The 255815-nt window shown below is 49.1% G+C and overlaps 3 protein-coding genes across 12 annotated transcripts in view; 1 reads left to right on the forward strand and 2 right to left on the reverse strand.

The window, feature by feature from the left end:
* The window catches only part of CCDC92B (coiled-coil domain containing 92B), a 23377-nt gene extending 13147 nt beyond the window's left edge, over positions 1–10230 (reverse strand). The window contains exon 1 of the mRNA XM_043903400.1: positions 9954–10230. The gene's annotated coding sequence lies outside the window, so the exon portion shown is untranslated. The remainder of the gene's footprint in view (positions 1–9953) is intronic.
* A 9849-nt stretch (positions 10231–20079) lies between these two features.
* RAP1GAP2 (RAP1 GTPase activating protein 2) lies at positions 20080–236412 on the forward strand. Of its 10 annotated transcripts, XM_043903404.1 has the most exons (26): positions 20080–20218; positions 29169–29285; positions 54799–54834; positions 131187–131271; positions 174281–174316; positions 179599–179643; positions 180341–180373; positions 180785–180997; positions 182262–182365; positions 190289–190367; positions 191158–191211; positions 194201–194284; positions 199155–199255; positions 201915–202044; positions 204977–205132; positions 210642–210713; positions 211226–211312; positions 212700–212834; positions 220975–221112; positions 223006–223124; positions 226082–226195; positions 226463–226580; positions 227064–227190; positions 230711–230787; positions 231200–231238; positions 232120–236412. In XM_043903404.1, exons 1-25 carry the CDS (start codon positions 20169–20171, stop codon positions 231206–231208), a joined length of 2319 nt encoding a protein of 772 aa, XP_043759339.1. In that variant the 5' UTR covers positions 20080–20168; the 3' UTR covers positions 231209–231238; positions 232120–236412. The 10 variants fall into 10 exon arrangements, 9 of the variants coding, with proteins under 9 accessions (XP_043759339.1, XP_043759340.1, XP_043759341.1 ...); XM_043903405.1 differs by lacking the exon at positions 54799–54834; XM_043903406.1 differs by lacking the exons at positions 20080–20218; positions 29169–29285 and adding an exon at positions 34589–34770.
* A 10448-nt stretch (positions 236413–246860) lies between these two features.
* Positions 246861–248210, reverse strand: LOC122693209 (olfactory receptor 1D2-like). The gene has a single exon (XM_043900768.1). The coding sequence runs from the start codon at positions 247851–247853 to the stop codon at positions 246861–246863; it is 993 nt and encodes a 330-aa protein (XP_043756703.1). The 5' UTR covers positions 247854–248210.
* Positions 248211–255815: the final 7605 nt, after the last annotated feature.

A 255815-nucleotide genomic window follows, 5' to 3' on the forward strand; every position in this document is an offset into this window, starting at 1 on the left:
TTTAGGGAACGTCATGCACATTAATTTACTTCTGCCAACCACCCTTCAGTAGGTATCACCACCTCCGTTTCACAAAGAAGCAGACTCAGAATGGAAGTGACTTGTGCCAGTTCACATGGCCAGTAAGTGACAGCAGATCCGGTTCTCCAACCAAGTCTTTTGAATCCAAAGATGTTCCCCAGTATTTACACTGAAAACAGTCCTGGGTTTGAATCCTAGATCTTTCGGTTCCCTGCTGTGTATCTTTGGGCAAGAAAGTTAACCTTTCTCAACCTTGCTTTCCCTTTCTATAAGATGAGGCTACTCATAGTAACAGTCCTGGGATGACTGTGAGGGTTAAATGAAAATAGAAATTATAGAGCAGTTAGCAGAGGACCTGGCTCAATCAATGCTTCATCCCTTCTCCTCTCTGTCTAATGTATGAGGAGGTTAATCCCTGCCCACATTTGCTCATTTGCTCATCACTCATTCATTCAGTGATCTAATATTACCAACCACTGTGCTGGGTACAGGGACACAGTGATGAACAAAAGGATATTCCTCCTTTCTATTCTCATGGAGCTCACAGGGTGAAGAGGAGACAATCAAACAAACAAATAGGTGCATTCAACAAACAAATAATAAGGACTTCCCTGGTGGTCCAGTGTTTAAGAATCTGCCTTGCAATGGCAAGGATGCAGCTTTGATCCCTGGTTGGGGAACTTAAGATCCCACATGCCAAGGACCAACTAAGCCCACAGAGTCTGTGCACTGCAATGAAAGATCCCATATGATGCAGCTAAGTTCCTGCCTGCCACAAATAAGACCCAATGCAGCCAAATAAGTTAAAAATGACAACCTGTAAGAGCCATGAAAGAAACCTGCAGAGTAACGTGTAAGAATATAAAGTGGGACATAGTTTAAATTAGGAGTCAGGGAAGGTCTCCTTGTGGAAATGATTTTAGGCTGAGACCTTGTGGCAAGAAGGATTCCAAGATGGTCCCCAAGATTCCCAGCCCCTGGAAGACACACTCTCCTACCTTATCCCCCCTCCTTGGGTGTGGGTGGGGTTGTGAATATGACAGCTTTCACTCCTGTGATTAGGTTATATGGCAAAGGTGAAGGATTTTACAGATATCTCCAATCAGTTGACTTTGAGTTAAAAAAAATTCAGATTATTCTGGGTGAGGCAGGTTCAAAGGGCTCTTGCTGTAGGAAGAGATCTGAAGCCCGAGAGATATTTGGCTGCTGGCCTAGAAGCAGAAAAGTCTTCCCAGGTGGCTCAGAGGTAAAGAGTCCTACTGCCAATGCAGGTGATGCAAGAGACACAGGTTCAATCCCTGGGTGGGGAAGATCTGGAGTAGGAAGTGGCAACCCACTCCAGTATGCTTGCCTGAAAAATTCCATGGACAGAGGAGTCCATGGGGTCACAAAGAGTCGGACACGACTGAGTGACTGAGCAGGCATGCACACTAGAAAGGGAAAAAGTGCCCAGTTGTGAGACAGCCTGTGGAGGAAGCTACAGCAGGACCTGAGCGAGGCTTCTAGTTGCTGAGGATGGTCCCTGATTGACAGCAAGGAAACAGGGACTCCAGTCCTACAGCTGCAAAGAAGCAAATTCTGCCAAGAACCGATGCGATCTTGGAAGCAGATCTTTTGCTAGACGAGTCTTCAGAGAAGGATGCAGGCCCACCTGGATTTCAGGCTTGGGAGACCCTGAGTGGGCCCCAAGTAGAATGTGCCAGACTTCCCATCCTTGGAAACTGTGAGATAATAAATTGATGCAGCAATAGAACACTGACACAAACTTGGAGGGGGAGGAGGAGTTAGAAGGGTAAAGGGAAGAGCATCTCAAACAGGGAACAGCATCTGTGGAGCCCAGAGGTAGAATAATCCTGATAGCTTACATTTATTGAGTGCCTATTATATGCCAAGCTTTTTTTTTTAAAAGTTGACTTATTTATTTGGCTGTGCTGGGTCGGTTGTGGCATGCGGGATCTTGAGTTGAGGCATGAGAACTCAGTTGCAACATGTGGGATCTAGTTCCTTGACCAGGGATTGAACCCAGTCCCCCTGCATTGGGAATAAGGAGTCTTAGCCACTGGACCACATTGGAGAAGTCCCCAAGCTTTGTGTTTAAGTGTTTTATGTGGTCTTGAGGAATGGAGACATGGCTACTGGTGGTGAAATTTGAAGTGTAAAGTATTAGGGGAGAGTCACAGGAAGTGAGGTTTAGCAAGTGAAAGATCTCCCAAGGACTTTAAACTATGTTAAGAGTTGTGGATTAATGCTAAGTGAATTGGGAATTTACTAAAGGACTTTAAGCAAGAGATGAACATGATATGATTTGTGTTTTTAAAAGACCATTGACTATCATGGAGAGCAGATTAGAGGGGGCAGAACAAACAGACTCGAGGAGGTCAGCTGGGAAATGGAGCGGTTGCCAAGGTGAGAGATGATACAGGCTTGGACCTGATGATGGAGGTGAAGGTGGAAAGGTCCAGGTGTATTCTAGGGGGTAGAACTGGCAGGATGAGGGAATGGACTGGATTAGATCATGCTCATGGGGAAAGGGACGTCTAGGATGTCTCCCAGCTTTCCAGTCTGGGAAACTCAAGTATGAAGACACATTTACTGGATCTTTCCTCATTTCTTCATCTTTCCCACTGGACCTTTTCTATAATCACTCCCTCCATGATCTCATTCAATCCCATGGCTGTAAATGCTATTGGATAGGCCAAAGAGGTGGTTCAGGTTTTTCCATAACATCTTACTAAAAATCAAAATGAACTGAATGAAAAAAAAGAACAAAAAAATCCGAATGAAATATTACGGCCAACCCAATATTTATATGCTGACCCCTAAATTAAATCTCTTAATACTACCACTTGGGTGTCTAATACGTCCCTCAGACTTAACTCCCAATACTCTCAAGACCATTCCTCAAGTCTCAATACTGAACTCTTATGATTCCTCCTCCAAGTCTGCTCTGACCAGGTGTTTGCCATCTTGATAGAGGGAACTCAGTTGGTCAGATCAAAAACCTAGGAGTCATCTTTGATTCCTTTCTTATATTTTACAGCCAACTTATTTGCAAATCTTATTGTCTCTACCTTCAAAAAAAAAAAAAAAAGCCTAAGGACTTCCCTTGTGGTCCAGTGGCTAGCCTCCATGCTCCCAATGCAGGGGTCCAGGTTTGGTCAGGAAGCTAGATCCCATATGCCCCAACCAAAAGTTTGCAAGCTGCAACTAAGACCTGGGGCAGTCAAATAAACAAATACATTTGTTGTTATTTGAGGCTTCCCAGGTGGCTCAGTGGGTAAATAAACCACCTGCAATGCAAGAGACACAAGAGATGCGGGTTAGATCCCTGGGTTGGGAAGATTCCCTGGAGAAGGGCATGGCAACCCACTCTAGTATTCTTGCCTGGAGAATCCCATGAACAGAGGAGCCTGGCAGGCTACAGTCCATGGGGTCACAAGGAGTTGGACATGATTGAAGTGACAGAGCACTGTTCATTCCCTAAGTTGTGTCTGCCTCTTTGTGACCCCACGGACCACAGCACGTCAGGCTCCCCTGTCCTTCACTATCTCCTGAAGTTTGCTCGGATTCACGTCCATTGAGTGGGTGATGCTATCTAACCATCTCATCCTCTGCTGCCCTCTTCTCCTTTTGCCTTCAGTCTCTCCCAGCATTTAAAGTCTTTTCCATATATACACACATACGGGCTTCCCTGGTGGCTCAGACGGTAAAGAATCTGCCTGAAATGCAGGAAACCCAGGTTTGATCCCTGAGTCAGGAAGATCCCCTGGAGAAGGGAATTGACAACCCACTCCGGTATTCTTGCCTAGAGAATTCCATGGACAGGAGTCTGGCGGGCTACAGTCCATGGGGTTGCCGAGAGTTGGACATGACTGTGTGACTCACACACACACACACTCCATACATACAAATAAATACCTACACACATATTTAAAAAAAAATCCTAAATCCAGTCAAGTCTCATTGTCTCCATTGTTGTCACCCTAGTCCCAGTCCCTGCCATCCCTCTGGTGAAAGTCGCTCAGTCATGTCCAACTCTGTGACCCCATGGAATTCCATGGAATTCTCCAGGCCAGAATACTGGGATGGGTAGCCGTTCCCTCCTCCAGGGGATCTTCCCAACCCAGGGATCAAACCCAGGTCTCCTGCACTGCAGGCAGATTCCCTACCACCTGAGGCACCAGGGAAGCCCAAGAATACTGGAGTGGGTAGCCTATCCCTTCTCCAGGGGATCTTCCTGACCCGGGAATTGAACCGGGGTCTCCTGCATTGCAGGCAGATTCTTTACCAGCTGAGGAACCAGAGAATCCCGCCATCCCTCTGGTATATCCCTGCAATGGCCTCCTTCAGCAAATCTAACATCTCTCTGCCCTCAACCAAAGCCCTCCCATCTCACTTAAAACCAAACCCAAAGTTCTTCTGAAAGCCAATCGCCCCTGGCTCTGTCTGCCCTCATCTGTACTGTTCCTGCTGGCTCCACCCCAGTCACTTTGGCTTCCTTTCTTTTTATCCAACTTGCCCAGGACACTCTAGCCTCAGGGACTTTGTCAGTGCTATTCCCTCTTCCAGAAATGTACTTCTCCAGGATATCCTCAGGGCACATTCCTTCCCTGCATTCAGGACTCTAGTTCAGGGCCCTTTTCTGATTTGTTGCTGTTTAGTTGTTCAGTCACGTTGGACTCTTTTTGACCTCATGGGCTGTAGCCCGACAGGCTCCTCTGTCCATGGGATTTCCCAGGCAAGAGTACTGGAAGGGGTTGCCATTTCCTTCTCCAAAAGATCTTCCTGGCACAGGGATTGAACTCTGGTCTCCTGCATTGGCTGCTGAGCCACATCTCTGATTACCTGAGTTAAAACAGAACTGTAAGGCAGGACTTCCCTGGTGGTTCAGTGGTTAAGACTCTGAGCTTCCACTGCAGTGGGTGTGGGTTCGATTGCTGATTAGGGAACTAGGATCTCTCATAGGGAGTGACATAGTCAAAAAAAAAGGAAAATAAAATGATATAGCATTTATATATATAATAGAACCATTGGGAAATCTCTGGCAGTCCAGTGGTTAGGACTCCACACTTGCACTGCTAGGGTCCAAGTTTGATCCCTGATGGGGGAACTAAGACCCCACAAGCTGTGGGTTGAGGCCCAAACAAACAAACAAACAAACAAACAAACACAACCTGCTGTCACTCTCCATTCCCTATTTTTTTTTCTCATGAACTTACCATCACAAGAATATATCACATTTTTGCTTATTATCTGTTTCCCCGGCCAGATCGTTGGCACTGTAAGATGAAGGACTCCATTTTGTTTCTTCCTGTTCCCTAGTACCTGGCATTGGAGAAGGCAATGGCACCCCACTCCAGTACTCTTGCCTGGAAGATCCCATGGATGGAGGAGCCTGGCAGGCTGCAGTCCATGGGGTCGCTAAGAGTTGGACATGACTGAGCGACTTCACTTTTACTTTTCACTTTCATGCATTGGAGAAGGAAATGGCAACCCACTCCAGTGTTCTTGCCTTGGAGAATCCCAGGAACCGGGGAGCCTGGTGGGCTGCCATCTATGGGGTCGCACAGAGTTGGACACGACTGAAGCGACTTAGCAGCAGCAGCAGCAGTACCTGGCATGGACTCTGGCAAATAGGAGCTACTTAGTAAGTATGCATAGAATCCATGAGTGAGTGAATTTGTGGAGCTGGGACAGACTGATAGAGAAGCAGATTTACAGAAAAGGTAGATTTCAGCCTGAGACATGTTAGATTTGACATGCTCAGGAGACCTTAAACAAGGAGAAATAGATGTCAAGTAGATAGTCAGTAATCTGGTGCATAACTGGTAAGAAAAAGGTGAACTATGCCTGTGCTATTGTATATCTATGTTGTGATGTGTGTGCCTGTGTGTCTGTACATATACCTGAACCTGCATGCATGCCTCTAGGAGTGCATGCATGTGTGCATGTGTGTGTGTGTGTGTGTTTGAGGGGGTTCCTGCTTTTCTTGCATCTGTCTGTCTACTGTCATGCACCTGGAAGATGAAGGCGTGGGGACCTATGCTTAGGATGAAGAGAGAAAAATGTCTGTTCCTGCTGCTGAAATGCAAACATTTCTGAAGGGTAAAGCCCTCTCCACATAGCCCTGGAGACCAGACCTTGGCCATGGTGAGAGACTGAACCAGCCAGCAGTTTCTGTGTCTTCCCAGAAGGACTTGAGTGTTTGCTTCCAACCAGGCAGGCTGTTCTTCTCAGGGCAGATATTTGGGTCACAAACGATCTTGGCAAATATTCTTTCTTATAGTTTAGTTTGTTTGGGAGAGGGCAGGGGATGGGGTGAGGAAGGAGGAACCAGGGACAACAAAGATTGCTGTGTCGCTGGGGAAGCACAGGCGTTTCAGAAGGCCCAAGCCAGGAAAATGTCAGATGTTTGCAAAGACACGCAGTGCTGGAAGCTCCAGGTTTCAGAAGACGGTTTTGCCTGAGGAGTTGGTCCAGGCCAGTGGACCAAGGGTTAGATTTCTCAATGCTGTCTTCTCCTGACACCCAGCCTGAGATGCTCAAACTCACAGATTAAAGTGCTTGGTGAGAAGGGTCCCTGGCCTCTGTCCACTGTCCTGACCGGTTCAGGGCCTGCATGGTTTCTGCTGCCCACCTTCTCCTAGTGCGCCTAGTTCTTTCTTTGAATTTTCTAGTTTGATTAAAAAAAAAAAAAAAAAAAAAGTTCATTTTTGAGAATTGTCATCAAGAATAAATAAGGATCTGTAATACAAGCTTCATCTTTTATAGAGTTAATTCCAAGTAGTATATTAAAGAAAATTGTTTTTTTGGCCACATCATGTAGGATGCAGGACCTTAGTTCCCTGACCAGGGATTGAACCCGCATCCCCTGCACTGGAAGCATGGAGTCTTAACCACTAGGCTGCCAAAAAAGTGAAAGTGTTAGTTGCTCAGTTGTGTCCAACTCTTTGCAACCCCAAGGACTGTAGCCTGCCAGGCTCCTCTGTCCATGGAATTCTCCTGGCAAGAATCTGGAGTGGGTTGTCATTCCCTTCTCCAGGAGATCTTCACAACCCAGGAATCGAACCCAAGGTCTCCTTGCAGGCAGATTCTTTACCATCTGAGCCACCAGATTCCAAGTATTTTTGACATGCTTCTCTGTTTGAAAGTTACAAGTATTTTTCCCTCTTGGTGAAGTTGGTGGGAGAAATCTCTCAGGTCCCCAACCATCAACAAAGTGTCAGGCCCAGGAACTCTGTGACCTTGGCACAATTCTAACTTTCTAAGGCCAGGTCTCCTGATCTCTGAAAATGAGTTCATTTCCTGCTTACCTTTGTGGAGCTTATGGGTACACCTTCCTTTAGCTATCTGCCTACCACAGACTGGACAAGGAAGAAACTGTAGTTCTCTCTCCTCTCCAGTTCTTAGAGCTTGTTGAATGGCAAGAACAACAGAAAGTACAGAATCATAGCACTCAGGGCTCAAAGAATCATCTCAAACAGTGTTTTTCAAATTTTGCTCATAGAACCTGAGTTCTGTAAAGGGATCTCAGATGTTGCCAAGAGGTTTGGGGGCAAAAGACAGGACTGGAGGCTTTGCTGTATTTATTTTATTCCTCTTTATATAATGGGCTTGTGCATATAAATTCATTGGAGACAGGGCTTCCGCTAACCAAAAGTTTGAAGACCACTTATACAGCCCAATTTTTCCTTGAGTAGCTGACTTCCTCCTTTCCTTAGACCTCCTTCCCTTGGTCTCTGCTGCCCCCATCTCTCCCTCAGGCAGACACCATGGCTGGGAAATGAAGCAGAATTGAAGCCTCTTGCTTTCTGCTTACATGGAGTTTGTATTGTCTGCCACGTTGCAGCCCCTGACTGTTTCTCTTGCCCCAGTTTCAATTTCATACTTGGGGTTTCTTTTCTCTTTAGGACTGAAAATATTCATTGAGTCAACACATAACCTTGCACTGTTCTGAACACTCCAATACCCATATTTTGTTCAGATTCTTTAAGTATGCATTCTTGTTTCGTGTTAGTTGCTAGTCATGGGCAACTTCTGCGAACCCATGGATTGTAGCCCGCCAGGCTCCTCTGTCCATAGGATTCTCCAGGCAAGCATACTGGAGTGGGTTGCCATTCCCTTCTCCAGGGGATCTTTCCAACTGAGAAGAATGTTAAACTATGTTTATCATTCTTATAGTCCGGGCAGGTATATTAGATAAGATAGGCATGGTAATGTATGGATAAATAAATGAATTAGTATGTTCTTTATTTTTCTTGGCCATCATTCCTCTTCACTACCTAACTCTCAGGTTTGGAGTAGGAGGGAGAGCAGGAACTCAAGAAATCTTCCTCAGACATGGATGCACAGGTAACAATATTTATTATAATAATCATCAGGGGAATTCCCTGGTGTCCAGCGTTTAGGACTCTGAGTTTCCACTGAAAAGGGCCTGGGTTTGCTCTCCAGTCGGGGAACCATGCAAGCCATGTGGCTAAGTTTAAAAAAAAAATCAGTGCATAGGTAATAATACCTATATAATAATGAAAAATGGGCGACACTGCTCTTATTTTATTTTATGAATATTAACTTATTTATCATCTTTTCTTTTTTCTTTTGGCTGTACCCGCCGGCTTGCAGGATCTTAGTTCCCTGACCAGGGATTGAACCCAGGCCCTCAGCAGTGACAGGACTGAGTCCTAACCCCTAGACCACAAGGGAACTCCCTAACTCACTGATCTTTACAGCAACCCTGCATTGAAGGCTTTATTAGTATATCCCCTCCATAGATGAAGAAGCAGAGGCTCAGAGAAGTTAAGCAGTTTGCTCAAAATATACAACTACAGTGCCTGGTAACTGGGAGCACCCCACTGGGAGTTCACCCTGGCATTGAAGACCCTTCACAATCTAAACACAGTCCACATTTGCAGTTTGAACACTTCTTTCAGATTCTACCTCTTACTGCTAGTCATGGACATCCCCTCACTATCCCCCACCCTGTTGCTGCCTCCTGAAACCTGACCCATCCTTCAGGGCCCTGATCAAATGCTACCTTCCCCATGGAGCCTTTCCTGGCCCACCACACCAGGCTGGCTCTCCTTCCTTATGTTCCCGGGTATTTTGCCTTGTATCACACTTCACTGTGTGTGTGTGTGTGTGTGTGTGTGTGCGCTCCTATGCATGTGCAAACCTGACTTCTGCTCTAAGCCATAAGCTTCCTGAGGACAGGGCTTCACCAAGCCAAGGCAGTACACGTATTAAAAAATAATTACTCCCCCTCCCCCCAAGTCCTTGGCTCTCCTGGGGACTTGCCTTGGGAACAGAAAGTCAGCCCTTGACAAATGTCTGGGACTCTATGCAGGGTGGGGGTCACTTGGCCAGTTGTGGAGCCACAGTTCCGGGGTGGAGGTCCTGTGGTCGTCCCCACTCCGGGGCCCCTCCTCCCCCCCAGACCTCTAGGCTATGGCTCCTCTCTCCTCTGAAGATCCCTGGAGCCCCGACCTCGGTGGAGCTGAAGATCCAGGGACACGGGGAGTGGGATGCCTGGGGAAACTGGAGCCCCCACCCCCTCGGTCTTACTGTTCTGCCCTGCTTATGCCTCGCATATGACTCCCAGCGAAGGCAGTGGGGGGATGTGGAGACTAAGGAGGACGGGGAAGAGAGGTACCCAGGGAGGACAGGGAAAGGCAGGCGAAAAGAAAGATGTGTGCGGTGGCAGAGGGCAGGAGGTGGCGGGGGCTCCCCCTCCGCCGCTGTGGACTCCTCGCCAGGGCCAGGAAGGGTCGGAGTCTGGGCGGCGGAGGACAACTTCTGCCAGCAGCCCGCGGGGTCCTGTCCGCCTCCCGCGCTGCGGTACGCAGCCCCGCGCCCGCCCTCCCGGGGGAGCAGGAGCCCGGGTCGTGCGGTTCCCCACCCGGGCGCCCACGCCCCACGCCCACCGGCCTCCTCACCTTCGGGACCTGAGGGAGCGACGGGCCAGCGGGGCCCTGAGTCCGGGCCAGGCTGTGTGGGGGGAGGCGCTCTTCTTCCCCGCGCTAGCTGCGCCCGGGGTTCCGCAGCGCCCGCCCGAGCTGTGGCGCCATCAGCTGCTGCGAGGCCGCCGGGCGATCGGGCCCGGGCTCCGGGGGGCTCCCGGGCGCCGAGTGCGCGGGGCGGGGAGGGGGGGTCCGGGGCGGGCTCCAGGCGTAAACACCCAGCAACGTGACCGGAACTGGCGAACGAGCAGTAGGGGGGAAGGCGGGGGGCGGGAGAGATACGGGGGGAGGGGAGGGACCTGGTACTGGCGGGGAGGGGCCGTGGGCGGGGCGGGGGGAGGGGAGGAAGCCTGAGCGCGGCCGGGGGAGGGGGAATCCCGGGAGTCCCGGGAGCCCCGGGAGCCAGGCCTGAGGACCCCGGCGGGCTGCCGAACTCTCGGAGCCGCCTTTGACTGAAGCTGGAAGGGAAACCCCGGGAACCCGCCGGCCACTTGCAGAGCAAGGGCGCGGCGGGCGTATCAGCACCGTGGACAGCGCCCAGGCCGGCAGGCCGCGATCCGCTCCGCCCCTCTGCCCACCCGCTGCCGTAGAAACCTGAGACAGTTTCCCACCCCACCCCTCCCCCGCGCCCAGTCCAGGGAAGGGTTGGGATTGGGGAGTGCGAACTGACCAAGGGTCAAAACTTCTACCCTGTGCTTCAGATCGCTCACTAGCTGTGTGACCTTGGGTGAGTCACATCACTTCTCTGGGCCTCAGTTGATGAGACATCCTCTTTGCCTCTATTTGCGGGTCCCAAGAGCCAAGAGAGAGGATCCCTTTGAAACCCTAGAGTCCAGAAGATTGGAGTTGATCCGTTCTCACTATGCCTTGGGAGGCTTCTGGATGGCTTGGCTTCTGTTTCTCGTCTGCCAATACCTTCCTCCTTCCAGGGCCCCAGCCTCCTCATCTGTAATATGGGATGATGATGGTCTATGCAGCTCATAAGATCTTTGGGTTGTCGTGAGGATTAAATAAGTTAATACACGTTAAGTGCCTGAAACAGTGCTGAGTGCTCATTAGGCATTTGTTCTCATGATGGCAAGAGACCAGGTGGCATGAGTGAGCAGCAGGTGGTTCAGAACTGTCTCTGGGTAAGTCATTTCCATCCCTGCCTGAAGGGACTGGAGGAAGGGACTGAGGGGCTTCAGACTAAAGGGCTGATCTGGCTTTTCCCACTCTGTTGCCAGCCAAGAACTTTCCTCCTTACCCTCCTGGGCCAAATGTCCAGAGAAATCTTCTGCCTTTGTCTCTGGAATTGTGGGACCTTTGCATGAGGGCCTTGGGGCAGGTTCCAACAAATCATTGGCCTCAAGGTCATCCTGTCTTTTCTCTATGGATCTCTTTGCTCCATCTCCTTCCTGGTCAACTTTTTTTTTTTTGTCCACGTTAAAACTTAGAAAAAAATTATTTTCTAAACTTTTTATTTTGTATTGGGATAAAGCCAATTAATAATGCTGTGATAGTTTCAAGTGAATAGCAAAGGGACTCAGCCATACATATACACGTATCCATCCTCCCTCAAAGTCCCCCCTCCCTAGTCAACTTTTAAACCTTAACTGGACTTGGGTGTCAGTAGATGAAAGTTTTAGCTGCTCTTGGCAGCAGTGATTGAAGAAATCACCCTCTTAGTTGGCTTGACAGGCAGTGGTGTTCAAAGAAAGAAAGAAAGAAAGAAAGTGAAGTCGCTCAGTCGTGTCTAACTCTTTGCAGTCCCATGGACTATAGCCTACCAGGCTCCTCCGTCGATGGGGTTTTCCAGGCAAGAATACTGGAGTGGGTTGCCATTTCCTTCTCCAGGAGATCTTCCTGACCCAGGGATTGAACCCAGGTCTTCCGCATTGTAGGCAGATGCTTTATCATCTGAGTGTTCAAAGGCATCTCAAATCCCACTGTGGGAACTCTAGCCTCCGGCTGTGCTGTGGGTAGACCCTCTTCAACTCTTCTCCTTTGAGGAAACCCTTAGGAGAGGAGCAGAAAGGTCAGCTCAGTCCTGCTTCTTCATCTCTTGATATCCCTCCTGGGGCAGCATTCCTGTGCCATGTATTGTGTGCGTGTGTGTGTGTGTGTGTGTGTGTATGTGTGTCTCCAGCAGGGCTATGGGTCTGCTAACCCAGTGATTTATCAGTTCTGATGAACTAATTGAGATATTGCTAAGAAGGATGAAAGGTACATTTTATATCCCAAAAACTTGGGCTCTGGTCTGAGCTCTGTTGCTTATTAGTTGGGTAATTCTGGGCAAGTCTTAACCTCTCTAAGCTCTGGTTCCTCTTTCAAATATAAAAAAAGGAAAAGCAACGTCTACTTTGCCAACAGGATCATGGTGGGGGGCAATATTATGAGGTGAGAGTGAAAGGGTTTTGTAATGTTAATGTGTGTGCAGATGGAATTGTTATAACTGGACACCAAATGGTCTTCTCTTTGATCAGTATCAAGATGGATCCTGGGACTCTGGTTTTTTACCAGCTGGAGGAAACTGCTCCAGATGCCTGTCTGAGGGGTGGCCCTGCCTGGTCATGGGTTGGGGGCCTCCAGCTTTGACACAGTAAGTGCTTCTGGCAGAGTCCTGCCCTGGGCCAAGCTCCAAGCTGGGCCTCTAGGGCTGTCCATAGGACACTTGCAACATCTTTGGCTGGAAAAAGATCCACGTGTGAGACAACAAAAGATGTGCACAAAAGCATCAAAGGAATAACTGAAGATGATGAACCAGCAGAGTTAGGGCTTGGACTTGACAGCAAGGAGACTTAGGGGTTCCTCCTGGGAGGAGGTTAGCAATCAGTCAGTCAGCACACAGAGTAAAATAATATTGAGCAAAGCAGACTGCATGGCCCTGTATCTAATGTCATGGGGACACTTAGAGATATATGATGACATACTTAGAGATGATGATGTTGCAAATGATGATGTTGATAATAACAAGATTTATTAAGCATATTCTATATGCTATGTCATCTACTAAATACTTAAAAAAATCTTATTTCTATTTTCAAAATTAAACTTGTAACCAAGTCAAAGAAAACTAAATGTATAAAAACTGAATCTCTGGCCTCAGAAGTTTTGAGTTGAGGACTTTACCCACATAATCTCTCTCAGAGAAGACTTCCCTGGTAGTACAGTGGATAAAAATACACCTGCCAATGCAGGGGACACGGTCCCTGGTCCGGGAAGATTCCATATGCGAAGGAGTGCCACAACTACTGAGCCCAAGCTCTGGAGCCTGAGAGATGCAACTACTGAAACTCACCTGGCTAGATCCCGTGCTCTGCAACAAGAGAAGCCACTGCAATGAGAAACCTGTGCACCGCAATGGAGAGTAGCCTCTGCTCGCTGCAACTAGAGAAAGCCTGCACCCAACAGTGAAGACCCAGAGCAACCAAAAATAAAAAAAAAATTAATGTAAAAAATTTAAAAATAAGAAACTTCAGGGAAATCCTATAGGAAAGGTTTATTCCCATTTGTAGGTGGAGAAAATAAAGCTTAAGAGAGGTTATATTTGACACCACCCAGCTTGTAAGCAGCAGAGTCAGGATTCAAACTCCAGCCCAATCAAGGTCAGAGGTGGGCTTCATCAAGCCCCTCAGTGAGGAGGTGACTCCAGCTGTAGCAGAAGGCACCCACAGTTGTCATGGGCTTTAGTGGAAGGCACAGGCCTTGAAAACCAGTGGGGAGCGTGAGGTCTGGGTGGCAAAGAAGGCTTGGAGGTTCCCTGTATCTCTTCATGACAGTGTGGAATAGTGACTTTCTGAGTTCTGTTTGGGTAACAGTGCTATTGGTTGGTGTCCTGGAAAGTAACAGACAACACATTTAATCCTTTTTTATTTTTGGCTGTGCCAGGCAGCATGCGGGATCTTAGTTCCCTGACCAGGGGCTGAAACTGTGCCCCCTGCATTGGGAGATTAGAGTCTTAACAACTGGACTGCTAGGGAAGTCCCAGACAGCACATTTGAAATGAATCATTTGAAGAGAGTTAAGAAACTGTCTGCAAGGCTATGGACAGAGTTTAAGAAAGAAGGATATAAGGAGCTAATACCATCCTTAGGCTTAGAGGGACAAGAGAAGGCAGTGATGAGATTTCAGAAAGGATGTGTTTGGGGAGAGGGCTACCTGGCAAGAGCTGTGGCTTCCCTTAAAAGAAAGTATCTGGGGACTTCCCTGGTGGTCCAGTGGTTAAGCATCTGCCTTGCAATACAGGGGACAAGGGTTTGATCCCTAGTCCGGGGTCTAAGATCCCACATACCTCAAAGCAACTAAGCCGGTCTGTTGCAACTACTGAAGCTGCTCTGGAGCCTGCATGCCACAACTAGAGAGTCTGTGCATCATATTGAAAAAGGTCTTGCATGATGCGACAAAGATCCTGCATGCTGCAGCTAAGACCGAAAGTGTTGGTGTTAGTGAAAAGTGTTATGTGCTCAGCTGCGTCTGACTCTTTGCAACCCTGTGGACTGTCGCCTGCCAGGCTCCTCTGTCCATGGAATTCTCCAGGCAAGAATACAAGAGTGAGTTGCCATTCCCTTCTCCAGGGAATACCCAGGGATCAAACTTGGCTCTTCTGCATTGCAGGCAGATTCTTTAACATCCGAGCCATCAGGGAAGCCCAAATAAATAAGTTTTTTTTTTTTTTTTTAAAAAGGAAATGTATGACCCACAAGGACCTGGGAGGGAGCTGAGGAATCAGTGTGCAACCTCACTGTCCTCTTGCTCCCGGTCTCCTTCTGGTGCCTTCTCCAGCCAATCCCAATCAGAAGCCAGCAGTTAAGGGAGTCCGTTGACACTACTGCCTGTACAGGTAGACTTCCCAGGACCAAGCAGAGTAGACAAAGGTGGGGGAAGCTTCCAGAGGGAGGAGGTATCTGGTACAACGTTCTTCAACTTGCGTCCCATTTGCTGTTCTCTGCCAGGCTGCTGCCCGCTGAGTACTCCAGTGATGGTGGGCACCAAGATGCTCCAAACAGGGGGGCAGGTGGCAATATTACAGGGATACCCTCTTTTCTTCAAAGACTCTGGCCATCTGTCCTGATCCCCAAAGACTACCCAATCTGGGGCCCTTGGGATGCGGTGGCTAGAAGGATAGGGAGCTCTGAGACCAGAGACCTAACCAGAGGTTATTGTGGATAAGCCTCTTAGTCAGCTTACCTAACAAATGAAAGATCAAACTGGGGCAAGGCTGTACTCTCCTCAGATGGCTGATTTGGATCAATTGTTATTTTAGTTGCTAAGGCGTCTCTGACTCCTTTGCAACCTCATGGACTGCTCTGCAGGCTCCTCTGTTCATTTGGAGAAAATGGTCCCTAACATCTCAGCAGGCTTTTGGAGTTTCAGACTATTCCTAAACCACTAGAATGACAACAAGAATGAGCTCTGAGTGTGTGTGTGTGTGTGTATTTGTGCGTGTGTGTGTGTGTGTGTGTATACTAGGTTGCAATTCAGGTTCAGGCATACCACCTCTGCCTCAACCCTGCCCACATCCTCATCCCTCTAGGGCACAGAGCTCAGACACTCAGCTGATGGGCTTCATTGAAGGGATATGAGACGTGCCAGTACCTGTGCCTGAAATTCTTCCATTCCAGACCACTCTCCATGATCTCGGGCAATGAACTCCCCAGTTCTTTGGTTATCTGGTATAATTGTGGCCCCTCTTTTCCTTTATTTTCCCCTAATTTTGTATTAGTTTTACCACATGTAATGCTCCACATTTTGCTTAAATGTACCACTTCCTTCAGCCAGGTTTTAAAAACATATTTATTCATTTATTTGTGTGCACTGGTTCTTGCTTGTGGCATGTGGCATCTAATTTCCTGCCCAGAGATGAAACCCAGGCCTCCTGCATTGGAAGTGTGGAGTCTTAGCCACTGGATCACCAGGGAAGTCCTGTCAGTGCTTTTAAATATTGTGTTTTATTACAGAAGCTTTTACATGTCTTCATTCACTCATCAATGCCTGTATATTAAAATTTTTAAAAAAATTTCCCTTATTATTCATTGCAGAAATCTTTGGAATTCTCGATAAGCAAAGACATAAAAATAGAAGTGCCCACTTTTACTTTCCAGGCCTAACAAAAAGTAACATTTGGCATTAAAAAAACTCTAACTATATAAAATCTTAATTATGTATAATTTTATCATCTCATTTTGTAGTCTGTTTTTTGGCTTAGCAATGTAGCATGAACGTTTTTCTCCTGCTGCAGTGTTGTTCTTTTTTTTTTTTTTTTCAGTGTTCTTTGTATTGATAAAGTACAGTGTACTGCATCTATCCATATTTTTATTGTCTGATAATTAGATTCTTTCTATTTTTTAATGTTATAAGCAGTAATGTTGTGAGTGTCTTGGTAGCTTTATCATTTAACAAGTGACTTATTGTATTTTTTCTTATTGCACAAAATGTTTACTTAGAAAAACTAGGGTATATGGGTAAGAAAAACAGTAAGATAAAAACCACTGTAACTTCGCCCACCCAGAGATAAATCACTTTAAAAATATGTAGTTCTTCCAGATTTTCTGTAAGTATATTAATATACTAGTTCTACTTGGTAACACTTTTTTTCATTTCAAAATATATCTTGATTTTTTCATGCCAGTAGGTCTTTCTTAATAGCTGTATAATGTTCCATCACATGGGCATACTTCTTCATTTATTTAATCTCCTGTTGGACTTTTGTGTTGTCTTCAGTTTTGCTCTTTTTTGCAAACAATGTTGCAATGGACCTTCTTCCAAAGACTTTTTTTCCCCCACACGTTTCATTTTTTAAAAAAATTTTTTATTGGAGTATAGATGATATGCAATGTGTTAGTTTCAGGTGTATAGCGAAGTGAATCAATTACACATATACATATATTCACTCTTTTCTTTCTTTTTTTTAATCCACTCTTTTCTAGATTCTTTCCCCATATAGGTCATTATAGAGTATTGAGTAGAGTTCCCTATGCTAGACAGTATGCCCTTATTAGATTATCTATTTTATTTTTAAAATTTATTTTTATTTACCTTTTAAAATTTTGGCCATACCTCGCAGCATGTGGAATCTTAGTTCCCTGACCAGGGACTGAACCCATGCATTGGAAGGCAGAGTCTTAACCACTGGACCACCAGGGAAGTCTCTCCTCCATATTTCTAATTATCTCCTTAGGATGAATTTCAAAAAGAGAAAATTACTAAGTCAAGGGATATACACATTTGTTGACTTTTGATCATACTGTCAAACTGCCATGAACAATAGTTGGACCAATTTGTACATCAATCTCAGTCATAACTGGGAGAGTCTCCCTTCTCCACACAAGCCCTGCAAGGGATAATTAACAACAATTCAGCAACAACCAACTGTTTCAAATTTGACAAATGAAAAAAGTACTGTTACACTTAAATTTTCAAGTCCTTAATTTCCAGTAATATTAAATTTAAAAAATGTGTCTACTATCTATTTATATTTCTTTTGTGACTTGCTTGTTCATGTCCTTTGCTGTTTCTCTATTAGAACATTTATCATTTCTTATTTCTTTGTACTAAAAGCTTTCCACATTAAAATCTTTTACTGTATAGTAAAATGTATACAACATAGAATTTGCTACTGTTAACTATTTAAAACAAATAATTTTATTTATTGATGGCCATGCTGGGTCTTCGCTGCTGCGTGGACTTTTCTCTAGTTGCAGTGCACAGGCTTCTCATTGGGGTGGCTTGTCTTGTTGCAGAGCTGGGCCCTAGGACACCTGGGCTTCCATAGTTGCAGCACATGGGCTCAACAGTCATTGCTCCGAGGCTCTGGAGCACAGGCTCAGTAGTTGTGGTGCATGGGCTTAGTTGCTCTGCCATATGTGAAATCTTCCCAGATCATGGCTGGAAGCTGGGTCTCCTGCATTGGCAAGGCAATTCCTTACCACTGAGCCACCAGGGAAGCCCTCGTAACTATTTTAAAGGGTACAATTCAATGGCATTAAATACATTCACATTCAGCATCACCACGGCCCATTTCTAGAACTCTTTTCATCTTGTAAAGTTGAAAAGCTGTGCCCGTTAAAATGAACGCCCCATTCTTCCCTTTCCAACTCCACACCTTGCCAACTATCGTTCTACCTCCGGTCTTTATAAATGTAGGCACTCTAGGTACTTCGTGGAAGTGAACTCATACAAGTATTGTTCTTCGTGACTTGTTTATTTCACTTAGCATAATACCTTCAAAGTTCACCCATGTTGTAGTGTGTGTCAGAATTTCCTTCCTTTTTAAGGCTGAATAATATTTCATCTTATGTGTAGACCACGTTTTGCTTCTCCATTAATACACTCATGAATACTTGGGTTGCTTCCACTCACTTGTTATTGTGAATAATCTGCTGTGAATATGGATATTCAAATACAGGCATGTATATTTTTAAATCGGTTTGATATTTGCCTTTTAACTTTGCTTACTGTACTTTTGTGATGTGCTAAGGTTAAATATTTTTATTTTAGTCAAATCCATTACTCTCTTTCCATAAGACTTCTGCCATTGATGCCAAGCTTAAAAAAGTCCATTCCTATTTTAATATGACCATACTTACCTATGTATTTTTTGAGTCCTTTTTATATGTTTATACATTTACATTTATAATTCATCTGAAACATACTTTGTGATGTGAAAGAGAAGCCTTTTTTTCTCCCTGAAAATGGTTAATTGTCCCATCACCATATCCCTCACTAATTTGAAATACATGTATTACACATACACACATCTGGGGATGTTTTTAGACCTTCTATTCTGTTTCCTTGGTTTCTTTGTTAATTATGTTGGGGAAGCTTAAAGAAAGGATATTCAAAGGCAATTGCTAGCCTCATGCTAGACACTATACTTAAAGGTCAAAGGCGAGCTGCCAATCTTGTCTGTTTCTCCTTCTCTGTTTCCTTTTACATGTTGTTTAGGTTTTTCAGTCCTTGTTGCTTCCTGTCAGTTCTTTAGTTGAGACCTACTGGAAAGTTCAGATAAGGATTCTCAGGATTTATGTAATCTTGATTTTTTGTTGAACCCTGGGGAGGATGCCTATGGATATGGTGACAGATGTCAGTAGCATTTGGATTCCCCTGGAAACTTGTGCCGAGTTCCTGAGTAGGGGCCCCCAGTCCCTAGTGGGAAGATAAGCTTCCGGAGCTCTACATCCAGAGCCAGATCTTCTCCTCTCTGCGTAAGGTTCCCTCCTGCAAAGGATGTGGACTGTCCTGACATGAAAGGCAGGTGGATGGCACTCTGCTGCGTGCAGTCTCTATAAACATGTCTAACACTCAGTTCCTTCAAACCAGGCTCCCGTGATGCTGTGGGCCAGGCTGATCTCTGCTCAACTCAAATTAACGTTCTGGGATGAAAGTAGTTTGAAGGCCTGGGTGGAGAAAATCCTAGGGTTTGGCAACATTCTGGGCCAATGTCATAATATTTTATTGTGAGTACTGTGCTCAGACGCTTCAGTTCTGTCCGACTCTTTGTGACCCCATGGAACTATAGCCCGCCAGGCTCCTCTGTCCATGAAAATTTCCAGGCAAGAATACTGGAGTGGATTGCCATTTCCTCCTTCAGGGGATCTTTCAGACCCAGGGATGGAACTGAAGTCTCCTACCTCTTTTGTATTGGCAGGCGGATTCTTTACCTCTGAACCACCTGGGAAGCCAATGACTACCGTCTTAAAATAGTTCAATAATCTGTAAGGCGCATCAGTTTTTATTTAAGCCATTTATAGTAGTTTATTTTGGGGCATAACTTTCTGGGTAGGTGGAACAGGTGTCATAAGGAAGTGAAACAATGGGATTAAGTGAATTCCCCCGAGTCACTCAGCAAGTCAGGTAGAATTTGGAGAACTTGACTCCTCGCCCAGTGCTCCAAAGCGAGTCCACTCCGCTGCACCTCTGGGCAGGCTGGGCGTGGGTGAAGACAGTGAAGGGACCGGCTGCGGTCTCGCGGCCGCGGCGAGGAGCGCGGTGACCCAGCCCCGACCGACTCCAGGGGCGGGGCCGGCGGCCGTCCGGGGGGAGATGCGCGCGGCCGGCCGCACCGCCCGGGCTCCGGCCGAGTCGCCTCGCTCCCGCCCCGCCCGCCGGACCCGCGCTGCGGAGCGCGTCCTCGGCACTGGCCTGCGGCAGCCGGAGCTGCTTCCACGGTGCGGCCCGTGGCGGGTGGGGAGCGGGCGGCGGCCGGGAAGCATGGCGGGTCGCCGGGCGCCGGGGGAGAAGCGCTGGCAGCTGGTGCGCTGGTGAGTGGGCACCCGGGGGGTGCGGGGCCTGGTGCGGGAGCGCACCCGCGCGCTGAGGCCGGGCGGAGCGCGGGAGGGAGCGGGGGCGCTGGCTCGAAGTTTGTTCTCGAGCGGAGGCGGCGGGGCCAGGTTGAACTAGAGGCGCTGGGCTGCCTGCTCATCTCCGTCCCGCGACCCGGAGCCTGGTCTTGGCGGTTCTCTAGAGCGATCGTCGCCAGGACGCCGGACCCTGCCCCCGACGTTAGGCTTTGGGGGCACCTCGGTCTTCGTTTGCTCTCTGTGCAGAGGGACTCCCCTTGTTACCCTCAAACCTTCTGCTGCTCTGGGTTCAACCTGCAATTCTCATCTCGCCTGTTCAAGGAAATGCCTCAGTGCACCTAAATGCGGACGCGCGGCGGTGGGCACGTTGGGCATGGGGGTGTAGGAGAAGGGGGTGCCTAGGAGGTGAGGGAAGAGGTACCCCAAGGGTCGTTGCCCCTCCCCCCACCGCAGTCCAGTCCAGGCTGGGAAATCAGAGCCTGCGGTGTCAGGTTGCTAGACTGCAGGCCAAGAAGGTTTCAGACGCATCACTGAGGAGTCAACCTGGGTTGGGCCCAAGTCCCGGTTGCCCGAATGTTCAGGGCTGTTTCAGTCAGGGGTCTGACCTCTGCTTGGCGGGACTTAGAACGCAGGACAGCCTGTTCAGCCCATTCCTGTCCTGGAAGGATTCTAAGAATGTCTGGCTGGGACCGGTCCCCATCTCAAATCCTCCCATCCACACCAGGGCCAGGGGCATCTTTGAAGAAGAATTCTAGGACACTGCTTGCCTGATGCATTCTGTAGCCTGAATACAAAGAACAACAATAATATCCTTAATAATTGCAACCTGGCTTCCAGAGCCCTTCCTATTGGCTCTACCATAATCAGGCATTGATTCAGTTACTCTTTACCGCGATACTCAGAGGAAGGTATTGTTGTTGTTCAGACTCTAAGTTGTGTCTGACTCTTTGTGACCCCACGAACTGCAGGACACCAGGTTCCTCTGTCCTTCACTATCTCCCGGAGTTTGCTCAGATTCATGTCCATTGAGTCAGTGATGCTATCTAGCCATCTCATCCTCTGTCTCCCCCTTCTCCTCCTGCCTGCAATCTTTCCCAGCATCAGGGTCTTTTCCAATGAGTCCTCTCTTTGCACCAAAGCATTGTGGCCAAAGCATTGGAGCTTAAGCATCAGTCCTTCCAATGAATATTCAGGGTTGATTTCCTTTAGGAAGGTATTGGCACCCGCCTCTTACAGATGAGGAAACTGGGGCTCAGAGAAGGAAGGTAGTTAATCAAGGTCACCCAGCAAGCAAGTGACAGAGTCAGGGTTTGAACTCAGGGTTTCCCCAGGGGCTTAACTCCTCCTCTTCCTTTTTTTTTTTAAAGTGTTTATTTGGCTGTGTCTTAGTTGCAACAGGCAAGATCTTTTCATTACGGTGCTCGGACCCTCTAGTTGCAGTGCAAGGACTCAGTAGTTGCTCACTGGCTAAGCTGACCCTCAGCATGTGGAATCTTTGTTCCCCAACCAGGGATGGAACCCATATGCCCTGCACTGCAAGGTGGATTCTTAACTATGGACCACCAGGGAAGTCCCTCCTCCTCCTTTTTGCCTCTTAATTCCTGAATGCTGGGCCTGGCCAGCATTCCAAGTTCACATTGTCAAAAAAATCTCAGCATGTCAGAGCAGGAGGGGTCAGTGGGTTTCCAGCCTGCTCAGTCCATCCTGTCCTTCAAGAGTTCCAAGAATCAAAGTCCAAATAATCAAAATTATCATTTAGCAGTGGAGTTACTCTTCAGATGAAACCCCAATATATAAATCAGATAAAAGTAGAGTTAATCTGTCTGAAGAGCTGGTGGGGAGTGGGTAGTTACTTAGTACCCTCTCCCTGGAGAGAAGGCACCACCCTAGGACCCCAGGGTCTTCCAGGTCAGTTTGTGCAGTTTGATTCCTTCCCTCCCTCCATGGAGGAGGAAACAGGAAGAGTCTTAAAGGGGCAGAGCTTGGATTCCTGCTCTGACTCTCTCTGCCCTGATGTGTGGCTGGGTTGGCTCTTGGGTTGAACCAGATGAAGCATAGATCATTATTAAGACCCTAATTAGATTTTGGATCACCTTTCAGTCTTGGGTAAAAAAGCCCATGGCTTTGAGAAGGTCCTGAAGACATAACTTGAGTGGTCAGACTGCCTGGCAGGGAGCACTCTTGAGGACAAGACACCTTCTGAACTCCATGGCATGCTCCCAACATGATCAGCCTTGGCCTCTGCTTCCTGGATCTCAGATTGAGTCAGTTTTCTCAACTTAAATTGGCTTAAGAGTAAAAGGGAGTATTGGCTCCCTTTTAAGAGTATTGGCTTACAGATCTGAAAACAGAAGAACTTTCCATGTTTCAGACGAAACTGGATTCAAGTTCTCAACTAATGTCACCAAATAACGTCTTACTCTCTCTGTCCTTTCTCTTTCCTCTGTTCCCTCTTTATTCCCTTGTGGAAAGAAGGTGGCTCTCAGGAGTTGCAGGCAACCCTCAGATGACCAAAACCCTCCTGAAAAAAGAGCTTCTCTTTCTCAGTGGTTCTAGCAGAAGTTTCAGAATGTCATTTCATTGACCTGTTTTGGGTCACATGGCCATCCTTCAGCCAATCACTGTGGAATGGGGGATGGAGTGCTTAGATTGGCCAGGCTGGGTCATGTGCTCATCCTGGAATCTGGGGGCTGGAGTTAGTTCCACCCAAACCACAAAATTTTGAGTGGGAAGGAGGGTGGGGAATATTCTGTGGGCAACAAATATGTCTGACGTTTACTTACTCTTTTAGAACAGCTCTTGCTTTGAAGGTTCCTCCTCCAAATTCTCCATAAAGTACCAAAAACTAAATTAGAATTTGGTTGGGTTCATCAGATCAAGTTATTAAATATGTAAGACTTTTTGGCATTCCTCTTACTGTCTGAGGGCCTGTTGCCGAGTTTCTGATGGTGGGGCTTTGGATCTGGGGGAAGGACCTGACAGAGGCTACAGGCTCGGGTTGTGTGAAAACTTGAAAAACAGTGCAGAATGCTCTGGCAACATACTTTTGACTGACTCTAAAGTATTCCATTCACAGTTGAACCATAATTTCTTTATCTAGCCTCTATTGATGGCCTTTCAAGGAATTCTGAATATTTTGATATTGCAAACATCGCTGCAGGGAACCTATACCCATGCAAACATGTGGAAAGATAATGGTTGGATGTATTCTCCAAAGTGAAATCGCAGAGTAAAAGGACGTGTACGTTCTGCCATGCCAACTTGAGCACCAAAGAAGCTGCACCATTTTATGGGCTTCCCTGTGGCTCAGACGGTAAAGAATCTGCCTGTAATGCAGGAGACCAGGGTTTGATCCCTTGGTTGGGAAGATTTGTTGGAAAAGAAAATGGCAACCCGCTCCAGTATTCTTGCCTGGAGAATTCCATGGACAGAGGAGCCTGGTGGGGTACAATCTGTGGAGTTGCAGAGAGTTTGATATGACTGCGTGACTAACACACACACACATATTATCTCCAGTGATGTGTGAGTTGCACATTCCCCACAATTTTGCCCATACTGGGAATTATTATTATTTTTTTCATACTGGGAATTATTAATCACAAACTTTTAAACCTTGGTTCATGTTGCTGGTGAAAAATGATTTTTCATTGCTTTAATTTTCATTTCTTATAGAAGTTGATTTTTTTTTAATGTTTATTGGTCATTTGTGTTTCTATTTTTGTAAACTACTCATTTAATTTCCTTTGTCCTTTTTCCCCCTGTTGATTTGCTCATTATATATATTTTTCACATTGATCTCCAAAAGCTCTTCATCATGGAGATTAGTATTTTTTATTTTTTAGTAAATTTTGTATTTTATAACAGCTTTGCATGTGTGCATATGTAGTTGCTCAGTTGTATCCAACTGTTTGCAAGCCTTTGGACTGTAGCCTGTCAGTCTGCTCAGTCCTTGGGATTTTCCAGGCAAGAATGCTGGAGTGGGTTGCCTTGCTCTCCTCCAGGGCATCTTCCCGACTCAGGGATTGAACCCAAGTCTCCTGTGTCTCCTGTATTGCAGGTGGATTCTTTACCTGCTGAGCCATTGGGGAAGCCCTTAGAATGACTTTAGATTTACAAAAAAATTGAGAAGATAGTACAATGTTCCCATATACCCCACACCCACTTTTCTGTATTATTAGCTTCTTACACTAGTATGGTACATCTCTTACAAAAATGAACCAATATTGATATATTATTATTGACTAAGCCCCATAGATTATTTGGATTTCTTACGTCCTTTTTCTGTTATAGGGTCCCATCTAGATACCACATGGCATTTAGTAATTAATGTAATTACTCCTCTTTGCTGTGACAGTTTCTTGGACTTCTCTTGTTTTTGATTAATTTGACAGTTTTGAGGAGTTGTGGCCCTGTTTTGTAGGATGATGTCCCTCAATTGGGATGTATCTGATGTTTTTCTCATTATTAGATTGGAATTATGAATTTGGGAGAAGAAGATCACAAGGATAGAGTGTCATTTTCCTACATCATATCAAGTATACCTACTGCCAACATAGCTTATGAAGGGAATTCCCTGGCGGTCCAGTGGTTAGGGCTCTGTGCTTCCACTGCAGGGGGCACAGGTTCAATCCCTGGGGGAGGGGCGACATAGGATCTTCTGTGCCGCTGGGGTGTGGCCAAAAAAAAAGCTTTTGACGTTGACTTTGACCACCTGGCTGAAGTAGTGTTTGTTGGCGTTACTCCCCACCCCCCCTTCCATACTGTACTCTTTGAAGGAAGTTGCTCTGTGAAGCCCACATCTATGTAGAGGGAGCAGTGGTCCACCTTCCTGGGGGTACACTGTTTACATACATTGTTTGGAATTCTTCTGCACGTGAGATTTGTCTCTTTGCTCTCCATTTATTTGATTATTCAATCATTCATTTATATCAGTATGCACTATTATTCACTTATTTCAACAGCAGCCTTATTGAAATAGGATTCACGTGCCACGCAACTTACTCAAAGTGTAAAATTCAGTGGGAATATATTCACAGGACTGTGCAACTGTCACCATAGTCAATTTAAGAACATTTTCATCATCCCCCAAAGAAATCCCATAACCTTCAGCAGTCCCCCTCCCCCCCACCCCCAGTCTTAAGCAACCACTAATCTTTCTCTCTTTATGGATCTGTCTGTTCTGGACATCATTTCATATAAATGGAATCATACAGCACGTGGTCCCTTGTGACTGGCTTCTTTCACTTAGCAAAATGTTTTCAAGGTTCAGCTTTCAGTGCCCGCTTGACCTACCCCAGTGTTCAACGGAAAAAATAGGTGTAACCTCTAAAGTGCCTGACCCTTCTCTCTTTTGGTGATGGATCCTCCACACTGGGGGCCTCTTATGTGAGTGGTTTCTGCTCCTCTCTTCTCGTTTCTTTCAATGTCCCTGATCGTGCCCAGGTCTTGACTCCTACTTTCCCAGTGATAATCTGAGAAGCTGGTTCTTGCTGAAGTGTGAATGGCTATTAGTGACTTCCAAGGTTGACCCCCTGCAGTATTTAATCCCCTGTGTACTGTTGAGTAGAGTTTCAGGTATGAGACAGGTTTATAGGGAAGATATCTGGGGATGGACGATGTTCTGTTTGCCTATAGTTGATGAAGTCCAGTGCAGCCAATCCTACCTCCTAAGTTAGTAAATTGGATTCATTAATGGAGATCATCTCTGTCAGAGCAGTCTCTGGAAAATCTTCTCAAGAACATAGTGAGTTGATGACTGTGACTATTGTGATTTTTTAAGGCAAACTGGCTCAGTTGACTGGGGAGCTGGGTGGGAGTGTTACAGGGACTTCAGAGATGATCAGATATAATCTTTGCACTCTAGCAGGGAGACAGACAGGCACATAAATAACTCACGTACGAGCGGGCAGAGAGCAGCGTGGTGACCAAGGTTAAGCAAAGCATCCCCGGAAACTTGGAACCACTTTGGAGGCTCACTGGGAGGCTGGGGACAGATTTTTAGAAGCAGTGTGGTTTGAGCAGTTGGCCAGGGTGGAGCAAGACACAGATGGAGGGAGGGCAGCTGAGACCTGGGCACTGCCTGAGCTAAAGCTCAGAGGTTACAAAAGGCAGGGCATCTTTAGAGAAGGACAAACAGATTGAGATTGTAGGGATGGGAGTGGGGGGGAAGGCATGTCATGGCGGGAAGGACTGGAGGGGAGCAAAGTGGGGAAGAATTAGACTTCTCAGGTGAGCAGTTTGGAGGACATTAGATATGTGGTGGGAAGCCCCTAACCTTTTTGGCCAGGGGAGGGGCTGACAAGATCTGTGCTGGGAAGTAGGGGCTGGTACGGAGGAGGGAGAGGATATGTATGTGTGTGTGGAGAGAGGACTGGATGCCAGGGGATGAGGGTACAGAGAAGGCTGCTGCTTCCTGTGTATTTGTGACCTTGGACGAGTTCACTTCCATCCCCCGGGTCTCTTCTTCCTCATCTCTGAAATGGGATCAGCCAGTTCTGAGGGATTTCATGTGAAGCTTGGAGCAGAGTGTGCAGGGATAGGGTTTGTCTGTCATGAGTGAAGCTGGTAAAGCCGATGACTGGTGAGGACAGATGAGGATGGGGGGGGAGAGGGGAGGCGATAAGGATGACCATGTGGCAGGAGCTTTCCTCGAATTATCTCATTTAATCTTCTTAACAACCTTTTGAAGTGGGTGGTGTTATTATTCCAATTTTACAGACGAGGAATCCGGGACTTAGAGTGGAAAATCACTCATCTGAAGCTGGGAACTGGAATCCAGGTTGAGGTGCCTGCAACGAGTGGACAACAGTCCCTTCTGCCCTGACTTGGGGAGAGGAGAGGAGGGTTGGCTGGGACAAGGAGGAGGAGCACATTTGGAGGAGCCCGAGAATGAGGAAAGGCATAGACATGCATCATCACAATAGGATGGGATTAATCAGGGAAGGCTTGCTGGAGGAGCCAAGTTATTTGTTTTGTAAGGAGTCACGTTTTGAACCAGGTTTTACAGGGCAGGGGTCATCTTGAGGCAGGAAGCAGAGGAAGGTCATGTCCCACAAAGGAAAGTCATAAAATCATGATTTTCCCTCCTAAACTTGTCCTTGTCCAGCGAGAAGGACACTGCACCCAGATGCCCACACAAACCAGAAACTCAGGAAAAACTTTGTTGCCTGTCTCCCGTTCACCATGTCCGACCCATCCCCAGGTCCAGATGACACTTCTTCCTTCTCTCACTTGAGTTCTGCCATGTCTCTCTGTTCCAGCACTGTCTCCTGTGCAAACCAACATTGTCCCATCTTGACCCCCTGCAAGAACATCTAACCTGGCTGCCTTACCCTTTTCCCCCAGGACGATCTTCCTGAAATGCACGTCAGATCATATCGAAGAGAGTGAAGGGAGACAGGTGGGGACCAGATGCCCTGATATGGGAGACCATAGGAGCAACGGAAGCCCTCTGTCCTCCTGCAACCGGCATTCTGGGAAATCTCCCTCAACAAAGAGCCTGTGCCCAATCAGGCAGTATCAGAGTAGCTGCACAATTTGGTTTTTTTCATAGCACTTTATACAGTTTGTTATTTCACACACACACACACACACACATAATTAAAGATTTTTAATAATAGGTAGTAACTCTCCTGTATAAAAAGACACATTGTTAAAAAGTTACTCCCTCCCCCCCATTCCCCCAGCTTGTCCTTACCCCAACCTAGGTAACTACTTTTATTAGCTTTTGTGTCTCCAGAATTTCTACATGTAAAGATAAGCAAATAAAAATTCTTACTTTATTCTTTCCCCCCTTTTAAAACAATGTATCAAAAAGAAAAACAAAAACTCAAAAAAAAAAAAAAAAAGAGATAAAACAATGTATCCTGGAGATCTTTGCATGATAGCACACAGGGAATGCCCTCAATAAAAACACTTTGTATGGCTGCACACTGTTGTGCTCTATGGATCCACCGGTATTTATTTAACCAGCCCTCTGCTGATGGCTGCTTGGTCCATTCCTTGTCTTTTGTTATTAGAAACAGAGCTACGTATAACCTTGTGCACATGCTAGAATCCGTAAATAAATTCTTTGAAGAGGGATAGCTGGATTTCAGAGGAACTGCATCTGTAATTTAGACAGATGTTGTCAGACTATCCAGCAGAGGGCTTGTACCAATTGACAATCCCACTATGTGTGAGGGGGCTGGTTTATAATGATATATTAGTTCATGTGATTATTTGATGGCTTCTCTTCCCACAAAACTGTAGGCTCCAGGATGTCAGGGATTATGTCTCATTTGCTCATTCTCACAGGCGCTCAGTAAATACTGGATTAATGGATGGATTTATGAGTCTACCAGGAGTTGGTGGCCGAAGTGAATGAGATCCTTTTGTGTTCACCTTGCCCGGTCCAGCTTCCCTGATCCTTGCTCTGGGCTGAGTGTCAATCCCCAGGGTGGCTGGAACCCTGGGAGAGACCCTTGAGGTTCTGGAAGATCTAATCCTGACATCTGAGTCATGACCCCCACCCCAGAGCATGCTTTCTCCTGCTGTGAGCTCAAGAAGTCCAATGTGTCAGTCTTATAAAGGACTTGGAGAATGGACCTTTGTCTGATGTTTGTGTTCTCTGCCCAGCCTCTGCTTACATACCTCTGGTGACAGGAAACTCATCCTTCCCGACTGACTCCTTTCAACTTCAGACAACTAATACTTAAAAAGTTTTTCTATTGAGTTACTCCATATAGCTGCCTATTCTTCAGGGAATTTAAATCATGGCTCTTTGGAGATAAGACTTTCTGGCTGGTGAGCAGGGGTATTTGGGGACAGGTACCTCTCATCTATCACTTTCTGGCACGTAGGGCCAACTCCCAGAGGACCTCTGCAGGGCCCTGCCTGCCCACCGCCTGACTCTGTCCCGTCTCACCCGCAGGTACGTGCAGGAGGGGCGGTTCCGAATTGAGGAGAGGACGCTGACAGCCTTCCAGTGGCTCTACAGCCCCCAGCAGCATCGCATCCTCAGCCGTGCTGACCTGGAGTCTCCCTCCAGGTAAGAGCACCCTCTGCCCTTCCTCTCCTTCTTTAGTGGTCCTTGTAGGCAGCCAGCCCTACACTGGTTCATGAACTCCCAGTGGGAACCACTGCTTTCTGTGGTGGAGAGGCCTTCTAGGGTCCTTGACAGAGTTTATCAGCTGCGGCGCTGCTCCAGCCTAGAATATTCTGAGTGATTTGAGGCAGAGTCACTGCCTCTGCTTTCTCCTCTGTAAAATGAGTTTGATCATATTTTCCCTGCCTTCTGTTGGGAAGATCATGAACCTCAAGTGAAATGATGCCTGGAGATGAGCTGGTTCCTTTTTTTCTTTTTTTAAAAATTATTTATTTATGACTGTGCTAGGGTCTTCCCTGCTGCGCCAGGGCTTTCTCTGGTTGTGTCAAGTGGGGGCTACTCCCTAGGTACAGTGTGTGGGCTTTTCATTACAGTGGTCCCTCTTGTTGCAGAGCACAGGCTGAAGATACACAGGCTTTAGCAGCTGCATCCACGTGGACTTGGTAGTTGTGGCATGCAGGCTTAGTTGCTCTGCAGCATGTGGAATCTTCCTGGCCCAGGGATTGAACCTGTGCCCCCTGCATTGGCAAAGCAGATTCTTAACCACTGGGCCACCAGGGAAGCCTGGCTGGTTCCTTTTTAAGAGGAAGAACTTCTGACAAGTTTGCTGGGCAGTCCCTGCTTTGCCCTGGGTAGAGTCAGCCCTTCCTTGTCTCTCTCCTCTGTCTGGGATCCTGAGTCTGGGGGAGGGACACCCAGATTCCTGCTCCCCGGCCTTGCCGGCTCCTTCCTCCACACTGTGGACAGGCATGACAACTGTTAGTGGTCTTGATGGAGACATGCTGGGAAGCCCTGCTGCCGCCACACCCCTTCCCAAGGCTTCTGCCAGACCTGACCCTGGAGCTTTCTTCCCACTTGCCCCATCCAAACCTCTTTGCACCAGCTTCTAAAGTAGCAGGACCCTTGAAGCCAAGGGCCTTCTGTGGTGGCTCAGATGGTAAAGAATCTGCCTGCAATGCAGAAGATCTGGGTTCAATCCCTGGGTTGGGAAGATCCCCTGGAGAAGGGAATGGCAACCCACTCCAGTATTCTTGCTTGGAAAAATCCCATGAACAGAGGAGCCTGGTGGGCTAACAGTTCATGGGGTCAGACATGGCTGAGTGACTAACACTTTCACTTTTGAAGCCAAGAATGAACAGGTCTTTCCTCCCAGGGGTGGCTGAATAAAAGGAGAAAGGGAGGAATGTCATTTGGGGGAACAGCCTGGTCTGGCCAGTAAGTAAACAGAGACCATGCTCTTCCTGCATCTCCCCAAACTGGCCCCAGGAATAAGGTTCAGCAGTGCTAGCAGACCTCACCTCCCCAGACATCTGCTGGGAGTCCTACTTAGCTAAGAACAGTGCATCTGCTCGCTCGTCTCAATGACGATTTCAGAAGGTACCGGAAGCAGTGAGGGGAACAGGAACTCTGGATCCAGTTCTGCTCAAGGAGGAAGAATTAATTGAATGATGATACAGAAATGATAGGGTTTCCCAGGTGGCGCTAGTGGTAAAGAACCCGACTGCCAGTGCAGGAGACATAAGAGATCTGGGTTCGATCCCTGGGTTGGGAAGATCTCCTGAAGGAGGGCATGGCAATCCACTCCAGTAATCTCGCCTGGAGAATCCCATGGACAGAGGAGCCTGGTGGGCTACAGTCCAAAGAGTTGCACAGAGTTGGACACGACCGAAGCGACTTAGCACACATGCACATAGAAGTGACAGGAACCCTGGGAAGGGTGACTCAGGCCACCCGGGAACTCTTGGTATTCAGGAAATGGGAGGTTAGACAAATGCTCTAAGCTCCCAAGGGTAGATTGCAAATGGCGCAGAGAAGAGACTGAAAAGCCCCTTGAGCCTGAAGCAAGAGTATGAGGAGGGCAATGTGATCCTGAGCGTAGGCTGTGAATCCGTTCAGAGACAGAGAAGAAGGCTGCCTGGCAAGCACGCTGGTGAGACGCAGACATGAAGGGCAGTTTCAGGGAACCTGCAAAGCCCTATTGCAGGCCGAGCACCATCTGACTGACGGAAAGCAGCTCCTCCCTCACCTCCTTTCCTTTCATCAAAACTCTCATGCTACTTGACATTAGTTTATTCGCCTGTCTGTTCATTGCCCGTGGCTCCCCTGGAATGTGAGCTCCGTGACGGCAGGCCCTTCTCCCTCTTGTCCTCTCTCTGTATTCTGAGGTCCTAGCCTGGAGAAGGAGCTCATTTAACAAGCACCAGGTGAAGGACAAATGAACATAATGCAGGCTCACAGGTAGGAAGGCTGGAAGGGAGGCGAGTTCCAAGATCAGGATGGGTCAGCTACACCTGCCCAAGATACAAGGGAAGAAGAGGAGGCTGAGGCCGCCTGCCCATGTGCGTGGCTTTAGGCAAACCCTTTTTTGAGCCAAAGAAGAATGCTTTTCAGAGTCACAGGAGCCTAGCTGAGTCCATGGAGGAGGAAAGCAATCATAAGATAGGATGGAGCCATTCAAAATAACTTTAGCTTTCATACCTGAGAAGGCTACCTCCCAAGGGACTTGAAGAGGAGGCTGCCATAGCTCTGAGACTAAGCACTCAAAAAACTATTACTCTTATATCACGAAAGTTGTACTAACTTATTATGTGTATTTATTATGTGTCATGTTATAAATGCTTTGCAGGCATACATTGATCTACCCTTCATAACAATGCTATGATCTAGGTACTGTCGTTCTCCCCATTTTTCAGATGGCAAAACTGAGGCACAGAGTCAGTGGCAGTGCTCACCACTGCTATGCACACTCCCTTTCAGAGAACAGGACATGTGCCCCAAAGTGGGAGATGGTGAAAGTAATTTGTATCTTTACAGCGAGGAAATAAGTCCACAAACCATAAACAAATGAGCTTAGCATCAGTCCTAATCAGGTTTCAGAGTCTGTTATTAAAGAGATGGTTTGGGGGCACTTAGCAAGGAAAGAGATAGAGGACCACTGGCAGCGAGTGAATTCCCTGGGAACCCATCCTGCTGGGGAAAGCTTTATTTGCTTTTCCGATTAGTTTTCCAGACTAGAAGTTAGGTTGGGGGTGGTAAAGCAGGAGACAGGGGTTCCTGCGTTTCAGCAAGAAATTGTTCTTGTCTTCCCATCAAAGCCTTACAGGTGACAGAGGAATGTGGGCTGGGGGCGGGCACCGCTGGGGAGGTTGACGAGTGGGCTGCACTTGCCGAGACTGCTCAGGGCGTTCATGAGGGACTTGGTGAGGAAGGATGTAGACAGCATGCTGGTGATGTTGCTGATGGCAAGAACCTGGACACCATCCCAATGGACAAGATAGCAGAACTAGACTCGAAGAGTCCTGGAGGCTGGGGTCCAAGTCCAAGTCTAGAAGGTACAGTTTAATAGAAATTAAAGAAGTCTATTTCAAGCCTCCAATGTTGTCTGCATCTCAATAGCAGGCTGAGCGGATCAGCTATCTGAGGGCTTCCAGTTGACTAGAAGCTTGGGTATGAAAATGCTCGCACCTTGGGGCTTCAAGAGCTCAGGGCAGGGTCCAGAGCTGCAGAGGGAAGGTCCTGCTCTTTTGTCTCAGATGGTTGATCCCTGGGTTGAGAAGATCCCCTGGAGGAGGCCATGGCTACCCACTCCAGTATTCTTGCCTGGAGAATTCCATGGACAGAGAGCCCGGAGAGCTACAGTCCATGGGGTTGCAAAGAGTCAGACATGGCTGAGCGACTGACACTAATATACCACAGGAATGCTCTATCATTTCCGCATTTATTTTGTGGATAGAGATTGAACACGTTTCTCTGCTAATACCATATTGGATATTATGCTCGAACGCTGAGCAAGTTGTGTTTTGGGGCGATGAGTCAGGTTGCTGAACGGACTCAGCGCGTGAGTTGGCAACTCGCTTTCCTTTTATCTTTCCACCCGGCTCCAGGTCAGGCCCTGGGGTTTTGATGCCTTGTCTTAAGGAACACAAGGTTCCTGCCTCTAAGGGACACACATTCTAGTGGCAGAGACAGTCTGTAGACACATAGATAAGAGAATTTCCTGAGATGATCAGAGTGCTGAACAAACTCAAACAGGGCATCAGATAAAGATTGACCAGTGGGTGGGTGGGAACTCTGGATGAGAGGGAAGGGCTCACTGGGAAGGAAACATTTGAGAGGAGAGTCCTGCCTGAAGGACACAAGAGGGCAGCCACAGGGAGAAGCTGCTAGCAAAGGGTGCTGAATAAATGCTGGGGAGGGGAAGGAAGATGGGAAGGAGAATCTCAGTTACAAGGCCCTAACTACGTTCTGGATTTTGTGGCCAGAGCAGAGTGAGGCCTTGGCCAACAAAGGGACGCGATGCAGATGTCCATGCAATTAAAGGGCTTTCTAACATTCAGAGCTGCCTGAGTACAGCGTGAGCTGCGTCCTGAGGGGGTGAGCTTTCCACCACTGAGATGTGCAAGCCATATTCAGAGGCCACCCTTCGTGGACGTTAGGGAGCAAGACTCAAGCATCTCAGGGGCTCCACAGGACACCCTTCCTGCCTTCAGCCCTTTCAAGTTTAGGAGCATCCTCGGTTTGGCCAAAGCTGGGAGGATGTCTGTGCAGCGAGTGAATGAAAGCTCCAGGCTGCCAGGTCCAAGGCAGAGGCAGTTTTAAGGACTCTGGCAGTCCTTGAAACCTCCTACTTCCAAATCCAGAGAGCACTGCCCCGCTCCCCGCCCCCCCCCACCCCCGCCCCGCCCCCGGTACTATCGAACCCCCTCCCCCGTCCCGCCGCACGCAGAGCTGGGGAGAACCCCAGTGTCTTCCCGCCGATCTTTCCCTATTTCCATTCCCCACCGGCCCGGGGCCCCATCCCCCAGGAACTTCTGCGGGAAGGTGGGCTGTACCCTCCTCCGCTCCCCTGGGTCCCTTGGGCGCGCCTGCCCCGCCCGGCGCCTTTGTTCCGAGGAGCCGCCTCGGGCAGTCCCCTGGCGGCAGCGACGCGAGCATCCCCGGCGCCGCACCCGGGACTCGCAGTACCCACCTCCTCCGCCCCCGTGCCCTCTCCGGCCCCGCGTGCCCGCCCCTCCATCTCCCTCCCATTCTCCGGCAGCTACGCGGCTGCGGCGCCAGGCGAGCCGAGTGGGCATCGCCGGGACCTGGGCGCGGACCCAGGCGGCGGCGTCGCGGGGGGCGGCAGGAGGGCCCCGCCTCGGCCAGGCGCGGGCTTGCGGGCGGCGAGTGCGCGGCTCCGGCGGTGGGGCGCGCCCGCCAGGTGTGCGGGCGGCGGCGGCGGGTCGCGGGAGCCGCTTTGTGCCGCGGCCGGGGTGCGCGCGCGCGCGCCGCGGTGACGGTGCGCGCGGCGGGGCGGGCGACCAGGGGAGCCCGCCGCCGAGGAGGAGGGGGCTGGCGGCCGGATGGAGACGGGGGACGCCGCCGCGACAGACTGCTGCCGTTCCGTCCACGTCGAGCAGTGAGCCCGCGGGCGCCGGCGTCACAGAAGGTCAGAGGGGCTGGGGCTGGGTGGCGACCCCGTAGTCAGCGGGGATCAGAACGTGGGTCTTGCTTGGGTGGGACTGGACCCAGGGTGGAATTGGGGTGTCTGCGGTGAGTGCAAATGCGTGTGTCTGCAAAGAGAGATCAGCTCGTGTGGACGTGAGTGAGCTCTGTGCTGCGATTCCACGGAGCAGTTCAGCGTAATGGGTTGTTTGGGAAGTGGGATGACTGTCCTCAGACACCCTGCCGGTGGGGCATGGCGCACACACACGTCTGGGGTGTCTATGCGGTGAGGGAGACGTCAGCCCAGCCTCTGTCAAAAAGTCTCTGGCTGGAGAAGCTGACCCATGTGGATGGAGGTCAGAGCTGGGGTGTTTACAGGTGGTGGTGGTGGTGAAGGGAAAAAGCCAGGACCCCCAGGGAGGACCCTGGAGCTAGGCTGGGTTGGTTTGTTGGTTTTTTTCCTCCTAAAGGACATAAACCCCACCCCGGCCTGACTCCAACCTGTGCCTGTTGCAGGGAGGGGAGCCAGGACAGTGGGGGCGCTGTCTGGGAGGCCTCTGGACCTTTGGGGCAGGGCTAGGCTCCAGCCTGGTGCTCACCTTTGGAGGCCCTGAGTGACGAGTGTGGGGGTGCCTGACCTGGGTGGGGGTCCGGGGCACACTGTGAGTCCTGACCTGGGAGCTGGTTGAGGAGGACTTTTTTCTCTCCATCTGTGTGGCTCCTCTACACCCTACTTAACAGACCAAAGGGCATTTATATGCAAGTGGGGTTTGGGGTCTGAATGCTGGGATCTGCCTCTGTTGAGTGGCCCCCATCAGAGCAGCCTCCGTAGGGAATAATAGGGCTGTCCTGGGCTGGGCGCCAGGACTCTGATTCTTTTCATGCTTGGTGATCCTGGGGCTGTCCCTTAAGCCCTATCGGCCTCAGTTTCCCATGGAGAGGGGAGAAGGCATCCCTCCCCCCCTCCCTTATTCTTCCTGCTGCAGAGTAAGGAGTAAGCAGAGCTCGCCCAGCCCAGCTGCGGGGGAGCCGGGAGGCAGAGAGTGACTCAGGGCATGTGAGGTCTCCGTCAGTGATTTCCCCCAGGAAAGTCCCCGCACATCTTTGAGAGGTGGGAAGCAGTTGGGAGGTGTTCTGCCCTCATCTCCAAGCAAGTGTGTTGGATATTCTGAGTCTAGGAGTGGGGCAGGGTGGGTGTCTTCTAGATCCGGCTGCTCAGGCTTCCAGAAGCTACCTCAGGTTCCTCCTCCTTTCTGAGATGTTGAGAATTGTGGAGGGATTGGATGGGATGGGGGCTTGGAGTCACTGAATTTCTGGGCAGAGGCAGATGCTAAAGTTGAGTAGGCATGGGCACATCTGACTGGGATTCCCACTCAGGCCGCTTAGCCTAGGGTGTTGGATGGTTTGTTGGGAGGTGGCCTCAGTTCCCGGCTTCCCAGGTGGCACTAGTGGTAAAGAACCCACCTGCCAATGCAGATGTCAGAGATGTGGGTTCGATCCCTGGGTCGGGAAGATCCCCTGGAGTAGGAAATGGCAACCCACTCCAGTATTCTTGCCTGGAGAATCCCATGGACAGAGGAGCCTGGCGGGCTACAGTCCATGGGGTCCCAAAGAGTCAGACACGACTGAAGTGACCTAGTACACACACACACGGCCTCAGCTCCAGAGAAGACGACCCTTGGCCACAGGCACCCTTTCCACCCCCTACCCCTTCCCATGACCCAGTCTGGATCAAGTGTGGCTGAGTCACTGTGGTTCAGAATGACTTGAACCTTAAGGGACGGGGGCGTTGGCATGGATGGTGGTGGCAGCAGCAGACAAGGCTGTGTTGTGACCCAGACCTGGGTTGAGTCCCAGCTCCACCTCTCACACTCTCTCTGTGTCTCCACCTGTGTTTTCCCAAAGCAGAACTGGAGGATGCATGCTTTTAATCTTCCCACCACTCTCTCCTGGGAGGCCTTCCCAGGAGCATGCATTTCAGAACTGCCCTGTCGGGGAGAGAAACAGGAAAGTGTTCACCCATCAACTCTGTCCCGTTCATGGACATTAAGTCCCGCATGCTTCCAGGCTGCACGTGTGAAGCCTCAGCAGGTTCGTGTGGGCATCCCACACTGCGGCTTCAGAGAAGATCCCGCTGAGTCCTCGAGGAAGCCTCGCCACGTGGTGCTATAGGCTGTTGCTCAAAACCTGCAGGGAACCAGTCATTGCAGAAGTGATTGGAGTAAGATGTGGGACCGAGACGGTTTGAAGTACTCCTTGAGGTGTCAGAGACTGCGTGACTCTGGGCAAATTTCCGATCTTCTCTGAGCCTCAGTTTTCTTCTCTGGGGGTTGTAGGTATTTACTAAATTTTTGAACATGGCAATGGGTCCATAGTGAGGGCTCCGTGATGGAATATTTCTGTGTATTTGGGAAGACAGTATGTTCTAGGTGGTTCAGATATTCATCACTTAAAGTGGTGAAGGGAGTTGGATTAGGTGATCTCTAGTCTTTAGAGGTCTGAAGGGGTCTCTGACCCCATCCTGGTCAGAGAATCTGGGACTCAGGGGTCTGGCCCCTGACCTGGTCAGGTCCTCCTGGCATGTGGCACAGTCTCCCAGACCCCCTGCATGGTTCTGCTCTGCATTCTGTGAGTTGAAGGCAATATGCCAGTTGCTCAGACATGCCTTTCCCTGGGCTCTGTCCACTGGAGGACATGGGAGCCTGGAGGGTGGGCAGAAGGGGCGAGGGGAACAAGCATTGCAGAAGCAGGTGGTTGAAGGAGGAGTGGCAGGAGGGTGGATGCTGGCGTTTGGAGTTGGCAGATGGTCGTGGGCACTGGTCTGGACTACAGTCAGTGGGGAGGAGAGGGCACAGGGTGGGGGAGGGCGAGAGAAATTGGAAAACGGGAAGGGCAGGGAGAACGGATTGGCAGAGGGCGGCCCAGAGTGATGGAGGCACCAGGGCTGTGGGGCCAGTCGGGCAACCTTGGTGCCCAGGGCTTGGGAGTGTCTGGAGTGGTGGGGACAGGCTGGGCCGGCGGGAGAGCAATGGGGTGCTATGCGGGAAGGGATGGCACTGGTTGGGGATTAGTTGGGGGCCCTCTGGCATAAGCCAGGGCAGGTATCGTATTTCGGGGAACAACACCTATAAGCTCCCTCCTTCTTGCTACAGCACGTCTGCCTCCGCTTCCTGGGTCACCACCCACGTTGGCAGGTGAGGCACTGTCTGCAAACACTTGGGTCCCATTGTGAGCCGTGATTGGAGAAGGCGAGGATGTGCCTCTGCCAAGGCCTGTTGCCATGGTACCGTGGTGACCCTTGTCTCCCGGTCCTCTCCCATCTCTGAGCAACGTGGCCCTCCCCAGGGGGAGGTCGTACAGTGGGGAAGGTGTCCGGCTGCCTCCGGCTTATGCAGGGGCCGTTCAGGCTGGCCACACGACGGTCACGGTGTCCATCCTTCTGCCTTCAGGCAAGGTCACACCCAGCCTAGGCTGGGTGGTTGCAATAGCCACTGTCTTCACTTACAGTCGTTTAAAGACTCCTCTACAGTTTGGGGTTCCTCTTATTTTTCACAAGTTTAGTTTAAAAACGAAGTCAGTAATGCCAGCCTATCCATTTCTTCTCCTCTCCCCCCCCATTAAAATATGTTCATTTATTTATTTGGCTGTTCGGCACGCGGGATGTACCTTGCAGCATGCCGGATCTAGTTCCTGGACCAGGGCCCCCTGCACTGGGGGTGCAGAGTCCTAGCCACTGGACCACCAGGGAGGTCCCATGTCCTCCCCTCTTAATGAGCCAGAAGACACTCTCTTCTTGCCCACCCCTTTTTCAGTGCTTTGGTGCTTCTCTCGAGGGAAGTTCTGCATCAGGTCTGCCATGCTACACTTTTTTGTTTGTTTTTCACTCTGTTTGCCACCATCCTTAAGTAGATTCCACTCTCCCTGCTCAAGAGTGCAAACCAGCTGTTGGGGCTCCAAGGCAGGTGGGACCCCAAGGCAAGGACTGAACTCTGGGGAACCTGACCTGAGACCAGGCCTGGGTTCTGAATTTGCAGCTTGCTCTCCGGGTCGGCTGGGGTTCCACCTCTTTCCCTTGTTCGGATCCAGGGCTGTCAACCTTCTTCCCGGATCATGCTGGGCGTGTGAGCTGGGCCCTGCCAGGCCTGGCTCAGCAGATGGCATTGGGTCTGGGCACCTGGGGGACCCTGCCAATTAGCTGACTGGTGGTGAGCAAGACCTGGAGGGGAGTGACAGGCATTCAGGCACAGTGAGGTCCACTATGTGTGCGTGCCCGTCTGTGCAGGTGGGTCCCTGGAGGGCGTGTTGCTGGATCGCCGTGTCTGCACATCTCTGTGTGACTAAGCAGTACTCCTCTGAGCTTGCATCTGTGTGCACTGCTGTGTGCTCTGACTTATTCGTGTTCTCTCTCTGGGGATGTGAGCTGGCCACCAACCCAGCGCTCCCCAGGTCCTTGAGGGTGTGCCTGTCTGATGGCAGGTGGTGTTTTACCCAGCAGGATTTCCTGGTCCCCTGAGGTCCCTGAGTCTCCTGCCCTGCCCAGCTCTCCAGCATTCCTATCCTGATCTCCCTCCATCTGCCTTGAGGAGGTTGCTTCTCCCTCCACCGGCCATGTGGCTGCCCATTGCTGTTCAGGCGGGGCTTGCCGTGAGACAGCCGGTCCAATCTCCAGCCCCATCCTTTAAGCTCTGAGTTGAAGATGATGACTGGGTGAGCCCTGGGTGGAGGAGATGAGTCAGGATGGCTGCAGCGGGTGGGCGGAAGCTAGGCTGGGTGTCAGCATCTTCAGGCAGGGGTGTGCACCCCACGTCCACTTGACCCATCCTCAGTGGGTTGGGCACCAGTGCAGCAGTGGGAGGGTCCCTCCACCTCCCCTGCCCATGTTGTCTTCCCTTGGAGCCACGCCTGGCAGCGTCTGATGGGGAGCAGAATGGTCTCTGGGGCTCCAGGCAGCCCACCGGCAGCGTAATCAGTGAAATTTATGGAGCTCCTCTTCCTGTGTCAGGCCCGGGTCACACGTGATCCATGTTTTAGCTCACTGGCTCCTCAGAACCATCCTATGAGGTGGGTTCAGAAAGCATCCCCATCTTACGAGGAAGTGGTGGCTCAGAGAGGCTGGGTCACTTCCATAAGGTCACACAGCTAGGAAATAGTGTAGCCAGGATTGTTCTTATATTTATTGGCTGTACTGGGTCTTCCTCTGCTGTGCGGGCTTTTCTCTAGTTGAGGCCAGCAGGGGCTACTCTCTAGTTGCGATGCACAGGCTTCTCACTGAGGCGGCTTCTCTTGTTGAGCACAGGCTCCAGAGTGCACAGGCTTGAGCATGCGGGCTTCTGTGGATGCGGCTCCCAGGGTCTAGAGCACAGGCTCAATAGTCATGGCTCACGGGCTTAGTTGCTCCAAGGCACATGGGATCCTCCCAGACCAGGGATCAAACCCGTATCTCCTGCATTGGCAGGCGGGTTCTTTACCACTGAGCCACCGGGGAAGCCCTGGGTCTGTTCTTGACACTTGTTGCTGTCCCCTCCGCTGCTCACAAAGCTACGTCCGTCTCATCCTTATAGTCTCCCCTTCAGAGAGGCCAGCTCAGATCATCCCCTCTAAACAGGGCTCTCCACCCACCCAGTCCCCTTTGGGATTACATCATCCTATGTAAATACCTGTGTAAAGTTATCCCTCTCTGGTACTCCACTCCCCTGCCCTCCCAGGGCAGGGATTTGTCTGACTTGTTCACTGGAATACCCTCCACATTAGTGGAGAGCCTGGAACATGGTCGGGATGTGGTAAACATGTGATGAATGGATGAATGGATGACTACACGAAGGTATATCTGACTCCAGACCTAAGCTCTTTACCCCTCCTCTATGCTGTCTCTCACAACAGGTACCACTGCTGGGTGGCCAGGTGCATAGCTCTGGAACCAGCTTGCTTGGTTCTCTGTTCTGGTTATCTGGTGCTGCATAATAAACCATGAGTAGCTTAGGACCTGAAACAACAGTGATGCTTATTGTGCTCAGGAATCTACGGTTTGGGCAGGGCTTGAAGGGAGACCTGTATCTGCTCTGCCATCGTCTTCTGGGACTGGAAATGTCTGAAGGCTCGGTGGCTCACATGTCTGGCCTTTGATCCTGGCTATTGGCCTGAGGTCTTGGTTCCTCACTACACAGGTTTCTCTCTGTGCTAGATTGAGCTTCCTCACAGTGTGGTGGCTGAATTAAAGGGCAAGAAAGAGCCTCTGCTCAGTTGCTCACTCATGTCTGACTCTTTGCAACCCTATGGACTGTAGCCTGCCAGGCACCTCTGTCCAAGGGGACTCTCCAGATGCGAATACTGGAGTGGATTGCCATGCCCTTCTCCAGGGGATCTTCCCAATCCAGGGATTGAACCTGGGTCTCCCACGTTGCAGGTGGATTCTGTACGGTCTGAGCCACCAGGGAAGCCCAAGAAAGAGCCAGGCAGAAGTTATTTCACCTTTTGTTACCTGGCCTTGGAAATGAGGCAACCTCACTTCTGCCAGAGTCGCAGATCCACATGGATGCTACAGGAGGGGGAACACCCCCCCGCCACTTATTGGAGGGGAGTTACTGTCACAGGGTAAGAAGAGCATGTGGGATGGGGGATCTATTATGGGATGGACAGTCTGCCACAGTCACTTCTTTGGAGTGTGATCTTGAGCACATTACTCAGTCTCTCTGTGCCCCAGTTTCTCTGTCTTTAAAATGGGGACATCATCAGTATGTACTGGGTTATTTCATACTCACTGGGTTATTTCTTTGGCCATGATTATACTTGGGAAGATCCCCTGGAGGAAGAAATGGCAACCCATTCCAGTATTCTTGCCTGGAAGATTCCATGGACAGAGGGGCCTGGCGGGCTACAGTCCATGGGGTCACATAGAGTTGACACAATAGCGCACGCAGGCATGCACACTTCCACTCACAGATCCCCTTGGCCTCAGATGAGACATTGGTCCAGGTTTTCACTGAGTTGCATGATCCAGCCCCAATCCCACCCCCAGCTCTCATGTAATACAGGAGGCACCTACCTGTGCAGCATCCTTCTGAGGGCAGTGATGGGAAAAGAAGAGGGGACCCTGAGAGTAGTAAGCCTTTTCTGTCTCTCTTTATTCTGTGATTCTAAGACAGCCCTGCTCCCTTCAAAGGGGCAAGGGACAGGATTGGTGGAGGTGCCACAAAGTCAGGGCTCCAGCAGGATTTCCCCTGGACTTGGAGGCACAGATCCTACAAGGACCCCCTTCTTTATCTGGGGAAGTCAGGATAAATGCACATGCTGGCTTTGAGCTGCAGGTCATTTTTTCAAAAGTGTCAGAGAGAGCTCCCTCCTCTTGCCGGTCCCCCACCTGGCTGCCTCCGCCTGAGTCACTGTTCATCAGCCAGAATGACTCCCACCCAGCTTGCCAAACCTGGGGATCTCAGGGTTTGCTCATCCTGGCCCGGGCTGGGGCTGCTCCTCAGCTGGGCGTTGGCAGGGGGCCAGGGAGAGTCTTGGGCTTTGCTGGTGCCCAGCCTGGCTGTATCTCGCATCAAGCACTGCCCTCATTTTCTGTGGAAATGGCAGAATTGTTAAAAGCAGGGGCTCTGGGTTTGAATTCTGCTACAGCCACTTATGGGCCCTGTGACCTTAGGCACATCCCTTAACCTTTTAAAAAAATTATTTAATAGAAATTTATTTATTTATTAGTTGTTCTGGGTCTTTGTTGCTGTAAGGGCTTTTCTCTAGTTGCGGAGAGCTGAGGCTACTCTCCACTTGCGGTGCGCAGGCTTCTCATTGCGGTGGCTTCTCTTGTGGAGCAAAGGCTGTAGGCGCATGGGGTTCAGTAGTTGTGGTTCCTGGGCTCTAGAGCACAGGCTCAATAGTTCTGGCACACAGGCTTAGTTGCCCTGTGGCACATAGGATCTTCCCAGATCAGGGACTGAACCTGTGTCTCCTGCATCAGCGAGTGGATTCTTGACCACTGAGCCACCAATATTTTATTATTATTTAAAAAATATTTTCATTTATTTGACTGCACCAGGTTTTAGTTGCGGCAGTCTGGATCTTTAGTTGTGGCATTCGAACTCTTAGTTGCAGCATATGGGATCTCACTGCCTGACCAGGGATCAAACCAGGGCTCCCTGCATTGGGAGCATGGAGTCTTAGCCACTGGACCACTAGGGAAGTCCAATCTTAATCTTTCTGAGGCTCCAGGATGGACGACATGGTTGTGTAAGGAGTAAATGAAATAAAAATGTATGGCATAACTAGTTCATGGGAGATTCTCAAGAAATGTTGGCAGTTATTTATAGGTGGACAAAGTGAGGCGACAGGAGTCTACGTGATTTCCCCACAGCTACATTTACAGTCAGAATCAGGGCTTGAACCCATGTGTGCTGACACCAGGTGGTTGTTGCTTGTCTCCTGTGATACAGAGAATTCCTCCATCCCTCCATCCCTTTTGCCAGAGGCAATATGGCTGCCATCCTAGAAGCAAGAAGCAAGATGCCCACATTTGCTCTTTGCACTACCCAGACTTGCCTGTAGAGGGTGCTGACACCCACCTTCTCACCCATTTTGGAAGGGAAGTGGCCAGGTGAGGCTCTGCAGTAGTAGGGGAGTGTGGGAAGTGACCCAGCGGAATGGGGGAGAGTGAAGAGCTGCCTTTGCCATCTCCTTTAGGGAGAATGCCCTTCAGACAGCTCCTAGTGCCCAGGTTTTCCTGTAGATAACTCCAAGGGCCACCAAAGATAAAGGGGGTAGCTTAGTGGGTTTCATTCCAGTGTTTCTCACTGAATTAGAATCATCTGGGGAGTTTGTTAAAGATGCAGATTCCATGGCCCTACCCCAGAAGGATGGGATCCGAATTTTAGCCACTGCACTGGCTAACAGGTCTACAGATCTGTGCCAGGCACCGATTTGAAGGTTTACCACGCATTAACTCATATACCCCTCCCAAGAGCCTGATGAGCCATTAATATCCCCATTTTTTAGGTCTGCTCTGAGGCACAGAGAGGTTGAGAAGCTTGCCCAAGTTCACACTGCTTGCAAGCCGCAGGGCTGGGGTTTGACCCCTTGCTATTCAAGCCCCAGGTGGTTCTCACACCCGTAGCATGTGAGAACCACTATTTTATTAATATAACACAGGGCCCGTCTGCTTTCTTGTTTCCTTTTGCTGCCTTTCATATGTCATTATTTTAAATAACATTTGTTGGTTTTTCTGACTATAAAGCAAACCCCACTTGTTTAAGAAAATTTAGAAAGTTTAGGAAAGCACAAAGCGGGGAAAAAACCATGATTTTTTAATTTGACCTGAACAACAGCTTCCCTGGTGGCTCAGCGGTAAAGGGTCCACCTGCCAATGCTAGAGACTCGGGTTTGATCCCTGGGCGGGGAACATCCCCTGGAGAAGGAAATGGCAACCCACTCCAGTATTCTTGCCTGGAAAATCCCATGGACAGAGGAGCCTGGTGGGCTACAGTCTGTGGAGTTGCAAAGAGTCAGACACATCTTATCAACTAAACAACAACAACAGTGAGCTGAACAACATGGTTCTGAAAGTGTTAGCCTGCTTTACCCTATTCAGAGACTTGCTGTGACTTGCTTGCCTGGCATCACATACGCAGTGGTCCCCAGTATCTTTGGGGGATTGCTTCTCGGACTCTCCCCACCCACCTCCACCCCCCCACAGGGTACCAAAACTCTGCAATGCTTAAGTCCCTTATATAAAATGGTGTAGTATTTGCATATAGCCTCTGTCATTCTCCCTTATAGTTTATTTTTTAAAGTAAAAACTTAAAGATTGTACTCCATTTAAATTTATTATAAAATATAGTTGTACTTCTTAACCCCCTACTCCTATCTTGCCCCCTAGCAACTTCTCTCTCCCCTCTAGTATCTCCTGGTTTGTTCTGTACATCTGTGAGTCTGTTTCTGTTTTGTTATATTCATTCCTTTGATTTGTTTTTAGATTTGGAATGTAAATGATAACAGTTTCTCTCTGTCTGACTTGTTTCACTAAGTGTAATACCTTCCAGGTCTACTCAAGTTGTTGCAAATGGTAACATTTCATTGCTTTTTATGTCTGAGTAGTACACCACTTCTTCTTTCTCCATTTTTCTATTGATGGTCACTTAGGCCTCTCATATACTTTAAATCATCTCTAGATTACTTACACTACCTAATACAATGTAGGGGCTTTCCTGGTGGCTCAGACAGTAAAGAATCCGCCTGCGATGTGGGAACCCTGGGTTCGAACCCTGGATTGGGACGATCCCATGGAGGAGAGCATGACAACCCGCTTCAGTGTTCTTGCCTGAAGGATCCCATGGACAGGGAAGCCTGGCGGGCTACAGTCCACAGGGTCGCAAAGAGCTGGACATGACTGAGCGACTAAGCACAAACACACGATACAGTGTAAGTGCTACATAGATAGTTGCCAACATGGCAAATTCAAGTTTTGCTTTTTGGGATTTTATGGAAACTTTTTTATCCACGTTTTTACCATCTGATTTTTATTGGCTGAGTTGAGCTGTATTGTTGAGAGATGTTGTCTTTCTCTCACCTGTTCCTACTGTTGGAAATTTAGATCATCCCCAGTGTTTCATAGTTATGGTAACAATTAGCTGGAGACCCTCAAAAGTACAACTTGGCACACAGCTCTGATGTTCCCCCCTCTGGGATTTCTAGGTCAAAAGGTGTGCAATTTTTTAAAGCTACTTATTGAAGCATAATATACTTAGAGAGTAGTGCACATGTAAGTATGCAGATGCCCAAACTGACCCTGATCTGTACTCTGGAAGCTTCTGGGCATGTACGTAAGGACTCCGATGTGTGCTGTCAAATTTCCTCCAGAAAAGTGATATATTGCTCTTGTTGGAGTTTTCTTACTTGAGATGGAGACACAAACTCTGCTTAAAAGCAGAGTGGATGGGGAATTCCTTGGTGGCCCAGTGGTTAGGGCTCTGTGCTCTTACTGCTAAGGGCCCTGGTTCATGGTCGATGAACTAAGATCCTGCAAGCTGAATGGCACAGCCAAAAACAAAGCAAACAAATAAAACACACCAACCCAGAGTGGGTGGAAGAACCATATGGAGTCAGACTCTGAGATACCCGGGTTCTCCCTCTCTGGGGTAAGACAGGCTTATCATTAGGGTAACAGACTTATCATTAGGGTAGAAGAGGTGATCTCAGGTCTGGGATCAGCGGTCAGTTTGAGCTCTAAATAGCTTAAGAAGGTTTTAAAGAAATCAGCTTTTGTAGCTTCTGCCCCTCCCCTCCTCCTCCTCTTCTTCATTTTCTTTCTTCTTAGCAAACCATCTGTTTAACACTTTTCCTTTAAATTATAACATGTTCTTGATAAAAAAAAAATCAAACAGCACAGAAGGACATAAAGTGAAAAGTTCCTTCCCCCCAGATTTCCAATTCCAGTTGCATCCAACCAGTCCTGGATCAGAAGTTGTCTAGGCATATGCAAGTATTTACATATTTATTTAAACTAAGGAGATCCTTTTATATGAGCTGTTTGGTATCTTTTTGTTTGTTTGTTTAGTTTTTAGGATATCTTTATGTAGTAATACATATAAATCCTACCTCCTTCTTCATGGCTGCATAGTATTCCATTGTGTGCTTGTTCCACAATATAGTGAAATAATGGTTATTTAAAAAAAAAAATAATGGTCATTTATGTTACTAATTCTATTTGCTATTATAAACAGTGATACAGTTAACATCTGTGTGCATAGGTCTTGTCAACTTATATGAATTTACCAGTGAGATAAATCTCTAAAAACAAAATTATTGGCACGAACAGTGTGTGCACTTAAAATTTTGATAGATCTTTGCTTTTCTGTGGCGGCCCACTGGCTAAGACTCTGTGCTCCCAATGTAGGGGGCCTGGGTTCAATCCCTGATCAGGAAACTAGAGCCCACATTGCTGCAACTAAGATCAAAGATCCTGTGTGCCACAACGAAGTCTTCGCGCAGCCAAATTAAAAAAAAAAGAAGGATAAATCTTGCCAAATATCTAGACACTAATGGTGGGGTGTCTGTTTCCTTATATCCTCACACTATTATTATTAAGTTTTTTTTTTTAACCTTTCTTATCTGATGGGTAAGTGTATTAGTTCCTCAGTCATGTCTGACTCTTTGTGACCCCATGGATTATAGCTCATCAGTCTCCTCTGTCAATGTAATTATCCAAGAAAGAATGCTGGAGTGGGTTGCCATTCCATTTTCCAGGGGATCTTCCCAACCCAAGGATCGAACCTGGGTCTCCCACGTTGCAGGCTGATACCTTATTATTATTTAAAAATAATTTAAAATAATGGCACATGTTTCAGCTTCTACAGTCCACAGTCACATTGCTGGGAGTTCTCTTGATAGACTGGGTACAGAACAAATCAGAGTAAATTGCACAATCATCGTATGTCAGGGTCCCGCTCTTGGAACCCAGCTTTCACAAGCACTCCTCTTGTAATTCTTTTGGTCATCGTCTTGCTTTTCAGAACTTGTGCAATGGGAAACTCAGTCTAACCCTTGAGACAGGGTGAGGGGGAGGTGACCGGGGCACTGTAACTCACCAAGCAGATGTGAGATGTTTAATCTTCGTCCCAAGGCGTACATGCCCAACCATTGTGGGTCTGCTGGCTCCAAATGCCATGGCGCCCTGTTCTCCTGGGGACCAGAGTGTCCTTCTGTTATTGTGCTGTGTCCTCACTTGGCTTATAAAGGAAGCAGAGGCTCACCTAGCGTCCCCTTTGAGGCCAGGTGAACTGAGGCCTCCTAAGAGCATGTGACTTGCTCGAGGTGATTCAGTGGTCGAGCCAGGAGGAGAGCTGAGCCCTGCGGGGTCAGTACTGATGCCAGCTTATGCTGTCTGGAGTAGGGGAGGATCCAGGCCGAGTGATCTAGTGCCTGCTTCTCTAGGGACATCTGTTTCCTTGGCTTCCTGTAACTGCCTCATCCCCACGCCTGGGAAAGGAGCTGCTTCATCTTTCAGCTCCCGCTGGTGGTTGCAAGGACAAGTGGAGGAAACCACACTGTCTCACCCTTCCCTTCTGCTCCCTGCAGACACGATGGAGGGGCTGCTGGCAGGGCCTGGGGCTGCCTCTCCTCCTCTGACCCCAGCCAGCTTTCTCAGTTCCGAGTTTCTCTAAAGCCCAGAGAACTGTGTGGGTTCCCTGGAGCCCTGTCCCCAGGCTGGGACTCTGGCCGGGACTTGCTTCCTCAGCTGGACCAGAAACACCCACATGCCTCCACCAGGGAAGCCAGGGCCTTGGGTCTTGCTGACCCGAAGTGGGCCCTTCCTCTGTGGAAGGGTGAGGAAGCAACCTCAGGAGAGAAGGACTTGGGTATGTGCTCCTTCCTGCTTCATCGTTGTTCTTTCCCAGCTGTTGAGATGAGTCTTGCTTTTGGGGCCTTAGTTTCCCCATCTGTAAAATGGGCTCTGCATGAACTGGGTATTTCTGTAAGTTCCCAGAGTCATGGGGGCAGGTTTGATTTGCTGATGCAGATCACTGTGCAGAACAGAGGCTGAGAACTTGGGCTCTGGAGTTAGACCCAGCTCTGTTACCATCGCACTGGTTTGTTAACCTCTCTGTGCCTCTGTGTCCCCAGCTATAAAATGGGGAGAAAGTGGTGTCATCTCAGAGGCAGTGGTGAGATTGAGAAGTCAGTGCTGGCCTGCAGTCAGCTCAGACCCAGCACTGCCCCGGCTCCACTGCCTGGTCTCTTGTCCTCATCTCCCCCCGACTGCCCGCATGCTGAGTCAGCAGAGGTTTGGGAGGAAGCTGGGCTGTGCTCGGTGAGGCAGGAGGGCTGGGCCTGGCTCCCAGAGTGCTTCTCTTTTCTCTCGACTCACAGTCCTTCTCAGGGAGCTGTGGGCCCCTCACTGCCCACCTCCACCCAGAAGAAAAGCCGAGGGGTAAGAGCAGGGGCAGCAGGAAGCTGAGTGAGACCGAAGGAGAAGGTGGAATCCTAATAGATAATACATGTAACAGCTCCGGTGATGGTGTGGGAGCCCTGCGCTGTGTTAATGTTTATCATCTTGTGAGGTTGGTGGCAGCCATCCCCTCTTGTTGTTGTTCAGTTGCTAAGTCATGTCTGGCTCCTGGCGACCTCATGGACTGCAGCACGTCAGCCTTCCCTGTCCTCCACTATCTCCTGGAGTTTTCTCATGTTCATGTCCAATGAGTCGGTGATACCATCCAACCGTCTCACCCTCTGCTGCCCTCGTCTCCTCCCGCCCTCAATCTTTCCCAGCATCAGGGTCTTTTCCAATGAGTTGGCTCTTCACATCAGGTGGCCAAAGTACTGGAGCTTCAGCTTTAGCACTAGTCCTTCCCATGAATATTCAGGGTTGACTTCCTTTCGAATTGACTGGTTTGATCTTGCAGTCCAAGAGGCTCTCAAGAGTCTTCTCCAGTACCACAGTTCGAAGGCATCAATTCTTTGGCACTCACCTCCTGTTAGGGAGGAGGAAACTGAGGCCTAGAGAGGTTCGGTGAGTTGCTGGAGGTCACACAGCTCCAAAGCTTGGGAACCTGGGCACTGAGGAGAGGAGAGTGGATGAGGCTCTCACCTCCCTCCTGAGCTTATGGGGTAAAATTAAAAGCTCTCTGGGAACTTCCCTTCTCACTGTCTGGGCCCTGGGGGGCAAGGAGGGCACAGGTCCTTCTGGACTCTCAAGTTCAAGTCCAGGCTGTGAGCTCTGTGCCCCTTCCTGCTGATGCAACCAGGCCATTGCTACTCCTTGGTCAAGTGTCTGAATCCCATGGTTCCAGGTCTTCTGTGATTGCCGTGCAAGGTGGGAGAATCCAGCCTGGTCTTGAAATGCTCCTCCCTGCCTGGTCCTTGGACTGCCCTTCTGATCTTCAGATGCTTGGACCTGGGCCTGTGTCCCTTCTGGGTCTGTGAACACTTGGCCCAAGTGGCCGCCTACCTGGGTGATAACCTGGGTGTCTGCAGACTGTAGGGGCCTGAAGGAGAGCATCTCTCAGCCGTGTCGTCCCTAGAATACATTGATGGACAACAAGCACACGTGGTACATGTGCGTACTGATAAGGATAGATAAGACGAGGGGTCGGAAGTGTCCAAACTTGCTGTGACGGCAACCCCACTTCTCTCTCTCTCACGCAAAAACACATCAGACGATGTGCTCCAATGATGGGCTCGCCAGGAACTCCCTCTAACTGCTAAAGTAAGTACTTTGCAGAAGGAATTTTTTTATTATTAATAGTCACCCCACATGACTCCTGGGCCGAGGCTGTGAGTTGCATCCGGCTTACCCTGGGGCTCCATCCTGCGGTTCAGGAACCCTAGGGAGGAGAGCAGGGAGGCGTTCTGGGAGCGAGTCAGGGTGGGTTTGCTTAGGTCACCTGCCCACTCCCGAACCAGGAGGCTGAAACCCTGGTTGGCCTGACCTGGACCGGTCAGCTGCCACAGCACAGACCTGACTCCCAGCTCCAGGAAAGGGGGCCAGTGGGAGAGGCCATTGCTCGGTGGAGGGGGCCTGGCAGCCCGTCTGTGACCCTTCACCCTTCCAAGGTGGCGCTAGTGGTAAAGAACCTGTCTGCCAATGCCGGAGACCTAGGAGATGCAGTTTCGATCCCTGGGTGGGGAAGATCCCCTGGAGGAGGGCATGGCCACCCACTCCAGTATTCTCGCCTGGAGAATCCCATGGACAGAGGAGCCTGGTGGGCTACAGTCCACGGGGTCGCACAGAGTCGGACACGACTGAATGACTGAGCAGGCACCCTAGGCTGCTGCCGTGTGTGTGCCACGCCCTTCTACGGGGCTCTCCTGAGGGAGCGCCTGCCGTGTACCAGGCAGGGTCAGCAGTGGTGCAGACAGAGATGAGGACTCACTCACCTGTGGTTCCAGAGGGAAAGGCGGAGACAGGGTGCCGCCCGCCACCTCCGCCACTGTCCGCAGGAGCTCGGCACTGCTGGCCTCTGTCTAGACGCTCCAGGGCGGCGTCTGAGCAGCACAGGTCGGTGCCTGTGTAAGTGAGGGCGCTGGTAGGAGCGTGTGTGTGATCTGAGCGTGTGTCTGGGTGTGTTTGTACGGGGAGTTGTGTGTGCCTGAGGTGTACACATGGGTGTTTTTGTCTGCATGCACCTGCATATGAGTGTGCAGTACCCGTGTGCACATGTGCGTGGATGTCTGTTGACGTATGTGAGCATGTGTGTGCCCATGTGTACCCATGGGTCCTGTGTGTACCTATGAGCTCGTGTGTGTGTGTGTGCGCGCCCTGGGCCCACGTGGGTGCACGTATACTGTGTCCACAAGCTTGCAGGTGTGATCACAGGTGTGGGGCTGGTTTATCTGGTAGGGTGAAGTGGAAAGGCCAAGGTCCCACCTCTGGTAGCCCCAGGGAGTCGATGCAGGGGCCCCCCATCTGCAGGGCTCCCAGGCGGGTCTCTCTCCCCTCACCCCCACCCAGGCACAATCATGGGAATCCTCAGCCTCCGTGGCTTCCAGGAAGCCCGGGTGGTGTGGGGCAGAGCTGCCAACTTGGGCTGTGGTGCAATCTGCCAGCCGAGCCCCTTCCGGAGCTGCGGGTTCCTCTGGGTGAGGGGAAGCTGCCCTCTGCGACCTCCCCTGCCTGTCTTGGTGCGTCCTGGGGGCCAGGACACACCTCCCACCCCATGGCCTCACCCACAGGAAGCCGGGTTGGGGGGCAGGCGATGGGGGAGGTGCCACAGTGGGTGCCCCGCCCCTCGTGGGAGGCCGTGGACCCCGCTGCTCCCAGGCTGCGGCAGTCTTGCCAACAACTCCGGGGACGTCACTGGACCAGGTGCCCCCCGGCCACAACGATGTTTGGCAGGAAGCGCAGTGTCTCCTTTGGGGGCTTCGGATGGTGGGTAACAGATGGGAGGGCTGGGGAAGGGGTGGAACGGAACTTGACCGTGAAGCCTGGTTGAGCCTGTGGCTGGGACCTGGTCGGTATTGCGAGGTGGGGGGGCACTTTCAGATGCCTGGGCCAGATGGAGATGGGGTCCCTTGGGTACAATCTTCGAGGGAATTCAGAGGTCGGACGGAGCTGGAGGCAGTGTGACTCTGTGGCTGATGAATGTGTGTTTCTGTGTCTTGCATTTCCATATACGTGTATGTGCACCTGTGATGACTGTGAACGTGTGTGCGTGTATCTGAGACGATGTGTGTAGGTGTGCATGTCTGTGTGACCGGCTGTGAGGTGTGTGCCTGGCCGGGTCGGTGTGCCTACGCGTGTGACCTTGTGTGCCCTGTTTCTGGGTGCCCCTCTGAGCTTCTGGACCTGCTCATGCTCTCGTCTGTGCATGCATGTTATGCTCCTGTCTGGGTCATCTCTGTGACTTCGCTGCAGGGAGAGTGTGGCCTGCACGGGCGTTTGGATGGCCTCCTCTGGGCAGGGGTGAGCGGTGAGCCACGAGAGCCCAGAGCTGGGCAGCAGGCTTGCCTCCTGGGGCCCGCCCCCTCCCTCCCCTGCAGCCAATCCTAGCTCTGTCCGAGTCTCAGCAGCTGGTTCTGTGCTCTGACCGTCTCCCCTCACCCTCTGTGCCCCCCTTTTGCCACTGAAGTTTCTGTCTGAGACCCTTTTCCTCCCTGTAGGGCCAGAAAGTGGGAGAAACTGAGGTCAAAGACTTGTCTCTGGTCACCAGCTGCTGGCAGCTTCTCCTTGGCTGGGGAGCCGGGTCTAGTGGTTTTCATTATCGGTTTCCTTTCAGCTTCTAGGCTGGGAGTGCTGTCAGAAAAGAGGTTCCCAGTGCTGGGGTGGGAGGAGGGTGGCCAGGGCTGTCCTGGTGTGGACTCTGGGTGGCCCGTGGTGGGGGGCGTGAGCGGTGAGGGAGAGTGGGAGGAAGCACAGGGGCTCCCAGACATGGGATGGCAGGGCCTCCTGGTGGGGCTGAGGGGTTAGGGTGGGCATTGCGCCGGGATGGCTGCTAGCAGGGAGCAGTTGCTGCAGTTGGTTGAGGGCTAAATTACAGATTCCTGGAGCCCTGGTCCACCCCAGACAGTACAGAGAATCTCGGGGGTGGTATTTTCAGAGCTCTGTTGGATGCTAGATGCTGAGTGTCCACTAGCTCTGGGGTGGACCAGGTGATGTGAATGAATGGCTTGGGGCAGGGGAGGAACCTGGGGGCCTTGGTTTCCTGAAAGGGAAAAGCTCAGTTGTCACGCTGCCCTATCTCCGCATCTCAGCCCTGCCAGACCATCGGCCCCGCCCTCAGAGGCCACACCCCAGCGTGGGAACCCTATTGCCTGAGTAGGTGTGGATGTGGGTGCAGGGACTGAGCTGCTGCGGCCCAGAGTGTGACCCAGAGTGTTGGTGGCGGGCGGGGGGTCGAGGGGAGCGAGAGGGCACCGTGCTGGGAGCCCGGGGAAGGCTGCTGCACCTTTGCTCTTTGAGGAACCCAGATGGGACACTTCCGCTCCCCAGATCTCCGTGTCCCCCCTGTATAAGTGGAGTGTTTCTGCCTTACCCACAGCACAGGGATGTTGTAAATAAGGAAAAAAGGTTCCTTGAGAAAATGTAAAATCTAAGGGCTTACGGATCGGGGTTGCACTTGGGTTGCTGTGGATGACAGATATTCCAGCAGAATGCAAGGATCTGCTTCCTGGGTCCACCTTACTCCTATTCAGTGGGTGGGATGGAAGAGGAGGCGGGTCTGCATTCCACAGGTGGGAATGAGACCCCTGGGGACCCCATGGAAGCCCCGAGGAAGGGGACCAGGAGGCGCGTGGAGAAGAAGCTGGGAGGTGGGACCTGGGCTGGGAACCTCGGGTGTGGCTTGTTTTGCTGTCGGGAACTGAGACCCGAAGGTGCTGGGAGTTTACTCAGAGTGAAAGGACCCCGCCCCCTGCTCCAGGGCTTGGTGCTGACTTGAGATTTCTGTGGCAGCTCTGCATCCACACCATGTGGCCCCTGACACCTGTCCCCTCCCCCTGCTGACCCCAGTCATTGTGTGGATAGGAAGCTTGTGGCAGAGCTGAGGTGCTGGACAGGGGTGGCTGTAAGAACTTTCCAGGGTCTCTAGCTTGGTGGCACTAATAGTGATGATTGGTGATGGCTGGATGGCATCAATGACTCAATGGACATGAGTTTGAGCAAACTCCGGGAGGTGGTGAAGGACCGGGAAGCCTGGCTCGCTGCAGTCCTTGGGGTGGCAAAGAGTCGGACGTGACTTAGCGACTGACCGACTGAAGAACAACCATGGTGATGATGACATGGGGCAGTGGTGACGCTGATGGTGATGAGACACTGGTGTTTGTGACCCCTGAACAAGAGGAGACACAAGACAGTGGGAATCTCATCTCCCTTTCTGTCTCTGGAGAGAGGAAGGGGCCTCTTTTACCAGCCATAAGGGCTGGCATATGCAGAGGGTAAAAATAGAAGCCTTGAAGCCCTGCCTTGTCTTCCAGCGAGGGTGGGCGCAGGCTGGGCGGAGTTGCTGGCTGCGGGGACCGTCTGCCACAAACATGATCTGCTCTGAGCTCCCGTGCCCGACAGATCCCACCCGCCACGCGCCCTGCAGCTTGCTGTCAGGTTCTGTCCCAGAAGTGGCTTGTGCCTCCTTGGGGGGTAGTGGTAGCTCCCTGAGGAGGAGGGTCCCTGACGCTGGAGGTTGTGGCATCTTTCTAAAGCAGAAATATCCATGCATCGATTGTCTAGCTGCTGTGACCGCCCCCCACACACCCCGAAGCTGGGTTGCAGGGTCCTCTAGTGGAGTGTGGGTTACGAAGGGAGATGACATTCAAAGTGGTTAGGGTCTGGATTCAGGTACTGGGATCCAGGCTGGACCAGTGATTCTGAGCCGGTTTCCTCATCTCTAAGACAGGGAGAGTAACAGGACCCATCTCACCGGGTTATGAGTGGCTTCAGCTCTTCCAGAGCTCCCAGTCCTCCCTTCCCCAGCCTGGAGGAGAACTTCAGCGTTGTCCCCTGCAGGGCCCTGCGGGGCCTGTGGTCTGGGCTGGCCACAGGACCTGTCAGCTGCAGGTGCTGGGTGGGAGCCCACAGCCCCCACACTGACGGAAGCCCTTGCTTTTCTTTTGGCAGGATCGACAAGACCATGCTGGCGAGCCTGAAGGTCAAGTAAGTAGCCACTTCCTGTTATGTAAAGGTCAGAGGTAACGGCAGACAGAGCGGCGCTGGGGCCTTCATTTCCCTCCTGGTTGTGGAAACTATGAGTGGGGCTGTTGCATGTCAGATTCTCCATCTCAGTCCAGGGGCTCATGGCCTGGGAGGAGGCTGGACTGGGTTTTTGACTCCTGAAATATCTGGGAAAAGACAGATGCTGGGAAGAGAGCAGGGGTACCAGCATGGGGAAAATGTGACATGTGAAAAGCAGTGAAACTTTCAGGCCACAGCTCAAGGGTGTAAAAGAGATAATTGTATTTTCCATCACTTTAATTTTTATATGGAGTCCCAGTCCCATGGGGCTGTCTTTCTGACATTCCCACCTACTTGGAAAATTGTGCCACGCAGTTCTAGGACCTGCCAAAACACCCCAGTGTTTGTGTGTGTGTGTGTGTGTGTGTGTGGTCAATCGGTCATTGAGTCATCTGTTACCAGATGTCTGTCATCCTGTACAGCCTGGTCTCGGGGACTCTCTGAGAATTCCAGCACCAGATTCAGGGTCTGGGAACCGTTTGCCTCGGTTTACCATGTGTCTAACCATCTGCTGGGGAGCTCTGAGCAAGCACCCCTTTGTCCTAGAACCCCTGACTGATCCTCTCTCATCACCTTGGCTCCTTTTCCCTCCGTGTTTATAGCCAAACATTTTGTCTACTTCTGGATCCTCTTTCCCCTTTGCGTGCCCAGTCGCTCAGTCATGTCCGACTCTTTGCAGCCCCATGGACGGTAGCCTACCAAGCTCCTCTGTCCATGGACTTTTCCAGGCAAGAATACTGGAGTGGGTTGCCGTGTCCTCCGGCAAGGGATCTTTCCGACCGAGGGATTGGACCCATGTCTCTTATGTCTCCTGCATGGGCAGGCGGATTCTTTACCATTGCGCCATCTTGCATGAGATGCTAGGTAAGAAGCTGAGTTACTAAGGGGTGTAGAGTAGTAAGAATGGGTTTTCGATGCTGTCTTGGGATGTCTAATTCAATTTCACAAGCGTTTATTGAGGGCCTGGTTGTTTTAACTGGTAAAGATGATACATGTAACCTGGAAGGGAACGAGTACAAGGCAGAGTGAAGCATTGGGGTCAAGGACCAGTGTTGAGAGTGGGACCTCACTGGGGTCTCTGGGTACCTGGGGTCTGAGGGCTTAGGCCTTGGGAAGGTGGTGTTGAGAGGATTGTTTGGGATAGCCTGTAGGACCATGTTCCTTCTTATGCTTGGTTAAGAATCTTTTGATTGCAAGAAGCAAAAATCCAGTGTAATCTGGTTAAGCAAAAGATGAAATTTATGGAAGAAAATCACAGGGTGCCTCAGGGAACCCTGAGGTGGAGCTAGAGCTCAGCAAGACTGAATAGGAACTGGAAATCCATCCCTCAAAATCCGAGCTGACTTCCCTGTGAAAATTGATAAACTGATCCTGAAATCCACATAGAAAATTCAAGGATAGTCTTTTATTTTTAAATTAATTTTAAATTTTAAATGAAAATTTATTTATTTATTTTTGACTGCATCAGGTCTTAGTTGTGGTTCAAGGATCATCTTGAAAAAGAAGAACAGAGTTGGAGAATTATACTTCCTCATTTCAAAGTTACTACCCAGTGACAGTAATCAAGAGAGTTCAGAACTGGCATAAAGATAGACATATTGATCGGTGGAATAGAATTCAGAGTCCGGAAATAAGCCCTCACATTTGTGGCCGGTTGGTTTTCTTTTTTTAAAAAATACTGATTTGTTTCTTTTTGGCTGTGCTGGGTCTTGGTTGCCGCGTGCAGGCTTTTTCTGGCGGCTGTGAGTGGGGGCTCCTCTCTGTTTTGGTGCCCGGGCTTCTCACTGCGGTGACTTCTCCTGTTGCAGAGCACCGGCTCGAGGCGTGCAGGCTTCAGTAGTTGTGGCTCACAGGCTCTCGAGCACAGGCTCAGGAGTTCTGACACAAGGGCTTAGTTGCCCCCTGGCATGTGGAATTTTCCCGGACCAGGGATAGAACCCATGTCCCCTGCATTGGCTGGTGGATTCTTATCTACTGTACCACCAGAGAAGTCTGGCAGTTGATTTTTTTTTTTTAATTAATTTACTCGGCTGTACTGGGTCTTAGTTGTGGCATGTGGGATTGAACCTGGGACCCCTGCAATGGGAGCTCGGAGTCCCAGCCTGTAGACCACCAGGGAAGTCCCCGTCAGTTGATTTTCAACAAGTGTGTCATGACAGTTCAATGGAGAAAGTCTTTCAACAAATGGTGTTGGGACAATTGATATCTACATGCAAAAGGATGAAATTGAATCCTCCTCTCACACCATGTATAAAAATTAACTCAAAATGGATCAAAAACGTAGATGTAAGAGCCCAAACTATCAAAGAAAATACAGATGACAATCTTTGTGACCTTGGATAAGGCAATGGTTTTTTGGGTATGACACTAAAAGCACAAGCAACAAAACCAGTAAGAACAGCAAATTGATTAATTTAGCTTCATCAAGATAAAAAACTTGTGCATTACAAAGAACACCATCAGGAAAGTAAAAAGAGTGCACAAAATGAGAGGAAATATTTCCAAATCACATATGTAATAAGGGGCTTATATCTAAAACATATAAAGAACTCTAACAACTCAATAATACAAAGGCAAAAACAATTTAAAAATGGGCAAAGACTTGAGAGTTCCCTGGTGGCCTAGTGATTAGGATTCTGGGCTTTCACTGTCGTAGCCTGAGTTTAGTCCCTGGTGGGGAACTGAGATCCCGCAAGCTTCATGAAGTGGTCAGAAAAAAATTAAAAAATGGGCAAAGACTCTGAATAGACATTTTTCCAAAGAAAATATATAAATGGCCAATAGGCAGATGAAAAGATGTTCAATGTCATTAGCCATCAGGGAACTGCAGCCAAAACCACGGTGAGATACTAACTCATCCTCACTAGAATGACTATAAAAAAGACAGATAATAACAAGTGTTTTGTGAGAATGTAGAGAAATCAAAGCCTTATACACTGATGGTGGAAATGTAGAATGTCACAACTGCTTTGAAAAGCAGTTTGGCAGTTTCAAACTTCATGGTGATGCAGTGGATAAGAATCTGCCTGCCAAAGCAGGGACATGGGTTTGGTCCCTGGTCTGGGAAGATTCTACATGCTATGGAGCCACTAAGCCTATGAACCATGACCGTGTGCTGCAGCTCCTGAAGCCCATGCAACCTGGAGCCTGTGCTCCGCAACAAGGGAGGCCCCTGCTATGAGAAGCCCGTGTACCGCTTCTAGAGAGTAACCCCTGCTCTCCACAACTAGAGAAAACCTGTGCGCAGTAACGACGACCCAGCACAGCCAAAAGTAAATAAATAAATAGAGCAGTGTGTGCATGTCAAAAAGAATTTGGCGGTTTCTTAAAAGGGTAAACATAGAATTACCATGTGACCATCAATTCCATTCTTAAATATACATCCAAGAGAAATGAAAACATATGTCCATACAGAAACTTGTACGTGAATGTTCATAGTAGCATTATTAATAATAACCCTAAGTGGATATAATCCAAATGTTCATCAACAGATGAATAGATAAACAAAATATATTGTCAGCATGCAATGGTATATTATTTAGTCATAAAAGGGAATGAAGTAGTGATTCATGCTACAACACCAGAGGAACCTTGAAAACATTACATGTGGAAGTTAGTCATAGAAAATCCACATATTTTATTATTAAACTTTTTATTTTGTACTGGAGGGTAGCTGATTAACAATGTTGTGGTAATTTAGGTGGACAGTGAAGGGACTCAGCCATACATATACATGTGTCCATTGCCCCCCAAACTCCCCTCCCATCCAGGCTGCCACATAACATTGAGCGGAGTTCCATGTACTATACAGTAGGTCCTTGGGAAACCACGTATCATATATTTCTATTTATGTGAAATGTCTCTATAAGCAAATCCATGTGTGCTAAGCTGCTTCAGTCATGTCCGACTCTTTGCAACCTCATGGACTATAGCCCGCCAGGCTCCTCTGTCCATGGGATTCTTCAGGCAAGAATACTGGAGTGGGTTGCCATTTCCTTCTCCAAAGAGACAGAAAATAGATTAGTGGTTTCCTAGGGCTGAGGAGGTTGTTGGGAAAATAAGGGGAGTGGATGTAAAAATACAGACTTCTTTTTAGGTGATGAAAACATTCTGGAACTAGTTCTTGGTACAAACTCTTGGTTCTTGGTTGTACAAACTTGCGAATATACTAAAAAACATTGAATTGTACTTTTAGAAATGGTAAAAGTGAAAGTTGCTCCGTCATGTCTGACTCTTTGCAATCCCATGGACTGTACAGTCCATGGAATTCTCCAGGCCAGAATACTGGAGTGGGTAGCCTTTCCCTCCTCCGGGGGATCTTCCCAATCCAGGGATCAAACCCAGGTCTCCTGCATTGCAGGCTGATTCTTTACCAGCTGAGCTACCAGGGAAACCCAGAAATGGTGAATATAGTAAATAACTACATATAGGAAATAAACTACATCTCAATAAAATTGTTTAAAAAAAAAAAAGAGGGAATCTGATTGGCCCATCTTGGTCCAATCAGTTTAGCCAGAGAAATGGGGTTTATGGGTAAAACATGGCTTCTGCAGCCCCCTCTCCCTGTGGGAAGGGTTAGTTCTCAGAGAAAAGGATGAGCTGTGGGCTGGACCGGCACCATGGGAGGTTTTATCCAGCCACCCCCACGACCCTTAGGACCAAAAGGAAGATTGGTACCCACTCCCTCATCCTCCTCCCCACCAATACCTAAGATGAAATTCTGCCCGGATGCCCAGGACATGGCTCTGTTTACTGGCAGGTCCTTAGGCTGCCAAGGGCATGTGCTTGGGCTCTGCCGGGTACCCGGATGCTACCTTCCTTCTGCCTCTGCTGGGTGAGACATCTTTCCCTACCAGTGCAGCCCATTGGCTTCTCCACTGAGCAGCAGGTACCCCTGGGCTGCAACCGAGTTCCTCGGCTCCTCCTCCAGGAGCCTGGTGTCCTTAGCATGAAGACAGTCAGCCAGGTCACTCCTGAAAGTGTCCCTGAGCTATGCAGCTCTGAAATGGGGGGTTCCGGCACCACCGTTATTGAGCACTTACTACATGCTCACTGTTTTTGTTGCTTATTTAGTTGCACTGGTCGTAGTTGCAGCATGCAGGATCTTCTATCTTCGTTATGGCATGTGGATCTTTAATGGCCACGGGCAGGATCTAGTTCCCTGCCCCTGCCCCCCTGCACTGGGAGCTCAGAGTCTTAGTCAGCAGATCACTGGGGTGCTCACTTTTCATCACACAATTCCCCTGAAGTTTCATAGCTACCTGGTGAAGCAGCTACCGCTACTGTCTGCATTTTACAGAAGAGAAAGGGAGGTGAGGGAGGTTAGGGAACTTGGCCCAGGTCATCAGTGAGTAGGTCATGCCGCTGGGATTTGAATCCAGGTTGTATTTCATCCCTGGTTCAGTCCAGGCTGGAACTGGATCCTTCTCAGCATCTTCCTCTGCCCTACTTGCCCACTCTTTCCCCAGTGTGGACAGAATGCACCTCTACCTCCACAACGCTGTGGGTAGGCCTAGCCCCCTGCTGGAAGCCCAGGTTGAGAGGGCTCTGGGGTATCTGAATGATAAAGAGCCCCAGAAGCAAGAGGTGCCAGGTGTCCTGGAGCCACAGGGGAACAGTGGAGAGGGGAGTGGTGGCGGCACATGCAGGAGAAAAAATTGGGAGTCGGAGACTAACAAATTGTTCACCTCTCCAGGCTCAGTTTTCCCATCTGTAAAATGGGAGAGTTGGACTGGTGTCCAGTTTGCTGTCTTCAAGTTTTGATTTTCTGGGAGCTTGCTTTCATGCCGTTTGTCCTTTTGTTTTTCTCTCAGGACCTTGATGATGGTGGGTGCTCACTGTTGAATAAGTGAATGCAGGCATGAATGAATGAATGCCTTTGAGAGCAGAGGTTCTGCATTCTTCATCTCTGGCTCCCCAGAGCCTAACACCTTGCCTGGCATGTAGCAGGTTCTCAGTCTGTATTTGCTGGATGAATCCATGAGTCCTTATGGTTATTCGCCCGTCACAGGAGGTGGAGGGCTGGAGAGACAAGGAGGGGAACCGCCCTTCTCCAGCCTGCCGCCAGGCCAGCTTGGGATGTGGTCTGTGTTACAGTGGTTGAACCACCATCTGAGTGGATTCCCACAGAGCAGATCCCAGGTTGGCAGGGCCAGTGTTTACTTGTGGAGGTCCTTGAAGTAGCATCCAGAGGGGAGGACCTGAGCAGAGAGCCTCAGGCGCTTTTCCCCATTCTTTTTCTGCTGCCTCTTGCCCTCCCTCTCAGAGACTGCTGCTGCTTTGCTAAAGAAAGAGATGTGAGGAATTCCCTGGGGGTCCACAGTTTAGGACTGTGCTTTCATTGCATAGGACTTGGGTTCAATCCCTGGTTGGGGAATGAAGATCCCATAAGCCCAGTGGTGTGGCTGGGAAAAGAAGGAAAAAAAAAAAGATGGAAAGAGGGGTGTGTGAGTGTGTGTGTGTGTGTGTGTCTGCCTGCTGCATGGGCTGGCCAAGCCATGCTCCAGCCATTTGAGATGACCGTCGTCCACAGGCACTGGCCATCACGGGGCTGGTTGAGCGTGGAGGTGGTTCAGGGCAGCGTGTCTCTACTGTTGAACACAGTGTCAGGCACACTCCTGCTGATGGGGCAGTTAGAACCCATTGCCCTGTAGGGAAAAGAATCCACCTTTTAAATTGATGGTCTCCATTCTCAGGGCTTCCTGGGTGGCTCAGATGGTAAAGAATCCACCTGCAATGCAAGAGACCCAGGTTTGATCCCTGGGTTGGGAAGATCCCCTGGAGAAGGGAAAGGCTACCTACTCCAGTGTGCTGGCCTGGAGAACTCCATGGACTGTGTAGTCCACGGGGTCGCAAAGAGTCGGACACTGCAGAGAACTTGGGTTCGATCCCTGGTCAGGGAACTAAGATCCCATATGCTGTGCAGTGAGGCCAAAAAAAAAAAAAAAAAGAATGACAGTCTCTGCTCATGAAAACTTATAGTCCCATGGGGGACAGACAGACAATTGCAATGGGATGTGACAAGTGCTAGCAGAGATTCCTCAGAGAGGATGGAGGGGCTTTCTGGAGGCTTGGTGGTGCCTCAGCCGTCTCTGACAGTGAGTGAGGTCAGCTCCCCAGGCAGCAGCACCAGCCTGCGGGCAGTGAGGTGTGAATGGCGTGGGCTGGGAGGGACCTGGGTGCCGTTATTACACCAGACGGATCACTGCGTGCCAGGTCGGGGACAGACTGGGCCAAGTCAGGAGTGTGGGAGGGCTGTGTGGCTGGCCGGGCTTGCCTCTCTGTGTGGCCAGGAGCCGTGGAAAGACTTTCAGGCAAGGGAGTAACGTGGCCGGATTTGAGTCTGAAGGCCCTGCCGACTGCCATCTGCTGACTCATTGGAGAGATTGGAGGCTGGAGCTGGGCCAGGGGGGTTGGAGAGTGGGGGACAGATTGGAGAGCGCCTGAGGAGGTGGACTTTCCACCCTGGAGATGCTTTGAATGTGGGAGGTGAGGGCCAGGGGCGCCGTCGAGGTGAAGACTCAAGTTTCTCAGCGACCCCTTGAGTGGATGTTGGTCCCGTGCACGGGGATGGGGGAATTTGGGTAGCTAGGGATAGAGGGAGAGAGTAAGGCTTAAAAAAAAAAAAATTAATTATTTTTGGCTGCCCTGGGTCTTCATCACTGCTCGCGGGCTTTCTCTAGTTGCGGTGCGCGGGCTTCTTGTTGCGGTGGCTTCTCTTCTTGCGGAGCACAGGCTCTAGGTGTGTGGGCCTTAGTAGTTGTGGTTCTCAGGCTTCGTTGCTCTGCGGCACGTGGGGTCTTCCCTGGCCAGAGATGGAACCTGAGTATCCTGACCTGCCTCGAGGATTCTTAACCACTGGATCACCAGGGAAGTCCGAGAGTAAGGCTCTGCATATGCAGTCTCTGTTCCTCCTTTCCCTTCTCCCCTCCCATGCGGCTGGCTTAAGTCCCGACCTTTAAGCCTACCCGCCCTCCCCGCCCTCCAGAGAAGGGCGTGGAGGAGAAAAGCAGCATTTGAGGGGTGCTGGAGCTGGTGGGTGGCCAGGGAAGCGGGCTGGGCAGTGCCCTCTCCCTGGCCTTGCAGGCAGAGCTGGTGGCGGTCCTGGACTCTCTGCCTGCCCCCTGCGCCAGCTCCAGGCATGCCTCTGGTGGGTGAGCACCAGATGAGCACTGGTTGGTTCCACCGCACTTGTCACCGACAGCTGGCCGCACGGGGCGTGCAGGGAAACCGCTTGCAGACACGTTCCAGGTGGCGCGGAGAGGAACACCCCTGTTTCTGTCTCAAGCATCAGCTCTGGTCTATTGATTCTTTAGGATAGTCCCCGGGCCTGAGAACAACACTGGCGTGTGTAGGTGTGTGTAGGTGTGTGTGCATGCTTGCCCGTGCAGGTGGACATGAGCTTTGAGGGCCCGTGTGGGAGACTGTGTGGTGCCTTTTTTGGCTTTAGCGAGTTCCTATGGTAACCACGAACATGCCTGTTTTGGGATCTGGAGTCGTGGGGCGTGAGTGGCTACATGGAGAACAAGGCGGGCGGGTGCTTAGCCGGCATTTGGGCTGTGGCCTGATTTCATTGCCAGGCACGAGGGAAGCACCTGGAGGTGCGGTTTGCCAGGCAGCAAGGTCTGCAAACCCGGGGTGATCTGTGTGCTCCTGGCCCTCCTCCGGGCGGGTCCCCACCATGCCCAGGAAACCCTGGTGAGTCCCTGCTCTGATTTCTTGACAGGCAAGCAGCTCCCTGGGTCTTGACCAGGTCTGGTGGGTTATCTGATAATGGGCAGCAGGGAGCCAGCTGGCAGCTCTGGCCAGTAGGTACTGGACGCTGGGGCTCTTCTGAGATGAGTGTGGGAAGGCGGGCAGGAGGGGCTCTGCTTATTCTGTGGGCCCCGTTGGGGGTGTTTTCCGTGTGGCTGGTGAGCTGAATGGTGCTTGTTGATCCCATGGGACAGGGCTAACAGGGACAGGGGCAGGCATCTGGGGGAGCAGGATGCAGATGGGGCAGCCTGAGACCTGCCAGCCCAGCTCCAACCATCCTGGGGGCCTCCCCTCACCCCATTCAGCTCCCTGAAAGTCCTTGTGGACCCCCGGGGCTCTGGCCATGCCCTTGAGCTTCCTCTGAGGCCTGCTGGCCTGTCCTGGATGGGAACGCTCAGAGTCCCGAGCGGAGGAGGCTGGGGGACCCTGCCTGGGTCACCAGGAGCCGGACGTGGCCGAGGCTGGGGGAGAATTGCTCCCACTGGGCTTTGGCGGGAGGCTCTGATTCCCACCCTCTGTGTCCCTGTGCTTCCTGTCTGCACACTGTGGACCCTGGGGTTGGTCAGGACCCCCTGCATCCCCTTGGGGGGGCTGCTGATGGATGGGTGGCCGGGAGGCACTCAGGGGTGTCTGGAGAGGCGGGGGTGCCTGGTTCTCTCGCCTTCCTCCTGCTGGTTCCTCTGGGGCTGGGAGCAGGGAGTGGGGATGGGGGTGTCAGGAGGGGAGGTAGGTGGCTCCCCTGCCTTGTGCTAGGAGGCCCCTTCAGGAGCTGCTGCTCCTCCTGCCTCTGAGGGGTCCGGGTGAGGCTGTGCTGGGGATGGGGGCCATGTGGCAGGGGTTGCTGGGTTTCACTGGGGGACCGGGGGGCCGTGGTCCTGGTGAAGGGCAAGGGGAGCAAGGAATTAGACATTCTATGCTTTTTCCTGGCCTTCCCTCTTGAAGGCCAAGTCCAAGCCTAATCCCTAACACCTTTCCTTGGGAACCTTGGTAAAGGAAGACAGGGAGCCTTCAAGAGAGATCCCCAGCTCCCTGGAGTCCCTGAATCTTAGGGCTTGAGATAAAAAGGTCAAATTAGCCACTATGTGAATCCCTTGTGCCCCTAAAACCAGTCACCCAGCTTGAACTTGGTTGCTACCTCCAGTGACAGGGAGCTCATTACCTTATAAATATGCCTGTTCTGTTCCAATATGGCTCTGATTGGTCAAAGCTGACCATTATTTTCATCTGGAATCTCTGTAACTGCCAACTGCTTGGTCCCTCGTCTCCTGTCCCTAAACAAGGCTAACAATCCTTTCTCTTGAGAGCCCCTGGACTTCGGAAGGTGGCCCCTATTCCCTGATTTTTCTCTTCTGGGTCATCCCTGGCCTCTCTGGCTCTGTTTGGGACTTCTCACCGAAGTGTTCAGGTTTTCTAGGCTTCATTTCAAAGCCTAGATGAAGGAATTGGCCTAGGCAGCTTGCAGGAGCCTGATGGACCTGATGATGGATGATGAGAAGTCATCGGCTTCAACCTCCTCCTTTACAGATGAGTACACGGGGGCCCCAAGTGGGGATGTCCCAACCTGAGACGGCCCAGCACAGAGGTGGCAGGTGCAGGGCCAGGACATGAGAGGTTGGCTCTGTGCGTCTGTGCAGTGCCTGACTCCTTTTCTGCTTCCCCATCCACTCCTCCATCTTTGCCACTTGCTGATTTAGTACTGGTCTTGTCTTTCTGAAGACAGACCTGATACCTGCAGGGATCTGGCAGGGCTGGGAGGGGTCTGGGGGGAACAGCAGGCACACAATCGGTGCTCTGCCAAAATGCCGCCCGTCTCCCCAGACCTTCCACGTTACAGGAGAAGCTGGAAATCTGGAGTTTTCGGCAACAACTTGACAAGTAGCTCAAGAATTAAAAAGACAAAGCCACATGTGACCCATCCTGCAGGCAGATTCACCCCACCTGTGTGCCCCTTCTGCTGCAGGGGGTCAGCCCTGTGTGTCTCAGCTCTCTTCTCCCTGGGGTCGATTCTGTGATCCCTGGGGTCGATTCTGTGATCCCTTCTCCCCAAGCCACTCCTCCCTGGTGCTCTCACCCTCTGCCTTCTGCTGTTGACTAGTCATTTCCTGCTCCGGCCCCAGACTGGACTCACTCTCAATTAACCTTTTCTCTCTTCCAAATCCAGTTCTTTCCCTGTCACTGGATTGTGAAGCCCCTGAGTCACGGGGGTTGGTCCTCTCCCGCCCTCCTCCCGGTTGAGGCCCATTATCTCCTGCCCAGACAGTGACAAAGCCTAATTACCTCCTCCTCGGGCCTCCGCCAGCTCTGACTAATTCATCATCCTCACGGCCGCCTCTAACTGCTCCAAGGAGGCCTGGATCTGCATCCCGACCTTGTTAGTGCGGATTCCACTCGAACTTGTCCCTGGGACCTTGGCTGGAGGCTGGGCAGTCTCTGGGTGTGTTTACCCCTCCGTGACTTCTCTTTCTGGCGTTAACATCTACTAAACTGTTTGTGGTCCACGGCAGACAGTTGGATCCTCCGTGGCCCCCAACCAAAGCACTGGTTCCCAAGCTTTTCTGGGAAGCTTAAGAAAAGAAAAATTAAACTTAGGCATAAGAAAAATTCTCAGGTCCAGATTGCACTCAATTCCAGATTTGGAAATCAGTGCCCAGGGTACCCAGATTTGGAAATCAATTCTAGATTTGGACTCAGTGCCAGCACTTTATTTATTTATTTAGCTCAGTCTTTTTTCAAAAACATTTTTTTAATTAGAGAAGTTTTTATTTTTGGCTGCGCTGGGTCTTCATTGCTGCATGAGGGCTTTCTCTGGTTGCGGCGAGCGGGGGCTACTCTTCATTGCAGTGCGCAGGCTTCTTTTGTGGATCACACAGGCTCTAGAGCGCGGGCTCAGTAGTTGGCAGTGCACAGGCTTAGTTCCTGCTCGGCATGCGGGAATCCTCGGAGCAGAGGTTGAACCCTGTGTCCCCTGCATTGGCGGACCGATTCTTAACCACTAAACCACCAGGGAAGCACCTGGTCTTTGTTGTGACATGCAGGATCTAGTTCCCTATCAGGGATCAAACCTGGGCCCCCTGTGCTGGGAGCTTGAAGTCTTAGCCTCTGGACCACCAGGGAAGTCCCATGCCAGTACTTTTTAAAGATTCCCAGGTGATTCCAGTGGGCAGCCAAATTTGGGAACCCCTGTCCCAAGGGATAAACAAGTGCAGTGACTGTCACTGTGAATATGGGCTGCAGGTGGGTGAGTCTCTCTAGCCCAGGGTTTCTGTTGACATCTGGGGCTGGAGGATTCTGTCCTGGGGGCTCTCCTGTGCCCTGTAGGATGTTGAGCAGCATCTCTAACCTCTGCCCTTGAGATGCTAGCAGCCTACCCCCTAGTAGTGACAATCAAAAATGTCTCCAGGCATTGCTGAGTTTCCGGGGCAGGGGTATAAGAGCTCCCCCAACCCACTGAGAAACATTGCTCCTGGCCCAGCCAGATCCACCTCTGCAGATTCTATCATTTTATTTATTTATTTATGTTTGGCTGCACTGGGTCTTTGTTGCTATGTGAGGGTTTTCCCTAGTTGTGGAGAGTGGGGGCTACTCTTCGTTGAGGTGCACAGGCTTCTCTGCAGTGGCTTCTCTTATTGCAGAGCACAGGCTCTAGGCACACTTGCTTCGATAATTGCCACTTGCAGGCTCTAGAGCATGGGCTCAGTAGTTGTGGGCCATGGCCTAGTTGCTCCCTGGGCCTGTGGAATCTTCCTGGACCAGGGATTGAACATGTGTCCCTTGCATTGACAGGCAGATTCTTAACCCACTGTGCCACCAGCGAAATCCCTGCAGTGTTCTAAGCTATGTGCAGAAGACAAAGCTACCAGCCAGTGAACCTCATTTTAGTGGTTAATCCATGGGCTTTGGAGCCAGGCAGCTTATGTTTAAATCCTGATTCCACCAGCTGGGTGACCTTGGGTGAGTGATTTAACCTCTCTGTGCCTCAGTGCATGGCTAGTTTTGTTTTTCTGTTTTTGTTTCTGTTATCTTCTCTTGGCCTTTAACTCTAGCCAGATGATGAGATTTGCCATTTCCTGGGGTTTCTGCCTTGATGTCTGCTTATGCTGTTCCCTGGGTGTGAGATGCCTTCCCGTCTCCTCCCCCATCGGGGTGTCATCTCGCCCATCCCACCAGGACCAGCTTAGATGCTGCTTTCTCTGTGAACTTCTTCCCTTTGAGAACAAAACACTCCCTTCCTTCTGCTCCCAGAGCAGCTGGAACCTCAGGGTCCTGTTTAAGCTCCTCCTCCGTGTGGTTTCTGTCTATCTGTCCTTCTCCCCTTGAGGGCTGAGCCCGTAGGAGCCTCTAGGGTGCCCGGCCCTGGCTGTTTGTTGTCCAGGTGAGGTGGCTGACCCCTCCCTGAGCTGTGAACGGGCGGGTTACCACACTGTCATCCTCCGCCCCGGGGCCTAGCTCATTCTGAGAGGGTGGAGTGGGCGGAAATCCGTGCCGGGCAGGCCACAAAGCCACATAACTGAATTTTGGAGCCCTGCCCTGGGGTGTGTGTGTGTGTGTGTGTGTGTGTGTGTGTGTGTGTGTGTGTGTGTGTGTGTGTGTGTGTGTGTGTGTGTGTGTGTGTGTGTGTGTGTGTGTGTGTGTGTGACAACAGCCACTACCTCTTTCTCGTCACTGTGTCACTAGCAGATGCCCTCTGGAATTGAGCATCTTTGAACCGCAGACTTTCCCTGGCCCGTTTCCGCCGAGGAACAGCCTCCCCCACCTCCATCCCCACCCTGCCCTACCCCGTGAGTCCCGTGGGTCAGCTCCGCCCAGGGGACCAGTGGTGGTCCATCCTGGCTGCAGTGCAGACCCACCCTGGGGACTGTGCTTCCTGAGGCCTGGGTGGGGCCCAGGAAACCTGTGTTATCAGGGCCAGAGGTGGTGCTTCTGATGCAGCTGGGGCTGCAGCTGTTTGGGAACTAGTGACATTTAAATCGCTCCTTCCTCACAGTACAGATTCAGTGGTTAGGTTCATGTGTTCTGAGTGATCTTGGGCAAGTTCTGTAACCTCTCTATGCCTCGATTTCTTTATCTGAGGATAGTAATAGTACCTATATGAGATATTGTTGTGAGGTTAAAAGGAGATAATCCAAGTGAAGCATGGAGCACAGTGCCTGCTGCCTAGTTAGTGCCTGGTAAATGCTACCTGCCTTAACATTTCTGATATTGGTGATGATGGTCCTGGGCTGTGTGGATAACACATAACCATGTGACATGCCCACGTGCATGTAAGCAAGCAGATCCCCACAGGCAAACCAGAGCCATGTGCAACCTGCTGCAAGGCAGAGCCAGTTCTGACCCCGTGAATGGATCTGTTTCTTTGACTTTAACCTTTGTTTTTCGTTGTTTTCATTATTATAACCACACATGTGCTGTGCTCATTTGCTCTGGACAGGTAACCCGCCAGGCTCCTCTGTCCATGGGATTTTTCAGGCAAGAATACTGGAGTGGGTTGCCATTTCCTCCTCCAGGGGATCTTTGCAGCCCAGGGATGGAACTTGCATCTCCTGTGTCTCCTGCACTGCAGGCAGATACTTTTACTGCTGAGCCATTGGAGAAGCCCCCAGATAAAATCCCCTGAAATAAAAAGCCTTGCGGTACCCTGCCTCTCTGATTAACACTTCCCCTCCCTGAGGTTGGCCATTCCAGGAGATATTTACAAGATAATGGTCTTTACTTCCTCAACTCCTCCCCATCTCTGTCCTATAAAAGAACCTGGCGCTCAGAGTCCCGGTAAGATGGTTATTTTGAGACAGTAGTCTTCCATCTTCTTGGTCAGCTGGCTTTCCGAGTAAAGTCATATTCCTTGCCTCAACACCTCGTCTCTCAGTTAATTGGCCTACGTGTGGTGAGCAGACCAGGGCTGGACTGGATAACACACCTGGACCCCAGCCTGCTGAGGACAGACTCTTGCAGGTGGTGGCCACTCATGTACAAACACACGATCCCTTGCTAGACATACCAGGAGGGACGGATGTGTACACGAGGCCCAGGTAATCCAGGATTTTATTTCATTCACACTCTGACATTATTCCTGGAGTTAGCAGCACATGGGCTGAGCTCTGGGCTCTCAAGGTGCCCCTTGTTTCCATAGCAACCACAATGCAGTAAAAATAGGACAGGAGAAGAAATGGAAGAGGACTGAGCCAGCTGTGAGGGGCATCCTGCCTGCTGTGGGCTTGGTCTCCACATCCTTGGCCACACCAAGTGTCCTGTTTTGTTAGTTTATTTTTAGAATAACGGCATGGCAAACCTCTGCATACTCACGACCCAGAATTGACACTTGTTAACATTGGAAAAGACCGTGATGCTGGGAGGGATTGGGGGCAGGAGAAGAAGGGGACGACAGAGGATGAGATGGCTGGATGGCATCACCGACTCGATGGACGTGAGTTTGAGTAAACTCCGGGACTTGGTGATGGACAGGGAGGCCTGGCGTGCTGCGATTCATGGGGTCACAGAGTCGGACACGACTGAGCGACTGAACTGAACTGAACTGAACATTTTGTTGCATTTTCATCAAACCTTTTTAAAAAAAATTGTGGTAAAGTATATACAGTGGCATTGAGTACATTTTGTAATGTTGCCCAACTACCACTATCCATTTCTGGAACTTTGTTATGATCTCCAGTTGAAACTCTGTCCCCATTAAACACTAACTCTCCATTTCCTGCCTCCTGCCAGCCCTTGGCACTCACCTTTCTGCTTTCTATCTCTATGGATTTGACTATGCCAGGGATCTCGCATAAGTGAAATTATGCAATATTTGCCCTTTGGTGACTGGCTTATTTTTCTTTGCATAATGTACTCAAGGTTCATTCATGTTGTAGCATGTGTCAGAATTTCCTTCCTTTTTAAGGCTGAATATTATTTTATTGTTTGTCAATGTCACATTTTGTTCATCCAGTCATCAGTCGATAGATACTTGGGTTGTTTCCACCTTTTGAGTGTTGTGAATAATGCAGCTGTGAACATGGGTGGACAAATATCTGAGTCCCTGCTTTCAGTTCTTTTGGGTTAAACCCAGAAGCTGAATTGCTGGGATCATGTGGTAATTCTATTTTTAACTTAAAAAAAACCTTACTTTTATATTTTGGTTGTACTGGGTCTTCGTTGTGGTGCGCAGGCGTTCTCTAGTTGCAGAGCGGGGCCTCTTCTCTAGCTGTGGTGCATGAGCTTTCTCCAGTTGCAGAGTGGGGACTCTTCTCCAGTTGCGGTGTGCGGGCTTCTCATTGTGGTGCCTCCCCTCGTTGTGGCGCATCATCTCAGTTGCTCCTCGGCATGTGGATTCTTCCTGGATCAGGGATCGAACCCATGTCCCCTGCATTGGCAGGCAGAGTCTTAGCCACTGGACTACCGGGGAAGTCCCTGGGTTTCTTTTTGATTCCATTGACCTGACTCTTGAATCTTGTACAGGCCCAGAGGTGAAAGAGAGCAAGGTTTGCTCAGGGAGTTGGTGTGGCTGGAGTCTCAGAAGAGTGAGGATTCATGTCCAAAAGGTGGGGGCCTGGTCGTGTTGGTGGGCCTGGGAGGTCAGACTTCAGAGTGTATATTCAGTTTATTGAGCTATGGGGAGGTAGATAGCTGGAGGCTTTGAGTCGAGGTCTGGAGGGTCACTGTGGCTGCTTGGATAGACCCAACAGGATCCTGGAAGCAGATGGACATGGACCAGCAGCTGCTCCAGAGAGAGATGAAGGTGGCTTCAGGTATGATGTGGAATCAAGATGCTAGCAAGATGCTCCAAGATGGAATCTGCAAAATGTGGAGGCTGGCTGGGCTTGGGTTGGGGAGAAATGAGGGAGCCAAGGACTGTGGCCCAGTGTGGCAATGGCATGATCCAGATAATTGTTCTGTTAATCATGTTTTGTTTTTTTCAAGCTGTAAAAACTTACGTGATGATGGTTTGATATAAAGCTATGTAGGACTAAGCTAATAAGTCATTTAAGCAAATATTGAGTGCTGATTCTTGCTTATTCTCTGTATCTGTACTGTATGAAAGTGGCTTCCCAAGTGGCTCAGTGATAAAGAATTCACCTGCAATGCAGGGGACATGGGTTCCACCCCTGGGTCAGGAAGATCCCCTGGAGAAGGAAATGGCAACCCACTCCAGTATTCTTGCCTGGAGAATCCCATAGACAGAGGAGCCTGGTGGGCTACAGTCTATGGGGTCGCAAAAGAGTCAGACATGACTGACTAAACAACAACAAATACTGTGTGAAACCCTCTCCTGATCCCTATAAGATGTGTGCTCTGATTCCTATTGCACAGATGGGGAAAAGTAGCCTTTGAAGAAAGAAAACTTGTTTCAGGTCATTCAACTGGTAGCCTGGGAACTGCGCCAGGTTCATCTGTCTCCAAGCCCTTGCTTGTGCCTGCAGTCAAAAAGTACAGAAAGGTCTTGGGGAGCTCTTTAGTCATGTGGGGTCCCCGCTCTTCCAGGATTGGGGTGTGCAGCATTCTGGAAGCGTGGAGCCCTGCCTGGTACCCACCTGTAGCTCCAGGGGCCGGGGCCCTCTGTCTTGTGGTTGCAGGCCTTCATGCCTTCCTCCCGCCTTCCCTAAGTGTGTCTTGTATTCATAGGCCCTAGAAGGGGACCCAATTGGTCATCACTCTCAGTGGATGTGGCCAGAACCCAGGTCTAACCAGCCTACATGAAAAGTGAATGTCTTGGTTTTCATAACTGAAAGGACCAGGGAGTCAATCAATCTGGCCTGAGACATAGCTGGATCCCAGGCCTCAAACAATCCTCCACACCAGTGCTGTCTAATATAGTTACATGTTGCAATTTAAATGAATGAACATGAAGTACAATTACAAATTCAGTTCCCCAGTCACAATATAGCCCCATTTCCAGTACTCAGTAGTCATCTGTTGATGGAGACGCACAGATACAGAACATCTCCATCATCACAGATAGTTCTGTGAACAGCGCTGGACAGACTCCCCTGGAGGTCGTCCAAGGGCCAGACAAACCCAGAGATTCTACCTGGTCTGAGCTAGCTCACATGCTACAGAAATATTCCCAGACCTTTAGGCCAGAAGATGTCTGAGCCGCCTAAATCTTGGCCACTAGGTGGCGCCAAGGAGGCGGCTACAAACTGGATCTTTGGATCCTGCAACTGTCCCGTGAAGCGTCTCTTGCTGTTTTTCCCATTTTAAAATGGAAGAAACTGGGAATTCCTTGGTGGTCCAGAGGCTAAGACTTGGTGCTTTCATTGCCGAGGCCCTGGCTTCCGTCTCTGGTTGGGGAACTAAGGTCCCATGTGCCGTGTGGCATGGCCAAAAAAAAGGCAACTGGGAAGAATGCAAAACAACAGAGAGCATTTATTGATTAAACAGAGTAGGGAAACAACGAAATTGAATATGAAATAATGTATTGGCCAAACATTCTATTGCCTGAGCAGAAGTAAGGAGGCTTGACTAGAGAAGAAGGGGTAGGTAGAGACACCAGTGGCTCTTCCGGAAGGAACATCTGGAACTTTTGCTGCCAAGGTCAGTTCTGAGTGCAAATCATACAAAAGTGGACCATTCAGACCTGATGGGGCCTCTCTAATGGGGGAGGCAGACAGGAGCCGAATGAAGAATCCAGGTGGCCTCAGATAATGCCCAGACTTGTAAAGGCAATAAGAAGAGTGAGGTGGTGGGGGAGGGGCACAGGGGGCTACTTTAGGTGGGGTCAGGAGCAGCCTCTCCGTTGAAGTGACGTTTGAGCAGAGACCTGAAGAAAGAGAAGGAGCCGGCCGTGAGACATTCCAGGGGGATGAGGCATTCCAGGTGGTGGGCGCTGCTGCTGCTAAGTCGCTTCAGTCACGGCCGACTCTGCGCGACCCCAGGGACTGCAGCCTACCAGGCTCCTCCGTCCATGGGATTTACCAGGCAAGAGTACTGGAGTGGGGTGCCATTGCCTTCTCCACCAGGTGGTGGGAAGAGCAGGTAAAGAGGCCTTGAGGGGGAACAGGCTTGGCAGGTGTGAAATGAGGAAGCAAGAGGGTCAGGGAATGGGATGGGGAGTTTACCCCCTCCCAGATGGGGACACAGACAGTTCTCCCCGACACCAGCAGGTGGCGCTCTTAGCCCAGATGCCAGCTCTTGGGTGTGGCGAGTCGGGCAGGTGCTTTGATTTCAGGGTCGGACAATAATTTGGGACGTGCACCCCTGCCCTCCGGGGAGATTGAGGTGGATGCATGTGGGTGCCTGGCCGGGACCAGAAGACCAGGTGGCCAGAATCACCAGGTGGTGATTTCCTGACTGTTCTGCTCCCTCGGCTGTATCAGTGTTTCGGTGTTTCTTTGCTCATCTCTCTTGGCTGCCCTCTGGGTAGCTGCCTCATTGCCTTGTCCCTTGCTTTCTCTGTCTTGCTCTCCCAGTCTCTGCTCCTCCTCTCTCCCGTCGCTCCCTGGTGCAGCTGGTTCCTGTCTCAAAGATTAATTACTCGCTTTCCTGATGGTAGCTCTGGTGAAGGGCGTGTGAGTTAGAGTCGGGAGGAGAATGTTCCTCATCACTGTGCCTGCCCCTCCTTCCTGGGGCTTCAGTTCTCCAGGGCAGGCCAGGACTTGGGTGATGAACCTCATCAAAGGGGTCCTGCCTCCCAGGGCCAGGCCCGGCTTACCTCCAGCAAGCAGCCCTGGCCTCACGTCATTGCTGACAGTGGGAACCAGGGCTTGAGCTGCGGCCGGAGATCTGGACAGCAAAGTGTAAGACAGCAAAAGAGCAGTCTCCACAGGGACTTTTATGATGGGTCATTTTAGTTGGCAAAGGTAAAGCATCTCCCTGACCCCCATTAGGACCTGCTCTTTGAGTTATTTCTCAGTGGAGACTGAGCTGGTCGCAGCCTGGAGTTGACCTCCTGGTTGTCATTGGCAGGGTGAAGGCGGTTGGATTAGCTCAGTGGTTAAGAGCTTACTGTCTTAAAGCTTCCTGTTGAGTGGAAAGTCCAGCTCTGTGCCTTACCATGGGCCCTTCAGCCAAATGTTTAATCTGTCTGTTGGCTTAATCTTCCTGTCTGTTGGCTGCTTCATCTGTAAAATGGGAGCAATAATAGCAACACCAGGTTGTCATGAGGATTGAGTCAACGTGTGTGAAGTGCTGCCACACACGTGGTAAATGCAGTGAAATTACTTGCTCTCATAACTACATCACTTTAATAATTAAGACTGTATTTTACTTATATTATTAATTAACTGATAGTAATATAATGGCAGCAGTAGAATGGTGATGTATTATTAGTGTGATGCCTGGAGCTGGGGCTTCAGTAGTGGTGGCTCATGGGCATAGTTGCTCCACGGCATGTGGGATCTTCCTGGAACAGGGATCAATCCCACATCTCCTGTGTTGGCAGGTGGATTCTTTACCACTGAGCCACCAGGAAAGCCCTGCATGTAGTTTCTTGCATTTGCAAGATATATTTCCTTAGATATAGTCCTAAGAATGGAATAACCGACCCTTTAGGCCTGAACTTCTGTTTTTATGACTATTGCTAATTGTTTTCACAACATGATCTAATGTGTTGTGGTTATCTGACTAGTCTGTTTGTTTCTTTATAATTTATTTTGAATAGTAGTTGTGTTTATGTGTGTTTGGTTCAGAAACCAAAGTGATTAAAAATTATATATGGTGAGAATATTTGCTCTCACTCCAATCCACCCTGACACCTTCTTAAATCCACTTAACAGGTTCTTTCCAGTGCTTCCGTATTCCTATATTATATGAACATTTATTCTTCTTATCTCATTTCTTACATGAGAAGTAATACCCCACACACTGTGGTGTGTGGTTTCTTCTCCTCATAGTAGCCACTATTCAGAGTTTGATACATACTTTCTAAATATTTTTGCATGTGTCTTAAGTAACAGTTGTTGTCCATATATACATATTTAGTTCATTCCTTCCAAACATTGTATAGTATCTAACTTTGAGTATATCACATGTGCTTAGCAGTCTCTGTTCTAAATGGTTGCTTCTGATATCATTTATTCTTTACAGAAAGTGCCAGAACAGCCTGGCACTCACCTCTACACACACATGCGAGTGTTTGTCTAGATTTGAGTAAATCTTACAGGTGACATTGCTAGGTGTTGGGGTAGGTGACTTTTTACTTTAATAATACTGCTAAATTGCTCTCCAGTTTCTATTCCCACCACTAGTAGGCATGTGCATTTTGGGTGAAAGCTCTTCTTTGTTGTGGCTGCATTTTTCTGATTTCTCACCCCTGAGTTTCTCCAGCTGTGTTGCCTGTCATACCCTCTAGCCTTTCCCACACCATCCTCCCTAAGTCAGTGAATTGTTGCCCTCTGAGGTTCCTGCAGCCACCTGGAATCATTGTAGGATGGTCTTTTGTGAGAATATCTGCAGCTTCTCCTTTTTCAGGGGCTTCCCTGTAGCTCAGCTGGTAAAGAATCTGCCTGCCATGCAGGAGACCCTGGTTTGATTCTTGGGATCATGAAAATCCCCTGGAGAAGGGAACGGCTACCCACTCAAGTATTCCGGCTTGGAGAATTCCATGGATTGTATAGTCCATGGGGTCACAAAGAGTTGGACATGACTGAGCAGTTTTCACTTCACTTACTTCTCCTTTTTCAGAAGCCAGAGGCTCCAGAGAACTTTATTAACCAGAGGGGTGGCCGGCATGTTGTCTGTGAGACCGAAAGCGCTGACTTCCCTGGCCAGATTCAGAGGGGTTTGCCTTGGCTTTTCATTGGTTCATCCTTGTTATTGCATGGCTTCTGCTTTGAGGGTCCCTTGGGCACAGCTTGGAGCCCAAATGCAGTTCCTCTGCCAATTGAACCCAGAGGCCAGTTCTCATTGGGCTGGTGTGGGGTGTTGTCTGTTGATCTCAGACCCCAAGATCAAATTCTAAGGTCCCTGAGAGGCCTAGAACTGGGCAATTGAGTGGGAAGGGAGTGACTGTGGAGGCAACTTCTGTCACCTACACCCCCTTCCTTAGAGAGGAGCCTTGAGATAGAAAAGGCCATCTTATCAAGGTCTCTGTCTTTGGTTCTTAACCACTTCACGTACTATTCCATCCACCTAAAATGCTCATCCTGCATCTTGTGGGTGTGTGTGGAATTTTCAGCCCTCACTTTACAGCTGAGAACATAGACTAGGATAAAAGGAGGTTCGGGTCCTGAGCGGACGGCTCTGCGCCGCAGTTGGTTCTGCTGACTCAGGCCCAGTGCTCTTTGCACACCCATCTCTCGGGTCACAGAATGCGTGCACGTGTGTATAGGCATGCTCCCTGCACTCATACACATGTGTGTGCAAATTTAAGGACAAGTATTGGCAAGGGTGGTGTGGCTTTTTTTCAACTTTTTTCTTTTTTTAAATATTTTATTTATTTATTTGGCTGTGCCTGGTCTAATATGGGATCTTCAATCTTTGTGATGGCATGAAGGATCTTTAGTTGTAGCATGTGGGATCTAGTTCCCTGATCAGGGATTGAACCCAGGCCTCCTGCATTGGAAGCATAGCGCCTCAGCCACTGGACCACCAGGGAAGTCCCTTTTTTCAACTTTTTGTTTTGAAAATTATCAACCTATGCAAAAATGAGAAGGATTGTACATTGAGCAGCTGCATTCACCCAGATTCACCACTTAGTAATATTTGCACAGCTGTTCTTGCTTTCTCTGTAGAAAGCAAGAGAGTAGAACAGAAAGTAAGTGGCAGACATCATAATACTTCATATGTAAATTCTTCAGCAGGTGTCTCTCCCAAATAACATCATTTTCTGATGTAACCACAGTACTATGAGCACATGTAAGAAAATGGATGTTAATTTAACAGCATAACTTAATATACGGTCCATTTCCAAAGGTTCCCCAAGTTGAAATGTGCGTTGTATATTAGATTCTGTTATTGACTTATTATTAACGGGCTTCCCTGGTGGCTCGACTATAAAGAGTCTGCCTGCAGTGCAGGATACCCGGGTTAGATCCCTGGGTCAGGAAGATCCCCTGGAGAAAGGAATGGCAACCCACTCCAGTATTCTTGCCTGGAGAATTCCATGGACAGAGGAGCCTGGTGGGTTACAGTCCATAGGGTCGCAAAAGAGTTGAACATGACCGAGTGACGAACATTTTCACTTTATTATTAATGGTCACTCTTTGTACTTGGTTATCGCATCTGTTTAGTCTTTTTAAATGTGGAACAACAGACCTAGCAAAGTTGTTTTGTAGAATATCTCACATTTTAATTTTTTTAAGTTTATTTTTAATTGGAGGACAATTGCTTTACAATGTTGTGTTGGTTTCTGCCATACAACAAAGGAAATCAGCTGTAATTATACATATATGCATGTACATGACATATATATATATGTATGTATGTATGAGCCTCCCTCCCCCATCCCGGCCCTGTTCCACTTTTTTAGATTTGTCTGAATTTCTTTTTTTCCCCAGTGTTTTCTTTGAATAAGCCTTGATTTTACTGAAGAAAGACAAAATGAGTGACCCACATGCTGACAGTGAGGAGGAAAGGAGAAATTCCTGTTTTATCTTCAGGTTCAGAGTTAAGCCATCCTGCCTTCCCCTTGAGTAGGGTCAGGAGGATTATCCCCAAGCCTGTCATTTGTGGGCTGGGCTGGTGCAGCCAGGTCTGTTTGGTGTTCCCAGGGGCTCCTCCTGGAAAGACTTTCCTGTGGCCTGTTTTGGGGGATGCTCCCCTTGGATGAAGGACTTATGTGCTTTTTTTACTCGTCTAAAGCTATTATTTTGCTCCTTCATGGGTTTTCTCGCCCATTGGGTAGAGAGCTCGTATGTTAATTTTAACTAGTTTACTAGTGACAGAACTCTAACTCACACTAGTTTAAGAAGAGAGGAAAAAGGAAAAAAAAAGATTCCTGAAGGAATAACCGATCTAAGAGAATGGCTTCAGGAATCGCTGGATCCAGGTGGGTCAGACAGCACCACCACTGTCCCTATCTCTTGGCTCTGCTTTCCTTTCATCCACGTCACTTACAGGCAAGTTCTCTTCTCATAAGACAGCCATTGACTTTGGAAATCCTGAGGAGTAGTGAGCTGCTTCTTTCTATGGTGCCAACAAAAATTCAGGTTTTCACATGTTTGCACCGGCTCGGTTTATATGCCCATCCCTGAAGCAGTCACCTTGGCCTGATGGGTAGAGTACGTGGATTGGCCATGCCTGAACCACATACCCACTCTAGAACTTGGAAAGGGGCAGCCCCATCTGAACCAGAGAAGCCAGCATTGGTGTCAGGGCACTGCCCAAGGGAAAATCAGGGCCTGTCGACCAAAACAAGGGGCCTAGGTGCTAAGCAGGCAGAAAAGTAGGCCTCACTTTGTCTGCTGACAAGCTTGGTGAGCCTCTGATTGATTGCATCATTTCCTAATCCCCTTGAGTCTCCATCCTTTTCATTTCATTTTGGGTTTTGTGGGAGTCAGTAACCACGGAGACCACTTGTGTCTGGGTCTCAGCACTGCTTCTCAGGAGCTGTGTGATCCTGGACAGAGGAGTTAACCTCTCTGGGTCCCAGGTAACTCATCTAGCAAATGGGGATGATATTAATGTTCCTTCCGCACAGAGCTGTGAGCACCCAGTGGAATAAAAGCTGTGGATGTGCTTGCACCTGTCAAATGCTGCATTGGGGGGGAGGTTTTATCACCTTCTGAGGTGACTCTTGTGCTTCAAGGGGAGCAAGTCCTGCCCTTGGAGCTGCTCCTCAGAGCCTTGGGATGGTGACCTTCACAGGGCCGTGGACCCTCGGGATGGGTGGGTGATTCCTACACCGGTGAGCATAGAAGGGGGGCATGGCCCTGTCCCACAAGGGAACTGTCTGAGCCCTTTGGTCATTCTTTGATGAAGAATGGAAGATGGTGGAAGTAAATGGGCTGGAGGAGAGGGCTCTAAAAATCCGGCATTTCCTGCCAATCCTAGAAGAATGTTTCAAAGGTATTTTTAGAAGAATAAAGGAATGTAACTTGTACCCAAGGGTGGGTGGCTGGACCCCTATCTGCCACTCAAGTGTGGGCCCCAGAGTCGGACTGAGTCTGTCCAGGGTGGGCCCTAGACCAGTTCCTCCGCTTATCTATTAACATGAGGATACTAATACCCTCCTCTGTAGGGCTGTCTAACAGTTGAGGGGACTTTCAGGTGCCCCGAAGGAGACCTTGGAGTTGGACCCACTGCTTTGAGGTTTCTCCTCACCAGACTCAAGAGCTGTGCCACCTGGAGTGGGGCTTCCAGTGCAGGAGTTGTTATTTAATGGCTCAGTCGTGTCTGACTCTTTGTGACCCCTGTGGACTGTAGCCCGCTAGGTTCCTCAGTCCATGGGATTTCTCAGGCAAGAATACTGCAGTGGGTTGACATTTCCTACTCCAGGGGATCTTCCTGACCCAGGGATTGAACCTGGGTCTCTTGCATTGGCAGGTGGGTTCTTTACCATGGCACCACCTGGGAACCCCCATCCTTTTATCCTTTTAGCCACATTACCTGAATTTTTGCACCTATGAGAAGGCAGAGAGCGGGTCTCCATCTCTGGGACAGCAATGCTCTGCCTTGCCCTCTGGTCCAGCTTGACTCCAGGAACATGGTCCTCCTGGTGGGAGATGCCTCCCTCACTTTTCTCTCCTCCTCCTCTCCTTCCTCACTTCCAACAATATTTATTGAGGGTTGGAGTATATCAGATGGTATTCTGGGTGCAGAATACAGAGGAGGAGGTGATGACCTGTAAGATAGGTATGGTGTCTGCCCTTATAGAATTTACAGTCCACTGGGGCAAAGAGACCAAAAAACCAGCCAACAGACAAATCAGTAAAACCTCCTCAAAACCCCTCCTTAAATTAGAATAATTGCCACAAAGGAAACAAACCAAGGGCTAGGTGCAGAGTAACTAAGGGATGTACTCCAGGTGAGTGGTCAAGGAAGGCCTTGACCACTGGGGAGGGGACATTTGGGACAGATCAATAGCTGACAAGGTTAATTTCCACATTGGATCGTTGGGGATTACACTGCCAGTTGCTCCTCCTAACCTAATTCCCACGCATCCCACTGCCTCACAGACTGGATGGGTTGATTGTTTCTGCTCCAGGTTCTCCAAGAAGGGACCCTCATGAAGGTCACTGCCTGTCTTGCCTGGAGACAGCCTCGCAGCATCCTTTTACATGTCCTTTGCATGACAGGTTTGATGGATGGTGTTCACATATAGCTGGCTACTGAGCCCAGCCCCCTGTAACCTTGAACCTGCTTTCATGCATTAAGAAGAAGAAACTGAGGAAGAAACTTTGGTCCTTTAGTTATTAGCTGTGACCCATGCAGCCTCATGACTGAGTGAGGGGGGCAGGGCAGCGGGGGAAACGGATGGAAATTTGGAGCCTTGGGGAGAAAGGGAAATGGCTGGTGCAGTTTCTGCAGCTGCTTTGAGACTTGGAGGAGGGGTAAGATAGTGGGCTTTAATTGGGGCGTTCCCTCAGGATGGAGGGAGTTGTTCACCAGAAGAGCTTAGTAGAGCAGGAGTGATCCAGGCTAGACAGCTGGAAGAACTTTCCTGATGGAAAGAGAAGAAAGGCCCCAGAAAGCAGAAAAATTCGCAAATTGCAGACTCAAAGCTGCTGACCGGGAGGCTCAAGGCTTAGCCCCCCCACCCGCCGCTATGCGAAACTCAGGGAATCTGTGTCTACATGGAAGATAAGCTTTGTGTCTGTCTTTAAGGCTAATGGGACTTAAAGTCACAGCGGGAAACAGCAGTTAACACATTAATGCATTAGCATCCAGAGGCCATTTTGAAGCAAACTCCAGTTGGGGTTAGGTAGAAAGTGTTTGATTACCACAGCCCATAGGGGGAGTTTCCCTCTAGAAAGGAGTATCTGACCCAGAGTTCTTCTGGGACCCGCAGAAGCAGGAGATGAGTTCAGACAACAGGAAAGAAAAATAGGATCTACAAGGAATCGGGTCAATGGGGCCACAACCTATGAATTTTCTGGTTGACCAGGCTTGTGTGTGATCTGCAGTCTACACAATGTGATCTTCATGTTCTGCTTGGTACGTACACACACACACACACACACACACACACACACACACACACACACACACACACTCTTGGGCTGTATACCCTGCACGCCTACACACACACACACACACACACACACACACACACTCTTGGGCTGTATACCCTGCACGCCTACAAGCCTTGTACTTGCCCAGCCTTGAGATGGAAGGAGCCCAGAGTCAGAGAGACAGACATAGATAGTTTAATAGACAAGGGGGTCCTACATGTTTGGAGCAAGGTCCTGGAGTGACACCTCCCTGTGTGAGGCAGATGAGTGCAGGACAGGATGGCAGTAAGAGGGGGACTTGGTGTCTGGTTGGCTCATCAGTTACCAGGGAAACCAGCAGAGGAGCACACCCATCACCCCCTTTGATAAGCTATTGTACAATCGTTAGCTGGGGCCAAGGACGTGTATATAGGCATTTACTGTTAGGAAGGTCGGTCATATGAGTGGGTGTAGGTGAAGCAGGGGCTGGTTGAGCAGGGAATGTAGGGAGAGCTCAAGAACAGCCACCTTGGGCTGTTATTATGTTCAGGATATGTAAGATCTGTGTTGTCTGTTAAGTGAATACTCACCTGCTTGCTGGTACCCACGACGCTTGCCCTCATATTTGACAAGCTCAGTTACAAGCCAACCTCATTTTACTGCACTTTGCTTTCTTGTGTTTCTTAGATATTGCATTTTATTTTTTAAAAAATTGAAAGTTCGTGGCAACCTTGCATTGTCAGATGATAGTTAGCATTTTTTAGCAATAAAGTCATTTTTTTTTAAAGTATGTGCACTTTTTTTTAGACAGAATGCTATTGCACACTTAGACTACAGTATGGTGTAAAAAACTTTTATATGCACTGGAGAAAACAAAAAAATTGGTACAGATCGTTTTCTTGTGATACTTGCTTTATTGCACTGGTCTGGAACTGAACCTGCCGTATCTTCCAGGTACACCTGTATTTAGGGCTTCCCTAAAAGAATTCGCCTGCCAAGCAGGAGATGCTGGTTCGATCCCTGGGTCGGGAAGATCCTCTGGAGAAGGAAATGGCAACCCACTCCAATATTCTTGCCTGGGAAATCCCATGGACAGAGCAGCCTGGTGGGCCATAGTCCATGAAGTCGCAAAAGAGTTGGACACAGCTGAGTAACTAAACAACAACACCTGTATTTGGTTTCCCAGGGAGCAGTCACTATGAGCCATGACTCAAAATAGCACAGTGAGAAAGGCCACTTGAAGAGTACCTGTGAAGTGCTTTAGCATGCCTTCTCCTTTAACTGATGATAACATCCATCTGTTAACTTATTAAAACTAACATGTAGTTATATTTATAAATAGAAGAAAATGCATAGACAATAATAAAGTCATCATAATTCTAGAGGTAAATGCTATTAACCTGAACATGTAGTTCATGTAGTAATAAAAGCTGATCATTTAATTATAAATAGAAGAAAATGTAAAGACAACAATAACAATCATCATAATTCTAGAGATAAACACTATTAACCTTTTCCCCATACTAAGAACTCTTTCTTTTTTTCTTTTTTTTGGATCATGCCTTGTGGCTTGTGGGATCTTAATTCCCCTGCCAGGGATAGAACCTGGCCCTCGGCAGTGAGGGCATGGAGTCCAAACCACTGGAGCACCAGGAAGGTCCATGGACTGTCTATTTTGAATAAAACCACCATGAACGTTTTCATACAAGTCTTTATGTGGACCACACATGCTCACTGAATCCTTGGAAGAACCCTAGGAGCAACACACTGTTGTTATTCCCATTTTACAGATGATCAAACTGAGGCTCAGAGAGGTTAAATTTCTAGCCCATAACCACAAAGACAGTAAAAGCTGAAATCAGGATTTGAGCTCCGGTTTGTCTAACTGCAGGATCTTTTAATTTTTATTTCCTCATTGTGGTATCTTTCCATCATAGCTGATTGAAGTCATTAAGTCTAGAAACAAATGGATCCTCATCTCAATGACCTGTTGTTCATAACAATTTTAGCTCAAGTACAGTGGGTGATATTGATAATGATGGATCTGAGTCACCCAGAAAAGATTCTGTTAAACCCGTATTTGAAGTGGGCAAAAATATGTAAGACATCTTACAGAAATTTCTAGCCAAGGTCACTACAGTAAAAGCAAGCAAGCAAACAAAGAAAAGTTTTGCTCCTCAAAGCTCTGTTGTCTGGAATTCTCACTTAGGTGTTATAAGTCCTCTCCTGAGGAAGCCAGGCACAGAAGGCATTACTGACTATACAGAACAGTATATAAATAATGCATGTATAAGAAACCACTGTGTTCTTTGTAGAGCCAAACAGAATAGGTTTTTGGAGAGTCTGCTGGTTCTTGCTTTGAAAGTTGTTGCTAAGCAATGTTGCTAATATTATGGAAAAACAGCTTTCCTCACTTTTCCACTCAGCCCAGAAAGCCTAGCGTTGGAAGTGGCTCCAGTGGTAGCAATACTTGGCAGGATTAGCTAATCAGTGAGGTGGGGACTGACCGGGGACCCTGGGTGTGAGAAGACTGTGCTGCAGGCCACCCACCCTCGGCCTCATCTGCTCCCAGTTCTCTGGAATGACCCTGGGCAGCCTCCATGCAAAGTCTACGTCTTTCTGTTCATCAGGAATTTCACACATGGAAGAATCCTTTTGAATGTTTCTACTGTGGGAAAAATTATAGTCATGCTATAGACATGCTTAGATTCATCCATTCAAAATTCCATAAATAGGGGCATCCCTGGTGGTCCAGTGGTTGAGAGTCCCGCCTTCCAGTGCAGGGGACACGGTTGGATCCCTGGCCAGGGAGCTAAGATCTCACCTGCCACAGGGCAACTACTGAACCCCGGCCACAACAACGGAGCGACTGAGACCTAACACAACCAAGAAATAAACAAACTGGGTTCCAGGATCACTCTTAAAAAAATTCCCTAAATAAACCAAAAAGAAATATTTTAAATACCTTCAGGAACCCAAGAAAAAGATGAAAAACTCCTTTCTTCTTCCGCCTACCGCCCCACCCCCCTTTTGTAATTCCCGAACAGGAAATCAGCAAAGTTCTGATGGACGTCTTCCATGGCAGGCTCTGGATACCAAATGATGTGTGGCCCAAGGGGTGGATGCCTGCCGCTGAGTGGGATCTGTGGGTTTCCTCGGGCTTGGTTTCCTTTGCCTGGAGCTCGGAAATGCCACACAAGTCACTGAGATCCGTTTCCAGAATCTGAGCCAGTTTCTCGGCAGATGCTCTGTTCGGTAGGATGTGTGTGGCTCCGGGGAGGTAGGCTGAGCTGCGGTTCCCAAACTTGGCTCCTGTGCCCAGCCTGGGCATGGCCTGTTGCTGTCACCGAAGGACCCTGTTGTGGGATGGACCCCTTTGGGGGGCTGGTTGTGAGTTCTGAGAGACGGGAGGTTAGGAGCTGGGAGGAGAGTCAACGTGTTGGCGAAGATCTCTCTTGCATCCCTCTCTCTCTTTTCAAAATAGAAACTGCTTCCCCACCTCAAATGACCTTCCCAATCTTTCCCTTCCCTCCCCTTTTCCTCTCCCCTTCCTCTCCGCCCCTCCTCCCCCCTCCTCTTCTGCTCATTTGGTGATGTCCCAGAGACGCAATAGTAACGTGGTCCAGCAGGGGGCGCTGACGTACCTGCCACGAATGAACGTCGGTCTGGTTCTTTGCAAGCCCAGGTGTGAGTGCTCTGCAGAAAGGAGACATGGGGGTAGGGTTGGGGGGCTTCTGAGTGATTTCTCTGAGCTGGAGCTGGTGTGTGTGTGAGTGTACCCTCAAAGGCATAAGAGCGTGAGGGGTACTGACCCGTCCTGAGTCGATCTAATATTGTATGGTTTTAATTCTTGAATTGCTCCAAAGTTGGTGTGATGGCTGGGCACGCTGTCCCCTGCAGACGGGGACAAGCAAGACATTTAAAAATAGCTGGTTTTCGTAAAAGGCCTCACCCCGTGTGGCTCCGCAGCCCCGGTTGCCCCACATCTACCCACGATCCTAGCCAAGAAGGGCTGCGATCCTTTTGGAGAGTAGTGGAGGTGGGGTGGGGCGTGGAGGTGGGGTGGGGCGCGGAGGGAGCGCTTGCTTTGGGCTCTCTCAGACCTGGGCGCTGGCAGCGGGGCTGAGTCCCCGTTTTTCACACGGATGTGTCTCCTGGAGCGGCTTCCCGGGCACAGAAGGCTCTTTTCTTCAGGACCAAGCATGCGTGTCTGTCCGCCTCACCCCACTGGCCCCTTAGGAACGGGGCTGTGCAGCTGTCTGCCCTCTGTTCATGATTAACTCCTCATCCCCTCCTCATCTCCAGCTCACACCCAGGGCCCCCGCAGTCTTTGGGTTTCCCTGGATTGGGCGCAGAGACCCAGACTGGCAGCTGCCTGGCACTTTGTTCTCAGGGACTGTGGACTGGAAGGAGGGGAGGGCTGGAACAGACCTTGGAGGTCCTGTGAGCTGGGACACCTCTACCGATAAACTGCTGCTAAATGACTTGGGATCCAGGAGGAGACCCCTTCTCTGACCACTTCTGTCCTCACTGACCTCATTCCTTGTAGTCTGGAAGCATCCAGCCTCCTCGGTCCACCCTGAAGTGCCCCATGCATGTGGCCCTAGAGGGCCTTTGAGTCACCCATCTGAAAAATTGTTCCCTTTTGATTCTCTTTCAAACTTTGTGATTTCTTCAAGGACAGTGTCTTCATTTCGCACAAGTGTGTAGCTAACATCTAACGCTTGTCTTTTAACGAAGGTGCTTCAGGTGCCAAACCTTCACCGGGTAACGGTATTGAGCTAGGATTTAATAAATTTGTATTTGTTTTTATGGGATGAATGACAAGCGATAATAGATTTTCACTTTTAGGGTGGTAGTAATGTTTTCTTTTAAAATTAGTTAAGAAATGAGTGGACTTAAAGCAAAATAATAAGTAAATAACTGAGTAGTATGGTATTAAGACAAAAATTGTGAAGGCCTGAATTTGGGGGGACAGTGGCTGGGTCACAGTGGATAAACCAGCCGGGAATGGATGGTTTTGTGGTTTCATGTGTATTAGCCCTGTTTGTTTTAGCAAGGATGGTCTTGACTTTCTCTTACCCTAATTTCTTGCACAAAACTGGATGCATCCTAATTGTTTCATAATTACTGGTGGAATGGGCCCATCTAGCAAATGGCCATTATCTTCTCTGCTATTGATGGATTTGGTGTTTCCAAATGCTTTGGTGTTTCCTGTGTGGGGTGTGGGCAAAAGGTAGGACTCTCCATCCCCAGGAAATGTCTACATCTTAGGGCACTAGGAATCAGATCAGGTCTTTTGAGGACAACCTTGTATTTTCAGCCACATTGGGGCTGGAAACATTGAGGGTGTAGATGAGTTGAGAGGGCCTGGAACCCCAGAATGGCATGAATAAAGTTACCTCTCGGTGGAAAGATTTTTCACTTTCATCCCAGTGTCCTGTTTCCCACTGATGCACTTGACCTAAAATACCTCCCGGGCAGTGGGGCGCAGGTGGGAGCCATTCATATTCACCCACCTGGGAGGGGGTCAGGTCTTGCACTGAGATGTACTCTACCCCTGTGTGTGGATAAAATACACCCCATGCTGGCCTAGACCTACGGCCAGTGCCCCCAGCACTCTCCTGGCTGTGGAGAGGTTCTGTGAATGGCAAAGGCTGGAGAAGCCCTGGGCTCTGGTGCTGGGGCTCTGCTCTCTTGCCCACTGAGGACGCACTCATTTCCCCATCCTTCTTCCAGACTGATTCTCAGGTCACTTGTGTAGTCCTTGCAGCCTGCCTAGCTGCAATCCCAGGGGTGGGGCCTGGGGCACTGTTTTCTGGCTATAAATAGATGGCCATGGCTATATCTGTGATCTCCCACCCCCCAGCCGGGCTCAGGGGGGCTGAGGCCATTGCTAATGGATGCTTCATAAATAACCCAGGCACAATTTGGCATCCCTCTGGTGCTCCATGCCCTACCCCTATTCCAATGCCAGCAAGAAGCAGTGCCTACCGGAGAGGTGGGGTTGAGGCCACAGGCCCTTGAACCATTCAACACCCCCCCCCCCCCCCCCCCCCCCCCCCCCGGTCCCCTCTCCAGCAAGGTCCCTTTCCTGTCTGGCTTTTCTCTGCTTGCTTGAACAGCAGATTGTATTAAAAAAAAAAACAAACAAAAAAAACCAAGGCAAATTGCCTGTGGGACCTCTTTGGCCCCAACAGGGCTGTTTCCCAAGATAGACTAATAGGCTTGTTTTAATTCCCTCCAGCCCTCTGCCCATTTCCTTCCCTGGGGGTGGTGGGGGGGGGTGGTGGAAGGAAAAGCCAAGCCAGTAGTTAGGCAGGGGGTGGGGGGAGTTGGGGTGCTGAGAGGGGGTGAGGCTTCCTGGCAGCAAATGGAAGTGAATGAGTGGGGCTTAGGAGCACCCTGCGCCCCGCAGTAGGGACCCAGCCAGAGCCCTTTTCCCACGGCCTGGCATGACCTTCTCTTTGCGTTCTGAAGGGAAGATGAAGCATGGACGCGGTGTGGGAAGAAGGCAGGCAGGGTGCTTGCGGCTGGTGCTGGGGCCCCGGCTGCTGGTGGAATAGGGTCCCCCCTCCCTCAACTTGCATCTCCCTGGCAACCTGGGACAGCGAGGTGCGGGTGTAGCAGCCGGGAAATCCATCATGGACACTATGTTGTGTCAAACTCCCAGGGCCGGGAGAACAAATGTTAACCGGGGGACTGAGCCCAACCAACCCACATAGACGCTGACTCTGTAGTAGATCTCTCCAGCCCCAGCACGCCGAGCCCTTCCCAGATTTGGGGAAAGGTGAAGGTTAGCATCCAGCCGAGTCAAAGCGCCAGGGAGCCCCGGCCCGGGAGGGCGGGCGCCGCGCGCTGGGCGCGGGATGCGCTTCTAACCGCCCGGCCTCCTGGCTCGGGTGGGGGAGGCCCGCGGCGGTGCCCGCGCGCGGAGGCAGTTTCGCTTGGACTGAGGACGCGCGGTTTCCTCTCGGTGCATGTTTTTTCTCCCTCTGTTTTAAAGACAGTGACAGCATCGGAGAAGTATCCCGGCGGGCCGGGCTGGGAGAGCGCGTCAGCCGCCTTTGCCTGGGGAGGGAGCCCGGGGCCGGGCCAGCGGGGGCGGGCGACGCGGAGCGCAGAGGAGGGGACCGAGAAGAGGCGAGGGAGCCCCGGGGCCCGGCCGCCCGGCAGGACGGGAAGGGGCCAGGGTGCGGGGCAGAGGGCGAACGCCGGCGCCGAGCCCCGCGAGTGCTGAGCGCGAGCCGGTCGCCGTCCCTCTGGGGCGGCCGGGGCGCCCTTACCGCCCGCACCCGAGGCGCCCCGGGCCGGGGCCGGAGAGGCGGGGCCGGGGCGGCGTCCGGGGCGCGGGCGGCGAGTCGGGGCCGGAGTCCCGGAGCCTCCCGTCCGGGCCGCGCCCCGAGCGAGCCTTGGAAATGCCCGCGCTGGGGGAGCGGGCACCGGCCGCCCGGCGGGCCCCGAGGAGACACTGAAGGTCGCCGGGAAGTGAGCGCCCGGTCACCTGACCCCCGGGGTGCACCTAGGCGGGGCGGGGCCCATGCGAGGCGAGCGGCCGGGGACCCGGGCGCGGGCGCAGGGGCCGGGAGCGGGCGTCGCGGAGCGCGCGGAGCCGGGCCGGCGGGGGCGCGCGGCGGGCGGGCGAGGGCGCGGCCGGGCACCGCCGGCGGCCTCGCCATGTCCCAGCCGGCGGGCAGGATGCATTGCCGAAAGGCTGGGATCCGCGCCGCCGTGGTGCTCATCGGACTCCTGCACAAATCCCGAAAGCAGAGTAAAGAGAAAAGGTAACGCCTGGCGGCGCCACCTCCCTCTTCCCGCCGCTTTCGGGCTCAATCCCCGTTTTCTTTGGGGTGGACTTTTGCAAGAGAGCATTTGGCTCCGAGCTGGATGGGAGAAAGCCTCCACTCCGGGCGCTGTCGGGCGAGCGAGTTCGGAGCTTATCCCCGGACACTGGCTGTTATGGGAAAAAGCCCAGGCTGGGCATTGGCTGAATCGGGAGTGGGGGGGAAGGTGGGTGAGGGCGGCCGGGAGGACCCTCGGACTCCATCCCCGACAGAGGGGCACCAAGTCCTTCATCCCCACTTCTCGAATTTGCCTAGCGCGGCGTCCTTCCCCAAAGCCTGCAGCGCGGGTACCATTGATTCGACCCGGGCGACCGTCCCTGGCTCAGGCCCCGACCCGAGTGGCCCAATGCGCTGGAGATGCCATTTGCTTCTCTGCAACTTGGCTGAGCCCGCGAGGTGCTGGCCAGGTTGGGATCTGCTAGCTTCGCGCACGATGACGGCAGGCCAGGAGCAAGTTTGGAGGTTGTCTATCACCTCCACCCCCGCCTCCGTGTCTCTCTGTCTTTGGGTTTCTCTGTCTTTCACCATTCTTGGGTTTACTCTCCTGTTTGCTCCTGGATGTTGAAAATCGTTCTCCCAGGCTGTTTCAGAGGTAGGCTGGAGGATCTATGGGGGTGAGAGATGTGGGGTTTGGGATGGGCAAAGGAGCTTTGGAGGCAGCTTCCTGGACTCCAGCCCACAAGACCCCAGGGAACTGGCCACACAGGCTGGCAGAGCCTCTGTGCTCTATAGGGTGCATGAGCCCAAAGTCTGCCAGCAACTGGGGGTCATTAGAGTTGACTGTCCACAGAGATGTGGGGGTTTGGGCAAGCTCTGGTGGCTCTGCTGAACTCTAATCTCCAGAGACGGTCAGAGTTAGTGCTGCGTTCTGCGTTGGTCAAGGGCTCAGACAAGGACAATGGAGCCAGAGATACCTGGGTGGTGACTGGGGGCCCCTGGGCTCACCCAGAAGCTGGGTGTGCCTGGGGGAGGCAGTGGGCAGTGAACTGAAGCACTTGGAGAAACCGGCATGGGTTGTCCCCTATGGTCGGTTGTCTTCAGTCCCTCTCCTCCCCCTTCCTATAATGTAATTTGATGTTTCCCACAGCCAGGGATGAATCTCCAGTGAAGTAACTGAAGGTGGTTAAGCATGAAATAGCATTGAGTCACCTAGTGAGAAAGTTCTTCCCTTTTCAGTTCTCTGCTAATCCTTGTGATTTCTTTAAGGGGCAAGTTTCAGGTTGGTGCTAGTCTGACTTTAACACCTTTTAAACACTTGTTAATCTCCCACTTATAACAAAGAGAGTGCAGACCTCTGGCTCAGGGCCTTTAAGTGGGGGAACAGTGCCTGCCTGCAACTTAGGTTGTTTTTGTAGGGTTTATTTTTAGGATTCTCTCCTGGTTACGGCCAGTGGTACTGATGTTCTGTCTTGCAGTGGTGATATGAAGCATCACTTTAAATTAGTCGAATCAAGTCACAAGAATGAATCTATTTAGTAGAACTAGTACAGATGGTGTAGAACATGGCACAAATTCTGCAGGTGATCTAGGAATGAATGATGCTCAGGACGCACTTGTCTAGCAGAAAAAGCTGCCAGCCGGACTAGGAAGCTCAGGGCTCCAGGTCTGGGAGAACCCGTAGACTTTGATTCTTATCCATTCCCTGCCCTTCTGCATTTTATACGTACAGGGAGATGAGCAAGCCAACCCTCTACAGTCAGAAAGATACGGGGTGGCTGTTCCAAGACAACCTGGACCTGTTTTGAGGGATGAGAAGGGAGGCATGCTCCATGGAATGGCAGCTAGTTCAGAATAGCTCCTGTCTCTGAGTGTTGAATGTAGAAGTGTGGCAGAGGTCCTGCACAGAGGACTAGAAGCTCTAGTCCCCCCTCCTCTCTTGACTGTGACATGATAGAGTTCATCTCTCTGAGCCTCAGTTTCTGCATCCCCACAAAAGGCATGCAAGGCTCAGGGAGGTGATATGGGTCACGGTGCATCTGAAAGGTAGGAAGTACTGCATGAGGATGGAGGGATTTGAGCAGATCACTCCCATTCTCCTCTCTCTGTGCCCGTGTCCTGGAAACCACAGTAAGATGGCAGGTGGTGACAGCCCCACCAGTGGTCCAGACCAGCCGAGGGTGGACTGAGAAGGCAGCCAGGCGGGTGTGGGCCTGAGCAGAGAGAGTCTGGGGTTGGGGGGCTGCAGTGAGGCACAGGGCAGGACTTGGACAGGGAACAGGAAGGGGTTGGCCCAGGTGAGGAGGCCCCAGGCTCCTGGTACTTATGTTTCCTCCTGGATGCTCTGTGCTCTGCCCTGCAATGCAGGCAGACAGTGGTGACCCTCTCAGCCTCTGCCTTCATCCTGCTCTTCTGTTGCTCCTGCCGTGCTGATGGCTCTGGCCATGGATTTAACCTACCGAGGAGAGAGAGGGCTTGCTTTCATGCTTGTGCTGAACGACCTTTACTTCCCTTGCTGTTTGTTATCTGGAGTTTCTTTGTCTCTGAGTGTCTGAAATCAGTGCACGCGATTGACCCTTGCTCTGCAGGCGCTGGCCATGGGGGCCCTGGAGCAGGCTGCAGCTGCCAGCCTCTCTTATGCACTTCCTAAGCTTCATGCTGAGTGTGAAATGTGTGAGTTCCTTCTTCTTCCCCCTCTCATCACAGGGTCAGGTCAGATTCAGGTCCCCTTGTCATCCATCCCAGAAGGCTTAATTCACCCATCGATCTTCCCAGCACCTCTAATTGACAGCCCTATGCAGATAACACTCCTGGCTGTTGCCCACGAGGGATGTAAGGTACTGTGTGTCTTGTAGTAATGGCCCAGTGGTCCTTCATCTTCCTGCCCTCCCCAGACCACTTGGAAATATTGTTTGGGAGGGGGAGGGAGGTATGCCAGGGAGAGTGGTTACAACATCGGTAATCCATACGGGCGCAGAAGAAGGAGACTCCCAGGCACTCTTGGTAGGTCCTGAGAACTGTACTGGAAGCTCCAGCCTCAGTTTGCCTCCTGGAGAAATGGGAGTGGGGCTCACCAGCCTTGATCTGATGGCTCTGTGGGAGTTTTGGGACAACCTGGAGGTCCTGCTTCTTTCCCACCATCTTCCGAGGAATTCTAGCACCTGTGATCCTATGGAAACAATGTTGTATTTGAGAGGGGATTGAATTTGAGTGTGGTTCCAAGGAGGCACCTGAACAAAGCCTTCCTTAGTGATGGCAGTTCGGAAACCCCTGTGATGGAGAGCACCTTTCTTTTCTTTCTTTCTTTGGCTGCTCTGGATCTTAGTTTCAGCATTCAAGATCTTTTAGTTGCTTCATGTGGGATCTCGTTCCCTGACTGGGGATCAAACCCGGACCCCTTGCATTGGAAGCACAGAGTCTTAGCCACCGGACCACCAGGGAAGTCCCTGGAGAGCTGCTTTAGAGCGCTCTGATTTTCGGAGCATACAGATGTGGCAGAGCAGGGTGAGACCCAGAGCATGGCTTCAGTAATCACAGAAGTGGGTGATGAGGAGGGTGGTGCCCTCTGAAGGGTGATAGCTTATGGTGAACAGTGTCAGTTTCGTGATCTCCGAAGAAGAAGATGAAGCTTTGGGACCAGGGACCAGGCTCCATCGCTCAAGAGCTTTTGTGTAGCAGTATTAAAGTATGAAAAGGGGCAGAGAAAGCTTCTGACATAGACATCAGAAGGGGGATGGAGAGTGTCCCCCTTGCTAGTCCTAGCAAGGCTTTATATACTTTTATCAGACCCACTCCCACAACATACATCTTAAATTAATAAGATTAGAACTAACAATAGAAAGGTCTTACCAGACCCACTCCCACAGTATACAAGTTTTAAGATAACAAGATTAGTCAGAAGGTTCTTGTTAAGGAGAAACATATCCTTGAGCAAGATACATTATTATATTAAGACAAAACAATGTAGAAAAAAATATTTGTCCTTTTCTCCTCCTTGAGAGCCTCAGCCTCCTTTCTCCTCCTCCTCCTTGGGGACCCCGGACTTCTTATCAACCTGCCTAGGAATTGACTCAGGGGCAACGGGCATCTTTGGCAGTTGGTTCGAAACAGGGGAGCATAATAAAAATATTTACCTTCTGAAACGTTGGGTAAAGTCCATGTGGCGGCAGGTGTGATGTTCTGAACTGGAGAGAGGTCAGTTAGCATAAATGAAAAAAAAAATCCGCATCTTACGGGAGTAGTTATTTTGGGACAACTCTCACCATGGGGTTTACGAAGAGGAAAATATAAATTCACTCATCATTCAGCAAGTCACTCATGGCATGCTCTATGGGGCAGAATAGTGAATCTAATGAATCTGATCCCTCCATGGTGGGACATAATGTATAGAGGGTTAACCCTGTGTAGGTTATTAGAAAAAGCTTATCCTTGGCTTAAAAAAAACCCAGCTTTTTATTGTGGAACTTCTCAAGCATGCACAAAACTGGAGAGAATGGTCCAATACAATACCCAGTTTCAGCTTTTATTAACTCATGGCCAATCTTGTTTCATTTATTTACTAATTCACTCCCCCGCAAGATTATTTTGAAGTAAATCCCAGACTTTATATCATTTCATTCTTAAATATTTTATGCATCTTAAAGATAAGAGTTCTTCTGAAAAACTAGCAATGATCATACCCCCTAAATTAACAATAATTTCTTAATATCACATTCAGTCAGTGTTCAGATTTCCCTAATTGCCTCTGAAAAGTTTTATTTATTTATTTATTTTTTTAAAGTTTTATTTTTTATTTAGATTTTATGGTTCATTTACTGTCTCATATTCCCCCAGTCAAAGATGATTATTTCTTTTTTTTGCCTCATAAAATTTTTTCTAAAGTGTTTTGTGGTTAAGATTCACAAAATCCAGTGTGATTAGTGATATGTCTCATTATAACTTTTCTCCTACAACTCTTCTTTTTTCCTTTCCTCCTTATGATTTCTTTATTGAAGAAACTGGGTTGCTTGCCTTGGGGACTTTCCCACAATCAAGATTTTGTGGATGGAGTCTCTGGGTGTCATTTAACATGTTCTCCTGTCCCCTATGTAAGTGTGAGTGGCATTTAGTTTTAGAGGCTACAGTAGATTTGGGTATGATTTTTCTTTTTTTTGGTGAGACTATGCTAGTGGAAGTTGGGCTTCCCTGGTGGTTCAGATGGTAAAAAATATGCTTGCAGTGCAGGAGACCTGGGTTTGATCCCTGGGTTGGGAAGATCCCCTGGAGAAGGAAATGGCAACCCACTCCAGTATTCTTGCCTGGAGAATCCCACGGACAGAGGAGCCTGGAGGGCTACAGTCCATGGGGTCGCAGAGAGTCAGACATGACTGAGTGAGCATGCATATACAGTACTGGAGGTTGTCCAGTTGTCTGCTTCTGTGATATTAGCAGTCACTGATTGCTTTGTCCTTAGGGTTTGAAGGCTGGTGTCATGGATGATACCTGGGTTCTCACATGGGAGAGCTGGTGACAGCCCTTCGAGCTGCTTGGAGTCTGAGGCTGAGGAGTGTCCAGGAGTCCTGGCGTTGGAGCCCCAGAGTCCCGGGGCTGGAAAGGGCATGAGGCAGGAGCTGGTCTGCTCCCAGGCCCCGGAACAGATGGCCGCTTGTTCTCGTCTTAGGAGGTGGCTTGGTCCTGCCCTCTGCGGAAGGGCCTGGTGCTCACCCTTTCTTGTCTCACGCTTGAGCCAGTTGCTGTCGTTGCTTTAAAGAGCAAACCTCTCCCTTTAGCCAGCTTCCCATTTTTAACCTCATTGCAAGTATGAGGAGTTAAAGAACAGAATTTGAGGTGTAAATGAGTGTATTAGATTCCTTTTGAACCATTATTTTAATCTCCCAATTGGTTTCCTCACTTCTTGTCCCCCTTATCTATTCTCCTGATGGTGGCCACAGTGGAGTTTTAAAAATTCAAATGTAAAACAATACAAAAAAATTCAGATACAATCAAGTCTGTCTATTGCAAGAAGCTCTCCATGGGCTTTCCATTATACTTTATTTTTAAAATTTTATTTTTTTAAGTTTTTTTTTTAATGGCTTTATTTATTTTTGGAGCTGCGCAGCATATGGGATCTTTGTTTCTTGATCAGGGATCAAACCTGCACCCCCTGTGTTAGAAGCATGGAGCCTTAACCACTGGACCACAGGGAAGTGCCTCCATTACACTTCAAATGAAATCTAAAATTTGAAGCTGGGTCCACATCCGCTCCCTGGTTCTATGAACTCGCCTCTGACCTTGTTCCCCCTCCCTCACTGTGATCACTGTGCTTCAGTTGCAACGGCCTTCTCTGTTTCTAGAACATGCCAAGCTCGCTTCTACCCCAGGCCCTTTACACATGCTATTTACAGTGACTTCACTGACTATGCTTCCTCATCACCGGGCTCTCAACTCAGATATCATCTCTTCCAAAAGGACTCCTCTGACCATCCAACCTAAGCAACTCATTCCAGCCGTTACAACTTCACCCTGATTTATTTCCTCCATGACACTTACCGTTAACTGATATCATCTAGTATGGGTAATAAACAATTTATTGACTATCTCCTCCCCTAGAAGGTGAGTTGTCTGAGACCAAGGACTTTGCCTTTTTCACATGATTGCTGAGAACAGGAGCACTCGGTAAATATTTACTGAATGAATGAGTGGGTGCTCATGAGACTCACTGACCCCTCAGGTGAAATGTGTTCACTGCTTCTTACCTTGAAGTCCTCTTAATACGGCAGTGCTCTCTGAGATGGGTTGCAAGATGTCCCTTTTCTTTCTCCTTTTTTTTTTTTGGCCACACCATATGGAATGCAGAACTTCCCTGACCGAGGATTGAACCTGCACCCTCTGCAGTGGAAGCATGGAGTCTTAACCACTGGGCTACCAGGGAGCTCCTTTCTTGTCTGAGATTTCCCCCCTTGCCTCTTGTACCTTTCCTTCCACAAGAGATTTTGGGGAGAAATGAACCTGATCACTTGCATGTGTGTATTTCCCATGTTATTCCTCTGACTCTTCCCTGCCTCTCTGTGGTTTGGGGATCCGTAGATGTGAGGGTCTCGGCTGAGTCCAGCTCATCCTGAAGCTGCGACTGGGACGCCAGGGCTGTCCTGACTCCGGGTTCCTAGATTTCGGGTCCTGGAGCTGCTACCTGATAGGCAGAAGCGGGGTCCCTTCATTCATGCCAAAGAGGGGCCAGTGTGCATCTGAATTAGCAATCAGTCGCCATTAGCAAATACATATTTTTTTCGAAATGTAGCTTTATCTCTTGGGAGCTCGTGTAGCGCACAGATGGCTGGTTACCAGGATGTTGCCAAATAGAGGGCTTGCCAGGCTCGCTTGGTTAAACCAACGAGAATCACTTCTGTGTGCTCGGGGGCTGCTGAAGGGCTCAGGAAGTTTCTCCGTCATTTTAAGCAGATGAGGCCCCCCCTCCCCTAGCCTGGTCCCCACCCCGCCCCACACCCGCCCGACAAATGGGGTTTATTTGCCTCCGGAATCCATAAAAAGTAAAGGAGGTAGGCAAGATGATTTCAGGTGGACGAGTATTTTTTGTTTTAATAGCTATTTAAAAAAAAAAGAATTCTGGCAAGTGATGCTGGTTTTCTACGTATGACACTTACATAACGTTTTAAAAAAGTAAATTTGTTTTAAGTAAAAAATTGTGAGTCAATTTAAAGAGAAGTGTTAAGAGAAGTAATAGGTGGTACGTGGTTTTGGGGACGATGGGGAAGGTGGTGCTGACATGCTTGTGGCTTAGGGAGTGCTGTTGGCCGGAAGGGCGCCTGTTTCTCGTATGTTAGAATGGACGCTACAGCACTCGGGTCGTTGAGGACTGGATGGTTGTCACAAGCCAGCACCTTTTGAGGCTTACTGTTTGCGAGGCTCTGTGCTGAGGGCTCGTATGTGCGTCTATCAATTCTACCAGTTATTATCTTTGTCTTCTTGCTGAGGGACAGAGGCTCAGAGGTTGAGGATCATGCTGGGGACAGAATCAGAGGTGGAGGAATGGGGATTTTAACCTGCTTCTACTACAGTCCAAAGGCTGTGATCTTAGCTATTATATTATCTGGAACCCAGGATAAGCACTTAGACAGTGCCTAGCTTCTGAGAAGTGCTTATTCCATGCTACTGCAATTATTATGAATGTACTGAGGTGTAAATCCATATAGTGAGTGTACAAGTCTTAAAGATATCGCTCAGTGAATTGCCACATATGTATCTGCCTGTGTAGACACCACCTGGGTCAGATGTAGCACTTTCCAGCACCCCAGCAGGCTCCCTCAGGCCCCTCCACAGTCCAGTTGTAATTACTATGGAGTTGGCCCATTGCCTTGCATCCGGGTGGTACCTGGGGTCGCCTTGGCCATGATAAAGGGAACTCATGTCATGAGTTGGAATTTCTGAGTAGGGAGCCCCAGTTCGACCATGGTGGATGGTGCCAGACTCTGCACTGGTTTCTAGGGACAAATGAGCCTGGTTTCACCTTCCCTTCTCCTTGCAGACGTGTTCACTGGGGATCTGGAGCCCGTACTGTGTTTATTCCCTGCCCTTGGAGCAAGGCTGGGTTGAAAACTTGTCACTTGCTTTTAAGCTTATCAGTTATGAACACTCTGTTTCATGAAGGCTGGAGCCCTGGCCAAGTGCTTCCCGGAGCCCTTTGTGGGTGGGCTGACCCCGCGGGGCCACTTCTCTGAAGGGGGGTGGTGGGTGGGAGGTGGTTGTTGGTCAGAGCCGCCCCCTCCCCATCCTTCCCTTCCTTACCACTTTTCTGTTTCTTCTTCGTAAAGATCTTTACCAACCACACTGAATGTGTGTGGTACAATCAGGGTGCTCTGCTAATACTTGTCATAAATGCTTGCTCTCAAAGCACAGACTTGTGGTTACCAGGGGGAAGGATGGAGGTAAGGGATTGTTAGGGAGTTTGGGATGGACATGTACACACTGCTATATTTTAAATGGATAACCAACAAGGACTTACTGTATAGCACGTGGAACTTTGCTCAATATTATGTGGATGGAGGGGACTTTGGGGGAGAATGTGCTGGGGTGCCTAGTCGTGTCCAACTCTTTGTGACCCCATGGGCTGTAGCCCACCAGGCCCCTCTGTCCATAGGATTTTCCCAGCAAGAATACTGGAGTGGGCTGTCATTTCCTCCTCCAGGGGAATCTTCCCGACCCAGGGATTGAACCCATATCTCGAATCTCCTACATTGCAGGCTGATTCTTTACTGCTGAGACACTGGGGAGTGGATGCATGTATATGTATGCCTGAGTCCCTTCACTGTCCACCTGAAAATTTCACAAGATTGTTCATCAGCTTTACCCTGATACAAAATTAAACGTTTAAAATATAATAATAACAAAATCCACCCCCCCCTCCCCCGGAAAATAAGTGCTTACTCTCAGGGCTCAAAAATAGCCCCCGAGCAAGGTGCAGCTCTCCCTGGGTTTACAGGACAGACCCTGGGAAGGGTGGAGGACCCCCCTCCCCTCATTTTTCACTGTCATGCGCTTCGTAATCAGACTGTCCTGTCTGCAGAGAGTGGGGACAGCTGGCACCTGGGGGTTTAGGGTCGGAGGCAGAAGTCAGAAACTGGCCCCTGCAGACGCCTTAGGTCTTCGAGAAGCCTCCAGTCTGTTCCAGACTCTGTTGGAGGCCCTGCGGATGCAGCAGGGAACAGCGCAAAGCCTGGCCTGTTCTCCAGGGACTTGTTAGACCCACATATGTTTTTCACTTTTAAGTCAGTATTTTTGAATTGGAAGGTTCCGTGTTACTAATGTGTATTTCAGCCTTCTGTGGAGAAGTCAGAAGCTCTGGCAATGTTGGCCAGGTCTGCCTTCCCGCCTGGCATTTCCACTGCCAGCTGCCGGCTGCATGTGGGGCTGGTGCAGTCCCGTTCACCCCAGCACCCATACCTGACTGCCCCTGGGTCACCTGCCTCCGCTGTGAGGGGGTGGATACAGAGTGTGGGCCGCAGGAGGCTCAGGGCTGGGGAGCTCTCTGTGTAATTAATGAAACATGCAGGCTGGGGGTTGGGCCTTAGCCAGGCATGCCCTTGGGTCTCCTTGGTTTGGGGCAAGTCCATTGTGACTGGAAATGAGGGGTCCTGGCAGTGTGGCTGGGTGCCCTGCAGGAGCTGGGCTGGAGAATGGCCACTGTTCATTTGTCTGTAGATGTTCCTCCTGTCTTACCTCCCTAGTTACCCCCCAAACAAAATAACAGAAATGATGGGAGGCTGGGTTCCATAGAACACAGACTCAGAAATACCCACGAGCAGGGGCAGGGATGAGAACTAGTATTGAGTTCCACCCTGGGCATGGCTCCACCATGGTGCTGGCCCTGGAAGCTCACTATCTTCATTCTCTGCAACGCTGCTCATCGTGATTTCCATTTTTCACAGAGGAGAAAGCGGAGGTTCAGGAGTGACACATCCAGGGTCACTCAGCTTGTATAGGAGAGCTGAGATTCAAACCCCAGCCTGATGCCAAATTCTAGGCTTTTGTCCTTCCGCCTATTACATGGTGACCCTGGCCAAGTTCCTTGACCTCCCTGCCCTTGACTTTCCCCTTCTATGAAGCGGCCTGTACCGTATCTCGGGTGTATGAGACACCTACCAAGTGTATGAAAAGGCTTCAGATTATAGTGAACCATGACATTTTAGCACATTTTTGTTATTTTGTAAGGAAGGGACTGGATAGGTCTCTTGGGCAGCTGGGCTTCTTTTGAACCCCAGGCCATAGCTGATGGGTGGGGGGAGGGTGCGGTCCATGGAGCCATAGGTGGGGGAGGGTTCTATCCTGTCAGGCGTCAGATAAGCTGAAAGGTCTCTTGGCTGTTGTCCTCACTAATTAGAATAGAAATTCCCTCTCCTTTATGAGAATGGGAAGGTCTGGGCCAGAGCCTGGGTTCCGCCTGCCATCTGTATTTTAATAGAACATTTATTTTAATAAGATACTTAATCTGAGGTGCAAAGGCAGGAAGAGTGTGTAAATCAAGGGGTAACCGTAGCAGGCTGTCTGAAAACTCTATCTGAAAATATGCCAGAAAGGGCTTTTGAGTGCGACTTCAACCAAGGCCAGTTGCCGATAGCTGGCAAGGTCCCCCAAGGGCACAGCCCCGCGGAGCAGGACACAGGCTGAGGTACAAGTGATGGGAGCAGGCCCACCTGGCTTCCACGTCGCAGGGCCTCCGACCTTCCCCTGCTGCTGGGAGGTGCCGCCACCCCCCTCTGCAGCATTTGCCCTCTCTGTCTCCTCCATAAATGCAAATGCAGGTGGCAGTCCTGCTTCTAAATGAGTTGGGTTCCAGACGTTCACTTGCGCTGCTTCAGGTCACGGCCATCGCTATCCGTGGAGCACAGGGTATGTACCAGGCCCTGGACGGCAGGGTTCAGGAGGAGAGTGAGATGCTCTTCCTGCCTCAGGCAGTCTGTGCCCTGGCAGGAGAGATCAGACATGTAGTGTGAACCCAAGACCAGAGGTGGGGGTGCTGGAGCAGAGGTGCCTGGCGCCCTGGAGGCCACCCGAGGAGGGCTTCTTGGAATTGGTGGTGTTTGAGGTGGGCCCTGGACGTCCTCGATGGCTCAGTGATAAAGAATTGGCCTGCAGTGCAGGAGGCACAGGAGATGTGGGTTTGATTCCTGGATCAGGAAGATCCTCTGGAGGAGGAAAGGGCAACCCACTCCAGTATTCTTGCCTGGAGAATTCCACGGACAGAGGAGCCTGGCAGACTACAGTCCGTGGGTTACGAAGAGTCGAACATGACTGAGTATGCACGGTACACAGTGTGGAGCCTGAAGGTTTCAGAAGGGAATGATGAAGTGGGGAACTACATTCTAGTTAAATAGCCTGTCTAAGCAGAGGAATGGAGGTGGGAGGAGCAGGGGACACGTTCAGAACCCAGTCGGACTGTGATGTGGATTTCATGGTGAGGAGTAGCGGGAAATGGGGCTGTCAAGGTCATCTGGGTCCATTTTGTGGTTGGTGCTGAATGGCAGGACAGAAGCACAGATTAGGCAGTGGGAGGCTTCACTGCTCTGTGACCCCCACCGCCAAACCTATGTGGTCGTGTGGAACCCCAGGTAGCAGAGGAACAAAGAATCAGTCAGCATTACAGTTGACATAGAGTTCTCTAACATTTGTTTTTTTAATTTTTTTTTCAAGAGACCAAAGCTTTTTATTTAATAGTGAATAAATCAGTTTGTGACTCAGTTTCCTTGTCCGAACAGCAAGAAAAGATAATTTGTCATGTATTATGGAAAGATTGTAAGGAGACGTAAACTTCAAAATGATCTTTGTGTTTTGAAGAACAATGGTCTAATATTTGTTTTAATGCCATCTATTTAATCAGGGGTTTCAGGTTAGAGGGTCTTTGTGTTGGAGGGTGGTACCTCCAAGATGACTCTTTAAAAAAAATTTTTTTTTTAATTAAAAATTTTAAATTTTAAATTTATAGCATGTAGGATCTTAGTTCTTTGATCAGGGCTTGAACCCGTGCTGCCTGCAGTAGAAGCACAGAGTCTTAACCACTGGACCACTAGGAAATGACCCCAAATGACTCCTTGATTGGAAATTGAGCTGAATTAGTCAGGAATCTTTTGGTTGTAAGTGACAGATCCCCATTCAAATTAACTCAAAGGAAAAAAAAGAGGTGTGTTGGACTAGGTCAATTCAGGGATGGCTGGATCCAGGGCTTCATTGCTGTCCCTGGACATAGGTTTTCTTTCTCCATCTCTAGGCTATGCTTCCTTTTGGGTTGGCTTCACTCTCAGATAGGTTGTCCACAAAGTTGGATGATGGCTGCTTCAAGCTTAGATACTGCCAGTTTAGCAGCACCAATAGGAAGACCAGTAGTATCAGCCAGAGTCCCAAGGGTGACTCACCCTGGATACAGTGGTTTGTGCCCCCATCCTTGACTTTGGCTAGAGGGATAGTATACGTTTTTTATTTTTTTAGAGGAAATTTCTGTTCAAGAGGAAGTGAAGTTTTATTAGAATGATCTTCAATCCCCATCCTCATAGAGTAATTTTTTAAACTTTTTATTTTGTATTGTAGTATAGCCAGTTAACAATGTTGTGATAGTTTCAGGTAGACAGTGAAGGGACTCAGCCATATAGATACATGTATCCCCCAAACTCCCCTCCTATCCAGGCTGCCACATAACATTGAGCAGAGTTCCCTGTGCTTACAGTAGGTCCTTGTTGGTTATCCATTTTATTTATTTTATTTTATTTATTTATTTATTTAAAAAATATTTATTTATTTGACTGTACCAGCTCTTCTAGCATGTGGGATCTAGTTCCCTGACCAGGGATCAAACCTGGGTCTCCTGCATTGGGGGTGCAGTCTTAGCCACTGGACCCCCAGGGAAATCCCTGGCTATCCATTTTAAATACAACAGTATGTCCCTGTCCATGCCAAACTCCCTAACCAAGATAGGGTACACTGATTAACCAAGTCTGGGTCTTGTGTCCACTCTGGATCCCAGAGGCGGAGTCACCTTGGCTGAGACAATAGGAGAGGTGGGTCATCTGAGGAAATTGGGTATGTTGCTATCAGAAGATCAGGGGATGGAAGTGGGGCAGGACAAGACCAACCACTGTCCACTCTCCTGGCTCTGCTGGTTTAGAGAGATGTGGGTTTGATCCCTGGTTCAGGAAGATCCCCTGGAGAAGGAAATGGCAACCCACTCCAGTATTCTTGTCTGGAGAATTCCATGGACAGAGGAGCCTGGCAGGCTGTGGTCCATGGGCTGCAAAGAGTTGGACAGAGATGAAGTGACTTATCACGCAGGCATGCATTCCATTTCTTACATCTCCTGCATTGGCAGGCGGATTACCACTAGCGCCACCTTGGAAGCCCATACAATGGAATGCTGATACCACGTGGATGAACTCAGAAACGTAGTTCTGGGAATTCCCTGGTGGTCTAGTGTTTGGGACTCTGTGCTTCCACTGCAGAGGATGTGGGTTCACTCCCTGGTTGGGGAACTAGATCTGGCAAATCATGCGTTGTGGCCAAACAAAGAAAATATTGTGCTAAATGAGCTAAGCCAGACACAATACGACAGAGATTGGATGATTCCACTTGTATGAGGTACTTTGAATAGATAAATTCAAAGAGACACAAAAATTCAAATAGAGTAGAGCTTGTGTGTGTGTTATTCGCTCAGTCATGTCGCTCTTTATGACCCCGTGGACTGTAGCCTGCCAGGCTCCTCTGTCCATGGGGTTCTCCAGGCAAGAATACTGGATTGAGGAGAAGGAAATGGCAACCCACTCCAGTGTTCTTGCCTGGAGAACCCCAGGGACGGGAGAGCCTGGTGGGCTGCCGTCCATGGGTTCGCACAGAGTCGGACACGACTGAGGTGATTTAGAAAAAAAAAAAAAAAAAAAAGAATACTGGATTGGGTTGCTATTTCCTCCTCCAGAGGATCTTCCCTACCCAGGGATCAAACCCCAGTCTCCTGCATGGCAGGCTGATTCTTTACCATCTGAGCCACCAGGGAAGCCCTAGAATAGAGGTTACCGGGGGCTAAGGGGGTGGATTAGGGAGAATTATTGTTTAATGTATACAAAGCTTCTGTTAAGGGTTCTGAAAAAAGTTCTGGAACCGGATTGTGGTGATGGCTGCACGATACTGAATCGCACACTTAAAAATGGCTACAGTGGTTAAAAAAAAAAATTCTTATTCAGGATTCTAAAATGTAAAGCAGATAAAAGAGTGTTTCCCTGGGTGGAGATAGGGTGGGCAGATGGGGGCGGCTCTAGTCCCATTTCTGTGAAAAATGGAGATGCATTTGGACCCAGAGTGCCTTGGGGACCCCAGGGAAGCGACAGTCCTTCCTTCCCTGATAATCCAGTCCATGTGCTGAAGTTGGGGGTCCCCCAAGCTTCTGTCTTGCCCAAGTTTCACTCCCCACTGATGGTCACATGTTGCTGGGGAAGGTCAGTCCAGGGAGCAGGTGCCGGAGGGATGGGGTCCCCTCCTGTGAGCTCTCCTTGTAACCCATGTTTTTTTTCCCTGTGGTCAACTGCTCATGGACAGGCATTTGCCAGTGCGTTATGGGACTCTCCTCAGGGCTTCCCCGGTGGCTCAGATGATAAAGAATCTGCCTGCCAATGCTGGAGACACAGGTTTGATCCCTGGGTCGGGATGAAGACCCATGCCCCTGGAGAAGGGCATGGCAACCCACTCCAGTATTCTTGTCTGGAGAATCCCAAGGACAGAGGAGCCTGGCAGGCTACAGTTCATGGGGGTTGCAAAGAGTGGGACGTGACTGAGTGACTAACACGCACACACACACACACGCAGGGCTCTCCTCAGAGGCTGAGGGGACTTGGGATGGACGGGAACTATGGGAGGAGCTCAGGATGGTCTCAGTATGAAGAGAAGAGCCTTGACCCTGTGCTGACCTTGGGGCACAGGCCAGAGCCTATGCAGCTACACGATGGAAGGCTGGGGTCTGTGCACACGAAGTGGCCACCCTCAGTGACCTGCCAGCCAGCCCTGAGATGGGCAGCGGCCACCCCAGGGTGCGTGGACCATGCAGAGAGGGCATCTCTGCTGCTCCTGACCATGGCACGTGCTCAGAACCTTCCTCTGAGTGTTTTCTGGGCTGCTTCTCACCAGTTGGATTTTTTTTTAAAGAAACATTTATTATATTTTTAAAATCCATGTTCCTTGCAGAAAAATTGGAAAACACAGAAAAGTACAAAGACTAAAATAAAAATCATCTGCAATCCCAGATGGGGGATTTGCAGAGATAACCACTATTAACATTTAATACATTTTCTCTGGTCTTTTTTCCTATTCAAGCACATACCCTCCCACACAATATATTTACATCTGCATCTACACCTGTTTCTCTGTATTATAACACAATTGGGGTTATATTTTATACACAATGTATTAGTCAGTACTCTTGAGGGCAGGCGACAGAAGCCCAGGTTGAATTAGCCAAATAAGACCAGAGAATATATTGGCGGGCATAACTCATTTTCAGAAACGGCTTCAGGAACAGCTGGATCCAGGACCATGAGCTGTCTGTCTTCCTCTCTGTCTCTGGTGTCTGTGTCTCACCCTGTGTTGGCTTCATTCTCTTGGGACATCTCTTCCCGTGTTATTGAAACCATGGTGGCAGACCACTGTGTGTTTACATTTCAATCCCTTTTCCTCCTGAGAGGGAAAAAATAATAGCTCCTTTTCACCAACTCCAGTTAGATAAATCCCAAGGAGCAGCTCTGGTTCACTTGGGTCATGTGCTGAGCCCTGCATCAGTCCCTGTCTGGGGTGAGGGTGGGGAACGACAGGCTCAGCCTGAGTCGGGCTCATCCCTGTAGCTGGTGTTGGTACTGTGACCGTAAGAGTCCTTTTCAGTGGGAGAGGATCAGATCCCCGAAGTAGGGGTGGGGAGTTTTGTTCCTAGAGGAAGGGATAAGAATGAGTTGGGCAGGTAAAACCACACACAAGCTGCTTTGGTCCTGGTTCCAGACATAAGAGCTAGCACCGTGTGTTGGGTGAACACGTGGGCCTTCTTTCTTTTCTTTTGACCGAGCCACCCAGCATGTGGATCTTAGTCCCCTGACTAGGGTTCGAACTCGCATCCCCTGCATTGGAGGCACGGAGTCTTAACCATTGGACCACTAGGGAAGTTCCAGGGCCTTTTTTCTTGTACAATTTTAACAGATCAAGTGGTACCATCCTATAAGCAGCACAGTTTGGCAACACTTGTCATCATTATGCATGCATATCCCCTTTGACCAAGGGGATATTTCCCCTTGTATATTTCCACATGTGGAATGGTGCAGTACAAGATCAGTTTACCATATTATTTGAAATAGCAAAACATTGGGAACAACCAGTTGCCTATCAATAGAGAACTGGTTACCTGAATTTCATATTCATGCCGTGGGCTACTATGTTACTTTATAAAGAATGGTGAAGCTTTCTATGTAGCGATAGGAAGTTCTCCCAAGATATTTTGAGTAAAGAAAGCAAGGTGCAGAATGGAAGTGTATTTTTAACTTTTGTGTAAGAAAAGGGGGAAAATAGGACATTGTCTTTGTATTGTTTTATATTTGCATAAAGATGCTACAGAAGGATGTGTAAAAATCCTTTCATGGGCCAAGTGGGAACTGGACAGACTGGGACAAAGGTGAGGCCTTTCACTGTATATCTTCTAATAATTGTTGGCTTTTGGACTACATGAACGTATTACTCATTCAAAAATCACCAGGTCAGTTTCCTTTGGGGTGATAAAAAGGGAAATAGAACCTTTGTGATGGTGATGGTTGGACAATGTTGTGAATATCCCTAAAGCCACTGAATTGTATACTTTAAAATGGTCAGTATGGAATTTTGTGTTATGTGTTTTAACACAAGTGAAAAAAAGGTGAAAAAGTCAACAGACCAAAAGAAAAAAATAGAAGAAACCGAAAAAGCATGGCATGAGAGTCTGGGGTCAGACTGCCTGGGTTTGAATCCTGACTTTGCTACTTTTTGGTTTTATGATTGGATAGATACATTACTTGACTTTTTGGAGAATCAGTTTAGTCACTTGCCAACAAAGGTCCGTCTAGTCAAAGCTATGGTTTTTCCAGTAGTCATGTATGGCTGTGAGGGTTGGACTATAAAGAAAGCTGAGCGCCGAAGATTTGATGCTTTTGAACTGTGGTGTTGGAGAAGACTCTTGAGTCCCTTGGACTGCAAGGATATTCAACCAGTCCATCCTAAAGGAAATCAGTCCTGAATATTCATTGGAAGGACTGATGCAGAAGCTGAAACTCCAATACTTTGGCCACCTGATGGGAAGAACTGACTCATTGGAAAAGACCCTGATGCTGGGAAAGATTGAAGACGGGAGGAGAAGGGGACAACAGAGGATGAGATTGTTGGATGGCATCACTGACTTGATGGCCATGACTTTGAGCAAGCTCTGGGAGTTGGTGATGGACAGGGAAGCCTGGCGTGCTGCAGTCCATGGGGTCCCAAAGAGTCGGACACGACTGAGCGACTGAACTGAACTGAAAGAGTGGATTATAAAAGACTGTATCCTGAGAATTGGGTGAGAGGTAAAGGATTTAACTGGGGAATCATAGGCCTCCCTGTGGGTTAAGGATCCAGAAAGGTGAGGATTGTTAGGGCTGCCCTCCTTCTGGCTAGCTGGGACATTTGCATTTTAACGGAGACTCTTGAAGACTAAAAACATTCAGACTCAAAGGGAGGAATGGTTGGAATTTCAGAAAAATTTATAGCTCCCTGACTGGGGAAAATGAGATCTTTTCTTTTTCCTGGGCAGAGTTAAAATTTTACTTTGTCCTCACCTGTGGCCCCAGGTGGTGGAGTTGGAAGCAGAAGAATGAATGTTCCCAGCTAGTGGGAAGGGGAAGAGGTGGATAGGAGAAAGAAGAAAGGAGAGCTGAGGAGCAGACCCAAGGCTGACAGAGCCCACACGAAGCCTGAGATTTGAATCTGCAGAAAATGAGACCACCTGTCAGTCAACCAAGAAACCCTGTCACTCCTAACCCACCCCACCCAATCCCATATCCACCCCGATCTACTGCTCTTTCTGGAAGGTTGCCCCTGGCCCTGCTCTTCACCATGGCATAGTGCTGCTCTGGTTACCAAATCCAATGGTTACCTTTGTGCTCTCAACTTAGAGTCATCTGACATTGCTTAATGGTGATTGCAGCCATGAAACTGAAAGATGCTTGCTCCTTGGAAGGAAAGTTATGACCAACCTAGACAGCATATTAAAAAACAGAGACATTACTTTGTCAACAAAGGTCCATCTAGTAAAGGCTATGGTTTTTCCAGTGGTCATGTATGGATGTGAGAGTAGGACTGTGAAGAAAGCTGAGTGCCGATGAATTGATACTTTTGAACTGTGGTGTTGGAGAAGACTCTTGAGAGTCCCTTGGACTGCAAGGAGATCCAACCAGTCCATCCTAAAGGAGATCAGTCCTGGGTGTTCATTGGAAGGACTGATGTTGAAGCTGAAACTCCAATACTTTGGTCACATGATGCAAAGAGCTGACTCATTTGAAAAGACCCTGATGCTGGGAAAGATTGAGGGCAGGAGGAGAAGGGGACAACAGAGGATGAGATGGTTGGATGGCATCACCGACTCAGTGGACATGGGTTTGGGTGGACTCCGGGAGTTGGTGATGGACAGGGAGGCCTGGCGTGGTACGGTTCATGGGGTTGCAGAGTCGGACACGACTGAGCGACTGAACTGAACTGAATACTCCCTCCTTTCTCCCCCTTTGTTGTTGTTCAGTTGGTTAGTTGTGTCCGACTCTCCATGACCCCATGGACTTGAGGTTCACCAGGCTTCCCCGTCCTTCCCTATCTCTCAGAGCTTGCTCAAACTCGTGTCCTTTGAGTCAGTGATGCCATCCAACCATCTCATCCTCTTTTTCCCCTTAATATTTATTTAGGTATTTGGCGATGCTGATCTTAGTTGTAGCACATGGATCTTCGATCTTTGTTGCCGTGTTTGAGATCTTTTATTTTCAGTGTGCGGGATCCAGTTCCCTGCCCAGGGATTGAACCTGGGCCCCCTGCATTGGGAGCGTGGGAGTCTTAGCCACTGGACCACCAGGGAAGTCCTGTGAGAACCTTCATTTTAAACCAGCTTCCAGGTGATGATCCTGCTGCAGGTCTGTGGAGTCACCATAGGGTTGGAGGTCAGACATAAGGCAGGAGGAAGGGTCAGGACTGCTCAGGGACTTTGATTGGGAGACAGAACCCAGCAGGTGGAATAAGCTGGGGGAAATGATGAGGTCACTTTTGGACATGTTGAGTTTGAGGTGCTCAGAGATCCCAGGGGAGTGGAGTCTGGCAGTGAGGTCTGAGGCTCAGATGAGAGGCCTGGGTTGGAGGCAGAAAATGGGGTCATTGTAAGGTTGGCAGTCACAGCCCTGGCTTGCTTCAGGCTGAGTGGGGAGAGGGTGTGCTGAGGGTGGGCAGGGCTGCGGGGAGCCCTCTCGCTCCCTGGAAGATCCAGTGTCAAGGGCAGGGCCTTGGTTAAAACACCCAACTGACACCAGTCGTGGGACAGGTGTTTTCTTCACTAAGCTTGTTCAATGCCACCCTGACCTTGCTGGTTCAGGACCCCACAAGAAAACAGCTCCCTGGGGGCAGCATAATTGCCTGCCTGTCCATCCATGTTCCCCATCACACATCAGTCCTTGAGGCTGGGTAGGGGCTGAGGATCCAGCCGGGATAAGCCAGGATAAGCAATCAGCCAGCTGATCGCTGCCCTTATGGAACTCATGGTTTGGTGGGTGGAGCTGAGGAGCTGGGGACAGTGGCCTTTCGGTGAGGGTCTGACTTGGTGGGAGCCATCGAGGGCTGAACTTGAAGCTCTGAGGACAATGAAGCCTGTTTTGAGCGCCCCAGCTTTAGGGAGGAGGGGAAACACTTCCTGTCTGCGGGTTGCTGGGATGTTCTGGCAAGCCCTGCCACTCGAGGGGGTGTGCTCAGGGTGCCAAATGGTTACCTTCATTCTTGCCACTTCTCCCAGGGTTCTGGGAGGACCAGAACGACCTACTCCAGCACTCCGTGTGGTTGTGTGGATGTTCCCACCAAAGACCTTGGCTCTGGGTGCTGCCCCGCGCCCCGCCCCCCTCCCCACTGGGGCTTCTTCAGCTCTGTGGCCTTTTAACTGATGGATTTTGGCCACGATGGAGAGGGAAGTGTCTTCCATCTAAAAGCTTCCAAAAGCTTAAATTTTCTCTCTTCCATGTCTATCCACCCTTCCCCGCCCCCTCTTTTTTCATCCTCTGGCCTACCCCCTAAATTTGTAAAACAAACCCATTAAAAAAAACCCTCACTTACCTATTCCTGCAGCTCAGAGCAGGATAAAGCTGCTGCCTCCCTTGGGAGTTGGCCTTTTCGGGTTGGCATCAGTCAGCTCTGGGGCGACTGGCAGAGAGTCCCAGGGCCCTGCCACGTGGCCTGGGGCCCGTCAGCCCTGCCTCAGAGACCCTGACTCAGATAGGCAGGTGGGTGGCTCTTTCTGTCCACTCCCTGCTCACTCACTGGTCTGGAGAGGGAACCATAAAGGACAGGCAGGGGACCGGAGGCCTCGGCAAGCCTTTGAGCCAGGACAGGCTACTGCAGTCATTGCTGGTCTGTGTGGACAGACTCAACCTCTGCCTGCTGTCCTCTCCTAAGGGAGAGCAGGGGCGACTTGTGGGGGTGGGAGGACGCCTCCACCTGTGAGCTTATGTTCCTGGCCTCAGCTGACAGTCCGCGTGCTGCCCCAGCAAGGACACAGCCAAGTCCTCCGCTCAGCCAGACAAGAATTTATTGTTCAGCACTGTTGGAGGTGCGGACGGTGGGGGGCAGCTATAAGGAGACCAGGGTGTGGTCCTTGGAAACCTGCCTGGAGTGTGCACCGCAAGTGAGAACCATCCTCACTTGGCGGGACTCGAACGAGCAGGGAAAAGCAGGTGCACTGATTTCCACGCTTTGCTGTGACACAGCAGAGGTGGGAGAGGTCAGGTGTCCTTTCCGTCATTTATTTTTGAAAAATTGACTTATCTGGCTGCACTGGGTCTTAGTTGGCATATGCGGGATCTTTTTAGTTGTGGTATGTGGGACCTAGTTCCGCAACCAGGGATCGAACCTGCGCCCCTTGCATTGGGAGCGTGAAGTCTTAGCCACTGGACCATCTGGGAAGTCCCCCTCTCCTTCATTCCTTCCTTCGGTCTACACATAAACAGGAGAGCTCAGCCCACAGATCTGGAGTCATTCTTGAGTGTGAGTTCTAGTCTCTCCACTAACTCGCTGTGAATCCTTTAGGAAATCCTTCCACCTTCTCCAGACCTCTGCTGACTCATCTATAATATAAGATATAAAACATCACTCCTTGTCTTGAAGATCTTCACTAAACCGTGCTTGGCAGAGAAGGTGATGATAAACGTCCCCAGCGCAAATTGTTATAGGAACGTGAGGTTTTAGTATTAACGGACAGTTTTGAGGGCTTGCTGTGCTCCAGCGCTACCGTGGGCCCTGTGGGCTCTGTGGAGGTCACCAAGACCGTCCTTGTCCTCGGAGCCCTTCCAGCCTCATCTGAAAGTAGACTTGTTTCTTGGAGGAAATGTCTCGGAGGTTCTCATCATGCTTCCTCAGGGACACTGACCCATCATAGCCCCCAGGCTCTTCAATTCATTGAACAGATAGTTACCAAGTGCCCGGAAGAGCCAGTGGATGTGCAGGGCCCGATTGGAGGCTGGCACAGGACCCTGGTGCCCCACTGAGTCTTGAAGCCATGCCCGGCTCCTCTGGCAGAAAGACCCATGGCAGAAAGTCCTCTGCATGTTGCTCCTCCCATCCCATCACACACACTAAGTTCCAACAGCGCCTGTTTCTTGGATGATTTTCTGGCTGGCCCAGGAGTGGCCTCTTCCTGTCACTCTTAGGTCTGGCCACCTGGGACCAGGAGGAGATCTGGGAAGGGACAGGGGGTCCTGGGCAGGGGCCCTTACTTCTCAGGGGCCTCAGCTGCCTATCAAGGCTGACTTCATGCCTCCTGGGGAGAATAATGCCCTGTCCGTGGACAGACTCGCCCCGCGTTATTGACGTTGATGTATCATCCTGTCACTTAAGTGACCAGGGCAGCTGGCAGTGATTCAGCAGGAAGGCTGAAAGAGCAGCCTTTTCTCAGCCCTGATTCCCCGCGACAGATGCAGGATCTGATCCCCGGGGCCTCACGTGCTCTGGTTTGATGGGTTGCATCAGAATAGCAAAGAGCAGAGGTGGGAGGGCCCCTCCCCGCCCCCAGTCCACTTCATGAGATGCCTCTGGATCCTCTGAATTTGTTCCCAGTGAGTTTATATTAATATTGATGACAAAATGTGAAACTCAGAGTGATAGCCTCTCACTCATGGAGTCCTTTGAAACAATCCAGGATAGACTATGTATATTTAAAGGGATATTTTGGTAGACATTTAGCAAATGAAAAGTAACTTTCTCTTAAGAAGATACTCATCTTAGGCCCCTTTCCTAAGCAGCATTGTGTTTGGACCCCAGGTTGGTGTAGGAGAGAACCTCAGGGCTCTTAAACTACCTTTTCCCCAGCAGAACATTTAATGAATGATCCCAGTGCCCTGGCTGCCAGCTCTCAGAGGCCAGGGCTGCAGGGCTGCAGGGGTGAGGAGTGGCATCAATGCTGAGGACCTCCAAAGCAGGAGTGCAACAGAGGGGAGGGAGCTATCCAGAACTTGCCGTCCAGGGTCCCTTGGAATCCCACCTTTGCCACTTACTTGCTCTTGGGCTTTTCGCAAGTCACTTAACCTCTCTGAGTCTCAGTTCTTCCTCTGTAAAGTGACAGAATAAACCTGTATCTGTCCCTTAGGAATAGGTGGAATGAAATAATGCATCTAAGGATCTTCGCATAGAACTAAGGACATCTTAGCTGGTAGCATGAAGATGAGGATACTGATGAAGGCTGCTTCTTTGATGTCCACTGTCCATGTCCAGAGAAGGAATCCAAGGTCAGAAACAGAATCAGTTACCAGGGAATGACATGAGCTGAGTTAACACATCAAGCTGGTGGGGAATGGGTTAATTGTGTCTCAGACTCTTGAGCAGGGCATTGAGGTCAGTTGCAGCCACAATATTGGACAAACCAGATTACAGTGGAGACAGTAGCCTCCAACTTAACTCTCTACTCTGAAGGTCTGTGAGTTCCCTCGTTTTCTTATTCTTATTTACTTGGCCATGCCACGTGACATGTGGGATCTTAGTTCCCCAACCAGGGATGGAACCTGTGCGCCCCCTGCATTGGAAGTGCAGAGTCTTAACCACTGGACCACCACCAGGAAGTCCCTCTTACTCATTCTTGAGTTCATTTAGTGCCAGCTGCTATGCTCGAGGTGGGCTGGTAGGCAGGGTATATGTTAGAGACCTGTGAAGGGCCACACAGGGGTGGCTCATCATGGCCTTCTCACTGATTCAGAAGAGGGGCCTGGCCTGGGAAGTAGGTCCCTGCTCATCACTTGGGGTTCTTGGTTATCCAGGGTGCTCCAGGCTGCCAAGTTCTTTTTTTGAACCTTCCAGTCATAGAATACTTGCAAGGATCACACCCAGATTCCAGGATTACCCTGGAGGCTCTCATAATTATCCTTCCTTTCCTAGTGCCCACAGGAAAGAAGTCAATGCTGGGAGAAGGCCAGGAGGTTTGATATTCCTGGTTTGGTTCATTTGCCTGGGCTCCGTAGGCTAGGTTAGAGCACGTTGTTGGTAAAATGAGATTGTAGCCCTTGCTCCTGTGGGCTGAGTCAGCTATGGGTGATTACTCAGCTCCAGGTGGATCCTCCTTGCCCTGGACATTCATCTCCCAGTGATGCCGGAATGAGGGAGGGCCATGTACCTTGTCTCAGTCCTGGAAAATAGCTCCAAGCATTTGTTTTTTCTAATGGGTTGAAACTTTCAGATAGGGAATAACATTATTAATTGATAAAACCAGACATACATACTCTGAAATACTGTGATCTTTCCTCCTTGAGACTATCATTTAGTTTGAACCAATGATGCAAAACTTTAATCTAATCCTTAATCCTAATCCTAACCAAGTAATAACTTCTTCAGAAGAGTTAAGAATTAAGAGGCAGAGTCTTCCCTGGTGGTCCACCTGCCAATGCAGGGGACACCAGTTTGACCCCTCGCCTGGGAAGATTCCACATGCCTTGGGTCATCTAAACCCGTGCACTGCAACTATTGGAAGTCTGCATGCCCAGAACCTGTACTCTGCAACAAGAGAAGCTACCCCAATGAGGAGCAAACTGCAATTAGGGAGTAGCCCTCGCTCGCCACAGCTAGAGAAAACCTGTGTGCAGCAATGAAGACCCAGAGCAGTCAAAAATAATAAATAAATAAAAACTTTAAAAATGTTTAAAAAATAAAGAGGCAGAGTCTTGGAATGATGGATTAGCTGAGAGGCTGGTATGCTTTGTGATCAGGTGACTTCCAATGCTGACAGACTGTTGGGTGGTTTAACTCACTCCTGTGCTGGGAATTCTGGAGGTGGGTGAGTTGGTGGGGATGCCTCTTCTTTCCCATGTCTTACCAGGAATTCAGTAAAGACTTGGGGTCCCTTAGTAAGCAGTGTATCCATCCATTAGCACTATTTTTTTTTGTTTGATTTAATAGTCCATATTTACTTATTATAACTGTGTAAATATTATTTATTGTTGAGCCAAGGAGGGTGCTATAAATGTGTGTCCCTTCTTGTATAACCTTGTATTTTTCCTAGAATTAATGATCAACTCATGTTTCCCCCATTCGTGTAGTTTTCTATGTACCTTTTTCCATTTTCTATTTTTATTTATTCTACCATAATTCCTTTAATAGCATTTTTCCCCCCACTGAAAGCTTATACCCATTGGACATCCTGGCAGTTCTTTCTAACAGGAAATGGTTGCAAGGTGGTAATTTTTGGGTGCTTTTTCATATTTCAGAATATCTTTGTTCTACTCTCAAAGTTGCTTGATAGTTTGCCTGGGTATAAAATAGTAGGTTGAAAACAATATTCCTCCAGAGTTTTGAAGGTATTGTATCATTGTTTATACTAGATTCTGGAATTTCTGTTGAAAAGTCTAATGATATGCTGATTTACATTCCTTTGTATATGGTGTGTTTGTACATTTTCTTTCTAGAGTTGTTGAGGAGTTTTCATTTACCCAGGCATTCTGGAATATCCTGACAATGTATGGGGTGGATCCTTTATCACTTGCTGTGCTGGCTGTTTAGTGGACCCAGAGATTCAAGTCCTTCCTTCAGTTCTGGGACGTGTGCTTGTACTGATTCTCTGATAAATTTCTCCTTTTAAGGTGGAACAGTAACCATTTAAAAAATGTATTTATCTTTTATTTTTTTAGACTTTTAATTTTGTGTTGGAGTATGACTGATTAACAATGTGGTGATAGTTTCAGTGGATAGCAAGGGGACTCAGCCAAACATCTACACATATCCGTTCTCCTCCAGGCTGCCACATGACATTGAGCAGAGTTCCAGTGCTCTGCAGTAGGTTCTTGTTGGCTATCCATTTAAAATATAGCAGTGTGTACATGTCCATCCTAAACTCCCTAACTATCCCTTTCCCCCATATGGTGGGGAACAAACCATATGTTTGTTCTCTAAGCAACAACCATTTTGTTATGCTCAAATTCTATGGGTTAGGCTTTCAGGTAGGGCACATTGGTGACGGATGGCTTATCTCTGCTCCACAGTGTTTGATACCTCATTGTGGGTGGCTCAGATGGATGGAGGTGGTTGGGATGCTCAGCTGGGGCCATATGTCTTGAACCTTGGTTCTGGTTTGATTCCTTGATACTTTTCATGGCATCTGCTGGGGCTGAAATGTCCAAGATGGTTTCTTCACTTGTATGGACTGAGATGTCTGGGACATCTGAGAGTGGGCTGGGTGTCTCTCCATGCAACCTCTCCATCTGTTAACCATAGCTTGGCAATCTCAGGATGGTCGGGCTTCTTACATGCTGCCTTGCTTTCCCTAGAGCAGATGTTCCTAGAGATTGCGATGGAACCTTCAAGGGTTCCTATGACTCAGCCTTGGAAGTTAAGTAATATTACTTCTTTCTCATTCTGTCAGTCAAAACTGAGTCACAGGGCCAGACCAGATTCAAGGCGGCAGTGGGGAGGGTCCAAGTGCATTAATACCAAGAGATACACTCATCAGGAGGCCACCTTTGGAGACTAGCTGCCACAACTCTGCTCTTCTATTTTCCTCTTCCTGGAAACTCTTTTGGGCAGGTATCAGATCCTCTGATGGTTTTACGTTTTCTCTTTTATTTTCTATATTTTTATCTTTTTGTCCTACTTTTGGAAAGACTTCCTCAACTTAGCCTTCCAATCATATTTCTCTCTTCTAAGATCTCTTTCTTTTCTGGTCTTTCCATCTTTATAGCATTCTTTCCTTGTGTTGTGCATATGAACTCTTGTCTGATATCTGAGACTACTACTTTATAGTGTATTTGGAAGTTTCCATTGGTTCCTTGCCATGTCTGTTTCTTTCAGGTTCCACTTGTTTATTTGGATGTCTCTTGCTTGTGTTGGGGGACTTCCTCAAAAGTCTAGCCATCCCTAGCTGTACCTCGGTATCAGAGTGAGGTACTGAAAGTGGGTTAGAAGCCCCGTGTATTTGGGCTGGTGTGCCACCTGGGGGCCTCCATGCAGGGTGATAGCTGGGTAGCAAGCTGCCCTTTCCATTGGGGGAACTCAGGTGTTGTCTTTTCTCAGGGATGGTTCAGTTTCTCATGGTGGTGGCTGTTGGTGAGGTCATGTGGTTGGTGAGGAAGTGAAAGGTTGGGGGAGGGGGTCCAAAGACTTTGGGTTTCAAGTATCAGACATTAGCCCAGGTCATCCATCCCCCATCCTTCTTCCAGGCACTTGTGATCTCTTCTGGGCTGAATTTTCCTCTTCTGTTGCATTTGCTTTTGTCATTTCACACTTTTTAAGGGGCTTCCAGAAGAAGCAAAATAAATGCATGTGATCAGTCTGATATGTTCATCATAAAGTCTTAGCAGGCTTAAGAGTATATCTGTCTCAGGAAGGAGAAATATCATGTGATAACCCATATATGTGGAATCTAAAAAGACATGATACAAATGAATTTATTAAACAGGAAGAGATTCAACAGACTTCGAGAATGAACTTATAGTTACCAGGGGAAAGGATGAGGGGGAAGGGATAGTTAGGGGGGTTGGGATGGACATGTACACTCTGCTGTATTTAAAATGGTAACCAACAAGGACCTCTTGTATAATACATGGAACTCTACTCAATGTTATGTGGCAACCTGGATGGGAAGGGAGTTCGGGGGAGAATGGATACATGTATGTGTATGGCTGAGTCCCTTCGCTATTCACCTGAAACTATCACAACATTGTTATCAGCTATACCCAATACAAAATCAAAAGTTAAGAACTGCTTAAAAATTATTTTTTTACCGTGATACTGTCCTGTGTCCAAACTGAGTCATGAAATAAGCACCCACGAACTTGCCATCTGGGTCAAGAAATACTCACTGGTTGGGAAATGCTGGTATTCTGTGCCTTTGTGCCTCCATGGCTTTATGATTTTGATTCTGAAGCTGTCTGGGGCCATGACCTTGTGAGCTGGCTGCCTTTGCTGTGACCATGATGTAGCTCCCTCAATTGAGGCCAGGCAGCGCCAAGCAGAACCGCTGACCACGTGAGGGCAGCTGCTCACTCAGCAGTTTTCAAGTGATGCAGTGCGTTAGGGGCGGGATGACACGGCGGTAGGTTATCTCCTCAGCGCTTTGGAAACAGAGCCTCTTGGACGACGGGGTGACTTGCCCGCCATCGCCTCCTCGGCACTTGCCCTTCCCTTGGCTTTCAGATTCCATCTGGGCATGGTCCTCCCTCTCACCTCTCGTTTTCTGTCCTGCTGAGGGCTTCTGTTCCTTTTTGCCTTTTCAGCCCTCCTTGTCCTCCCTGGGCGCCTCCTCTCCTCCCATGGCCTCCGCCTCTGTTCCCTTACACCTGTCTCTCTGTTTAGGCTGCACTTCTTTTCTGATCCAACCTGGGGCTCCCAGGGGCTCCTGAGCTACAGAATGGATGCTTTATCTTGCCCCTCTGCAAACCCAGCTCTCCTCCTCTGTCTGTGTCGTGAAGCATCACTCATTTAGTTTTCTGCAGCCCACGTCTTTGCACTTTCTCGGCGGTCTCTTCCTTCTTTTCTCAGGCACCAGGTGCCCTTCGTTTTGCTTCTGAAATCCTGGTGGATATGACCCTTTCGATTCTTTTTTGTGACCATAAGCGGAGTGGAGCCCCTCCCACTCTCGTCCTCCCTGCGCCCCTCCCCTTCCGGTCGCTGCGCCCTCCCTTGCTGCCTGGAGCCCTCCAGCAAAGCCCTGCAGGGCAGCCGCCTGCCTTCCACGTGCACGCTCCCCCCTGCCCAGGAGACAGTTCAGATTGCTCAGTGCCTCTTTCCCAAACCACCTTCACTGCTTCTGTCATGTCAGTATGACACCTGTACCTGTTACTTACTAGTTGCCTTGAACTGGCTCAGTTTTAACGTCTTGAATGAGCTCGTTTTAGAAGGCAACGTTATGTCACTACCATAAGAGGAAGATCAGGGTGGCCTGCCACAAGTAGAAGGTCAGTGTGAAAGATCGGTAAGTGACAGCTGCAATAAAGAGTGCCCCAGATCCCCTTGGGTGCCCGCAGGGAGGCGTGCCCCCCACTCTGGGCAAGTGTAATGAGAATGCTGTTCATGAATGGGCTGCTGCTTTTGCAGGCAGTCCGGTTGGCACCGTGGTAAACATCCTGGGCTGTGGAGCCAGACTGCGTGAGTCTAAGCTTTGCTGTTTCCCTGCTCTGGGACCCTGGGCGAGTAGTAACCTCTCAGAGTCTCAGTTTCTCCATCTGTGAAGTGGGGTTAATGATATTTGCTGCAGAGGGTTTTGTTAGTATGAAATGTGAAAGGATATGTGGGTCATTTTCAACAGTACCCTGTACGTGATAGGCCCCGAGGACTGCGTGCTAGTTTTCACTCTTTCTTTCTGGGGGCCTGCTAGGTGCAGGTGTGTGTTTCTTCTGAGGCTCCATAGTCTCCTGGCTTCCCCTCCTATGTGCCTCTGTGCAGCGCCTTTCTCCTTCCTCTTTCTCTCCCAGGCAGATGCTGGCCCTTCCCTCCAGGTCTGTCTCGGCTGTCACCTCCTCGGTTACCTTAGCTGATCTCCCAAGGAGACCTGGCCCCCTCTTCCCAGTGTTCCCACTGCCCTTGATTCTGTATCTGTTTTAACCTGTAACCCACAGCGCACATTTGGCAGAAGGGTCTTTCACGTGGGCGCACTGGGCCTTCAGGATGGCTTCTGCATTTTCACTTCTCCCGCTCATATTGTCTTCTCAGATGCTTGTAAATAATCCTGACATCACCACCCGCGCTGACACACAACCCACCTTTGGTTTGCAGGAGCTCAAGCTTAAAGGCCATGGAAGGTTCTGGCCCGTGTTCTCCTTTCAGATTATAGCTCTTGGGCTGGGCAGAGCTGGCTTTCCCTTTGTGACCGGGAGGAGCCATGGAACTGGAGTCAGAGATCTTGGGGTGGAGGCCCAACTCTCCAATTTTCTGGCTCCGTGAGCCTCAGGCCCACACAGAACCCCTCTGAGTCTCCGCTTACTCATGTGTGAACCCGACGGCACCAGTCGGTTCTAAAGCTTGTCTGTTCAGTAAAGGCGTGTTTTCCCAGGGGTGCGGAGGTTTGCCCCTGTGGGCGGGTTGGTCCATCAGCGCTGAGCTGTCATGCCGGGGTGGAGGGAGGCTGTGTTACCCCCCCAGGCCGGCAGCCACGGCCGATCCTCACGGCAGGTTTGCCCTATCGTGTGCTCGTCTTGGTGCCTGCCCTTTCTCCTACCCCTGGCTCAATGCGGGGATTCAGGGGCCACCTGGGAAGGGCAATGCCATCCTCTCCCTACACACCCAGAGAGAAGCCAGCATGTTCCCTGCAGCTGCACTCAGGGAGCATCACCTGGGCCTTCCCTGGTCGCACGTGGTGGGCCTGCGGTTGAGTCACACCGGGCACACCTCCTGCACCCCAGCATCTCCGGGGCCCCTGCTCAGTCCCTCCCCTCACACGGGGCCCTGGCATTCGTCCTTAACAATGTTTGTCCAGGAACCAGCCATGTTTGGTTCCTCGAGTTCTTCCTGAGATGCCGTGAGCTGCTCACCTCCCACACTTGTGCTAAGGGGACTGGGGAGCTGTGCCTCTTCCCAGAAGAAGAGAGAGGCTCGCCATGGGGCTTGGGCATCTCCTTCTGCCTCTTTGGGCCTCAGTGTCCTTGGCAGCGTGATTAAGTGGTAGGGTAGCTTCTCTTAGTTTCTCCCTGGGCTGCTGGTCTCTGCATGAACCCTGCGGTTGGATGGGCACAGTGGGATGAAGTGAGTGTTGTGCTCCCTGGAGAAGTTTTACATCTTCAAAGGTCCAGAAGTGTGCTTGACTTTCCTCGCTCTTCTCAGAGTATGCCCAGGGATGGGATGTGTCACCCAAGCCAGCCTGCCAGGTGCTCACAGGTGAGCAACATCTGCTCTTTCCCAAGGGGCTCTCAGAGGGGGATGGGGACTCAACCTCTCCGCCAGTTGGAGCCTCTCTTTCCTGAATCCTGTACCTGCTTGCCTCCCTCTGCCCCCGGCCTGTTCTGCTGGGCTGGCGTCCTTCTCCCCCTCTACATCATCAGCCTCAGCACAGTGCAAACAGTAACGTCCTTACCTCCACGCCTGCGCCCCGGGGCCTTGGAATCAAGCCATGTGCACAAACCCAGGACCTGGAGGCCCACACCCAGTGGCTGGACTCGCCTCCAGGTTCCCCCAGGTTTAAAGCAGGCCCTCCTGCCCCCTCTCTGCACTCTGATTGACTTTCTGCCTTGGTGCCCCCGCCACCGCCCCCAAGGCCATTCCCTCTGGCTCAACTGAGGGCAGCCTTGGCAACGACTTTGGTGGCCAGGTACTACACTTTTGCCATGTACCAGGCACTGAGCTAAGTGCTTTCCAGGGCTTATTCAAACCATCCAAGGGGGCAAATATTATACCACTTACAGATGAGGAAGCTGAGGTGGGGTCAGGTGGAGTAACCTGGTCAAACCCATGCAGCTTGCCAGGGGTGGCGCTGGAATTCAAATCCAGGTCTGTTGGTCCAGAACGCCCCCCATTTAGGTCCACTGTGAACACTGCCTGCCTGCCTCCCTGAGGCTGGAGCCTGACCCTCTACTCCAGTATCTGCCAGGCTATCCTGCCATGATGGACAGACGTTCTCAGACATGTTTCCCAGCCACGGGGACTTCCCAGCACTGCTGGTCGCTGGAACGAGGGCTACATGATTGTGCCGCTGACCTTGGGTCTCTAGACAGCAAAGTGGATTCCTCTGGGCAGGGACCCCCAGCCCACACCCAGCCTGGTCTCTGTTCGTCCCTCCCCCCCCCGGCCCGGCTTGTCCAGTGACCACACAGTTCTCTGCCAGTACGAAAGACTGAGACTCTAGTCATATTGAGGAGTTGAGTGCAATTTTCTGAGTCCTGTGGAGGGAACAGGAGGTGGAGTTAGCCTACTTGTTCTGTAGGGAGGAAAACAGAGATACCAAGACTGAGGTTTCTAGCTTGTCAGGGTTAGAGCTGGCAGGAGTCAGCCCTGGCTTCTAATTCCCTTTTCTTCCCATTGTGTCATCTTCTTACGATGATTTCTCCGGAAGTTTTTGAAAAAATTTGTGTTATTTCCTATTGTTTATGGTCTAGTCGGTTATACAGGACATGGAAGTGTGAAAAGTTGGAACTTTAAAACTCTCTCCTAAGGTCTTAAGTACTATGTTGCAAGAATCAGTACTGAAGAATGCTGGGCATGGGAAGAAAGACATTGCTTTCAGTAGGTGAGATTGGTCAGGAAACCATACTCAGCGTCTTTAGCATGGCCAGAAAGCTGGAATCTGCACACCACCTGGGGCCCCCGGGACATCTAAAGGCAGCCAGAGAAGAAAATTAAGCAGGAGGAGTGACAGAAATGGAGCCCATTCAGCCTCTTCATTCTTATTTCTTTCTAAAAAGCTGAGATATAATTTACATACCATGAAATTCATCCTTTTAAAGTGTGAGATTCAGTGATTGTTAGTATTTTCTTTTTTTTTACAAGAAAAAAAATTTTTTTTAATGTGAGTAGCTCAGAACTGTATACAGAGAAAAGTTTCTCTCTCTCCCATTCCTGACCACCCCTCACCTTCCCAAGGCTACTCCTTGTTACTCATTGTAGTAGGTCAAATAGTGTTCCCGCCAAAAGAACTGTACCTGTGCCTGTGTGCTCCGTCGTGTCTGATCCTTAGCGACCCTGTGGATTGTAGCCCACCAGGCCCCTCTGTCTATGGGATTCCCCAGACAAGAACACTGGAGTGGGTTGCCGTTCCTGTCTCCTGCGTGGCTGGGGGTTTCTTTAACACTCCTGCTGCCTGTGCTGCTGCTGCTAAATCACTTCAGTCGTGTCCGACTCTGTGTGACCCCATAGATGGCAGCCCACCAGGCTCCGCCGTCCTTGGGATTCTCCAGGCAAGAACACTGGAGTGGGTTGCCATTTCCTTCTCCAGATTTTTAGTATTTTCACAAAGCTGTGCAACCATCCCCACTGCGTAGTTCCTGGACATTTTTATCACCTCAAAAAAGAAACCTTGTTCCCAAGAGCAGAGCCTCCCCATTCCTTCTCGTTGTGCCCCTGACCCTTGCAACTACTCATCTGCTTTCTCTGGATTTGCCTGTTTTGTCTTACATTTGTCTCTGGATTGTTGTGGATGTTTCCTAGAAATGGAATCACGTAACGTGTAGCCTTTTGTCTCTGGCTTTCATCATTTAGCGTGTTTTTGAGGTTCGTTCATGTCACAGCATGTATCAGTGCTCCGTTCCTTTTCATGGGTGAGTAATATTCCACTGTGCGGAAGGACCGTGTTTCGGTTGTTCATTCTTTGGTGGACGGATGCTTGAGTTATTTTCATTTATTTTGTGATAAAGTGTGTCATTCCCTTTGGTTTGGTTTTCCTGGGAAGCTCCGCATAGCAGCCAGCTGTTTGCATCTCTCTAGGTTGGCTACTTGGAAAGCAAGAGAAACCAGGATGGAACCTGGGAGGGGGGCTGTGGAGCTGGTGTACTGGTCCATGCCGACAAGGGAGTACGTTGGTTTGGGAGAAGCTCTGTGCCAGGGGGAGGGCTTAAACCTGGCCTCAGAGCTACCTTGCCATTACAGGGTTTTTTTTTTTTTTTCTTCCTGTTGTTGATTATTAACCAATGGTTATGACCCTGGCGGTAGATCCCTGGGGCTAGAACTGGTGCTTATTTGAGATGCCAGAGATGTTTTCAAAGTTGTGTAAACAGCCCTGGACCCTTGCTTCTCTCTTTTCACTTGGAAACCTGATCACCATTGTATGAATTATAGTAATAATGGTCTCCATTTGTATAGGACCTCCTATCTTATTTTACAGCCATTATGGCAACCCACTCCAGTATTCTTGCCTGGAGAATCCCATGGACAGAGGAGCCTGGCGGGCTACAGTCTACAGGGTCGCATAGAGTCAGACACGACTAAAGTGACTTAGCATGCACACGCACCTGTGTTTAATGCCTCAGAACATTATCACCCCATCTTTGCAGAGGAAGGAAGTGGGACACAGAGAGATGAGGTAACTTAACCAAGGTCACACAGTGGGGTAGCAGGTAGAGACAAACTTGAACCCAGGAATCTCTTGATTCTTAGTGTAGATCACCTTTCATAGAAATGTGGGAGAGATGAACTACAATGACTTCAGATGGTCTGGGGCAGGGTCATTGGAGGCTAGAGGTGAGGACCTGGGGGACCTTGGCCTGGGGGTTTCTGCCCAGTTCCCCATGACCAGCCCTATCTGGGTGAATCATCCCTGTGGTTTCTCCTTTTCCTCTCCTGGATCTTTGATTATTTCCTCCTGAGACTTACATTTGACTGAAGCCAGCTAGGGCCTCCCTGGTAAGGAGGGAATCCCCCTGCCATGCAGGAGATCTGGGTTCGATCCCTGGGTTGGGAAGATCCCCTGGAGGAGGGCATAGCAACCCACTCCAGTATTCTTGCCTGGAGAAGCCCTTGGACAGAGGAGCCTGGTGGGCTACAGTCCATGGAATTGCAAAGAGTCAGACACGACTGAGCAACAAAGGATAGCACAAAGCCAGCTAGGGCCCCCCTCCCCCTGGCCCTGGGTCTCCCTGGGCCTTCTCAGCTGGGAACAGAATCCCGAAGTAGAGGACCAGGCAGCTCTGGGCAGGTGTGCTAAGTGGGCAACATCTCCAGGACCCCCAGGGGTTCTCCTGACTCTCCCGTTCACACCTGCTGTCACCACCCTTCTCTCTTAGCTGTGCATGAAATGTCCCTCCTTCCCTCCTCTGCCTCCATCACCAACCCCGCCTCTTGTGGGTCCCTTTGTGGGTCTGGGACCCCACCCCCTTAGGGCTGCCTGTGAGCTGGCTTGGCTGGAGAGGCAGTTTGCAACCTCACTGCCATGACACGTGTCAAGATCACTGTGGGTTACAAGAAAGTCATTACAAATAATAGTGAGGACACCACTTCTGCTAATAGTTTACCTTTGGCTTATAGGACATTAGAGCAGATTCAAGGTGATCGCTTGATACAATCATGTCACTCTCACCACCTGGTCTGTGTGATACGTTGGCCTGAGAAAGGGCTGGAACTGCACTGAGCACCGTGTTCTCACTCTGCCTTATCTCAGCACCAGCTGGTGGTGAGGCTGGGCCTGGCTGTCCTTGGGAGGGTGGCTCACACACAGATGTCGTCGGAGGGGAAGGCTGGGGCAACTGACCGTAGCAAGGGGAGTGAGGCTGAAGCAGGGATTTCACCCTTTTTGTTTTTGGTCCTCTGGTTACAAAGCCAAGGCTGGAAGGTGGCACTTGGGCAGTGTATTTGTTTCTGAGGCTTGCTCTAACCGAGTATACAGGCCAGGCAGTTTATTTTATTTTATTTTTTTTTCTCCACAATTCTCATCTCCTTTATTTATTTATTTATTTTTTTCCAGTGGGTTTTGTCATACATTGACATGAATCAGCAATAGATTTACACGTATTCCCCATCCCGATCCCCCCTCCCACCTCCCTCTCCACCCGATTCCTCTGGGTCTTCCCAGTGCACCAGGCTTGAGCACTTGTCTCATGCATCCCACCTGGGCTGGTGACCTGTTTCACCATAGATAATATACATGCTGTTCTTTCGCAACATCCCACCCTCACCTTCTCCCACAGAGTTCAAAAGTCTGTTCTGTACTTCTGTGTCTCTTTTTCTGTTTTGCATATAGGGCTGTCGTTACCATCTTTCTAAATTCCATATATATGTGTTAGTATGCTGTAATGTTCTTTATCTTTCTGGCTTACTTCACTCTGTATAAGGGGCTCCAGTTTCATCCATCTCATTAGAACTGGTTCAAATGAATTCTTTTTAACGGCTGAGTAATATTCCATGGTGTATATGTACCACAGCTTCCTTATCCATTCATCTGCTGATGGGCATCTAGGTTGCTTCCATGTCCTGGCTATTATAAACAGTGCTGCGATGAACATTAGGGTGCACATGTCTCTTTCAGATCTGGTTTCCTCAGTGTGTATGCCCAGGAGTGGTATTGCTGGGTCATATGGCAGTTCTATTTCCAGTTTTTTAAGAAATCTCCACACTGTTCTCCATAGTGGCTGTACTAGTTTGCATTCCCACCAACAGTGTAAGAGGGTTCCCTTTTCTCCACACCCTCTCCAGCATTTATTGCTTGTAGACTTTTGGATAGCAGCCATCCTGACTGGCGTGTAATGGTACCTCATTGTGGTTTTGATTTGCATTTCTCTGATAATGAGTGATGTTGAGCATCTTTTCATGTGTTTGTTAGCCATCTGTATGTCTTCTTTGGAGAAATGTCTGTTTAGTTCTTTGGCCTATTTTTTGATTGAGTCATTTATTTTTCTGGAATTGAGCTTCAGGAGTTGCTTGTATATTTTTGAGATTAATCCTTTGTCTGTTTCTTCATTTGCTATTATTTTCTCCCAATCTGAGGGCTGTCTTTTCACCTTACTTATAGTTTCCTTTGTTGTGCAAAAGCTTTTAAGTTTCATTAGGTCCCATTTGTTTAGTTTTGCTTTTATTTCCAATATTCTAGGAGGTGGGTCATAGAGGATCTTGCTGTGATTTATGTCGGAGAGTGTTTTGCCTATGTTCTCCTCTAGGAGTTTTATAGTTTCTGGTCTTACATTTAGATCTTTAATCCATTTTGAGTTTATTTTTGTGTATGGTGTTAGAAAGTGTTCTAGTTTCATTCTTTTACAAGTGGTTGACCAGTTTTCCCAGCACCACTTGTTAAAGAGGTTGTCTTTTTTCCGTTGTGTATCCTTGCCTCCTTTGTCAAAGATAAGGTGTCCATAAGTTCGTGGATTTATCTCTGGGCTGTCTGTTCTGTTCCATTGATCTATATTTCTGTCTTTGTGCCAGTACCATACTGTCTTGATGACTGTGGCTTTGTAGTATAGTCTGAAGTCAGGCAGGTTGATTCCTCCAGTTCCATTCTTCTTTCTCAAGATTACTTTGGCTATTCGAGGTTTTTTGTATTTCCATACAAATTGTGAAATTATTTGTTCTAGTTCTGTGAAAAATACCGTTGGTAGCTTGATAGGGATTGCATTGAATCTATAGATTGCTTTGGGTAGAATAGCCATTTTGACAATATTGATTCTTCCAATCCATGAGCATGGTATGTTTCTCCATCTGTTTGTGTCCTCTTTGATTTCTTTCATCAGTGTTTTATAGTTTTCTATGTATAGGTCTTTTGTTTCTTTAGGTAGATATACTCCTAAGTATTTTATTCTTTTTGTTGCAATGGTGAATGGTATTGTTTCCTTAATTTCTCTTTCTGTTTTTTCATTGTTAGTATATAGGAATGCAAGGGATTTCTGTGTGTTAATTTTATATCCTGCAACTTTACTATATTCATTGATTAGCTCTAGTAATTTTCTGGTAGAGTCTTTAGGGTTTTCTATGTAGAGGATCATGTCATCTGCAAACAGTGAGAGTTTCACTTCTTCTTTTCCTATCTGGATTCCTTTTACTTCTTTTTCTGCTCTGATTGCTGTGGCCAAAACTTCCAACACTATGTTGAATAGTGGTGGTGAGAGTGGGCACCCTTGTCTTGTTCCTGATTTCAGGGGAAATGCTTTCAATTTTTCACCATTGAGGGTGATACTTGCTGTGGGTTTGTCATATATAGCTTTTATTATGTTGAGGTATGTTCCTTCTATTCCTGCTTTCTGGAGAGTTTTAATCATGAATGGGTGTTGAATTTTGTCAAAGGCTTTCTCTGCATCTATTGAGATAATCATATGGTTTTTATCTTTCAATTTGTTAATGTGGTGTATTACATTGATTGATTTGCGAATATTAAAGAATCCTTGCATTCCTGGGATAAAGCCTACTTGGTCGTGGTGTATGATTTTTTTAATATGTTGTTGGATTCTGTTTGCTAGAATTTTGTTAAGGATTTTTGCATCTATGTTCATCAGTGATATTGGCCTGTAGTTTTCTTTTTTTGTGACATCTTTGTCTGGTTTTGGAATTAGGGTGATGGTAGGCCAGGCAGTTTAAAATGACATTCATCTCAGCTTCGGAGGTTAGAAATCTGAAATCAAGGTGTCAGTGGGGCCATGCGCCTCCTGAAGCCTCCGGGGAAGAATCCTCCCTTGGCTCCTGTAGCTTCTCATGGTGGTCTGCAGTCCTTGGCAACTCTTGGAGTTCCAGCTGCTACATTTCAGCCTCCATCCCTGTTGTCACATGGCCTCCCCCTGTGTGTCTGTCCTCACGTGGCCACCTTCTCCTCTTCTAGGGACACTAGTCATATTGAATTAAGGAGTCATCCTAATGACCTCATCTTAACTTCATTACATCTGCAAAGATCCTCTTTCGAAACAAAGTCACATTCACTTGTGAGTTAAGACTTCAAAATATCTTTGAGTTCACAGTTCAACCCATCACTGGCACTTGCTATTTTTTCCTTTTTTTGGAGGATAATTGCTTTACAGTGTTGTGTTGTTTTCTGCCATACAACAACGTGAATCAGCTGTAAGTATGCATACGTCCCCTCCCTCTTGAACCTCCCTCCTATGCCCACCGCGTCCCGCCCCTCTAGGTCTTCAGAGAGCACCGAGTTGAACTCCCTGTGTTATAGATCCGTTTCCCACTAGCTCTCTGTTTTACGTGTGATAATGTATATGTTTCAATGCTACTCTCTCAGTTCGTCTCACCCTCTCCTTCCCACACTGCGTCCACAAGTCTGTTCTCTGTGTCTCTATTCTTGTCCTGTAAATAGATTCATTGGTACCATTTTTCTAGATTCCATATATTTGCGTTAATATATATTTGTTTTTCTCTTTTTGACTTACTTCACTATATAACAGACAGTTAGCTCTTAAATAAATACTTTGGCTCCTAGAGGGAGAGCTGAAGTTGAGAGTAGGGTTGGTGCAGTGTGGCCCGTCCCCTCCCATAAGAGCCACTCCAAGCCATCTAGGTACCAAGGCAGGGTAGATTCTAATTTGTAGCCATCGGTGCCCATGTGCTCTGGGTTCTGATCTTTTTGAGTGCAGTGGTCATGCCTTCTGCCCAGCCAGGGGTCCTCTCTGGAGTCTGGGATGGCGCCCTGGAGCTTGCAGGAGGCTGATAGCCACGGATGCTCCTTCCTGCTCCAGCAGCTTCCAGCTGTAGGCATCATTTGGGAAATCACACTGGCAGATGCCCTGTGCTCCCCACCTAATAGTCCTCACCACTCCCTGGAGACTGGTCCAGGGAGAACAGGCTGGCTCAGGGGAGAGGAAGGCTTCCCTGGTGGCTCAGGTGGTAAAGAATCCACCTGCAATGCAGGAGACGTGGGTTCAATCTCTGGGTCGGGAAGATCCCCTGGAGAAGGAAATGACAACCCACTCCAGTATCCTTGCCTGGAGAATTCCATGGACAGAGAAGCCTGGCGGGCTACAGTCCATGGGGTCTCGAAGAGTTGGACATGACTGAGCACCTAACACATGGGAGGTGGGCTCAGCCCACCAAGTGTTGGGTATGGGGCCCTTTGCCTGGGACTGAAGAGACCTCGGTGATAATCTTATCTGCTCTGGTTCTGAGGGACTAGACATCTCCCACCCTGTGGAGAGAACTGGACAGTGTGACTGTGTATAAAGGGTCCCCTGACCACTGATACTAAAAACCTGCTGGCACGGCCCTGCTCTTGGGTTTGTTTCTGGAGAACCAGGGTGGCGGTTGGTCAAGTTTGCCCACAAACCATCTCCAGCAGAGAAAGCCAGGGGGCCTCAGCTAGCCTCACACAATCCTGTAGACTCTGAGTGGCAGCTTGACTCCCCTCGCTCCTCTGCATGGTTTTCCCTTCCAGGCTGCCTGTCCCACGGGGGAGCTGCCCTATCCGTCCTCAACTCAGGGGGTCTGAGGGTGATGCTCCTCTTCCCTCAGCATCCTTTCCCACTTCCCTTTCCCTTTCGGGGTGCAGGCCCATTGAGGGGGAGCAGGGGCTGCTTGGACAGGGTAGAGTGGCTGGAGGAAGTGAGCTGGTTCCCAACCCAGCTCTGTTGGATCCACAGGCAGGCGCGGGCCAGAGCAGGAGGGCACTGTCCACAATGGTCACACCCAAGGCCTTAAAGGGAAGGGGAGGCTGGTGGCTCTGAGCAGCAGGAGGAGCTGTGTCCGTCCCACTGTGTGTGAGCGTGTGTGTGCACAGACACAGGTGTTGAATGTTGGCCCTTTGGTTCTTGCCCTAGTTACAGTCTGGATCAGGAGGGAGGGGACCCCGCTCTCCAATTATCAGCATGAGCCCCAGGTCCAGGAAGAAAGGAGGAAGGAAGGCAGATGGAGGAGCAGAAAGGGGGGTTGGCAGGGATGAGGTTAACGGGGTCACAAGGATCCTCTGCGAAGCCAGCTGTTCACTCAGCCTGCTTACCTGGCATCCTGGAGGATGGGCTACGGGGATGGGCAGGTGGTGTGCCAGGGTAGCTGGGCTTGCCTGGCTGAGGGGAGCCAGCCTGAGCTGGTGTCTGAGCCCTGGGGCCAGGGTTTCCTCTGGACAGATGGAGGGCGGGGCTCTGTAGGCAATGTGGCTTCTCTCATGAAGGGGACTCGGGGTTGGAGCTGTCACCCCAGTTGGCAGGACATGGACTGGAATAAAGAAGCCTTTTCTCCAGGTGGCAGTGGGCGTCCTTTGGTCATTTCAGTGGGGCCAGGTTGGGGACTGACTCCTGGCTGTGTTGGGGTGGGGCTCTGGAGAAGCAAACAGTTGCAAAACTGGGGGCTTTGTGGCCCAGCCCAGTCTTTTTCGGCAGTTATTACCGTCCCAGGAGATAGCCAGGGCATGTCCTGGACAGCAGAGCCCCTCGTCTGGGGAGTCCCCCGGTTCTGCCCAGCTGGCCCTGTTGCGTAACTGTCGCTCTGAAGGCTTATCCACGGCACACACTCTCCCTGCTGATTGGACTGTCAACCAGCACTCCCTGGTCACCAGCAAGGGCCAGATGGAAAGTGGGGAGCGTGTGAGAGCAGCGGACTTGTCGCGATTGTGTTGTCATGGAGACACAACTCTGTTTAGCTGCCTCTCCATGGTCCTAGCCCACATGGACTAAAATAAGTCTTACCTGCAGCTTACACAGTGGGCAGCCCTGTCTTTTCAAAGTCAGCTGTCTGACCAGGGGGTGTGTGTGTGTGTGTTTAGGGACAGTGGGGCCCCCAGGGAGGATGAGTTGAAAACGTTTACCCCCCTCTTCTTTTTTTCCTTCCCAGTCCCATGTCTCTTTAGCCTCACCGTTCTCAGACCTCAGCATCACAGTCACCTGGAGAGCTTGTTAAAACACAGATTCCTGGGCCCCGCCACGGGAGAGTCTGGTGTGCATCTGAGAATGTGTCTTTCTAACAAGTGACACTGATGCTGCGGGTGCAGGGGTCACTCTGGGAGTAAGCCCTGCCTTAGATTTTAGTGCATCCTAGCCAAGAAGTGCACTGACTCTATTTTCTGCACATGTCAGCCTGTGTCCTTAAGCCCAGCTGCTGATAGAGGAGAGGGAGGAGGTGCAGACAGGCCCCTGCTCACTTCTGACCTCTTCTGTGTTCTGTGGTCTCCTCACAGGAAGCAGGAGCTGGCCAACAGCTCGGATGTGACCCTCCCAGACCGGCCGCTGTCCCCTCCTCTCACGGCGCCTCCCACCATGAAGGTAAGAGGCTTCGGGCTGGTAAGTGGGGAGGGGGCGTTGCAGGGGCCGGAGGCGGGGGAGCCCTCTTGCTTTGGCCCCAGGCCCAGCTGCTTCTGTCCCCTCCGTGGGGGCCATGGAGCCTCCCCGCACCTCTGGGTGCAGTGTCCACTTGAGATAACCAGTGCGGGAGGAAGGTGTGACTGAGATACAGGGGTGTCAGGGGGCGGTGAGGAAATAGACTGGGGTTGACTGCGGTGGGCAGGATGCCTGGTGATTAGCGAGAGGCCTTGTGGAGCTGTAGATTCTAGAGCGAGGGGCCCAGGCGGGGCACTTAGGTGGGGACACTCAGAATGTGGCCGGGTGCCTCATGGGACCACCTGCTCAGAAGGGCTGCCTGGGGGTGGGGAAGGAGGGGTCCTGTGAGCTGGGACCCCCCTGGGGTTTGGATGACTCTTGTATGCCGGTCAGCCTGCCTCTGACTGGCCCTCCTAGGTGCCTCTGTCACCCCAGTCTCTATGGGAGGGTTGCCCTGGAGGTTCTGGGGAACCCATAATTCTCCTGTTAGCACTTCATTCACAAGTCTCTTTTGTGGGAAATTGCGTCCCAGGACCCCGAGGGGCCTCATCCTCCCACACTGAGCTCCCCACTTCCTGTCATCCAGTCTTCCGGCCAGGTGACCACATGTGCCTGGGCTGGCCCTCAGGGGGGACTTTGGTTCAGCCGGTATTGCCGTCTAGGCAGCAACGCGCCTCCCTCCTTCCCTCACCCTTTGCCAGGTGACGACCAGCTCTGAAGAAGTCACCTGCCTCCTGAGTCAGCTGAGGGGACATCTAGGCCAGCCCCCCTCTCTCCTGAGGCTCTGCTACCAGGTGACTCACAGGGAAATAATTATGAATCTCTTTCCTGTGAGTCCCTGTTGTACCCCCTCTTCCCTGACCCAATCTGTTGCAAAGTGATACCTTCAAAGGAAGTAGGTAAAAGCCATCTTCCCATTACCATCCCACTTTGAATGCCCACCATGCACAGAGCTGTGTGGTATGCACCGTGGGGGCAATATCCTGGAATGGCAGTCAGAGCCTGCGTCCCGGTTGAATTAGGAATTCAGGAGTGGGGGGCACTGTGCAGGGCCCACCTAGGACAGCTCTGCCCTCCTCCTGGTGGGGGTGCCCAGGGGCATTGAAATCCAGACCATCTGCATCAGCCTGGTCACAGTGCTGGCATCTGAACAAGGTGTCGGGGTGGCTTGTTTGCACGGGGCAATACTGAAACTTGCTGCCGTTCTCAGTTTCAGCCCGTTGCTCTGCAGAGTTGGGTGTGGGATGCTCATCTCTGTGCTCACATGCTGTGCTGGGCTTAGCCGCTCAGTCATGTCTGACTCCTTGAGACCCCAGGACTGTAGCCTGCCTGCCTGGCTCCTCTGTCCACGGGGATTCTCCAGGCAAGGATCCTGGACTGGGTTCCCAGGTCCTCCTCCAGGGGATCTTCCCGACCCAGGGATCGAACCCTCATCTCTTACATCTCCTGCATTGGCAGGCAGTTCCTAGATCCCATACGTCACAACTAAGACTTGCAGCAGCCAAATAAATAAATAAATATTTTAAATAAAGAAAAAAAAATTGGGGCTTTATCCTAACTAGAGGCACTGAAGTCATTGAAGATTTTAGTCCGAGGAGTGAGATGACTTTTGAAGAGTCATCTTGGCTTATGTGGGAGGGAGCAGAGTGGAAGTGGGGTGACTTGGGAGGCCACTGCAGGAATCCAGTGGAGAGGTGGTGGCCTGACTCCGAGGGGCCCGTGAGGTTGTTTGGAAGTGGCCAGATCATACATTTCCTATGTGGTGAGATGTGAGCATTTGGGGTGAGGTAGGGGGCAAGGATGGCCCCAGGTTTGGAGCAACTGGACAAACGTTACAGCCATTCTCTGAGAGGGAGTGCCCCTGGAGAGAGAATGAGGGCTTAAGTTCCACGTGCTGAGTTAGACAAGCCTGAGACACCAATGGGGGTGTCAGTGAGCAGCTGGGTATTTGGGGGCCAGGCTCAGAAGAAGGGTGTGACTGGAGGTAAAAACGCGGAGTTATTTTTGTCGACATGGGAATGGAAGCTGGGGGTGGACGGGTGGGTGAACTCTCCAGGGAGAGAATGGAGCCGGCAGATGAGAGATTCCTGGGGTGGCCTCCCCAGGTTGAAGGCTGGTGCGGAGGAGGCTGGAGACGTGGTGGGAGGGATGGGCAGATCTGGGTTAGTGGTCTGGCGGCTACTCAAAACTACAACGCTCACTTATGTCGCAGTCTCAGCATAGGGGAGCGGCCATTTTGGGACAGCACTTACCAAGTCATGTTGCCGGCCCAACGCGTCCCAGCATTGCGTTCAGGGCAGCAACTGCATCCTGTTCTGTGGTCCCTGATTCTGGTGGATGGTTTTTTAAAAAAAATAATTTATTTTTATTTTGTGCTGCACTGGGTGTTTGTTGCTTTTCGTGAACTTTCTCTAGTTGGCAGCGAGTGGGGGCTATTCTTTGTTGCTACTCTTCGTGAGTGGGTTTCTCATTGCAGGGACTTCTTTTGTTTCAGAGCACGGGATCTAGGTGCACGGGCTTCAGTAGTTGCAGCTCACCGGCTCAGTGGTTGCAGCTTGAGGCTCTAGAGCACAGGCTCAGTAGTTATGGCGCATGGGCTTAGTTGCTCTGCAACATGTGGGATCTTCCTGGCCCAGGCATCAAACCTGTGTCTCCTGCATTGGCAGGCGGATTCTTATCCACTGCGCCACCAGGGAAGTCCATCTGGTAGAGGTTTATGGTGTGTTGACGATACTGGAATCCTGGTTGGAGGAGCAGGCACTTATCTTCCACGCCTCTGGTTTTGCTTGAGTCTCCTCTACCATCAGACACTTCTCTAAATTAAGCCCAGATATATGTGTTCTTTGATATGTGGACTGAAGCCCCCGCCCTCCCCATCAGTTCCACGTGAAGTCACCTGTGAGGACCTGGGTTCCCACCTGTGATGTCCCCTCCAGGATGGGATTGGGCCCAGACATTGAGGTCTGGGACACCACGGGGTGGAGGCTGGACTTACTCCAGAGGGTCACTGACCCTGGAGTTCCATCAGCCCCCCGCCCTCCCAGCATCTGGACAGGGGAGGAGGGTCTGACTCGGTTCCCTGGCAGTGCAGGCTTGGGGCAGGGGTGGCAGGGAAACCCCTCTGGTGTGGAGTCACAAAATCTCGGCAGTGGTGATCCATTTCCTTTCCAGGTAAGCGGGAGGCCAGGAGGTGGGAAATGACTTCCCCAAGGTCCCACTGAAGATAGCTGTCTTCCTCCTATGGCCATAGAGTCAGTTCAGTTCTAAGACACACACCATTTTTGATGCGATGCTCTCATCCCACCCCACACACCAGGGACAGCCCTCCTCTAGTTGCTCCCTGCACTGGGAAGGGAGTGGTGGAGCAGAAGCTGATCTCCAGTCTGAGAAGCCCCCTGCAGACCCCTGCCCCCATCTGGCATGCCTGCTGCAATGGGTCCTCTCTGCCCCTCCCCCACCTCTTTCTGTTTGTGGTTTTCAAGGTTTTTTTTTTCTTTTTTCCCTTGCTAATATGAAACTGAGAAAAAGCCACCAAAGAGATGCTGAGCAGATGGGCAGAATGAGAGCCCAGTTCCCAGCCAGAATTCAAACTGTGGATGGCGCAGGGTGGGCTGGGAGAGGGGTTGGGGGCTGTCTTCCTGGGAATGCAGTGGATCGTTTCCAGGCTCACGTTTTTTACGATCCAGTTTTCATGCCCAGATGGATCACCTGGCACCCAGGATAGCCGGGTGTGTCTCCCGCGCTGTGCCAGACCCCGTGGGGTCAAACCCGGGCCGCCGTCCTTGTCCCTCAATGAACCTGCTGTCTTCGGGGGGCCTTAACTGAGCAGAAGAAACCATATGGCTCAGCATGTGACAAGCTGCAGTGAGTCTAGTGGTTTCTCAGTGCAGGGAGAGAAGTGAGGCCGGCTTCGTGGGGAGGCTGGTGGGGGAGTTGGAAGGGACCCTAATGTCTAGCACGGGGGTTGGTCGACCCCCCAGGAATGACCGTAGAACAGCCTTTTGGCCTTGAAGAGGGTGGGGTTGACCCTCCTGATTCTTTTCTAGCTCTTAGTAAGTGCATGGGCCTTCTATTGAAGGTGGTGATGCCGGGGCCTTGGTGTGACCTTGATCTGAATTATCGCACTCGTCTGTGGAGCCCCACCAGGCCTAGTCTGGGAGATGACCCTCGCTCAGCCTCCTCCATCTTTCTCTGTGCTAGTCCGAGGGCAGCCCCCTCCGCCCCAAACCTTCCCCTTTCCTGAAGACAACAAGGAGGCCTGAGGTGCCCGCTGTAGGGGGTGCAGAAAGTCTTGCCCCTGCTTTGTCCCCTGGCACTTTGCTCTGCATCCCTCGAAACCCCAGCAGTGGGTCAGGCAGGTGCGAAGTCCCCAGAGGAAGAAAGTGGACGTCAGAGGGGCCTTCTCTGCACTTCCTGCGTTTCCTGTGGGCAGGGCTGCGCTGCATCTCTGCCTCCTGCCCTCACGAACTGCCCGCCAGCCACCCTCTCTCCTGGGCAGTGGGGGTGGGGGCGCTGGGGTTTCTTTTCCAGCTTGGAGCCCAGCCCCAGGCGCGATGCCAGCTCTTACTTTGCCCCCGGTTCCTGCCCTTGCCTTCTGATCTCACTCTGAAGAGAGACCACACCTCGCTGTCAGGACTGAGTGAGGGGTGTCAGCTCCCATCAGATCCCATCAGATCCCATCAGCGCCCATCAGTTTGTGTGGGCGAGGTGAGGGGGCCGTTGTGGGTAGGGCTGGGACCCCTCTGGGGTGGGGCAGGAAGGGCTCAAGGACAGCGGCCAGGGGATTTGGTTCCCCCTCCTTAAGAAAGCCCTGGGTGGGGTGGGGGGCATGACAGTTGGGACTCGCATTCCCCACCCCCAGCCGTGACCGCCTCCCAGGAGCTCAGCTGGCTTTCTCACTGGCGCTCCTGGGAGGGCCGTCCCTGGGCTCCACATGGACCCTGTTTATGTCACTGGTCCAGATGCCATCCTCTCAGGAACCACTTCCCAGGAGGCCTCTGATTGCGTGCAGGCCAGTGGGCAGGGGAGCCCGAGGGCAGTGCGGATGTGATGGGGGGCTTCCTGGCTCTGCACCTGTTGGGGGGTGCACCTTGAAGGCTTAGCGAGCCGGGGGATGTGTGTGTGCGCGCCGCCTGCATGAACCCACGCCTCACGTGTGCACATATGTATACCGTACCTGATTTTGTTCATTGTTTTAAGGCCAGCTAGCCTACATTTCTTTTTTTTCCTTCTCAAAGACATTCTATTTTAAAATTTTTTCTTTATTTTTAAAATTTTTATTGGAGTATAGTTGTCTTTTTCTTCTTTTAGTTTTTTAAAAATTTATTTATTTTAATTAGAGGATAATTGCTTTATAATATTGAGTTGGTTTCTGTCATACATCAACGTGAATCAGCCATGGGTATACATATGTCCCCTCCCTCTCGATGGAGTATAATTGCTTTACAATATTGTATTATATTCTCCTGTACAGCGAAGTGAACCAGTTACACGTATACACATATCCCGTCTCTTTTGGGTTTCCTTCTTGCAAATGACTTTAGGTGTAACCGGATTGTTAAAAAATTTGCATACATTGAAATGCATGAATCTTAACTGTACACTTTTATTAATGAGTGCACCCATAGGACCCATACTCTGATTCAGATATAGGTTCTTTCTCTTCCCCCAGGATATTCTATCATGTCCCTTCTTTAGTCAATTGCAACCACCCCCTTGGGAAGCAACCAGTATTCTCGGACTTTTCTTTCCCCAATGTAAATTAGTTTTTACCTGCTCTAGAACTGAATTTAAAAGAGATCACATACAGTCTGTACTTGTTTGCGTCCAGCTCAGCATAGTATCTGTGAGATTCACCCATGCTGTAGAGAATATCAGTAGTTTGTTCCTTATTGTCCCCACAGTATGAATATAACACAATTTGTTTATTCTGTTGAGGGAAATTTGGGTTGTTTCCAGTTTTGAGCTATAATGAATAGCCAGATGCTTTGCCTATTCTGGTATATGTTTTGTTTTGGACACGGGTTTTCATTTCTCTTAGGTAAATATCTAGACGTAAACAGCTAGGTCAAAGGGGAGGTGAATGTTTAGCTTTATAGGAAGTGGCCAAACTTTTGGCCAGGTGGTTGTACCATTTTATGTCCCTACCAGCAGCGTTATGAGAGCTCTAACTGCTTCACATCCTTGTCGACATTTGCCATTGTCAGTCTGTTTAATTTTAGCCACTTGGGTGGGTGTGTAGGGAGAGGGTATTTCATTGTGGCTTTAATTTGCATTTGTCTGATGACTAATGACATTGAACACTTTCTCACATGCTTGTGGACCATTCTTACAGGTCCTCTGTCCCGCCTACCCCTTGAAAATGGGGTTGTTTGTCTTCCTGTAGGCATTCTTTACATATTCTAGATACAAGCTCACTCCTTGTCTTAATAGTGTCATTGACGAACAGAAGTTTTAAAATTTTGATGATGTTCAATTTATGTGGGTTATTTTTTGTTTTGTGTCTACAGCTTTCTGCATCCTAAGAATTCTTTGCTTACTCTGTATCACAAAGATTTTCTTCCATTTTTTTCTTCTAGAAGCTTTCTAGTTTGAACTATGGATCTAAGATCAATCTCAACTTAACTGTGTGCCATGATCCAGGGGCCCCCAACCTCTGGGATCTAATGGCTGATGATCTGAGGTGGAGCTGATGCAATAATGACAGAGATTAAAGTGCCCAATAAATGTGATGTGCTTGAATTATCCCGAGGCCATCTCCCACTCCCCCAGTCTGTGGAAAAAATTGTCTTCCATGAAACTAGACCCTGGTGCCAAAAAGGTTGGGGACCACTGAATAGGCATTGTTGGGCAGCAAGCCCTGAAGTTGCCCAGCCTTGAAATTGAAGAAGGAATCAGGAGTCAGTGAGAGAGACCTTCATGGCTTAATGGACAGAGGATCTTATATCTGAAACAGGTCCTGGAGTGACACTTCACTGTGTGTGGCAGACGGAGGGCAGGACAGGCAGCAAGCTTTGCTCTGGGAGGGGAGAGGGAGGTTAAGTTATAGGTGGAATTGACATCAGGTTGACTCATTGGTTACCAGGGAAACCAGCAGAGGAACACATCCTTCACTGCCCCTTTGCTAAGGTATCATGGTGAGGATGTTCTGATCTGAAGATAAGAACAATCACTAGCTGGGTCGGGGGGCAAGTATGTAGGCATTTACTGATTACGCTCTATGACTAAGAGGGAAAGGTGTGTAGGGTGTAGGTGAGGCAGGGACTGGTCAAGCAGGGGGATATACAGGGAACAAAAGAATAGCCATTACACTGGTGTCAAGGTCCATTTGTCCTCATATGGACGTACAGTCAATGAAGAGACTTTGGCTTGCTTTGATACCTTAGTCAAAAATCCACTGACTGTCTCAGGCACACGTGCCTGTGTATGGTTTCTCTATAAGCCCTGGTGTTTCTCTAGGTCAGGGATGGTAAATGAATGACCCTTGTGCCATCAATCCAGACTTCTGCCCTGATGGCAGATGTCAGTAATGATCACAGCATCCTTGCTCATGAATTTAGACGTGGTCTCAGGATCCTCTCCAGCAAAGCCCTGCAGGCAGCCACCGCCAGTCATTTGGAGCTGACATTTGAGATGAATTGTTCCTGGCATCTCTGATTGAACTTGGCAGAAGAGGTTAAGTTGTTTGCTCAAGGTCCCACAGCTGGTGAGAGGGGAACCAGGATTTGGACTCAGGTCTGTCTGTGTGGCTCGGAAACCTGTGCTGTCTTAACCACGCTCCAGACTGCCTTCTGTGAGTCATGAGCTTGTTACTTAATCTCCCGGTCCTCCAGGTTCTTCCCCTGTAGAATGGGGACAGCGACCACCTAGAGGAGCAGGTATGAAGAGTAATGAGGTACACCATGAAGCAGCTAGTGGTGTGCCTACCACATAATGGGGACTCAGTAAATGGCTGTGATGATAATGGTGGTGATGATGGTGATGACAGTGGTGATGATGGTTATGTAGTTCTTGCCCTGAGACACACAAAGAGGACTTTTCTTTCGGGAACTGGGAACCGCCAGCTCATGAGAGTCCCTTGTCTGCTCCCATGGAGACTTCTGAGCTGGAGGCCTTGGGGCAGGGGAAGCCCTGCTTTCTAGAAATTGCTAATGGAGCTCAAACTTCAGGTCTTGGCCTAGGCATCTGGGCCGCTTGGACCTTCTTTCTTTCTCTCCATTCTTTCAGGGAAATAGGCCATCTGGGCTTCCAGAACGATCTCTCTGGGGGCCCTCTCCCCCTCTCCTTTGATTCTCTAGTCCATCTCCCTTTCCTTCTGATGGACCACATGGTCTCCTCCACTGGGGATGCTCATCTAGTTCCTGTGACCTGGACCCACATCCCTTTGAGGCTCTTCCTCAAAAAGATGACGCAGTATGGAGTGGCAGTTAAGGACATAGTTTCTGGAGCCCACCTGCCTTTGAGGCTTTGCCATTTCCTAGCTGTGTACTGTCTCGGCCTCATTACCCTCATTTGTAGAGGAGGAATATGAGAGTACCTGCCATGTGTGTTTGTAATGGGAATTAATTGAGATGATGTGCTACAGAAATGTTAGTCATTATTACTCCTCCAGAGAACAACTGCTCAGAGGGAAAGTCAGAAGGGATTTTTCTATTGTTAATATAATACCTCCTCAATTCTTCTTGATTTCCTGCCCTGCCTGGTACCCAGAACTGAGTGCCTCTCCACATCCAATGAACAAAAACTGAAATTGCATCGTATGTGATTGGCCCCACCTGAGCCCTGTGTATCAAACCCAAAACCCTGCCTGGTAACTGTGGATGATCCTGAGGGTATTGGAAAAAGGCCAAAACCCAAGATCCTGCCCAGCAAAGATCAGATGGACCTGGGGTAGGTGTCTTTAGGGAAGGAGCATCCTTCTGGATCTTGTTCCTGAGCCTTGAAGTCAGGCTGCCCTGGGCCAGTCAGGGTTCACAGGCAAGGTGGTCCCCAGGGTGACAGGGAGAGCCCGCAGAGCTGGAGTTCTCATGAAGGATTTGGGGATTGGACTGAATGGAGACCTGATAATTCAAGGCCATGGAGAGTCCCAGGGTTGGCCTTGGAATGCATTTTATTATCTGTTTATTTCCATCAGAAGGTTCCTTCCTAATTCCTTTTGCCTGAGGCTATATTGAAAGGAGTCTATATTTCTAGACAGACATTGACCTTGTGCTTTGATAGAGCCCTTGGCGTTCAGGGCGTCTGCTTTTTTTTTTAATTTATTTGGCTGTGCTGGATCTTCCTTGTTGCATGGCGGGCTTTCTGTAGCTGCAGTTACTCTCTAGTTGTGGTGCTCGGGCTTCTGATTCCATTGGCATCTCTTGTTGTGGAGCACGGGCTCCAGCAGTTGTGTTGCATGGGCTTAATTGCTCCGTGGCACGTGAAATCTTCCGGGACCAGGGATCGAACCCATGTCCCCTGCATTGGCAGGCGGATTCTTAACTGCTGGGCCACCAAGGAAGCCCAGGGCGTCTCCTTGGGGATGCTTCTCTTGTGTGACGTTGTGCAGTTCAGTCATCTTCTAGGAACCTCAGTTCCTCCATTGGTAGGACTGAGCCCACCCTGCAGGGTTGCTGTGAGGATTATATGAGGAAGCAGGTGGGCAAGGGCTTCAGGAAACACCAGGCACCCACATGCATATTATGTCGTTACATGACTGATACTTGTGGTTGTTATCGTGGGCAGCGAGCTAAATGCTTGTGGGGTGGTTTCATTGATTATCCTACTCTTCTTCTCTTCGGGCTACCATGCACACTACTGCCCTGAGACCGGCTCAGGAGTGGGGTTCTGTAAGATTCCACGCCCACCTCCCATCCCAGCCTGCCTGCATGCCTCGATGGGAGGGGGGGCGTCATTGACTTGACACTCGGGTCCAGTGTGCCTGGTGCTTTGGGGAACAGTGCACAGTGGCTCCTGTGTTTGTTCCTGGGGGCGTCACCCCTGCACTTCTGAGCCCCTTAGGCACTCCCTGTGTGTCCCCCTCTTAGTAGCTTCCCTGATCTTGGATGAGTATGGAGATGGAGTTTCAGGCCTTAGGATGTGCCTTCATTTCCTGGGGCTGCTGTAACAGTGTCCCACAAACTTGGTGGCTTAAGACAACAGAAGTGGATTCTCCCACAGCTCTGGAGGCTGGAAGTCTGATATAAGGTATGAGAAGGGCGGAGCTCCCTCCAAAGGCCCTAGAGAAGGAGGATCCTTGTTGGTTTCTTCCAGCTGCTGGTGGCTGCAGGCATGCCTTTTGTTTGGGGCTACGTGATTCCACTCTGCCTCCGTCTTCACGAGACCTTCTCTTCTCCCTGGGTCTGTGGGTCTTTTATGAAGATTTAAGGCCCACCTGGCTCTACCTGGATCTCATCTCAAGATACTTGATTATACCTGCAAATAGGGTCACATTCACAGAATCTTGGGTGGACATATCTTTTGAGGGGGCCACCGTTTAACCCACTATAAGAGCTGTGATGGGAGCCTGGTGAGGCTCCGAAACTCTGCCAGCAGCTGCTGGCCCTTGTGTGGTTAGAAGTCACTCAGGTGTGACCACAGGGGTGTGTGTGTGTGTGTGTGTGTGTGTGTGTGTGTGTGTGTGTGATGGGGTGGGGCGTTACTGGCGCAGGGCTGGAAGGAACTGGCCCAGAGCAGCCACAGCTCATGTCCTGAAGGGCAGAACGTGCTCTCCTATTCTTGCTGTCACAGAGCTTGGTACGTAAGGAGCCCAGAGTAAGTGCTTCATCAACCCTTAGTGGTTGGTTCTTAATACATACTCATGGTCGTAGTTTAGTTCCTCAGTCATGTCTGACTCTTGCGAACCCATGGACTTGTAGCCTGCCAGGCTTCTCTGTCCCTGGACTTTCCCAGGCAAGAGTACTGGAGTGGGTTGCCATTTCCTTCTCCAGGGAATCTTCTCAACCCAGGAATCGAACCTGGGTCTCCTGCATTGCTGGCAGATTCTTTACTGACTGAGCCACCAGGGAAGCAATACATACTCATAATAGGTGATTTATGAATTCTCATGGACTGATCCAGCCTTGAGAATGTGGCATTGAACAAAAAAGCCCAGTATTTTCTTGGAGAGTTTTTATTAGATTTTTTACTGCAAGTAAACAGCACACCCTGTTTTAACTAAAATGATATATGCTTCTTATTAAAAATGTAAGCAATTGTAAAGTATAAAGAAAGTAAAAAAAAAAAAAGAATCTTAAACAAAACTCTAGTAATAATCCCACCAGCCAGACATATTCATCATTATCATTTGCTAAATCCGCAGACATCTCGGCATCATGCGCACATTTAGAGGCATAAATAAATGGGATCCTGTTGTTTGTGCCCGTTTATAATAAAGGGAGTCAAATTCGATTTTACTTGCATTCAACCAGTGAAGAGAAAGCCAGGCGACTCAGGAGTCACTGAAGTTTAGATAAATGTTTTTACTCTAGAAGAGATAGTAATCCCTGTAAGAGCCCTCTGAAGATGAGCTAAATTGTTTTATTAAATTCTTTTATTGGAAACAGACAAATCTTTGAGGGTGGAGACATTAATTTTTTAAAATATTTATTTGTTTGTTTCTGTCTGTGCTGGGTCTTCCTGGCTGTGAGCAGGGGGCTTTCTCTCGTTGCAGTGAGTGGGGGCTATTCTTTCTTGTGATATGTGGGCTTCTTGTGCAGTGGCTTTTCTTGTTGCAGACCATGAGCTCTAGGCGCTCAGGCTTCAGTAGTTGCAGTTCCCGGGCTCTAGAGCACAGGCTCAATAGTTGCCCCGTGGCATGTGGGATCTTGCCGGACCAGCGATCGAATGGGTATCCCCTGCATTGCAAGGCGGATTCTTTTTTTTAATTTTTAATTTTATTTTATTTTTTTTGCAAGGCGGATTCTTACCCACTGGATCACTAGGGATGCCCCCATTAATTTTTAAAAATAAATTATTCCCACTTTATACATAGTGTTTGGCTCCCTGCTTTGAAATGTGAGAATCAGGTGGCTTTGGAGGCGAGCTGGTGCTGTCTGTGAACAGCCTGGATCACTCACTCCTTTTGAGGGGAACTGCTGGGCCCTTAATAGCAGCCTGGGTGGAAAGGATCTGCATCTCCAGGTGTGTGGAGAGGTGGAGGGAGCCTTTCAAGAGCCCCCGCTCAGTTTCACATGGAAATCAAGCAGAACCCCTTGTGGGAGAGAATCGGCTTTGCTAGCAAATGACACGGCTGAGCGGATTTGATTTGGCAGCAGGCTGGAGAGGTTATGTGTCACAGAACATTTCAGTTTTGCAGGGTCGAGACATGCTGCTAGAGAGTCAGAGTTCCTTCCTTCCCGTGGATCTATCAGAAGGTTTGTGTTAGTTTCTTATAGCTACTGAAACAGATGACCCCAAGTGTAGTGGCTTAAGACAAATGGATTTCTCATCTTCGAGTTCTGGAGGTCAGAGGTCTGAAATGGGTTGCATGGGACTAAAATCGAGGTGTCCACTGGACCACATTCCTTCCAGAGACTGTAGGAGAGAATTTATTTCGTTGCCTTTTCCAGCATCTAGAAGGCCACCTGTATTCCTCGACTCCTGCCCTATTTCTCTATCTTCAAAGGGAGCAACACTGATCGGGCCAGGCCCCTCCCACACTGCAGTCTCGCTCATCCTCTCTCTTCTGTCTCCTTCTATTATAAGGATGCTTTTGATTATATTCCTGGATAATCCAGGATCCTCCTCTCACTTTAGGGTTGGCTGATTACAATCTTAATTCCGTCTGCACCTGAATCCCCATTGTCACCATTAACCTCACATACTCACAGGTCGTGAGGATTAAGGACAAGAGCATCTTTTGTAGGTGGGCTTTGTTCAGCTATGACAAGCTCAGGCCACCTTCATGGTTCAGTAGGAGAGGCTGGGTCCTATTAGAGCTAGGTTCCTCATCTGTAAAGTGTGGGAGATTTTTTTACCCCACTTCCTAGCAGAAACCCTTGAGGCCCAGGACACAGGTCTTCCTTCTATGGGATTCTGTGGCCCTGTAACTGATCTTTTGCCTGCCTGATTTCATTACTTTGTGAGATCATGACTGATTATATGATTTCAAATGTCCTCGCCTGACCACTGGAGAAAGGAATGGCAACCCACTCCAGTAGTGTTGCCTGGAGAATTCCATAGACAGAGGAGCCTGGCAAGCTCAGTGCAAGGGGTGGCAAAGAGTTGTACATAGCTGACCAACTAATACACATACCCACACCCACACCCCTGACCATGGGATTTGATGTGTAGGCCGTGGGATTTGACTTCCACGGAGAAAAGAAGCCCACTCAGCACTCATATTGTCAATATAGAGCTGAGATGTGACCTTGATTTTGTTACCTTCAGTCAGCAACTTGCTGATCCCCCATCAAGGCAGAAAACTAACCCCTCATGTAGGAAAAAAAATGACACATGCGAGCTTCCAGCCCTGATTGAGTTGTCCAGTCTTTCTTTCAAAGGAGGTGCCATTGCCTGTCTCCGTCACAAGTGGTTATCTTCCTCCTGTCTGACCTGAATCTTTCTTGCTGCGATCTCAGCCTGCTGGCTCTCAACTTGGCCGGTAGGGAGACAGCCAAGCGGGTCATCAGGTCGATAATGCATCAAATCCTGGTGATCTGTTTTTAACAAATCGCATTCTAAGGTGTCACCATGTCTGTCCCAGGACCATGTTCTCATGCTTGCTGTTAGGGTGGACTGTCTGTTGTGGGTATGGGGTCACCTGGAGGTGAGGATAGGGAGGGGTGAGAGGGGGTGGGGGCAGGCGCGGGAGGCCCATCAATGTGCTGAGACTGGCCGTACTTAGATAACCCTCCCCAGGTGACCTGCCTGGCACAGAAAGTCCCCCTCCTGGTCCCTCAGGTCAGATAGTGTTGCCTGGCTACGGGGCAGCCAGCGCGGCTCTGGCAGGGAGAGTAAACAGGCGCACATGTTTAAAATTCAATATCCCTGGGAGGGTAAACACCCGATCATGGCCTTCCAGCCCACCGATAATCTCTAATTCTCCTCGCTTCGTGAGAGACAGAGAGAGAGAGAGTGTGTGTGTGTGTGTGTGTGTGTGTGTGTGTATGTGTGTGTGTGTGTGTGTGTGTTAGGGTGGGGGTGGGGTGGCACTGCACAGAGACCCAGATGGTCTCTTCTGGGAACTGGCCATCAGCTGTTGTGAGGGATCGGCAGGGGTCAGAGAGTTACAGCCTCAGCCCCATGAGGACCGTCACCCTGGTCACCCGGGCAAGACTCCCGGGAGCCCCTGAGGGTAGCCTGGACTCCTCGTGGAATGGAACCATTGAGGGCCCGGGGATCTGGGGGCAGCTGGCCCAGACTCTGTTTGGACTGCAGAGAGATCGCTGTGGTGGGCTGGGTCCCTGTGGAAGGCGTGAAGCACGTGGGCCACCCAATATTGTGGAAGAGTGGGGGTTAAAATTGACAATCTGCTGGCCAACTGGGTATCTCGTGAGGGACTGTCTGACCAGAGGGAAGGATGCCTTTTTCCAACTGGTCCAGCCAGAGGGGTGCCCTGTTTTAATTCACACAAAGGCACTTTGTAGGTGAGCTTTGGTCCTGCGAAAGGGAAACTCATTGTGCTGGTTGAGTCCTCAAGACCTCCTGCGGGATGCTGAGCATCACATGGCTTGTTCCTAGGCACGCCACTTGCCTCCTGAGGAGGAGCACCAGTCCTAGCAGCTGTGGGATGGAGGGCAGGTGGGCAGACTTACTCCCTCTGTGTGGGGTGGGAAAGTGGGCCAGCATCCTCTTAGATGCAGATACAAAAATGGCTGCTTGCGGCATCTCCCAGCACTTAGAGGGGGAGACCCTGGGGTGGGGCCCTAGTGAGGTCATTTCTGGCCAGCCTCACTAGATGGTAATGGGCGGTCTACAGCCAATGAGGCGGATTATTTTCCCTGCATGCATTTTGTGCTTGCTCCTCTTCTGTTGCTTCGGCTTCTTCCTTGCACCCCCACCCCACAACCTTCCTCCTTCTTTCTAAATCTCTTCAATCAAAGGTGCAGCTTGGACATCACCTCCCCCATGAAGCCTTCCTTGAATGCCCCTAATAGGAGTTTGTTGCTTGCTCTCCTGCATGGGAGCACCTTACAGGTAGAAGTGCCAGCGAAATCCTTTCATTCACTTGGCAAATATTTATTGATCACCTGCCATGGATTGGGAACTGCTTTAGGGCCCAGGGACACAGCAGTGAGCCTGGCAGGCATGACTGCTGCCTTCACGGAGCTTGCTGTCCAGTGAGGGAGGTGGATGGTAGGTAAGAAAGTCGTCAGACAACAGCAACTTCTGATCAGTGCTCTGAAGAGAGACACAAACTTGTGTTTGTGGGGTGGGCATCATTTTAAGGGTGCTCTTTGAGAATACGGTGTCTGTGGGAGGGAGAAATGGTTTTGCCTGTGTTTCAAGGAAGACCTGGAGGAGGTAACATTTAGGCTGAGCCCTGAAGACCCTGATGTTGGGATAGATTGAAGGCAAGTGGAGAAAGGAACGACAGAGGATAAGATGGTTGGATGGCATCACTGATTCAATGGAAGTGAATTTGAGCAAACTCCGCGAGATGGTGAAGGACAGGAAAGCCTGGCGTGCTGCAGTCCATGGGGTCACAAAGAGTCAGACATGACTGAGTGACTGAACAACAGCTGAAGATGAGAAGGAATGCCCATGTGAAGAGATGGAGGTTGTCTGGATGCTGGAAATAACAAGTGCAAGGCACTGAGGCAAGGAAGAGTTGATGCTTTGCTTTTTGTTTCCTTTTTAATCTTTTGCTGTGCCACACAGCATGTAGGATCTTAGTTCTCCAACAAGAGATCAAACCTGTATCCCCTGCATTGGCAGTGTGGAATCATAACCACTGGACCCCCAGGGAAGTCCTGGGTGCGTGCTTTTTCTTTTTTCTTTCTCCTTTTTCCTGAAGTATAGTTGATTTACAATGTTGTGTTAGTTTCAGGTGTACAACAAAGTGATTCGGTAATAAATAAATATACATACATATTTATATAAAATGTATATATATGGATACATTTTATACATATGTAACATAGATATGGGAATATAAAATGTATGCATATATATGTTCTTTTCCAGATTCTTTTCCATTATAGGTTATTACAAGACATTGACTGTGGTTCCCTGTGCAGCAGGACCTTGCTGTTCATCTGTCTGAGCTTTTGAAGAACACAAAGGAGGCCTGTGTGGCTGGAGTAGGCTGAGCGAGGGGAGGCTGCCGAGAGGCAGAGTGTGCCAGTGCTGTGGGTCTTGAGAAGGGTTTGGAACCTGATTAGCAGGGCGCTGTGATTCATCTCTGACTGCCGCGTGGCAAGAGCAACAGTGGAAGGAGGGAGACCAGATTGGAGGCTGTTGCTCTAGTCCAGGCAAAAAAATGAAGGGGACTTGAACCCAGGGTGGGGGCTGGCTGTTGGCAGTGGAGATGGAGAGATAGGAAGGGATTAGGGTTATGGTGAGAGAGTCAGGACCATGGGAGGTGCTGGTGGGTTGGACCTGTGAGGTGATGGAAGGGAGGGATCTCGATGTCTCGTCATCCCAGGTGGGGCTTGAGCGATGGGTAGGTTTGGGTCCCATCTTAATGAGAAGGAGAAGCCCGCAGAGAGACGGGTTCGGAAGAGCAGATCAGGAGCTCTATATTGGACATGCTGAGTTTGAGATGCCCATGACTGCAGATTTGCTAATTTGGAGATCCAAGGAGAGGTCAAGGTTAGAGACATTCAGGTGGAGGTAGCAGTGTGCAGCTGGAATTAAATTCCAGACGGATGGTTAAGTACCTTGGGAAGGCAGCAGAGACAGAGATGAGGGGAGATCCCAGCCTGAGCCTTGAGGGTCTCCAAGAGGGAGAGGAGGAGCCTGCGAGGAGAGCTGAAGGAGACCCCGGTACCCTCAAAGGAGGAGGCAGTAGTACTGAGGATGAAGATGAGGGCAGAAGTTCTTCTGGGCTTTGGCAACATGGAGGTCAGTGGTGACCTTGACCAGAGCAGTTACAGGGGAGCTATGGGGCCAGGTTGATTGATGGATGGAGGTGGGAAGACAGTCACGTAAGAGGTACAGAATTCTGCAGGGCTGACCAGAGTGGCCACGTGTAGAAAGATGGTGTTTCTGTCTGCTCCAGCTGGAGCCGGGGTCTCCTGTGTGCACGGCCAGGCGCACAGTCCTCCTGGTGCCAGGACCCCATGACCACCTTGCCCCACGAAGGCACCAGGCTCTCTTCACAGCTCAGCACATGGTTTCCCAGGGCAGAACATATCCAGGCTGCCTGGTGATTCCAGGAGGGGATGGTCATGAGGGTCAGAGACCAGCCTGAGCTGTACACGTTCAACCAAAATCCTGAACACACCTTCCTTCTGCGGTGGGGATGGCCTGTCCTTTAGGCCTGGGAGAGCAGGGTCATGATTTCACCTCCTGGCGGCCCTTTGGGACTGGTCACTCTCAGGGCTCCAGTTCACTCTCTCCTCTGGATAGCTGGCCAGAGGAATTCCCAGTTCAGTGTAAACGGGGCTGTGTCTTGGGACCAGAGCACATCACCTGCCCTCTGGGGAGCTGAGAGGGGCCTGGAAATGTGTCTGGGGCTGTCTTGGCTATATCCATCTAAGGAGCTGGGAGCTGTCTTGGTTCTCCAGGTGGACCTGCCATACTGCTCACCTGGCCCCCTTGTGGCCTCTGCCGTCAATACCAGGCTGGGGGAGGGAGAACTGGGGAGCAGTGACAAATCCACCAGCTGCCTGCTAAGCCATCTGGGTCAGGCTGCTAGGAGCTGGGGCCCCACCACTGTGCCCACTGCCATCCTCGCTGCTTGGGTGCCCCTGGAGACCTCCTTAGGGGAGACCAGGCCTCGGTCAGGATGAGTTCCATGCTCGCAGCATCACAGGCTCCTCTGCTGTTTTGGTCCTGCCCTGGTGGCTTCAGGGAAGGCCTGGAAGGTGATATCAGCCCTCGAGCCAGGTGCTGGCACCACTTCCAAAACATCCACTGGATGCACGGAAGGATCTCTTCTGGTGGGAAAGGAATGGACTGTGAGAAGCAGGCTGAGGTCTCTAACTCCGCACCTCCTTCACTCACCTCCTTTGTTGCCAGTCTGCTTTTGAGGAGGGGACCACTGGGCAGGCAGATTGCAAATGGCAACAGATAACTGTCTATGGCAGGAGGGCGTGTGCAGCCGGCTAATGGTCCTGGCCTTGGGGGCTTATGAGGACCCTTCCCAAGGACTGGGTGTGTGTGTTTGCATGAATGAGTGTTTATGGTGTGTGGGGTGAATGTGAACGTTTGGGTAGGTCTTTGTTGTACCATCATGTTTCAGGGTGCTGTATGGGGGGTGGGTGCTGGGGGACTCTGCATTGGTGGGAATATTTTTTGCCTTTTGAAGGCCTGCATTTGCCCCAGCACCCCGTTTTATTAGTCCCAGCTGGCACAAGGGGGCAGGACAATCGTGTTATTTGACATATGGCTTAGGGGGAAGAGAGCTGCTTAGCGTCACAGTCCCCCGCACTGTATACGTGTAATTAGGCTCTTGGAGCTCAGGGACTGATTGTAAGATTGCTCGGGACCGAAGCGTTTATTTAGGTGATCATTAACGAGAAGATGGGGAAGGAAGAGAACATGCAATTTGCAAACATGCCCTGCCTGCAGGTTAGTCTGAAATGAAACTCCCAGCAACCTCCCTCCTGCCATCTCCTGCCTTCTGGAGAATCTTTTAGGGGCTGCCCAGGGTTGAGACTAGTTCCCAGGTGGCGCTAGTGATGAAGAACCTGCTGGCCAATGCAGGAGACAAAGAGAGGCTGATTAATCCCTGGGTTGGGGAGATTCCCTGGAGGAGGACATGGCAACCCCCTCCAGTATTCTTGCCTGGAGAATCCCCATGGACAATAGGAGCCTGGTGGGCTACAGTCCGTAGAATTGCAAAGAGTCAGACATGACTGAAGCGACTTAGCACGCATGCAGCACGCACAGGGTTGAGATGGGGGTGCCTTGGACGGCATCTCCTGGGGAGCATCTGGGAGCAGGAGCCCCCAAAGTTGCCAGTTTCCCATGACTTCTTTCCTGATTTTGCCCTTTGCTCAGCCCAGAACAAAGCATGTATTGATTTATTCGGTTCTCAGCCCTGAACATCTGATGAGAGTTGGCTGTGTGCTAGGCAAGTACTGGCTCCAGCAAAATCCCAGTAACTTATGGTCCTGGGTGGAGGAGAGTGCTAACAGGAAGAGCCCAGATAAATTCAGACTCAGATAATCTCTAAATCTTGTTTTGCCACTTACTAACAGTGCTGGTGTGGGCAGGGGGGATGGGGAGCTTTGCTTTATAGTAGACGTGGGTCAGTTGGGACAATTTGTAGGCTGGAAGGTGCTGGGGGAGGCACATAGCTTGCTGCTGGCTATAGGGCATCCAGTGGTCCCTCTGGGGCAACAGCTCAGCGGCGATGGAGGGGAAGGGAGAGCAGCCACCTTCATACTCTGTAATGAGCGTGGAAACGGAGGAGGCACAGAGATGGGAGAGACCCGCTGAGAAGGTTGGTATATGGCGTATATCTTGGTATATGGCACCTCCTACTTTAGAAATAGGTGAGGTTGCGCCCTGGCACTCACTCAGTCTTGCCTGAACCGCCCTGGGCGTGAACTGGATAGTGAGAATAGGATGAATGTTTATTTTGGAGATGAGTGAACAGACCTCTGATCACAGTCACGTGACGCCGCTGGTGGACGCCTCCCCAGTGGTAGCCGATCATGTTCACGAGTCCCTGAGATGATGCTAGACTCTGCCAGGAGGACGGAGACACTCTTGTGGATGGGTAGGGGAGCTGGAAGGGAGCCTTGGGCAGGGGGCAGCTTCTGGGATCAAGGAAGGAGAGTGGAGTCTGCTGGGGGGGGCGGGGCTGCAGGTTCCATGTTTGCCATGTGACCTGTTCTCTGTGAGTCGAAAACCCAGGAGCTTCTGCAGCCACTTTTGTCTCCCAGGTACATGTCAGGGCTGGGATTGAGGGAGGAGGCTAATTGGTCCCACAGTCCTTAGTGCTTGGTTCTTTTATTTTTTTAATTGAAGTATAGTTGATTTACAATGTTATGTTAGCTTCAGATGTACAGCAAAGTGATTCATACATACATATATATATATTAATATGTTGTTAGTCACTCAGTCATGTGTGATTCTTTGCAACCCCATGGACTATAGTCCTCCAGGTTCCTCTGTTCATGGGATTTCCCAGGCAAGAATACTGGAGTGGGTTGCCATTCCCTTCTCCAGGGAATCTTCCGGACTCAAGGATTGAACCTGGGTCTCTTGCATTGCAGGCAGATTCTTTACCATCCGAGCCACCATATTATGTATTAATATTCTTTGGTTCTTAAAACTCATTTGATGGGCGGAGAGATGGAGAGGTGATGGCAGGGCTTCTGCTGCTCTTGCTCCAAACCTCAGAGTCCTGGTATGTCGGTAACAAGGCTGCAGGAAAATAGGCAGGATCTGGAAGCCAGGGAAGAAGGAGAGGGTAAGTGGGAAGGATGCTGGCTATGCAGGAACCTTGCCTGGGGAACAAGGGCCACCAAGGAGTGAGGAAAGAGAGAGCCACGCTTCTGACACTCAGCCAGACACCCACCCACCCGAGCCAGTTAGGAGAGACAACAGCCGTGGAGCGCCAGCCACTGCATTTCAGGGACAAGGGGGTTGGGAGGGAAGCAGACATTTTTCTAGGAGGCCAACACTGTCTTTTGGTCCTACCTTCTCAGCTTCAGTGTTGCTTTATTTCCTATTCCTCTGGACAGACGTGAGCAGGGGGACCTGGGCCTCTTGCCTGGACCACAAGTATGGTCACTGGTGAGACCAAAGCCAGAATAACCCCCTCCTCACTCTCCTGCCATGATGCCTTTGTTGAGGCTGTTGTCTCCCCCAGGGTACTTAACCCTCCAGTTCATCCTGTGGTGGACCCATCAAGGCTTATCTCTGATCATCTGATCAGGTTCATAGACTGTTTTTCCAGTGCCCCCACGGTGAGGCTCGGAACTGAAGCTGACCCCAGCTTTATTGGAAGACTAGAAGTTTCAGGTCACAGGCTCAATCAGAAGCAGAAGGTCTGTGGACTGGCACCCCAAAGCCTGACTTGGAGAGCCTCCAACGGTGTGGACACTGTGATTCCTTCACCAGTGCCGGGCTGTGAATCTTGTGGTTGCAAGGGAGGGACAGCTTGGAAGCAGCAGTGCCAATGATTTCCTAGAAAACGGGGCTGGAGTGCTCCAAGGCAGCCACACGCTTACAGAGCCCCTTGCAAATACCCACAGGGTCTACTGGTGTCGCTCATAACTGCTGATGATGCCCCTCGTCATCTCCTTTTCACCCTGTTTACCCTGGAGGTTGGTACAGTGCTTTCCAGCTTACAAAGCACGTTCTCAAACCGCCCTGGTTCTCACAGACACCCTGGAAGAGAAGAACTATTTTGCCCACTTTAGAGATGAGAAAATTGAGTCTTAGAGAAATGCGGCATTCCCCTTAGCCAGCTGGTGAGACACAAACTTGAGGCAGACAAAATTTCGAGTTAGCACTCGTTTCTCCTACTCAGAGAAATAATTACTGAGTACAGATAATTACTGCGTATCTACTACTGTATTTCATTGTTTCGAAGACACGTTTCCCCTCTCTCTCATTTAATATCTCTGGACTCAGGCTGCATTCCCCTAGCAATAGTTTGCAATTGGTTGTGTTTTTGCTTTGTTTGTGGTATACGAAGTAAAGTATCTCTTATGATGGATGTCATTCAAGATTTGATGAAATGTGGCGTGTATAGTATGTGTAGACATAACTTCTGCTGGCCAGGAGTTCTAAGTTTAGGGGAAAGATCAGACAGTCCTAGGAGCCATTCAGATAAAGCAGAATATTAGGGGAATTTCCTCATGGTTCAGTGGTCAGGACTTGGTGCTTTAACTGAAGCAGGGCAGTGGGTGGGGGCAGGGGGCGCCCAGGTTCGATTCCTGGTCGGGGAACTAAGATCCCACAAGCCATGTGGTGCAGCCCCAAACCCAAACAAGCAACAAAAAAACAAAACAAAATATGATACCCAGATTAAGTCACATGCCCTGGGGATTCTGGCTGAGAGGTTTCAGAAAGATTTGAGAGAGGTTGGCAGGGGTTTGAGTATCCTGCTTCTCATGGACCAGCCAGGTACCTGAGCCCTGTTAGTGTGGTGGTTCAAAGCTTGGATGCTGCAGGCTGTCTATGTTTGTATCGATGATGTGGCCTGTTGCCTAGATACGTAACCCTCAGCCTCAGTTTCTGCATCTGAGAATGGGGATGGTAACAGTGACTGCCTCTTGGGTGGTCTTGGGGATCAGCTAAGAGGACGCACGTAAAGTACTTTGTCAGGGGCCTGGCACCCGTAGTGAGAGCTCAGTAAACGTCAACTGCTCCTGTCACAAAATTAATCCTATAAATCCGATAGATTCAGAGCCGGCCGACGTGTGTTGATCAATGACTGTTCCTGTATTAGGTGCGTTCACATTTGTCATCTCATTTCATCGTCACTGGGAAGATGGGTATCATCATTCCAGCTTTACAAATGAAGAGGATGGGGCCCGAGGTCACAGCTGGCCAGAGCTGGGCTGGAATTTGGATCCTGGTCTGTCTGGTTCCCAGTCCCGTACTCTTTCAACTGGACTAGAGCTGCCAGCGAAAAATTACATGTGAGGGAGGAAACCCTGCTGATCCCAGTGTCCTTGCTGCGGGCAGGTTTTTGATAATCAGATTACTGTTGGGTGCTCTTAGTAGTGGCTTTTCTGGCGCTGAAGGAAGAGAGCCCTCATTCAGAGGCGTGGGGGCTAATTTGACAGACGGGAAATGCGCGCCAACCTTAACCTCCCCTTCCCGGCTCCCAGCGGGCAGCGGGCACTTTTGCCCCACCTGGACAGCTGTTGGTCTCTCTGGTCCTCGTTCCTTCTTCTGTGCTTGCCTGTCCTTGGACTCACTCTTGTGGTGTGTGGGTTCCCCCATCCCTCACCCACCCTGGAGAGGCTGCCAGCGTGGGGTCATACTACCACACCACTGCTCATGACCCTGCCAGGGGAGGCTGAGGGCCTCCTCGTGTCTGGAGTCTCCTTCCTGCCCCTTGAGTTTAGCGCAGACACACTTACCTTCTGTCCCTCCCTGACCCCCTCTTCTCCCCTGTTTTCTCCACCACATCCTGTCTTTCACCTACAATGCTTGGCTCTGCTACTAACAGGCCATGTGACCTTAAGCAGGTCAGTTGCTGTCTCTGAGCTTTATTTCTCACCCCCTGGGTTAATCTAGGGGTCAAGTGGGAGGTAGTGGGAATGAACCCTGGGCCTGGATATTGACTCATGTTCTATTGCTATGTGTCCTTAAACGCAGGACTTGCTCTTTTTGTACTGCCATATCTCTATCTGCAAGATAAGGAAAGTAGCTCTTTTGGGAAGGCCCCTCCTTTGCAGTGGGGCTTCACTGGTGTTTCAGTTGTAAAGAATCTACCTGCTAATGCAGGAGACAAATGTTCGATCCCTGGGTTAGGAAGATCCCCTGGAGAAGGAAATGGCAAGTCACTCCAATGTTCTTACCTGGAAAATCACATGGACAGAGGAGCCTTGCAGGCTACAGTACATGGGGTCGCAAAGAGTCAGACACAACTTAGCAGCTAAACAACCACCACGCTCCTTTGCAGCACAGACATTGTCTGCTCCTCTGTGGGTCCGTGCAGGCATCGGCTCACCACCATGACTGCTCCTCTTTTACTGGGTTCTATATATTTACTACTGTGATTATCTTAGTCACTAGATGGAAGTCAGTTCTTTTATTCGGTCCTTCAGTCATCAAATATTTATTGAGCACCTATGTGCTGGATGCTGAGGTTAACAGATGAAGTGGGGGAAACAGATAGTTAAATGAAAAATTAGAATGCAGAGATAAGTCACCCAATAGGGCACATGCTGGATGCTTATGGAAGTACTACTTGGGGGAGGGGTGGATGCTGGGAAGGCTTCCTAGAGGAGGTGATCTCCTAGCTAAGGCCTGAAGGACAAGTAGGAGTCAACCATGTCAAGGGGAGTGGGTAGAAAAGAGGAGAGGAACTGAAGCTGATCTTCCGAGGGTCCGCAGCCCTGAGTTAGTGCCAGGCCCAGAGGGGATCAGTAAGTCATTGCCTGTCTCTTTCCTTCCTCCCTGCCTCTGGATGCATTTCTGCACGGAGGCAGAGGCTTGGGACCACAAGGCTTCCTGTACTGGGTCCTGGAATGCTGTGGCCAAGCAGATGGCATGTCCTGGACAGCCTGGCTGCAGGGTGGGGTAGGGGTGGGGCCCCGGTATTGACTCACGGGCCCAGAGCAGGAATGCAGATGAGCCAGAAGCAGGTGTGCAAGGATGTTGAGGACACAGGAGCCTCATCCAGGGTTCCTTTCTCCAGGGGCAGGAGAGAAGGGCTCATTAGGGACAGCCCAGTGGGGCCCCTTTAGGGACAGGGAGGGTGGTGAGCTTGACCACTCCTTTCTCCTGACATGGACTTCTCTATCAGGTTTGTAAGAGCTGGAAGGGACACTGCCAGCCTTCTCCACGGCCAGGGTTTCCTCTGGCACGTGATGCCTCAAGATGTGTGAGATGGCCCAGTTCACATCCTAGGACCCTGCCCCCTTCCCCCTTCCCTGACCTTCATTGTCACTTGATGCCCCCAGGGATGGACTCATGCCAAGACCTTCTCTGACCTCGATTGAGCTGTGTCCTCTCCCAATCCCCGGGGACATATCCTGGTCTCTCTGATCTCCCGTGGATGCTGTTGGGGTTTCTGGGCTCAAGCCAGCGTAGGATGGGACTGCACTGGACAGAGCGGGTGGGCTGTGTGTTTGGCGGCAGGCTGAGCTGGAGGAGGGAAAGCAGAGATAGGATCGGCTTCCCGGGGACTTCCCTCGTGGTCCAGTGGTTAAGACTGTGCTTCTGATGCAAGGGGCACGGGTTTGATCCCTGGTAAGGGAACTAACATGCCACATGCTACATGGCACGCCAAAGAATAAAAAAGATGAGCTTCTGGGCGGGGCTGAGCAGGTGCTGGGGTACTTTTCACACTGTCCCTGGGGGCCGGGGCATGAGGAGTGAGCACTGGGGGAAGGAATGAAGATCATCATAGTGGCCATATACTGACGGTGTTTGCCTCACTTTCCCATATCCTACTCTACAGCTACTGTGTAAAGTGGGTCAGATTTTGTCCATTTTACAGATGTGGAAACTGAGGCTCAGTGGCTGAGCAACCAGCCCGCACAGCTTGTGAGTAGCAGAACTTTGACTTAAAGCCTTGTCAGCTATGCACGCTGTCTAAGGGCTATTTCTTCCACACCATGCCACCTTTTTTTGAGGGATTTAAAAATTCATTCCCTTCCTTTTGAGCTGAGACGTTACTTTGCTTCCAGAGCTGGAAGGGCACCAAGGACTATGGATGGATATTAAATGTGATGTGTTTGTTAGTGTTGGAAGAGACTCCGAGACCCAGGTGAGCCCTGGACTGAGCTCTGGGGCCTGGTTTCTTCCTCTGTTAACAACACAGCGCTTGGTGCCTCTGGGCCTTGGACTGTAGATGCAGTACAAGTCTTCTCAAGCCATTTACTTTCCTTATTTTTTATTTTTCTTGTGGGATAGCCACAAGACGTGAGGACTGCTCTCTTTTTTAAGGCACGTTAAAAAAAATTTTAAACCAAAGTAATACCTTACAATGATTGAAAAAACAAAACCTAGAGTGTTTGGTGAAAGAAAGCCGTTCACCATGCCTCTGTTCCCTCCTCCCAGGTGGTGACGGTTTAGTTGCTAAGTCGTGTCCGACTTCCCCACCCAGGGATCGAACCTGAGTCTCCTGCATCGGCCGGCAGATTCTTTACTGGCTGAGCCACCGCGGATGCCCTCCCTCTTACTAGACCCACCCGCAAAGGAACCACGTCTTCCTCTTTTAGCTGTTTCTTCAAATCTTTGAGTAGGAGATCTGGGGCTCTATGGGGACCACGCGAATGCCTATAAGATGCAGGCAGCTGCTTTCTTTCTACTTCATTTTTATTCTTCTTATACATAGGACTTCTTAATTCGCAGATGGGGAAACTGAGGTCCCAAGCCACTGGGGCCTGCCCTGAGTCCCACAGCATCCTGTGCCCCCGTCCTGTCTCCCGTCACACATCACAGGCCAGCAGCATTGAGAAGTCACTCAAGATGAGGATGGGAGGGGGCTTCCCTGGTGGCTCAGTGATAAAGGATCGGCCTGCCTATGCAGGAGACACAGGTTCAGTTCCAGGTCGGGGAAGATTCCACCCACGTGCCATGGAGCAACTAAGCCCATGCACCACAGCTATTGAGGCTCTGCTCTAGAGCCCAGAGCCGTAACTAGTGAAGCCTGTGTGACCTGGAACCTGTGCTCCACAGCTCCTGAGTCTGCACTCTAGAGCCTGTGGCCCCAGCTACTGACGCCCTGGTGCCCTAGGGTCCATGCTCCACAGCAAGAGAAGCCCCTGCACGGAGAAGCCCAGGCACTGCAACTACAGAAAAATCTGTGCGGCAATGAAGACCCAGCACAGCCTAAATAAATAAATGAAATTAAACAAAAAGATAAGGCTGGGGGGACAGTAATGCTTCCAACACCCCCAAATGAGCCTCCCCTGACAACCTACGGCGCCTCTCCCCTGGGGAGACCTCTTGCTCTCACTACATATGCTATGCGGTGGCTCCACCAGCTCTGGGTTCCCCAGAAAAACAACAGTGGCAAAGGAGGGGTCAAAGGTCAGGTCCGGTCAATGTGGAATGACAGCTCCGGGCGGACACCCAAGTCCTGCAGTTCCTTGTTTGATCTTAAGGAAGTTGTTCAACGTCAGCAGCAGCAGCAGCGGCTGGGGTGCTAGCAGCCAGTGTTGCTCAGGCAGACAGTCAGGGCGCCCCTCAACTCGCAGGGGAAGGCACTGGTGGAAGATGATGGATTTCTTAAAGAACATTTTGGTGAGTGTACCGGGTTATGGGGCTATGCCTGTCCACACCGGCTGCCCAGAGTGGCCCAGTCAAGGGAGGAGCCAGACTATCACTCCTGCTGTCACCTGGCAGGGAGCCCCTGGTGGGGTGTGGAGGCCGCCTGTCACTCGGGGAAGGAGAGACCCGGGACAGAGGGGATTGGAGGTGAGGAGGGGGTGTGGGGCAGAGTCAGGGACCAGAGCGTTTCCTCCTTGGCCTGGAGGCGTGAGGCGGGGTCCTGGCGTGAGACCGGGCAGACCTCACGTCTGTGCTCCTCTGTCAAGGATTCCTGATGCGGGTGAGGGCCTGAGGGGACCCTCACCCACCTGCAGGCTCTGCCAGGTGGGGTGCCAGGGCGGGAGAGGGAGGGACACTGTGGCTGCCCTCCTTCCACCCGGCTGCAGACACTCGGAGCTGGCAGGCCGGCTCTGTGGCTGCAGCCGTCCCTGCCCTGTGCTGTGCCTGGGAAGGCCCTGGCGGGGGACCGTGTGCTGTCACAGGGCCTTGGGGCTGTTAGGGTGACACCTGGGAGTGGTGTGTGTGACATTTCCCCCTGGCCTGGGAGTCAGGGTCCCTTCCTGCCAAGTCAGATTGTCCCTGGAGGCTCTGTGGGCATCCCTCTCTTCCAGCTCTGCCCGGCCTTGTGCCCCTCCTGCTGAACATGGGGTCAGGACTTCTGTCTTCTCGTTCACATCTATATGTGGCAGGCGGGGGGTCAGGGAGGGGGGTGGGTGAGCTGTGTTCTGTCGTTTCTTTCCCTTCCTGGACTGTGACTGTTAGGGATTGTGGGGAGTGATAGGATACTTGTTGGAGGGTTGGTGGAGAAGTCCCCCAATCTCAGGTTGAGCCACCAGTAGCTCCAGAACAGGGGTGGCAGGGTATGAGCCTGGTGACCTTGTTACAAACCGAGATGTCCTGACACCCCTGGACCTTGGCAGGGTGTGGAGTGGTACACTGGAGGGAGATGGGTGTCATCTGATTTACCTTCCAGAAAGACTGTGTGGCTGATGTCCAAGGGGGCTGGGCTGGTTAGGGAGGCGTTGCTGTGAAAGCCGGGGACTGCCGAGGAGGCTGCTGCCTGGTCCTGATGAGGGGCAGTGAGAGGTGATGGGAGTAGGGGTGATGTTGAGAAGTGCTCAGACTTGGGGGATATTTTGACATTGGACTTTCAGGCCTATCGGGGCTTCCTTGGTGGCTCATAAAGTAAAGTATCTGCCTGCAATGCAGGAGACCTGGGTTTGATCCCTGGGTTGGGACGATCCCCTGTAGAAGGGACCCCACTCCAGTATTCTTGTCTGGAGAATTCCATGGACAGAGAAGCCTGACAGGCTATAGTCCATGGGGTCGCAAAGAGCTGGACACAACTGAGTGACTAACACTTTCACTCTGCAGGCCTGTTGGGTATGGAGAATGAGGAAAAAGGAATCAGTGATGATCCTGGGGATTTTGTCAGGGTGGGTGGACAATGGGGAAGACTGGCTAGGGTGGAGGAAAGCTTTTGAGGGGAAGAGTTAATGATTAAAAAAAAAGGAGTTTATGAGTGTTCTATTGGGCCTAGTTCAGTCTGAGATGTCTGTCAGGCACGCAGTGAGATGTGGAGTTCTCAAACCCAGATAGATCTGAACCTGAATCTGGCTTCTGCCTTTCCTGAATGTGTTCAGTTTGGGCAAGTTGCTTAATCACTCAATGCCTTCCACCCCTCTAACCCTCCTTCTCTGGACTGACAGGATAGCATTTGTAATGTTTCCTGATCCAGTGCCCTGGTGCCTGGCATATCATGTGCACCCAGCAGAGATTATCTTGGGACTTCCTAAATTTTTCTTATATCTTCTCATTTTCCAGCTTAGAAACATTCAGTGGCTCCTTGTTATACAGAGCAGAGCTTGGAAATTGTGTCTTGTGGACTGACTTGGCTCAGACACATTTTGTTTGGTCCATGTAGAGAAAATTTGAATTGGTTATCAATGTCTAAAAGTTGGGAGTTTACATACAAATTTGGATTTCTGGCTTACCTTGAAATGTTGAAAACTCTGGTAACATTAAGCTAGCATTCCTGCTTGCAGCCTGGCAGAGAGGAGCAGCAGTTGCCCCTTTTGCAAGGGATGTGCACTCTTTCATTACAATTGTTTCACTCTCCCAACTCTTATTTTCATTGAGGGAAAATTTACACAACATAAAATTAATCGTTTAAAGTGAACAATTCATTGACATTTAGTGTATTTACGGTATTTTGCAGCCATCATCTCTGTCTAGTTCTAAACTATTTCTGTCACCTCCAAATAAAATCCTATTTAGCTATTGCTCTCCATTCCCCAACCCCCGCCCAATTCCAGCCCCTGGCAATCACTTATCTGTTTTCTCTCTCTATAGATTGATTTGCCCATTCCAGATATTTTGTAGAAATGGAGTCAGACAGTATGGGACCTTTTGTGTCTGCCATCTTTCACTTGGGATGTTTTTCTGAGGCTTATTCACCTTGTAGCTTGTATCAGCACTTCGTTTCTTTTCATGGCTGAATGATATTCCGTTGTGTAGATGCACCACAGTTTGTTAATCTGTCCAATTGCTGATGGACGTTTGGGTTGTTTCTACCTTTTGGCAAGTGTACATAGTGCAACTCTTCAGGGTACGAATGTACAACATTCGTGTGCAGGTATTTGTGTGAGTACTTGTTTTCAGTTCTCTGGGTATCTACCTAGGAGTGGAATTGCTGGGTCTTATGGCAGCTCTATGTTTAATTTATTGAGGAACTGCCAAACTGTTTTCCACAGCAGCTGTGCCATTTTACATTCCCACCAGCAATGTATGAGGGTTCCAATTTTTCCACATGCTCGCCAGCACCTGTTATTTTCTATTTTTTGACTATAGCCATCCTAGTGGGTGTGAGAGTGGTATCTCATTGTGGTTTTGATTTGCATTTCCCCACAACTCGACTGAAGGGACTTAGCCCACACATGCACACAACTTAATGATGTGGAGTACTTTTTCCATTTTTCTGTTGTCCATTTGTATATCTTCATTGGAGAAGTGTCTATTCAAGTCCTTTTCCTATTTTAAAATAGGGTTGTTTGTCTCTTTGTTAAGTTATAAGAGTTCTTTATATATTCTGGATGTGCACGCTTATGGCTACTCAGGGGCTTCAGGACTGTAGGCCACCAGGCTCCTCTGCGTATGGGATTCTCTAGGCAAGAATACTGGATTCAGTTGTCATGCCCTCCTCCAGGGGGTCTTCCCGACCCAGGGATCGAACCAGCATCTCCTGTGTCTCCTGCATTGCAGGACAGTTCTTGACTGCTGAGCTACCAGGAAAGCCCATGTATTCTGGATATCAGGCTCTAATCAGATGTGTGCCTTACAAATATTTTCTCCCATTCTGTTGGTTGTCTTTTTTACTTTCTTGATAATGTTCGTTAAAACACAAAAGTTTTAAATTTTAATGATGTTCGATAATTTATGTTTCCTTTCTTGTTGGTGTCATGTCTAAGAATACATTGCCAAATCTAAGCTCGTGAAAGTTTAACCCTATGTTTTCTTCTAAGAGTTTTAAAGTTTTAGCTCTTAGGTTTAAGTTTTTGCTTTCTGGATGTGGTGTGGTGTGCAGGTGTCCAGCTTTGTTTATTTTGCGTGTGGGTATCTAGTTTTTCTAGCACCATTTGTTGAAAAGACTGTTCTTTCTCTGTCTGTTGGTTTTGACCTTGTCAAGAGTCAGTTGGCCATAAATGCATGGATTTATCTCTGGGCTCTAAATTTTTTTCCATTGGTCTACATGTTTATCCTTATGCCAGTACTACACTGTTTTGATCACTGTGGCCTTGTAGTGAGTTTTGAAATTGGGAATTGTGAGTTTTTTTCCAAGAATATTTTGGCTATTCTGAGTTCCTTGAGTTTCCACTTCAATTTTAGGAACAGCTTGTCAATTTCTGCAAAGAAATCCAACTCGAATTTTGATAGGGATTGAATTGAATCTGTCGATCACTTTGGGTGGTTATTGCCATCTTAACAATACTGATTCTTCCAACCCATGAACAAGGAATGCCATACCATTTATTTAAGTCTTCTTTAATTTCTTTCATCAATGTCTTTTAGTTTCCAGTGTTTGAATCCTTTACCTCCTTGGTTAAATTATTCTAGGTATTTTATTTTATTTTATTGATACTCTTATAAATGGAGTTGTTTTCTTAATTTTCTCTTCAGGTTGTTCTTTGCTGGTGTATAGAAGTACAAATGACTTTTGTGTGCTGATCTTGTACTCTGCAATTTTTCAGATTTCCTTTATTGGCTCTAGCAGTGTTTTTGTGGATTCTTTGGGTTCCCATGTTGGATCATGTCACCTGCAAATATAGTTTTATTTTTCCTTTTTTATTTCTTTCTCTTGTCTAATTGTTCCAGATAGAACTTTCAGGATGCTGAATAGTAGTGGAGAAAGTGGGCATCCTTCTTTGTTCCTGATCTCAGGGGGAAAGCTTGCAGTATGCTTTCAGTATCATTAAGTGTGATGTTAGCTATGGATTAAAAAAAAAAAAGCCCTCATCATGTTGAGGAAGTTCCTTTCTATTCCTAGCTTTCTGAGTGTTATCAAGAAAGGGCATTTGATTTTGTCAGATGCTCTTTCTGCATCGAGATGATTTTGTGTTTTTTTTCCCCCTTAATTCCATTAATGTGATGTATTACACTGATTGATTTCCTTATGTTGAACCAACCTTGCATTCCTGGGATAAATCCCACCTGGAAACAGCGTGTAACATGCCGTTGGGTTTGATGAGCTAGTATTTTGTTGAAAATTTTTACATCTGTGTCTGTCAGGGATATTGGTCTGTAGTTTTGTTTCCTTGTGGTTTCTTTGTATGGTTTTGGTAATGCTGGCCTATAGAATGACTTAAGTAGTGTTCCTTCCTCTTTGCTTTTTCTGGAAGAGTTTATGAAGGATTGATGCTAATTCTTCTTTAAATGTTTGCTGGAATTTACCATGAAGCCACCTGACCCTGGACTTTTCTCTGTTGGGAGGTTTTGGATTACCGATCCAATCTCTTGTTATCTCTTCATTTTTTATTGTTACTTGCCTGGTACTTGTAGTCATTTGCATTTTCAAATCCTCTTTCACAGATTTAAATATGAATCTGCCAAATTTTGAAGATGTCTTATAAAAACCAGCCATCCTCCCCCACTTCTCCTTGTCCTATCCCTGCTCTGGCCAGTTTGGTCCCTTTCACACCCCCTCTGCATTAAATATGATAATTCCCTAGGTCAGTGGTTTTCACAGTGTGGTCTCTGGTCAAGAGTATCGGTATTACATGGGGGTGTGTTAGAAATGCAGATTCTCTTGGCAGCAGTGTGGTGGTGGTGGGGGTGGTGATGGCAGGAACCTGGGTTTTAATAGGTCCTTCGCATGGTTCCATTGTATCCCCATTGCCATAGGTAATAGAGAGTCTTGCAGGCTCCTGGCCCAACTTGACATAGTTGAAGCTGTGCCTCTGCATTACTCCGGCAGCCAAGGAGCTGTGTTCAGCGTGAGATGGTGGGAAGGGAGACCAAAGCAGGGAAGGAGAAGCATGAAGCGTGTACCGGGGAGAGGAGGGGAGGAGGATTGCTTGGAATGGGACCTGTGTCTGGATGGATCTTACTGGGGACACCTGTTGGCTGTCCAGGGTGAGGGGTGCAGTCTGTGGTCAGAGAAGAGACAGCGCTTAGGAGCACATGCATTGGCCTGTCCTGCCCTGACTCTAGCCATCCCCAGGAGATAGCCCCAGTCACGCACAGTCTCCTCTGCCCATTTCATTCTCATCTTGCAGGGCAGGGTTTTAAGTCATTCACTCAGGAAATGTTTCCTGGGCATCTACTCTGTGCCAGGCAGCTGTAAACCTAGGGATATAGCAGTGAACAAAATAATCAGAGCCCTGCCCTCGAGGGCTTTCTGCTCTCGTGGGCCATCCTTTGCCTTCCTCTTCAGGTTTCAGCAGCCAGGCTGGCATCCAGCTGGCCCTCATCCTGCTGTCCTGTAGATAGGGGCCTCTGAGCCAGCAGCTGAGCCAGGATACCTCGGTGTGTAGTGTGGTTGGGCAGCCCTGGGACACATCTGATCTGGTTCCCAACGGGGTGTGTGCTCTGGGCTCCCAGCTCCCCAAGTTTCCAAAAATCCCTATGAAATTCTGCAGGAATCCTTTTCTTTAGTGATGTCTTCCTTCCCTGTGGGATGAGAAACCTGCTCAGACCCCTGTTTTCTCCCCCACCCCCGACATCATCTCCATCCTGTTTTCGTGGGACCCCTGTGGGCTGGAAGACACCTTGTCTTCCATCCTTGTCTGGTTTAGCCCTTCCGGTTGCTGTTAACGTGACTTGGCCTCCTCGTGCATGTCCTGCGTTGAGGCTGGATCAGGAGACAGTCGCTGCTGCCGTGCATGGAGTGAGTCCTGTGTTGGGTACCATCCTTGGCTCTGCAGACTGGCTCACATTATCCGACCACGGCCCTGTGAGTTGGCGCAGTTCTGAGCCCCATTGCAAGGCTCAGGCACTCACACGACCTCATCCTGTGTGTGAGCAGTAGGTGGGTGGTACCTCCTGGGCAGGAGTGTAGGAAGGCTGCTCACACACAAACACAGCCTGCCTGCAAGAGGGGAGCAGAGGAGCCCAGAGCCAGGGCAGGACCACCAGCAGGGATCCGGTGGGCAGCAGATGGATGGCAGTGGGTGTTACATCTCCAGCGAGGTTCCGAGAGGAGGAGGAAAGAGGGGGGAATGTGCTGGTGGGGGCCTCCGAGCTGTGATGCTGTAAGAAGGAAAGAACAGGTGGCCGCCCATCTGCCAGGAAAGGCTGTGTCCACGTGTAGAGCTGCTGTGGACCAGAGGGAGGTAGGCCAGGCCACTCCTGTCCCCAGGAAGGGCCCAGGGTGCTGAGATGGGGCGGTGGCCTTCCTGTACTGAATTTCTTCCGTTGCTTTTGCTTCTTCACCACCTGGGCAGGTGGCTGGCACCAGAGTGAACAAGGAGGGGTGCAGGGAAGATTCCTCAAGACTGGCCTTGCAGTCCCTTTTCTCTTCTGCCCCTGTTACCTCGGACCTCCTCTGACCCTCTCCCTGCAAGGAGAGGGGAAAGTTCAGGTAGTTTCTATATGGGGAGGTGGGAGGACACGGCTTGACCTGGACAAAGCCTTGGGGCCCAGCCTGTGGATTCCTTGGCTGGGCACTGGCTCTCGGTGATTATTTCATGGACTACTCTACTGGCTGTTAAGGCAGAGCCCAGGGGGAAAGCTGGCCTCTGCTCAGATTTGGGTGGTGATGGCTATTGCTAATAATAAATTAGACAGCTGGGCCACTGCTACTGGTGAGGAGGCCGAACTACATTTCTTGCTAACTGATGGAGGGGTGTCCCCTTGTGAAGGATGCTCCCGGCAGGGCTTCATTCTGTCCTGAATGGCCTGGGGGAAAGATGCCAGTGAGTCATTCAGCATTTATTGCTTGCCTGCTGCACGCCCTTGGCTTCGTGAAGCAGTCTCAGGGGGTGTGGACAAGGGTGGGACTGGAACTGCTGTCCCAGACTGGCCTGAGTCACCTTGCTTCTGGGTAGAAAAGGAGGCTTGCTCTTTGCCAAGGCTGGCACCATCCCATTGGAAAGTTCAACAAGTCACCATGAAGTGGGGCCAGGTCAGCCCAGGCCGAGTTGCCACTGGCCGATTTCTGCTCCTGGACACTGTCCACGCCGCAGTTGTCCATCCTGTGCGTTATTCAGGACTGAGGGTGAGTCACAGCCCTTTCATCTCCCCACCTGTGCCAGAGCTGAGGCCATGGAGCATCTTCATTCAGGAAGTAGACCCATTTTTAACAGTAATCGAAACACACTGCCTCTGAGAAGATGGATGAAGTCAAGAAAAGCTTAATCAGGAGAAGCTGGGACTTCCCTGGTGTTCCAGTGGTTAAGACTGCTTGCTTCCACTGCAGGGGGCACGAGTTTGATCCTTGGTTGGGGACTAAGATCTGGCATGCTGCACAGCTAGGCCAAAAATTAAATAAAAATTTTCATGAAAATAAAAGGAAAAGCTAACTACCTAAAGGTACGAGATCATTTCCCAGCAGGACAGAGTTTATTTCCTGAGTGAGCTTTCTTATAGAAGTTCCTTATAGAAGTTGCTGTTTTTCCAGTAGTTATGTACGGATGTGAGAGTTGGACCATAAAGAAAGCTGAGCACCGAAGAATTGATGCTTTCAAACTGTGGTGTTGGAGAAGACTCTTGAGAGTCCCTTGGACAGCAAGGAGATCAAACGAGTCAAGCCTAAAGGAAATCAACCCTGAATATTCATTGGAAGGACTGATGCTGAAGCTGAAGCTCCAACACTTTGGCCACCTGATGCAAAGAGCCCATTCATTGGAAAAGACCCTGATCTGGAAAAGATTGAAGGCAGGAGGAGAAGCAGGCAGCAGAGGATGAGATGGTTAGATAGCATTACCAACTCAATGGACATGAATGTGAGCTAACTCCAGGAGATAGTGAAGGACAGGGAAGCCTGGTGTGCTGCCGTCCATGGGGTCATAAAGAGTCAGACATGACTTAGTGACAGAACAACAGCAAAAGCCGTGGACAGGCTCTGGTACTTCTTGTTCATATTCTTACCTCAGCTTCACGTGAGCCCTGAAAGGCAGGGGCTGATTCTGCTTTCAGGTGAGGGAAGTAAGAGAAATTGAATCACATGCCTTGTGCCATACAAACCAGTCTGTAGGATGTCGGCCACTCTCCAGACCTGGGTTTGACCACTGGATTGTACCACCTCCTGTTGAGTTGACCCTCTGTATCTGCAGGTTCTGCATCCACAGATTCAACCAACGATTTTGATTTTGATCCCCAGCTGGTGGAACCTGTGGGAAAAGGGGGCAGCTGTGCTCCGCTGTTTTCTTTTCCTAAAAAATTTTTCTTTCTTTCTTTATTTAATTTTGGCTGCACTGGGTCTTCAGTGTTTCGTGGGCTTTCTCTAGTTGTGGTGAGCAGGGGCTAGTCTCCAGTTATGGTGCATGGGCTTCTCATTGCATTGGCTTCTTTTATCTTTTTGGAGCATGGGCTGTGGGGGGTACAGGCTCAGTAGTTGTGGTACACAGGCTTAATTGCCCCGGGGCATGTGGAATCTTCCCGGACCAGGGATGGAACCTGTGTCTTTTGCATTGGAAGGCAAATTCTAACCACTCGACCACCAGGGAAGTCCCTGTGTCATTTTCTATAAGGCGCATCCTTGGATTTCAGTATCCCCAGGGATGCTGGAGCCAATCCCCCACAGATATTGAGGGAGACAGTCTTTCTACCATACGCAAACCTCAGTAGCTTTCCAGGACCTTCCAGATTAAGCCCAAATTCCTGGTATTCAGAGTCTCTCAGGCCTGCACCCTCCTTTTCAGTCTGAGCTTCTGGGTGTTGACCCAGAGGCCTTGGGCAGCCGAGTCGATCCACGCACCATTCATTGAGTACACACCATGCTCCTTCAGCTTTGCCCTCACTGTTACCACTGCCTGTAACGCCCTCCCCACCTTCGCTATAGGGCTTCTTCCCTGTAGCTCAGACAGTAAAGCGTCCACCTGCAATGCAGGAGATCCGGGTTCAATCCCTGGGTTGGAAAGATCCCTCCCCAGAGAAGGCAATGGCAACCCACTCCAGAATTCTTACCTGGAGAATCCCCATGAACAAGAGGAGCCTGGTGGGCTACAGTCCATGGGGTCGCAAAGAGTTGGACACGACTGAGCGACTAACATACACTCCTTCTCTATCAAGTGATTCCTGTTTATCTTTTAAGGTCTGGTTGCATTTGCAACCAGAAACCTTACAAGAAGCCTTCCTTGATGTGGTCATTTTAAAACATGACCTCAAATTCTTTGACACTTCTCTCCTGTAGAGGTGGAACCTCATTCCTATCCCTTTGAGTGCAGGCTGGTCATGGACACTTGCTTCTAAAGAATAGGACAGGGACTTCCCTGGTGATTCATTGGTTAAGAATCCGCTTTTCAATGCTTGAGACACAGGTTCGATCCCTAGTCAGGAGACTAAGATCCTACCTGCCATGGGCAGCTAAGCCCATAGGCTGCAGCTTTTGAGCCTGTGTGTTCTGGAGCCTGTGCACCACAACTAGAGTGAAGTCTAAGTGCTGCAACAAAAGATCCCACATGCTGCAAGGAAGTTCCTGCATGCTGCAACTAAGACCCCAAGCATCCAAACAAAAAAATAAATATTAAAAAAATCCCATAAAGAATAAGGAATAGGATAAAGAATAAGGATAATATAAGATAAAAATAAGGACTAGAATAAGGAATAGAAGAAGGTACTATAACTTCTTTTGTGCTTTCTCTCTTGGCTGTCTTGCTCTGGGTGGGTTGGGGTGGGGGAGGGTCAGCTGCCATGTTGTAAGAACACTCAAGCAGCCAAAGGAGAGGTCTGTGTGATGGGAACTGGGCCCTCCTGCTGACAGCTTTGTGACTAAACCATCTTAGAAGCAGATCCCCTGGCCACAATCAAGGCTTCAGCCTCTGCTGACATCCTGAATGCAACTGCCTGAGAAACCTTGAACCAGAACTGCCCAAAGAAGCAGTTTGAATTCCTGACCCATGGACACTGTTGCGAGTCACTACGTTTTGGGAGTAGTTTGTTACATGGTGGTGAACTAATACCCTTACCTCCCAGCAAGGAGTGCTGCCTGCCTGCTCTGAACCACTGGTCACCTGCACCGTCACTCTGCGTAGTTTTGTCTCATAATTAAGATCTGTTGTTGTTGTGTGGTCGCAAAGTCACGTCCAACTCTTTTGAGACCCCATGGAGTGTAGACCACCAGGCTCCTCTGTCCATGGGATTTCCCAGGCAAGAATACTGGGGTGGGTTGCCATTTCCTCCTCCAGGGGATCTTCCTGACCCAGAGATTGAACCAGAGTCTCCTGCATGGCAGGCAGGTTCTTTACCACTGAGCCACCTGGGAGAGGGCCCTTCCCCAGCACTTCCAGTGACCAGTGTTTAATCGTGTGGGGTTAATTGACTAACTAGCACAAGAGCATTGTGTAAGAACACACCTAAGGTTTTTTTGGTTGCCAGAGTATATAGATACCAATGGGTATGTTGGATGTGGGGGTGATTCAAGAGAGTTTCTTTATCTACAACACACAGGGTCATGATTAGACCTGGAAATTAATTGGCCTGAATTCAGGGGCTTTCTGTGGGCACAAAAGGCTGTAAAACTTGTGTTTCTGGGAGTGTTATCTTATGAAAGTGCCGGATGGGGCATACTGTAGCAGGAGTTAGGGGAAGTGAAGAGAGGCATGCTAGAGCCTCTGATTATGTATTGAAGTCTTTGCAGTTGATTAATTACAGAAATGATTTATAATTGTTATAGAAAAGTGAAAAAATACTGAAAAGCAAAAAGGAAAAAATTATCCTTAACCTATAACTCAACTTGGCAAATATCCTTCAAGAGTGATGTGTACATCCACATGAAGATACATATGTTGGGAAAAAAAAGGGTCAGGACTTCCCTGGGTGGTCCAGTGGTTAACAACCCGCCTGCTAATGCAGGGGACACGGGTTCAATCCTTGGTCTGGGAAGATTCCACGTACCTCGGAGCAGTTAAGCCCACAACTTAACTGAGTCCACACTCTAGAGCCCATGAGCTGCAACTACTGAGCCTGTGTGCCCTAGAGCCTGTGCTCCTTAACCAGAGAATCCACTGCAGTGAGAAGCCCAAGCACCGCAACTAGAGAATAGGCCCCACTTGCTGCAAGTAGAGAAAGGCTGCACTCAGCAATGAAGCCCCAGTATGGCCAAAAATAAATAAGTAAATAATAATTAAAGAGGGACCATATTGTTCTGATCCTTACTTTTCTCACTGAGCGATATGACGTGAATCTTCATACCAGCATAACTGGTACAGATCTCCTTTTAGAGTTATTTTATTGTATGTGCATACTTCTGTGTATTATTTATTTTTCCCTTATTGATGTGTACTTCAACTATTTCCACTTTTTTTTAACCCATAAGCGATGTTTCTACGAATATCCTTGTATACAGTATTTTTGTGTAGTTGCCCAAATATTACTCTAGTGTAAATTCCTTACAGTAGGTTTATGGACCAAAATACCTGAACATTTTTCAGGCTTTGGACACATTGTACCAAATTGCCCTTCAGAAAATACCAGGCACACACTTATCTATAGTCCTTGCCAGCACTGAATTTTCTTTTTAATCTTGGCCAATCTGATAGGTGAAAGATGTTATCTTATTATCTTACTTTAATAACTAGGGAGGCAGGGCATGTTTCATTGGTCATTTTATATTTCTCCTTGAGCAAATTGAGTCCTTTGCATATTTTTGTTTCCTTTACAAAATTTATTTCTTTGAAATTGAACTATGTGAGTAATGTAGGTCTACATGCTTTTGAAGCATCCCATATATAAAGCAGAACTCCCTTCCCTACTTTCTCCCTCTTCTTGTAATAATAACTTTTTGACAGTGTGAGGTATATTCTTTTGTATTATTTTCTATGCATTTATATACATACCTATAAATAATTTTGGGTTTTGTTTTTACTAAAATGGGGTCACATTCTCTGTGATGTTCTGAATTGCACCCCCGCACCCCGATATTTAATAGATCTTGGAGAGCATCTTGTGTTAGAATATGGAACTACTGTTTTCTTTTCAAAACATATTTATTTTGGCTGCATCCGATCTTGGTTGCAGCATTCAGGATCTTTCGCTGTGGCAGGCAGGCTTCTCTCTAGTTGAGGCATTGGCTCTGGAGTTGCCTAAGTGGTGTGCGGGCTTAGTTGCCCCGAGGCATGCGGGATTTTAGTTCCTCAACCAGGAATTGAATCTGAGTCCCCTGCGTTGGTAAGCAAATTCTTAACCACTGGACCACCAGGGAAGTCCTCAGATTTCTTTCCGAATAATTGAGCAGTTTTTTGAACAATTTACCATAAAGCCACCCATTTAAAGTGTACAGTTTAATGTTTTTTAGTATATTTGCAGAATTGTGTAACCATTACCACAATCAATTTTGGAACATTTTTCATCAACTCAAATAGAAACCTTGTATCTTTTAGCTTCCAAATCCCCCATTTCTCTGAGCCCTAAGCAACCACAAATTTACTTTCTGTCTCTATAGATTTGCCTATTCTGGGCATTTTATATTAATGGAATCACATAATATGCAGCCTTTTATGTCTGTGTCCATTCACTCAGCATAGTGTTTTCAAGGTTTATCCATGCGGTGCCATGCATGTGCCGGGACTTCATTCTTTTTTTAGTGGTTGAATATATTCTAATGTATAGATATACTATAATCTTTATGCAAAAGTTGTTGGGCGTTTGGGTTATTCCCACTTTTGGGGGTATTACAAATACTGCTGCTGTGAGCATGCGTGTACAAGTTTTTGAGTGGATGTATGTTTTGTCTTCTCTTGGGGATATATACCTAGGAGTGGAATTACTGAAGTGGTAGTTCCTTTTATGTTGCTGGATTCAGTTTGCTGGAATTTTGTTGAGAATTTTTGCATTTATTTTCATAAGCTGTATTGGTCTGTAGTTTTCTTTTCTTGTGATGTTAATTTTGGTGTCAGCGTAGTACTAGCCTCAGGAAATAAGTTGGGAAGTGTTCCCTCTTCTATTCCTGGAAGAGTTTGGGAGGAATTAGTATTACTTCTTCTTTAAGGGGTAGAATTTACAACTAAAGCCATCTGGACCTGGGCTTTTCTTTGTGGGTAGTTTTTTGATTACTAATCCAACCTCTGTTATTTATTATAGGTCTTCTTAGATCTTCTGTTTCTTCCTGAGTCAGTTTTGGTAGCCTGTGATTGCTGGGAATTGTCCATTTCATCTGCATATGTATTAGTCGCTTAGTTGTGTCCCACTCTCTGTGACCCCATGGACTGTAACCCACCAGGCTCCTCTGTCCATGAATTCTCCAGGCAACAATACTGAAATGGGTTGCCATTCCCTTCTCCAGAGGATTGTCTCAACCCAGGGATTGAACCTGGGTCCCTCTCATTGCAGGCAGATTCTTTACTCTCTGAGCCACCTTGGAAGTCCCCATTTCATCTAAGTTATCTAAATTATTGACACATGGCTTCCCATAGTATTTGTATTTTATTCTATGTAGCGTATTCTAACCAGTTTCCTGTAGATCGATGTTTAAGTTGTTTCCACTTTTTTTTTTTTGCTGTTACAAACAATGCTGCAATAACCATTTTATTGTGTCTATCTTTGTGTTCATGTGTCAGTGTGTTTGTAGTATATGTTCTAGAAGAGGAATTGTTGGGTCAGAGGTCTGTGTATTTAAAATATTGATTGTTTCTATCTTCTTATCCTCTTTCTTCTCATCTTTCTATCCTTACTAATTTGTATAAGTTCTTTTTAAAAAAAACTATCTATTTATTTGGCTGTGCCGTGTGTTTATTTGTTTGTGTGTATTTATTTGGCTCTGGTGTGTCACGCGGGTCTTCTGTTGCAGCTTGAGGGCTTCTCTCTCGTTGTGGTGTGCAGGCTTGGTAATTGCGGTGGGTGCATGGACTTAGTTGCTTTGCAGCATGTGGGATCTTAGTTCACCAGCCAGGGATCCAACCTGCATCGCCTGCACTGGGAGGTGGATTCTTAACCCCTTGACCACCAGGGAAGTCCCTCCATAAGTTCTTTATGTTTATCATTCTTTGTATCCTGGAGACTGGAGTTGGTAAGAATCCACAGAGCAAATGGGAAGGATAGATTTGAGAGCTGGGTGTTTGATGGCTGCTTCTGGTCAAAGGTGCTTGATGTGGGTGCCCTAAGCTTGTTCTCAACCCTGAACATTTACATGTGGGGTTTCCAGACCTTGGCACCTGAGCTTGAGGAAGTTGGAGACTCTTCGCCTCTTCTGGGCCAGTTTTAGCTTGGGAGAGGTCGCTTGGAGTCTGCAGCAGGGCCAGGTTTCTGCCTGTGACTCCACAAGCATCCTTTCCATGGTGGTTGTCTTCTGAGAATGTGGAGGCTGACAGGGGCATCAGGCAATTCTGGCCTGTGAGTGTCTGCAGAGGAAGGCAGGATGGATGCCCTACCTTGAAGTGGAGAAGTGACAAGGACATTGTTTCCTTTTCACTGCTTTCTTTTGTCCCCTATTCATCTGGGGCTGTCCATTCTGAGTGCTGATTAACTCAGGGCTTGCCAGTGCCCAGAAGAAAGTAGAGCTCTTTTCCCAGAATGGGAAGTGGGGACTTCTGGTGGAACCTCTGCCTGTATTTTGTTAGGGTACAGCTTTCAGCCCCTCGCCCTTCCATTCCACCTTCTTTTTCTCTTTTTGGTCTTATCTGGAGTTTACAAAATTGGCACCAAAGTAGGTTAAAATTTTGGACTTACATAGTTTATGATTTTAAAAATAACCCATCCAGGCTCCTGGAGGCTGCAGTTTTCAGGCTTTGCTCTCAAGTTCTCGGGTTCCCAAAAATGTCTCTTGGGGACAGCGGATAGGGACAGGCAGGCAGAGGTGACCCACCAGGGGCGCAAGCTTCCACAGCTGTCTTGGCCGGAGCAGCATGCTTTAACTGGTTTTGTATGCTGGAATTCTAAGTAAGACTTTTGTGAGAAGACAGAAGGGGCTGTGTGTTGCCACAAAACTTGGAAATCTGTTTGTGTGGGACATCTTGGCTCCACTGTGGGTTGAAAGCATCCCAACCACGAATGCTGCTGGAGGGTGAGTCTCCAAGCGTTGGGGAAACCTCGGCTTTTCCCAGGGGCCCCTCCCTCTTGACAGAGACTGAGTGACTGTTCTCTCCAGGGCCATGTGCCAGCCTGGGCGTGCTTCGTTGTATGGGGTGTTCTGGCCCTTCCAGCCCTGCAAAGGCAAAATCAAATTATCTTCTCTTGATCCAAATGAATTTCATCCCTGGGGAAGCCCGGGTTGAGCTTCCAGACAGTCAGCAGGGAGACTTTTTCTCTCTGCTTCCTGGCTGACGCCCTGTCTTTGTCTCTCTGCCCTGCTTGTATCTTTCAGTCAGCAGAGTTCTTCGAGATGCTGGAGAAGATGCAGGTAAGCATCCTCAATGTCGGGGTGGGGTGGGGTGGGGCAAGTCCCGGGTGGGAGTGCCACAGGACACTCAGGACACAACACCAGGAGAAACCCACGGGCAAAACTTGGGTCCTTGGAGGGAGGGCAGAGAAGAGAGCACTCACAGTTCTGATGGCCTGGGCCAGCCGAGGTCATGTCCACATGAACAGCACACAGGATTCTGGAATGGCTCCTGCCTGAAGGATGGAGAGAAGATAAACAGAACCTGCCAGCAGGGCAGGCGGATGTGGGGAGGATTTGAGAGGGTTCGTCGTTCCTGGAATGGGTCAGAAAGAAAGCCCCTTCTTAGAGGAGTCGTCTCATGTCTGGGAGGCAGAGCAGCCAAGTAGGAGACAGACCTGAGTTCAAATCCTGCTTCTAACACTCGCTAGCACTAGTTCCTACCCTTTTCTGAGCCTCTGGTTCCTGTTTTCTTTTGCCTCACAGCACTGTTCTCGCCTCACTCTGATGCCAAACGCGTGGCTGTTTTCCCACACTAAACAATTCATCAACACCAGCTGGGTGCCCTACAATTTCACCCAGTTCTGACACAGTCTCCCCGGAGATCTCACAGGTGACGGGCTCAGTCCCACAAGACCTCCCTCCTCTGACTTCAACCCCAATTACAAATCCAGATCCAAAACCCGTGTTTTGACTCACTGGCTATAAATCAGAGGTTCCCATGATCGCTCCTTGGTTCCATTAATTCACTAGAGCGACTCACAGAACTCAGGAAACCCACTGACTTACTAGGTTAACAGCTTATTATAAAAATAGATAACTCAGGAACAGCCAGATGGAAGAATGACCGCGGGCAAGGTATGTGGGAAGGGATGCAAGCTCCCATGCCTTCTTTGGGAACAGTGTGTGTTCACTGGCTAGGAAATCCCCCAAGCCCCGTCCTTGTGGGTTTTTGTGGGGGCTTCTTTACACAGGATGATAGATTAAATGATTGACCATTGGTGATTGATTGAATCTCCAGGCTCTCCTCTGTCTCTGGAGGTTAGGGGTGGGGCTGAAAGTTCCAACCCTCTAATCAGGGTTGGTTCCCCTCTCAACAAGCTCCCATCCTTAGGGGCTTCCCAGAAGTTACCTCATTAACATAAACTTAAGACGCCCCTTTCTCCTTTCTGGCTCTGGAGCTATTTCAGGAATGAAGGACAAAGGTTCAAATGCTGTAAAAAGAGATGCTCCATAGATGCTCCATTGGTCTTAGCACCTAGGAAATGCCAAGGGTTTTAGGTTTTTCCTACGTTTATAGTTGGCTTTCTACAATCAGAAAGAGCTTTCCCTTTTCTCCGTTCATTTGTTCATTTGTCCATCTATCCATCCATCCATTCATCCATTCACTCATTGGTATGGATTCATGGATTCTGATTATACTGTAGTTTATAGTCTCTATAATAAAATCTTTATTTTAATGCTCAAGTTGTCTTAGATTTGGCCAGTGGGAGCCCCTAGGGCCTGGTGGCTGTACCAAATATATATTAATATTTCTCATAAATCACAATAGCACAGCTTCTATAAATGAGAATGCAAATACCCACTCACATGGTTGTCCGGATGAAATGAGAAACAACAGTTACAGATGGGAAGAAGATGCTGATGATAGCCTACACATTTCAGGCACTTCTCTGGGCTCAGAGATTGATAGGTGTCACGTCATTTCTTCCTGAGAAGTCCCCCAGGAAGTAGGTATATTGTTATCCCCATTTCACAGATGAGAAAACCAAGATACAGAGCTATTAAATAAAGCATTCAAGGGCTGGTAAGTTATTATTGTAGCTTTGGAGCCAGAAGGCTTAGCCACTATGTTATGGTGGCTAAGTAGACGCTCCAGGCTCCAGGAAGGAAGATTCTGTAGTGATGGTTTGGAAGCTGTAGGAGGGAGGCAAATGAAGTGCGCACAGTCAGCCCGAGATGCAGGTGGAGCTGCTGAGAGGGTGACTGCCACCAGCAAGCAATCAAGCATGGTCCTCATGGGAAAGCCAGGTTGCCACCCTAACGGTGGGGAGAGATAGGGATGGTTTAAGGGAAAACTATTATTAGTGGTTGTGTTATTATCACAAGCAAGTTATTAAAATCCCCTTCTGTGCCCAGCAGTGTGTGGACTACAAGCTAATTTATATGTATTTAGGGAACTCACAGTCAAGTTTTGGAAACAGGGAGGGCCTTGGCCTTGACAGTGAGTGGTGGGAGGCAGCATATAATTAAGTAAAGCTGGGATTTCCACCTCAATCCCTGGAGTCCCGCTCTGCACTCTGCCAAGCTGGTGGGGAATTTGCAGCTTGCCCTGCCTTCTCTTTGGTTGCTCCTGCAATCCACTCACCCCTCACCCTTTACCCACTTCCCTCCTCCTAGCCCTGCCTTCCCCACAAAGGGCTTCTCTGAGCACAGAATCCAGCCCCACTCAACTGACCGCATCGTTCTCTTGTTTCAAGGCTGCTGAGTTGTCTTCTCAGCTAGATTGGGAGCCTGTCAAGGGCAGGAGGTCTGTTTTATTTTTTTCTGGTCATACTACGAGGCTTGCAGGATCTTAGTTCTCTGACCAGAGATGCAACCACGCCCTCTGCAGTGAAACTTCAGAGTCTTAACCACCGGACCACCAGAGAATTCCCAGGGGTCTGGTTTTTATGCTTCCTTTCTGTCTCCATGGCAGGTGGCTGACCCCTGTGGTTGGTTGGTCAGTTTCATCTCAGTTGAGACTACCTGGGGCTGAGATCAGACTTCCCAATGCTTGGGCCTCTGCCAAGTGCCCACTGGGCCCCAGCCTCCGAGGGGCCACAGCTTCCAGCTCTTCCATGTGTCTGAAAGTCATGTGGGGAAGTTGCTGGTGTGAAGTGTGGCTGGAGTCTGTCCTTGAGTGAGGACGCCGTCTTTCATGCTGCGGGTGTGGAGACAGAGCCACGAGTATTGTAGCCTCCAGGGTGCTCTGAGGGTTGTGAAGAGCTGAGACTAAGATCCAGGACTCCTGACCTCCCTGACCGAGAGTCTAGGGATTTGAAGGAGAGCTCAATCCTTTGAAGCAACAAGGTGCAGAAGCTTTGGATCCCTTCAGTCCTGGGTTCAAGTTCTATCTGATACTCTCTAGCTGAACATCCTTGGTCAAGTCATTCTACCTTTCTGAACCTCAGTGTCCACATGGCCAGGGATGAGGGAGGGGGCCATAATCATGACACCTATAGCAAGGAGATCAAACCAGTCAATCCTAAAGGAAATCAACCCTGAATATTCATTGGAAGCACTTAATACTTTGGCCACCTGATGTGAAGAGCCAACTCATTGGAAAAGACCCTGATGCTGGGAAAGATTGAAGGCAGGAGGAGAAGGGGGCGACAGAAGATGAGATGGTTGGATGGCATCATCGACTCAATGGACATGAGTTTGAGCACGCTCGGGAAGATGGTGAAGGACAGGGCAGCCTGGTGTGCTACAGTCGATGGGGTCACAAGGAGTTGGACATGACTTGGCAACTGAACAACAATAGCAAAGGCTGACACTGGAGAGGGCCCAGTGCTGGGTGGCGGCTCTGTCATGCGGGAGGGCACGGGAGGAGGTTTGCTCACCTGCTCGGGGCTGTTTCCAGGCAGGGATGACTAACAAAGGACAAACAGACCAACTCCTGACATCACCCCTCTCTTCATCCTCCCAGTTTGCTTCCCTGGTCAGGGACTGCTGTCCACTCAGGTGGTTTTCTCCCCATGTGGAGAAAGGGCGCCCTGTCGAGCGGGAGGGGCCCTCCCCACGCCCTCCTGGGTGACGCTGCAGGTGACTCAGCCCCGCCAAGTCCGGAGAAGCCCGAGTCTAAATCCACCCAGTGAGTGAGCAGGGGTCCTGGGCTCTGAGGGCTCTGCACTGTAGACCCACGGCCCAGCTTCACCTCCGAGTGCTCACACCCACCAGCTCCAGGAACCTCCTCCCAGGGCCCTCGTTTCCGTGTTGGTAAATAGGTGCTCAGGTTTTCAGAGGGGACTGAAGGAGGGAGCGCCGTGCATGGTCAAGTTCCTGCTCTGTGTTATTATGATCGGGCAGGGGCTGCTGCAGGACGCTCTTCTCTCCAGAGGGACCTGCGTGTCCCAACGTGTCCCAGCATCTCACACCCTTGTCGGAATTTATTCAAACAGTCTTGGGAACACCATGTACCCCACCCCCTCAAAACCCACTTAAGTCAGAACATGGCACCACTGGCCATGAAGAGCATCTTCCAGACACCTGCAGATGCTGCCCTTTAATCCAGGCCCAGTGAACGTGCCTGACCCTTGCGATGACACCGCTGTGAGATGGATGGGTGGGTGTTAGAATCCTCATTTCGCAGTTGAAGCTGTGGAAACTGCACGAGGCTCAGCTTCGTCAAGGGTCACTGACAGTAAGACAGCAGCAGAGTGAGGACCAGGCCACCTGCCTGTCAGCTGTGGCCCCTCCCACCCGGGAGGGGTGCAGCTGGTGTGGCATGAGGTCCAGCCTGCGGGTGCCGACACCCCAAGATGCAGGTTCCCGTCCCTCACCCCTCACCTGTTGGCTTTGAGAGAGCCTGGTGGAGATGTTTAAGTGCTAGAGTGGGTCTTGCCTGATGGTACAGTGGATAAGAACATGCCTTGCAATGCAGGGGACATGGGTTTGATCCCTGGTCCGGAAAGATCCCACGCGCCACGGGGCAACTAAGCCCATGAGCCACAACTACTGAACCCAAGTGCTGCAACTACTGAAGCCCATGCACCTAAAGCCCATATTCTGCAACAAAGACCACAACATTCCACTGTCAGCTAACCCCTGCTTGCTGCAACTAGAAAGTTCATGCAAAGCAGCAAAGACCCAGCGCAGTAAAAAAAAAAAAAAAATTGCACCAAGATGAAAAAGCTGTTTACCTATAGCTTTTACCATATAATGACCACTCTTCCAAGGGCTCAACACGTTCTCAACATTTAATTTTCACCACAAGAGTAGGTGCCATTTTCGTTCCCATTTTACAGATTGGAACACTGAGCTCCAGAGAGTTTTGTGATTTGTCCAAGGTCATCTGGTCATAATAAGTGGCAGTGTTGGGATTTGAACCCCTGTATCTGGCTTGAGCCCATGCTCTTAACCTGCTGCCTTGCCGGAGGCTGCTGTGAGGCCTGAATGTGTGAGGGCCCAGCACACGCCAGCTGCTGCTGCTGCTATCACTAACCGCCAGCTAAGGCAGCTGCTCCTGGTAGACTCCTCTGTTTGGCTCGTCTTCTGTGACCTTTGCTTTTCCATGGATCCTCTTTTCCTTGTTTCTGCAGGGGATCAAGCTTGAAGAGCAGAAGCCGGGACCCCAGAAGAACAAGGTGGGCTGGGCGGGTGACAGGCAGGGGACACAGTGGGCTTGCTGGGTTCTGCTATCTTAGCTGTCTCCCTCAGATTTTCACCATGAGCCACTTCAGTGACCACACCATGTTGACTGGGGCACAGTGGGCAGCAAGGGGAGCCCTGGCTTGATGCCTGTGGGGCAGCTTCTGGGTGGACTGGGGTGGAGACAAGGCTTGAGGCTCAGCCTGGCTTCTCTGCACCCACTCCTGCGAATGGACCACATGCTGTGTGTAGGGGTGTCAGACTCTGTGCTCCAGGTTCCAGAGGCATCAGCTCTCAGCTTCAACTTTCATTGCCCAGGTCCAGGGGTGCAGCCCTCTTACCTGGAGGGGGCTGGATGGGACCAGAGGTTACCTTCCTATTACAGCCTCCTAGGGTGAGCAACTGGGTCACCAGAAGTGTGGGCCTCAGCGCTTTGCATACTGCGTCTTCAGCTGGCAGTGTTTGCACTCAGGTTCTGTCATTCTGGGGAAGAACTCAAGCCAGGTTCCAGAGCTGCCTCTAGGCTGTTTTTCTGTCTGGTTTTCTGCCCGCTGATCTTCCCAAGGCCCTGCTGCAGTCTGCCAGGCCCCCAGCCCACTACCTCCCCAATGTGGGAGAGGGGAATGGAAACAGTGAGCAAACCTGATGGGTGTTGCGGGGATGAATGGTGACATTGTCTGGTTTGTCTTGCAGGATGACTACATTCCGTACCCCAGCATCGATGAGGTAGGAGCCCCCTGGCTGCATTCAGCTCTGGGTCCTGTCTCTGGGGCACAGCTGGGGGAGCTGATGGTGATGATGTTGATGGTCCCTGCCCCGCCCCATGTGGGAGAGAACCCTGACCCTGGAACTTGAGGGCCTGAGGTCTCTTTCCATTATCCCCTTTGTGACCTCAGCTTTTCCATGTTTAAATTGAAGATATCTGCCAAAGCTTTGCACCTCTGGTGCTCCAGGGTCAGTGAAATTGGAGGTGTTACAGGGCTTAAATGAGGGGTTCATTTTACTGCTTTTGGCCTCAAAGATGGGATCCCCTCCTTGGAGCGGTTGGAAGGTTGAGGGACACCCCACCGGCACCCTTCCCCTCCTTCTATAGACCCCGGGGCAGGCTGCAGTGCCAGAACCTCCCTCTGCCTCCAGGTCGTGGAGAAGGGAGGCCCGTACCCCTTGATCGTCCTGCCCCAGTTTGGGGGCTACTGGATTGAGGACCCCGAGAACGTGAGCACACCAACCTCCCTGGGCAGCAGCATCTGTGAGGAGGAGGAGGAGGACAGCCTCAGTCCCAGCACATTTGGCTACAAGCTTGAGTGCAAGGGTGAAGCCAGGGCCTACCGCAGGCACTTTCTGGGGAAGGTAAGGCCCGGGGACCCAGGGCAGGGAAATAACTAGCTGCCGGAGGGGGGGACGCGGGGCAGGGGGTAGGGGCAGGAGCCTGGCGTTCCTCTCCAGGCCTCCTTTCTCTCTGTCTCTCCTCTTCCAAGTCCTGTCCCTGTCCTTGCTGCCTGCCAGTGTCTTGACTGGCTCTGCCCCTGGGCCGGGGTCGGGGGTGAGGGTGGGGCAGAGTGTCTGCAGAGCCAGGAAGGCTCGTGTGTGATGGGTCCAGGTGGGCAACACCCCCGACACATCACATATTTTAGACACATATTTTAGAAGGTGATGGAAAGGGTAGTGTTTGGAGGTGAAGGAGATTGGAAGAAAAAAAAATGTTCTCACACTTTGGAAGTCTGTTTCTATCAAAATAGTACAAGTCTCTTGTGTCCTCGTTCTAGCAAGTCCCCCTGGGTACTTGTACCAGATGATGTGCTGTGAACCTCTGATGGCTTAAAAGTGACGACTTTACATTTCTTTAAATATATTCTGCCCACCAGACTTGCCAGGTTCCGGAAGTCCCGAGGGCAGATTCCGGAAATCTCCAGCCTAAGGCAGCTTTTCTGTCTTAGGAACTGTGTGTCAGCACCTCCTAGGGAATGTGTTAAAATGCAGACTCCAGGCCCCCACCCTGAGATGGCTGGTCCAGGATGGGCTCCCTGAGCCAGGGGGAGACCCACTGTTTAGAGAACCAACTGACTCCACCCTCCCAGCTTTATTCCTGCAAATAGTCTGAACTGGGGAGGGTTGCCCCTGGGAGCGAGGCAGTTCTTCATCTTGTGATGAAGAACTTGTGCTTTGGTCAAGACAGATGTGGAACCCTGGATCTTTCACTTATTAGTGGTATGACCTTGGATAGTTAACGACTCTGAACGTGGTTTACCCATCTGTGAAATGGGCATGATGATGTTTTCTCATGCATAGAGTTGAAAGTCAGGATTAAAGAAGTGAAGGGATATTGGGCTTTTAGCCCAGTGCCTGGCAGGTCCTGGGACTCTGGGCAGTTGGAACCTGTTACTGTGACCCTTCTCCTCCTTCCCCTCATCTACCCCTCCCCCCACCATCACCAGCAGAACCACAACATTAGCTTTAGTCTCTTGCTCGTTGCTGTGGGGCTTCTGACTCCTGGTGAAGGAGGTGATTTGGGGGAACATGTCTGGAGGGTGCCCTCCTGGTGAAGGAGGTGATTTGGGGGAACATGTCTGGGGGGTCCCCTCCATCCCTGCTAACACCTGATTTCTGTCTCTAGGATCATCTAAACTTCTACTGTACCGGCAGCAGCCTGGGAAACTTGCTCCTGTCCGTCAAGTGTGAGGAGGCCGAGGGCGTTGAGTACCTTCGGATCGTTCTCAGGTGGGGCTTCGGCGCTGCTGGAGGCCACGCCTCTGGTGGCTGGTACCCAGAAATACTGGTCTGACCAGTCTGGTCTGGGTGTGCTGGGGAAACAAACCTGGCTGGAGTCTTGGGGCTACATGTGAGTTGCCAGGCGGGGAGACCGGGTGTTTGTGCCAGCTGGCTGACTGCAGGAGTCAGCGTGGTGTCTGGTCTCAAGGTCACCTAGACCTACCCCCACCTGCTTCTCTTGTGGGGACTGGGACTCTGAGGAAGATGGTTCATCCTGTTGAGATACAGCTCCAGCCTGTCCTGGGAGGAGGTTTGCCAGAACACTGCCTCCAGTGTGCATCCAGTCGTGGAAAATAGGTCCCAAAGCATCTCTGTGTACCTTGGGTTCCCCAGAAAGGAATGGTGGTAACAACCGGAGCACTGATTCACAGTCAGGCCAGGGACCTCTCTCCGGATTGTGACCTTCTCAAGGGCAGGAACTGGAATTGGTTTCTGTTGGACTTACGTGTTTTTTAGAACATCTTTAGCAATAATGACGGTGGGATGGTCCATGTTCTCTGCAGGCCTAGTGGTGAGAAACACAGAGGATTTTAATGTATCGCACAAGTATTATTTTATTGATTTGCACAGGATGCTGTGGGAACACAGAGAGTCAGTCTTAAATCTCTCTGTCCCCGTTGGGCTGGTGGAGAAGTGGGGAAAAATCAGCAATGGTGCTTAGCAGTGTGCTGTGAAACCTGTCAAGCTCCCAGTCCATATTTGTGAATCTAATTGGAAGTCTTTGATGGTATTTGGAACAGAGCAATAACATTTTTTCTCTGCCCAAGTTTTGAGATAAAAATGGGATGGAGAGTGACACCTAGCCTTGCAACGGGAAAGATAGGAGGAGTAGGGAGCTGGTACAAGGAAGTTGTCAGCACTCATCCAATTTGGATTTGCTCTTTCTTAAGAAAGGAACCAATTTTCTTTGCTGAGGTTCACCTGGCTAGAAATGATGTTTGTAAGGCAAGGAAGAGTCCATTAAATCGCTGGCACCAATATTCTGTGAGGGTAATACCTGGATCCCCATATCCTAATAGGATTTCAAGTTGGTGAACCTCTGTGAAGAAAATTACTTCCTTTCTTAATAAAAATCAGACCCAGATGGGGTAGCATTTCTGAGTTAAGAAGATAATTGAACACAAGCATCTAACCCTCTTTTTTTAATACCATATCCCATCTGAAATGCCACACCTGGACTCAAAGAGGGAGAAAGATGCTTGACACACAGCACATTTTGATGATTTTTTTATTCTTTGGTAATCTATGGGGCGATATTGAGAACTGACCTCAGTGCCTCTTCCTTAGAAAGCAGTGTAATGAGGGAATAGATAAAGTGAAAATTGCTCAGTCGTGTCTGACTCTGCCATCCCAGGTACTATACTGTCCATGGAATTCTCCAGGCCAGAATACTGGAGTGGGTAGGTCAGGGGATCTTCCCAACCCAGGGATTGAACCCAGGTTTCCTGCATATTGGAGATAATTCTGTGCTGTTTAGAAGTAAGGGTGAGCCCTGGAACATTCAGGGGTCTTTCCACATGGAACCACTTTTGTTGTTTCGGGTCAACAGCGTTTGAAATCAATGCCTAGGGGAGTGATTTCCCTGGTGGTCCAGTGGCTAAGACTCTACCCTCCCAGTACAGGGGGCCTGGTCAGGGAACTAGATCCCACATGCTGCAGTGAAGATTTCGCATGCTGCAACTAAAAAAATCTTGCGTACAACAAGATCGAACGCTATGGAAAACAGTGTGGAGATTTCTTAAAAAACTGGAAATAGAACTGCCATATGACCCAGCAATCCCACTTCTGGGCATACACACTGAGGAAACCAGATCTGAAAGAGACACGTGCACCCCAGTGTTCATCGCAGCACTGTTTATAATAGCCAGGACATGGAAGCAACCTAGATGCCCATCAGCAGATGAATGGATAAGGAAGCTGTGGCACATATACACCATGGAATATTACTCAGCCATTAAAAAGAATTCATTTGAATCAGTCCTAATGAGATGGATGAAACTGGAGCCCCTTATACAGAGTGAAGTAAGCCAGAAAGATAAAGAACATTACAGCATACTAACACATATATATGGAATTTAGAAAGATGGTAACGATAACCCTATATGCAAAACAGAAAAAGAGACACAGAAATACAGAACAGAATTTTGAACTCTGTGGGAGAATGTGAGGGTGGGATATTTCAAAAGAACAGCATGTATACTATCTATGGTGAAACAGATCACCAGCCCAGGTGGGATGCATGAGACAAGTGCTCGGGCCTGGTGCACTGGGAAGACCCAGAGGAATCGGGTGGAGAGGGAGGTGGGAGGGGGGATCGGGATGGGGAATACGTGTAAATCTATGGCTGATTCATATCAATGTATGACAAAAATAAATAAATAAATTAATTAATTAATTAAAAAAAAAACAAACCAAGATCGAAGATCCCTCATGCTACAACTAAGACCAGGCACAGCCGAGTAAATAAATACTAAAAAAGAAATGCATAGGATTCTTTTTTTTTTTTTTTTAAATGCCCTGGGGAGTTAAGCTCAAATGTGGCTCTCCCAGTAGAAATCCAGTGAGCGGGGTGGCAGAGGGAAGCCATTCCCCAGCTAGGAAGTTGGGTAATCACAAAGTGTACCGAAAGCCAGATGTAAAAAAAAATTGGCTCCATGGCCTAGTAACTTCACCAGGCACAAAGAAGAAATTACGCAGAGATGAAATTCCCCTGCTGGCAGTGACTCTTACCCCAGCTTCTTCCTCATTCCCTGTCGGCTTCTGGATTATTTAATTGATGTCTTAGAGCAACCAGCTCTCCAGCTAAAATCTGAGGATTCTGACAACATCTCTGTGTGCTGTGAGAGCTGCCAAGGAGAATCTCCTTACAACTTGGAGATGCGTAATGAGCCTGAGTAGATGTCACCTTTTCAATGTGTGTGTGTGTTCAGTCGCTAAGTCATGCCCAACTCTTTTGTAACCCCATGGACTGTCCACTAGAGTCCTCTGTCCATGGAATTTTCTAGGCAAGAATACTGGAGTGGGTTGCCATTTTCTACTCCAGGGGATCTTCCCGACCCAGGGAGTGAACCTGCGTCTCTCGTGTCTCCTGCATTGGCAGGTGGATTCTTTACCACTGCGCCACCTGGGAAGCTCCACTTTTCTTAAGTTTGGATATAAAAAGAAGGAGAGCAAAAAAACAAAAAACAGAAACCCTAATAGTTTGGTGAAAGAAAAGATCCTGCATCTAAAAAAACATAATGTTTAGAAGGTAGGAAAATATCCAAGCTTTGGAAAGGATTTATTATAGCAAGCCAAGTTAAATTCCGATATCCATTAACTTTGTATTTTCAGCAAACCTCTAGAAAAAATAAACTGTTTTAAAGACAAAAGATTAGGGACATCCCTGGCTGTCCAGTGGTTAAGACCTGGGGGTTGAACCCACATCTCTTGCATCTCTTGCATTGGCAGGCAGATTCTTAACCACTGCGCCACCAGAGAAGCCCATTATGTTCAACCCATGCTATTATATTGGAAATTTCTTTTGAAGCAGGTGCTTTTCTAGGAGGGCATACGTGACTAAATTTAACATGAGGTGAAAAACCTGACCAGGTCAATAACAGTAATGGAATAAGTTGAAAAGTTCTCAAAGAATTCTCTCTCCAGAAGTTTCTAGATCTAGATGGTTTGCAGGTAGTTATTCGAAACTTGTAAAGAACAGATTTCATTTAGAACTTCAAAGATAAATAGGAATTTTTAAAGCTACCTAAAAATAGATTATGTATGAATGACAACCAGGCTGAGAGCAAGTTTCTTATCAGCCATGGGACAGTGGGACAGTAGCTTTAAAATGGTGGAAGAAAAAAAAAAGAAAAAAAGAAAAATAAAATGGTGGAAGAAAGCTGTTCAAACATTTAAAAAAATGAAGGGAGTACATTATTCACAGAATCTAACTGAAAGAATCACTAAAGGGTATACTTCAGCTAGAAGAAAAGAAAAACCAAAAGAAAAGATGCAACTAAAAAGTAAGAAAAAATGGATAAACTATGTTGATATATTTAATTACTGACTGGAGAAAAGAAGTAATTTTTTTAAAGAAAAAGTTCGTGAATTAAATTTATAAACAAATATAGGAAAGACAGTGGGAAGGAAAGAGTTCAGTAGCTCTTGTGTCTCCTTCCTTCCTCAGGAGAGAGATAGCAAGTAAGTTTAGAGTTTGTTGGAAAAATATAAATAGGTGTATTGGAAGTTATAGAAATACAATATCCCTCTTAAACTAACAGAGGGATAAAGAGAATTTTAAAAAGTTTACCAAACTGAAGGCAGGGAAGGAGAAAAAAGACAAAACACAGGGTTATTAAAAACACAAAGTGATAAAAACGATTCCAAGTATATTAGTAAGCACAAGTACAAATAGTTTATGAAAATATCGGGCTATCGGATTGAACTAAAATGCAGCTGTATTCTACTTATCAGAGTCATGTCTAAAGAAAAATGACATGGAAAGATTTAAAATGAAGAAATAGAAAAAGGTATTCTGGAAAAATATGAGCAAAGAAATCTGGCGTAGCAATAGTACTGTTGGAAAAAAATAGAATTTCAAGGAAAATGCATCAGTAGAGATAAAACGAGCACTCTTGTAAGTTGGGAATCCTTCCCTACTCCTGATTTTCTTGCTTTGTGTAGCACTCCTGGCTCTCTCCACCCTCTTGGTAGGTACATTTGCAGTAGGAACTTGATGTAGGTAGCTGCGTCCTTTCCCCTCTTGAAGCTCTCTGCCCTCGAGCCGCTCCCTCTGCTCCCTGTATTGTGGTCTCACCTGAGGAGACCCCAGGAGAGGAGGTGTGTCCCTGCCCCGGACTGCCTGTGACTGCTGGATAACTCTGGGCTTTAGTTTAAACATCCGTTTCACCTTCACGCTAAGCTACTGTGCTTCCTCTCCATCTTTATCAGTACCACAGGAGTTATTTTCATTTCCAACTGCCTTACTTTTTTTTTGGCCATGCTGTGTGGCGTTTGGGATCTTAGTTCTCTAAGACCCGAGCCCTCTGCAATGGGAGTGCAGAGTCTTAACCACTGAACCACCAGCGAAGTCCCCAGCTGCCTTACTTTTAATTTCTTTTTTTTTTTTCTGATTTTGTTCATAACTTGGGCCAGGAAAGATGCTCTTTACTGGACCCCTCAGAGGCCTTAGTCTACATGATGATCAAAAGAACAGTCCACCTGGAAAGTCTAACAGTCATGAACTTATACTTAGTAACATAGTCTTCAGTTAAAAGAGGCAAATGCTGATAGGAATGTGAGTAGACAAATCCTCAGCTGCAGTGGGAAATTTCAGGAATGCCTCTTAGATACCGATGGACCAAGCAGACACAAAAATTGTGAGGATATAGATTTGAACAACACAGTTAACAAATTTGATCCTCTGACATACATTCCTGAACTCAACAAAAGAAAAAAAGACATTCTTTTTCAAGCTCACATGGACATGAAAAAACAGTCCATGAATCAAGTTAGCAAATTTCAAATATAAATGTCTTATATGGAGGCTTCTCTTGTGGCTCAGTTGGTAAAGAATCTGCCTGTGATGCGGGAGATGTAGGTTCGATCCCTGGATTGGGAATATCTCCTAGAGAAGGGAAAGGCTACCCACTCCAGTATTCTGGCCTGGAGAATTCCATAGACTGTATAGATGATGAGGTTGCAAAGAGTTGGACATAACTGAGTGACTTTCTAACTAATGTAATATGTTATATTCCCAGAATATACAAAAATTAAATTAGAAGTCAGCAATTAAAATGCTGAAAGATAAAACTCATACATTTGGAATGGTAAAAAAAAAAACCAACAAAAAAACCCCAAAGACAACCTTCTTAAATAACTCATGTGCTGAAGGGGAAATCACAAAAGAACTGACAAAATATTTAGAACTAAGTGACAGTGGAAATACCACCTATCAATGTGTGGGATGCAGCTAAAGTGGTACTTAGGGAGAGATGTATAGTTTTAAATGCATTTGTAAAAAAGAAGAAAGATTCAGTGTGTAAGCATGCAAGTTGGGATGTTAGAAAAAGTATGTTGTTGTTCAGTTGCTAAGTTGTATCCCACTCTTTGCGATCCCATCGACTGCAGCATGCCAGGTTCCCCTATCCTCCACTATCTATAGAGTCGGTGATGCTATCTAACTATTTCATCCTCTGCCTCCCCCTTCTCCTTTTGCCTTCAATCTTTCCCAGCATCAGGGTCTTTCCCAATGAGTCAGCTCTTGGCATCAGGTGCCCAAAATATTGCGGCTTTAGCTTCAGCATCAGTCCCTCCAATGAAAATTCAGAGTTGACTTCCTTTAGGATTGACTGGTTTGATCTCTTTGCTGTCCAAGAGACTCTCAAGAGTCATCTCCAGCACCACAATTTGAAAGCATCAGTTATTTGGCGCTCAGCCTTCTTTATGGTCCAGCTCTCACATCCATACATGACTACTGGAAAAAAAACAACCATAGCTTTGACTGTACAGACCTTTGTCAGCAAAGTGTTGTCTCTGCTTTTTAATACACTATCTAGGTTTGTCATAGCTTTAGGCAAGGCAGAAACCAAAGAAAATAGAAGGAAAGAAAAAAGGCAAGAAGTAGAAAGCAAAAAAAAAAAAGAATAGAAATAGTAAACAAATTAAAAGCTATCTCTTTGAAAAGATTAATAAACTAACCCCCCAGCAAGGGCTGATAATGACAACAGAAAAGATACCAACAGATACTATTTCTGCAATGAAGGAAGGGATACAACTACAAATAGAAATGAAGTCTTAAGAGAACACCAAAAACAACTTTATATTAATGCATTTGATGGATAATTTTATAGAATAAAACATAAATTACCAAAATTGACTCAATGAGGAGTAGAAAACCTTAACATTCACCGTTAAAGAACCTAACTGGGAGCCAACAGTATCCTCCAAATGAAAAACAGCAGGCCCAGAGATTTCACAGACAGATTTTAGCAAACCTTTAAGGGACAGAAAATTCCTATGATGTACAAACTATTTCAAGGGATGAGATGCTTCCTAGCAAGTTTTTGAGGCTTGATATTAAAACTTGACAAGGGAAGTACAAGAAAATAAAATAGGCCAGTGTTGCTACTGAACGTAGGTATGAAACTGTAAATGAAATATCAACCAGTTAAATTCAGGAGGATATGAAAAAAATAATACAGCATAAGCAAGTGAAGTTTTACCCAGGAAATGAAAAGATAGCTCAACAGAAATGTAATCCACCAGGTTAACAGATTAAAAACCATATGATGATCTCAGCAGATGCAGAAAAGCATTCGGTAGAATTCAACACTTTCATAATGTGCTGAATGAATCAGGGGAATGGGCTAAATTTAGAATCTTATGGTGAATCTCTTTATAAAGCAACTCGCATCCCATTTATATTTTGAGTAAGTCCAGATTTTCAAATATTAGGTTTTCTTTTCTTAAAGGTTTAATTGCATGTCAGACCCGAATATATCCAGCAGCTCTGCCCACTTCTTCTGGAGAACACAAAAAACCCACCAAGAAGCAAAAAAATAATGTTGAATTTGAAGGTGACTATTTGCATTTCCTGTGTTTCAGCTGCAGTCAGCTGTACCCAGCAGGTTGTTTGAGTATCCATTTCCTGTGGGGTCCCTAAGTAGGATTCTGTTTTCCCATTTAAGTCGGGGGCACCCAGTGGGTCGGGTCCTCATGTCTGAGGCAGGTCTGACCCAGGGGTGACTTGAATCAAGCACCTGCTTTGTGGCCTGTCATAACCTCAGCCACCTTCCTCATTGACTCCATTTCTGTGGACTCTCCTTTCCCATCTTCATCCATCTCGTGAAAGGTGATCTTCACCCCTTCTCATCTTTTGGACGTGTGTAGGTCCAAAGTGAAGACGGTGCATGAGCGGATTCCCTTGGCCGGACTGAGCAAGTTGCCCAGTGTCCCTCAGATTGCAAAGGTAAAAGCTGGCACCAAGAGGAGGTGGCTTCCTCTTTTAGGCCGGATCTTGGGGGGCGCAGGCTTGTCCTGGGTGGGCTCTGCCTTTGGGAAGGAGGAACCACTGTCCTCTTGGACCCTTGACTGCATGCATGGGGTGGGGGAGCTGTTGGTGGATACCCCAAAATCCCTACCCCAAAATCCCTGCTCCATCTCATCCTTGCTGCTGAGGCTGCTGAGGGAACAGGCTGCTCTTACCCCAGGTTCTTACCCCAAGTTCACAGCTAGTTCAGGAGACCAGAGAAATGGAGAGACAGGCCTGGGTATAGAGAGTAGGGTAGGGCTTCAGAGGAGGATGGAGGGGAGGGGGCAGCTGGGAGCCTTCACAGCAGAGGATGGTTGGGGTTGAGGGATGGTCAGGCTGTTGATCCAGACAGAGGAGCCCCTCAGGTAAGGAACCATCAGTGGGTGGAGGGGCCCAGGTCCCTTCTCTGGGATACTGGGAACTGAGTCAGAAAAGTGGGGCAGGAAGGATGATCAGCTGCATTGGGTTGGACCCACACTCTGGGAGTGGGAAGGCCAGGCAGAACGGTGCTGGATACCTTTGGTGGCCTCACTTCAGTGGGAAACCCCAGGAAGGACCCTAGACTTTCCTGACCACACACGAGTGACCAGCAGTGCCCAGCATCTGACCCCAGACCCCCGGGCCCTGCAGGTCGTGGCCTCATGCTCTTTCTCTTGGTGGGCAGGGCAGCCCAGGTGCGCTCCGTGGACGCGGCCCCTGAGCTGTGCGTTTCTCTCTCTCCGCTCAGGCTTTCTGTGACGACGCAATGGGGCTGAAATTCAACCCTGTCCTGTACCCCAAGGTGAGGACCATCCCCTTCCCCCTGACTCAGGCCGCTGCTGCTTGCTTGGATTTGCATGCCTGTGGCTCCGTGGGAAGTTCTCTGCATCTTGGGGATTTTTGTGGGGTCTCCATGACAAACCGCTGTGTCTTCCCCTCTCCCTGCCCACCCCTTCATGAACTGATCTGCTGGAGACCTATCCTCAGCCACGCCTGGGTCTCCGGCCCCCATCGATTGGTCCCCAGTTTCGTGGAGACAGCAGATGGGCAACAGTTTTTCCGTCTCACCCTGATTGAACCTCCCCAAGGCGGGTGCTGGGCTGGGGAGTGATTCTGCCTCTAGGTGGGGGGCTGCTGCAGACCTGGTCAGCCATGAGCATGGAGCGGGGGAGCAAGCAGAAGGCAGAACCCCACTAAGAAATACAAGGCCAGACCTCGGCTCCCTGTTGCTGACGTTACTGCAGTTCTGAGGCCTCACAAGCTAGGCCTCTTCCACCGGGCTCTCGTTAATCGACTCGGCTGGTCCTCTGTTAACAGCTTCTTTAGGATTGGCCTGATCTTGACCCCAGTTCTGATATGGGGGTGTGGGTGGAAACAAAAGCAGTACTAACAAAACGAACTCATAAGCCCACTTAAGAATAACTCGGCGTGAAAGGACCTAAATCATGCATGAACAGTGAATTGCTTTAAATCGGTCACAGGGGGATTTCCTTGGTAGTCCAGTGGTTAAGACTTCAAGTTCCCAATGCAGGGGGCATGGGTTTGATCCGCGGTTGGGGAACTAAGATCTCGCATGCTGCACAGTGCTGCCAAAAAGTAAAAATACAATTTTTTTTTTAAATGAAAAAAGAAATCGGCCGTAGGAAGAGACTCAGGGCATTGGCTACTGTTTTGCGTGCCTGCAGGATGTAGGCAGAGATCGTGCAAGCTGGTTGGCGCTCCCAAGTGTACACTGTGGGCCATCTGAGGCTGGCTGGGGCTGGTCAGTCCATTTCTTGAGTCCCAGTTCTGACAACCAGGAACCAGGAGGTGAAACGTCTGGTGGTGGTGTGTATGAAGAGGGACCCTGTCCTGGTTGGAACACCCCAAACCCCTAGAACCAACACCTCAGATCTTCACGATTGTGCTGGACACACTATTTGTCCCCATGCGGTGGCAGAGTTAATGGCAGAATCTTCTCCCATGTGGAGAATGTGCCAGAATCCTTCTCCTCTAAGACAGCTCTTTCACTGCATCCGAGCATCCAAGGCACTTCCCAGTAAAATGCTGCGCTCCATCGAACATTTTCTATCACTCAGACTGCCCTCCCCTTTGTAATTAAAGCTGAATTACTGAGGTTTAACCAAACATCAAAACCCCATCATAAAGCCCTAACTTAACTACAAATTTGGCAATTTTTGTTGTCAAATCATAGCCACCGATGACTCTTATTTTTGTAGTGTTCCCTCTGTAGCTTGTAAAGCCTCCGGCTCTGGGAATAATGGAAGAGCAGCTGTATTTTCATGTTTTCTAGATTGGAAGGATTGCTTCGTCCGGCTGGGATGTTCATCTGGCTGAGATGTGTGCATGTTTTTACAGTTCACAGAGTTTAGAATGTTCCTTGGAAGGTGTCCATGGCTCAGTGCCTCTTCCTGGGCAGGGCAACTGCTCCGAGCCTTTGACTCATCCCAGGCGGGAGTCGGGGGGCGCCCTCTGGGGTCGGGCAGTGCTGATCTTCCAGGTGAAGCTGAGACGTGTCCATTTTATCAGGCAGCTGAGAGCCACAGAGAGAGATGTCGTGTGACAGCTGACATGGGTCACGTACTCGGGCCAACAAGTCGTGCCTGGTTTGTTCCTCCCGTAGCATCTCATGTGGTCCAATCCTTCCTTTTTATTGCAGAGAACAGCCACCAAGTCTTCTCTTTCCTAACAATCTGGTCCAGCTCTGATCTTTCTAGCGGGTTTACCTAGATGTTGATGATAATCGCCGCTGTCTGCTCTGTACTTCATATGCCCCGTTTCCCTGAATCTTCACATTCACATGTCTTCATTGAACAGATGAGGAAACTGAAGCCCGAGGAAGTTAAGTGGTTTAATCAAAGCTGCACAGGTAAAAGCAGTGGACTGAAAATTAGAGATTAGTGTTTCTGACCAACTCTTTGAAACACAAGAGACAATTAGATGGAACCAGTGGTCCGGATTTTTGTTTGTTTTTTCTTTGCTTATTGAATTAGGGTATGTTCCTCCTTAGAGATCTCTCATTTTACGGATAAGGGGGATTGAAGTCTGGACAGGAGCAGCGCCTTGCTCAAAATCACTCTGCTGGACTTCCCTGATGGTCCAGTGATTAAGAATCTGCCTGCCAATGCAGGGGACATGGGTTCGATCCCTGTTTGATCCCTGATGCAGGAAGATCCCATGTGCTGTAGACCAGCTAAGCTTGTGTGCCATAACTGCTGAAGACTGCATTCTCTGGAGCCCATGCTTTGCAACAAGAGAAGCTGCCGCAATGAGAAGCCCATGCACCGCAGTTAAGAGTAGCCCCACTTGCCTCACTTAGAGAAAGCCCGTGCACAGCAGTGACGATCCAGCGCAGCCAAAAAAAAAAAAAAAAAGTCACACTGCTGATGAGAGGTGAAATTAGAGCTACCATCATCCTTGATGACTATGGTTTTGGGGTCCCAGCTTCACTTTTCACTCCCCAGGTAAAAACACTGGGGTCAAATCAGTTCCCTGTGTCCTGCTGGACTATCTGTGTGCACAGGCATTGGCTGATAGATCTAGATGGAAATGGAATGGGTGACCCAGAGGTTTCATCACTGGGGGAAGCCCAGGGGCTGGAAGCTAGCTGAGACCTTCGGAGCTGCATCCTGACTGTGTCCTTGACTTCATCTCTTCTCTTCCTCCATGTGTGGACATCTCATATCAACTGGGGCCCGTCCGCCACTGAAATGGGTACTTCCCCTTCCTCCTGCCTCCTCACTCTGCCTCCAGGTTAATAATCTGATTTCTTTTATTCCCACATTTTCCAGGCCTCCCAGATGATTGTGGCCTACGACGAGCATGACGTCAACAACACATTCAAATTCGGGGTCATTTACCAGAAAGCCAGGCAGGTAAGCATCACGAATCCACACTGCTCACTTGAGCCTGTGCTTTCTCCCTGGGGACGCTTGTTTTTCCGTTTCCCACACACAAGAGCGCCTGGATTAGGTTCTTAAATATTGTGAGTACAACCATCCTGTCCAGATAAGAATTAGACTGGAGGTGGCAGAGTCTTCAAGGTAGGCTGCTGCTCTCAAAAAGGCTTGCATATCCTTGAAACAGCGATATAATTTTTCATTCAGTGAATTCTAGTTTTTGCTGGCTTACTTCTGCTTGTGTTTAACAATGGTCTGTTGGTCACAGGAAAAATCAGACAGGGTGGAGGGGAATGGCTTAGTGAAGGCTGCTTTCTTTCTGCCTACCACTCTCCTCGCTGGGAATTCGCTTGTGCTCCCCAGATGTGAGTAGTGTCCTGGCATTGAGTGTGTGCTCTCTGCCCAGGTCTGTGTTCATTGATGTCATGCTGGTGGCTTCCAATAAGCCATGATGAAAGTGTTCACACCATGGAAATGGGCAAACACCAGAGCTGCTGTTTTTTTCTCTCTTTGGAGAGCAAGTTGTTAAAATTTTTACCAGTATACCCTGTTCATCCTTCTCTTTCTCTTGGGGTGTTTCATGTGCTTCTTTGGAGTCAGTTGACAGGAACGGTGTTTCTCAAAGTGTGTTCCATGAGACCCTAGTTGACCAGAATGGTATTTCTCAAAATGTGTTCCGTGAGACCTTAGTTGACCAGAATGGTGTTTCTCAAAGTATGTTCCATGAGTCCGGCGAGGTACTCTATGAACAAATGAGTTCCGGGTGGAGTGATCAGTTGTGTGGGAACATTTTAAAGGTTCTGAGAACCCTCAAAGTAGATAACTCTTTATAACTTTGTTGAACTCAGTATTTCCCATACTCATTTGACCACAAACTTCCCATCTTTCCTACCATGAACATTTATTAACATCCTGAGAAGTGGTCGGCTGAACATACCACTATTTCCTCATCTGTGTTGTATGGGAGAAGGTTCCACATCCATTTCATCTTCGTATCATCCAAGAGCCTAGCACAGTGACTTTATAGAAATACACTCAATTTTTTGTTATCTGAATGAATGAATGAATAAAATTTTGGCCTTCCTGATGGCAGGTCAATAGTATTTTTCAGTATTACCTCTGTCATCTCTTTTGCGTGACAACATCTTTCTTGGCTGGGTGATAGCTGACTTCCTTGTCTGAAGATATTAGACCACAAGAGGCATGTGTTTGCTTAAAAACTCTCTAATTAATGAAGGCTTGAGGAGCTGAAAGACCAACACAGATGAATCTTATAATGTAAGAGAATTATTCAAGTAGCTGCTCTAATTATTTTCACATATTGCATTTTTATTTTGTACAGCTCTGATAATACAGTCCCACTAATTAAAGTTCTTTGCTTGTGAAATTTACCAAAGCAGATCTCATAAGGTGATTACAGCCCAATGTTCCAGCAAAATTATAATTACTGAACATTAACCATCCACCTCAGAGAAGGAATCTGAGGGAGTCTGCATGTTGTTTATGTACCTGACGTAACTTAGGCAAGGAGTGGGTGCAAGGACAGGTAAAAGTCTCTTCTTAAAAAACATGGATTGTTGTTTTGCAAACCTACAGTAGGAGGGATTAATATGAACATTTGCTGTGTGAAAGCCCTATGCTGGCCCTAGAATATAAATAAGCCCCATCTGACTCTGTTTGTCAGGCACTTTGCTAAGCACTGTGGAGGATACAGCAGTGACTCGGAACCCCTCCCTGAGTGCATGATCAAGCTCAAGGCCAATACAAAAATAAAGATAGTAATCCCAGACAGAGTTAAATCCTGGAGAGAGGTACACACCCCAGAACGTAAGCTAGATTGTCTTTTTTTCAGGAGAAGAGGTACATTGTCTGGAAGTGGTTATTCTACTGAACCCTAGCTTCCTGACCTGAGGCAGACAGCGTATTGGGCTAGAGTTGCGATAGATCAGGCATTGGGAAACATTTTCTATAAAGGGCCAGACAGTAAGTATTTTAGACTTCCTGGACCACACTGTTTGTGTTGCAACTATTCAACCCTACCTTTGTAGTACAGAAGGAGCCACAGACAGTATTAAATGAATTGGCCTGGCTGTGTTCCAATAAAACTTTATTTATAAAACAGGCAGCAGGCCAGACTCGGCACCCCGGGACATAGTCTGCTGGCCCCTGCTAGAGAGCATTGTTTCTCCAACTTTAGACATTTACAAACTATATCCAAGATCATATCATTCTACTTTTCTGTTTTTTTTAATTGCACCTACACTGTTCTTCCCAGGTGGCTGAGTAGTAAAGAATTCTCCTACCAGTGCAGGAGACATGGGTTCAATCCCTGGGTCGGGAAGATCCCCTGGAGAAGTAACCCACTCCAGTATTCTTGCCTTTGAAATCCCATGGACAGAGGAGCCTGGCGGGCTACAGTCCGTGGGTTCACAAAAGAGCTGGACATGACTTAGCAACTAAACAACAAAAACAACAATCACAGTCTGTGTAACCATTCACCCACCGAGGGGCAGACAGCTGGGTTGTTTTCAGTTTGGGGCTATGATGAATAAAGCCACTGTGAACATTTGTATACAGTTTTTTATGTGAGCAGAAGTTTTCATTTCTCTGGGATAAATATTTAGGAAGACAATTGCCTGGGTGTGTGGTGATTATATGTTTAGTTTTGTAAGAAACTACCAAGCTGTTTCCTAGCATGGTTGTTCCATTTTCCATTCCTCCCAGCAATGTGTGAGTGATCCGTTTTCATTACATCCTTGCCAGCATTTGGTGCTGTTACTGTTTTTCATTTTAGCCATTCCAGTAGATGTGTGGTGAGATCTCATTGTGGTTTTTAATTTGCACCTCTCTAATGGCTAGCGATGGGGCTTCCCTGATGGCTCAATGGATAAGGAATCTGCCTGCAGTGCTGGAGACACGGGTTTGATCTCTGGGTCAGGAAGATTCCCCTGGAGGGGGAAATGGCAACTGACTCCAGTATTCTTGCCTGGGAGGTCCCATGGACAGAGGAGCCTGGCAAGCTACAGTCTGTGGGGTCGCAAAGAGTTGGACACAGTGAGAGACTAAGTACATGCACAAGCACAATGGCTAATAACAGTGAGCATCTCTTCTCACCTGAACATCATATTTGCCATCTGTAGATCCTCTTGAGTGAAATGACTGTTCATGTCCTTTGACCATTTCCTAATAGGATTTTTTTTCTACTGTGGAGTTTAAAATTTTTAAATAACAGCTTTATTGAGGTATAACTGACATACCATACAATTCACAACAGCATGTGACGTATATCTCAATAAAGTGCACAGTTCAGTGGTTTGTAGTATATTCACAGAATTGTGCAATTATTACCACTAACTACAGAAAATTTTCATCACCCCTAAAAGAAACTCCATACCTAATAGTCACTCCTGTCATCCCCATTCTCTGTAGCTCCTGTCAGCCACATATTTATTTCTACTATTTCTGTGGATTTGTTGTATATTTCATATAAATGGAATCATAATATGTGGCCTTTGATGTCTAGTTCTTTTACTTAGCATGATGCTTTCAAGGTTCATTCATATTGTGCAAAGAATCAGTACTTTATTCTTTTTTTATGGCTGAATTATATTCCATCGTATGGATATACCACATTTTAGCTTCCCTGGTGGCTCAGATGGTAAAGACTCTGTAATGCAGAGAGACACGGGTTTGATCCCTGGGTTGGGAAGATCCCCCTGGAGAAGGGAATGCCTACCCACTCCAGTATTCTTGCCTGGAGAATCCCATGGACAGAGGAGCCTGGAAGGCTACAGTCCATGGGGTCGAGAAGAATCAGACACAACTGAGTGACTGTCACTTTCACTACGTTTTGTTTATCTGTTTATCAGTTGATGGACATTTTGGTTGTTTCCACCCTGGGAGTATTATGAATAATACTAGTATTAACATTTGCATACAAGCTTTTTTTTTGTATGAACTGTTGTTTTCATGTCTCTTGGGTCTATTCTTAGGAGTGGAATTGCTGGTCATATGGTAACCCCATGTTTAGCTTTTTGAGTAACTGCCAGACTATTTTCCAAAGAAATGGCACCATTTTACATTTCCACCTGCAATGTATGAGGGTTTTGATTTTTCCATACCCTCACCAACACTTCTTGTTGTCTGTCTTTTTTGTTATAGTGTGAAGTGCTGTCTCACTGTGGTTTTGATTACTATTGAGTTTTGAGAGTCCTTTATATATTTCCGATATAAATCCTTTGTCAGAAGTCCTATTATGAATTTTTCAGTTTTGGATTGGTTTATGGTTTCAAGTCTAAGAACTCTTTCCTTCAGCTTTGTCCTTTTATTTTTTTCCTTGAGACTCAATTTATTTTCTGTACCTACTACACAGTGTTGTTGTAAAGACACCATGGTGAAAGCATTTTGTAAATTCTCAAGTATTTTAAAAAGTCACGTATTAATATTATCATATAGTATGCAATGAAAGCATGGCTAACTAGATTAGAAGTTATATATCCACAGGCTTGGGAAAATGTATTATCCATTAAACTTTGCAAGCTTTTAAAAAATCAAGATATCTGAATACTGGTCATGCCTTTTTCTTTTTAAAGTGATCAGTGAGCAGTAGCTCTTGTTCAAATAGAAATCTTCATTAATAGCCCCCCAAAATCCAGCTCTGTTCAGTGAACCCCATTAGCCCTTTCTCCTGAGCATGACAGAGCCACTGGGTGGTGACTGTGCGGAATGGGGAAAGGAAGAAAGGGACCAGGTATCCGGACAACCACATTCCCTCCCTTGGTGGCACCAATAAGCCTTTTTTTTTTTTTTTCCTGAACTCTTGTCCCTGATTCTGTTTCTCTTTCAGACCCTGGAGGAGGAACTGTTTGGGAACAATGAAGAGAGCCCAGCTTTCAAGGAGTTCTTGGAACTGCTAGGGGACACAATCACGCTGCAGGACTTCAAAGGGTGAGTTTTAGCCAAGTGATGGTTCTGTCCCCATTGATGAAGCCCTAGAGGAAGGGTGAGAGCCAACAGCTGCGTTTCAGCAGGGAGGGGGCATGTGAGAGTTAAAAACACACACAAGGAACATGGGGTTACTTTTCAGTAAGTGCTCAGCATTCATTGATTGCATCTCTGAGGAATTTGTGGTACAAGTGGTGGTGGTGGTTTAGTCGCTAAGTCGTGTCCGACTCTTGCGACCCCATGGACTGTAGCCCCCCAGGCTCCTCTGTCCGTGGGATTCTCCAGGCAAGAATACTGGAGTGGGTTGCTATTTCCTTCCCCATGTGGTACAGGGGATAATCCCGAACGGCAGATGACCTGAATCAAGGCATTGACTTTTGCCCTTGGGATGCATGATGAAATCGTTCCACTTGAGATTTGCCTTCCTAATTACAGTTGGCTCAAACTGAGAGTTAAATGAATCCACCTTCCATTCCAGAAGAGCAGGTCATTCACCTGCTAGGCATTCTGGAAAGAGTCCTGTGTAGTTTGGGCTTGGGGGGCGGGGAGTGACGGTTTTAGATAATACACAAAAAAATTGGGTAATAGAGTTGGTGCAAATACCATAATCCTTCTGGCAGGAATCTGTGCAACAGCCTGTGGTTGTGTAAGTGGACAGAGAGAATATTGGGACGGTTGCTTTGAAAACTCAGCCCTTTATTTCCTTTGACAAAGGCAACCCTTGGGGACGGCCTGCAGACCTGGCCAACCTATTCTTTGCTTTGTGGCTGGAGCACAACTAAACCCTCAGATTTCTCCACCTTAACAGCCACCTTAACGGGATTTCTGAACGTGTGAATGCACCTAGCCCCGTGCCTGGCGTGGCATAGGTGTTCAGTAATCACTTACTTCTTCTGCTCCCTTCTCTCATTTTCCTTCTCCTTTTACCTTTTCCCCTCTTCCTCTCCCTTCAAGGTCATCACTGCTGTCTAGAGTCAGTCACACATGGGTCAAAATCTCATCCCTGCCGCTTATTAGCTCTGTGACTTTGAACAAGAGGTTAAGAGGACCTAAGCTCTGCAAACCTCAGTTTCCTTGTCTATAAAAAGGGAGATAAAGATAGCACTGACCCTACAAGCTTGTTGAAGAATTAATATGTATGATGCACAGGAAGCACTTAAGCCAGTTTCATGCACATAGTAAGCACTGGATGTCATTATTATTGTTCTTATTATACCACTTACCATTGGCTCTAAGATGCCATCCTTACAAGATATATCCTGGGACTACCCTGCTGGTCCAGTGGTTAAGATTCTGAACTTTCACTCCAGGGGGCAAGGGTTGGGGAACTAAGATTCTGTATGCTGCAGGGAAAGTGAAAGTCGCTCAGTCGTGTCCGACTCTTTGCGACCCCATGGACTATACAGTCAATGGAATTCTCTAGGATAGAATACTGGAGTGGGTAACCTTTCCCTTCTCCAGGGGATTTTCCCAACCCAGAGATCGAACCCAGGTCTCCCACATTGCAGGTGGATTCCTTACCAGCTGAGCCACAAGGGAAGTCCTTGTGCTTCAGAGAGGCTGCACAGAGTGGCCCCCCAAATAAATAAAACATCAAAAATAAAATACAGGATATATCTTGATTTCAGAGATATTAAAATGCCAAAAAATGTTACATCTTGCAGTTGATGAGATAAAGTACTCAAAGGACCCTGGATACACAAAGAATACACAAAGGCTCAAACCACAAAGGACTCTGGAGATCATATAACCCTATCCCTTTATTTTCTGAGGCCTGGAGAGATTAAGTGATGTGCCCAGTGGCGTGTGCTGACTTCGTGACAGAAGCTGGTCTAGAACCTGTGGAGCTCCTAGCTCCCAGCCTCCTGTGCTTTCCTCCATGTGGGGCTGAGCACACTTCTGGCTTGAATTGCAGTGTTTGGGGGTTGGGGAGGACTTGATGTCCAGGGTCTATTTTATTTCATTTTAAAGGAACCTGTATCCCACTCTGCTTGCTAACGGATATGATCACGACCTGCAGCCATGTTTCTATAAAGGAAGAAGGTGCAACTCCTAGAAGTCCACCCAGTTCCTTAGTATTTTTCTTTCCTGCCTGTGAGGAGGTGGCCGGAGAAGGGAGCCCCTGGGATACCTCCCAGCTGGGTGTTGCCATGGCGGGGGAGGGGAAATCTCCACTTCTGGGACTGAGTGGGTAGAAGTCAGGCATCTGTCCCCTCTTCTTGCTGACTCCGGATACTCTCGGGGGGCATCGGGGCTCACCACCATCAGGATGCCCGACTGCCCTGGCTCAGGGCTGCGGACCTGCCCTTGCAGAGAGAAGGGCTTATGCCCAGGCTTGGGGGCCTCTAGTAGCTGGGGCGGCATTTGTCTGAAACTGTGGCTGGATCTCCGTCTTCCCATGATGTGGAAGGGAGGTGGCCGAGGCTTGGAATGGAGGGTCTGCCTTTGTCTTTTAAATAATAATTTATGGTTGGAACACCAGGGCTCATCTGCTCAGATGAGGGTTATCTGCTTTCCCCACATGGTAATCTCTCTACCCTCCGCTCTTCCATGTCTTCCCATTCATTCTCCTGCCCTTATGTCCTTAGGGAAGGTTGTGCCAAGTCGCCCACTTCCCTTTTCTCTCTCTCTCCCTGCCGCCCCCTGCCTGTTTCCCTGACAGTTTCCGAGGAGGCCTGGACGTGACCCACGGACAGACAGGGGTGGAATCAGTGTACACGATATTCCGGGACAGGGAGATCATGTTCCATGTCTCCACAAAGCTGCCGTTTACCGAGGGAGACACTCAGCAGGTAACCGTGTTCAGGATGGCTTTGGGAGCCCGGGGCGTGCAAGGTGAAAACCTGGATTCAGGCTGGTGTCCCCCAGGGCCCGAGGCCCCTTTTCCCATTTTCATAATCTAGAGGCCTGTCTGTTCAACTTTGTTCCTCTTATCAAAACCTGTCCTACTGCACTGTCACACGGAGGCCGCAGGTCACCAGCCTGGGTGGGAGGCGGGACAGAGTTCTTGGGTACCCCTGTGACTGATGGGGAAATAGTAGTTTAAAGACTGTTTCCCAGGTGATAGGGGCAGAGTTGGGAGCAGAGCCCAGGTGCCCTGATCATGGAGAGTGGTGATGAAAGAGTACATGATGGGGTCTGCACATGGCAGCTTGAAGCCAGCTCTGCCACCTTAGGGCTTTGTGACTCTGGGCAAACTGGTAACCCTGCTGTCTCATTCATCTTATCTGTAAAATGGGGGTTATACCACGAATGTCAGAGGGTAGTGGTGGAGATCACATAGGGTTCCGATTGTAGGGCTCAGTACAATGCCTGGCTTGTGGCAGACTTCCTACCTCGCATCTGTTCACTGCCCACCCTTCTGGCCCAGAGAAGTAACGCTGGTTATTGCACGAGACACCCCCTCACCCCCTACAGCTTTCCTAATCACACAGCCTCACCTCTCAGTGTGCCTGCCGTGGGCAGGAATCCAGCCTTCTGCTTGACTGGAAAACCCTGGATGAGACTGCTTTCCCCCTCATTTGCGGCACAGACAGTTGCATGTCCTCAGGGAGGACCTGGCCTTTTTTTTTTCTTCTTTTTTTAGTTTTGTTACTTTATTTATTTTTTATTATTTTTTTTTCCAGGTTGTGATTTATTGATTTTTTTTTAAAGAAATGTTCTTTGACAAGCAGCATTTTTAAATTTAATGATGTGTAGCTTTGAATTTACTCCTTTAAATTTTTAATGCATTTTTGGTATCTTGTCTAAGAAATATTTGCCTTTTCTCAAGTCATAAAGGTATTCTCCCAGTTTTTGTAAAAAGTTATTTTTAATGGGAGGATAGTTGCTTTACAATGTTGTTAGTTTCTGCTGCACAACGACATGAATCAGCCGTAAGTATACACATAACCCCTCTCCCTTGGGCCTCCCTCCCACCTCCCACTCTCCATCCCCCCGTCTAGGTCATCACAGGGCACCGAGCTGAGCTCCCGGGGCAGGACAGTGGCTTCCTGCTAGTTATCTATGTTATACATGAGGTTGTATGTATATGTCTGTGCTACTGTCTCCATTTGTCCCCCCATCTCCTTCCCTTGCTAGGTCCACAAGTCCATTCTCTACAGCTGCATCTCTATTCCTGCCCTGCAAATAGTTTTTTTTTTTTTTTTTTTTAAAGAGGAGTTGTTTTGTTGGTGAAATAGTCATTTTATTTATTTATTTACTTATTTTGGCCGTGCTCTGTGGCATGCAGGGTCTTAGTTCCCTGACCAGGGATGGAACCTGGGCCCTTGGCAGGGAGAGCCCAGAGTCCTAACCACTGGACTGCCAGGGAATTTCCAACCTACCTTTCTTCCTCATTGAGCCCTGAAACCAGTAGCTGGTCCCTGCTGTGGCCCCGTTGGCCCCGTCCCACCCTTTGTACCATTTTAGTCTCTAGGAAGATAAGGAAGGAACTTGGGCCTTTCACCAAACTCGGACTCTTGTTTCTGAGCAGGGAACCCGGGAGGGAGCACAGATGTAATATTATAAACATAGTGCCTGGCTTCTTAGGAAAAAAGGAAATTGGCAAAGGAGACTGTGATTTGGCTCTAAAATAACTACTGAATGTTCCAGAAACAAATAGGAGCAGGATTCCTTTTGTATCCAAAGTAGGTTTTTGCTCAATGTTTTACCTTCAGCTCTGTTCCTTCACGGCCCCCCTCACCCCCTGCCCAGCCTAAGACTGAGGGCTGTTCTCTGCCTGTCTCAGTGTCTCCTCTGTTAAGTGGGACGTGCACAGAGCTTGACTCTCAGCAAGGACTGAGTAGATATTAATTTTTCATCAGAAGAAATAGGATGATGTGTGTGGAATAAGTGAGACGATTTGTAAAAGTGCCCGGCACAGGGCTCAGTATACAGCAGGTGCTCAGTAAGTGGGAAACTCAATGGGAAACATAGTTTGAATGCAGTAGGTGCTTAATAAAGGAACAAAGCTAGATAAGTACCTAGCCGGGATTTGGTATACAGGAGGGCCTCAACATTTGAAATCACGCATGTGAACAGCCCAGCGTGGTTCCTGGCACACAGTAGGTGCTTGGTGATTGAGATCTCCTGTGACAGCACCTGGCAGAACCTGGGATCCTAAGTCGGGGTCAGATTTTTCTCTCCCCCATGACCGCCACCAAGCCAGGTTGCCCATATTTCTCTAAGCCTGGTTCTTCTCCCTTCTGGCCCCTCCTTCCCGCTCATCCACATTTCCATCAAGTGCTCCCTTCTCTTCCAATCTCCTCTTCCAGGAAGTCTTCTTAGATTACCATTAGGCCTCTGACTTTGCCCCCTTCTCTGCCCCCATAGTATCAGGCACTTTGTGGGTAGTGACTGATTTAGCAATTGCTAAATCGCTTTGTTAGTGGCTTTGTTAATGTTCTCAGGTGGCTCCACCAGTGTTTGTATTCCTCCCAGGTCAATTGTGAGCTCTCTGAGGGCAAAACCCAGCCTCACTTTTTAACCGTTTTCCCTGAGTCCTGAGTCAGAGCTCACTCTACATGGTGTAGAGCTTGGTCCTGGCAACTTAGACATTTTTCTCATTTTTTTTCCTTTTTAGTGGCTTCTAAAGATTGAAAGAAAAAGCTCCCTGGAGAGAGAGGTCTCCGTGTTCCAGGGTTTATGTATAAAGATAGAATAATGAAGAATTTCCTATATAGACCTGTTCTGTTTTCAGGATGTTCCTAACTGGCTCAGAATAATGGAAATCTTTTTGTTTAGCTCCAGAGAAAGAGACACATCGGGAATGACATTGTGGCCATCATCTTCCAAGAAGAAAACACACCGTTTGTCCCCGACATGATTGCCTCCAACTTCTTACACGCCTACATTGTTGTGCAGGCTGAGAACCCAGGCACAGAGCCCCCAACCTACAAGGTGAGGAGAAAGTCGCGTTGGAGGAAGGACATAGAATGAGTAATATCGAGGAACACCAGGGCTTCATGGCTCCTCAGACCATTCTCCAAAAATGTGATAGATTTCCCATGAATTCTCAGGCTTCTGGGATTTGGGAGCGAGACTCTCGGAGAGCGCCTTCTAAAGTCACCTCATCCATCTTGCTGCCCCTGGGCTTCCCAGCCTCCGAGGCTCCCAACCTTCAAGGGTTGAAGAGCTCCCTGTGTCCCTACCTGGAATCTGGTAACGCCGTTTCCTAGAGCAGGGAAGAGCCAGAGAAGAGGGAAAGAGAAAAAGGGGGGAGGGCTGTCAGGAAAGGGGAGAGGAAGGAGGGTGGCATCAAATAAAGGGAAGGAAGAAAAAGGAGAGATGTTCATGGTGAGAAGGGTGGAGAGCAGGGGACCTGGTAGACCTGGCCCCTGGGCGGGCCCTCTGACTTAGCCGTTCTGGGCAAATGACCTCGATTTGAAGACTCACAGGGGGCCGGGGTTGTGAGCCCCTGGGTCTAAGCCTCCTGACGCCTTGACTCAGAGTCCTCGGGGATGTAGCTGAGCCTCAGCTGCCCTCACTTTGCCCCCTCCTGATGGCTGTGTTGCTAAACCTCTCCTTCGCTTCTCCATGAGGACTGAGTTCAACCCCCTGGGTAACAGCTTCTCTATATCACGGTGGTGTTGGGATGCCTGGGATCCTAGGGAGATAGGCTGAGGCAGAGTTTTTAACGTGGATGTTCGACAGTCTTTGAACTCCTTGTAGATAAGGACAAAATGTCAAGTTCACATGCTTCTGTGTGTTTTCTGGGGAGAGAGGCCATAGCTCAAATTCTCAGAGAGCTCCATGCTCCCCGTTAGGAATCACTGTTGTAAGGGAGAGGGAAAAGGAGCCTGGGAAAAGGAAACCGTAGGCCTGAAATGTTTCCTGTACATTTATTTATATGTATTTTGGGTTGCACTGGGTCTTTGTTGCTGAGCTCCAGCTTTCTCCAGCTTGTGGTAAGCAGGGGCTCCTCTGTACATTTATTTATATGTATTTTGGGTTGCACTGGGTCTTTGTTGCTGAGCTCCAGCTTTCTCCAGCTTGTGGTGAGCAGGGGCTCCTCTCCGTTGCGATGTGCGGGCTTCTCGTTGCAGTGGCTGCTCTTGTGGAGGAGCACGGCCTGTGGGGTGGGAGGACTTCAGTACCCATGGCACACAGGCCCAGCAGTTGCGGCTTGTGGACTCTAGAGCACAGGCTCACAAGTGGTGCATGGGCTTGGTTGCTCTGCCACATGTGGAATCTTCCCTGACCAAGGATCGAACCCACCTCCCCTGCTTGGCAGGCGGATTCTTATCCACTCTGTCGCCAGAGAGGTCTCTGTTCTCTCTATAGGAGCTGAGGCCAGTGCTGGTCTTTGGGGTTCCTGAGGCCATAGCACTTCATAGCCATCTTTACACAGTATCAATTTTGCCTGAATATTTTGGGAAAGAAAAATGCTGTTATATAATCATGTTATATAATTTTTATACTAGTACAAACCCAAGTGTATTAAGTACAAAATTCACATCAGCTTTAAAGCCAAATAGAAGGCTTCAGAATAAAACAAAGCTTCCCCCCTAACTCTCTTGTTGAGAAGAGCTGATTCCTTTACATGCCCACGTTCATCCTCTTCTGGTGTTGAGCAGTTTCAGCTGAAAAGTTGGAGAAGCCATGGTTTGGGTGTTTCCTTGAAGGCTTTGGCGGACATGGGTGTCACTTCAAACAGCGGCTTGATTAACTTGTCGGTGGAAGTAAGTGTTCTCGTTCACTGCCTGCTGTCTGTGGGCACTTGGAAGTGACATTAAAAAACCAGTTTCAGGGAAGGGACAGAAGAGGCCGTGAGTGCAGTTCAACAATCGGGACACTCAGACAGCCACCTGGGTCTTCTAATAGCCAGTGGAGGCCAAGAAGGAGCCTCAGAGATGTGTGATAGGAGGGCTCCCAGGCCCTGCTAATCAGTCATTATATGTACATATGGCTCGTCTGCTGGCTGAATGAAGCCTCTTGTGGATGTTTTGTATCTGCTTTTAGTTCCTGATAGGAAATGGGGTTCGGCTAACTGGCTCTTCAGTTTCCAAGAGCTTTAGCGGAATGGGAAAATAGAAGAGAGAAAAAAAATCAAAGATCCAGGGAAGTACCACCCCACCTGCAGTGGTGATGCTGGAAGTCTTTATAAACCAAGTCTCCCCAGCCACAGTCTCTGGTCCAGGGAAATGCACTGTCCTCAGGGAGAGGGTGAGAACCAGAGCTCATAAGGAGAGGGGGCTGCCCATGGAATGTGGGACCTCGGGTTCCACCTGCCAGACAGAACTGAAGCCAGAAGGCAAGACCTGTGAGTGGGGGCTGGGTCCGGGGAGGGGGCGGGGCAGGGAGGAAGATTAGCCTTTCAAAGTGTTCCCCAAATCTTTGTCTATCCATGCTCCCAGCAGCACTCCAGTGATGGGCAGACTGAGGACGACATGGTTAGATCCTTCAGGGGGTCCAAGTGTCACCCCTGCAGGCCTAGGGGCTATGGCAAAGGAGGGTGAGATTTTCCTGGGGGCTGAGCAAGTGCCCCAGGGGCCCCCGCTGGGGAGGACAAACAACAGGAAAGAAGAGGAAGAGGTGAAGGACAGAGGTGGAAATATGCAGGAAAGGTCCCCAGACTGAGAAGCTCTGAAATTCGGGGTTTGGTCCTGGCCCTGCCTCCGACTGCTGTGTGACCCTGCGTCGTTCCTTCCCTCTCTGGGTCTCTGTTGCCTTCTGTGTGAAATGAGGAAGTTGGAGTAGGCAATCTCAGATCCTTTTAGTTCTGACATGCTGAGCTGGGGAAGTAGGGGGAGTTGAGAAAGACGGGCGTGTGTGTGGATTAAGAAGTGGTTTGGGGGAACTCTGTAGTATTTCAGGTGTCCTTTATTAGGTGCAGGTCAGCATGGAAAATAATAAAAGCTTCGTGTGAAAATGGTTACCCGTTACTAGGCATCTGATCTTGCCGGACACTGTGCTTGGCCCCTGAGAGCAGTCTTCTTGAGTTCTCCCAAGCCAGGAAGGCTTCCATTAGTCCTGTTTCACAGGGGGGCAGATTGAAGCTGAGAGCTTAAATCTCATAAGGCCTGAGGCCACTGAGCCTGGAATAGTGGAGCTGGAGTCCTGTCCCTGTCTGACTGTGGTCTTCGTCCCAGAGCTGTCAGGGCAGATGGGAACGTGGACTCATGACCTGGGGTGTGAGTCCCAGAAACATGAAACATCACATCAGAGTGTGTTTCACATGTGAATATCATCCTTACCCTGCTAACTTGAAACTCCAGCTGAACCATCATTAGGAGTCTGTCCCCTCCCACACTCTTCAAGTTCTGCAAAAGCATCAGGAATCTTGTGTGAAGCAGACCACGGGCATGGGCTGCTATCTGTGTACCCGCTTCTCTTCACTACTGGTCTGTTGCTTGGGCAACTTTGTGGTCCCCTAAGGCTTCCAGGCCACGTTTGGACAGGCAGGATCTTAGTAAGCCTGGAGTCGCTGGAGGCTCCCCGCCTCCCTGGTGCATCCTTGTTACCCACAGGCCCATGCCTCCTTCCGCTTTCTAGTCCTGAAGAGTCTCTTCCCTGGAGTCACCTGCTGCCTCTCTCCTTATGAGCCCTGCCCCCACCCCTGCTGGGAGGCCTGGGCTGGATTTAGAAAACAGGAAGGTGAGGTTGTGTTTAGGCAGCTTCTGCTTTCAACTCAGCCACCCAACCGTCCCCAGGAGGAGGGAACAACAGAGGCCCGGGCATTTGGCTGGAAAAGGGTCAGGAGATGGAGCACGTGGGGGTCGAGAATGGCCGTCAAAGGAAGGCTCATCTCTCCTTTCTGTGGGCTTGTCTGGCTGGGTGGCTGGGATGGATTTAAGAGGACATCTTCCCCAGTCAGCACAGACCTGTCTAATGCAAGCCTGAGAAGGAGGGGGCGTCGGGACGGGAGAAGGGCGAGCTGAGCCTGGCCTCTGGCCTCATCCCCGTCAGTAGCCTCTCAGTGGCCTCCCCTCCTCTCCCCCCAGTTTTGGCTCCGTGGGTGGAATTCTTGACTTGTGCCACGGGTGCATGGTGGGTGGTGGAGGGGGAACAGTTTGGCAGCTGGAACCAGCCAAAAATCACGTCAGTCAAACACACACCATTTCCTGACTCCAGGCACTGCAGGGGTGGGGGCTGGCGGGGTGGCGGCAGCTGCGAGGACAGCCCTGTGCTTGGGGAGAGAAAGTCATATTGACTGGCCCTCTCTGGCTCCCTCCCCCTCCACACCCTGGCAGGGCCTTTCCTTGGCCAGGCTCCGAGCTGCCTGCTCACCCCGCCTGGCAGACTCTCTGCATCTGCCCTACTTCACAGGCCCGGGAGGCTGGCGGTGGACCAGGGCTGGGCTCACGTTAGCAGCCGCCAGGGGAAGGGAGAGGGCAGAGTCTCCAGAGAGGCCTGCAGCCTTGTGGGCTGAGAGCAGGTGAAACCAGGGCACCTCTGTGCAGAGGTGGAGGAGAGGTGCAGGCATGGGGCCTGTCCCGAGCCTGGGAGACCCCAGAGCACCTCAGTGCCCCCCTCACCAATTTCCTGCTCATGAGGTGGGCCAGAGGTGCACACCCCACCCAGAGCCTGGGACACCCCCACGCAGAGCACCCCCACCCCTAATTCCCAGCCTCTCCGTGTCCTCTCTGTAGGGTTAGCATCCCAGTCGAATGAGGTAATGAGATAGCATCTCCTGGGCTCTTGTTACTGCCTGAGAATTAGGACTCCCAGCCTGGGCTCTGGTGATTTGTTAGTTCAAGCCTCACCTAGTCTCACCGACCCTTTGTGTCTGAGACCAGGGCTCCCAAACGCCAGTCAACTCATGGCATAGAAACTCTTAGGTACAGACTCCTGGCTCCACCCCAGAGCTGCTGATTCAGTAGGTTCAGGGTGGAGCCCATGCCATTGGCATTTATTTTTAAACACTTGAAGGGATTTTGACGTCTGGCCAGGTTTGGGAGTCAGTGTTGCGGGAGAGAGCCCCAGAGCAGGGTTGGGAAGCTTTGGATTCTCTGTTCATCTCTGGGGTTCATCTCTGGAGCCTTTGCGGGGTTGGCTCCACGGCTCTGGGCATCTGGTTCCTCATCAGGGATCCAGGGCTGATAATTCTCCCTGTGTCCTCTCTGTAGGGTTAGCATCCCAGTTGAATGCGGTAATGAGATACCATCTCCTGGGCCCTTGTTACTGCCTTAGAACTGGGGTTCCAGGCTGCTCCTCAACCCCGTCCAGTTGTCTCGCTTCCGGCCTCGGGAATGCAGAGGAGGGCATGTAGATGGCTCTGTGCCATCCAGCCCCGTTTCTAGGAACAGTGACTCTGGTGTGCTGGCGATGGCTCAGGAGGCATCTTGTATTCTCGGAAGGGGCGGAGGGAGAAGGGAAGTAGGCCCCCAGGACCCGGGCTCTGAACGCTCATCATTCTCAGCCTGCGTCTCCTGCCTCCTGGCCCACACCAAGCCTCTCCGTGTTTCAGGTCGCAGTCACCGCACGGGAAGACGTGCCTGCCTTCGGCCCACCCCTACCCAGCCCCCCTGTTTTCCAGAAGGTAAGAAATTCTCCTTTCTGCCCCTCTCATATCTGAGACTCTAGGTTTCCACACCTGAGTGGCAGGGACTGCAGGGGGCCGAATTGGGCTAGAACTTTCAGGAGAACGTTCAGCAGGGTTAGGGGAATCTCCTCGTGTGGGGTCTCGCCCCATCTCTCCTTGTGCTGCCAGCCTGGCCTGCACAGGGCCTTTCATCAGGCTGCTTGACCCTGGGGTTGCCTTTCTGCCAAAAGAAGGGTTTTACGCCATGATCCAGTCCTAGGAGCCCTGGGCACAGGTGGCTTGCAGTCATGGAAATGCCACTGTGGGGTGTGAGGGTTGGTTTCCCAGCCTCAGGGAAGCTGGTTTCCGCGTTGGTATCTTAGCAGGTGGGCTTGGGCTGGGCTAGAGATGATGAAGTGTCAGACCTTTGAGGGACTCTTCTCAGACCCTCTGTTCTGCCTACCTCTTCCTGTGGTTGAAGCCCTTTGGGCAACAACAGCTATAAGGGTGGGATGTCTTGTCTGTTCCAGGGCCCGGAGTTCAGGGAGTTTCTGCTCACCAAGCTCACCAACGCGGAGAACGCTTGCTGCAAGTCGGACAAGTTTGCGAAGCTGGAGGTGAGAGCGTGGTTTCTGATCTTCCTCCTGCCCTCCCGGATAACCTTTTCTTGGGGGGTCTGTTCTTGGGGGCTGTTTAAGATGGGGAAGCACCATCTTTGCCCCTCTGAGCCTTCAGCCTGGTGTTGATATGGAGCTCTTTCTTCTTGTGGGAACTCCATCCAAACTTTAGGTCTAGTCAACCATTCACTGATCAGCACCTACTGTGTGCTGGACTCTGTTCTGTTCCCTGGGATCCCGGGGTCCTGGAGACAGAGTTTCTGCCCTTAAAGAGCTTGTAGGCTGGTGGGACACAGGTCAGATACAGTGCACTGGACTGTGATGGAGGCCAGTACTGAGGCTGCTTCTGCATCTGGGGAATGGAGGGTATGTTCAGGGAAGGCTTCTTGGAGGAGGTGGCCCTTGAGCTGCTGAATCTGGATATCTGATGAATCTTTTGCCTGGAAGAAAGAATGAGAATGGTTATTCTAGGCGTGAAAAACAAACAGCATGAGCAAAGGCCAAGAAGATTCAGAGCACAACTTTGTGAGGGACTCTAGAGGACTGAATGTGGCCTAAGCATTCATGTGGGGTCTGGAATGGTGGGAGGCCCCTTTGGCAATGCTAGGGGGTCAGATCAAGAAAGGCTTCCAGCTAGAGGTGATGGGGCCCTAATAAAATACAGGAGGGTGTGGGAGAGAGGGGAGATTGAAGGGGAGGAGAGCAGGAAAGGTGGCCAGTTAGAAGCTATTATGGGAGTCCAAAAGACATAGGGACAGCTGCTTACACTGGGCATAGGAAATGGTTAGAATCAGAAAGACATGATGTTTATAAGGGTATGGGGAAGTGGATTTGTGAGGTGGCTCTTGAGCCTTTGGCTTGGGCTCTTTGCTAACATGGGGACCACTGAAGATGGGTTCTATCTAGACCTGCTATTTGGAGATGCTCACAAAGGCTAGGTTGCTGGAAGGGCTTGTTTTGGTCTGTGTGAATCCCCTCTCTCCACCACTGCCCCCCACCCCCCCGCCCCCCACAGTGAAGGCTGTGTACATGGCCCTGGATAAACATTTGGATGGAGAAGAGCTCTGGGTAGTTGGGTACATGCAGGTGGTGCCTGGGGCAGAGATCAGGGTGGGGAGTCATCAGGGCAGAGTCACGGGAGGGCGGGAAAAAGGGGCAGAGAGTAGAGGGCAGAAGGCCCGAGTTAGCTGCAGCATTTGTGAGTGTGGAGCCCAGACAGGAGGTAGGTCCACACCGTCGCCCGGATGCAATTGATCAGAAGAGCAGCCCTAAAAAAAAAAAAAAAAAAAAGAAGAGCAGCCCTTGGGCCAGGTGTCTGGATCCCCCCAGGGAGAGGGCACGGCTCTGCCACAAGTGCCAGCTTCACAACATCCCTCTTCCCTTCCAGGACCGGACGAGGGCCGCCCTCCTGGACAACCTTCACGATGAACTCCACGCCCACACTCAGGCCATGCTGGGACTGGGCCCAGAAGAGGACAAGTTTGAGAATGGGGGCCATGGGGGATTCCTGGAGTCTTTTAAGGTAGAGGCACAAGAGTGGCTGGCTATTGCTAGGGCAGTGAGGTGTGTGTGTGGATGGACACAGGGAAGACAGCAGGGCAAAGTCCTCGTGATCCTGACCCCAGAGCCCAAGTGCCAGCCAGAGCGGGGCAGGCAGCAGGGGCATCACAGGTGTTTGCAGAGGGCAAGGGGCATCGGGGAATGTGAATGGATTGGTCAAAAAGGTTATTTGGATTTTTCCATAACATCTCATGGGAAAACCTGAATGAACTTTTTGACCAAATCAATATTTTTCACTTACACACCAGGGGATAGGCTGAGTGAGGCTGAAGGGCTGCTTGAAATGTTACCCCTACAGGAGAGGTAGAGCCTTGTTTCACACCCAGGTTTTCTGGTTTTTAGGTCCATGTTCTGCTGGATTGCCCATTGCAGAATGATTTGTAAAGCTGCCATTTTGGTGGCAGTATGTGTGGGGTTGGGTTGGACCTGCCCATATTAGAATCCCAGCCCTATGTGATCTTGGGCACAGTCTTTAAAGTCTATGAGCTGCGGATTCCTTACCAACAATACAGGGATGATCAATAGAACCTCTGTCGTGGAATCAGTGGGAAAACTCACTGAAATAATGCGTGGAAAAGTGCATGTGACCTGGAATACAAAAAGTGCTCAGTGGAAGTGTTAGCTGGTATTACTGTTTTCATGGAAAGTGAAAGCTTAATGCACATTATCCCATCAAAAGCCTCACGACTGCCCTCTGTGCCCTGTGAGGAAGGCTGTTATTATGGGCACGATAATTTTGGTTTGATAATTCACACTCAGTTTTAATAATGATGGGTGTGATTTTACATGTGAGGAAGCTAAGACTCAAAGAGACAAAGCAGTTTGTCCCAAGTCAGCCAGCAGACACGGGAGTTAAATCTGGGTCTGCCAGATTCCAAAGGCTCGTGTTCTTAACAGCTACATGACACTGCCTCCTGGTTCCCGACTCTGTTAGGACTCCACCCAGGCTAGCCTGGCCTGGGCAAGCCTGGGGTCCGTCCCTGGCTGCCAGGCTGGACCGCAGAGAGCAGGGCAGAGCTCTGCTGGCCTAGTTGGGGCCAGCTGCTGAGATTCCTCACAGGAGTGAGGGTAGGAGCCAAGCTGCTTGCTGAGGCTGGCGGGAGATTCCTGGGGCATCTGTTTCACTCCTGATGGTCAGAGCCAGGCAGGGTGAAATAGAAATTGGGAGATCAAGAAGAAAGGGGGATGAGGGATAAGAGACGGATGAGATGAAAGGGGAGGAAGGAGGGAGCCAGGTTGGCTAGCCCAGCCATGAGTGGGGTGACCATGAGACCAGGTAATTGGGAAAACCTTTGTAGGCTCCCCCAACCCCCCATCACAGCAAGCGCATCAAGCTGTTCCTGAGTCCCACAGTCAAGGTAATTCATGTAAGACTCGAACTGCAGTTGGCTAGCTAACATCATGCTATATATTGCAGACGTGTAATGAAGCCTTTGCTGCTTTCGGTTTTGCAGGTTTTTTTCTGTATCGAGGAGTTAATAAATTAGTTTTTTAGATTTCAAATGTTTCTATAACCTGAAAAAGCTTGTAGGCTGTGGACAGTGGATAAAATGGCCCCAGCAGCTACAGACAGGTTGTGGGTTTAAGGGAGAGTGGCCTGAGGCCATTTGTCCAGGCTCTTGCCTCCGGCTGCAGAATTGGTAGATCTATCTTTGACTCCAGGGGGTCTGATCAAACGGCTTTTCCAAGAGAGATGCTTCAAGACTTTATCATTGCTCATCTTTGATCCTGTAATCCAGGGAATCCATCTTTTCAACCCTAAATCCTTCTAACTGTAGGCTGAAGATAGACTCACTTCTGCTTTCTGCTTCCCTGTCTGTCTTTGAGGTAGCTCTGTTGGGTAAGGGGAGGGGATAGTCATGTCATGGTCACTGTTACGGTCAGTCACACCGAGTAAACCTTCAGAGCTCTGCCAGTTATGATTAGCTTTTTTTGCAAACCTTGCTGGGAACATGAGCTCTTTCTCCCTGTCCCTTCCACTGTTGCTCACATGTCTCCCAAGCTGGGGGCAGGCCAGGTGTAGTGGCATGAAGCCCAGCAGATGGGAGGGTTCTGGTGTTTGGGCTGTGCCTGTGACCTTGCCTTTGGTCTGACACAGCTCAGGAAACCATCTCTAGTTTTGGTATTTCTTTAGGGGCCACTTGGGTGGTGTTGGGTGTCAAAATCACTGGCGTTCCCTTGGAACTCCTCACCTAGACCTCCGTGGAATCATTCATAGGAACAGTGCAGGAAATGACCTCAGGAAGAAAAGTTGCATGTTTCATCTCACTCCTGTCAAATTTCTCATCTCATAGGCACGTGGAAACAGAACTGAGAATTCCCAGAACTGAAAGCCATCTCAGCCCTCTCTCCCCTTGCCTCTGTGATTGTTCTTCCTCCACCTCCACGGCAGACCTGGGCTGTGCTGCCTGGCACACTACTTAGAATAGCTCTTCATCTGTTACTCCAATCCCCTTGACTCTCATTTAAGCTTTTCTCTCATGAGAAACAGAAGCATTCATTTATGAGCATCTAGGCATGCTTTTCAAACTGAGATGCTTAGAGATATTCTGAAGAATCTGCCTGTTTTACAAACACTTTGAAATTTTGCACTTTTGCTTTAGATGAGTATCTATCTGGGGCTTCGCAGGTGGCGCTAGTGGTAAAGAACCCACCTGCCAATGCAGGAGACGTAAGAGACGTGGGTTCAGTCCCTGGGTCGGGAAGATCCCCTGGAGGAGGGCATGGCAACCCACTCCACTAGCCTTGCCTGGAGAATCCCATGGACAGAGGAGCCGGGTGGGCTACATTCCATGGGGTTGCAAAGAGTCAGACATGACCGAAGTGACTTAGCACGCATGCACACGTAAGTATCCATCTATCTGTATGTGCGTATTTCTAATTATAGAGGCTAAACTTTTACCTTGAAATTCACCATTAAAAGATATTTCTATGGACTAGATAGGTATATTGCAGATACAGTCCAGGGACCACTGTTGTTGGAGGTCTGTGAACATATTTTTGGAGTCTTGCAAGAAGAATTTTCGTTAAAAGGAGTGTGCGTTACTGAAAAATAGTGACCTCTTCACTACTGTTCTTGAATGCCATTCTCAACAACTGCCAGCTGTTGATGAAGTTTTTATTCATCCTGGAGGGCTACAGTCCAAAGGGGTGCAAAGAGTCGGAGATGACTGAGTGACGAAGCATGCATTCAATAAAAGGAAAAGAGTGATGATACTTGATGTATCCACATGCTATGTGAAAGTCATTCAGTCATCTCTGACTCTTTGCAACCCCATGGACTGAATTCTCTAGGCCAGAATACTAGAGTGGGTAGCCTTTCCCTTCTCCATTGGATCTTCCTGACCCAGGAATCAAACTGGGGCCTCCTGCATTGCAGGCAGATTCTTTACCAACTGAGCTATCAGGGAATTAATACCCCAAGCAAGAAACACGGAGCTAGCCCTGCTAGGTAGCTAACCCTCCGCCAACCTCATCATCCCCCATGGAGGGGATGGTCACCCAGTGTTAGGGGAACTGGGACCACAGCAACCAGGGAGTGGTCAGGTGACTTCCTCCCAGCCTCTGAGGGTATGTGGTAGGTGATGCACTGGTCTTCTCTGACCCCTAGTGGCAGGAGAGGAGCACCGAGCTGCAGAAATCCCTGCAGAAATCCCTACAGTCAGGGCAGCCCTGTAGCTCGTGGCTTGGAGCTCTGGTCTGTCGAGGTGGAGATGCAGAGGGTTATTTCCTTATCCTACTGGGCTGCTAGAGGGACCAAAGACCTGTTATGGACCTCAGTACTTCCTGATTAGGAGCCATCTCAGCAGGCCAGCAATGAGCATCTTTCTCTCCAAGGCCCCTGCCTCTGGTGCTTGCCTGGTATCAGTAGGCATGTCCCCATTAGTGCTCATGTCTGGGCACTGTGTCTTGAATTAAACTGGAACACTCACAAAACCCATCTGTAAGCGTGCGAGGTTTGTGGTTGACCCGGAGGAGACGTGCTTCCTCCATGATGCTAACTGGTACTCAGCTCCTTTCCCCAGCTGAAATGAAGTGACGTGAGCAGGTGCCCAGAAAGTGACTCCCTCTCTCCTTTCTGACTCCCCCAGAGGAGAACTCATTTGAAGGTAAGCCAGGAGGTGAACTGAGGGCTGGGAAACCCTAGTGACTGGGGATGGCGATGCAACTGGTGGTGGTTGGCTGGGAGGAGAGCAGACTGTGAGGACAGGTAAGGATAGTTGTGTGAATTGGGAATAGATGAGTCAGATACTCCAAGGGCTGGAAATGTTAAGATTTCAGACCAGTGCACAGAAGACCTTTCCAAAGGTCATGCTGTCTGCGGCTGGCACAGGCAGCCTTGAAAGCAGTGGAGCTTGTCCCTGGGAAGCAGAGGGGCGATGCACTGTGGCCTGGGTGTGCTGGGGAGAGTGGGAACAGGTGCAGTTGGTCCCTGCAGAGCTGATTCTCCTGCAAAGGCTTCATGTGCCTTCTTCTTCCCACAGCACTGCCCTCTGCTTCTGTCTTCTGCCCAACATGAGAAGCCCAGTGCTGCCAGCTCTACATCAGGTTGAAACTGATGGAATACTTTAGACCATGTCACTGGGTGATTTTGTCCGAATCAAGCGTTATTTTAGGGTTTGGAGGAAGCCATTGTCTCTCTCTCCTTCGGTCCCTAAGGGTGGAGGAGGAGGGCTGACCCTGAGCACGCAGGTATCGCACCAGGTATCTGGCACACCCATGTCATCCTCATGTTTGTGGACAAGAGGACTGTCTCTGAGAGGCTCACGTGCTCTACTGGGAAGAACCAGGATGCAAACCACCCCCTGTTTGCTTTGAGCAGCAGATGGCTGCCCGGCACATCCCTGGAATTCCCTGTCAGTCCCTTATCTATCATTCTTGTCTTGTTGACTCAGACAGTGGCACCAGGGGCATTTAAGAAGATTCTTCCCTGACATCACTGTTGGAAATTTTTTTTTTTGGGGGGGAGTGGGGAGTGGAGGTGTTAAAGCTTCATGGTTTCTGACCACCTGTAGTCCATCAACCAGTTGAATTATATGTTGAATCTGAGCCACTTTTGGGATCCTAGAGCCCTTGTATGAGAGCCCAGGTTCTGAGTTTGGGTCCTGGCTCCATCTCTTACCTGCAGTGTGACCTGGGTCATCATTTACCTCTAGGGACCTTTTCTATCTGTGCTGTCCTCTCTGCATCTAAGAGTGGCAGGATTCCATAAGATCATGTACGTGGAGCTCAGTAGATCAGATCCCATCACACAGGGCTTATTACCCATGTCAGATGTTCTCTGGAAAGAGACAGCAGGGAATACATCAGAACATAAATGACTAGGTGACATGGCGTTGTTGATGACTAGTGTTGGTGGCACCTGAGGGCAGCCATGAATGAAGTGATGCTGAGATTTATGGAGCACTTGATTCATTTAAGGATCTTTGATGTTTATCTGGGGACTCCCTAGCATACCTACTTTCCTTGCCTTTAGTTCTCCAAAAGGTCCATGACCTAATGTTCTTTGCATGATGAAATGAATAGGATGTGGTGGCTGTTTTAACCATGTTGCAGTAAACTGTTGCTCGGTGACTCTGTCTTGTGGCCTAGAAAGGGAGAGAGGAGGAGAGAGATGAGATCCCTTAAGGGGTGTCTTTGGCTCAGACGGGAGAGGCTAGGTGGCATGAAGAATGTGAGGTTGGTAGGTTCCATGCTTATTTGCAAACAGTGTTCCTTCCTGAATCAGCTTCCCTTGTCAGGATGGAAAGGCAGGCAGGTTGTGGTTCTCAGTGGGGCCAATTCGTGGGGGCACCATTCGGGCTGATTTCTTGGGACTGCCGTGCTGCAGACCAAGCTTTTCTCTCGATACTTTAAGGGAGGGAAGGAGGTTAGCTCTTCCACATGAGGCCGTCTCGTGGAGTGTGTAAGCTGACACATGCATGTGTGAGTGTGGGAATGAACCCGGTGAGGGCGGGAGCTGTGTCCACATGTTCATCCTTCCATGTCAGTTTTCTGAAGCTGAGGTTCTGCTGGCTCACACGATAAGGAAAGTCCGTTAGGTCACTTAAAACAGGGCCCGAGGTGGCTCATGGTCATCCAGGTTTCTTCTCCTTTCCCCTCTGGCATCCTCAGCTCGTCAGCTTCGTCCCTCAGGCTTAATGCCTCTTGGCCCCAAGGTGGCTGCTGTGGTTTTAGAAGCAGACACGTCACATCTCTTTTGGGGGTCATTGAGTAAACCTTTCCCCAAAGCCCCCAGAAGGCGTCCCCTCATGTTCCACTGGCAGGGGGATGGGGGTCATGATTTACTCCTTTGTCTCAAGGAGGAAGAGGGTACATTGGATCAATGGTGGCTCTTCTATTAAAAAGTGGCATGGCAGTGGAGGGGAAAGGCACCTGATTGTGAGCAACTAAGGATATCTGCATCCACATATGTTTGTATGCGGACCTGAGGTCCTGGGGCCCTGGACAGCTAATGAGTGCAGAGGGCGCCCCCCACTGGCCCTGGGTCTTTGGCGTCACCCTACTTTTAAGGAACGTGTCCTGTTCCCTCAGCTGACGTGTGTGCTTCTTGGGGGCAGGGGCTGCGTCTTCTACTTCTTTGACTCCCTTCCCTTAAATCTCCTTATTCCTGGCACAGTGCTAGGCACAAGGGAGGCACACAACAAATGCTTATGACTGACAGCAGAGTAGCCACATACGAGGGTTATTTATGATGTGCTGGGCCCTCCGTATGTAAGCTCACCAGAGCCCTGCAGTGTAGATCTCCTCCGTTCCACTTCAGGTAAGTCTCAGAAAAGCCAAGGAACCTACCAGGGGCCCCAGCTAATCTACCAGCTGAGAGGTTGTGGGGCAGAGAGTCCGGATATAGGTCCTGGCAGATGGACCCTGGTACCCCATGCAGGTGACCTCTAAGCTGCGTTACCTCCTGGCTGTATTATTGAATCACCGAATGAGTGATTAAAGGGAAGTGATGGGAGAGTTTGGGGGTCACTAGAGAGAATTTCCCTTCCTAGACATTCAGGTCATCTTTGAAGGTGTCCAGAACCAGGGAGTATCATCTACGTGGTGGGCGGGATCCTGTGGGCCTTCCCTTGTCAGGAAATCCTCCCCTGGGTCAAGCTGAGCACTGCCTCTGGAGGACCACTGCCCGTGAATCTGATTCCAGAACCACATTGGTCTGCAGAGCCGCCTGAGGGCGCAGTCATCACCTCCCTGGCCCATCCCTGCTGAGGGCTCAGCAGCCTTGATTTGAGCTCTTCTCATCCCTGCCTGCTCTGTGACAAGCCTCTGGCCATCCTAGTTGTCCCCTCCTGGACACGTCACTGTTTGCCCACATGCCCTTTGGGCTTTGGTGATCCTACATGGGCCTGAGCAGTTCCACGCCCCCACCGAGAACCCACGTCTCTGCCCAGTCTGAGCATGCATCTCTTCTTCCAGCAGCTGTGTGAGGTTGGAGGCTTGTCTTCATAGTCTCTTAAGCCCCTGCAACTGCAAGGGAGGCTCAGTGCGTGGATTAGTAAGAGCTCCTTATGGTTCAGCAAGGTGAATGTATTCCACATTGTACACAGCACACTTCGGGATGACGGCAGTAGGGCTAGCTGGTGCCTAAATATAGAAATACGTTTAATTTGTGCAAGAAAAAGTCAGATTGGGGTCAGGCACATGACCATATTTAGTCCCCACGTGATGCTGCATGGAGTGCATCATTCTCGTTTTACAGATGAGGAAGCTGTAGCTTGGAGAGGTGGTAGCCAGACAAGGGTCACCTGGGTTTACTGGGCTGTCCAAACCTCTCTTTCCTCACCTGTAAGATGAAGATAACAGCCTTTGTCCACCTTGCCAGGAGCTGGGGCATTGGCCCCTCAGGCTCCTCCTGGCTGGTGTCCTCTCTGACCTCTGCCTGCAAACAGCCACCCATGCCCAGAGCGTGGAGTATATGAAAATAATCTGCAAACAGTAGTGAGTGTGGTGTGGGCCACACACAGTGTGTGTGTGTGTGTGTGTGTGTGTAATCGTGTGTACATGCTGAGGGCTCGTTTGCAGACCCTGTTAATCGGACAGGGTCATCGAGAGGGACCAGACTCCAGCCCTTAGGCCTCTGTCATCTGCTGTCCCCGCAGAGGGCCATCCGAGTGCGCAGCCACTCCATGGAGACCATGGTGAGCAGCCAGAAGAAGCAGCACAGCGGGGGCATCCCCGGCAGCCTCAGCGGGGGCATCACCCATAACAGCGTGGAGGTCACCAAGACGACCTTCTCGGTGAGAGCCGCTGGCCCGGGGGTGGCACGTGGGACCTGGGGAGGGTCCTCCAGGCCCCAGTGTGGGAGGGGGGAGCTGGGACCAGGCGACTTAGAGCAGGGAAACTAAGGCTGTTTGGGGAGTGAGCCCAGGCCCTGCCTCTGAAATGGAGCCTGCATCCCTGGGGTTGGCCCGGCCTAGAGTCCAGTATTCTTGGCTGGAGAATCCCAGGGATGGAGGAGTCTGGTGGGCTACTGTCTATGGGGTCACACAGAGTCGGACACGACTGAAGTGACTCAGCAGCAGCAGCAGCAGAGGCCCTTTTGTTGTCCTGTTCCCTGAGTTTCCTCGACCACTGAGCCATCCTCAGGGCCAACCCTGCAAAATGGGCCTGAAGTGAGTCTCTTTGCTTGGGGGCTTGGGACCCCTGACTGTGAGAGGCGTGTCTTTGCTTTGTTCTTATTAATGATAACAGTAGCTGTCTCCTACCCCGTCCCCGCCCCCGCCCCCTTAGCCCCTGCCCCCCTCGCTTGCTATGCACTAGGCACTGAGCTATATCATTCATGAACATTATCTGATCTGTTCCCTGACAGCTCCTGGAGGAAAAGGAGGCCCCGAGGGTTTAAGTGACTTGCTACAAGTCACCCAGCTAAGCTGAAGAGCTAGGATTTGAATGTAGGTCTCCCTAATCCAAAGTCTGAGTTCTTAGTCACCGCGTAGACGGTTCCCAAGGAAGGAACCTGGCAGGTCTGTGGGTTTTTGTCTGGTCAGCTCACACCAGAGGCTGGCCAGACAAGGAGCCCGTCAGTTCTTTAAAAAAGCAAAGTGACTTTGCATTTGCATGGATTAGACTTTTTTCTTTTCTTTTCAGAACATGTCCACCACGATACTAATCATTAGTAGTATAAATAATGTCCCACAATTTGTTTATTTATTTTTGGCCGTACTCCATGGCACATAGAACTTTAGTTCCCCAACCTTAGTTCCGTGCTTCCTGCATTGGAAAATGGTCTTAACCACTGGACTGCCAGGGGAGTCCCTTGCACAATTCATTTAATGTATCAAATATTTTCATAGCTATTGTCTGGTTCCTCCCCCAAGGTCTGTGAATGAGCAGGGCAGGACAGTTTTATCTTTACTCTGTGGATGAAGAGACTGAGGCCCAGAGGGTTTTGTCACTTGCCTGAGGTTGAATAGCACATGGAGGGCAGAAGTCGGGACCTGGGTTAGGAGCCTGGTGGGCTCTGAAGGTTGGCCATAGGTTCTCGTCTCTCCCTCCACGGTCTCCCAGCTCTCCATGGTCTCCTTGCATGTGGCTGAAGCAGAGCCGCATTCTTGGGCTCCCCCTGCCTGGGGCCGTGTGTGCACCTGACTCTGCTGCTTGCAGTCTGTCTTATTATTGGGTCCAATCTGTGACACCAGCTTGGACCCATTTCGTGGTAGAGTCAGGAGCCCTGGGCACATGTGCTTGTCTATTGGCAGTTTGCCATATGGCCTAGGCCAATTCTCCTCATCCCTGGGCTCCTTAGCATCCTCACTGGTAAAAGCCAGAGACTGGTCCAGGTCTCTCTCAGGACTCTCAGCTCTGTGGTTCTCAGTCTGAGTCATCCTGCCCTTCTAAATATGTGGGGCTCTCCTTAGGGTGCCCCTGACCTCCAGGAATTCTGGTCTTTGGTAGAGTGTTACCTGGGTAACAGGGGTGGCTTAAGAACAGAGGAAAACAGGCTGCAGGTGGCTTGAGTCTCAGGGTCCCAGCTCCCATTCCCCCATTATTAGATCTCACCTTCCTGGCTGGCTTGCTGATTTCTGGGGTCTCCTCCAGACCAGGGCCTATTTGTAGGTGGGAAAGGGGGATGAGGAGAAGGAGGGCTGAGTTTGGGGGGTCAGCACTCACTCTGGCAGTTTCATTGGCAGCCTCCAGTGGCGGTGGCAACGGCGAAGAACCAGTCACGGAGCCCCATAAAGCGGAGGTCGGGGCTCTTCCCCCGTCTGCACACGGGCTCTGAAGGCCAAGGGGACAGCCGGACACGATGGTAACTGTCAGTTCTCACCACTGCTGAAACTGTCAGAGGCCAGCCTTGGGGAGGGCTTGGCATAGATCGGGAGATGGCTTCCTGTTGAACCTGGTCCCCACTTCAGACACCTGCACGCCCCCTGTTACTCATTCAGCTCTTTATCCACCGAGGCAGATTTGAGCGATCTCTGCACAGGACTTTCCAAAATTTGCATTTTGACCCAAACTAGAAACACCGTTGGGCTTCCCAGGTGGCGCTGGTGGTAAAGAACCCGCCTGCCAATGCAGGAGACATACGAGTTGGGGAGATCCCCTGGAGGAGGGCATGGCAACCCACTCTCTTGCCTGGAGAATCCCATGGACAGAGGAGCCTGGTGGGCTACAGTCCATAGGGTTGCAAAGAATTGGTCATGACTGAAGCAACTTAGCATGCACGCATGCAGAAATGTCACTACATTTCTTATCTTTCTTTGCCTCCTTCTTCAGTGCTTACTCAGATGTCAGTTCTTACGGCAACCTTTGCCTGATTCTAACAGGCAAAGTTCATCAAACCTCCTCTGGGTTTCTAGAATGCTCTTTCTCCCTCTTTTTTGTTTTAAAACAACTCTCATATTGCATCATACTTCACCTGTTCCTGATAATGGTCTTTCTGATCATTTAATCATTGAGCCCACTTATCATTTAATTCAGTAAGCAGCATCACTGAGTGCCTGCCCCATGCTGGGCTCCATGCTCTGTCAAGAGCTACAGAAGATGAAAACTTACCTTCCAGAAGCTCACCATCTTATAAAGGGAAGGGAGGCATTGGTGTCCAGGCCTCCAAGTTGTCTGTCTGCAGCCCTGGATGGTGCATCATCCCCTGGGCTTGAGCATGCAGGACCAGGGACAGGTTTATAGAAGGGGCTGAAAAAGCTCTATCTGAAACCTGTAAATGTGAGTAAGTCCTTGTGGGCCCCCCAGGAGAGAAGGGCAGAGTTGGGAGTGATCAGACTGCAGGTCTTGAGCTTAGGAGAGAGCTCTTGACTGGAGAAGGAGAGACAGGAGCTCCTGGGGTGGGGTGATGTTTAAAGAGGGACCAAAGAATATGGCCACACCACAGGGTGTATAGAATGCCTGGGGAAGACCTGCGTTTAGGGGCAAGTGGAGAGAGGAAAGCCAGTAAGGAAGATCGGGGAGAAGATGAAAGAGGAGAGAGCCTGGAGATGCAGGGGTAGGGGATGGATCTCAGAGGCCAGGAGAAGAGACATTCCTGGAGGGAGAGTCAGCTGTGCCAAGCACACAGAGAAGTCCAACTCAGAGACCCAAACCCCGGCTTGGGTTGACAACCAGGAGATCATTGTGAAAGTGTTAGTTGCTCAATTGTGTCTGACTCTTTGAGACCCCATGAGACTAGCCTCTGTCTGTGGAATTCTCCAGGCAAGAATACTGAAGTGGGTAGCCATTTACTTCTCCAGGGGATCATCTCGACCCAGGGATTGAACCTGGGTCTGCCACATTGCAGGCACTTTCTTAACTGTCTGAGTTACCAGGGAAGCCCCAGGAGGTCATTAGCACTCCGTTAAAAGTACGGGGCGCTTCTTGCCTCTGGGATGGCTCTAATAATAAAAAGACAAATAATAACACATGCTGGTGAGGATATGGAGAAATTGGAACTCCCTTGCATAGCTGGTGGGAGTGTAAAATAATGCAACTGCTTGTAAAAACAGTCTGACAGTTCCTCAAAGGGTTAAACAGAGAGTTACTGAATGACCCAGCAGTTCCACTCCTAGGTATGTACCCAGGAGAAAGAATATATATGTCTATATAAAAAGTAGCATGAAGATATTCATAACAGCATTCTTCATAATAGCCCAAAGTGAAAATAGTCCAAATGTTCATCACTCGAAAAATGGATAACTGAAATGTGGTATATCCATAACATGGAATATTACCTTGCAATAAAAAATAATAAAATTAGCATGGAATATTGCTTGCAATAAAAAGTAGTGAAATAACATAGTACCTACTACAGCACAGATGAACTTTGAAAATGCTATGCTAAGTGAAAGAAGCCAGTCACAAAAAGACCACACTACATTGTATGATTCCATTTATATGGAATAGCCTGAATAGGCCAATCCATAGAGACAGTCAACCAGTGACTGTCAGGGGGAGGGGAGAATGGGCAGCGATTGTAAGTGCATCCAGAGTTTCTTTCAGGGGAGGCTGAAATATTCTGAAATTAGATTGTGGTGATAGTTGTACAACTCTGTGAATAGACTGAAAACCATTGAATTACACACTTTAAATGGGTGAATTGTATAAGGATTATTTCTCAATAAAACTATTATAAAAATAAAAGTGCATTGAAGACAGGGCCATCATGTCTCCAAAAGTGAGCAGGGCAGTGGGCGTCAGGACCTGGTCTTTGTTAAGCAAGAAGAGGAAGAAACGCTGGAGCCCCAGACTGAAAGTGACCCACTTCCCAGCACAAGGGCCGCTTCATTATTACCTGGACCCAGGGAGCTCATTTTACAGTCTGTGTGAAGTGTGGCCTCTGGACTTGAGCAGTGGGTGGCCTGGGTAGCACCCTGGGGAGCCCATGTGCATTGTTTTTTTCTTTTTTTTCCCATTGAGGGGTGGTTGTCCCAGACCCCCTCCATTCCTTTTGTGGCCTGCTCTTGACCTAGAGCTCTGCCGCGTGAGATGGCCAGCCTGGGTGGGGGAAGGTGGACTTGGGCTCGGGTGTACCGGCCTAGAGCTCTCGCTTGATGGCTCTTGACTCTCACCCGGGAGCCTGGAGTCGCCTCTGAGGGCGCAGAGGACCCGGTGGTCTGCTGCAGTGTCTGGGGAGGTCTGGGTGGGAGTGGAGGTCCTGGTGGCCATGCTGTCAGGAGGGCACTGTGACCCTGCAGGTCCCCATGGTGCTGAGTGCTGGGTTGGGGGCGGTTGTGGACTGGCCCCTGGCCTCACTCCTCTTCATCCTCACTTCCTCAGTGACAGTGCGTCCAGCAACCCCAAGACCCCAGAGGGCGGACACTCTTCTCAGGAGATAAAGTCTGAGACCTCATCCAACCCCAGTTCTCCGGAAATCTGCCCCAACAAGGAGAAGTAAGAGGGCGAGGGTGGGGTGGGGTGGGCTTTAGCCACCCGGGGCCCCAGAATATGTGCTCCACTCCCAGCTGGCTGACAACCAGCTTCTCTTGCCTTGGGAACTCTCTGGAACACAAAAGCCAACACCAAAGCAGGGGCCTGTGGGGGGCTGCTGGGGGGCAAGCTCAGGTCTGCCGGGCCTGCCTTACCCTCAGTCTCAGGGAGGGCCTGTGGGGGGCGTCTCGGCGTGTGACCAGGGCCTGCCTGCCTTCCCGTTCCCTGCAGGCCCTTCGTCAAACTGAAGGAGAACGGCCGAGCCAACATCTCCCGTTCCTCCTCCAGCACCAGCAGCTTCAGCAGCACGGCGGGGGAGGGCGAGGCCATGGAGGAGTGTGACAGTGGGGTAGGTGTGGCCCCGTCCAACCCTGGGGAGCAGCGAGGGGCACCCTGGGCCCAGGGGAATACTGCTGTGTGCATTAAAATAGCTCCTGTGGGCAGAGCCTCACGCAGGCTCGGCAGATTAAAGGGGAAGTGAGGAAACGGGAGAAGGCCCAGTCAGCGATCTCCACCCTCTGGGAGCAGTGGTTCAGGGTGGGGTGGGGGGTCCTCCCTCGGAGTGACACTCCCTCCCTCCTCAGAGTGATGCTCCCTCGGGAGTATCAGCAGCAGGGGTCAGAGGTCAGACTGAATGGTGCCCCTGCAGTGGGCTTCCCAGCTGAAGGAGGGCTCAGCTCTCTCCATGGGACTGGGTCAGGGGCAATTCCTGGGGGGCAGGGGAGAGGTTGGAGGCAACAAAGGGAAAGAGCAGGTCCAAGTGGGGTAGTAGGAACCTGTCTCAGGCCTGCCGAGGGTGGGACTGGCCGGCTCACCCAGCCTCTCTCCCCAGAGCAGCCAGCCGTCCACAACCTCTCCCTTCAAGCAGGAGGTGTTTGTCTACAGCCCGTCCCCAAGCAGCGAGAGCCCCAGCCTGGGGGCAGCCGCCACCCCCATCATCATGAGCCGGAGTCCGACAGGTGGGTGGTGTCTCGCGGGCGGTGTGGACCATGTGGCTGGCGGGGGCGGGGCTGTGGCCTGGCCGCAGTTGGTGCGGTTCGAGCCCCAGGCACGCTCAATTGTCCTGTTTGCATTTCAACCCCAAAGTGTTAGGGCCTCCAGCTCTGCCGGCTCACCACATCTGTTCATCACCCTCCAGAGGCTGTGTTCTCATCCCCTCCTTACTCGTGGGGAAACTGAGGCTTGGAGAGTTCAGTGCTTTGCCAGAGGCATTGAGACTGTGATTGGAAAGCTGAGGCTCTTTCCCCTGACCTCTCTGTTACCCCGTCACCGACCCAGGGCCTCTCTGTCATAGCGACCATCTTGATAATACAGTGATAAGGAGTGGGAAGCGGGGTGCAGGTGGACGGAACCGCAGTGGGGAGGCCTGGGGGGAGCCCAGAGGCCGTGTCTGGACCCACGTGTGGTTCAGTGCTGCTGGAGTGCATGGAGGGGGACGTGTCCGAGGGGAGACAGTGGTTAGACAGTAGGACCACCACGGGGACCCTGGTGAGGATTTTGCTTCATCCTGCCCCCAGTGGGAGACATTGGAGGGCCTTCAGTCTTTAAAGGCCCTTAACTGGAAGGAGGAGAGAGACTGTTTTGGTGGCTGCAGCTGGCTGAATAGAAAGGGTTGGTGGGGAGTGGATGCAGGGAGGGAGGGCAGTGAGGGGTCACGGTGAGTGGTGAGGGGTCCCAGGGCCATGGGCTGGTGTCTGGGGTGATGGGAGAAGGATGTGGGTTCAAGGGGTGCCCAGCTCAGTAGTGAGGGCTCAGGGAAGACAAAGAGTGTGGGCCCTTCAGGGTTCTGTGATCCCTGCAGTCAGGCAGAGAAGGAGGAGCCAGCTCTGGGGAGCGAGTGAGGGGTTGGAGCCCAAGGGGTGTCTAAGCAGACATGTGTGGTTGGCCTCACTGGGCACTGGGCGTGCCTGGAAATCAGACAGTTGGTCCTGCCCCTGAGGAGGGCAGTATTATGTAGTGGAGGACTCTGGAGCTTGGCTCCAAATCCTGGGTCTTCCACTTACTAGTGATGTGCCAATGGGCAGGTTACTGAGCCTTTTCTGTGCCTCCGTTTCCCCAAACAAAAAATGGAGGGAGCAGAATATTTCCTGTCTCACGTAGTTGGTTGTGTGATGAGTAAATGAGCTTATGGTTGTTAAGAGACGCAGAACTATTAGCCTAAGTATTTGTTGAATAACAGGAAGAAAACAATAGCTTAATGAGTGGTTCTCAACTGGGGGTGATGCTGCTTCCTAGGGCATGCTTTTCAGTGTCTGGAGGATTTTTGATTTTCATGATTGTGGGAGAGGAGTGTCCTGCTGGCATCTCCTGGGAAGAAGTCAGGAATGCTGCTAAGCACCCTACAGTGTACAAGGCAGCCCCCTGCCCCCCCCCCCCACACCCCTGCCCCCAACAGAGTTATCTGGCCCATAATGTCAGGCTGGTGTTGAAGAACTTTAGTCTAAATGATATAAACATTTAAGGCCAGTGGGCCAGTAGGGTCATTTAAACCACGGTGCTTCTGGGGTTCTCATGGTGAAGAAATGTTGACAAATGATGACATGTGATGTTAGGGATAAAGAGAAGGCATGGTTCCCAACTAAACAATTGTTTATGTTAGGGCGGCAATCCCCTGTGGCTGAGTAGCTGTGGAGCTGGGTTCTGACCCCGGTGCAGTGTTGACAGGCCCACCTCTCTGAGTCTCAGTTTCCTCATCTATAAAGTGGGGTAGTAATGTAAATTCCCAGATTTTTTTTTTCAACAAGGCTTATTAATTAAATATTGAAGGAATGATTGAATCTGTAACCAAGCCTGGATCCTACATGATATTAAATAAATATCCAAATAAGTAAGGTTTTGAGTAAAAGGAGGTTTAGAGTGTGACTTGCTGAAGGTCACCTAGGGCAGACGGGGACCTCCAATAGGTCTGCGATTCCTGCAAGTGCTTATTGCACCCCCACCTCCCATGAAGTGTTTAACCCTGGGTGGGGGGGCTGCCTCTCACTCCCAGCCCCACAAGACTTGTGCTTTATACCTGTAGGACTGGAGTGGGCTTGTGGAGACCTGGAAACCTGTTTTAGAGGAAGAGACAGGGCGGAGGGGAGGGAGCTGGCTGGGAGGGCTTGACATCTGGTCTTTCATAATCTCCAATGCCATGGTCATTGGTCATTTCATACGTGAGCTCCCTGGGGTCCTGAGAGGGTGCTGGCGGCTCACACCGAGAGGTAATCATAGCACCGAGTGGAAGCCTTGAATATAAAGCACCAAGAGTAAGTCAGCAATTTCTAGATGGAGTGTACTAAGCTGTAGATTATCTCAGCCAGGGGAAAATCAGAAAGCCAAGTGAGCTCCCTGCCAGTGGTGTGCTGTCAGCATTTAACAACTGGCTGTCCCACCACACACACACACACACACACACACACACACATTTACTTAAATTTTACTGATATAAAGGAGCTGAAGCACATAATTTATAAATAATGATATTAATAAAATATGCAACGTTCTTTACTATAAATTCCTCAGCGTCAATTGATTCTCACAAAATGCTTTTATTGATATTTGCCCAACCTTTGTATCCATAGAAAACGTAAAGTTCCAGATGATGAATGAGTGTAGTTGTCTTGACATGAATGATGATTGATATTATTCTGTCAGTGAAGTGAGCAGCTTCTCTGCTGAATCAGATAATAGTTTTCAAATATGAAAAGAGTGTTTTCTCAGTTTTTTGTGCCATTCACAATGTAATGACTAGAGACAAACAGATTATCAAGTATAATCCGTTCTGTTAACATATGCTCCATGAGTTTCTTACGTCTAGACAAGAAAACATTAAATGAAGCTCTGATTTGTAGTGTTTGCTGACTTCTGTGGTGTGACTCTTCCTGGCTGATCTCAAGTATCCGTGTGACGTGGAGTTGGGAAGAACTAACTGACATAACAGGGGCTTCCCCGATGGCTCACTGGTAAAGAATCCGCCTGCGGTGCAGGAGACGCGGATTGGATTCCTGCATCAGGAGATCCCCTGGAGGAAGGCGTGGCAACCCACTCCAGTATTCTTGCCTGGAGAATCCCATGGACAGAGGAGCCTAGTGGGCTGCAGTCTACAGGGTCACAAAGAGTTGGACGTGCCTGAGCGATGTGTGAGCGACTAAGCACGCACATGCATCAGACATAATAGATGTAAATAATCTTAGGAGAATAAATAATAGTAAAATGTACTGAAATAACTAGATGACTTCTGAGTATTTACTACCTTTGATGAATATAATTTAATTGTAAGCTTGTAGAATTAAAAAAAGATAACTATGTGTAACAACCAGCTCATGACATTTCTAAAAATGTGAGAATTGTCTCTTGTGAATCAGCACAGGTCAGCTAGAGTGCCTAGTGGAGAGGACGCCCCCTGCTTCTCTGGGGTTCCCTATCCAGCTCCTACCCGCCAGCCCCAGTGACCTCTGTAGCCCCACCCTCCTCTCAAGGGCATTCTTCTTTTTCTAGATGTCAAAAGCAGAAACTCCCCGAGGTCAAACCTGAAATTCCGCTTTGATAAGCTCAGCCATGCCAGCTCCAGTGCGGTAAGGATCTAGGGACGTGGGGCGAGCTGGGGGAGCCTTCCACCTACCATGTGCCCATCTCCTCCAGAAGCCAGCCATCCTTCCTGGGGTTGGAGGAAGCGGGCGCCTCACACCTCACATGGGGGCAGGGAGGAAGCTCTGGTCTGATCTGCGGGTGCCATTGGTCCCCCATTGGTCCCCATGGTGCAGGCATCAGCCTGGGGTTCATCATCCACCTTTCCATACCTCCTGTATCAGAGCCACACCCTTGGACACAGGCAGATGCAGGTTGGAAACTGTTGGATCCCGGGGCCTCATGTCCCTTCCCAGGCTCTCTGGAGAGATGAGCACCAAATATACAGAAGCTGTGTTGTCAGTGGGGATTATGTGGTCTGGTGATTTAAAACTCTCATATGGATTTTTCTTGAAACAGGGTCACTAATGTGAAAGAGGAGTCCTTCGCTTGTCAAAGGTGGGTCAGGTGTTGGTCCTGCTGAGGCCACGAGGGAGGGTGTGTCACTAAGATCCGTCGTGTTGGTGGTCTGATACCCAGAGAATGGCCAGAGAGATTCTGACTGCCGGGGAGGGCCAGTGCCTCTTCCCTGGAGTCTCTATGGTGGGACTCAGGTCTGGATGGAGAAGAGGGCACATGGCCTCGGGTGCCCATGGGAAGGGTTGCCTGATTGGATTGGACCCGGCTCACTGAGCATCTCCCTTCCCCGGAGCAGCCTGTTTCAGCATGCAGAAGGCAGTAGCCCAGAGCTCTCCTTCCTCAGTTGGCCCCTGGCCTCCCTGTTTTGGCAGCCTTTCTCTCCTCCTGTCTTTGTCCAGTTCTCTGAGATGAGACATGTCTTCCCTGTGTGTCCAGAGATGCCCTGGTCTCCTAAACCTTGTGCAGGGTGAGCCCAAGGAGAACCCTACCTCCCAGCCTCAGTCAGGGACTCGTGAGGTTTTCAGCAGAGCAGGGCACGGGTCCAGCTCTCCACTGCCAAGGCCTGGCCTCCTGCTAAGGAAGTTACTAGAGACCCGTCTGACTGCCCAGCCTTCTCCCTGCCATGGGGCTCCCAGGGGTATGAGTCACGTTTGGAACTAAGGGGAGGAGCACAACTGAGCACTCACTATGTAAACCCGGCCTGTGTAAATGGGGATGTTGACACTCATTCCCACTTCCATCATGTACTTCAGATGCCTTGTTTACTAAAGTAATGTTTGTGCCCAACTTCTTGGGCTGTGGCATCTCTGCACCCTTGTATCTGGCAGCCACCCGTCCTAAGCACATGTGAGCACAAGCGTCTCCTCCTCTTCCTCTACCTACTATTCGATCATCTTCTCCCTTCTTCTTGTTTTTTCCAGGGAAGCCCTGATTCTGTCTCGGAGAAGGCTCCTATTCCAGCAGTTTGGGGGTGCCGTCCACTACTCTGACCGTCACAGGCCTGCTTTTCCACTGGCCACCTGGCCACCAGACAAGCTGTCTGTCCCAGTGTCCCAACCTGGCCACAGCCTTGCCCGTCCCTGCCAGCACCTCCCCATCTCTGGACAAGGCTTCATTCCTCCAGGCTCCCCCTGCTCCTGACTGCCCGATGTGATGTGTGTCTGGGTCATTTGTCATCTCGTTTTGTCTGCAGGGGAAAGAGTTGGGCAAGGGAAGAGGGGGATCTGGGTACCAGTCAGAGTCCAGAGAGGCAGAGAGAGTGGTGAGGTGGGCAGGAGAGGCTGACAGCAGGGCACTACACCCAGGCGGGGGCAGCGATGTGTCCTGGACGTGGTAGGCAGGAGGCTGCAGCCACACTGAGCATGTCTCCCTTCCCCGAAGCAGATGCACTTAGTGGTGGTAGAGGGAGCATTTTTCTAAGAATCTAGATTTGTAGTTGTCCTCGAAGGTGTCCTGATAGAAACCGGTTCTGCTGCTCCTACGTGTCTGGAGCTCCCACCATCTACTTGCTTCTGTGCTGGGAGTTTCTTACCCACCTGCTAACGTCAGGCCAGACTGCTTTTGCCCCTGCTGCCCCTGGATCTCGAGCTATGCAGCCAGGTGAAGCTGAGACACGCAGCTGGGCACGCGTGGGAGGCGTGTTCTTCTTGGACAGCTTCACCTCCTGCAGGAAAGCGGTAGCTGCCGGGGAAGTCGCCAGCCTCTCCCATTTGAGCGGATGCCTTTCCCACGACGGGGTGGGCAGCGGGGGTGGGAGGGTATTCAGGGAGAGCCAGGAGCATGCAGGAGCCTTGGCCAAGGAGAACCTCAGGGCCAAGGGCTGACTGGGAGCCAAGTTGCTGCTGGTTGTGGAGGTTCACGGGAGGCATAGAGAGTTACTTTCATCTCCCACTTAGAGGGGAGCCCAAGAGGTGGGGTGGGGGACAATTGGATGGGTTGGTCTAGCTTAGGTGTGGGGATGGGTGGTGTCTTTCTGCAGTTTAGATGTCTGGCCTCCACCAGCGCCCTGGGGGATTCTTTCCAGCTACTAAGCCCTTTGGTTTTATCAGGGCTTGATCCACCCTAAATCTTAAATCCTTCTTTTCTCCTCTCCAGCCACAAGTCTGTAAACATTTGTCACATGAGTGGGATTCCTGCAACCTAGGTCCCTGCTGGATATAGTTCAGACACTATCTGTTATCTGCACCCTCACCCTTTGCTGGGCTGAGCTGGCTTGCTCTCTGAGAAGTGGGCCCTCCTTTCTTCTCAGCCATCTGTGCCAGCGATAGGTCATTTCTGTTGACTGGCCATGGTGGGGTTTAAGGTGAGGAGGTGTCCGAGTTAAACAGAGTCTGGAGAGCAGACCCTTGAGGGGTGCCACAGCTCCAAGTGTGTATGGGGCCTCAGTGACACACAGCTGCCGGGGTGATACCGCTAGGCTCCTGTTTCAACGAGCAGATTACATGGGCTTCCAACTAAATGCTGTATTTGCATCGGGATCTGGGCCTATCCCCAAAGCAAGACATAAAAATGTTGCACTCGTTTTTTGACTGATGTGACAATTTCCCCATTGCTTTTGCTTTTAGAGCAAAATCTTGGTCCTTCATCCCCAACTCACATGAACTCTGTGGGATCCTATTTATAGGTTGGGTGGACCTCTCCCCTTCACACTATCTGGGAAATGTGTTTATTTAAAGTACTAGTCCGGTTAGATTTATTCTGGTTAGAAGGTCAACAGTGTCTATTTAGCTTTTATTAAAGATCCCCATAGCAGCACCCATGGCTGGAATGAGGCCCGTGGATTCTGGCAGCATTCTCTTGGCTGGGCTTCTGAAAGAGCTTGAAAGGTCAAACTCCATTTCTTTAAAAACTGTTCCAGGTTCTGGCTGGCTTCTCTGAGTAGCTGGTATTTACAGTCGCCTGGTGGTTGTGCTGTGCTGTTTGTCATGCTCTGGGGGTCCCCTGGGGTTTTCAGGTGGTCCCCATTCTGTCCTACTTGGGAACCTTCCACCCACCTTCCCCCACTGCTCTGGCTGCTCTCTCTGCAGCCCCCACCTCCTGGGAGGGCTCTGCTCCCTGCCTCTGAGTCAGTAGCCGGGATGATCACTCCGTGTGTCCAGAGAAACTGAGAGGCGTACGTGGGCTTCCTAAGAAACACACCCGAGAAGTGGCCCCTACCCACTGTGTGCTGATGGAGATGCTCTGGGCAGGATCTGAAATGTCCCTCCCTCGCTTCATCTAGGAAGTTTATTTTGTGGCTTCTAGAGTGTACCCCACTAGCCCCATTGAGGTCCAAGACTGTGGAGGAGAGGGAGAACGAGGACAGGCCAGTCTCCCTTTGTCCCCTGGACCATGGGACTGACAGCTTGGGTTCCTGAAGGCTGCTCACTCCATCCCCTCTTGCATTGCTCCAGAATGTCTTTCCTTTTATTGCCCCATCTAGTCTTGGGGCTCAAAGGTTGTTCCAACCTCCTTGGTCTTTATGACTAGACTCATCCCTGATGGTGTTCTTGCTGGTATTTGAGGCATCCCATCAGAGATGTATTTCCTGGACGTAACTTTGGCTCTGGGACGTCATGGAAGAACCTATACTTTTCAGTTCTGTTGGGCATCCATATGCCTCTACTGAACTGAGGCTTAAAAACAGATGCAGAGAGAACTGAAGGGAGAAGGTCTTAGCTAGAGTTTCTGTCTCTGCTAATGGATGGAAATGGGAAAAACATTCTGTGCTTCAGCCTTGTCAGCTTCATCTCCATGTCCAAGCCTTCCGGGTGCCTTTTAGCATCTAATCCAACCGTGTCATCTTCCAGATGAGAACCTTCAGCTCCAGTGAAGGGAAACAGCTTGCTTGAGGTCACATAGCCAGCTGGTGGCAAAACTGGGATGAGAATCCACAACCCAGAGCCGTTTCTTCGGCACTACCTATGTGGTTGGTGGAACAAGAGACTGGATTTACCGGGGCCATGAGATCTGAGGAAGCCAGTGAGCCAGTTTCTTGGCACTGGTTGGGAGGTATCAGCCACAAGGGCTGGTGGGTCTCAGTGTCAGTCTCTGTTCTTTTCAGCAGGAAGGATGTTCTTTGGGATTTTTTTCAATGAGGGTCCTGGGGATTGGCTGCAGCTCGCGCAAAGAAAACAAGGAGGGAAAGAGATTTCAGGGGACTGTTCCTCAGTGACATTAGTTCTTCAGTCCCTATCTGTAATGAGGGCATAGGCCTGGGCCAAGATGCAGTTAACCAAACCTCACTTTCCTTTTTTTTTTTTTTAGTTAAGGAGAAAAGGGGTAAAAGGAAACTCTTTGAACTCTCCCTGATCGTTAAACAAAGGTAGTCAATAAGAACCTCAGCTCAAGGGATGATAGCCTGTTTCATGTTCTTACCCTGACGTTTAAGGTGCCAACTCAAACACTACCTTCATTCATTCTTAGTCAACAGAGACAGGTCTGTTGTGGGGGGACGGTTGAGGTTCAAACAGATCTCGTGGCTGCCAGTGGCTGGCAGGGGCCCCATGGCTCTCTCAGAGCAGGGCAAGTCAGCAGTTTGCCAGGGCTCTTCCTACCACCTGGGGGCCCCGACTGGGGCATTCTGTTCTGCTCTGATGGCTGTTTTATCGCCAGTTCCTTACCCACCCAACCCCACAGCTCCCTCCTTTCAGCAGGGCCCTGTGCCTCTTTGGGAGAAAGGAGAAACCCCCCACTAAGGCCAAGGACGGTGGAGTCCTGCCTAGTGAGACACTATTGGGAGGCGAGGGCACTGTCCTGTCCTTATCAGTCCCAGGGAGAGAGTGTGTGGCTGGAAGACTGGAATTTAAATGCCATCGTTTCTGATTTTGTGACATTTCTACTTGGAAGGGTTAATCCCCCGCTTCCTGCTCCTTAGCATGTGTGTCCACTCTCCCCTCTCCCGGGCGTTGCCCTTCCACACTGCAGCCTGGGGAGTGCCGCTGTTTACGTGTGAAGAGATTCCTCTGTGTGCTAGAACCTGCAAAGTGTAGCTTGGAGATGATGATCCATGTGATGATGACTTTTCTGTCTTTCCTCTTTCAGAGGAGGTGATTTGTAGACCCCCACCCCCACCTGCCTATGTAATGTAAATAGTGTACATTTAATTTATTGCTATGGTAGCACATTGTATTTGTTAATGTATAAAACGAATTCTAAAAGGTTGACAAATGTATATTTTGTTGCTTAAATGTGTCTTTGCAGAAATTGACAATAAATAAGATATTTTGTGTCCATCAGTGTTCAGACTTCTTTGCCTAGGGCCCCAGTCCTGTGCATCTTTCAGTACATCAGAGATTGAATCCATTTTCCCATGGGCTGTATCTAACCTGTAGGTGTATTAGTCAAGAAACATCCCTCTGACCACTGGCACCCACCCCCCACCCCCCAGCTTCATTCTCAATAGCCAATCAAGTTGCTCTTCCCTCACCTTTGATACCTAACCAAGTTCCTCTTGATAATTTTCCATCCAATTCCTCACCTGGCCTTTGGCTAGAAATCCCCATTTGTCCCTGTTGTATTTGGAGTTGAGTTCAGTCTCTCTCCCTGATTGCAATAGCCTTAAATCCTCATATAAACTCTTCCTTGCCTTTTGAACTCTGGGGCAGTTTTTCTTTGACAGGTGGCTAACTTGTCCTCCCCTGCCCCCCAACCTAGCCTCTCCTCCACTGCACATCCACACCAATGTTAGTAGGAAGAAGAGGGAGGCAGAAGAGACCTCTCATTTTGAGACTGCTCCTGAGTGAGTACAGTGTTAGTTGTGGTACTCTGAGAAGCAGACACCAAGACATGAAGAAGACATTTGTTAGAAGAAAGACCTGTGAGAGAAAATGGGGAGGGAACTGAAGAAAGCTGAAGACTGTCAGACTGCCACGCAGGTCTGACCGTGAGTGAAGAAGAGATGGGAGGAAGCAGCATGGCATGGAGGCATCTTTGATGCCAGTTCATTTCTAAGAAAATTTTAAGCAAGGCTATTGCAGAGTCCACTAGCCACTGTCACCATCTCCCTGCAGGTCTTCCATTGCAGGCAGATTCTTTATCACTGAACCACTGGGCCCACAGTAATGTAGGGGGTGGTTAAAACCTCCATTCTCTTGGTTCTTTTTGCCTCTCTGTCTGATATAAACCCTCTGTTGGCTCCTTGTGCTTGGCAGGTATTCAGATGCTGCTGATTTGTTATAAATTCCCTTGTTATGAGAGAAATCTACACCCATACAGTCTTTGCTTAATAGTGTAAGAATTTCAAGTTTGGCTACTTCCTTGGTGTCCACTCAGCTCTCAGGATGTCCCCTTATCCTCACCACCCTTGCAGGTAGCAATATCTGCTGCTCTATGTCACATCCTAGCACTCTTTCTCCTCACCCTGCATCTACCTTCTCCTTTCTCCAGACACTAGGTGTGACAAGTGGTTTTGGCAATGTTAAGACAATCATCATATATGACTCATTGTGGGATGTGTTTGGTGGACCCTCAATCTTGTAGGAGTAAACAGAAACAAGCCAAATGCTCTTCTTTCATGGAGCCAATCCCCCTCTTCTACTGACTGGTGAATGAGGTGGAGTGTTGCTTTTATTGCTGGTTCTAATGAAATGGTATTGTTCTGCCAGTCTGGTGGGGTTCTATGGTTGGCTCCAGTGATCCAGTGGTTCTCTGAATTTGAAATGCAGATTTGGCAGATCACTGTTTTGGCTCATTCAAACTCTGTGCTCCCATGACAGATACTATTTGTGGGAACCAGAGTTAAGTTCCAGGGAGGAACTCTGAGAAGTAGTAATGACACCTAAAGGCAGTGATCCGCTGAAGGGGGCCACCAGACTCCATTTCTTCAGACAGAGATAATACCTGTTGGGAGCATCAGGTCATCCCTGCTTCAGACCAGCTCCCTCTACCCTCAGAACAGAAAACTGCTCCCATCCAGGGATGGCTTCTCAAGCATTTTAGTTTTAGAGTGCATAAAAATCACCCGAGAGACTGTTAAAAATTCAGATATCAGGCACCATTCCAGAGGTTCAAATTTGACTGGGTCCAGGAATCTGCATTTTTAATGAGCTTGTGAAGGATTCTGATGCACTGATCTGGTTTGTAGTCTCTATATACATCCCTTTTCTATTACAATAGTCTCAGTGGGAAATGGACGGGGAACAGTGAGGGTGTGGGGAGTTTGAGAGATGCCAGTCCCCCACCTAAGGGGACTGTTATTATCATTATCACAAATATGGGAGAAATGTCTGTCCCAGCAAGACACAAGCTCTTATAGGAAAATGAAAGGAAATCACTTAGAGAGAAGAGAATAGAGAAATATAAATAAAACATGAAGCTTGTAAGGAATAGTTTAAGATGAAAATGCATTATGACTGCATGAATGACCAGGGCCTCCTGTAATAAGACTGGGAGAAAAGATGAGGTCATGCTTGAAGCAGAGAGAAAGGACTTGGTGAAAAGAAATAAAAAAATGAGATCCTGAGGATTAAAAATTAAATTAAAATTAAAAATTAAAATACAGCTAGAGCCTCTTTCTCCAAGCCAAGACGAATTATCAGATGAAAGATGTGATGGGAGACTTTGGAAACCCACTGGCAATCTAGGAACAAATCAGCTGCTGGAAAGAGCTGAAGATAGCACCCCTGGGTGACATGTTCCCTGTCACTAATGATGTTAGAGGCAAAGTAATCTAGTAACTACAGTAGGTAAATGAAAGGATGTGGTTGATGAATTGACTCCATCAAGGGGAATAATAACACAAAACAGTCCCTATAAAAGAACTAGCAGAAACAAACTGGCACATAAATGACCCCACACGAAGACAAACAAATGATTAGACAGATGTAAGTTAGACTGTATTACAGAAAAATGCAGACACTTTATGAGAAAGATGGGAGAAACTGTGCTTAAAGTATTGGATCAGATAAATTTTACTAATCACCTTTAAAACATTATATTAACATTAAAAAAATATATATATAAACTAACAAGGAAGTCTTCATAGCCTTGCTCTAAAATATCAACTGGTGGGTTTTACAAGAATTTATCACTAATAAGGAATTTGAGGGAAAGTTCAGGGAAAATGAACAACAAAGCCTATATGAAATCCATCTATGAAACCTAGTATAGTAGTATATGTAATGGGAAAGGATTTTAACTTGTTTAATTATAGATCTTTTTCTTTCTTTCTTTTTTTGGTTGTGCCTCATGGCTTGAGGAAATCTTAGTCCCCTGACCAGGGACTGAACCTAGACCCAAGTCAGTGAAAACACTGAGTTCCCTGAACCTGCAAGGAATGCCGTAGAATTTTCTACTAAGGAAGAGAGTTTCCAAAAAAATAGAAAGGATACATTTCCAGCAGATATAAACAACTGGAATCTATTACAAGGATTCAGCAATGATAAAATTATTATCTAAGATTTTAATTCAGTGACTAATGCTAGCCCATGTACACTAGGATGACTAGGTTGCAGAACTTGAAGCAGTTCAAACTAGTTTAAACCGACAAAAAAGGAGGCATTTATTAAAAAGAGAGAGGGGTCTATACAAAAAATTGATGAACAACAGAGCTTAATCTATAGCACAGGGAACTATATTCAGTATCTTATAATAACCTATAACAAAAAATATCTGAAAGACAAAACTGAATCAATTTGCTGTACAATCTGAAATTAATGCAATATGGTAAATCAACTATACTTCATAAAATAATGAGGGAAAAAAAGGGACAGGGTTTCTCCTAGATTCAAAACGAAGGGGATACAACTAGGCCAACAGTAAGACAACAAAGGTCATCAGGCCTTATGCCTATCTCTCACTTCTTTCTGCATTTCTCTGTATTTCTTTTCTCCCTGTTGTGTTGTGTCACTTCCTTATGAATATTGAAGGCTTTTTGTTTGGTTTATTCTCTCTCTGAAAACCAGCTAAGCTGGTGTCAGCACCATTTTGTCTTCACTGCCTAGACCTTTTTAAAAATTTTTTATTTTTTTAATTTTAATTTTTTTCATTTATTTATATTAGTTGGAGGCTAATTACTTTACAATATTGTAGTGGTTTTTGCCATACATTGATATAAATCAGCCATGGATTTACATGTGTTCCCTATCCTGAACCCCCCTCCCACCTCCCTCCCCACCCCATCCCTCTGGGCCAAAACCTAGTGCACCAGCCCTGAGCACTTGTCTCATGCACCCAACCTGGACTGGCGATCTGTTTCACACTTGATAATATACATGTTTCAATGCTATTCTCTCAGATCATCCCACTCTTGCCTTCTCCCACAGAGTCCAAAAGTCTGCTGTATACATCTGTGACTCTTTTTCTGTCTTGCATCTAGGGTTATGAATTTGGGTCCATGAATTGTTTCCTTTGTCAGCTGGCACGATGTTAGGCTTTGTCAGTAGAGGGTGCAAGAGAGGCACTGCAAAAGATAAAGGAGTTTTATTTCTGGTAGACCTGTGCAGGTTTTGTTGTTCAGTGGCTAAGTCATGTCGGACTCTGCGATCCCATGGATGGCAGCAGGCCGGGCCTCACTGTCCTTCACTATCTTTTTGTGCAGGCTTGGCAAGCTCTTAGACCTCACTTGGAAAACCCTTGGAGCACAGGCACACGCACTAGCTCCAGGCCATTTGCGGTTTCTCTTCATAAGGAGCTAACTGCTTGAAGTAGAGAACTGGAATTCTGGCTATTCTCCTCAGAGAATCCCTGTCAGAGGGGAGAATTGGCAATCAGGCACTTCTCCTCTGAGAGCTCTATTTGAAAAAGGAGCTGGCAACTAGAAATTGCTTCAGAGCGCCTTGTGTCTGTCTGAAGAAGCCTGGCTCTCCAGCTCTTAAGGTCCTAGAGCGCTGTCTCTGACTAGATGGTAGGTCCCAGGCTCCTGCCTTTTTCCTCGGAGAGCTATTTCTCCATGTAAGCCTGAAGGCTGCCTATTGAATGTTTCTCCTATTTTTGTGGTTTTCTAAAGAAAATCGACCACCAAGCATTTCTCCTCTATCAGTGCTGCCAAGCTGTGGAGGGGGGAGGGCTGAGCCTCTGGCACTTCACCCCAGAGAGAGCTGTCTCCCTGTACAAATAAAGGAGCTAGACATCTGTCTTTTCTCCTTAGAAAGAGCTGTTTCCTTTTCTGAGGCAGAGTGCTGGCAATCTGGCATTTCTCCTCAGAGTATGGTCTGTCTGAGGTGGAGGACCAATCATTGGGCATTATCTCCTCAGAGAGGTCTGTCTCTCTGCTTGAAAAAACCTGCAGACTCTCCTGAATTTCACTTCATAGAGACCTATCTCTGCCTAAAGAAGTCTTGCTGGCCAGCCCTTCACCTTCTAGAGGGCTGTCTCTAACTGAATGATAGTTCTGAGCCTCCTGCCTTTCTCCTCAGAGAGCTTTCTGTGTCAGCTGGAAGGTTGACCATGGGGCTTTTTTCTTCCTGAAGGACTCTCTGTTTGATTAACAATACCGACCAACTAGCATATCTCCTCTGATGGGATGTCTGTCTATTCAAGGGGCAGGGCTGAGCCTCAGGTTTTCACCTCAGAGAGAGTGGTCTCTCTGGCTGAATCGGAGAGCAGGACATCTTTCTTTCTGTCACAGAGCTCTTTATCCTTTTCAAATTAGAAGGCCAGCTATTCCAATAAATATGATACAGATTATGTCAACATGCAGCACTCCTTTTTCCTAGAAGCTGTTTTCTCCCCTCTTTCTCCTATTAAAAAACTACACATGAGAAAAGTAAAAGGATTGACAACTGTGAGGCGAGCAGAAGTAACGCAGCTTAGATTAGGAGTAGGCCTTCCTACTTCTAATAAGATTATCAGGCCACCTGGATACAACCAATTAACTTTTGCTTAACACTGACCGCTGTTTGCCAATTAGGAAATTAGGAACGGGGCGGAAACCCCCAGGAAAGTCCCGCCGGCACAAAAGTTTTGACCAATGAAATTGCTTTGCAAACTTGTAACCAATCCGCTTAAACCAAAGGCGTGTGCTCACCCTATAAATTTGTGTAACAGCTTGGGCTCGGGGTCTCTGACCCGCACCATTGCGTTGGTTGCAGCGGAGAGCCCTGGCTCGAGTCAGTAATAAACTTCCCCTTTTTGCCAGTTGCATTGTCTTGGAAGCCTTCTCTCTTCCCGCTGGGGGATTCGGACATCGGGCATAACAACAACAACAACAACAAAAGAGAAGGCCAGCTATTCCAGATTTCTCCTCAGAAAAGCTGTCGCCCTTCCTGAGGTAGAGTGTTGGCAGTCTGGTGTTTCTTCTCAGAGTGCGGTCTCTCTTTGTGAGGTGGGGAAATCGGCCATCGGGCCAGTTTCATCACAGAGCTCGGTCCCTCTGTTTGAAAGAGTGAGGTGGCCATCCTGAATCTCTCCTCTCAGTGTGCTGTGCATGTCTGAAGCCAAAGCCTGGCTCTTTCCGGTTCTCCTATGTGTGATCGACAAGCCCTCAGGCCTCACTGGGCAAACACTTGCTGCGCATGCGTCGGCTCCAGGTTTGCCTGCCCGAGCGCCGGCTGCTGTCTCGGCAGCGGATCCAGGCCTTGCCCGCAGTTTCTCCAGTGCCCGGGCCCGCGATGTGCCACGGCCAGGAGCACCCATTGGCTTCTCCCAGCAGCACCCTCTTCCTACACCTGCTGCTCCGTCACCTCAGGAGTTTCCCGTGAAGTGTGAAACTGGCAGTGTCTACATGGAGCACGGGGAGAGACGGAAGAAAGAGGCAGACCGCTCCAGACTGGTAGGTGCAGGTTTAATACTCAGGGAAACCACGGCGGTTATCTTGAATGACTGCTAGAGAAGTAGATCTCTGCACCCACCTGCTGGAACCTTTTAAGTGTGTTGTTCTTGTTGTCGTTTAGTCGCTAAGTTGTGCTGGACTCTTTTGTGACCCCATGGACAGTAGCCTGCCAGGCTCCTCTGTCCCTGGAGTTTCCCAGGCAAGAATAGGGCAGTGGGTAGCCATTTCCTTCTGCAGGGCATCTTCCCAACCTAGGAATTCGAACCTGTCTTCTGCCTTGGCTGGCATATTCTTTACCTCTGAACCATCAGGGAAGCTTAAAAGTGTATACAGAGGTCTTAACAGGTCAAATCTTTACTTTTACCTCTTTTCTTCTCCCCCCCCCCCCCCCCCCCCCCCCCGTATACTCAAACACAACACATTCTATACACATATATACCTTTCTTCCAGTTACCTTGCTGAATTCTTTAGTTTTGAGTGGATTTTTCTAGTTTTTCAAGTATAAATCCTTTTACCTGACCTAATTAATCATAGTTTCTTTTTTCTCCACTTAACTGCCCTGCCCTGTCTAAAGTCTTATAGCTTGGTCAGGCTCTTCTAAAGCGTTAAATGAAATTGATGACAGTAGGGGTATTAATACCCATGTAGACTTTAGCAGGAATACTTCTGGAGTATCATACAGTTTGTGATTCACTGTGGTCTTCTAAGTCTTTATTAATTAAGGTTTCTTTGAATCCCTAGTTTACTGAGAATTTTTTATTTTTAAACTCTGTGATCAATGTTAAATTTTATCAAAGGCCTTTGCTCATTTGACTATCTGATTGTTGTCATTGCATGTTGTTTAAAAAATGTAATTCTAGACTTAATCTGCTCCTATTTCATTTAGAAACTTTGCATCAAATTCCTTGACAAAAGACAGAGCTGGGGCAGTGGGAGTGGGTGCTTGGTGCTGGTAGGAAAGAATTACTTAGTTTGCATGTGTGCTAAGTTCATGTCCTACTTGTGTCAGACTGTTTGCAACCCTATGACCTGTAGCCTGCCAGGCTCCTCTGTCTGTGGAACTCTCCAGGCAAGAATACTGGAACGGGTTGCATGCCCTCCTCCGGGGGATCTTCCTGACCCAGGGAGCAAACCTGGGTCTCCTCTGTCTCCCGCATGGACAGGCAGGTTGTTTACCACTAGCACCACTTGGGAAGCTCATTGCTTAGTTTAAGGAAGGGTTAGAGGATCCAGGACTGTTTTGCTCCCCAGTGGACCAGGAGGGTTGGCAGAGACATCCTTTCTTCTGACTTGACCGAACACTATGCAAGAGTCGGACGTGGTTTAGTGACGACACCACCACGACCACGACCACCACCACAAAGATGGGAAACTAGATTTAAGTTAAATGACACTTATAGAGTGTCATTACTTTGCTAACAAGGGTCCATATAGTCAAAGCTATGGTTTTTCCAGTAGTCATGTATGGATGTGAAAGTTGGACGGTAAATAAAGCTGAGTGCTGAAGAATTGATAATTTTGAACTGTAGTGTTGGAGAAGAGAGTCCCTTGGACTGCCAGGAGATCAAACCAGTCAATCCTAAAGGAGATCATCCCTGAATATTCATTGGAAGGACTGATGCTGAAGCCCCAATACTTTGGCCACCTGATGGCGAAGAGACGGCTCATTAGAAAGTCCCTGATGTTGGGAAAGATGGAAGGCGGAAGGGGACGACAGAGGATGAGATGGTTGGATGGCATCACCGGCTCAATGGACATGAGTTTGAGCAAGCTTCAGGAGATGGTGAAGGACAGGGAAGCCTGGCGTGCTGCATGCAGTCCATGGGTCGCAGATTCGGACACGATTGAGCGACTGAACAGTAATGACGCTGGAGATCTCTGTTCAGGCGCCACTGGAGGGCGCGCGCAACCAGCGGAACCAGCAGGCATCGCTCCGCGGCGGTTGGGAAAGAATAGTTAGAGCGCCGACTTTTCCCGGCTTTTCATTAGCTGGTTCTGCGGAGTCCCGCTTTTCTGACCTCCTCATTGGCTGTTGGGGGTAAGTCTTTGGTCAGCCCCTCCTGAGGGTTTGAAAGGGTTGTAGGAGAGACCCAGAAGTCCGGGTTTACCGGGACCAATCAATCAGGGCCTCTCACTGGGCTATCAAATAGGAGGCTCAACCCCTCCTCTCAAGACTTTCCAGTGGCTGCTGCCTTACTCTGGCGGCTCTCGCTTTGGGGTGGCCGAGGTTCTCCTTGGCGCTTTAGCGGGCTTCCTTAGCGGAGCCGATGCACTCCGAGTGGCTGTCATCTCTCTTTAGCGTTGTTTGCCTCAGACCCACGGCACACAGGGCTGGATGAGCTTCGAGAGACAGCTGTAACCAGGGTGGATTTGGGGAGCTCAGCAGTGCCAACCCTGTAGAAAACGGCTGGAGCGGGGGAAGGGATGTCTTGCCTTGAGCTAGAGATCTGGAGTCTGGGGTAGAGTCCTGAATGGGGAAGGAGATCACTGTAGACAGCTTTTACCCTTTCCTACCAGAGCTGGGCAGGAGGTATTCCCTTCAGCTGGGATCTCCCAGTGGGAGCATCATACCTTTGAGGGCCCTTTAGACATTTGTATTTGTAGACATTGAAAAAAACATTTAGTAATTTTAACTTTGAAGTTTTAGTATTTTGGCGTTAATAATACATTATATATATATATATATATATATACATATATATATATATATATATATATAAACTGTGGGTTACTCTTTGGATATCAAAGCAGATACGGGGGTGTGGAAGGAAGGTTGCAGACTTATTTTGCATTTTACTCTTGACAGTGGTTTTTTTTATTTTTAAAGTAACATAAACATAAAAACTAAAAGCTGCAGAAATGAATAATTAGTGAAAAGTTTCTTTCTTACTCTGATGTCCCTATTTCCCTATCCAGAGGGAACTTCTAAGTTACCTGAATGTCCTTCACAACAATTTATGCAAAGAGGCATTTATGTATACAGAATGAAATCTTAGCTTACTAACTAGCTATCGGTGGCCCTCGAAGACAATGCTTCTGCATTGAAAAAATGGAGCTGTGCTTCCCAGATCCCCCTTCAGTGACAGGCTTGCTGTCTAGCTGTGGAGAATGCAGCAGTCACCAGAGAGCCTCTAGCTGTCAGCTCCTCGAGGGTTTTCTTCAGCTGCACGTACCCTCCTTGTCTGCAGCTGCGTCTTTCCCAGGGTAGTCCACACCTGGTGGTTATAAAGCCTGTCCATTTTGGCTCGCTGTGAGACAACTCTGATGGTCAGTGTTCACTCCAGATCTCTGTACTGGGTTGGTCAACACTTTGTGGGCTTGCTTATAATTTGACTTCCTCCTCTGCCTGATCAAGCTTCTTCCCTTGTTCCTTCACATATATCTATTCCTAACAAACATTTTGTACTCCAAACTCCATCTCAGCACCTGCTTCTGGAGAACCCAGCCTGTGATACTGTCTTGATGGCATCATCATCCACCACTCTCATTATTTCAGATTGCTTAAATTCTTTGCATATACCCTGCTGCATATACCCTTCCTGACAGTGTATCTGGTAAGGGACAGTTTTGCCTATGACAGCTGCAGTAGGGGTAACACAAATCATCGTCTATAAATGGCTTGCAAGCCATTCTTCTAAGAGAAGGTCAGAGCTCAGAAATTTGAGTGAATGTGTGTTAGCATGAGTGACCTCCTTAGGCTATAATTGAATATATCTGGGTGAGGCTTGGACTGTGGTCTTGTCTGACAAGTTGAAGGATTTGATCCTACAGACGTCTTCTGTTAGTCTTAGTGTGCCCCTTATTTATTGCCAAGGCTGGTGAAGTCTAAGGGTCATTGGGTTACACATACATGTCTTTTCTTTACTATAAAGCAACAGATTCATTCTGAGCTGGATCTGTGTCTTAATTAGCTTCTGTATCTCATACCGGATAATGCCTTGCACATGATGGAGGAAATTCCCAGACTCGACTTCAGTGCCTCAGTTTCCTTCCTGTCAATCTCTGGAGGGCTTTTCCTAAGAGGAGTCTTCCCAGAGCCCCATGCCTGTCCTTGTTCCTCAAGCTGTAGATGAAAGGGTTCATCATGGGCGTCACCACAGCATACATCACTGTGGCTACTGAGTCCTTCATGGAGTGGGTTTTGAGGGGCTGCAGATACACCATACCAAGTGTCCCATAGAAGAGGGAGACCACAGCCAAGTGGGAGCCACAGGTGGAGAAAGCTTTGTATTTGCTGGAGGCTGATGGTATTCGGAGGATGGCTCTGACAATCCAGACATAGGACATGACCATGATCCCTAAGGGGGTGAAGAAGATGAAGCAACCTGTGGTAATCTGCACTGTGTGAATCACCTGGGTATTGGAACAAGCGAGCCTCAGCAGGATGTACATCTCACAGAAGATGTAGTGGATTCTCCGGGACCCACAGAAGGTCACCTTGGTCATGAGGAGGGTGAGAAAGAGACCGTACAGGACAGAGAGTGCCCAACACAAGGTGAGGAGCAAAATGCAGAGCCCAGGGCTCATGGCTGTGATGTAGTGGAGAGGGCGGCAGATGGCCACATAGCGGTCATATGCCATCGTGGCCAGGATGAGGTTGTCCAGGGTCACCAAGCAGACCAGGAAGTAGAGCTGGGTCAGACGCCCTGTGTATGAGATGGCTTTGTTCTGGGACTGAAGGTTCACCAATGTCTTGGGGATTGTATTGGTGACGAAGAAGAGGTCAGTGAAGGAGAGGTTGGCCAAGAATAAGTACATGGGAGTGTGCAGGTGGGAATCAAAGCTGATGGCCAAGATGATGAGCACGTTTCCCATTACTGTGACCAGATACATGGACAGGAACATCCAAAACACGATCTGCTGCTCTTCAGGACTCTCCGAGATCCCCAGGAGGAGGAAGTCAGAGACCCCACTCTGGTTGCCTCCATGCATTTCCCCAGCTGTCTGCAACATCAGCACCAACATGTATTTACTAATTGCCTTTGATTGAGTAAGGACATTCAGATAAGCAAAATCAACTATTTTCTTAACAATAAAAATACTTCGGGCTGGATTTCAGAATTTTTTTCCCCATAAGCAGCAAAGTAATACCAGAGGAAAAAAACGTAATGTAGAAAATCTTTATGCAACCTAATCATTCCAGCAACTTCTAATCTGGCATATTCAATATTATGGAAATAATGTCTATGTCTTATTTTAAGTCCTCTCATCTTACAATATTTTTAAAGTGCCTAAAGATTTAGTATGCTCTATTTTGATATTGCATAAATTTGAAAATAATATTTGAAATAGGTATATGCATTATAGCAAATGGATATTATATAATTGGACAAAGGGGAAAAGTAAAAATATTGGAAGTGAAAAGAAAAATGTATCACTATTTACTGATAAAAGATCTGGGAAGCCCAAGACAGTCAACCAAAATGCCATTGAAAATGAACAAAGGTATATGAAGTTGTGCAGTAAAAAGTACCCAGATCATGCTAGCCTTGTTAAGATTTTAAAAATTTTATACTGTGTAAAAGTTTTTTTGTTTTTTTTTTTAATTTTATTTATTTATTTATTTGGCTGCTCTGGGTCTTAGTTGTAGCATGTGGGATCTAGCTCCCTGACCAGGGGACGAACCTGGGCCTCCTGCACTGGGAGCTCAGAGTCTTAGCCACTGGACCACCAGGGAAGTCCCTGTGTAAAAGTTTTAAGCAGAATGACCAATATAAACTGATTTAAGCAGCGGTGTCTGTATATATTAGCAACTATCTTTGTTTGTATTTTACCAATAGTGTTTCAAAAATCAGGTGTAGCTGTTGCATTTTTAACCAGATACTTTTCAGTGCCTATCATGAGACACTATGCTTTTCTAATATTTAAAAATACTGCCAAGGGGCAACTAAGCCCACGCACCACAAACAGAACATGTACTGCAATGAAGACCTAGAACAGTCAAAAAACAGAAGCAAAAAAATATGTTAACACTCCTGATTTAAATTACTTGTCATGTTTTATTTAGGCTTTTGTAGTTGTATTTATTAATATAAATGAGGTATATCTATAGTTTCTTTTTTGTACGTGTCATCTTTATCATCTTTTTGATATGATTTGGTGTGCATTAGATTTAAAATTAAACTTGCTTTCATTTATTGTCAATTTCTAATGTTTAGAATTTGTTGGAATTTCTTCAGCAGCATAAGATATGAATTTTAAAATATATTACATGGAATTATTTCTCCAAATAAAAATAGCTTCTATACTCTGTTGGAATCTATTGATTAAAAGCAAAAAATTTCCAGTGTGAATCATTCAAGCAATACAGAAAAATTAAAACTAAAATGAAAGCTTAATTTAGCCAAGATGATTAGTCAAGAAAAATGATTAAAAGACATCTTTGGCCACCTGATGTAAAGAGCTGACTCATTTGAAAAGACCCTGATGCTGGGAAAGATTGAGGGCAGGAGGAGAAGGGATGGAAGGAGAAGGACAGAGGATGAGATGGTTGGATGGCATCACCAACTCAATGGACGTGGGTTTGGGTGGACTCCGGGAGTTGGTAATGGATGGGGAGGACTGGTGTGCTGCGGTTCATGGGGTCGCAGAGAGTTGGACATGACTGAGCGACTGAACTGAACTGAACTGAGATTGGAAATGAGGAATTACAGTATCTCTCTGCACAGATGACATGATCTTGCATATAGTAAATCTTACTAAATATTCCTACTAAAAAACTACTACAACTAATAAATGAAGTCAGATAGATTGCACAGCAAGATCAATATAGAAAAATTGATTGCATTTTTTATACTTGCAATAAATAATCAGAAAATGAAAGTAATAATTTCATTCATAATTGCATCAAATAGAAAATGATCTTTAGGAATAAATTTAACAAAAATTTCAAAATTTGTACTCTGAAAACTACAAATGTTGTTGAGAGAAATTAAAGATCTAGATAAACAGAAAAAAAAAACCCATGCTTGTGGATTGGAAGACTTAATATTGTGAAGATGGCATAGTCCCCAACTTGATCTATAGACTACATACAGCCTCTATCAGAATCCCAGCTGATTTCTTTGTAGAACTTCATGTAAATTGATTCAAAAATCCATGTGAAAGTGCATGGGACCCAGAATAGCCAAAACCGTCTTGAAAAACAAAAACAGATTTGGAGGATTTCATGTCCCAATTTCAAAGCTTGCTACAAAGCAATAAAGATAGACATATAGATCAATGGGATAGAACTGAGATTCCAGAAATAAACTCATGTGTCTGTGGTCAACTGATTTTCAACAAAGATGTCAAGATCAGCGGGAAAAATATGTTTTCAATGGATAGTTCTGGGCCACCAGGATAGCCATGTGCCAAAGAGGTGAACCCTTACCTCGCACTGTATGCAAAATTTAACTCAAAATTGATGAATGACAGAGATATAAGAGCTAACACTGCGAAAGGCTCAGAGGAAAACAGGCAAATCTTCAAACCTTAGATTTGGCAAAGAGTTCTTAGATATGACACCAAAAGCAACAGAAGAAAAAAATAAATTCAATTTAGTCAAAGTTAAAAATGTTTGTGTTCCCAGTGACACTATCAAGAAAGTACAAATACTTCCACAGTGGTAGAAAATGTTTGTAAATTATATATCTGATAAGGCATTTACATGTAGAATATATAAAGAACTCTTAATAACCAAATAATGAAAAGAAAAATGACCCAATTAAAAGCAGGCAAAAATTCTGAAGGCATTTTTCCAAGGAAGATACACAAATGGCCAGTAGGCACACAGCAAGATGCTGAACATCATTAGTCATCAGGGAAATGCAAATGAAGGCCACCACACCCTCTAGGAACAATTCAGATAATAAACAATTCAGAAAATAAGAAGACTTTGCAAGGAGGTAAAGAAATCAGAACACTCCTATACTGCCAATGGGAATGAAAAATGGTGCAGCCATTTTGGACAGTCTAGCATTTCCTCAAAAGGCTAATCACAGTTACCAAATGACTCAGCAGTTCCACTCTAGGTATCTCCCAAGAGAAATGAAAACATAGGTCCACATACAAACTTGTACATGAATGTTTATAGCAGCATTATAAGTTCAAATGATAAGGAATCTGCCTGCAATGCGGGAGACCATGGTTCCATCCCTGGGTCGGGAAGATCCCCTGGAGGTCATGGCAACCCACTCCAGTATTCTTGCCTGGAGAATCCCATGGACAGAGGAGCCTGGTGGGGTAGAGTCCATGGGGTCGCAAAGAGTTGGACATGACTGAGCAACTAACACACACATAATGCTCCAAAGGTGGAAATAATCTATATGTCTGTTTCTTGGGTATGGATAAACAAAATGTGGCACATCCATACAATAGAACATTATTCAGCAATAAAAAGGAATGAATTTCTAGTACATGCTGCAACATGGATGAACCTTGAAAGCATGAAAGAAGCCAGTCACGGAAGACCACATATGATATTATTCCATTCATATGGAAGGCCAGAATAGGGAAATCTATAGAGACAGGAAGTAAATTAGTGGTTGCTTACACCTGAGAGAAGGGTGATGGGTAAGAAGCAGACAGCTGAAGAATACAGGGTTTCTCTTGTGATGGAAACATTCTAGATTTTTTTCTTCTTAATTATTTTATTAAAATTTTTTAATTAGAGTAATTATATGATTTACAGTGTTGTGTTAATTTCAAGTGCACAGCAAAGTGAATCAGTTATACATATATCCACTCTGTTTTAGATTCTTTTTTCATCTTTTTCCTCAGTCCCCTATTATCTTCATAAAAGGTAACCATGGGATTGAAGCTGCAATCAGTGCCTTTTTGCTCTGAGCCCGGGGCAGTTCCTGACATATTTTAGGGTCTTTCTCCCTGTTCCACTGACTGCTTCATCCCTTGCTGTTCCTTACTTACTGATTTTCCAGGACCTCATTGAAGAGAATCACTACCAATTTTCTCCCCAGCAAAAACTTTGCACTAAATCTGCTGGGTCTTTTGACACCTTATAGCTTGTCCCTCAATCCAAGCCCATTGATCCACATCATGCAATGATTCCTCTTAAGTTCCTGATTTAGGATGTCACCTGTTCTCTAGAGTGGTTTTCAATTTTTAAATTACTTTTTAAATTTCTTTGGTCATTTTGAAGTGGAATATTTGCAAAGGAGGGAAGTGAATATCGTTTCTCTTTTTCTCTATTACATTGTTTCATTAGGGAAAAAAAGCGTTGATATGGGAACTGTCTTCACAAGAACGGCATTGAAGGAGAAAAATACAATGAAAAGTTATGTCATATTTTATTTTGTAAAAGTAAAAGACCTCCTTCACCAAAACACCATAAAATAGCAGCAAAACATAAACAAACAAGAATGCCAGAAAGGAAAAATTCTTGCCATGGATGTGATATGTAAAGGCTTAAAATGCTAAAAAGAGAAAGATCTAGTTAAGTTAGTAATAAAATTACCACTGCCTCCCTCCCCACACTGGAACAGACAGGAACATGCAATTCATAAAAGAAGAAATTCCAAGTCATTAAGCACATGAACAAACATTACTTATCAAAAGATGGGATGAACAGGCAGTTTTATATCTGATGAAAGGAAATAAATAAGAACAATGTTCTATAAGGAAACTTGACATTCCATGTCATGGGCTCTTAAATAAAGTATCCCTTTGAGCAGTCCCAGTAGTGGTAAATAACCCATTTGTAAATGCAGGAGATACCAGAGATGTGGGTTCGATCCCTGGGTTGGGAAGACTCCCTGGAGTGGGAAATGACAACCCTCTCCAGTATTCTTGCCTGAAAAATTCCATGGACAGAGGAGCCTGGAGGGCTGCAATCCATGGAGTTGCAAAGAGTTGGACGTGACTATGCATGCACCGACACACAGTTTTATGGATTTATCTTGAAATACAATCAGAAAGAAACATAGATATGTATGTGTAAGGTGTTTGTTAGGACTTCACTCTGAGAATGAAGTCATTTGCAGCAAGCCTTCAATGATTCTGATTGTGTACTTCGGGAAACACTGACCTGAGTCTGTTTAAGAGTCAGCGGGTTCTAAACACTTGTGTGGTCAAATGGTCATACAGACACAAACTTCAGTGCAGGGTGGCTGGATGGAGAATGGAGAATATGGGGAGAGTGTGGAAAAGGGCTCCACACGTGATGCTGGAAAGTTGGCCTCCTGTTCTCTTTTGCTTCCCAACTGCATGATCTTGAAGTGGGCATGCAACCTCTCTGAGCCTTCTCATTGCACCAATGAAGACTTCTTTGCCACTTTGAGAACTGTATTCAACAGGGCATATGATGACACTTTGAAACCTCTATGTCTGTGTGTGTGTTAGTCACTCAGTCATGTCCAACTCTTTGTGATCCCATGACCTGTGGCCATTCCCTTCTCCAAGAGATCTTCACAATTGTTCAGACCCAGGGATTGAATCTGGGTCTTCTGCGTTGCAGGCAGATTCTTTATCGTCTGAGCCACCAGGAAAACACTTGCAACCTGTGCATGCGTGCTAAATCGTGTCAGTTGTGTCTGACTCTTTGTGACCCTATGGACTGTAGTCCGCCAGGGCCTTCTGTTTGTGGGATTCTCCAGGCAAGAATACCAGAGTGGGTTGCCATGCCCTCCTCCAGGGGGTCTTCCCAACCCAGGGATGGAACCCCCATCTCTTACATCTCCTGCATTAAATTACAAATTGGAGGGGTGATCTTTTTTCTTTGACATGTACACACCACTTTATTTTTTAATTTATGAGTCTTCATTGCTGTATGTGAACTTTCTCTAGTTGGGCTACTCTCTGGTTGCTGTGTGTGGGCTCTAGGGTGCGGGGCTTCAGTAGTTGTGGCGCACAGCCTCGGTAGTTGCAGCTTGAGGATTCCAGAGCACGGCCTCGGTAGTTGCAGTGCAGCTGCCTAGCTGCCTCTTGGCATGTGGAATCTTCCCGGACCAGGGATCAAACCCATGTCCCGTGCATTGGCAGGTGGATCCTTAACCACTGGACCACCAGGGAAGTCCTGGAGGGATGATTACATCACCTTTAAATATGAAGTGGTTAGATTATATGAACACTTTGAAGTATGTGAGTATGTTTGTGTGAGAGAGAACATGGAGAAGAGAGATATAATAAGAAAGGGAGAAAAGAGAGAGCGTAAGCCAGAAATGACCAGGTCTTACCCACAGCTCTCTGCTGGTCTCAGAGTTCCCTGGTGCTGCCACCTACACTTTCATCCTATGTAGGATGCAATTTCAGTCAGGATGGATATAAAGGACCTAAGACATTGCTTTCTGAATAGGACTTGGTGACTCTTCCTTTTGGCTAAAGGTGGGAAGCAGGGCAGTTGGTGTCTGAATAATCAGCCCATGCAAACAAGGAGAAAACAGGTAAGCAGTTCATGCCTTGATGAGGATGGCGAACCCAAGAACTGATGGTTGGATCCTTAGTCTATAAGTGAAGGGGCTGAACTGAGACCACATCAGATTTATATATCGGCTTTGGTGAGGCCTTGGGGAGGTAGTCCCAAGACAGCTTGTTGAGATGAACCTGGATAATTGCTTCAATGTTAATATCTGTAAGCAGAGATCTTGGGAAATGAATCTTATTTACAAGGAGTAAACCAATTCCACCTTGGGCAGAAATCTTAATCCTAGTTTTCCTAGGATTGGATTAACCCAGAAATAAAGAAGACTTCACATAGAGTGCAGCCTGGCTTTGAATCACCAGAGGTTCAGAAAGTCTCAGGGACTATATTTGGGTTAAGATGATCCCAGATTGCTAGTGAGTCCAAGTCCTGCATCAAAGAAATTTAAAAAAGTTGTATTTGGAGGAAAATAGCATCACCTTAGACCTCAAATATTTTTCTTCATCACATTTTCAATCATAGCATCAAGCACAAAGCTAAAGATAAGCAGACACATAAATAAGATTACTAAAGCAAGAACTAACAGCTGAAAGGCATACAGAGGCTCCTCTGTTCATGGAATTCTCCAGACAGGAATACTGGAGTGGGTAGCCGTTCCCTTTTCCAGGGAGTCTTCCTGACTCAAGGACTGAACCTGGGTCTGCTGCATTGCAGGCAGATTCTTTACCGTCTGAGTCACCAGGGAAGCCCTCAGAGACTGTAGATAGTATAGTAGTCAGACACAGGATGAGAAGCAATGATGTTTATGATGTTTTAGCATACAGAACCAAGAATGGAAAATTTGGCAGGACTTTTTGCAGACTGAACCAACATGAATAACCAGCAGTCAGATCACAAACACATTGCTAACTCTGCAGGAATCCTGTCACGTTCTCTGCTGGTTGCTGTTCCTGCAGGGGCAATCACTTCCTTGACTCCTAAAAGGATGAGTTAGTTTTACCCGTTTTTGCACCTATTTAAATGGGAGTGCACCTTTTTTATTTTCTTGTCTACCTCTTTCACTCAACATTATGCATGTGAGGTTCATCCACTTTGTGGTATGTGGTTGTAGACTTTTCATTTTCATTGCTGTATGGCATTCTATTGTGTGAATAAGCCATTAAAAAATCCATTCTACCATTGATGGGGATTTGTGGTTTCCAGTTTTGGCTGTTGTGAATAGTGAAGCTGCATATTCCTCTTGGGCATCCCTGTGGAGGAGTGGGATTTGTGGATGATACTGTAGGTGTTTGTTTAGAAGATAGGGCTAAACAGGTTTCCATCACACTTGTAATGATCACCCTCCTAGTAGCAATGGATTCCTCCTGTTCCACATTAAAAAATATTTTTATTAATTAATTTTTTTTATTGGAATACAATTGCTTTACAATGTTGTGTTAGTTTCTGCGGGACAGCAGAGTGACTCAGCTGTGTGTATACATATCTGTGTAGTTGCTATGTTGTGTCTGACTCTTTGCAGTCCCATGGACTGTATAGCCTGCCAGGCTTCCCTGTCCATGGGATTCTCCAGG

The sequence above is a fragment of the Cervus elaphus genome, chromosome 5 (assembly GCF_910594005.1).
Source record: "Cervus elaphus chromosome 5, mCerEla1.1, whole genome shotgun sequence".
In the NCBI taxonomy this organism is placed as follows: domain Eukaryota; kingdom Metazoa; phylum Chordata; class Mammalia; order Artiodactyla; family Cervidae; genus Cervus; species Cervus elaphus.

Bases quoted from the DNA above. Each gene is read 5' to 3' on its own strand.
- RAP1GAP2 (XM_043903403.1), top strand. From the start codon at position 51,446: ATGGGGGAGGTGCCACAGTGGGTGCCCCGCCCCTCGTGGGAGGCCGTG. The intron at 191,212-194,200 runs GTGAGGACCATC...CACATTTTCCAG, and splicing joins ACCCTGTCCTGTACCCCAAG to GCCTCCCAGATGATTGTGGC. The intron at 226,581-227,063 runs GTAGGTGTGGCC...CTCTCTCCCCAG, and splicing joins TGGAGGAGTGTGACAGTGGG to AGCAGCCAGCCGTCCACAAC.
- LOC122693209 (XM_043900768.1), bottom strand. From the start codon at position 247,853: ATGTTGGTGCTGATGTTGCAGACAGCTGGGGAAATGCATGGAGGCAAC.